Source organism: Homo sapiens, chromosome 4 (genome assembly GCF_000001405.40).
Source record: "Homo sapiens chromosome 4, GRCh38.p14 Primary Assembly".
Lineage (NCBI taxonomy): Eukaryota > Metazoa > Chordata > Mammalia > Primates > Hominidae > Homo > Homo sapiens.
In genome coordinates, this window is record NC_000004.12 from 110015412 (window position 1) to 110303769 (window position 288358).

The window sequence follows — 288358 nt, forward strand, 5'->3', positions numbered from 1 at the left end:
TAATTACACTCTATTTGCAGATGATATAGTTGTCCAGATAAAATGCAAAATAGGCTGGGCGTGGTGGCTCACGCCTGTAATCCCAGCACTTTGGGAGGCAGAGGCAGGCGGATCACGAGGTCAGGAGATCGAGACCATCCTGGCTAACACAGTGAAACCCCGTCTCTACTAAAAATACAAAAAATTAGCTGGGTGTGGTGGTGGGCGCCTGTAGTCCCAGCTACTTGGGAGGCTGAGGCAGGAGAATGGCACGAACCCAGGAGGCGGAGCTTGCAGTGAGCCGAGATTGTGCCACTGCACTCCAGCCTGGGCGACAGAGTGAGACTCCGTCTCAAAAAATAAATACATAAATAAACTAAAATAAAATGGAAAATAATCTATAGTTAAATTATAAGTAGGAACACAAAATCAATATATCTCAGGAATGCTTACTAGAAAATGTAGTTAAAATGTGTAAATTATAATAGTAATATAAATGTGAAGTAACCGTGAATAAATCTAACAGGTGTCCAAGCCCATTATGCAGAAAATTACAAGTGGAAAGACATTGGCTGGGTGCAGTAGCTCACACCTGTAATACCAGCACTTTGGGAGCTTGAGGCAGGAGGATGACTTGAGCCCAGGAGTTTGAGACCAGCCTGGGCAATACAGTGAGCCCCTGTCTCTTGAAAAAAAAAAAAAAAAAAAAGGGAAAGACATTAAAGATTGAAAGATAGCCTAAAAGAAGATATACTAAGTTTATTAATAGGAAGTCTTAAGGTTATAAAGTCATTAATTCTCCCCAAACAGATAATTCAATAATATTTTAATAAAAATCTCATGTTTTTTTCCATGAAACCTGGCAAACTAATTCTAAAATTTATATGAGAAGGTCTAGCTATGAACATCTAGATTTATCAGAAACTTACTGCTAAGAATAATTAAGAAAACTGGATAAAAAAACAATCCATTTGAAGGCATCAGATAAATACTAAGGCAATGAGGATTCTAGGGGCTAAGATCTTAGAATGAGAAATGCAAAGAGATAAACCTGACACTCAGTGTCACTCTTTCTCTTCCAGCGTTTGCTAATTTGTAAACAGCAGGCTAAAAGAAGAATACAGAGAATAGCAGTAACATGAGAAGTTGACTTGAGCTTTTGCCATTGTTATGAGGCTAGGAGACAAAAATCAGAATTTAAGACCTGCCAAAGAAGAATGGCCCTGATGACCAACCCAAGGCTTCACATAAGATATTTGAAGACCTACATTGTAGGCCAAAGATCTAACTAGAAACAGTCCAGCCCTCACAAAGAAACACAAATTCAGAATATTCATTCCCTAATAGAATTAAAGTTATTTGACCCCATCTTTAATGTTGCTACAAGCAAAAGGTGAACTCTCTCTGAAGGAACATAATGCCATTCAGAATCTCTGATTATGTCTTCAAATTTTTATATACAACATCTGGCATTCAATAAAAAATTTCCAGACAAGCCAGGGGATAAGACAATTAGCCAAAAACCAAGAGAAAAAAAAGGCCAAATAAGCAGACCTACAGGAGATTCAATTATTGAAGTTATCAAACATGGATTTTAAAATAACTTAGGTTTATATATTGAAAAATACACAGAGTGAGAAAAAGAATTTCAGCAAGAATTGGGATCTTTAAAAATAATAAACTTGAAAGGCCGGCACGGTGGCTCACACCTGTAATCCCAGCACTTTGGGAGGCCAAGGCAGGCAGATCACGAGGTCAGGAGTTCGAGACCAGCCTGACCAACATGGTGAAACCCTAGCTCTACTAAAAATACAAAAATTAGCCAGGCCTGGTGGCATGCACCTGTAATCCCAGCTACTCAGGAGGCTGGGGCAGGAGAATCGCTTGAACCTGGGAGGTGGAGGTTGCAGTGAGCCAAGATCGTGCCACTGCATTCCAGCCTGCATGACAGAGCAAGACTCCCTCTCAAAAAAAAAAAAAATTAATAATAATCTCGAAAATAGGATAACTAAAAGAACATATTAAATGGGTTTAACAGCAGATTAAACACAGCTGAAAAAGAATTAATGAACTAGAAAATAGATCAGCCAGGCATGGTGAAGCACACTGTAGTCCCAGCTGCTCAGGAGGCTGAGGCTGGAGAATCGCTTGAGCCCAAAAGTTTAAGACCAACCTGGGCAATATAGTGACATAGTGTGTGTGACTTCATCTAAAAAAAAAAAAAGAAAATAGATCAATAGAAAACATCCATACTGAAGCATAAAGAGCAATAAAAAAGAATAGAAAGTACAGAAAAAGCATAAGAACATAAAAAACTTCTAACATGTTTTTTAATTGTAGAAGGACAGAAGCAAGACTGGGGTAAAAGCAATATTTGAAGAGATCATATGTGAAAACATTATAATAATGAAAAATAATAAGAAACACTACAAAGCCAAACAATAAATACAAATCAACCATAATTACAATTTTTTAAATTTTTAAAGCAGTCAGAAATAAGAAACTTTATTTTCAAATGAACAAGATGGTGAGATAATTTATCCATGGAATTTATGAATGCCAGCAGAAAATATAATAATTGGCTGAGTACAGTGGTTCGCACTTGTAATCCCAGCACTTTGGGAGGCCAGGATGGGGGGATCACTTGAGCCCAGGAGTTCGAGACTAGGCTAGGCAACATAGGGAGACCTTGTCTCAAATAAAATAAAATAAAATGAAATAATAAAATAAAATATAAAATAATAAAATAAAATAAAATAGAATGATGTGTTGTAATAACTAGAATTCTACATCCAGCCAGCAAAAATAGTGTTTAAAGGCGAAAGCAAAATAAAGACTTTAGATAACAAAAACCTAAAGAATTGGACAACAAAACACCTGTACCAATACAAATATTGAAGAAAAATTTTCAGGCAAAAATAAAATGATCCCAGATGAACTCATGAAAATACAGCAAAAAATAAACAATTGAAAGGGTCAATATGTAGGTAAATGTAAATGAATATAGACTCAATGAAAAATAGAAAGTTACACATGAAGAAGAATTAAATAGAATGACTTGATCTATCAGACACCAGAAATTATTATAAAGCAATAGTAACTAAGAAGTATGGTACTCTTTCAGGTTAGACAAGTAGGTGAATAGAATAAAAAAGAGCTACATGGCCAGGCACGGTGGCTCACACCTATAATCCCAGCACTTTGGGAGGCCGAGGTGGGTGGATCACGAGGTCAAGAGATTGAGACCATCCTGCCAACATGGTGAAACCCTGTCTCTACAAAAAATACAAAAATTAGCTGGGCATGGTGGCGCATGCCTGTATTCCCAGCTACTCGGAAGGCTGAGGTAGGAGAATCGCTTGAACCTGGGAGGCAGAGGTTGCAGTGAGCCGAGATCACATCACTGCACTCCAGCCTGGTGACAGAACAAGACGCTGTCTCAAAAAAAAAAAAAAAAAAAAAAAAGAGCTACACACAGAAACTTGAAAGATGATTGAGTGGGCAATGCACATCAGCAGTATAAGAATGAACTATTAATAAATACAGCTGAGAACACTGATTCTCCGTTCATGAAACAATGAAACAGATCCCTATTGTAAGCATTGTACATACAACCAAGGTAGAATACAAACTTAAATTTGGAAGGTCAAACTATAAAGTTTCAGAAGAGTTTATTGGAGTATATTTAATAACCTTGGAGTAAGGAGAAATTTCTTAAGACCCCCCGAAAAAGGAAAATATCAAAAAGTTGCCATTAAAATTAAGAATCTCTAGTCTTCATATCATAAAGAGAGTAAAAATACAAAATTCAAGTTTTGAAAATAAATTTTTGATATATATAACTGACAAAGGAAGATATAAATCTAGAATATATAAACACTTCCTAAAGTCAATAAGAAAGAGACTAGCAATGTAGTAGATAGATGGGTAGAAGTGGGAACACAAACGTGACCCCAACACCACATGAAAAGATGATCAGTCACATTAGTAATAAGGGCAATGCAAAATGAAACCACAATGAGATGCCACTTCGCACCCAGCCATTGGCAAAAATTATTAAGTTAGGTAAGTACCAGTTTCAACGAGAATGTGGGCCTATCAATACTCTTACATATTTCTGGTGAGAGATACCTGTGTATCTCAAGGCACATACAAAAGAGTTCATGATCGCAAAAACAAAAAACAAAAAAACAAAAACTGGAAACCACATAAATGCCAACAGTAACATGAATTTTAAAATATGGTATAGTTTTATTATGGGATACTGTATAGCAGTTTAAAAATGAATTACAGCTATGCATATGAAAATGGATTAATCTGAAAAGCTGTTTAACTTGGATCAATCAGAAAAATAGAAAAGAAGCTCATTTTATGACCAAATAATTCCTTTATATAAATTTTATAAGCAAGGAAAATTAAACAGTATATTGTTTGTGGATATAGGCTTAAGTGGTAAAACTACGAAGGAAAGCAAGGGAATCACTGCAAAAAAAATCAGAAGTGTAGTTGTTGGCTGGGCACAGGGGCTCACACCTGTAATCCCAGCACTTTGGGAGGCCGAGACAGAAGGCTCACTGGAGGCCTGGAGTTCAAGGCTGCAGTGAGCTATGATCAGCCCGAGATGACAGAGTGAGACCCTGTCTACAACAAACAAACAAAGAAACAAATAGCAACAACAAAGGAAAAAAATCAGGAAAAAAGAGTAGTTGTCTTTGGAGCTAGAAGAGGATGCCTTCAGTGATAGGTACTCCAGGGCTTCTGAGGGTCTGGTATGTTCTAGCTCTAAGTCTTTAGTGGTGGACACATGAGTGTTTTTTTATTATTATTTCTCTGTGAAGTGCCTAATACGTTTTTTTTTTCACTTTTTGAAAAGAAATTGTCCTTCAGTTTTCTGTTAAGCACTTCATGGATTCCAAAGCAGAATTATTCACATTCTTTGCATTCATTCGGGCTGGGTTTGCTCAACTCTGGACCCCTGAAGCCACGGAGCATGCCTGCTGGATTCCCATGTTTCAGAGCGGAAATTTTCCTCCCCAGTGTGAAGAGCCTCAAGAGAGGCAGAAGATGCTGCTTACTACACACCTTGAACACGTAGAGGGTTAAAGAAGATAATGGAAGAGCTGAGGAAAGAAGAACTGTGTAATGCACAAGAGACAACACAGAAAAAATAGAAATCGGCATTTGGAATCTCATAAGAAATTATTTGGTTGGGGATGATAAATATGATGTTCATAATTATGATGAGAAGGAGCATTCGAATTCTGGTGCTTTGGTTTGCTCTAATCATCCATCTCTTTTCTTCTATTAATTTATTCTGACCTTTGAGAATCTCTTGTTTGGGTTTTCCCCCGCCTTTCAGTTTTACATGCTGCCTTTTAAATTCTTATGCAAGCTTTTCTGTGTTTGCTAAATTAAGTAGACCCATAAAGCAATACATATGTTTGTAGTGAGCTGGAAATTACAGTGAAACTGTCTGTACTTCCTGCATTCATGAGATAATGAATGGGGTAAATTTTTAAGGAATTAGAATAGAAAATCAAGATCACAAATGGTAGGAAGCAGAAGCTTTCACAATCTGGCTCCAGGGTTTTCTGCCTCTAACAACTCTTTAATCCTCCACTGTATTAGAACTCTCAGAACGAGCTTCGTTCCTTTCTTATTCCAAAATTACAGCTCTCTTTCCATTTGTCTCAGGTTCCAAATGACTTTTTTATCCCTGCACAATTGTTAGCATCTTCTTATTTTAAAACTGTCATCAAAACTTAGCAAGGTTCTCAGAAAACAAGGCAAATGGAAAATTCTGTGCTTCAGTGATTGCTCAGAGCCTTGAAGTGGGCACTCTGTCTGCTCATGATGAGAAGAGAGAAAAGACCTTCATAATCTTAGCTCTGCAACTGGAGAATCTTAGAAATACAGCATACCATAGAGGCCATAGAGTTCTGCTCAAAGTAAAATTCCCTTTCCTATGTCTCTGAAGAAGGTTCTTTGGCTTCAGCTTTTGACTTACTGCAGTCACAGGGAGCTTGAGACTTCAACAGACAGCTGTTATACTCTTGGAGTTGTAAGGAAATTCTTCCTTAGAGAGGTATTATAGGCCTCCTCTGGGCTAGCTTGGGTCTGTACAAGATCAATTCTTCAAATATGAAAAATGCCGTCCCCTCAGTTCGACATGTCTCCGGAGAGTCTTTTCTGAAAGTCAACATCCCTGCTTTTGTTGCCCATATAGTCTGTTTTTAGGCGTAGTTTTAGACTGTGGTGTTGCCTCTTGTTTGGAGGCTTGGCTGCAGTATGGCAGCACCCTTTTTAAAGTGAGATGCCCAAACTGAGTATCAGACTCCAGAGGAGGCCTAAATCCTGGGGGTACTAAGTGCTTTATTCCCCCTTTTATACTGAAGTTCCCAAATTTTGTTAGTTTTGATAGAAACTACGTGACACAGGAAGCATGTATAGAAATAATCAGGGATCAGCATCAGAAATCCACTGGAGTAGCTGCCCTACAGATATCTTCATTGTAAAGTCGCCACAGGTAGTAAGGCTTCCATCAAGATATGAAGTGAAATATCCCCCCTGGGCCCTGGGCAGGAGGAGCCCCAGGAGCTGAGTCTACTCCTCAGTGCCCCACCCCAGGGCCTCTTGTCTCGTCTTCTCTCTGCAGGTCTGTTCTGCTCTCCTTCTTCTCTTGGCGAAGTGACCTTTCCATGTCTTTTATGTTTCCTTAACTTTGGTTTGCCTGTGCTCCGTGTAGCATGAAACGGACCTAGCCCAAACTCTGTAAACTTTTCAAGTGTTCTCCCATTGCCATTGCCCAGCTCAGTGTCTCTCAAACTTTAGTGTCCACGAAATCAACTGGGGATTTTGTTAAAATTCTGATAATAGTTCCATAGGTCTAGGATGGGGAGTGCACATTTCTACGAAGTTCCCAGCCAACGTGGATGCTGCTAGTCCACAGATCATACTTTGAGTAGCAATGAATCAGGCTGCAGCTGTCCCAGTTTTCCAATTCCCCAATTCCAACTTCCTGGGAAAGGGAATTTTATGACTGTGTTCCAGTTTTTGGATTTGTTCAGCCTGGGTCAGGTGTTCACTTTGGTCCAATTAGCTACTGGAAGGGGAACAGATGTACATGATACAAATGTGGCCACCTTGACTGGCCCTTTCAGCAGAAGCTGTGGGTGGACTGGGTAGTTTAAAATGCCAAAATAAGTCTACAGCAGAGGTCACTAAAACCCCTAGGTCGCCTTTGTATAAACGGCTCACTAAACCAAATTTTGCCTACCTTGCACTTGTGCAATTTTTCTGATGGGAAATACTGTCATTTTTTCTTTTTTTTTTTTTTTAAGTTCCAGGATACATGTGCAGGATGTGCAGGTTTGTTACACAGGTAAACGTGTGCCATGGTGGTTTGATGCACCTATCAACACATCACCTAGGTATTAAGCCCCGCATGCATTAGCTATTAACCCTGATGCTCTCTCTTCGTGCACCCCCACCCTACCCCGACAGGCTGCAGTGTGTGTTGTTCCCCTCCCTGTGTCCATGTGTTTTCATTGTTCAACTCCCACTTATAAGTCAGAACAAGCTATGTTTGGTTTTCTGCTCCTATGTTAGTTTGCTGAGGATAATGGCTTTGAGCTCCATCCATGTCCCTGTAAAGGACACGATCTTGTCACTTTTTAATGGCTGCATAATATTCCATGGTATGTATGTACCACGTTTTCTTTATTCAGTCTATCATTGATGGGCATTTGGGTTGATTCCTTGTCTTTGCTATTGTGAATAGTGCTGTAATGAACATACGTGTGCATGTATCTTTACAATACAATGATTTATATTCCTTTGGGTATATACCTAGTAATGGGATTGCTGGGTCAAATGGTATTTCTGGTTCTAGGTCTTTGAGGAATTGCCATATTGTCTTCTACAATGGTTGAACTAATTTCACATGCCCAGCAACAGTGTAAAAGCATTCCTATTCCTCCACAACCTCGCCAGCATCTGTTGTTTCTTGACTTTTTAATAATCGCCGTTCTGACTGGTGTGAAGTGGTGTCTCAATGAAGTTTTGATTTGTATTTCTCTAATGATCAGTGACGTTAAGCTTTTTTTCATGTGTTTGTTGGTCACATAAATGTCTTCTTTTGAGAAGTGTTTATTCATGTCCTTTGCCCACTTTTTAATGGGATTGTTTTTTTCTTGCAAATTTAACTTCCTTGTAGATTCTGGATATTAGGCCTTTGCCAGATGGATTGATTGCAAAAATTTTCTCCCATTCTGTAGGTTATCTGTTCACTCTGATGATAGTTTCTTTTGCTGTGCAGAAGCTCTTTAGTTTAATTAGATCCCATTTGTCAATTTTTGCTTTTGTCATAATTGCTTTTGACATTTTTGTCATGAAAACTTTGCCCATGCCTATGTCCTGAATGGTATTGCCTAGATTTTCTTCTATGGTTTTTATAGTTTTTGGTTTTACATTTAAGTCTTCAATCCATTTTGAGTTAATTTTTGTATAAGGTGTTAGGAAGAGGTCCAGTTTCCATTTCCTGCATATGGTTAGCCAATTCTCCCAGTACCATTTATTAAATAGGGAATCCTTTCCTCACTCCCTGTTTTTGTCAGGTTTGTTGAAGATCATATGATTGTAGATGTGTGGTCTTACTTCTGACCTATTCTGTTCCATTGGGCTATGTAAGACTGTCATTTTCTAACATAACTGACATGGTTCTGATTTCCTTTGAATCCTGTTCACACAGTTAATGTATCTTGTTTCTGATGCTTGTGTGAGGCTCAGGCCTATGAAATTCATATATTCCTGAAAAGAAAAAATATGAATTATCCTTTTATATCTTCTCATATTTTAGATGCTATTCTTCTGTCATTTTAGTGAGATTTTAGAAGAAACGAAAGACTTGTTCTTAGTCAGCCATCCTAAAGAAGAAGCACTTTACATTGTATTTTTCAAAATCCTTGTGCCAGGCCCTGAACTCAGTGCAAACCAGCCATCACTTATGTGAAACTTACAATTATAATGGTTAACTGTCCCTTTTGGATAGCCTCTCCAGGTGGGTCAGTATGGCCCTTCTAGGGGTCTGTCTGTGTGAGATCCAAGTTGTGGGAATGACATCGACAGGAAAACTTTGTAGAAGTTCAGAACAGAAACTTCCACTTTACACCCCCTCCATCCACACACATATCAGATGCTGACTTCCCTAGACACTACGACAGCAGGAACGATGTCAGAACTTTGCTTTTACTCCCTGATCTAGATGCTTACTCCATGGTGACGATTCTATAGTGCTTTCCCCTCCCAATTCCGGTATGTTTTAGTTTCAAGTATATAGGTAGTTTCTAAGGATTGAAGCACTTGGAGGAGTGTGCAGTGGGGAGGGGATGACAGGGATGGATACAGCAGGATAATGAGAACGTTCTCTGGCATGAGTCTGGGGAAGGCAAAGAAGTGCTTCTAGCTTGGGGAGCTTAGGAAGAAATCCTAAAGCAATTCATTTCAGTCCTGGATTGTCCGACTTGGTCCTACTGTTCATTCACTTTTTTAAAACTAGTCCTAGAAAAATCATATGATCCATTTGGGGTTTGGAAAAGGTCTTCCATAATTCAGAGAACTGGCACATTAATTTAATCAGAAACTTGGCTTATTTTCCATCTCTTCATTTTGTCAGTTAAGAGGCATAGCCACAGTGGATAGATTCATTCTAGATGCAAAGAAAATCAAAGTACTCTTAGAGATTTGTTGGGCCAAGGAGACACTCACATGGGACCACCTTGTAGATCAATTTTCCAAGCCCATGAAAAATAAATGGAAGTGTCTCTGTGTGAGCCTGTTAGTACCTGATCTGCTGCATTATGCATGATCCCGCCATGTTAGTGGTGCATCTATCCATCACACTGTGTCAACAAGGATTTTCCATGTTTGCCAAATGGTAGATATCAAGACAAAATACAGTTTCCTTACTCTGGTTTTCTTGGCAGGAGCCTCTCTTGTACTTTTTTTTTTTTTTTTTTTAACAGCTATCTGTAATTTATCTTTGTTTGGAATAGCCACAGAGGTTTGGCCTCTTCCCTTAGGGGACAGGTTTAAGGGCTTATAGACACTTCTCTAGTCTTAATATTTGCTTGATAGTTTTTCTTTTTGCAGCACTGTCATTTTTTAAAATTTCAGATAAACTTGTTATCACTAGTCTGTCTAAAAGTAGATCCCATGTAGGTTGTTAATAAATATGACTCTCATGTAGATGTTATAAGAAAAAACAAAACAAAACAAAAAATCTGATTCCTCCTCTCTGTTAGCTTACACAAATGTATACAGATATAAAGCAAACAGCATTGTGAGATTTTTTTTCTGAAAAAAATTATTCACTTTAACGCTATAGTAGGTAGAAGGGAAGCTTGCATTTGAATTACACTCTGATAAACCCGGTAATTATACTCGCCTAATTAGAATGATTTCTGTATTTAATAGGCATGAGTTTTTGGATACCATAGCAAGTACAAAGCCCATGTGCCATTTTTCTTTTCTTCCACAGATTTAATCTATGCTAATAGCTATTCAAACTCTTTCAGACTGCTGAATATTTGTCTTTGGTGCATTTTTCACCCTTGGCTGAGATAGTAATTGCAGCTGTTAAAAAAATTTATTTTCATTTTGTTTATTCTGTCTGTGCTCCAAATCTCCTATTCTAATTTATTTTATATTGCTCTCTCTGCTATTCTAGATTTCTCAATTTCTTCTGATTAAGGACTTTTGTTTAAATCTTGTGGATGGCAATTATTAATTTGTCAGAAAAAATATTTCAGTCCAAATCACTATTGATTTGGATTGTCATTAGATTCAAATATTTGAATAATTGATAGTTGTATATACAAATGAACCTTTCCTACTCAACTTTAATAGTATCTGAAGCAGTGGTTTAAGTGGCTACACTTATGAAACTTATGAAGTTCCATAATTGTCAGTTTTGATTTTTTTTCCACTATGCCCTCAAATTAAAGACCTATTTTTTCAGTAACCAAGAATTCCAGAAGCCAAATCCCTCTCTTTTCCTAAAGGGTGACTTTCCTGAAGGAGAACAGAACTCATTCATAAATTTAAGTCAGTTGTTCTTTTGTTTCAGAATAGTTTGAGACAAATTTGGATAAATGTATAATTTTTGATATGAAAAGTAGGGAAATGGATATGAACCTAAGCCATAAAATTTTCACTCAGCTTTATAGACTTAAACAGAGCTGGAATAGTGTTCTTTTGTAACTCTAGATGTCAAGAGAAGCAAGTTTCTGCTACTTCCACGTTTGAAGACTGTGAACATTTACTACTACAGCGAGGTAAAAGTGTTTGTAAGTGGTACCTGTATGAACCATTTCTTTTTTATTTTAATGGTTAGGTGTTTACTTTTTATTAAACATTTTATTATAAAAATGTTCAAAGTATAGCCAAGTGGGAAGAATTTTACAGTGAACACCCATAAAACTACTTAGATTCTTCCATAACATTTTTCTTTACTTGTTTATCACATATCTAACCTTCTATCCCTCCCTTGATGCAGCCATCAATCCATCTTATTTTTAATGCTAATTATTGTTAAGTTGCAGATGACAATACATTTCATTCAAAATGCTTTAGTGTGCAGATTAATAAGAGTTCAATATTTGTTTATAGTTTATTTTTCTTTCAGGGTAAAATTTCCTGAGTTTGTCAAAATGCATACATGCACCTGTGTAACTGAAACCCCTATCAAAATATAGAACATTCCCTTGCTTCCTCCTTTACCCCTATCCTTACCCATAACTCCAGGTAACCACTGTTTGGACTTTTTTTCACCATAGATAAGTTTGCCTATTCTAGAACTTCAATTAAAGCCAATCATGTGTTATGTACTCCTTTGCATATGTTTTCTTCCACTCAGCCTAATTTCTTTCTTCATCCCTGATTTTCATTCCTTTTTATGGCTAATATTCCATTGTGTGAGTATATTATATTTTGTTTATCCATCCTCTGGTTTGTTTTTAGTTTTTAACTACTATGAATAAAGCCACTATGAATAGTCTTCTACAAGTCTTTTTGTGTCAATGTATTTTCGTACCTCCTGGATAGGACTGTAATTGTAGGGTGAGACAATAGGTGTATTTTTTAGTTTTATAAGAAACATACACAATTTTTCTAAAGTGATTATTTTATATTCCCACCAATAATGCATAAGACATTCAAATATCCTGCAGTTGATCTTTTTTTAAATTTGTACCTATTCTGGCAATGTGAGCGATATCTCATTATGGTCTTAATTTGCATTTCCCAGATGTTTTATTTTTATTTTATTTGTTTATTTTTTGAGACAGAGTCCTGCTCTGTTGCCCAGGCTGGAGTGCAGTGGTGTGATCTCAGCTCACTGCAACCTCTGCCTTACAGGTTCAAGCAGTTCTCCTGTCTCAGCCTCCCAAGTTGCTGGGACTACAGGCGCATGCCACCACACCTGGCTATTTTATTATTATTATTATTTTTAGTAGAGACGGGGTTTCATGTATTGGTCAGGTTGGTCTTGAACTCCTGACCTCAGGCAATCCACCGCCTCGGCCTCCCAAAGTGCTAGGATTACAGGCGTGAGCCACCGCGCCTGGCCTACATGTTTTATTTCTAATAGTTTTTAGGAAAAACACAATTAGAACATAAAGTCCATAATTGCAGGGCCAAATAGAAAATAAGTCAATTTAAGATAAAGTTCAATAAAAATACTAGATAAATAATAGTTGTGGTGGTATATGGATATAGCAAAATTTGTTGAAGTGGTCTGTGAATAAGTAAGGTTTGAGAAATGCTTTTACAGAGGAGGTAATTTTTCAGACTTCCTTGATTTTCATGGCTTTCTCTTTTGTTTTTTGAGATGAGGTCTCACTCTGTTGCCCAGGCTGGAGTGCAGTGGCATGATCATAGCTCACTTCAGCCTTGACTTACTGGGCTCTAGTGATCCTCCCACCTCAGCCTCCTGAGTAGCTGGGGACTACAGACACGTGACACCATGTCTGGCTAATATTTTAAATTATTTGGAGAGACAAGGTTTCACTATGTTGGCCAGGCTGGTTTCATGGCTTTTTTAAATCAAGTAAAAAAAATCAACATGTACAAATATTTAAGAAATTTTAATTACCATCATCCACTACAGAGTGATTGAGCTCTGAGATTAGGTTTCTATGTAAGCCCAGGGAGAATAAAGATTTCAGGCCTCCCCCCTGCTTTTGAGACCGTGCTTTGAACAGTCTGATTGTATAAAACCGGAAAAAGAAAAGAAAACTATATTACCAAGACAAAGTGGCAAGGTGGATATTAGTACACATACTGGAGTCAGCCTGCTGGATTTGATCCTGGGTCCCACCACTTAACTAGCTATGTGACCTTGGCAAATTACCTTACGTTTCTGTGCTTCAGGTTCCTTGTGTATATAATGTGAGTTATAATAGTACCAACTTTGTATGGAATTGTGGGGAGTATATGCGTAAAAACATGTGAACATCATGTAGTAGGCTTGACGTAGGGGTGGGTTACTATTATTATCACTACTGTAATCAATCAGCACCAATACATTCAAGTGAAAAATGAGGCAGGGGAATAAATACTTCTAGAAAGCAGAAAGACTTGTGCCTTCTGGCATCTTATTGTATCTTATTGTTAACCTGCCATTAATTTCCCTTTGATATGGTTTGGATCTGTGTCCCCAGTCAAATCTCATGTTGAACTGTAATCCCTAGTATTGGAGGTGGGGCCTGGTGGGAGGTAATTGGATCATGGGGGTGGATTTCTCATGAATGGTTTAGCTCCATCTCCTTGGTGCTGTCTTTGTGATAGTGAGTGAATTCTTGTGAGATCTGACTTTTTAAAAGTGTGGCACCCCGCTTTCTCTTTCTTGCTCCTGCCTCCCTCCATGTGAGACGCCTGCTCCCCCTTCACCTTCCACCATAATTGTAAGCTTCCTGAGGCCTCCTCAGAAGCAGATGCCTGTATTATGCTTCTTACACAGCCTGCAGAACTATGAGCCAATTAAACTTCTTCTCTTTGTAAATTAGCAGTCTCAGGTATTTCTTTATAGCAATGTATGAATGGCATAATCCACCCTTTTTCTAAGATAGCAACTGGCTCTTCCATTGGGCAACAGCCCTTCCCAATTCTCAGCGTGAGGCTGACCCTATTTTTTGGCCATCTGGTCCAGGCCTGGCCAATCCACATTTCTCATCCCTCTGTTCACACTGATTGGTCCAGAAATGGACACTTGATCTTAGTCAGAATACTACTATTCAATGATAAAATTTCTGCCGGTGCTATTGAGAAAGTGACTCCCTTTCTTTCTGCTACAATTGCTGAGTTGATAAGACAGGATGGTGCCTCTGGGAGTCATTTTGCATCTTCTGGGGAGAGCCTGCCTGAGACTGAATCCCACAGAGAGAAATGCAAAGCTAAACAAAGAGAGAGGGAGCGAGAGACAGAAAAAGAGAGAGAAAGATGTCTACTGACATCATTTGCCAACTGGCTCCAGCTGTCTTGATCTTACCTTCCCAGCTGTGAACTCATACATTCCCTTTTTTGCCTAAGCCAGTTTGAGTTCAGTTGCTGTCATTTGTAACTGAGAATCCTGATGAATACATCTTTTATAGTCAAGGGCACATTTTTGCAAGACAATTTCCTTCAGTTAAGTTGAGGGGCTTTGCTGTGTGTATGTAAATATTTTTCTCGATGAAACTTGCATAGGTGGTTTGTATATATTACATGGAGACACTGGTAGAGCCAGGTTTATGAAATACCCCCAACAGATCGGGAGGCAGATTTGGAGGGAAATGATGCCAGTCTGTTTACTGTGAAGCAGCCGTGGGAAGCAGGAAGACACTCATAATTTCTCAGCGTCATCTGGATTCCATGGTCTGAGTGAGATGGAATGGAGTGGCTTGGGGAGTGAGGAGGAGAGTGGGGCCGGATTCTTCTGTAGATATTGCCCTGGTGCTGCAAATGGGTGAGGGAGACGAGATCTGCTGCTTTACTTTCCTTCTTCTTTCAGCCTGCCCTTATCAGCTGTTGCTATTGGAACTTCCAGAACCTGTGCCTCCAAGTCTCAATATCCTTGTTAACACCTCTGATAATAATCCTACCTTATACCCCTGGACTAAGACTCATCTAAACATGATGTAATCATCTGATTTCAATTGGCCCAGCCATCTGGAAAAGGTACCTTTCAATCATTTGGTTGCTCTGAAACTAAGCCTAAAATTACCACATCTATATTTAGTGACTTCCTAAACACAGTATCAATAAATATGGCTTCTTATTGCAAAGCTGGATAATTGCACTTATTCTTGTTAACATCTCATGTGCTTCAAAGAGTAATTACAGACAATGAGAAAGTTTAGGTTCAAAGGATTGTGCATATTATCGAATAATGAATGAAGAGTGCTTGAAAGGTGTGATGGGGTTAATCACTGAGGGCTAAAACGGTCTGCTCGTGCATCGCTAAGGGAGAAGCAGCATAAGCTCTTCCACGGTGTACAATTGATGCAACTCCACACCAGCCTAAATTCTGAAACCCTAACCACCGGGAAAACAAAAGAAGTGCTATTAAGAAATGAATGGGTTCAGTGGAGGCAGGAGTGTGTATATGTGTGTGTGTGTGGGAGGGGGCTGGGGGATAGGGGTGTGTGTGTGTGTGTGTGTGTGTAAAGTCCAGTAAAACTAACCTGTGATGATTAGCAAGAACTTCCTGCTTATGGTCTTGTCTCTCTTAACTTCATTTATTTATTAATTTTTTATATTCAATTCATTCATTCATTTAAAAAATAGTGAGACTCCACTTATGTTGCAGAAATTGTATCATGTGCTGGGTATAAAATGAGGCTGCCCTCACAAAGCTTATAGTCCATCTGGGAGACAGATGTTAAACTACAACGGTGATAATCACTGCAGAGCAAAGTTACAGTGTGAGATGCTGTAATCTAACCCAGTTTACAAAGGTCAGGACAGATTTCCCTGAGGACCTGACATTGAAGCTGAAGCCAGAAGGAGAAGGAGGAGTTAGATCAGCAGAAAACAGTAGAAAGCGTGAAGGCCCTGAGATGGGGAACAGCTGGCTCCTTGTAAAGGTGGGAAGAATGTTAGAGAGGTTGGAGGAAGGTGAATAAGGCTGGAGAATAAGTGAAGCTGGAGATGTGGGCTGGGGCCAGAGCAGGTGGAGCCTCTTGACCCTGTATAAGAGGCTGAACTTTATCTCAAAGCTGTCAGAGCCACACCACTGACAGGTTATATGGGAAACTTTACATTTTCTTTTTAAATTAAATTTAATTTCCTTTTAGAGACAGGGTCTCACTCTGTTGCCCAGGCTGAAGTGCGGTGGCACAATCATAGCTCTCTACAGCTTTGAACTCCTAGCATCAAGCAATCGTGCCAGGAAGGGGTTTGGGGCAGATCATGAGAAGGGTAAGCATTGCCTAGCACGGCACTTGTCTAAGGTGAAGGCTTTTCAAGTAAGGGTGTGTGTGTGTGCAGGGGGAGGCTCTGTCTTCCAACAATGGAAAATGGGCCTTCACTACAAATTTGGAGAGTTCAAGGAAATCAAGGTACGACCTCGAGGCATCAAGATTCTCAAGTGCATCTACCCAGGTAGCCCCATCCCAGTTCTCAGCACTCACTTCTTCCTCATGGAGGGTCGATTTTTTCTGGGAGATTGGCTTTTGCAGGGAATCCAGGCTTTTCTCAAGTTCTGCCATTCTTATAGTTAAGTCTTCAAGCCACAGGAGATGGGAGTCACTGTAAAAACTGCAAAGAGTTTTCTTCTTTTGCTTTAAATTGTTGATTAATAGATCTGCCAACAGATCTATCGATCAATAGATCACTTCCTCTCTTTGTTAAATCAGTTCCCCAGTCCTTACAGTTACTATTTTCTTCATACCTTCCAAACACCTGTCTCATTGCACCAGTCCACATAACTCTTTCCACTTTTATCTCATCCCAGTTCTTCATAGGTAATGGTCTTAGCAATCAGCAGGCCAGGGATTAGCCTTGTCTCCCACCAGTGATGTGGTTCTTCTTTCCATCCTGCAGCCTGGTGATCCAGCTAGAGGATTCCATATCTAGTATTGCTTCCTAGAACCATATGCCATACCAACTCTTAGACTGGATTCCCTGAAAGTGGCATCTGGTGTGGGATTTCTTGTTGAGGTTATTATTGGGAGAGTGCTCTCCGGAGAAGAGGCATGAGAGAATCAGAAGTAGGGTATGGGAGAAAACTAAACAAGGATGTGGCTCCCCTGGAGACTAGCTTCCCCTTGTGGAAGATCTGGAGCAGAAGTTGCACCGCAGAACTGGCCCCACCTGGGGTAGGGAGGCCTGTCTTGGATACATGAGTGAGTACTGGCTGTGGTCTGCATTGCATGTCGCAACTTCCCCCAAACACACGCATAAAGAGCTGGCAACTCTCCATTTTTTTTTTTTTTTTTTTTTTTTTTTGGTTTTGACATGGAGCCTTGCTCTGTCACCCAGGCTGGAGTGCAGTGATACGATCTCAGCTACACTGCAACCTCCGCCTCCCAGGTTCAAGCGATTCTCCTGCCTCAGCTTCCCAATTAGCTGGGATTACAGGCTCACACCACTGTGCCCGGCTAATTTTTGTATTTTTAGTAGAGATGGGATTTCACTATGTTGGCCAGGTTGGTCTCGAACTCCTGACCTCAAGTGATCCGCCCGCCTCAGCCTCCCAAAGTGCTGGGAATACAGGCATAAGCCACCACACCCTGCCTCTGTATTGTTATTATCAGCCAACACACACACACTTAGGGGATGGGTGCTCCAGGAGTAAAGATGGCAAACAACATCCAATTATAGCTGTTATTATTATCCATCATAACTGATAATATTATCAAAAGGCAGTTCATATTTTTGCAGTTGGAAAAAGTTTCCCTTCAATGGTGGCTGTGAAACTGGTGCTATATTTTTTCTCCTACAAAAGGCTATGTTTTCCTTAATGTTCACCTGTAAAATTAAGTAGAAAAGCCTATTAATTTGAAGGGAAAATGCAAGTGAATTTATTAATGAAGTGTTAACAAAAAGGTTTATTGTAGCAAGGTTCTCTTCTCATTCCCTACGAGGCCTCTTACCACATACTCACATATATTTCTCCCCTAAGAATGTCTGTCTGTTGGTTTCCGAGGTAAGAACGCGGTTTTTTGTTTTTGTTTTTGTCTGCTGTAATCGAAGCAAGTTTCCAAGTTGGTGAATTAATCCACTGTGCCCTGCTTACACCTAACTAGTTAAGAAGGATACAATATCATATTATATATGCACAAAGATATATACTTTAATATATGAACCAGAATTAATTAATGCTTCATGCAGAAAAATCCATTTTGCCTCAATATGTAAGCACTTGAGAAATGTGTTTCTCTGAAAGCTTCTGGGAAACTGCTAGAGTGATCTATTGAACTATAAACGTAAATCTACTTATAATTTATAAGCAAATAAGCCTCAGGCATGTTTTTATAGTTTCAGCCTTCTCTGGCTAGTCTTCACAGCAGAAAAGAAAAGAAGTACTTTTTGAGAGTAACTCAAATTTTCTTCCCACATTCGGTATACGTGAAGGAATTTGGAGAAATTTTGCATTTGGTGGAAACCCATTTATAAATTTTCTTGTGAAAATATTATAACCATTGTAGCAATCTTGGGGACAGGAAGTACTTGATCTTTGTTCAAGCCATCGGTTACAAAATATTGGAAGTGAAAGCTGCTGAGGTCTGCGGTGCAGGGGTAGTGGGCCGAAGTATCTTGTTAAAAGGGAAGGACTTATACATTTCAGCATTCATGTACATTTGTTAGACCACAAGTAATTATGACCTTTTTGGGGAAAAAAAAATGCAATGGAGGTGAATTGTTTCCCTTGCCAGGAGACAGAATTTTTGAGCAGCTCTCTGGAGAGCAATAATGGCCCAGCATGGGTTTGATTAATTTGCAACTGGAAAGGTATTAACTTGAGGAAAGTGTTCAAGAAATATTTGGAAGTTATGGTTTCTCTATTGGACTGCCTTGAAGATTTAGATGTCCCCCCAGGTGCTATGTGATCAGTAAGAAATGCAGTGACTCCTGAGCTTTTGGAGGTGGGTGATGAAGGGTGATGGTGATATGTTGAAGAAAATCAGATTTTCTCTTTTTTGTCAGGAGTGGTGGCTCAGTTGGATGCAAACTAGCTAACATTTATTGAGGACTGAAAATGTTCCAGGCACTGTCTGAGAACTTTTCTTGTTTATGAGAGAGGTACTACTGTGATCCACTTTCCACAGATAAGAAAAGAGAGATTAAGTAATTTGCCTCTGGTCACCCAGCTAGTTAGGAATAAAATTGAAACCTAAATAGTTTGACTCCAGGGCACATGCTCTTAGCTTTTTGGTGACACAGCTTCCAAGGATATAACCATAACCAGGAGAAGGAACTTGTAGGCTTATATCACACTCCAGTTATTCTGAAGCAAGGTTGTGTCCTTGCAAAGTTAAATGAGGAATTGGATTATTTTCTTATATATTCTATCAATTCTATTTTGCAGCCCATCTATTCTGGAAAAGTTAAGGTTGGTGGTGGTGGTTCCTGGGTCTTCGGCTATTATTTTTTCAGTCTACTTTCATAAATTCTCCACTTAATTTTGAGTCTGTACCAGTTGAAAAGAACCAAAGTAGGGTGATACAAATGAAGAAAGTAGCCTGAATCTGACTTCAAGCATATCTTCTGTACCAATGTGAACTTATAGAAGGATTTCAGTGAGACATATGTAACTTTAGCTGGGAAAAAGAGTTGGAGTGATCATGACCCTCAAAGATCACCTGGAGATGTGGGAACTAAGAGTGACTGAAGGCCAGCGACTTGGCCAACATCATGCAGAATGGCTCAGAGAAGGCTTTAAAGGGAGCCTAGCATGGGCGCTTCCTGGAACGGGGCTCTTTCCTCAGTGTGCCCTTTAAATGGAAGGCTCAGCTATCAGGCAACACTTGACAAATCGCAGTGAAAAGTAACAGATCTGGTGACAAGGTGTTTACTGACAAAGAGACAAACTCAAATGGAAAAATGTTCTTATAGGAACTCTCTTGGGCCCTTCAGCCACAGAGTGTCCTCTGGGGAAGAATACATTTGGCTCAAGTTCACTCTGGTAGAAAAGATGCTGGGCAATGAGGTGGTGGGGGCTGGTTGGAAGGGTGATAATGACAAGTTGGCAACCAAAAACAGAGTAAAGCAGATTTATGGCTTGAAAACCTAACCCAAACCACAACTGTGAAGTGCCAGGGATCTCAGGGGGTTTGCTATTTGGGGAAATCAGGCCAATTTCTTCTTCATATGTCTAGATCTTTTGAATACATCATGCTAATATTATCCTACCTTGGACAGTTGTGAAAATAGTTCAATGGTGATTGATTTACATATTCCAAAAATGTTCCTATTCTAGAAATTAATTTAAAACATCACAGCTATAAGGAATAACTATTTATGCTTCAAGTTTCCAGGCACATAGGTATTTACTGACTGAATAAATCAAGGAATATTTGCTGTAGCCAGGACATTATGTGCCTGGTCAATCCTTATCTATTTTGACATGGAATGAAATATTAAATTTATGATCAAAACATGTCTTTTTAATTATTTACTAAAATTTAATTAAATAACTGTCAGTATCATTTGCATAATACTTTTTGGACTGCTCTGTACAATTTCTTTAAAGCCTCGAAGAGTTTTGTTCATAGTGTGAGAACATGAGAGACACCTTAAGGTTTACATGCATTTAACTTCCTGTACAATTAAATTTCTGCTTTTCTATTCAGCCTACCTTGTTAAATGGGGATAAAACGGTCTTGTACAAACTCAATAGGAATATTGCAGAACCAATGAGGAAATGCCCAAAGCTCTTTGATAATCTTACTTGTGTATGCCTGGTAATTGTATTAATTAAAATGTCTTTTGCCAGCAGCACAGAAGTGGATTTTTAGTCTTTGAAATAAGTTGATTTTCAACCTGGCAATGTAGTTAAATTTGGATTCATTTTGAAATATAAGTATTTTAGAGTAGGAAAAAAATGGGTCATTTTCCTCTCTAAAGGAAACCATAACTCCTCAGAGAAATGGTTGATTCTGGGTCTGGGTCTGCAAATGCATGTGGTGATACTGGGACGTCCCATTGTGCTGAAAAGGAAGGAAGGAAGATATCAAAGACTACTGAGCACATGTCAAGAAAATGCAGAACCTGTGCTGAAGGACTCCCACTGCCAAAGGTGGGAGACTTTGAGCAGCCAAAAAAGAATAATGACTACAACTGGCTGAAATATATTGATTATATAAAAATTCATAAGGTCATAAAAATAATGGAAACAGGAAAGAAAAAAGTTCTCAAGAGTTGTCTGTCCCCTTTGCAGATGGCTGGTGCATCAAACTAATGCTCTGAAAATTAGTGATTCAAGTAAAAAAATTAAGGATTTCTCTATCCTCTCTGTATAAGTTGTATCTCAGGATGCCCAAATTGCCTTAGTGGTTGAAGAATGATTTTTTAAGCAAAAGATATTTAGTTATTACATGTAGAAGAAATGACCAAATTATCAAATCTCAGTTTTTCATCCCCCAAAGAAATAAATGAGTCAGGCAATTGTTATCAATTGTTATCAAAATGGATGCAAAGGCTGGGCATGGTAGCTCATGTCTGTAATCTCAGCACTTTGGCAGGCTGAGATGGGCAGATCACCAAAGGTCAGGAGTTTGAGATCAGTGTGTCCAACAGGGTAAAATCCTTTCTCTACTAAAATACAAAAATTAGCCAGGCATGATGGTGGGAATCTGTAGTCCCAGCTACTCAGGAGGCTGAGGCAGGAGAATCGCTTGAACCTGGGAGGTGGAGGTTGCAGTGAGCTGAGACTGCAGCATTACACTCCAGGCTGGACAACAGAGCAAGACTGTTTCAAAAAAGGATGCCAAAAGGATTAAGTGAAAGATTTCTAGGAAACTGGATATTTGAATGGTGTCAGGGTACTCATCCACAGTAGAAGAGAGGAAAGTCAGCATCATAATTAGGAGATTGCTGTCTGCACCACCTGATCAATCCTAGCATCTTTAAAAGTAGGACACCCAGACACCATGTGCCTCCTGGGAGAAGCAATATGAAATTGACAGCACCACCTAAAATATTCTTGCAAAAATCTTAAGCTTGAGTCTCATTGTTTTGTAGGCAATACTAGGGACAGAGGAATTAACTACATGATGCCACAAGCTAACAATTAGAAAAATCCAGAATGCGGGACATTTCATAGGACCATTGACTTTGTTTCCTTAATAAATCTCTTGGCTTAGACGAAAAAGCAGGGAGGACCTCTCTGTAAAAAGACAGTTTGAAGATAATCAGGAAAATTAAAAAAAAAAAAAAACAAGATATTAGAGGATAGCAAGAAATTATTGTAAATTTTGCTAGGAGTCATCAATATTGTAGTTATGCAGAAAATGTCTTAGTTTTTAGCAATGCTTATTGAAGTATTCAAGAGTAAAATGTCATAATTCTGGGCTTTGCTTTAAAACAAATATGATACATATGGCAAAATATTAATAAATGTTAATCTAGGTGCTGGAAATATGGGGGCTCATTACATTATTCTCCCTCCTTTTTTTCTTTTTTTAATTTTTTTGAGACAGCATCTCATCTGTCACCCAGGCTGGAGTGCAGTGGCACAAACATAGCTCACCACAGCCTCGCTCTCCTGGGCTCAAGAGATCCTCCCACCTCAGCCTCCTGAGTAGCTGGTACTACAGGCGTGCACCACCATGCCTCGCTAATTTTTTTGTTTTTGTTTTGCTTTTTTTTAGTTTTGTAGAAATGGGGGTTTGCCATATTGCCCAGGCTGGTCTCAAACTCCTGAATTCAAGCAGTCCTCCCATGGTGGCCTCCCAAAGTCCTGGGATTACAGGCGTGAGCCACCACACCTGGCCTCTTTACTTTTATATATGTTTAAGAGTTTTCATAATAAGAAGTTTAACCAGCAGTTAGGCACAATAAAATTACTTATAAATTAAGCTCTCAAGAGCAGTTCACAATATAGACAAACCTTCACATTGCTTTTAAAAAATATGCATATATGTAAATATGAGACATTTTGATAGGGACTAAAATCATTTTTTGCATGTGTTAAAGGCTTTTCTTGATAAACAATGTCTACGTAATAAAAAGAAGAAAGGAGAGGTAAACAGGCTATAATATTTTATTTGTTAGGGATACCTGGCTTTATTCTAGTTTCAGAGCTGGGACCTGGATGAAGGCTGAAATCCATCAACTAGAACTACAAGTCTGAGAGAAATATGCTGTTATAATTAAAATGTAGTTACTGTAATATAATTGGAAAGTAATATGGAAGTATAAAGTATACCAAAATCCCAGACAAAGAGAGTGCTTTTTAGTGGCATTATGCTGAAATCAAATGAGGTTTATATAATTCCCATTGTTAAAGCAAAATGCATAACCTAAAACCTCAAAATGCAATTAATCTAATTTGAATGAACAAACAGCAGTTGTGCTTCCTCAGTCCGGGCGCAGCTTCTGACAATTTATACAGTTTTCTTCCCATGATCTCCTTACAGACATTTTTAAAGGTTTTTTTTGTTTTGTTTTGTTTTGTTTTTGAGACAGAGTCTCACCTGTCGCCCAGGCTGGAGTGCAGTGGCAAGATCTTGGCTCACTGCAACCTCCACCTCCCGAGTTCAAGCAATTCTCCTACTTCGGCCTCCCAAGTAGCTGGGATTACAGGCGTGTTTCACCATGTGCGGCTAATTTTCATATTTTTAGTAAAGATGGGGTTTTGCCATGTTAGCCAGGCTGGTCTCGAACCCCTGACCTCAAGTGATTTGCCTGCCTCGGCCTCCCAAAGTGCTGGGGTTACAAGTGTGAGCCACCGTGCCCGGCTCATTTTTAAAGGTTTATTTGTGAGTTTATCGGTGTATTAGTCGTTTTCACACCGCTGCAAAGAACTGCCCAAGACTGGGTAATATACAAAGAAAAGAGGCTTAATTGACTCACAGTTCCGCATGGCTGGGGAGGTCTCCGGAAACTTACAATCATGGTGGAAGATGGAGGGGAAGCAAAGACCTTCTTCACAGGGCAGCAGGAAAGAGAGAGCTAGTGAAGGAAGAACTTGCCAAACACTTATAAAGCCATCAGATCTTATGAGAACTCCCTCACTATCATGAGAACAGCATGGGGAAAATTGCTCCCATGATCCAATCACCTTCTACCTGGTCCGTCCCTCAACACCTGGGAATTACAATTCAAGATGAGATTTGGGTGGAGCACAAAGCCTAAACATAATCAAACAGCAAGTGAATAGGTGTACATTTGATGCTTCTAGTGAGTAATATTTCACTCACTACTTTTGAGTGACAAGTGACTATTTAATTAGCTTAGAATTTTATATGTAAACTCCACAGTTTTAGGGTTTGAATATACTAATCATTTGGGAATTGTCTGTTTCGAGAGTCAAGTTTATTTTACTGAAAAACCTCATAGAAAGACACACATGATCTTGACAGACTTGTCCATCAGGACCATGATAAAGGCCATTCTATTTTAAACTCAGATGTTTGTGTTTGTAGTAATACCCTTAGCAATTCCAAATTGCTTTATGCAGAAACTGATATTTAAGCTATACAATATAGATATTCATTTCTGTCTCCCGAGGAAATTTTTTATTGCATCATTTGTGCTAGAAGTAGTTTTATCATGAAGAATGATCTTTAGGACAGATTAAAAATATATTGCTCAAATAGCAGACACTCAGGTGAAATTGTTTTCTTTCTTTCAAAAGCCTTGGCTAATTAATCATACATAAGTATTAGAAACAGCAAACAAAATACAAGCTACAATGAATATGTCAAAATATACTTTACATTTTCCCTAATAGAGGTATAGTTTTTTACCTAGCACCTCATTCTCTGTTAGTCTGGAAAAGATGTTTGTTTATAGTTTCATTTACAGTTTGTGTTATAATAACAAGACAGAGAAGTTCCATAGGTAAATTTCTGTAGTATCACAGTGAAGAATAAATAGAGGCTTATGTGTAGACCACCCAGAAAAAAGAAGTTAAGAAGTAACACAATAGTAGTAGTAGTAATACTATTAGCTAACATTAAGCAATTACTATGTACCAAGTAACTATGCTGTTATGGTTTGAATGTGTCCCATAAAGTTCATGTGTTGGAAACTTAACCCTAATGCAACAGCATCGAAAGATGGAACCTGGAATAGGTGATTAGGCCATGAGGGTTTTGCCCTTATAAATGGATTAGTGTTATTATTGTGGGAGTGGGTTAGTTATCCAGAGAGTGGGTTTCTGATAGAAGGACGAGTTCTGCCCACTTCTCTCTCTCTCCCCTCTGTAGCCCTCACCTCTGTCTCCCTCTCTCTCTCTCTCTCTTACCTTTCCACCTTCCACCATGGGATGATGCAGCAAGAAGCCCTTGCCAGATGCAGGTCTCTTGACTTTGGACTTCCCAGCCTACAGAACTATAGGAAGTAAATCTCCATTTTTCATAAATGATCCAGTATTAGATGTTCTGTTATAGCAGCACAAAATGTATTAAGAGACATGCTAAGGGCTTTACAAGTATTATCTAATTTAATCCTCATAACAACTCTATGCAGTGGGTACCATTTATTTATTTATTTATTTATTTGAGACAGAGTCTTGTTCTTGTCACCCAGGCTGGAGTGCAATGGTGCGATCTCAGCTCACTGCAACCTCTGCCTCCTGGGTTCAAGCGATTCTCCTGCCTCAGCCTCCTGAGTAGCTGGGATTACAGGTCCCCACCACCACACCCAGATACTTTTTGTATTTTTAGTAGAGATGGGGTTTCACCATGTTGGCCAGGCTGGTCTCGAACTCCTGACTTCAGGTGATCCACCCGGCTCGGCCTCCCAAAGTCCTGGGATTACAGGCATGAGCCACCACACCCGGCCTGCAGTAGGTATCATTATTATTGTGTGCATGAGGAAACTGAGACACAGAGTGGGCAAATAACCATCCCCAAGCAGATGGCAGTTAAACTCCAAAGCCTTTGTTCTGAAGTCTTAGGCAAGAACTTTTGCTAATCACAGTCACAATATTACAGAAGATTGTAAAATTTCCAGTGGAATAAGCAAATAGTCATAATCCAATGGCTCAAAACACAGTTCTGCCTGTTTAAAAGTATAAAACGAAAAATCACAAGGAATTTCTCAACACACACACACACAGACACTCATGCAGACACACACACTAAACATACAGACATGTGGCGAAGATAGAGATCTATTATGGTACCTACAACCATAGGCTAAAATGCATTTATTCTTTCAACAAATATTTAGCCTTCTACAGGGGCCTGGAATTTCAGGAGAGAACAGGCAAGCTTGATTCCTGTCCTACAGAGCTTGTAATCTATTAAAGAAGACAGATGTTGAATAGACAGCACACAAATAACTAAGTATATATTTACTGGGGTCAAAGTCCCATAAAGTAGAAAAGCACAGTGCTCTGATAACATACCAGGGAGCCCCAGCCTGCACTTCCCAGGAAGAGGAAGTGGGCACGTGTGATAGCCATGAATCAGAAGTGGAGAAAATCCACATAATTACTGTGATTTTCTGCAGTTTGATCTTTCAATTCAAAAAACTGATTTTCACTGGAAAGGCAAGGACTTGTGTTGTTTTAAGCATTTTTGTACTTTGTTACTTCTTTACATATGTAGCATGGTGGCTGGGTGGAATTTAAGTGGGTCTCAGGGACGTCCGCGCCCGTGGTGGGGCAGGTTATAGGGAGCCTTCAGGAGATCTAGGGCTTCTAGAAAAGGAACTCACTTCTGCTGGGCCCAGATATGTCTGAGCAGGTCCGGGAAGCTGGTGTGGTGGCCACAGGTCTATTTGCAATGGAGGTGAGGATGTTCCAGAAAGGGCATTCATCCATGGGGAAGAAGGTAATAGGTCTAATGAGTTCAACCTGAGGAAAGCTTTGACCCATGCAGGGGAGGAAGTAGAGATTCTGCCGCAGCGCAGTGGCCATTCCCCGAATCTATTCCCTGGCCCCCTAATGCGTGTCTGGCTCTTGAGTTGAGGGGGCCAGCTTTCTCCCACAGAAAGTCTAATTAAGGGAAAAGGGGCATCTGGCCCCACTGCAGAGCAGAGGAACCGTTGCCTTTCTGGGAGAAGGGGGATGCCTGCTGAGACTTGCTGAACCTGACTGTGCACAGCGATTTCAGGGCCCGGTGGAGAGATGCAACAGCAGCTGCGCCTGGCAGGGATGGGTGGGTGGGAGGGTGGGAGATGGGGTGACCACATAAAAGAAATGCCTGGTAGAGGCTGCGAGACTCACTCTGGCAATTTCCAGAATTAGATGCGAGGGACTTGGCAGGAAGTCAGAGGTCCTGCATCAGTGGGAGCTACAAACCGGCACAAAAAAAAAAAAAAAAAAAATTTAAATTGCCTCTGTAGGCTAAGGGGTCCTAGGGAAACTTAGGTTAGATGTAAATGAACAAATGAGTTGGCATGGCAGCCTAAGTCTATTTGAAAGCTAAGCAGGTTTATTTATATTCTATCGATTTCATTATTCTAAAACTAAGTTGAAATTAGAACTGCTTCTAATTCAGAAAAAGTGCTTGTTTTGCAAAAAAGCTCTGGTGTTTTGTAGTAACTCATATATAACTGTGAGCAGTAGTGGACGCAGGAATAGTGAACCCTGTTTTTCTTTTCTTCGTAGAGAGATATTAACAGCCTTAGCAAATACTCACTGGAGTTTTCACAAATAAAACATAGCAGAGAAATACCCAGAGGGATAAGTTTTCCCTCTAGTATGAAAGGAATTAGTGTAGTCAATAGAAAAGCAAGCTGTGTGTGAAACCCCAGAGTGTAGCACAGGGTTTTCACCCTGGGTGGGGGGCTGAAAATACCGAAGATGACAGAATCCAGTGGTGAGACGGGTGGCATGTCAGGAGGGGGCTGTGGTATGTGTTTAACCCTTAGGCTGCCACGGTGCTTTCATAGTGTGCATGTATGATTTTCCCCAAATAAATACATATTCTGTGATGCATAATAAGGCAAAATCCTAAAGGTTCCTTCCTTCAACTATTATATAGATGAAAACAATGAAAAGCAGTTAAACTTAAAATGGATATAGGTTAGGCGTGGTGGCTGATGCCTGTAAATCTCAACACTTTAGAAGGCCAAGGCAGGAGGATAACTTGAGCCTAGGAGTTTGAGACCAGCCTAGGCAATATAAGGAGACCCCGTCTCTACAGATAATGAAAAATTAGCTAGGCACAGTGGCATGTGCCTGTGTTCCCAGCTACTCGACAGGTTGAGGTTGCAGGGAAAGGTGATCGCGCCACTGCACTCCAGCCTAGGCGACAGAGCAAGACATGGTCTCAAAAAAGAAATAATAAACAAATAAAACAGATATAAAAATATAAAAGGGATAAAATGGGATAATTAATTAGATAACAGTCTCTTTTAGATCAGTAGCGTCCAATCTTTCCTGACCTAGGGCTCCTCGTCTTGCCTGGAGTCCTTTGCTTAGTGAGATGGTGCTACGGGCAGAGGGCACATGTGAATTCTGGACGTGTGTATCTAGTTTTGTGAGGCTGGGGGGACACAATGTAGCCCCTCCTCCTCCACACACACGCTGTGTAAGTCCCTGCACTCAGCTGGGTCTCCCTGTTTGGTCTCAGGTAGCAGTGTCTGGTAATAACTGAGACCCTGTCCCAGACCTACCGAGGCTGGAGATTAATCAGCTGCAGACCAACCAGTGAGGAGCTGTTTCAGTTATTTTAACTGTCTTGCCCATTGATTTAGAACACCCACCTAAATTCATTTATTCTAAAAAAAAAAAAAAAAAAAAAAAAAAAAACAACCAGCCAGGAGTGGTTACATTCCCAAAATATTGGTGTTGTGAACCCGTTTTTGTTCTTTCATAGGAAACCTGCTCTATTATATCTTGGTCTTGGAGTTCCATAAGTACAGCATTTTTGTTGGCTAGACAGTGATATGCTTGTATGTTTTAATGCTTGCTTTATTAATTTCTGAAACATCCACTTTTTGAGACATGTAACAGAAGCTACATGATGGCACTATCATCTGTATTAGGTTTCTGGGACTTTGATAACAAAACAGAAACGCTCCCTGAAGTCTGATTTTCCTCCCCCTCCCCATCCCTTTTTGAAGTTAATAAAAACACTTTGTGTGCAGGATGGATTTTTCCCCATTTGACCCTAAGTTAAGAAAATACATTAAATAGATTGCAAAGTTCCATCTTAACAATTCTGAGATGTGAAAAGAGGCAATAATTTGGCCATGAGAAACCTGCACAAATAACGGTTTCTTGGGTTTTAAATATAAATGCTGTAGGGACATTGCTTTTGTACACATTGTAACAATGTGCCAAAAGGTGATGAAGAATGACAAACTATTTCACCTATAAAGTGTGCCAAAGAACTTTCCAGAACACTGGAATTTGAAGGCTAAATTATTTAGGGATCAGGGAGTGGATGACTTGGATTACTCCTACTAGTATCTGGCAGGCGTGAGTAACCTATTGCACCATTAACTAAGAAGGAGGTGCTGTACCCGTTGTTTTCCCTAAAATATATTTTGTCCTGAGACGCTCTGTCCAATAGTGCCAAGTATTAGAATTTTATTCATTTATATTCTCATTCTTTTCAAAATATTGAATGGCTGCAGCAAAATCCAAGCTAAGATTATGTCCAAATCTCACTTCTGTAACACTGGATCTAACAAGCACATTTTTCTCATCTATAAAAATGGAGTTTCAATTTAGACCATCTGCCCCATTAAGACTGCTCTGGCGGCCGGGCGCAGTGGCTCATGCCTGTAATTCAGCATTTTGGGAGGCCGAGGCAGGCGGATCATGAGGTCAGGGGTTCGAGACCAGCCTGACCAACATGGTGAAACCCAGTCTCTACTAAAAATACAAAAAGCCAGGCGTGGTGGTGCGCCCCTGTAATCCCAGCTACTCAGGAGGCTGAGGCAGAAGAATTGCTTGAACACAGGAGGCAGAAGTTGCAGTAAGCCAAGATCTTGCTGCTGCACTCCAGCCTGGGGGACAGAGCAAGACTCTATCCCCCCCACCCCCCAAAAAAATTGCTCTGGTGAACCAACAGAGGTAGAAAGCATATGAATTGTAAGATGCTCTATCAATCTATCAATGAAAGGCATTACTGAAGGGCTGGACATCTTATGGACATTTAGTCAGTAGTAGTTGAGGGCTACAGCATCTTTGGGCTCTACTAGAAAGCGAGGAGTTTTAGTGACTCATCTCTGTGCCCCAAGCCTATGGGTGTCAAGTGTGGAAATGGCATTTCTGAGTATTTGAGGAACCCTCAGTGTCCTAGATGTCCCATTTAAATTGCCCAGAGTAAGAGAAAACAGAAACACAGTTTGATTTTAAATCAAAAGTTATGATTTTATTTTTAATTTTAATACACCAGGAAAAAATATTTTTTTTAATGTCGTGAAATAAGCACTTGAAAATAACAACTTCAACATTGCTGTGATTTGCTCTGTGAGGCTTATATGGGTGGGCTTCCATATGAATATGGGCTCTGAGGTCCCCAAGAAGCTGAATCTTCCAGTGGTTTTCAAGATAGCAGCAAGCAACCTCCTGCCTGAATATGTCTAGACAGGCAGACCTGTTTGAAACGAGTATGACCAGGGAGGACTGTTAGGCTACTTCTGTGGCCTTCTTAGTTTTTGTCGATGGAAATAAAGTCTCAAGTGCTACTAAGCATTGGGAAAGTAACAGCATTTAAATACCAATGTCGAGTCAGAACCCTTCATGGCCGGCCCGAATGGGTTATAAATGTGGCTTGACCCTGACTTATGGGACCAGTTATTAATTTAACCAGTTACTTCAGAAGAGGTTACTACAATGCAGTGTTGGTTTGGACGTCTAGTGAAATATATTTTACTGTGAGACTTCTGCCTGCCCAGCCTAAAATCAAAGTGCCACTTTTGAGCTCTCCCAAGCCCCACTCACGAATGTGCTCCCACTGTCCATCTAACTTCTAGAACAACTTCCACATCACTTCCTTTAAAAAGTGTCAATCAGGAGGAAGGGAAGCCTGAGAATTCCCCCTGCCATCTGTGAGCTCTGAATTGTCAAAGTCTCTGAGGATGAGGAAAGTAACTTGATTCAACAGGTTTGTGTATGTTCTTCAAAGCTCTGTGCATGTGCCCTGTACCGGCCTCTTTAGCTATGAGTTGTGCCATATGGCTCGCAGATGTTTATAACTGGAGTCTGTCACAACAGCATTCAAGAAAATGCTGTGACTGCACTGACACTTGTTTTGTGTAAGTCTTGGACACCAGCATACAGAGGCTGTTGCTCATTGGCAAACTGGGACCTACCCCTTCATACTGATTGTCGGAACAAAATAGAGCATTGTGATTTCATCAGCTCTCACTTTAATGTGTATACACTACTGGCCAAATGTGGTGGTGGATCTTGGCAAAGTCTCTTCCTGATAGCAATGAGTCTGAGGCACAAAGAATCAGGTGTTGTATAGAAAAGACAAAGAACGATGTTTCAAAAGCTGTGGGAGACAATGACTCACAGCATGAACATAGGCTTTACGATCATCCTAAATTGAGAGCAAGGTATTTATTATCGAAAACAGAGACTGGAGAAAGACACTACATTTGACTACTGGGACATTCTGGGTGCTTATAAAATTTTGACATGATATTATTTTTCATGATGGAAACTTTTAAGGAATAAGTGTCTACAAGAGGTGGACATGGACCATGCTTATACAACTTAAAGCTCTGAACTCTGAGAGGCAAAGTCTATTTGTTCTCTACTCTCCTCACAGCCTCTTGAATCAGACCTTGGCCAATCCAGTTACTCTGTTAAAGAATCATTAAGGAAACCAAAAAAAAAAAAAAGCCCTCAGAATATGCCCTAGCTGCCTCGGTTGTGTGACACACACCGTGGTCTCTGAGTAGAGGCTGTACTATCAGAATAAAGAAAAAATAGTAACCTGAGCATCTTGTCTCTCCCAGGTAATTCAGAAGCTGGGGCTATGGCCAGACTTCTGGAACATTCTACTCTAGCATCACTGTACTCCAGGAGCTTTGTTACTCTGATGTGACAGGCTTTACCTTATGAAGATGCTACATCTGATTTAAAAAAACATTCTGGGCCAGGCACGGTGGCTCACGCCTATAATCCCAGCACTTTGGGAGACCAAGGCGGGTGGATCCCCTGAGGTCAGGAGCTCGAGACCAGCCTGGCCAACATGGTGAAACCCTGTCTCTACTAAAAATACAAAAATTAGCTGGGTGTGGTGGCGGGCGCCTGTAACCTCAGCTATTTGGGAGGCTGAGGCAGGAGAATTGCTGGAACCTGGGAGGCGGAGGTTGCAGTGAGTCTAGATCGCGCCACTGCACTCCAGCCTGGGCAACAACAGCAAGAATCCACCTCAAAAAAAAAAAAAAAAAAAAAAAGAAAGACATTCTGTGGGTCTCTTTCTGTTCTTCTAGGTTCCCACTGTCTTTCCCATCAATTCTACAAAACCCACTCATATGAAGTTTCTAACTCAGTCTAGACATATTAGTCTCTTTTCTCATCAGTTTCTTTACATGAGCAGAGAGGTGGAGAAGCGAGGGGATATAATCAAGCCTTTCTTTTCCCTCTAGCAATGTACATGTAAAGTATTCCCTCTTCTCCCCTTACTTTTGTAGTGGAGCATAATTAGAAGGATGGGAGTAAGTGACTTCGAATAACCACCTCAATCCATGGTTTTAATTTGGTACTTTGGCCTTGCGTTAGATGTAATATGGTAGTTACTCTTTTCCCATAAGCAACACTAGAAGGTCCACGTAAACCCCCTGCTTTATGAATAGAGCATTTCTCACTAGAACTTCATTGCAAACTCATGGACTTGGCTTGATGCTCAGACCTAGTGTATGAAATCATGTGTGTATGAAATAAAGGATTTTTTTTTAGCCCAAGAACAATGCTTTCACCATAGTAGGATCGGGATGCAGTGGAAAATCTTCAATAGAAAGATACTCTATTGCAGCATAGTGGGGCAGCTATAAAAACTTGCCTGCCCAAGTTTTTCTGGAATGTTAACTGGCAGCAGGATTATCTATGCAGCAGTCAATTCTCTGGTAGGTTTCAGATTTGTCATGGGCCAGTGATCCAGCCTCATATCTTGATATGATTAAAGCGGCTAAGCTGAGATGTTAAAAACAGTGTATTGAACCTATATTACCAAAATTTTGTTTTGTTTTGTTTTGTTTTAAAAAAAATGTGGCTTTTTTCCTCCCATGATAAACATTGGAAATGCCTTTAGATATATTTAGCTAATTTTAAAACTATTAAGACATTCACCCTGTAAACAAAAATTCCAAATTATTTTACAAGTAAAGACAAACAAACATGAACCTAATACCAAAATGAAAGTGCTTTGGAAGCATCATTTAGAGTCTTTTTAAGGTTTATGCTCACTTCCGTTTCTAACCTGCATTAAGAGATCTGCAATAAATCACTCAATTAAATAATTAAATCAACCAGATGAGCCTCCAATGGGTCCTTCAATTAAATTCAAGTCAACTGTTATGTGGCCTTCTCCTCATTTTAATTATTCTCATTTTCTGTTATAAGGAAAAAAGGCTTATTGCACGGTATCATGTATTTGCGAAGCTCAAAATAACATTTGCATCCTAAGCATCTATTAGCTCTTATAAAAGGACCTGTCTTTTCAGCTCATGTCAGATTTTGCATAATTTATAATACATTCCTCCATCAGTTGTGTCTCACCTATGAACCAACATCAAGACATTATAGACTGCTCACAATCATTTAACATAGATGTAACAGCTTTCCTCCCCTGCACTGTCCCCCACTCCCCATTTCTTCCAGTCATGACTTGGTTTGCATGGATTCTTTGTTCACTGCTCAAACCATTCACACAGAATGGAATAAAACTTTATTCTTTTTAAATTCCACACATAAACGAGATGCTGAAAAAGCCCTTGCCATCTCTGACAGAAAAGCAGAGCAGCTCTGTTTCATGAACGACAGCACAATTAAAGCTAAAATAATATAAAAATAATTCGAAAAAATCCCTTTTACTGTACACTCTCAAAGCAAGAAAGAGAAACAACAGTTTTGTTTTGTTTTTTTCTGCTAGCCAGAAAATGTGTTTCTATTCATTTGGGCTTTGAAGTTCAGTGTACCCCACATCTGTGTGTCTGTGTGTGTATGCGTGGCTATGTGCGTGTAATCTATGCAGTGTGGAAGCCCCTAATCTTTTCATCTAGTTTGCCTAATCATTAAGCTACTTAACCAATTATAATACTATTATGTCACATTGAACAACTTTACATAATTGCTTCTTTGAAATACTAGAAACATTGACACATGTATTTGGCTTGTAAAGGACTGAAATATTACAGAGAATATTATCCAGCTTTTTTTTTTTAAAGAATATGGCTCTTAATAAATTGATTTTGAGTTCCAGAGCTAAAGTCCCTTTTAAAACATTTCTGAAGCTGACTTGAAGCAGGATGAATATCTTCTGATTTGGCCAAAGACATGACAAGTATTTCATATCACTTAAAATTTGAGGGATAAGTGTATGGGGGCCCTTTGTTGTCAACTGTTTTCAGCCAAACTTGCCTTGAAGTTTGTTGTAGTATTGCCACTCAGCCAGCAGAGGGCCCTTTAAACACCTCTACATTGCTTGGGGAGCAAATGCAGATGATGCAGAAACACAGTGTTCCCCCAATATTTCGAACAGCCCTGTGATTTCCTTTTGGAATTCACAAAAATATCGAAAATATGCGCTATACTGTGGGGTTTCATTTGGAAAGTTATGAGTGTGTGTGAAGTCAAACAGGGAGGGGCATACACACCATCTGTCTGTCGAATTGATCTTCGGCTCACCTCTTTTCCCACTGCCTTTCTCCCTTTTCCAGCTCACAGTGGTCCTGGGCCGGGCCTTTTTACAAATACTACAGAACCCGTTTTCACATTGTTTGGTTGAGTGTTTATCTTTTTCAATTCTGTATTTACTCTTCTGTTCAAAAGCCCGGGGCAACTGAACAAAAGGATAATGCTTCATATCTCACTTAAGAGTAGAAATTACAGTTCAACTATCAGAAATGCTCTGGGATGGAGCTGCCCCCATGGGACCTGGGCTGCACTGTTTCCATCCTCCCAGGAAGAATCTTGGGGAAGTATTCACCCCCTTTGGTTTTGGCAAACTCACTAGCCTGAGGCTATGCAGTGAAGATGAAGTTAGTTGAAATATAGTTGTTTACATCTGTTTTCATAAGGATGATTAAGACATCTTTTCTCATGGGGTCTACAGCAGCTGGCATTTCTTAAAAAGGCTTTAGTTTCTGCAAAAGCATTATCGTTCTAGATATACACCCTGTGTCTCTTTCATTTTTGTCTTTTCTATTGGCTCCAGTTTAGTGTCCATAAAGTTAGAAAGGATTGTGTGTGTTGTGCTCGCACAGTTTCTAGAGTAAAAATCTTTCATCTTAGAGAAATGTGACACTTAGTAAATACATTTTTTCCTATGTGTTAATAGCCTTTGTTTGCCTTTGATTAGTCTCCTCTGCTTCTGGCTTGCTTTTGTTCTCCCTTGTCCTAGAGTTGATAGATAAAGAGGGAATGGGGTCTTCCAGCAGCAGTGCTTGGAGATGGAGGTGCACTCAGTGAGTCCTCACCCTAAAAGGATCATAAACTTACTGGGTTAAATCAACCTAATTATCCCTAAGCTGCCTTGGGTTTTGTGTTTGCTCATGTTTTGTTTTGTTTTAGCTGCACCACGTGTGATTCCTTGTGCCATTTTCTTTTGTCTATTATTTTTCTTGATGACCCTGAGCTATGGCTTCCTCCTCAGTTCCAACACTATTCAGCTTTCGTTGTTTTCCTCATTTTGCCGATGTAGGCCTCAAAGAAGAAATGGCAGAAGAGCACAAGGTAGCTGAGGTACATGAGTGAGGACCAGAAGATGTTCTGAAAGTGAGAGTGACACTGGTCATGCTGCATCCAGCAGAAGACCAGGTAGTTAACCACACAGCCCATCAGCATCTGAGTGATCTGGGACAAGGTGATGAACATGGCAAACTTCCGGGAGACTCGGAAACCTGCCGCCCGCAAGGCATAGTAAGAGTACATCACGGCGTGCACGCCATAGTTCATAGTCATGAACCAACCTCCCCCGGCAACCATGTCTTTGTAGGAGTACCAAGAGTACAGGAGCACAGTGATGTGGTGATACCAGTGCAGGAAGATCAGCTTCTGCTTCCTCAGAATAATGAATATTGTATCTCCTGGAAGACAAAGAGGAAGAAGGTACGTGAGATCCTTGACCACCAGTAACGATGACTTACAGTTTTGTAAGAGGGTAGACATCCTGAGCTAGGACTGGAGAGTTACATAGACTGGATTAGAACCCTGAACTGGTACTTACTAGCTCTGTGACCCTGGACAAGTTAGTTATCCTCACTATTTCTAGTTTCCTCATCTATATAAATGGTGATAATTTAAAAGAGTAGCATGGAATCACCTGAGGATTAAGTAGGATAATCAGCATGGCTCTCTTCACACACAGGAGGCAAGCAGCAAATGTTTCTTTCAAGGTATTTCACACAAAATCTTATCCATCATTGATCTGGAAGGGACATTAACAACTATGTTGCCAACTCCCAACTCAACTATACATTTTAGGAAATACCACCTGGAGGGGACTGGTGACTTGTCTTAGATCATTTATCAATCAAAGGAAACAGACTGGAAGTCAAGTGCCCAGCAAAATGTTCTAAGGCTTCTCTAGAGTAGTAAAACCATAATTTTTCTTTGGTACATGATAAAAGGTACCCCTCAAACATATATCTTTGTGAGCTCCCTAAATTACACAGCCTTGCCAAATGGCAGTGAGAAAAGTAAAACCTAAACAAAAGACAGAAAAAGGGGGACAAAAATCCTCTTCTATACACATTTGCTGACAAGGGTAATAGGAATATTTTATACCAGTGAATCAAGTGAGGAGCAATTGAAAATAACAGTTTTCATTTTACAGAATTAACTGAAAAGATTTCCAGGATCTATCAAAATTTTGTCTAACAATATCCCTTTGAAGGAAAAGACCATAGCTTCTGAGGCAGGGAATTTATATTATGAAAGCTAGAATTATGCTGAGGTGGGTAGATGCTATGTATCTGCAATGCTTCACTGAAAAGTTTCAGGGCTCTGAAAATAGACTGTAGAACATTTATGTAAAATTGGATGAAGAGCAAGCCCAGTGAAAAATATACCCAATTACATTAGCGAGTAAGAAAATAAGGGAAGTTACGCTAGGATGTGTGACAGAAACAGGCTAATGCAGGTGAATGCGTCTTTCTCCTTCCTATCTCTATGGTTATGAGACATGGGAAAAATCGACATCCTTCATGACCTTTGGTGAACTCAAACCTGGCTTCTTTTTGTGTAAAAAACAAAAGCTAGAAGGTTCTTTTAATTTTTTGTTTGTTTTTGAGACAGGGTCTTGCCCTGTCACCTACGTGCCATCGCAGCTCACTGAAAACTTGATCTCCTGGGCTCAAGTGATCCTCCCACTGCAGCCTAAGGAATAGCTGAGACTGCAGGCATGTGCCACCATGCCCAGCTAATTTAAAAAAACTTTTTTAGTAGAGATGAGGTCTTGAACTCCTGAGCTCAAGCTATCCACCAGCCTCGGCCTCCTAAAGTGCTGGGACTATAGGCGTGAGCCACCGCCCTGAGAACCCGGCCCTGGTTCTTCTTCTTCTTCTGAAATTTAATTAAGCGCAACAAAACAAAACAAAACAAAGAAAAACTAGTACTTATTCCTACCTTATCCCTCATGTACTTCACAGATGGCCTAAAACGCTTGCACTCAGCAAGGTCAAAGAATGCTGGACTATGGGGAAAGACTTCTAAGGTTCTAATGGCAGTGGCTGGAAAGATACAGGTGGTGCCCCATTCCATGCATTAGGAGAGCTATTGGTTTATTTTCCTACTAAACTGTTAAACACTATTATTTCATATTTGTTTACAATAGAAAAAGAAAGTTGGCCGGGTGTGGTGACTCACACCTGTCATCCCAGCACTTTGGGAGGCCAAGGCGGGGGGATCACCTGAGGTCAGGAGTTCGAGACCAGCCTGGCCAACATGGCGAAACCCCATCTCTACTAAAAATACAAAAATTAGGCTGGCACGGTGGCTCACACCTGTAATTCCAGCACTTTGGGAGCCCGAGGTGGGCAGATCACAAGGTCAGGAGATCAAGACCATCCTGGCTAACACGGTGAAACCCCATCTCTACTATAAAATTAAAAAAATATCCAGGTGTGGTGGTGGGTGCCTGTGGTCCCAGCTACTCTGGAGGCTGAGGCAGGAGAATGGCATGAACCCGGGAGGTGGAGTTTGCAGTGAGCCGAGATTGTGCCACTATACTCCAGCCTGGGCGACAGAGTGAGACTCCATCTCAAAAAAAAAAAATTAGCTGGGCATTGTGGCAGGCACCTGTAATCCCAGCTACTCAGGAGGCTGAGGCAGGAGAATCACTTGAACCTGGGGAGGCGGAGGTTGCAGTGAGCCAAGATCATGCCATTGCACTCTAGGCCTGGGCAACAGGGCAAGACTCCATCTCAAAAAATAAATAAATTAATTAAATAAATAGGAAAGTTGTCAGTTGTTATATTTCTGAACCTACTGTCAAATTTTTGTTGAAGTCATCTTCTCTCTTGCAAGATGCCAGATTTTTATGGTGTCTATAAGTGTCAGGCAGACTGATAATGATGGATGATGATGGTAACCCTCATACATATACTTAAGGGACAAAACTGGTGTCAGGAGACCCGGGATCTACTTTTCAGTGTTAAACTGTGCTATTTTTGTATCTGTCAGAGATCCACCGTTTCTGTATAAGTACTACTCTGTTCCTCCAATCCCTCTGTGGACAATAACGCAGACACAATCAATTCCAGCTACCTTGGTTCATAGTGTAAAGAAGGTAGATGTCCAAGATACTGTATGTTTAAAACAAGTTTAGTCATTCATAATTGAATAGATGCTTTCATGAGTCTCTTAGCATTAACTAAAATATAAACCCCTATACAATTCCAAACACATTATAATAAATTTGTCAAAGTAATATGCATTTCATCCTAACTCTTTAGTTTAACCCTATCATCACTTTTATATTAAAATTTTATTGTCTAAAGAATGATTAAGAAAAACCATATTAGAATGGGCTAGTGTGGGATGGAAAGTGGAAGGTACAATTCTGGAGTTAAGAATGGCTTTGTGTTTCTCCTGTCTGGAGGTGAGGGTATATCTCAGGTTTAACTGAGATACACTGGGTGTTTCTAGTTACTTTAGGGAGGGGAGTGGAGTGGAGGGTAGGAGGAGGGGAAAACATGTCCCGAAATCTCAAGAACAAAATTAATTTAAATTTGCTTAGGAGTTTTTTCCAGAACACATATGCACGATGGTGGGTGCGGGAATGAAATTGATCATCTCCCAGCAATGGCTCTGGAGCTGATCAGTAGCACCATTCAACACCCTATCAGGGTTACTATCCCCCAGACTGCTGACCCAAAGAGTGGTAGTTTCCCTCAGGCAGGGGGAAACTGGTGGGGCTCTAGAAGAGCTAACCAAGTCCTCTCACGGTCTTGGATATGGCAGCTGAGATGCATCAGTCAGGCCACTCTGGCAGGTACAAATTATTTTTCCTCTGGGGAAACCACATAATGTCACATTTAATTTGTCATGAGCCAGAGTCATGCCAAGTCATGGTAATTTCAGGCTTTCCAGAAGCTATAGAGTGACCCAGAAATGTTAACTATCAGAGGGACTGTGTATTTGAGTTGGTCAGTCAATCTTTCTTGTTCAAATGTCCTGTTGGCATAACGGGAAGGACATTGGCCAAGTACAAGCAATGGGACTTTAGACTCTCGAACGTTTCAGTCCTGTCATTTTAGCTACCTCCTGGCTCATGTTCTCTGTATCATGATTTCTCTAACCTTTGGTCCAACTATTTTCATTCAAGAGACAGCTTTCAGGCAGGGCATGTTGTTCCTTATACCCAAGTGTCCCTTCTTAACTACACCTTTGCAGCTGCAGGAAAAGCAACAAGCATTTGGAAATCCCCAGGGTGTTCTTGGCCACCAAGAGACACAGAGAGGCTACTCTGTGTGTGTGGTTTGTCACATACAGCTGAGTCCCTCTTCCCAGAGCTAGCTAGAGTGCTGCTGAGTCAGAGCTTCAAAAACAATGACATGCTCAACTGAGCAAGGACCTGGGCTCAGAGCAGATATTTCCAAGTTTTAACAAAACAAAATCTCAGCGGGTTTTAATATAATCCAAATAGTAGGTGCTCAGAGATTTGGCACACAAAGCAGGTTAGTGGCTCTTTTCCTCTCACTTGTTCTAGTGGCCTACAACCCCATAATTCACTGAAATGAGCTCACGGTTTTCTGCTGAAACAGAAAGGTCTTCTTGCTATTTATTAAGAGTTTAGTGAAGGGGGAGTTAGTGTGGAATGAGTAGCATTTCAGTTGGAGAAGATGCAAAAGTTCTGGAAGTTGATGGAGTAATGGTTGCTCAACAATCTGAATAATATGTATATTTTACTGCAATTTAAAACAAGAGTTTGAGTTTGTGGGAGCTGGGGGGGGGGATACAGTTTCAGTACTATACATGGAAGAACTGTTTTTTTCTCACTAGATCTTTTCCTTTTGGTGCTCATAAAGAGTCCAGAATCTTAGAATATTGAAAGGTAAAATTTGAGACCTAAAAATAAGAAAAGTTCTAAATAATCCAAACGGGTAAATCTCTCTTAATTAAATAGTAGCGACAAGATTTTCCAACTGCAAAAACTGGAAAGAAATTTAACCTCCAAAATGCATGGGAAAAAAAAGTCATCCAGGCAAACATGTTGACTACATAAAGACCTAGATCTGCTTGTCTTGGAGACACTTGCACTGATTTTGGACCTGTTTTGAGTCAGCGGTTTACCTCTGAATGGCCATTGTCAGAGGAGCTCCAGAGTATTTGAAGAACAATATCCCATATTTTAAAATGTTAAAAAAAAAAAGTATTCAGAACATGAAAATTATCTCTATAAAGGGTTTGAAACTGTATGAAGAATTTGTGTTACTAATTAGCCTCATTAAAGAACTATGTCAAGATTAGAATATTATTTTTTCCAACACTTCAATCTCATATTTTAACTGCATCGATTATTGGATAATCCACAAAGGACTACTACAAATTATTGTGATGAATGAGCCCTTTCCAGGGAAAGGGATTATCATGCCAGCAGCACACCACTCCTGTTGACTGCAAATAGGAGACTGGATTATGGCTCCTTTGGGGCTCAAGAGGGAACACTGTATTCAATTACAATGTCCGCTATGAGGCTGAGGGGAATGGACATTTGGGCCTGGATTAAATTAAGACAGGTGATATTAACATCATCAGCATCAACACAACCAAGATAGAAGATGAAAATATGAATACCTCTGGGTGCTACACTAATAGGTCTTCTCTAGGAATCCTAAAAGTCAGGAGGACAGAGAGCATAGGTCTGATTATGTCTTTAAAGGAAATTAATCACTACAGATAGCTTGAGGTGGCATTTCAATAAATTATTCCTCCAAAAGGTAGAAAGGACTATGTTTGTTCTCAAGTACCTCAAATACAGCTGTATATAACTCAGAACACAACACAATTAGTCCTTGCAGGGAAAAGGCGTTTCTAGAAGAAAACACTGAGGCTGCTTTTTTGTGATCTGAGGCTTAAAGGTCGGAAGTCCAGTCTCCAGCCATAGTCTAGTCTCCTACTTGCATCCTACTGGCATGATTATTTCTTATTAAAAAAAAAATTGAGGGGGAAGTAGTAAAAGGTAGAAACTGTTGAAGTGTTCAGGGGTAGCATTCAGGGGAAATCACGTTTCATGCATTTACTACATTTATGTAGTTGTAGTCAGGCCTTTGTCAAAAAAGATAGGGGATTAATAAGGTTATTAAATAGCATAAAAGAGGGATATATTTCTCAACTAAAATAATTCAGACTTTAATAACGTGTAATTTTATTTTAAAGAAAAAAAGCCACAGCCGGGCACAGTGGCTCATGCCTATAATACTAGCACTTTGGGAGGCCGAGGCGGGCTGATTACCTGAGGTCAGGAGTTCAAGTCCAGCCTGGCCAACATGGTGAAACCCCGTCTCTACTAAAAATACAAAAATTAGCCGGGTGTAGTGGCACACACCTGTAATCCCAGCTACTCGGAAGGCTGAGGCACGAGAATTGTTTGAACCCGGGACACGGAGGTTGCAGTGAGCCGAGATCGCGCCACTGCACTCCAGCCTCGGCAACAGAGTAAGACTCTGTCTCAGGGAAAAAAAAAAAAAAAAAAAAATCACAAAACCCCAAGAGTAAAGAATACATGCTCACACTCTCAGATCAACCCCAGTTTGAGAACAAGTGCTCTGATTCAGAAACTCTATGAATCAAAGCAAATTAAAATATTCTCATATAATTTTAAAATTCCCAGAAATACCTCTTCAGATTTTGCAGGCATTGTCTGTAAATCCAGGGTGAAAACCACTTCTCTAGCCTATGACTTCATACCTAGTGGTACCAATACCTCCTGGGGCCTGGTTCATAAAATCTGTATTGTAAAATTCCTTTTAGATAAAGTTGCCATTCTATTTCAGCCAGTGCTTAACATAAATGCACTGAATGAATGAATGAATGAATCCACACTAATGCATTTTACCCTGAGACCGTTTTCATATGATCCGTGTGTGTAGGCGTTTGTGTGTCTGTTGGAGGGGGGGAGCGGTGCAGGCATGCACATGCACGCGGTAGTTATCTAGTTATTTTGGACTATCTTTGTACCTCTGCCCCTCTTAGGAAAGGTTTTCAGGAAAAATTTTCTTCTGTTGTTCTTCCCTTGTTTTTGACCTGGGAAGACAGTAGCTCAAACCAATTGTCATCTACTTATAAACAGCAGGTTTCTGGCTTCCAGTGGAAGGTGGCTGGGTTGCCGGCCCACACAAATCAGACAGTTCCCATTCTATCTGAATGGACACGGGGCGTGAACAAGGGGCACCTTACAGAAGACTGCTCATAGCTTATATTGCAGGTGGTTTGTAAGGAAAGTACAACACCAAACTCCCTTTTTAGGAGAAACAGGAGAGGGGACAATACATATTAGGTTGGTGCAAAAGTTAACTGCGGTTTTGCCATTGAAAACAATGGCAAAAATTGCAATTGATATCTTTTGAACTAAATATGTATAATTCTTAATTGCAGGTGAAAAAAAACCCAGAACCCCAGAGGTGACCAGGTTTGCCTTACCAGTTTGTACCTGTACAATCTGTACCAGTTTGCTAGCATTACTCATGGATGTACTCAGAGCTTATTGTCACCACTAGATCTCTTTCTGTGTAAATAAAGACATCTTCCTGGAAAACTGTGCCCACATTAACTCCTTGACTTTACTATTTCTGGTAACCTGTGCCACACTTACATTCAAGACCATTCAAGGGTTGAGGGAAAAATTATAGAAATCTACAAATACAGCCTGTATTTTCTATTACTTTCTGGAAGGTAAATTACATTCCCCTTCCCTAAGGCCAGTCTTGATGATTAAAATCAAACACCACCAGAGACCAACCCTCAGCATTTGTTAATGAGAACAGGAGGGTCCCCAAATGAAAAGCTTAATTCCTAATCTGAATCCTAACTCTACAGATGAAAGTATGCTCAGATATGGGACTTGGAAATAGCTGTGTTGCTCTTTTCTTCCCCCATGTTTTAATATTAGCTCAGCTCAGTGGGCCTTTTAAAGGGGTCTCTGTACATTTTATAAGTCCGTGGAGGTATATTTTTAGTAGAGCTCGAAAATCAGCATGTTCAGTATAAACTATCTACTCTTAATATGCACAATGTAAAATTATTTAAAAGGAAAGAGGGAGCGAACAATAAAAAGTAGAAGTCAGGCAAGAACTCAAATTCATTCATTGTAACTTTCTTGCAACCAACAAAATAGGACCTTCAAAATGTTTCTTTGCTCACTAAATAAATACTGTGGATATGTTGCTACAAAGAGAGGGAGAGGAAATGGAAGAAGATACTCACCTAGTTCGGGTGCTTTGCTTAGCACAAATGCATAAGCCCAGAATTTGCTGACAGGTCCATTGTAAAAACCCTGGTCACAAACTGACTGCTTCAGGCCTTTGGTCATCAAAATGTACACCATATAAGCACCAGTTCGAAGAGCACCGAATATACTTCATAATGAAAAGAGAAAAGAAACAGCATTTAGGAAAATAGTTTCACTTCTCACATCAACCATACTTAGAAGACTGGTTGGCCACTGGCAGGAAATAGGCATAAGAATCATATTATTTGTATTTCCTTGAAAGCATCTTAAAATGTTCTGTAAACAAGAGCTAATACAATGACTCAAGGGCTTTATTCTGAAACCATATATGATACCACTTCCTCTTCATCACTGTTCCAAAAAGAGGTCATGAAAAAGGGTAACAGATTCAGAGCAGGATCTCATGAAGAATGCTGGTGACCTTTGAGTTTCAGCTTGGGAACTATTCCTTGGAGAGCAGATGGGTGTGGCTGCAAACTCTTGGAATTATCTCAAATTTGCCCTGTGCCCAATCATTCTCCAAGTTCTACTGGCTCTATTTCCTGAAAACCTGTTTACCTCTTTAGGCAAACTTTTCCTCTACCTCTGGACTCGCCTTGCCAGCCCAGGCTTTTTGTGCCCTCCTTGGATTTCTCCAGCAGTCTCCAAATCACTTTCTACTGTCTGATCCATCTTTCTCAGAGATGTCAGAATGAGACTCCTTCAAAAGCTTAGCTCTGTCACCTCCTCCAGGAAGCCCACTCAGGCAGAGATAAGTGCTCACTCCCTGAGCTCCCTAGAACCAGTGTTGTGCTAATACCACCCCAACACTGTTCTTCAATGCCCCGCAATGTGTTTAATCTCCACATAGGCACAGGTGCTCAATAAAGACTGTTGAAAAAGTGAGATTGTTGAAAAAGTGAAGAAAAAATAAACAATTTCTTTAAATCAGAGAACTGGTAAGGAAATAGGAAGTTCTGGAACACATTAGGCTCAAGAAACACAACCTGCCATGGGAAAGCACTTGGCAATAGGAACAAGCAGCCACTATTACGAAGTGAGCCCCTTAAGTGTATGTCCCAGAGTGTGTGAACCATGCCCGGGACTGAAAGGAGAGCTGGCTGACCATGTGGGGAAGATGGACCTGCCTAGCCTTTTCTGCCCAAAAGGGCAGCATCTTACTCTAGAAGTCAGCTGAGAGATCAATGAATGAACAACTGTTGAATTGGGAAATGGAGCCTTCTTTTCTCCTCAGAGGCACTGTTTTTTACTTAAAATATCTTAGAGTTGCTCTAGAATAAATCATTCCACTAGGCTAACCTGTCCAGAAAGCACGCATCTGCCAACTAGAACTAAAGGTCAACTTTCTACAGTATCAAAATAATGAAGTTTAATTCCTGGCAATTGTCTATTAAGTTGGGTCTTTGTAAGTAGCTTCTCTAAAGGTATAAAGACTCCATCAAATGGTGTTACTCTTTCCACTGTATGAAATTGTCCTGCAGAGGATTACTGTCATTTTACAGATATAGATCCTGTTTAATCCTTCAGTGGTTTTTCTCTGCACTTGGAATAAAAACCTCAACTCCTTTATCAGGACCGACAAGGCCTCTCTGCACTGCCTCTCTCTCCCCATTCTCCACTCTCACCTCCTGCCATTCTCTTCTTGTTCACTGTGAGCCAATCACTCCAGAACTTTCAGACACTTTCAGTTTTCTGCCTCAGGACCTTTGCATTTCTCCCCTGTTCATAACAAAACTGGCTTTTTACTTTCTTATCTTAAGGAAATGTCTCCTCCCCGTGGAATGACCTAAGTCTTTATAGTCCATTATCTGTCCTAATTTGGGGATGAAGGGTTGATTTCATTAGTAGCATCAAGTAATAGAGATTTTTCTGTCTTATCTGAATTTTTTTTGTGTACTGTCTTTCCCTCACCAAATGATGGCTTTTTTTTTTTTTTTTTTTTTTTTTGAGACAGAATCTCGCTCTCTCAGCCAGGCTGGAGTACAGTGGCATGATCTCAGCTCACTGCAACCTCCGCCTCCTGGGTTCAAGTGACTCTCCTTCCTCAGCCTCCCAAGTAGCTGGGACTACAGGCATGCACCACCATGCCAGGCTAATTTTTTGTGTTTTTAGTAGAGATGGGGTTTCACTATGTTGGCCAGGCCGGTCTCAAACTCCTGACCTCGTGATCCACCTGCCTCGGCCTCCCAAAGTGCTGGGGTATAGCCCAAAACCCTTCCTCTTACTCTACTTGCTGTTAGACTATGTAATTCCCACATGATCAGAGTAGATCCAAAGAATGTATGCTTGAAATGGTTGCTATCCTTTCATCCTTTTGGGTCTCAAAAAATCATTGTAATTTATTCCCAATTTCTAAGGTATTCACACAAGTTCATTTATTCTTTCAGTGGTCAAATATTTATTGGCATGGTTTTAGATGATGGAGTGAAAAAAAATCATTAAGCTAACTCTGGCTAGTGAGTGGTAGTCCTAGAAGACTTCAGAGGAAGTGGTATTTGAATTAGGGGCAAATAGGTATTCACAAGTTTGAGGGCTAGGGTATGGGGAGGTCAGTTCAGAGCACTGTAGAGTTGAAGGTTTTGATATCATGGTGACCTATAATATTGCTGACAGCAAGTGTATAGCACATATTATTGTCCCATATCTGGACATGTGCCTCATTCCCTAAGCTCTGAACAATAAGGCTAACTCAGAACAGAGGACAGTAGCACTTTTCAGGGAAACCGTCAGTGCCAGCCATTGGGCCCATGTGTCTGTGGGCAAAGGCGCATTGTTGGGATGTGACAGTGCTACTGCTGGGGAGCACTGTGGGGGCCAATGGGATAATTGTTATTTGTGGGGAGCCACTAGCTCTGCCCCTCGCACATTTCATCCTCTGCACGCTTTGGAACCAGGTGGTTTTTATCACAACAGTGTCACATCGTGACACTTTAACAAAATACACTTTAAGGTGAAGAGGCTTTCCTTCCTCCCCAAGTTACATTAGCTTGAGAGGCAGCGTGATGCAGCAGGCAAATATGCTGCTGTTCTGCTACCCCTAGTCCTTACTTAGGCTCACAGCAGATGCTGCTAATCAATCTCAGCAGTCTTTCTGGCCATCCCTGGACCACACATTTAAGTTCTCGGCCACTCTATGCCACTGTCAATAGATTAGAGTTGCAAATCGAACCCTTTGTACAATAGGCTCCAATCACAGTCCAATCACTTATTACTAACAGTTTTATAATTAGCCAAGTTACTGAAGTATTTTTTCCTCTGAAATGAGAATAATATCTAACATGCAAATTCATCGTATGAATTTTTTGAAGCAATATAAGTAAGGTATTTAGCTAGCATCAAGCCTCTGATACACAGGTGCTCAACGAAACAGTTTTCATTATATTACTCTTCTTACTCTATCACTATTTGTATTACTATTATTGCTGATTTACTTCGGCTAACCCTCAATGTTGAAAATCACCTTCCTCGCTGATCTTATTTTGTCAGGTAAGAGAGGTTAAGGTTAATTAACCCTAATTCAAAGTTAAGGAAACTGATTTACAGCTAGTTCAATTTGCCACATTGATTGTTCACATTATTCCTATTGCTATGAGAATTTTTATTTATATAGATATTTTTCTTGGACAAGTGAGTCTCTAGGAGCCGAGGATGGCTGTCATTCTCGAAGTACTTCTCAGGTTTCCGGAGGCCTGCTCCTGGTGTGGCGACCCCAAGGAGGGACATCTCCTGCAGTGGGGTTGCTCTTTTGGAGCAGTCGAAGTTGGCCAGAGCGTGGGGTCAAGGAGGGACAGCCTAGGCAGTCCACACCTGGTGGGCTCAGTCCCCCAGTTCCTGATCCTGACTCTCATCTCCACAAAAGGTAACCATGCACCAACTTTCCACAAGTGACAACTAGCAAGTTTACGACAGGATGTGAAATGAGCACTTTCCATAGAAGGGCTTGAAGGAGAGGCTGTTGGTATAGAAAAGCTTCTGTTTCAAGTGAAATGTATCTTTCCTTCAGATGATATAGATTATTCTAAATCTAGAGCCTCAAAGAGGCTGAGGGTCTGGACCACTGTGTTGAATGAAGGCAGATGATTACTACGTCACATGCCTTTTCCCAGCTCTATGGTCATACTTTAAAAAAAAAAAAGAAAATAAAAGAAAAAAAGAAATATACCATACAGGCTGGGCACGGTGGCTCATGCCTGTAATCCCAGCACTTTGGGATGCCGAGGAGGGTGGATCACCTGAGGTCAGGATTTCGAGACCAGCCTGGCCAACACGGTGAAACCCCATCTCTACTAAAAATACAAAAATTAGCCAGGTACGGTGGTACACGCCTGTAATCCTAGCTACTTGGGAGGGTGAGGCAGGAGAATTGCTTGAACCTGGGAAGTGGAGGTTGTAGTGAGCTGAGATCGCGCCATTGCACTCCAGCCTGGGCAACAAGAGTGAAACTCTGTCTCAAAAAAAAAAAAAAAAGAAAGAAAGAAAGAAAAAGAAATATACCATACATATCATTTTTGTCAAAGCCAAATGAAATCAGTGGAATAGCAGAGAGCTCTGTGGAGGGAGCAGTATACGTTTCTGCTCCCTCTGCAACATCAGACACAATGCAGCAAGGCGATGAGGAGGTGGGGATCACCATCCTGATTAGCTAAGGTGCTTTCTTCTCAAACTCCTGCACTGGATTCCTAATCCACAAGGAGCCTGTTTCCTGATCACTAGCTATTTGCCATGGGATGTCAGGAGGGGGCCAAGAATATCCATTATACAATTAACTGTAATACTTTGTGGGTGGGGGAGGGTAACTTCTATTTTGTACTGTGTACATTTCTGCACTATTTGACTCTTTTTTATTTTTTTTAAGTGATAAGATCTTGTTCTGTTGCACAGGCTGGAGTGCAGTGGCGCAATCACAGCTCACAACAGCCTTGAACTCCTGGACTCAAGTGATCCTCCTGCCTCAGCTTCCCAAGTAGCTAGGATTATAGGCAGAGCCACTGTGCCTATTTAACTATTTTTAATCAAGCACATATTAGAAATTTTTTTTTTAATGAAAATGGGGTCTCATCATCTTGCCCAGGCTGGTCTTGAACTCCTGGGCTCAAGCAACCCTCCTGCCACAGCCTCCCAAAGTGCTGGGATTATAGACGTGAGCTACTGCACCTGGCCTCGATTGATAATGTTTAAAAATCTACTTTCAATAGGTGCCTGGCCACAATTGATGCAATCACAATGGTACTAGCTTGTGAGGCTTTCCTAGTGAATTTCTAGCATGACGTTGACATATAACACTAATCTCTAATCAGCCCTTGGATGACAAACTGGCATTAGCACTCGGGGAGAAAAGACTGTTTCATGTATTAAATCAACACGTACTTAACACACACCAAGTGTCAGATATTACAGTACTCATGAGGGAGGTTGGGGAGGGGGCAGTTTCTACAGCCTATTGCAGGAGACAACAAACATGAAAATAAATATATATGTATAACAAAAACAATAGAAACAGTGGCACTGAAGAGCTGAAGGGTATGTATGTGTATATGGTTGGGAGTTTCCTTTGGATATTTACATAAACAGATGTTGGAATTTTTAGAATAAAAGTTTAGAAAGCAAGTTCTTGTTTTCAGGTTTTATTTTTTCTTGTGTAGGTGTATGTATTGGGGTCCTTTTTAAAGATGTATAAGAGATATAGCTAATCTTCTTTAAAACCAGGCTTTGGGCTGGGCTGGGCACAATGGCTCATGGCTGTAATCCTAGCACTTTGGAAGGCTGAAGTGGGTGGCTCACTTAAGCCCAACAGTTTGAAGCCAGCCTGGGCAATATGGTAAAACCCCATTTCTACAAATGCGAAAATTAGCTGGGCAAAGTGGTGCACACCTGTAGTCCCAGCTATTTGGGAGGCTGAGGTGAAAGGATCGCTTGAGTGCAGGATGTCGAGCCTGCAATAAGCCATAATTGTGCCACTGCACTCCAGCCTGGGTGACAGAGTGAGACCCTTTCTCAAAACGACAACAACAGCAACAACAACAAAACTTCCTAGGCTTTGACCATGACGTCTGACCATTTACCTACTTGGAAAAAGACTGAATAACTCTATATTTTAACCTTCCACTTTTATTTCCATCTGTAAGTCAAAATGGAATAGCTCAGTAATGTTAAGAATTCCAGAATTCTGCCCTGGGGGGAAAAAGAGCCTTGGGTATAAATCATCAATACTTTATTTTCACATGAACATCAATAGTTGATTTAAAAAAAAATTTTTACATTGTTCCCTTATTGATCTTCGTCTTAAATGTAAGTTTTTTTGGAATCAAACCATAGTTTCTCAAGGATCTTTTAATTCTGAAATGCTAACCACCAACCAATCTCCACCCTACTAACTCAATAACCAAAGGTACAATTACTTTCCCAGTATTAGGCAATTAAAATGTTTTATCATACTTCTATCCTACAATCAAAGGGGGGTGGGAGTGGGAAAGGAGTTGTCAAAAAACAGCAACAGGTGATCCAACAGCAGCAACTCTTTATTAACATAGGAGAGGTCACTGATTTTCCTGATAACAAAACCTGAACTGCTGTTGGTCTTAGACTCTGACAGTTTCCAGAGTAGGAAGAATATCCAGTGATGCCAGAACAGGTTAAAACAAATTAATCTCAAACCCACTGTAATGCCTCTAGATTTGGGGGATGATATAGGATTACAGTGCCTGTGATGCAGAATTATGGCATCTCAGGCCAGGCACGGTGGCTCATGCCTGTAATCCCAGCACTTTGGGAGGCCGAGATGGGCGGATCACGAGGTCAGGAGATCGAGATCATCCTGGCTAACACGGTGAAACCCCGTCTCTACTAAAAATACAAAAAAAAATTAGCCGGGCGTGGTGACAGGCGCCTGTGGTCCCAGCTACTCGGGAGGCTGAGACAGGAGAATCACGTGAACGCAGGAGGGGGAGCCTGCAGTAAGCCGAGATTGCACCACTGCACTCCAGCCTGGGCGACAGAGACTCTGTCTCAACAAAAAAAAAAAAAAAAAAAAAAAAAAGAATTATGGCATCTCCATGTCAATATCATGTCTCTACAAACAACATGCACCTCAAACTCTAAACCCTTTCCACACTTGAGAACAAGCATCTTTATTTTTATTTTATTTAAGTTCTGGGATACATGTGCAGAACGTGCAGGTTTGCTACATAGGTATACATGTGCCATGGTGGTTTGCTGCACCCATCAACGCATCATCTAGGTTTTAAGCCCTGCACACATTAGGTATTTGTCCTAATGCTCTCCCTCCCCATTGCCCCCCACCCCCTGCCAGGCCACAGTGTGTGATGTTTCCCTCCCTGCGTCCATGTGTTCTCATTGAGAACAGGCATCTTTAATAGACAATGTCTACTTTAATTGGTCTAGTGGTTAGCCTTAGCTAAAAATGTATTTTTCAATAATATAATAAGCCAAAGTGTAGATTTTCTTTTTTTGTCTAATAAATGTCTAAGCAGTTAAATCGGGGCATAGGTTGTAATTTTTCTGATAGTTTTCTTCCTCTACTACTTAACACTTCAGAGTGTATAACTTCACTTTTCCTTTGATTACTCTGTGATCATTTCTAGGTTTGAGTCATTTATCTTGCTTGAAATCTTAAATCAGATACCTCCATTAGAAAATCTGAAAATCTCCCCAACACCTTGTGGATCAAGAAACCTGAGGCAAAAATTACATATCACATTATCATAATAAAAAATACACATATTTTGACCTAGTAATTCCACTGTTGGAACATGCATTAGTCCGTTCTCACACTGCCATAAAAAACTGCCTGAGACTGGGTAATTTGTAAAGGAAAGAGTTTTTATTGACTTGCAGTTCCACAGGGCTGGGGAAGCCTCAGGAGACTTACAATCACGGTGGAAGAAGAAGCAAACATGTCCTTCTTCACACGGTAGCAGAAAGGAGAAGTGCCAAGAAATGTCCTCTGACATGAAAATCGGTAAATAAATTACAATGAACACAATACAGCCATGAAATGTACCAACGATCTCTGCATCAGGTGCTGACATAAAAGAACATCAAGATGCACGATTAAGTGAAAAACATAAGGAGCAGGACAATATCTATGGTATGATCCAATTTGTGTACATTTTTTTAAAGGTTATGCGTCTATGTGATTATTACCATGTTAGAATTTCATTAATCAACATACCACTTTCTTTCAGAAGCTATTAGAAAACCAACTTTAAATCCTCATTTCTAATATTTATGTCTTTCACATATTTTAAGTTGATATCTGGTGTCAAATAATCCTTGTGTTTTTTTAATTTAAAAAAATGATACCTTAAAAGTCTGAATGTTACTTAGACATTAACGCCTTTCACAGAGCTCTCCTCTGAGATCTGACATGCTAGCTGGAGCTTTTAGTCTAGTGGGGAATCAGACAATCAATAACTGAAAAAAGGACAGTAATAAATAAATTAAAACTAAAATACATAAGAAAGAAAAGTATTAGACATAAAAGCTAAACTTAATTTAGACTAGGATAAGGAAGACAGAGGACAGAGATAAGGCCTTTTTGGAGAAATAACATTTAGGCCTTCAGGCACGAAGTAACTTCCACAGCATTCTGTATCTAAAATGGTACCTAAAAATGACTAATAGTATCATATGATGATAATCTTGAACTCCTAGACTGAGAAAATGCTACATGTTGCAGTGCGAAGCCTGTCTGTGCTGAAGACTTCATGGAAGAAACAGTAAGTGAGGAAAGTCTTGGAGCACAGAGAAGCTATCTTCGTGGACAATATGATCCCCCGATAAACATGAGATGAGAGTGCACTCTACGGCTGCTGTCTCAACTCACCACCAATCCCCCTGATAAGTCAGAAAACTTCATCGCAAACAGATGTTCTGATTAAATGTTTGATAGGATCAGTTGGCTTCGATTCACTTTCAGAAGTACCCGCTTATTGTCTTAACTTGTAAACCTAAGCTTTTTAAACATAAAAAAGATGGCTTTAAGGGTCTGAACGTTTCTTAGATAATAACTCCCTTGCTTTTCAGAGGTCTGACATGTTGGATACTGCTCAGCACTATCCTTGCATCTGGAGTGTGCAACTGGAAAAGAGCACACTTGCTCCAGTTACCTGGCACAGCAAAGAAATGTGGGGGGCCAAGTTTTAGAAACTAACCTGATAAAAACCACCTGGCAGAGTGAGGCGTGAGGAGGGGTGGAGAGATTATAAGTAATAGGCTGGGGTCCATGGCTCACGCCTGTAATCCCAACACTTTGGAAGACCCAGGCAGGAGGATTGCCTAAGCTCAGGAGTTTGAGACTGGCTTGGCTAACATGGCGAAACCTGTCTCTACTAAAAACACAAAAATTAGCTGGGCGTGGTGGCAGCGCCTGTAGTCCCAGCTACTCAGGAGGCTGAGGCTGGAACCTGGGAGGCAGAGGTTGCAGAGAGCCAAGATTGCGCCACTGCACTCCAGCCTGGGTGACAGAGCAAGACTCTGTCTCCAAATAATAATAATAATAATAATAATAATAATAATAATAATAGGGACACTTGGTACCATAATGGATGTCAACTAGCATTTCCCAAAAGAAACAGAACACCTGGTTATAGAATTTATAACATTTTGAGATTCTGATGAAGATATCACACACTATTTTGTAAAAACAAGCAGGATTTATGTCACTTAAGCTACCTTTTTTTTTTTCTTTGAGATATAAAGACTTCATCTCCTTGGCACTACTAATAGCCTCGACCCCATCAAGGCCAGAGAGAAAGGCAGTTACTGCTTGCTCCAGCCCATCTCCCAGACTAAACAATGCAAGGCTTCAATGCTGGCTGACCAGTACTTGACTCTGTGCGAGCACTGCACTGGATGCTGCCATGGTATTTCACATTTACAGAACTTGATTGAGCCCCTAGATTATGGAATTTGATTCTCCCTACACCTCATGGGGCACCATTATCCCTGTTTTATAGACAAAGAAACAGGCACAGAGAGGGCAGAGGACTGGCCCAAGGTCTCACAGTTACTAAGTAGCAGAATCTTCTGTCTACAGCTCAGTGCCTTTTACCTGATAGCTGATCCTGAAAACTCACTGGGCTTTCATTTAGGATAGTGTTTCTCTGCCTGGCTGGAAATGACAATCACCTGGAAGCACTAAGGCAATTCTAACACCTAGGAGTCATCTCATAACAACTGGCTCAGAATCTTGACTTGGGAGCCCCTGTGGGTCCTAGCTCCCCAGCTGTGGATTAGGGACACCTTTGGAGACCCCACCGTGCAAGATGCCTTCTGGCCTGTTCTCCCTCTACAACCCCACTCCATGAGCCTGGGGATGACACTGCTTAGGCAGCTGATAAAGAACGGTGCCTTTCTGTACATCCCTGGTGTCCTAGATGAGAACCCTTCTCCTGGAATTTTAAACCTAAAGAGGTGTACTAAATTCTACAAAATTAATTACTGGTGGGTATGCTTTCTTCCCTTGCCTTTTCTTCTTCACTCAACTATGGAAGAGATGCCACAACGCATTCCTGTGGAGGCTCAGCCATGCCAAATGAATACTGATTTCAACTACAAATGGAAAGAACAGTGTGCTGGTTTCTGGACTTTTCTAATAGGAACAAAGAACAAAGTTCTACCAATAGTGACCTCAATTAAGCAGAGCAGAAAATTAAAATGATGCTTATATGAACCAAAAAGAAACTGGAATACATGTATTCACAGTAAAGATTAATGTTGAAGCCAAAAAACTCACCAGGATCACAAAAGTGGTTAGTCATCTTGTTTCTACAGAAAACTTTGTTCCTTTGAGAAAACTATTAATCTCTTTCAGGGCATTATCAAATTATTAGGACAGTGACAATTCCAGTGCAACGATAATAGCAGTGCTCCATTAACTCCATCTCACAGTCCTAGGTAGGTTTCACGTTCTCATGAGGAAACCAAACATTTTTCCTGGGGGAAAAAATCTCACGTTGAACTGTAATCCCCAGTGTTGGAGGAGGGGCCTGCTGGGAGGTGATTGGAGGGGTGGACTTCCCCCTTGCCGTTCTTGTGATAGTGAGTGAGTCCTCACGAGATCTGGTTGTTTAAAGTGTGTAGCACCTCACCCTTGGCTCTCTTCCTCTTTCTTCGGCCAGTAAGATATGCCTGCTTCCCCAGTCGCCTCCACCATGATTGTAAGTTTCCTGAGGCCTCCCCAGCCATGCTTCCTGTACAGCCTGCGGAACTGTTGAGTCAATTAAACCTCTTTTTTTTTATAAATTAATCAGCCTCAGGTAGCTCTTTGTAGCAATGTAAGAAGGGACGAATAAAGATAATTAATGCAAATTTCATTGGGAGAGCACTTGAACCATGATATATAACATTATCTGTATAGAGTCTTCCCCCAACCCAACTAACTAAAAACCAGGGAGGGAAAAAAGTCATTTTGACCCTCAGTATTCCACATCCTTAAAATGAGGGGACTGGAAATACTCCTTATGATTCCAGCTCTAAACTGTGAACTGCAAGGAAGGGAGGTAGCAGAGTCATAAGCTCCGGCTCTTCCATATGCCCAGTTCCTTCCTTTGGGTTCATTAACCTAAAGATCCATTCCATCTTTACAATCTTTTAAAGATCACATTGTTCTTTTTTCCAAAGATGTTCATAGTTGTCCACAGTAACTGAATTATTATTAGCACAAAGCATACCAAAGAAGGTAAATGTAATGAAGTCATTTCACACATACTTGTAAGCACTCAGGTGATAGGCCCTGTGCTATACCTTACTCCTCACTGAAAAGAGCTTTGTTTTTTTCTTTCCATGTTTAGTTATTTTTACTGGAGCAAGTATGTGTATGCTCTGGAACTTAGGTCATTTGAAAGTGTGAACTGTGAAGTGTCTGGTCACGATATGCCACTACAGTGAGGGCAAATCACCTTCTTTTCAGGCAGGGGGACAAAGCTTCAGTTTCAGAACCAGCAGGGGGGATTCCTCCATGGCTGGCTCCCCCTCTCCCGCCCAGCCTTCCCTCCACAGTTTCCTCCACCGCTCCCTCCCGGAACTTGGCCAAGATCCACTGCCTGCTCAGAAGGATGCCAGGCGTCTAAGCACCACTCCAGAGCACTGGAGCAAGGGGTTTTGTGTTTTAAAAGATTGCTCAAATACCACCACTGAAAAGAGATGGTATGAAAAGATACTCCTTTCTAAATCACATCTTTCGTTGATAAATATATTTTAAATACAGGGATATACAGACCTCCAGGGAAGTTTCAGGAGGATTTTCCAAAAGATTTCAGGGCCTGCAATATCTGGTGAACTCTTTGGCTGATAACTTCATAACGTGAGAAGGGCGGAGCCAGCCTCCTCCTCACCTGGATCCTTTGTATGAGAAATACAGTAGTTCACAAATGAAATCAATCCACCAGCGTGAGATCAGTGAGACAGATATCAGCTGAAGCCTGTTGACTGACAGCCGTCAACTTGCTGGAGCACCTAACTCCTAGCAGCTGACCAGCACACTCTCAGAACATTGAGTCTGCCAGCTTTAAATAAAAAAATTAAGTGGCACCTGTAAAAATCCTTTGGCCAGGCGCAGTGGCTCACACCTGTAATCCCAGCACTTTGGGAGGCCGAGGCGTGTGGATCATGAGGTCAAGAGATCGAGACCATCCTGGCCAACACGGCGAAACGCTGTCTCTACTAAAAATACAAAAATTAGCTGGGTATGGTGGCACATGCCTGTAATCCCAGGTACTTGGGAGGCTGAGGCAGGAGAATAGCTTGAACTAGGGAGTCAGAGGTTGCAGTGAGCCAAGATCGCACCAATGTACTCCAGCCTGGTGACAGAGAGAGACTCCGTCTCAAAAAAAATCCTTTGTACTAGTATTTCTAGAAATCATGGGAATTTATCTGCCAGGTGAAACTCACTAGTAGGCTCTTTAGTTGCAAGGTCTTATACATGGTGCCCAGATGGGCCACCCTCCAAATGTGCCACACTGGCAACAGTTGGCAGTGACTATGTTGCCGAGTTCATCTGCTTCTTCAAGAGAAATCCCAGTGAAAAACCCTGGGAGCACTTTTATCTCTGACCTGTGGCCAGTTCAGCAGCTCTTGAAGTCTCCAAGATGCTGGCATGGTTGCTCAGACATTTGAGAATCTCCAAATGGCCTTCTCTGGGGTCCTCTCATCTCCATTTCAGGAACTTCCTGTTCCTCAAAGGCAGCCTGAAAGTTGTCACCCTATTGTACTTCAAAGCCCTAATCAAAGCCTTCCAGAGTCCTGTGAAATAAGGCAACAAGAAGTCCTGGCCCCAATTTAATCACGAAATGATTTTGAAAATGAGAATCATACACAGATAAGCTAATTTTTATATATGTGTATACAACTGATTTAAGAAGAAAAATTAACTCTGTGGTTTGTGAATCTGGAAGAGTTAGGAACATGCTTAAACTCTCGTACCTATTCTACTGATTTCCGTGCATTTCATCCTTACAATTTTTTTAAGGTCAATCTGCTAGAATGTAATGATACAATTCTGGTAATTTTCAAAATGAGAAATCTATGTATACCTTTATCATCTCCATACCACACGTGCCGCCAAGCTCATAGGGCTGATAGCGGGCACACACTGGACTGCTGCCTGGCTTGGCATTCTACCAGTACTGTCCCAGGAGCAGAGCTCACTCTTTTCACAGAGGCATTTTTTTTTTTAACCTCAGGGTAGGAAAAACATAAAATATCATTAAGTGTGTTCTCACAAATTATCTTAAGTGTCTTTGGGGAAAAAGTCTGAAAGTGGGTTGTGCCTGTGGAATAACCTTGGGCCCTTAAGCACCAATGAATAACGCAAACTCAGTGGGTATTTGTGAGCTATGACATTTATGATTATTAAGCAGGGTTTCATAATAAAGGTTTCAAAAAGTCTGTGGTATTTCTTGCTTCACAGATTCCCAGACTACTGAATTTTCCTAATGGCCTCATAGCTGAACTCCCCAGGAAGTCTCTACATTTCCTCCAAGGAGAACGTATTTTTCTCCCTTCACTATGAAATGTAAGCATTGAGGAACAAGGAAAATTCCTTCCACCGCTGCCCCTGACCTCACAGCCAGTCCAGCAGAGAGGATGGAGCCCTTGATGCTTTAGGGCTTTCCTGTCTTCTGAAGGAAAAGCCGGTTTCCATCTGAAGTGTGAGAGGGGAAATAAAAAGACCACCGCTGGAAGATAATTGGTTTATCTCTCTCACTTTCTGGCTTATTCCTTATTCTTGTTCTATTCTTTTCCCATAGTCCATGGCCCTTCCAAACTTTAGGTTACAAAATACAGATTTGTCTCCTCCTTCTCTGCAAAACAAAATCCCATAATTCCTCAATTAGATATTAGGAGAAGACAAATGCAATGGGAGCAGGGAATGGCTGAAACTCCTTTGTCCTTCCTGGGGTATTACATAAATTTTCAACCAACAGAATTGCAGACAGCCCAGGTTCTAAATATAGTAATTCCTCAATATCAGGGAGACTTGTCCCAGGAACTCCCCAGGATACCAAAATCTGAGGATGCTCAAGTCTCTGATATGAAATGGCTTGGTATTTGCACATAACCTGTGTCCATCTTCCCATATACTTTAAAACATCTCCAGGATTACTTATAATAACACAATGTACATGCAATGTAAATAGTTGTTATACAGTATTTTAAAGTAATTTGTATTGTTGTCTTTATTTTTTTTCCTCCAAACCAAGCTTGGTTGAATCTGCAGATGCAGAACCTATAGATATGGAGGGCTGACTGTAATTTCAGCCAGGGGAGGGTCATGAGATTTTAATTATTTATTCAAGCAATATTTCCTGAACATTTTATATGTGCCAGGCATTATTTCAGGTAAGGAAGGAGGGACCTGAAATTTTAAGACCTGGAGAACTTTAGAAATGATGTGGATAAGACATTAGGTACTGGGGACATAGCAGTAAACTCTGATAGGAATCACATTTGTTGGAGCTTATATCTTAAATGAGGGCAATAGATAGTATGTCAGGAAATATATATTATAGTACGCCAGATGGTGATAAGGAGTGTGTGGAGTGCTGGGTGGGAGTACAGTGTGCTGTTTTATTACATAATAAACATTTTTTAAAACTTATAGGCAGGAAGAACTCAATAATATGACGACACTTGAGCAGAGGCATCAAGGAAGTGGGTAAGCCCTGCGCTGGCTCTCCTTCCCGTAACTGGCCTTGGCACTCCATTGCATCCTCAAGTGTGCCCTGTTCCTTCATCTCCTGGAGCTGGAACTGTGATCCAGAATATGTAAAGAACAATTACAACTTAATAACAAATAACTCTATTAAAAAATGAGCAACAAAGGTAAATAGATGTTACTCCAGAGATAATACACAAATAATGAATCAAAAGCATATGAAAAGATGCTCAACCTCACTGATCATTAGAAAATGAAAATAATGAGGTATCACGTCACAGTCATTAGGATGGCTACTATCAAAAAAATGAAAAATAATTACTGTTAGGATGTGGAAAAATTGGAACCCATGTGCACTGTTGGAGGGAATATAAAATGGCTCTATGGCTATTGAAAACAGTATGGCAGTTTCTTAAAAAGAAATAGAATTGCCACATGATTCAGCAATTTCACTTCTGGGTGTGTATTCAAAAGAATTAGAAAAAGGATTTAGAGGAGTTCCTTGTACACACATGCTCAAAACAGCAGCATTATTCACAATTGGCAACAGATGAAAGCAACCTAAATGTATCAATGGATGAATGGATAAAAAAAATGTGGTATATATACAATGAAATATTACTAAGCCTTGAAAAGAAGATTATGACATATACTACAAAGTGGAAGAACCTGGAGGACATTATGCTAAGTGACATAAGCCAGTCACAAAAAGACAAATACTGTATGATTCTGCTTATGAGGTATCTAAAGCAGTCAAATTCATAGATACAGAAACTAGAATGGTGGTTGTTGGGTTAGGGGGAGGCAGAAATGAGGAGTTTTCACTTAATGGGTACAGTTTCAGTTTTATAAGATGAAAAAGTTCTAAAAATTGGTTGCACAACAATGAATATATGTAACACTACTGAACTATACACATAAAATGGTTAAGAGGATAAATCTTGTTATCCATTTTTCACCACCACCACCACAGCAGCACAAAAAGATCCCTGGAAGATGGCCTTAAATGTCTCTAACTCTAAACTCCTATTCCTTAAAGAATCACTTCCATATACCAATTAAATGGATTTTCAAGTTAATGACTTGTAAAATGTTGGGACAAAAAAAAGTCCAAATGTAGGTGACATGTGCTTTTGATGAAAATGCTAAAATAACTTCCTGAAACACATCAAAGTTTCCAACAATGAAGAGTTGATACCCTGAAACAATTTGACCAAAACTTGAATAGGCATAGTGATGTTGCATTGTAGTATTATGGCACACAGTGGGTAATAGCAAGCTGATGAGAAAAACCGAACTCCATTTTCACACAGTCACAGCTAGCATCCTGACAGACAGATGTGAAGAAATTGCTTGATAATGACTCAGTACTTGAATCTATAAATTGAATCTTTTTATAGGTAAAAATAAAAGTATTAGTGATAAGTGCTGAAGAAAAGAGATAAACATTAGTGCAAGTGTTCTTCAGACAAAATTATATGAAGCATGAGACGGTGCAGCTGAAACCAGAACTATTCTCTACAATTTACTGTATATAACTGTACAGTTATACATTCCATGGTGATGTTTTAGTCAAGCACAAATCACATATACAATGGTGGTCCTATATAATAATAGAACACACAGAGAAAACTGCTTTGTGGCACTTGCTTTTGGCAGTGCAGATCAAGTAGGAGAAATGATTCATATTCAGTAATGGTCCTAGGACACTTGCTTTTCCATATGAAAAAAATATGTAAATAAAAATATATACCCTCTAGGTTTGTGGAAGTACACAAGGATAAAGTCACCTAGCGAGGTGGAGCCAAGAAGGTCAAATAAGAACAGCTCCAGTCTACAGCTCCCAGTGTGAGCAATGCAGAAGATGGGTGATTTCTGCATTTCCAACTGAGGAACCGGGTTCATCTCACTGGGGAGTGTTGGAAAGTGGGTGCAAGACAGTGGGTGCAGCGCACCGAGTGTGAGCCGAAGCAGGGCGAGGCATAACCTCACCCAGGAAGCTCAAGGGGTCAGGGAACTCCCTTTCCTAGTCAAAGAAAGGGGTGACAGACAGCACCTGGAAAATCGGGTCACTCCCACCCTAATACTGTGCTTTTCCAATGGTCTTAGCAAACGGCACACTAGGAGATTATATCCCGTGACTGGCTCGGAGGGTCCTACGCCCACAGAGCCTCGCTCATTGCTAGCACAGCAGTCTGAGATCAAACTGCAAGGCCGCAGCGAGGCTGGGAGAGGGGCGCCTGCCATTGCTGAGGCTTGAGTAGGTAAACAAAGCAGCCAGCCAGGAAGCTCGAACTGGGTGGAGCCAACCGCAGCTCAAGGAGGCCTGCCTGCCTCTGTAGACTCCACCTCTGGGGGCAGGGCATAGCCAAACAAAAGGCAGCAGAATCCTCTGCAGACTTAAATGTCCCTGTCTGACAGCTTTGAAGAGAGTAGTGGTTCTCCCAGCACGCAGCTGGAGATCTGAGAATGGACAGACTGTCTCCTCAAGTGGGTCCCTGACCCCCGAGTAGCCTAACTAGGAGGCACCCCCCAGTAGGGACAGACTGACACCTCACACAGCCGGGTGCTCCTCTGAGATAAAACTTCCAGAGGAATGATCAGGCAGCAATATTTGCTGGTCACCAATATCCGCTGTTCTGCAGCCTCCACTGCTGATACCCAGGCAAACAGGGTCTGGAGTGGACCTCCAGCAAACTCCAACAGACCTGCAGCTGTGGGTCCTGACTGTTAGAAGGAAAACTAACAAACAGAAAGGACATCCACACCAAAACTCCATCTGTATGTCACCATCGTCAAAGACCAAAGGTAGATAAAACCACAAAGACGGGGAAAAAACAGAGCAGAAAAACTGGAAACTCTAAAAATCAGAGCACCTCTCCTCCCCCAAAGGAACGCAACTCCTCACCAGCAATGGAACAAAGCTGGACGGACAATGACTTTGACGAGTTGAGATAAGAAGGCTTCAGACGATCAAACTACTCCGAGCTAAAGGAGGAAGTTCGAACCCATGGCAAAGAAGTTAAAAACCTTGAAAAAAAATTAGACGAAAGGCTAACTAGAATAACTAATGCAGAGAAGTCCTTAAAGGACCTGATGGAGCTGAAAACCAAGGCATGAGAACTACGTGATGAATGCACAAGCCTCAGTAGCCAATTTGATCAACTGGAAGAAACGGTATCAGAGATAGAAGATCAAATGGATGAAATAAAGCAAGAAGAGAACTTTAGAGAAAAAAGAATAAAAAGAAATGAACAAAGCCTCCAAGAAATACGGGACTATGTGAAAAGACCAAATCTACATCTGATTGGTGTACCTGAAAGTGACAGGGAGAATGGAACCAAGTTGGAAAACACTCTGCAGGATATTATCCAGGAGAACTTCCCAAATCTAGCAAGGCAGGACAACATTCATATTCAGGAAATACAGAGAACGCCACAAAGATACTCCTCAAGAAGAGCAACTCCAAGACACATAATTGTCAGATTCACCAAAGTTGACATGAAGGAAAAAATGTTAAGGGCAGCCAGAGAGAAAGGTTGGGTTATCCACGAAGGGAAGCCCATGAGACTAACAGCTGACCTCTTGGCAGAAACTCTACAAGCCAGAAGAGAGTGGGGGCCAATATTCAACATTCTTAAAGAAAAGAATTTTCAACCCAGAATTTCATATCCAGCCAAACTAAGCTTCATAAGTGAAGGAGAAATAAAATACTTTACAGACAAGCAAATGCTGAGAGATTTTGTCACCATCAGGCCTGCCCTAAAAGAGCTCCTGAAGGAAGCACTAAACATGGAAAGGAACAACCAGTACCAGCCACTGCAAAAACATGCCAAATTGTAAAGACCATTGAGGCTAGGAAGAAACTGCATCAACTAATGAGCAAAATAACCAGCTAACATCATAATGACAAGATCAAATTCACACATAACCATATTAACCTTAAATGTAAATGGGCTAAATGCTCCAAATTAAAGACACAGACTGGCAAATTGGATAAGGAGTCAAGACCCATCAGTGTGCTATATTCAGGAAACCCATCTCATGTGCAGAGACACACATAGGCTCAAAATAAAGGGATGGAGGAAGATCTACCAAGCAAATGGAAAACAAAAAAAGGCAGAGGTTGCAATCCTAGTCTCTGATAAAACAGACTTTAAGCCAACAAAGATCAAAAGAGACAAAGAAGGCCATTACATAATGGTAAAGGGATCAATTCAACAAGAAGAGATAACTATCCTAAATATATATGCACTCAATACAGGAGCACCCAGATTCATAAAGCAAGTCCTTAGAGACCTACAAAGAGACTTAGACTCCCACACAATAATAATGGGAGACTTTAACACCCTACTGTCAACATTAGACAGATCAACAAGACAGAAAGTTAACAAGGATATCCAGGAATTGAACTCGGCTCTGCACCAAGTGGACCTAATAGACATCTACAGAATTCTCCACCCCAAATCAACAGAATATACATTCTTTTCAGCACCACACCACACCCATTACAAAATTGACTGCATAGTTGGAAGTAAAGCTCTCCTCAGCAAATGGAAAAGAACAGAAATTATAACAAACTGTCTCTCAGACCACGGTGCAATCAAACTAGAACTCAGGATTAAGAAACTCACTCAAAACCGCTCAACTACATGAAAACTGAACAACCTGCTCCTGAATGACTACTGGGTACATAACGAAATGAAAGCAGAAATAAAGATGTTCTTTGAAACCAACGAGAACAAAGACAGAACATACCAGAATCTCTGGGACATATTCAAAGCAGTGTGTAGAGGGAAATTTACAGCACTAAATGCCCACAAGAGAAAGCAGAAAAGATCTAATTGACACCCTAACATCACAATTAAAAGAACTAGAGAAGCAAGAGCAAACACAGTCAAAAACTAGCAGAAGGCAAGAAATAACTAAGATCAGAGCAGAACTGAAGGAAACAGAGACACAAAAAACCCTTCAAAAAAAATCAATGAATCCAGGAGCTGGTTTTTTGAAAAGATCAACAAAATTGACCGACCACTAGCAAGACTAATAAAGAAGAAAAGAGAGAAGAATCAAATAGATGCAATAAAAAATGATAAAGGGGATATCACCACCGATCCCACAGAAATACAAACTACCATCAGAGAATGCTATAAACACCTCCACACAAATAAACTAGAAAATCTAGAAGAAATGGATAAATTCCTCGACACATACACCCTCCCAAGACTAAACCAGGAGGAAGTTGAATCTCTGAATAGACCAAAAATAGGCTCTGAAATTGAGGCAATAATTAATAGCTTACCAACCAAAAAAAGTCCAGGACCAGATGGATTCACAGCCGAATTCTACCAGAGGTACAAGGAGGAGCTGGTACCATTGCTTCTGAAACTATTACAATCAATAGAAAGAGAGGGAATCCTTCCTAACTCATTTTATGAGGCCAGCATCATCCTGATACCAAAGCCTGGCAGAAACAAAACAAAAAAAGAGAATTTTAGACCAATATCCCTGATGAACATTGATGCAAAAATCCTCAATAAAATACTGGCAAACCAAATCCAGCAGCGCATCAAAAAGCTTAAACACCATGATCAAGTGGGCTTCATCCCTGGGATGCAAGGCTGGTTCAGCATACGCAAATCAGTAAACGTAATCCAGGCTATAAACAAAACCAATGACAAAAACCACATGATTATCTCAATAGATGCAGAAAAGGCCTTTGACAAAATTCAACAGCGCTTCATGCTAAAAACTCTCAATAGATTAGGTATTGATGGGATGTATCTCAGAATAATAACAGCTATCCGTGACAAACCCACAGCCAATATCATACTGAATGGGCAAAAACTGTAAGCATTCCCTTTGAAAACTGGCACAAGACAGGGATGCCCTCTCTCACCACTCCTATTCAACATAGTGTTGGAAGTTCTGGCCAGGGTAATCAGGCAGGAGAAGGAAATAAAGGGTATTCAATTAGGAAAAGAGGAAGTCAAATTGTCCCTGTTTGCAGATGACATGATTGTATATCTAGAAAACCCCATCATCTCAGCCCAAAATCTCCTTAAGCTGATAGGCAACTTCAGCAAAGTCTCAGGATACAAAATCAATGTGCAAAAATCACAGGCATTCTTATACACCAACAACAGACTAACAGAGAGCCAAATCATGAGTGAACTCCCATTCACAATTGCTTCAAAGAGGATAAAATACCTAGGAATCCAACTTACAAGGGATGTGAAGGACCTCTTCAAGGAGAACTACAAACCACTGCTCAATGAAATAAAAGAGGATACAGACAAATGGAAGAACATTCCATGCTCATGGGTAGGAAGAATCAATATCGTGAAAATGGCCATACTGCCCAAGGTAATTTATAAATTCAATGCCATCCCCATCAAGCTACCAATGATTTTCTTCACAGAATTGGAAAAAACCACTTTAAAGTTCATATGGAACCAAAAAAGAGCCTGCATTGCCAAGTCAATCCTAAGCCAAAAGAACAAAGCTGGAGGCATCACACTACCTAACTTCAAACTATACTACAAGGCTACAGAAACCAAAACAGCATGGTACTGGTACCAAAACAGAGATATAGACCAATGGAACAGAATGGAGCCCTCAGAAATAATGCCACATATCTACAACCATCTGATATTTGACAAACCTGACAAAAACAAGAAATGGGGAAAGGATTCCCTATTTAATAAATGGTGCTGGGAAAACTGGCTAGTCATATGTATAAAGCTGAAACTGGATCCCTTCCTTACACCTTATACAAAAATTAATTCAAGATGGATTAAAGACTTAAATGTTAGACCTAAAACCATAAAAACCATAGAAGAAAACCTAGGCAATACCATTCAGGACATAGGCATGGGCAAGGACTTCATGTCTGAAACACTAAAAGCAAGGGCAACAAAAGCCAAAATTGACAAATGGGATCTAATTAAACTAAAGAGCTTCTGCACAGCAAAAGAAACTACCATCAGAGTGAACAGGCAACCTACAAAATGGGAGAAAATTTTTGCAATCTACTCATCTGACAAAGGGTTAATACCCAGAATCTACAAAGAACTCAAACAAATTTACAAGAAAAAAACAAACAGCCCCATCAAAAAGTGGGTGAAGGATATGAACAGACACTTCTGAAAAGAAGACATTTATGCAGCCAAAAGACACATGAAAAAATGCTCATCATCACTGGCCATCAGAGAAATGCAAATCAAAACCACAATGAGATACCGTCTCACACCAGTTAGAATGGCAATCATTAAAAAGTCAGGAAGCAACAGGTGCTGGAGAGGATGTGGAGAAATAGGAACACTTTTACACTGTTGGTGGGACTGTAAACTAGTTCAACCATCGTGGAAGTCAGTGTGGCGATTCCTCAGGGATCTAGAACTAGAAATACCATTTGACCCAGCTATCCCATTACTGGGTATATACCCAAAGGATTATAAATCATGCTACTATACAGACACATGCACACATATGTTTATTGCGGCACTATTCACAATAGCAAAGACTTGGAACCAACCCAAATGTCCAACAATGATAGACTGGATTAAGAAAATGTGGCACATATACACCATGGAATACTATGCAGCCATAAAAAATGATGAGTTCATGTCCTTTGTAGGGACATGGATGAAGCTGGAAACCATCATTCTCAGCAAACTATCGCAAGGACAAAAAACCAAACACCACATGTTCTCACTCATAGGTGGGAATTGAACAATGAGAACACATGGACACAGGAAGGGGAACATCACACACCAGGGCCTGTTGTGGGGTGGGGGTAGGGAGGAGGGGTAGCATTAGGAGATATACCTAATGTTAAATGATGAGTTAATGGGTGCAGCACACCAACATGGCACATGTATACATATGTAACAAACCTGCACATTGTGCACATGTACCCTAAAACTCAAAGTATAATAAAAAAATAAATAAAAAATCACCTAGCAACATACTTCTCAGGGTGCTTTTCTCACAGCGCATCCCTGTCAAGGGACGCATGACTGTGTATGATAGGCCATGTGTGTTTTCATTAGAGAATATGGACTCAACAATTATCCACAAACGCTTTTAACAGCTCCATAGAAATCTCAAATTAAGACATTATTACTTGTAAGTATCAGAACTAGTGAATGTTAACTGAAGATGGAGACAAGAATCTAGTGCCCAACATGAGCAAAACAAGAGAACACAGGTATCCTTTTAGGGAATTCTGATTTAATTAGGTTGTTTCTCTCTGGGTTTATTCACTTAAAAAAAAAGCAAACTTTTTCTATGCCGACTACATACTAGGTTCTTCATATCAAGTGATTAAGAAAAAGACAAATCAATTTTCACAAAACCCATATTCTAGTGAGGGAGACTGATGAATACATTAAAAATAGCTTACTAATTTCAGGTAGTAAGTGCCACAGGATAACAAAACCAGGTAAAGTGATAATGGACTAGGGATGAGGGCAAGAAGGTCGTCTTCTGACATGAAAGAAGTCCTCTCAGAAGCGGGGACATGTGATCTGATAACTGATCAATGAAAAGGGGCCAGGCTGGCCAAGACCTAGAGAAGAACATACCAGGTAGAGGGATAAATCACTAAGCACTAATCAGCTGGGCACGCTTGGTACGAGCCCAGAGGCTGGCGGTGATGGGGACTAAAGAGAGACATGGTTTAACAGGTGGGCATGGACTACAGCTTATAGGGCCTTTGAGGATCCTGACACAGAGATAGTAATAATTATACAATTCATTTTATTCTAACTGCACTGTACAAGCATTGGTAGGTTTTAAGCAGGTAATGACATGATTTGTATTTTTAATAATACAGGCTGCTGTGTGGTGAAAGGACTGTAGTAATTACTACATTAATATAAATGTTAAAATATTCATATTATTATAAAAGTAGTCAGGCACTTAAAAATATATTGTGTCCCGCATTTCCAAAGATGATGATGGTGGTGGTTAGTATGTGGTAACAATGGGCATAAGAGAAGCAGACAAACATAGGATCTATTTTGGCAGTATAGCTGCTTAGACTCCCTGAGATGCTGTGATGGATGCTGTGATATATATAGATAATATATATATACACATAGAGAGAGAGATAATATATATAGAGATATATATAACATGTTATATATGATATATATGATATAACATATGCCATATACGATATATAACATATGCCATATATGGTATATAACATATGCCATATATGGTATATAACACATGCTATATATGATATATAACATATATATGCTATATATGATATATAACATATATATGATATATATGATATATATAACATATATGTGATAATGATATATATGATATATATAACATATATGTGATATATATGATATATATAACATATAACTTATATGATATATATAACATATAACTTATATGATATATATAACATATATGATATATATAACATATAGCTTATATGTGATATATAACATATATAACTTATATATGATATATAACATATAACATATATAAATTTGATATATATCACATATATGATATATGATATATACCGCATATATGATATATGATATATATCGCATATATGATATATGATATATGACATACATGATATATCACATATATCATATATGATATATCGCATATATCATATATGATATATAACAATATACACTATAATGTATACACATATATATCATATATGTGTATACATTATATACACTTACACACACACACACACACACACACACACACAGATATATATATATATATATATATATATTTTTTTTTTTTTTTTTTTTTTTTGAGATGGAGTCTTGCTCTGTCGCCCAGACTGGAGTACAGTGGCGTGATCTCGGCTCACTGCAACCTCCACCTCCCGAGTTCAAGCAATTTTCCTGCCTCAGCCTCCTGAGTAGCTGGGGCTACAGGTGCGTGCCACCACACCTGGCTAATTTTTGTGTGTTTAGTAGAGATGGGGTTTCACCATGTTGGTCACGCTGGTCTCGAACTCTTGACCTCATGTTCTGCCCATCTTGGCTTCCCAAAGTGCTGGGATTACAGGTGTGAGCCACCGTGCCCGGCGTATGCTGTGATATATTAATAGCAAGGAAGAAAAGAAGACTAAGGCTATTGGCCTGAGCAACAGGGTGGATAATGACACTAGACAATGAGAAGGAAAGAAATTGATTTAATTATTCACTTATTTGTGTATTGATTAAGTTGTGGTAGAGTGTTGGCAGGGCTGGCTAAGAACATTTTTATAAAACTCCTTTCAGACCATGTTGAGTTTAAGATGGGACATCAAAGAAAGAAAATGCAAACTGATATGAAAGCAAGAGGTTAGGCAATGTATGTGCATGCGTTGGAGGGATGTGGGGAGGGGAAATCATAACCACTGGAATATTCTTCTCCTAGGAAGTCACAGGAGAGGGATGAGAGGCTGCTTCTGGGCTGCTTTGCCTCTCATGGCTCTGCATGGATGGCATGAGGCCAAACAGGAAGCCAACTGAGATAACAACTTCCTCAAGTGAGAGGTTACCAGAACACTGCTATCTCAGGTGCAAGCATCCAGTTAATAGTCCACAGTGCTGGAAAAAATAGCTGGTGAAAGGTCAGAGGCACAATTAAGAAATGCATGAGTAAAGAGTAAGTGTGCCATAGTTGACCAGAATCACAGTGTGATACCTGTCTGGAGAAACACAGCATGTATTGAACTTCTCATCTACTGAACACGTCCCAAAAGCCTTTAGTTGTTCAATGGGGACAGTTACTGTAAGAGTCCCTGGACTCTGGTGAGGGGGCATTGGGTGGTATCTAAAGGGGCATATAAGCCTCCTAATACTATATTGAAACTTTAATTACAGTAAAACATGGAGATTGTTAAAAATGCAGATTTCCAAACTTCACCACCAGAGGCTCTACTTTTTTTGGAAACAGGACCTCACTTTGTCTGGAGTGCAGTGGTGTGATCTTGGCTCACTGCAGCCTCAACCTTCCAGTTTCAAGTGAATTCTCCCACCTCAGCCTCCTGAGTAGCTGGGACTACAGGCATGCTCCACCATGCCCAGCTAAATATTTTGTACTTTTTGTAGAGATGGGGTTTCGCCATGTTGCGATCCACCCACCTTGGCCTCCCAAAGTAATCCCAAGAGTGCTGAGATTACTGGCTCTAATTTTATAGCTTTGGGGAAGAAACCAGAAATGGAGATTTTTAACAAACATTCCAGATGTCTTGATGCAAATGACCCACAGGTCACAGTTTGAGAAACTCTACAGCAAAGTGTTTCCCTCCCTCAGATGCTCATAAAATCATATTCCTATCTAATCGAAGCCACTAATGAAGTCTTTCTGGATTTAGTCCTCTTTAACTTTTTGACCTGTCTCAGTTATGTAAGCAGCATGGCATTTTAAGTCAGACCAATTAATCCTGATTCTGGAACCAGGTATGTGCCCATAGGTAAATTTCTTAATCACCCAAGCATCACTTCTTTCATCCCAAAATAGGGATGTGGTTGCATTTTATGTGCATCTGAATCATGACATTTGGAAATACCACTATATACAATATTAAGGAGGATGTACTTTATATGTTAAATTTGAAGGCATGTGAATCTCTTACATCTAAATTATACTCAGAAATCACAGTTTCAAAGCTAGTGTTCCAACTTGTTTCGTACATTTATAATATTGCCACATGAGAGTAGTGTGTTAGTAGGAAATAGAAATATTTTTGGTCATTAGCTTCTAAACCACTCTCCCTCAGAAGTTCCTAAGTGTGATTTTGATGACTCCTGTGCTGTTATTTTAATGACCACTATTGGTTAATTATGACCATGCTTCCCAGGGGTTCATTAAGTGGTAGTGTTAGTGGTAAAAATGAAAAAATTGTTAGAGCCAAGAACTTTTGAGAGAAGAAACAAAAGTTAGACACGACAAAAAGTTAGTATGTATCCATTCATTGTGTTTAAAATTGTTTTAAAACACAACATTAGATATAGATTTATAGGTTCTGAAAATACCTCCCTATGCGACATTTATTCCTATGGGAAAACTGATCCGGAATTAGGAAAGTTCTGAGTTATTTGATTATTTTGAAATATTCAAGGATCTTATCCTTGAATGTGACCGTCCTATAATAGTATTTCCTTTGCAGGTCTGTTGTGAGGATGAGTAAAGCACCTGATATAGGCTGTCTAAATGGGTTGTTAGGTTTGGAAATTTAGGGAAACACCTGTCACTGTTTCTCTATTCTCAAGAGGGGGAGCCTGTTTATTTTAAACCAGGGTGTTCTTACAAATTTGGGAGATATGAAGTTTTTAGAACAATATAAATTTCCTATTCAATATTGAGAGGTTCTTCCTGTCTCTCTTTTTCACAGCCTCCTCAGACACCGCCCCCACAAGGATTTGATGAATTACCTAAAAGTCACCAAGGGAGCCTGATTGAAACCCTCAACTCTGTATTATTAGGCCGTCTAGAAGTAGATGAGTCTAATTTTCTTTCTCATTTTCTGTAATTTTGATCAGACGCTTCTCTACTTTGCATTCGATTAGTCAAAGCTAACAAGTCACTTCTGAGGAAATTACTGCTTTAGAAATACTTTTTATAAAATTCAATCACTATTCTTGTACCCTGACTCACATTTTTTTCCTACTACAAGACTAGAGTCATCTGAATTGCCTGAAAACTTGGCAGCTCTAAAGGGTAATTATTCTCACTTTTGGACTTGATCCAATACAGGAAACAATAAAAGACTTCCAGAAGGTTTCCAAGCCCAGCTGTCTCTGACACCACTCCTCATTCTGCAAAAATACTGGAATGAGTTTTTTAGTTTGCACCTGTCATTAATGTCACAGTAGAGACACTGGCCCTTACCTTGTTCATACAATTACTTAAACCACATCTACATTTTTAGATCAAGAAACATTTAAAACTTCTGGTGGAATGAAGGAGTAATTTTTTTTAAATAGCTCCTGTTACCTAAAATAAAATTGTAAAAAAAAAAAAAACCTCCTATTTTCTAGTTGGTTTTCAGCACAAAATACTTCCAATCAAAGAGATTTCTGGTAGCTTTGTCTAGTCAAAAGATGGTTCATTTTGTCCTTAACAATTAGAGTCAATTTGGCTCTGTCTTTTCTTTTTTCAGATTCCGGCCTTCGTGAAGGTTACAAATACGTGGTTTTACTACATTTTTGAAGAGTGTTTTAAATTGCAAATGTATTTAGAATTTATAGAACATCAAAGGATTTTTCCTGTAAAAGAAACAAGAAATAATGGATAGCAAAGCCAAGGTGACCTTGACCCTCAGTTTGGAAACTTCCAGGCCCTTCAGTCATTCCCAAAGGTTTTGGTGAACTGTGCACACACAGAGTGTGTTCTCACCAAAGCCAAGCACAGAGCGCTAATTAGAGTATTGTAGCTTATACATTTTCCGGGAGTGAAAATGAGAATAAACACTAATTCTATCAAAGGGCTGGGTGCAGATAACCCCAAGTGAAAACATGAGGAATTCCTTGGGCATACAGTACACTCCTCTTACCCAACGGGGACACATTCCAAGACCCCTGGAGGATGCCTGAAACCCACCAATTGGGACACATTTCTGTTCATGTCTTCCACCCACAGATTTAATGGCTTTTCCATTTTAATAAGCACTGTGGCCGTAAGTCTTGCAGCTGGAGGTGCAACAGCAAAACTAGCATGGATTTCTGTTTCCTTCTCGAAAATTTCATGTATAGAAGATTTGTTTTCACCATAGATCTTGGCAACCTTAACATATAGTATTTTTTTCCTTACTAAGTTGAAACCTTTCACCTTTTCTCTTAAAGCACTTTCTGGCTTCTCTTTGGCATATCCAAGTAGCCAGCATCACTATTGCACTTGCAGGTCATATTAAGTAAAATAAGAGTCACTTGAACACAAGCACTGTGACACAAAGACAGTCTGATCACCAACAGGGCTACTAAGTGACTCACAGGTGTGAATCTGCTTGATAAAGGAAGGATTCATGTCCTGAGAGGGACGGAGTGGTGTGATGCAGTATTTCATCATGCTAGTCAGAATGGTGCACAACTTAAAACTGTATAAATTGTTTGTTTCTGGAATTTTCCATTACAGTTACCACCGGTAACTGAAACCACAGAAAGTAAAATCGTGGGTAAGGGAAACTACTGCACTCGTGTTTCATTGTAGGGACTAGAAGTGAGCTAGATCTTTTGCAACAAATTTCTTGGTCCTCCAAAAATCAGATCTACCCATGTCTTTTTAACTTTGTGTTATTTACTTTCTTTCTCTTTCCAGCAAATGTTACTCCGACAGCTATTTCAAGTGATGAGCATACATTTATTTTAGGATAAAATGCTTAAATAGGCAAAATTAATAATGAAATAGAAGCTCTGTCTTCTCTTCATGAACAAGTGTGGAGACGGTAGTGTATAAAAACGTGCATTCAGCTTAATATAACTACAGTTGGCCTTCAAACAACATAGGTTTGAACCACTCGGGCCCACTTGTACTCAAATTTTGTTCAACCAAACATGGTATTCCTAGGATGTGAAACCCACCAATACAAAGGGCTGACTTTTCATATATGTAGGTTCCTCAGGGCTGACTGCAGGCTTGAGTCTGTGCAAATTTTAGTATCCTGGGTGGTTCTAGACCCAATCCCCTATGTATACTGAGGGATGACTGTACATACAGACAGCTTATAAGCCTGGAATTGATTTCCATGGGCAGTTTCAGAAAATGTGGAACAATGTCAAACTTCTGGATTTCCTGATAATTGAAATTCACTCCTAAGAGATAGCATGCTATTTTTGAGATGCAGGCAGAAGATCAGGACACTAGTTGGCTAACATTGTCTATGAAATATATGAGATCCTTGCCCAATGAGAGCTTATGGGTAGATGGGCCAACTTTTCTTCTTGTCAAAGCAGCTCATTGTTGCCTCAAGATAGCAAGTCACCTATTTAAGAGAGGCAGTGCTCCAACGGAAAGACCTCAGGGCTGCATAATCACAGCCACAATGGTGATGATGGAGGTGGGGAAGGAAAAGAAAGAGGAGGAAGGAGAGGATGAGCAGAATAGTTACTTAGGTATCCAGAGGGCACATACCTCTTCAGCAGATAACTGTGTTGGAGCAATTTTCTTTGTATTACACAGCAGGCTTTAGGGTTTATTCCTGGGATTCTATTCTGAGGTTTCTTAAACCTCTCTGAGCCTAGGTTTTCTCATTTGTAAAATGAAAATAAAGTACATACCTCAAGGCAGTCTTGAAAGTTAGATAAGACAATATATTAAGAGCTTAATACAGTGCCAGGCACCAATGAATGATGTCTATTGTTAGTGTTAGCATTATACCGAAACATAAAATTCTCTCAAATCTTTTTCTCACTAATTCCTCATAAAACAGCTAAATCTTGTGTTGAGGTGGGTGTTTAGACTGTGTATGGAGAAGGGTGACTTTTTTTCTGTGGGTTCCTTTTGAGCAGCAAGATTGATAACTAATCATTTACCATTTATCTACATGTAAACCTTCTATACATTAACACAGAAATAAAAGTAGGCACCCTCTATTCATATTTTTGTCAACCATAACCCTTAAAAGATGCAATTTATGCCATCCTCAATAGCATTGTATATGTAAAGAAATCCAGTCATTGACTGACTTGAGATGTGACTCACACTTGGTGCTGGACCTGGGCATGCAGGAACACAAGAGTGACAGGGCTCCTCCTCATTAGGGCCACAAGAGGTAGGCCTTCCAGGAACTTACAGGAAAGTTTGACTTTCTTTTTTTTTTTTTTTTTTTTCATGAGACGGAGTCTCGCTCTGTCGCCAGGCTGGAGTGCAGTGGCATGATCTCAGCTCACTGAAACCTCCGCCACCTGGGTTCAAGCAATTCCCCTGCCTCAGCCTCCCAAGTAGCTGGGATTACAGGTGTGCACCACCATGCCCGGCTAATTTTTGTATCTTTAGCAGAGATGGGGTTTCGCCATGTTGGCCAGGATGGTCTCAATCTCCTGACTTTGCGATCCACCCGCCTCGGCCTCCCAAAGTGCTAGGATTACAGGCGTGAGCCACCACTCCTGGCCGAGAGTTTGACTTTCATACTTTAGAAATTCAGATTCAATTTTATTTGTAATTTTACCTTATGTGTGAATGCATAGGAAGAAATACAGAAGGTATTATAAAGGTATGGCAGAAAGAGGATCAATACAATATTCACAGGTTCGGCAAATGGAGAGAAACAGACATAGCCAACTTAATAAATACATGAGGCAGAAGATGTTTGTTTGCTTTTACTTTTAATGACTTCAAACTTTAACCTAGTTCTACTCTATCAATTTAAGGATCCATGTCCTTAAGGAGAACAGAAAATTACACACCTATTCTAGAGGTGTCAATTAGATTAGAACACACCCCAGAGTGATTCCTTCACTCCAAGGTTGATGGAAGATGGGTTTGGTCTCAGTAAACATGTATAAGGTGGCAAAAATCAGTTTGAGGAGTTAAACTGAAATCTCTAGAGGTAGGCTGTCTGTTCACAACTGGAAAAGTACTAGAGTTTTAACTATATTCCTTTTAAAGGCAGAAATTAGATTTTCTTCTCCACTATCCTCTCCTGAGCTCTGTGCCCTTGTCCTGGAAAGTTAGTTTCTTTTTCCTGCTTTGCTTTTTACCTACCTATCTATCTGCATTAAGCTAGCATAAACTCCAACTTAAAGCTGAACGCCTTCAGAGAAACCACATCCCTGCCCCCTGCATAAGAGAATGCTGAATAACTAATGATTCATAATTTCTTCAATTCATAAGCAATTCTATTAAACTGCATTGAAAATTTCTGCTCCAGTTCCGGGTTAACACAAATACCAGCTACATTAATCACCCCGCATATCCATTGCTAAGTCAATGGTGCTCATCCACATCTCAGAACAAAAAATACAAAAAGCCACCCCTCTGTCTACTATTGTACCATTAGTAGTCAAATGAAAGGAGCAAAAGAAAATCGTTGCTTTATAAAGTTGTTAGGAAATTGCAATGTGCAAGGAATGAAGTATTATGCCCCGGATCAATCAATCATTTTAATTACATAGATTTGATTCTAAATCCCAGGGCTCTGGAAACTGTAAGAATGATCTAGGATAACAATGAATACAGTGAGGATTGCTTGCACAGCCTCCAGCCAGCATAACAATTTAGTTATAAGTGATAACAAGAAGGGATCAAACAGTCAGCACCAATTCTCACTTAACAAATTTTTGAAACACATGCTAGGAAACGAGTTTCAAGGAGTGCTAGCAACCAGTGAAATTAGTCCATTTACTAGTAGCTCTGGCTAACAAGAGTTGCCGGTTTCAAGGAAGAAACAAGAGCTCCCTATGTCATATGCAAAATCAAGTCAGATCTGGGACATCTGTCAATACCCTAGTATCATCAAAAACAGATGACAGTTACTATTTAGAGCTTTGATTAAAACATGGAGAATAAAAATTGACAGCTTTCAGGAAAGAACTGTCAATGCTTTCAAGGCCGAGGTCATAAGAGGCCTGTAAGAAGTTTCATATGGGAAAAGCATTTATATGTAGGAAAATGATTTTCATTGCTCTAACAACAGCATATAACCATACGGCGGGTGACCAATTTCTCTTTAATGAACACTAATACCACTCTTCTCTACCATCCTCCACTCATATCCACACTTTAAGGACATGTGGACTATCAGGGGAAGGAATACTCATCTCGCAATGTTTCAGTTAATTCTCTGCTCACTAATGAGAACGACCAGAGAAGAAAAGTCTAGTATTTTTCCATGTTATTCTCTTTAATGTTTCCTTCAGCTAATCTATAAGTGTGGCTACAGTATTTTATTTATGGACGTCAGCATCATTTGAAGCATTCCAGATTATGCAATTAGGCAATTTCATTAAAAGTTCATTCCTTAAGTCTGAAGAATTTTTTAAGGATTCAATTTTTAGTTCGAAATCTTGTAGTACACACACACACACACACGTGCACACATCCCAAACCCTGCCAAACAAGGATCTGTGGAGGATTTATGAGATAACATGAAGTTTATACAAACTGTAATCCCTAACTATGTCTTAATTCAAAACAATCCTTAACAAATGCCTGCAGGTGTTATTATACTTACATCTAAGTATATTACATCCTAAACTAACACGCAATCTCTTCTAGAATGCTCATTTTATATTTCAACCAAGTTTCAAAAGAGCTATGGTATTCCAGCTATTTAAATACTATCCCATTTTGGTAAAACGATTTAAAGAATCTTACATGTCAGCTGTTTCAAGTTGTTATAGCACCTGTAATGCAAAGATATTACAGAAGTCATATTTTTGTCCACACTCAAATGTATTAACTGCATTACAGAGAATTAAAATTATGATAAAAGAATCTCAAGTTTAACATTAAATTATGAGGCACCAAAATATTAACAGTAAATATCTGTGAGAACTGGGATAAAAAGTCTATGTATGTGATTTTGTGGTTTTCAGTTTTGATGCAGAGAATCCTATCTTTTATAAATAGAAAGGAAAATTACTTAATCAAAAAGTGACCACTGGACAGATTTTCTAATTGTACATAAGCAATTCAAGTCATATAAGGTTATCAAGTCAACCATAGTTCCTGTGAGAATGAGAAGCCACCCTTTGCCTATACATAAACTTGCAGTTCTTTGTCATATTTGCATATATCACTCACTGTTATTTTCTTGGAAATAGGTGAAATTCCAGGTAGTTCTTGAATTCAAGAGAAAAGCTGGAAAATTTTCCTATTTCCACCTTTGAAAATAAATGTAGACAGTTGCTAGTAAGTCTCTTCATTTCCCTTATTACTTTTTTAAAGAGCACCTACTTAGGCACTAGAAACACAGCAGGAAATCAGACAGACAAAAATCACTGCCCTCATGGAACATAGAGTGCAGTGGGACGAGACAGATAATGAACCACAGAAGTAATACATACAGTGGGCTGGAATATGACAGGCGTTAAAGGGAAAAATAAGAAAAGGCAATTACAAGCATGGATGGGAATATTGTGATTTTGGATAATGGAGGCTAGGGAAGGTCTCATCAAGGCCAAATGTGAGCAAAATTCTAAAGGAGGTGAGGAACAAGCCATTAGAATATCTGGGTGGGGCTGGTATGGTGGCTCACGTCTGTAATCCCAGCATTTTGGGAAGCCAAGGCAGGCAGATTACTGAGGTCAGGAGTTTGAGACCAGCCTGGCCGACATGGCAAAAGCCCGTCTCTACCAAAAACACAAAATTAGCCAGGTGCGGTGGCATGCGTCTGTAGTTCCAGCTACTTGGGAGGCTGAGGCAGGAGAATTGCTTGAACCCAGGAGGTGGAGGCTGCAGCGAGCCAAGATTGTGCCACTGCACTCCAGCCTGGGCAATAGAGCTAAACTCCATCTCAAAAAAAAAAAAAAATCTGGATGGGCCAGATGCAGTGGCTCACACCTGTAATCCCAGCACTTTGGGAGACTGAGGCAGGAGGATCCTTGAGCCCAGTAGTTTCAGACCAGCCTGGACAACACAGTGAGACTCTGTTTCTATTTTACTTAAAAAGAAATATATATATATATATATATATATATATATATATATATAATATATATAACATAATATATATTACATATAAAATATATGTAATTATAATATATAATTATATATACATATATATAATTAAAAAAGAATACCTGGGTGAGGAGTGTTCTGGGCAAGGGAAGAGCAAATACAAGGGCCCTGAGGCAGAGGCCTTGTGACCATGTTTGAGGAACAGCAAGGAGGCAAGAGTGGCTGAGGAGAGGGAAGAGAAGAGGTCAAAAACTAAGGGCCAGGCTGTGTAGGGCTTTGTAGGCCATTGCAGGCTCCTGACACTACATAACATCAGTCTTTGATTTCTTGATGCATGTATGCATGTTCACAGGTAAAGACTGACGGAATGCAATGAAGACTGGACTAGGGCATGTCTAGGGCAGTTGATGCAAGAAATACAGAGTGAAAAAGTGAAGTGACTGGAAATGATAATCACATATGACTGCAAAACTGGCAGGTGTGAGATTTGTATTCATTAATTCAACAACTATGTATGCACTTGGTGTTCCAAGGACAGCAAGACACAATTCTTGCCCCAAGAAATTCATAGTCTACCAAGAAGTACATCAGTTAAGGCAATATATAGTCTGGTTAAATGAACTACCAGCAAGTTCAGTGGAGCTGAGATATGGGCTGAAATGATCAGATAAGCCATTATAGAGAAGGAATTTTAAGTTAAGTCTAAGCAATAACTAAGATTTACAGAAAAACAAATAGAGGAAGAATGGAGAAAGAGTAAGTGCAGCGTGTTCAAAGACATGAAATTAGGCCTGGCTGTGGTGGCTCACACCTGTAATCCCAGCACTTTGGGAGATTGAGGTGGGCAGATCACCTGAGGTCAGCAGTTCGAGACCAGCCTGGCCAACATGGCAAAACCCCATCTCCACTAAAAATACAAAAATTAGCTGGGCGTGGTGGCACACGCCTGTAATCCCAGCTATTTGGGAGGCTGAGGCATGAGAATCACTTGAACCCAGGAGAAAGAGGTTGCAGTGAGCCTAGATCGCACCACTGCATTCCAGCCTGGGTGAAAGGGCGAAACTGTCTTTAAAAAAAAAAAAAAAAAAGGCATGAAATTAGGAATGGGCAAGGTGTGTCTGTTTTGCAGGAAAAGATTCGATATACCATGTTGGCTTGGATAGAAAAGTTTGCATAGGGCAGTGGTAAAAGGTGAGTCAAGGCAAGATTGTACATTTTTATGGTGAGATTGAGGTTTTAATGTATAAGCAAAAGAGTTTTAATTAAGGTTTAAACAGGGAAACAATATGCTATGTAGAATATCCTTGGGTAGAGGAAACATTTGAAGGACAGCAACTAGTGGTTGCAAAACTGAAGATGTGAACTGACAAAGACCATAATTGGAGGGTCCAGGGTGGAACAGGTGTAGTCAGCTACCTAAGAGATTCTGAGAATTGATACAACTTGGTGACTGGGTAAAGGAGATTTGCATACATAACTTAGAATGACTTAAAGATGTTCATTAGGAAAATTGTGATAAACTTCAATGAATAAAGGAATATCAAAAGGAGAACCAGTTTGGATATTTTAAATCTGAGTGATGATGTGTCAAACGTTTGGAAATATCACAGACAGGCAGAGCAAGTTTTAGTCAAGAGGTCAATCCTAAAAATAAGAATTTGTTAGCAGTTAATTGTCAAATAATCCATGGTGTTCTTCCTTTTTCTTTTTTATTGAGCCAACACAATTTCTCAGTGGGTTATAAATAGAATAACTGTTTTATTTATCATCCAAATTGGGACATTTTTGAGAGTGAAGAAGGAGCTATTAATAATTACACTGAGACAACGTGCATAAAACTAAAGACTGTCCTGAGCAGACCAAGTTGCATGGACCCCAGTTAAAAATTCCATCTTACTTTTAAAAGATAGAAAGTTGTCAATTTCTTATTTTTATTATAGCTCGTGGTTTCTCAAAAGGGGTCAAGAATTCAGTTAGGGTCACTTTATTTTGATTTGAGACTGGAAAGACTGAGCTCTGGCAAAGGATGCAGTTTTAGACATCTAGAAAACAAAGAGAATGTTAATGAAGTAGCTTATGTCATATAACTCCACTATTACCTACTCATGATGCTCCTGGCATGGTTAATGAAGCATGGAGGTTTTATTCAAGGGGGTGGGTGGGGATCTGAGCTAGTCTGGGTTGACATTGGAATTTCTGATGTCAGGTCCCAGTTGAAGCAGTATTTTACTTGAGCTGTCTCTGATGTCAGGGGGATAGAAAAAATTCCTGGTGAGCAGGAAGAAGAGTGTATAAAGGGTAACGGGATTTGTGTGTATATATACCATGTGCAGGTACAGAAAGAATTTTCTTTATCCTGTAGCTGCAATTTGTTAGGTAGTTATGTTACTGCATGTATAGGTCATCAGAATAACAAAATTGATATTAATATAATAAATAGCTGCAATTTGTTAGGCAGTTATGTGAATGTGTGTATAGGTTAACAGACCAACAAAATTGGTATTAATAACAAAACTGAACAGGATAATAACAAAACTGAACAGGATAACTGAACAGGGGTATCCTGCAGCTCTCAGATTGAAAGGGATTCAAATACAACTCAAAATGCTTAACATGGCTGGGCGCAGTGGCTCACCCCTGTAATCTCAGCACTTTGGGAGGCCGAGGTGGATGGATCACCAGGTCAGGAGTTCAAGACCAGCCTGGCCAAGATGGCGAAACCCTGCCTCTACTAAAAATACAAAAATTAGCCAAGCGTGGTGGCGGGTGCCTGTAATCCCAGCTACTCAGGAGGCTGAGGCAGAGAATTGCTTGAATCAGGGAGGTGGAGGTTGCAGTGAGCCAAGATCGTGCCACTGTACTTCAGCCTGGGTGACAGAGCGAGACTCCATCTCCAAAAAAAAAAAAAAAAAGCTTAAGAAATCCTCTACCCCACTACCTTTCAGACTAGACATTGTTATCTCCAGTTGTAAAAATGTTAGCAGGGTGTCCTTCATCAAGGAAAGAAGCCAACTCCGGCAGTGCTAAGTAAATGGAAGGATTATTTTTCCTGTGGCAATGGGCTTTTTTAACTTTACTATTTTATTAAGATTTTTGCCTTGAACATTTGTTGGGCTTTTAAATAATAATACAGTGTGGGTGCTTCACTTTTCTCTTGGTGCAGAGGGAAACAAAATATGTTTTGGTGTCATTTTGTGACCTGACCTTTCAAACAGTCAGTGTGCTGGAGATGTTATCTAGGTGTGTGTTATTCCTAGTCTCAGTTATTTTATGTCTCAATAAATTATTATATTATTATGTTTATTATAAAACATAATTGCTCCAGCAATTTAGTTTTAAGAAAAATCTGATTCTCCAAAGAAAACTGTCTTATACTCTGCCTTCAGAAAAAAAAAAAAAGGATTTCCTATATATCCATTAATTTTACTTTTAGAAGAATAGGAGAAGCTGTAATTTACAAATATGGCATTAGAAGCAAGGCATTGGAGTCAGCAATTTCTATGGTTCTTTGATAAAATGACACCAAAATAGGAGGCTAAGGGAGTTACGAAGTATTGGTATAGAAAATGTGACATTTTACATTTTCGAGTAGGCTAAAGATAAAACAAAAACAGGTTTTGATAAAACAAATAATTAAATGCACAATATCTGACCTGCATCGTATCTGTCTACAAGTTAGAAACATTAACCGTGATAGATTCTTCAAGAGTTGAACACGGACAGAAAAGAAAAGTCCCCCAAATCATCCTTCCAGCAAAATATACACACTTAACTGAGGGATACCGTCAAAAAAAAGGGGGAAACAAAAGCTATTCTTCATTCTAACTATAAACCGATCATTATTGGGTGGGATAGGTAGAGAATGAGGACCAATAAAGTACAACATTTGTGTTTTGATATAAACTTGCTTTACTTATGCACCACCAGTATGACCTGAATCTTATATCATGGCTACAATTGTTGCTCTTTCTTTTAACAAACCAAATGTCATTAATTGCATTCAACTTTGCTTTTTTATAGCCATACTTTTTATCAAAGCTATTTTTCCCTGGTTTGACCATTTTGTAATAACATGTTGTAACATGTTACTACATGTAATGAAATGTTACAAAAGGAATTGAAGCCCCCTTTGGACTCTCTCTGGTCGTATTTCTCTCCTTCCCTTCCCCTAAACAGAGATAATTACTATCCTGAGGTTTTCGTGCATATTTTAATACTTTTACTACATATATATTCATAAATGTAGTATTAACGAGTTTTTAAAATTTTCATAAATGATTTTACACTTCCAGGATTATTTCCCAGCTTGCTTTTTTATTACTCAGCATTATGCTTTCCAATTTTGCTTGTTACTTCTGCCCTTTTGGTGTTACATTTAAAAATCTGACATTTATAATGCGTTTTTCATAAAGTAGGAGCTTTTGTCCTATGACACTTAAAGCTTATGGATCCATTTATTTTATATAAATAGTATCAGTACAATCATTGTCATCATCATTGTTTTTGTGGATTAAGATGGGCAATTTTGGCAACCATAGGAAAAAAACTAAGACACTTATGACGGTCTTATGTACAAACTGATTTCATTGTTCTAAAATTTGTCATTTTCATTGTACCATCATTTTATAGGTCATTCATGTCCTCATTCCTTCCATATAGGTTAAGAACTGTCATGTTTTTTTCACTTGAACAGCTTCAGTTAGTTTTATTATATACTTGTTGGCTTTAGAAATAAGGTAATTGCCAATAATTCTTCAGATATTAAACACTAAATTTGTTTATGATATCAGTGGGAAACAGATCTCAAATGATTTGATTAAATACCATTCATCTACTGCTTGCACTGTTAAGACTTTTCTGAAAGTTTCCTGTGCTATATTTAAGCACTTTGTTCATAAGAATCCCACAAAAGAAAAAAAGAGAATAATTTTCTACTAATCTTGAATATATTTCATACTTAAGCCAGAGAAGAAATTTAATAACAAAATGAAAATATAGCCAGGAAATTACAATGAGGTTCAACAGGAAAAACTGGTGGTTAATAGGCAAGAAGTCAAACTATAAAGTGTAGAACATCTGGATTTGTGCAAATCAAGCAAAAACAATTGAGGCCAGAGTAATCACCAGGAAAAGGAGTAAGCAAAGGTGAAGCAAGTGTGATATTTGCACCTATAAATTTTTAACACCAAATTATCTTTTTATAATGTACACTAACTAGACATCCTGCTTTGATCTGTGTTAGGTCAAGAACCTCAAAGATGGCTTCTTGGAACTCCTTATGCTGCTGATGAAAAGAAAACACTGCCAGACAGGTAACTGGTAGAGGCTCCTTGAATCAGAAGCACACACACCTGGACCCAATCTAGAAGGATGGAAAACTTTTTCAAATCAACTGTAGTAACCCAGCTGACATGTCATAGCAACATGATTGAATGACTCAGGAGTGTCTGTGAAGAACAGGGGATAGGCACCTTGAAGTATCTGATGCTCTGTTGCCATATCAAAGTTGGATAACTTAGCCAAATCTAACTTCTTTGCCACCAGGAGCAATCTCATCTAAAAGTCTTACTGATTCACATAACCAGAATTGTTCTCAGCATTTACCCTAAGGAAATGTTCAAACACCCATGGATAAATGCCACATAAAATTATCTTATCAAATACAGAAATGCCTGTCCTTGGGTTAGGTGGGATGTAGGTGGAAGTTGGTCACTATGCCATCATACTGGCCATATTTATAAAGATTAATTGACACCAGGACCTGGTGATTTGGTTCTGAAAAAGGGAGCCTGGAGGAATCGTGGGGAGAGATTTTCAGGGAAACCCAGAGAAATCTTCCTCAAATGAAATGATCCATTATAGGCCTAAGGAAAACTCAACTGGCCATATTTTGTTTACTCTAGCAAAGCTTATGATAGGTTTCAATAAATTACCACCTGAATGAAGACTTCTGTCTCCATGAAGGCTGCTTCAGTCAGCCCCCAAAAATAAAGAGAAAAACTGCAGGCAATTCTTGCAAACAATATTAAAACCCCATCACTTTTTGAAATAGACTGGTTTGAAGAGGTTTCTTTTGTTTGTTTTTTTTTAAGTATGCTGCAGATATGATTTAATTCCCATAATGTTGTCTCAGTTCATGAGTGAACAGTGTATGGCATCTGGAAATTAAGCATAACTGGGTCCCTGGCTACAGTTAAGAGCTAACAGGCAACCTTGAGGACTTGAGGGAAAAGAAATTATTCCTAAGCAGTGAAATACACAAAAATTCCTCTTTTTGGTGATTTTCCAAAAGAAAAATTTACTTCTTCTGAAATGTTTGGTTCTTTCTCTTTCCTTCATTTTCTAAATTGATTACGCTATGGTGGCAAAGGACGGGGAGATGGAGTGGGCGATAGGCCCTTGGGCCATCACCTCATTGCAGACCATCTAATAGAGGAACTATCTCCTGAGCAAAGAATTTCTATATTTTTGTCATTAGACAATAGTTGAAAATGCATGAATTATAGTGTAAGAGCCACTCAAAACTTTCTACAAAAATATATCCTTTATAATAATGAAGTTTTCATTTATGACCAAAATAGAAAATTTCTTAATACTCATTAAAACAACTGTTTGTGAAAAGCAGTTTTTTGTTTGTTTGTTTGTTTTTGAGACAGTCTTGCTCTGTAGTCCAGGCTGGAGTGCAGTGGCACAATCTCAGCTCACTGCAACCTCCACCTCCAGGGTTCAAACGATTATCCTGCCTCAGCCTCCCGAGTAGCTAGGATTACAGGCATGTGCCACCATGCCTGGCTAATTTTTGTAATTTTAGTAGAGACAGAGTTTCACCACGTTGGCCAGGCTAGTCTCGGACTCCTGACCTCAGGTGATCTGCCCACCTCAGCCTCCCAAAGTGCTGGGATTACAGGTGTGAGCCACCACGCCTGGCCAGAAGAGCATATTTTTGATGAATGTTTTATATCAACTTCATTCATGAAATATTTGGATTTCAAAAAAAAAAAGCAACTACTCACTTGAAATTCTACAGAATTGTGTAGGAGATTAGATATGAACATGTGTACGTATATTTTAGGAAATGTGTTAAATGCAGAAAAACACAAACAATAATAAATGGCCAATATGCAAAATTGAGAGTTGTCCACATGATTATATTTGCTTCATTTGTTCTGAATAACACATCACAAATTTTTTTTCTTCTAAATTGCCAGTCCACACCAACCAACCTGTACAAATGCTGAAATTTTTTATTTATCCATTTATTCATTCGTTCATTTATTTTTTGAGACAGGGTCTCACTCTGCTACCCAGGTTTGAGTGCAGTGGTGCTAAAATGGCTCAATGCAGCCTCAGCCTCCCCTGGCTCAGGTGACCCTCCCACCTCAGCCTCCCAGGTAGCTGGGACTACAGGTGCGTGACACCATGCCTGGCTAATTTTTGTACTTTTTGTAGAGATGGGGTTTTGTCATGTTGCCCAGGCTGGTCTTATTTTCTAATAAATCATAGGAATTTAATAAATAAGACATCTTCTCTGCTTTTGCCCCCCAAAAAGTAAAAAATTGAGTTTATTTTCTTCTAGTATCTCTATAAATATTTTTATATTAAAAGTATCATTGTGTAGTTAGCCTTTTTACTTCCATGCATTGTTGACTAGCATTCTTTAAGCATAGAGAAATCTCAATATGTTCTTCCAAACACAGAAGCATAGCATTCCATTATCAATGTTTCCCAAATTCTGGCTTAAAAAAATTAAGATCCACTTTTTAAAACCTTAGACTGCAGATGCTTGGATTTTTCTATATAGTTCTGGATTTTTAAATTTTATACAAAACATGGCTCTGAAGAAAGTAAAATAACAGAATTTTAAATGAAAGAGAACACAATAATTTGTCAGTCTAAAAAAGATAAAGTATCACCACTGACTTCTGCATGTGCATTGCAGGATAAAGTAAATGGGGAGTTACTGGCCAACACTGGGAATTTGGATTTTTGACCCGAGAGGAAGGAGAAATAAAAGTTAAGTCATAAGAATGGTAAAGATTGTTTGTGACTAGCTAGGGCAACATAGTGAAACTCCATCTCTACCAAAACAAATATAGAAACTAGCTGGCCGTGGTGGTACATGCCCATAGTCCCAGCTACATGGGAGGCTAAGTTAGTAGGATCACTTGAGGCTGGAGAGGTTGAGGCTGTAGGGAGCCGTGATTGTGCCACTGCATTCCAGCCTGGGTGACAGAGTGAAATCTTGTCTCCAAAAAAAAAAAAGTAAAGATGATAGATTATATATGTATATTTTACCTCAATAAGTAAATTTCCACTTCTGGCTTTTTTAAAGACTTAAATATAAGAACTTACTCAGCACCAACAACCACCTTTAGTACCCAGACAGTGGTTTCTAAATATTATCTTCTCTCCACCATAGGAATTAGGGCTCTGATATGGTTCAGCTGGGTCCCCACCAAAATCTCAACTTGAATTGTATCTCCCAGAATTCCCACGTGTTGTGGGAGGGATGGGGGACGGGGGGCGGGTAGGGGGTGGGGAGGGGCGGTAATCGAATCATAGGGGCTGGTCTTTCCCGTGCTATTCTCATGATAGTGAATAAGTCTTATGAGATCTGATGGGCTTATCAGGGGTTTCCACTTTTGCTTCTTCCTCATTTTTCTCTTGCCTCTACCATGTAAGAAGTGCCTTATACCTCCCGCCATGATTCTGAGGTTCCCCAGCCATGTGGAACTGTAAGTCCAATTAAACCTCTTTTTCTTCCCAGTTTCGGGTATGTCTTTTATCAGCAGCATGAAAACGAACTAATACAGGCTCTTTGGAGAAATGGCTGATTCCAGTTCTGGACAAGAAATATACAACATGCCTGGCCTGGTATCTTGTAATTAAAGAAAAAAAAATCAAACTATCACCATCAAAAGGAATAGCAATGGACTTAAAACACATCAAAATCATATCTCAAAATCACTGGCATATGAAAAAGTACATATCCATAAGTTTATAATGATTCTTAAGAAAACAAATCTTATTGTTTACATGCTAACTAACTTAAAAAAAAAACCTGATGAATATAGACAAAGAATCAAGCATTTATCCTAATCTTTGCTATAATAACTGTATATACTTCAAGATAACCGAATAGTTGATAAAGGCAAGTTTCTTCTTATAGAAAGCCTCTTCAAATATTACACCTGAATGTAATAAACCTTCTAGATCTAACTACAACTTATAAGAAATAGAAGGTACAGAAAAATGCAATCAAGCAAAATCCAGGCCAGAGGAAGCTCTATGGGGTAAACTATCTGGTTTCTTCAAAGGATGAATCATAAGGAAAAAGAGGAAATCTATAAGCCAAAAGATATCAGTTAATGGAAGTGTAAAGATCTCATTTTGATCTAGGTTCTTAAACTGTAAAACAGGAATCATTTATGAGACAACTGAAGAAATTTGAAATTTAATAAGAACAAATTATTAATTTAGGTGAGATCATAATACTGTGTTTGCTTTTAAAGAGTACTTAACCTTTAGCCATGGTATGATTTCAATAAGAATTATTTCAGCCTCTATTATTAATAGTTCCAAATAATTTGGGGATGAGAAACAAGGTGAGCAAGATTAAACGAAGTAAAATCAGCCAAGTGTTGACAATTGTTTAACCAAGGTAGGGGTTGCAGGGGAGTCATTGTACTTTTTTTCTCCGCTTACAAGTGTTAAAATTTAAAATAACAAAAGATAAAGGTGCAGGGAATATTGAAAAATCAGTAAAATGGTGAAAGGCTTCATTAGGATAGAGATAAATTCCCCACAAATATCAAAATACTTCAGGTGAGGCATACTCTGTCAACCTTAAATGTAAATAAAAATGAAAAGCCTTCTTTATATTATAGAGAATCATGATCTGATACAGATTGAACTGGAAGGAGATTTTAGTGACAGATCCAAATCATGAGTACTTCAAACCTAGGGCTTTAGAAATTGCACTGAAATAAAAAGTATATTCAGTAGTGGTGAGTAAGTGGGTGTTTTAGATGGAGGGATCCAACATTATGGAAAAACACAGATCATAAGAGTTTAATGGAAATACTCTTCCTCAGTCATTTTTAATAAGCTTTAAGTAACTAATGAAGCTTTAATGATAACATCCATTTCTGCTTAGAACAGTTAATATATGAAAAAATACAAATGAATATTTATAAATATGAAAATTAATAGTTTTGTGTTTCATAGTATATCTACATTTACTCCGCTCCCGTTCCTCCCCAAGCCTAGTTATGAACTTGCTGGTTTTGACAAGCAAAACACAAATAGAACAGGTGCCTTTGTTAGCACTCTAGGTAAATCCTGGCACTTGCTTGGACACCAGCTGGGTGCTAATTAGTCTTGTGATTGCCTAGATCACAAAATAATACAAGACTGGAAATGCTCCTGAAAGCTTCTGGAGGAATGAGTCTGCACACCAGCTGACAGATGCCCTGAGAGAACAGGCCTTGTCCTGACAGTCTCTGTGTTGAGTTCTTTCACATTTACAAAGCCAGAGCTGGCTACATAAACACATGTCTGCAAGTCAGTTCGGGGAATGAGGGTGGAGGGTGCTTTTGAAGATGCAGAGCAAAAGCATTCTCTGGTCTAGCAATACTGACACAGATGTCCAGTGTCTGGTCTATGTCTAAGTGTCATCTTTTGATTAAGTGTTAGGAACAGCACACCCAGGGTATTTGAACCCTGTTCTCCAATAGACTTCAACAGGTTACTTGTGTGCCTTCCCATTTAACCTTTCATCTATATTTAGCCAATAACAATAATGAATTGCTGTACTGCTTCTCATCCTAACAGATCAATCAGATTACTGCATGACCAATTTGGACAGGACAAGAGATGGCCTGACACCTCTCAAAATATATAAGGTTGAATACATCATGGCAAATGGTGGCAGTGAAGGCTTTCTTTCTGAACATGACTTTATTTTATGTCCTCATCATATTCAATAATCAAAAATATCAGATTTAAAATCAAATGCTCAATCATTGCATTCTTTCAGCAAGTGATAAAATGGATACGTTTTATTAGAAAAATGAAAAAAACCTACCTGAAGACTGCAAGGGTCAGAGACCAGAGCACTAATGGCTTCCTCAGTTCAAACTTTGCTCGTTTATTCATTAGGTGCCGACCACCGAATATAAAGGCAGCATACAGAGCAGAAAACAGGAAAGATTTCTTCCTGCAAACAAGCAAACAAAATCTTTAAGATATTTTTAGTCATTAGGAAACACCAAATTTTGTACCAGTTCTCCTCTTTGTAAGCACTGAAAAAATATTCTTGAGAATATTCCTGCTTCACTGAAGAGGGAGTCTAGTCTACACGGCAAACTAGTGTTCTGTTGAAATCTCCCTTGACAAATCAGGTCTTCCAGTAGTTTAACCAACATATTAAGTATCATGTCAGGATAGATATATTTCCTTTGTAGGCTCTAGGACTGAAATTTCAACAACATAGCATTGAAGTACAAAAAGTAGTCTTTTCACTGAGAGAAATAATTTTATTCTTTAGAGTTTGTTGAGCCAATTTAGATACATACATGAATTTTAAAAAGAAGTGTTTTTATTGGAACTATTTGGTGACAAGGTTGTGTCTTGGAACAAGATAGCCATTTAAAATTTTATCTTGGGTGGGTGTGGTGGCTCACACCTGTTATCCCAGCACTTTGGGAGGCAGAGGTGGGTGGATCACTTTAGGCCAGGAGTTTGAGACCAGACTGGCCAACATGGTAAAACTCCCTCTCTGTTAAAAATACAAAATTTAGCCAGGCATGGTGGTGGGCACCTGTAATCTTAGCTACTTGGGAGGCTGAGGCAGAATTGCTTGAAACCAGAAGGCAGAGGTTGCAATGAGCTGAGATTTTTGAGACTCCATCTCAAAAGGCAAAAGAATAAAAGAATGGTTATTCCATAGGCAGCCCTGAGGACTGCTGGCTGGCTACTTTTATGGGTTTTTTAATTACATGCTAAACGAGGGGTAGATTATTCATGAGTGCTCCGGGGAAAGGGGCGGGGATTTCCCCAGGAACAGAACTGAGGGTTCCTTCCCTTTTTAGACTGTATACTGTACCATGGCATTTGTGAACTGTCATGGTGTTGGTGGGAGTGTCTTTTAGCATGCTAATGCATTATAATTAGCATATAATAAGCAGTGAGGATGATCAGAGGTCACTTGTGTTACCATCTTGGTTTGGGTGGGTTTTGGCCAGCTTCTTAACTATATCCTGTTTTATCAGCAGGGTCTTTGTGACCCGTATCTTGTGCCAACCTCCTATGTCATCCTGTGACTAAGAATTCCTTACCTCCTGGGAATGCAGCCCAGTAGGTCTCAGCCTCATTTTACTTAGCCCCTATTCAAGATAAAGTCACTCTGGTACAAATGCCTCTGACAACAGTACTGATAATGCCAAAAGATAAATTCAAAAGCAAAAATCCACAAACTTCTATAATAGAACTATGATTCGACTGAAAGCAACAGAAACCTTATAAATAATTTAAAACAGTTGAGCATGTTTCCTGAGAAAGCAATGTTTCTCTTAAAATGGGTCTTCCCTATTCAATTAGATCAATAAGGAAAGGGTTGAGAAATAAGTTACAAAACATAATATCAAAAGCAAAATGTGTTCACCTAAAGAGTATTATTTGTAAAATGCTTCGTGTTTTCTCCCTTTATGCTGACATGTAATGCTGACTCATAAGGGACCTTGCTATTTACACAAGCAGCTTTCCTATGTAAATGAATGCAAGTGACCTACTTAGTGAATACCACCAAATAAAGCAATGATTCCAGAAATCAACCCATAAGTAAATGTTGAATAAATCACTTTCACTGAGGTTTACAGACTCTTCTCTTGGGCCCACAAGACCTGGAACACAGTAGGTGCTTAATAAATATCTGTTGAATGAACGTGGTCTTGTCCTATCAAATTTTCTGATGGGGAAAATAATCAGGCATCTGTGTACAGTAAACAGGCAGCAAACACTAACAGAAAGTTGTACTTTCCCCGTAATACATTAATAACTAAAGAGTCAAATATTCAGAAAAATATTATGATACATTTTCTTCCCCCAGAAAGACATTGATTATTTCTATACTTCAGTGAAACAATTTTGTGGAAACTTTAACTATTGGACATTTCAGGAAGAAAGTACTTTTGGCCATAAATTATATATTGCTTTATTTCTCCTCTGGAAATTACAAGGGCATGGAATTAAATTACTTAAGAGTCACAATCACTGTTTCTGTTTATGCACATATAAGCAAAGACTAAAGAAAAATAAAGTTCTACCAAGTTAATGTAGGTGATAGTAATCTGAAAAAGTATATACTTTTTTTCTAATTTATAAAGGTAATAAGTGACAATAATCACATTATGATTTATAGAGTGATTCCTATGGGTAGACATAATGCCAAAAAGCTTTACCATTTAATCCTCATGGTGCAGGTAAAGTATTATCTTTATTTCATAAATAAACAGGCTTAGAGGTAAAGTAGCCCTAGATTTTCCTGTTCTTGTGGTAAACTTTCAGAAGAAAAAGGGGTACTTGAAGTGTTATCTTATAAGCTGTAAAAATTCCTTAAGCTGTCCTGTTGAATTACATAATCATTGCATAATGTGTAGAACATTGTGTAACTGTGAAAAGATGAAGAAGAATTTCCCATCTTCATGTTTCTACTGTCATATTTTCTGAGCCTGGGAAGCTTTCATCCAAACCCTCTTTGCTTCTTTGAGAACAGAAATTAATTATACATATACCATGGAAGACATTTCCTTAAAATTACCATTATTTATCTTACCCATTCAACATAATTGAGATTCTGATTATGGTTGTATTAACTGTATTACTTGCAATCATAAACCAAGTTAAATGAATATCTTCATACAATCCTATCATTCTAGCCATAAAGGGAAAAGTAATGCCTCAAGAACCAAGAAAAGAACAAAAAATCTTCCCTATGTATTTTTTCTCCAATTTCCTAACTTCTAAAATGAGAATTAATCCTAATGCACTGCTCACTTCCCAGCAAGGGCCATTCACTTTTCCACAAGAGCTCTCTTTACAAAGCAATTCAACAGCTAAGGCAATGAAGTCAGTCAGTACAGAATCATAGAACTTGATAATTGCAAGCAAGGAACCTTAGAGGTGGAGCCCAATTTCCTCCTTCGACAGAAAAGAGAATAGGGAACCGATGACAATAGTCACTCACAGTCACACAGCTTCATGCTACACTGGTCAAGACTATCCAACATTGTCATGGCTGTGGTCAAGCAGGTAGGTAAACACAAAATAATTGTATAAGCTATATCAGGGTCACAGGTAGTTAATGGGAATCGGTTTGAGTGCTGTGATCAAAGTAAGTTTTTCATTGCATGCACAGAAATCTTTTACTGTAGTGAAATTCAAATCCTTGGGGTTAGTTTGGAATTAAACCTAAGCATCTGCTATAAGTGGAAGTTGCCTAAGCATTAATAATTACCTCTTTAACTGAGTTGTCATTTATGGTTGAATGTACTATTTGTTTTCCATATTGCTTAGAAGAAGGTAAGATTTTCTTTAATGAACAGGACAATTTAAATGAATTAAAATTGCCTTTCCTTTCTGGCATCTCTCCGGTAAAGTTCAATTATATTCAAGATGAATAATGGTTTGCCACTAGCCCACTTAGTTTTTAATGTGGATAGATTGCTTTCCTAATGGTTCTGTGGTAATACTTTGTATACTGGCAGGCCTCCATACTTGGGTATAATGGTAACACTATACTGTTTTATTATTAGATAATCAGTCATTTTGAGATAGCATGGACTCTTCTTGTTTAATAAATTTTAAATGTGCATCATATAGCACAACCCATAATTATAGGTACTTAATAAGTACTTTTCAGTGTGGTGATTCAGGAGTTATGATTACCAGGTGACCAACCAAATAAAGACAACCCAAATGAAATACTGATGTGCTTTAATTCTGTCAAGCTTATATTTATCCTTTTTACCCTTCTATTTCTGTCATCAAGATGAACAATGGAAATTATTCCATAATTAATAAAAATGAATAGTGGATCTATCCTTAGAAATCTGAATTTCTCTATCATACTATCTTGTTCCAAAGCATTCCTAGGACATGCTTTTTTGATTCTTACCAGAGTAGCTGAGCAAGTTCTCACTTATGATTGGTATTTCTTGCTTTACCCATTAACATTTCTGAAAAAGTATGCATAAATTGAAATACATGTTTTTTTAAACTCGTGGGATTTCACTGAAACCAGTGCTTAGCTTGAGTCTCGTTAGCATTCACGTCAAGATTTCTATACCCCAAGAGTCAAACTAGTTTATTTGCTAATGAAGAAATGTTTATGTGGGTAGTATTTCAACATAGGATAATTGCTAATGAATAGCTTGGGAAGCTGGCCTGAGCTCCCTCCTGGCTCTTTCATGTCGTATCTACATGGCCTTCATTATGGCTACTGTACACATGTGAGGTACAAGGAGATGGGAAAGTAAAAAGCAGTGAGGGGAAAAAATGAAAAGGGCACCGCCCAGTTCAGCTGATACCTATCTACCTAGTGCAGAGAAAGTTTTCATGTTCTAAGGTGAAGAGTCTGACGCTGAGACAGAATGCCAACTGGTGCACCCCCCTCCTCTTTTAAGAGTCCTCTTGCAGTTCAGTTGCTGACTCAAGTCAGGAAACAACTTATGGTTCTGAAAGTGATTTTAGGGATACAAATAAAGTAGGGACCCAGAGACTAGAGGAAATAACACTACTTTTTGCCAATATGACATTTAATGTATGTCTATGGTGGTTATAATTTGATAAGAAAATAAGATTTTCTTGAGAGGGATCCTGAGGTTTCTTGAAGTCCTATCCAGGGCTTAATTCTGCCACATTCTTAAGGATTCTGCAAGACTTCATATAGGCATTTTTTTTACGTTAAAAAAAATGGAAATTTTTCCGCAGATTTTTTTTTTTTTTTTTTTTTTTTGAGCCAAGGTCTCATTCTGTCATCTAGGCTGGAGCGTAGTGGTGTGATCATGGCTCACTGCAGCCTCAGCCTCCAGGGCTCAAGCGATCTTCCCACTTCAGCCTCCTGGGTAGCTGGCACTACAGGTGCGCCTGATTCTTTTAATTTTTTTGCAGAAATGGGATCCCAGTATGCTGGCCAGACTGGTCCCCAACTCCTGGACTGAAGCAATCCTCCTGCCTCAGCCTCCCAAAGTGCTGGGATTACAGATGTAAGCCACCACACCTGGCCAGGAGGTTTTATTCGTAAGTAAATTAACCATATGCCCAGAAATTCTGACAAACAATTTTGTGAATAATCATGAAAATATGCCCGTAATTGATACAAATGAAAAGTGGCTTTACAATTGCAAGACAAAGCCATAACTAAGGTAAAGGTTCCTTATTCTTATTCCAAGCTGTTGTGTATGACCAAGGATACCAACTAAGGTGTGATTTCCAAGCTTCTTTGAGTTGTAAGCACTTTACCTTTTTGCTTCCCCCTCCAGATACTAATTTAGAGATCACAGGTTCTCCTCATCTATTTTTTTAAAAAAGGTGTGAGAACTAGTTTTTAGTTTTTCTATCCTTGAAGTAGGCCATAAGCAAAGTAGAGTTACATTTAGTCCATGAGATTCAATAACATGGCTGCACATCCCTTTCCAGGAAAGTATACCCCTCTTAGAAGCAGATTGGACACAGAAATTCCTTGTATACATCTGTAAACTTATCTTTTTCCCCCCTTGTCACCTTTTAAAAAATCTTGGTGCATTCCGTTTTTGTATTACAACTGGACATAAGATTTTGGGGGAGAAAATACTCTCAAAATGTTAAAACGAAAAAACTGCACATCTAAAAAGACTCTTTAATACTTAAATCGGCAGGTTATCAATTCCCTTTGTTTCCTTAGAATTCCTTTTTTTTTTTCAGTAGCTGATGAAAATGTTGACATCCACCCATCCATTCAAAATTCAATAAACCTTTCAGTTTTTTTTTTTCTTCTGTTAGGTTTAAGCCATGGCCAAGAAATTTAATAAACTCATTGTATTCCTTTGCAGTATGGTTAGTAAGACATTGAATGAAAAAAGGATCCTTATGTGAGAGTAAATTCTGCCTCTGCTAATCTAGCTAGAAAGAAAAATTTACATGGTAACACATGGTTATATAGGGGGTCAGTAGCAAATGTGTGTTACAGATAATGTTTTATAAAGAGCTAAGGAAGGAGACTATTGTCATGAGAAAATGCTGTGGAAGATTTAAGAGTGGACCCTGAAGGTTTTGGATGGATGGGCAAAGGGCAAGTAGCAATAGGCAATGGAGTTAGGTGTGAGCTAAACCGGGAGTCTGTCATACCAGATGCTGTGGGTTGGGTATGGTAGAAAGCCTGTTTGGAGATGCGGGCTAAAGTTGGGTTGTGTGACATTCTGAAAACTGCAGCAGAGTTCAGGCTGTATCTGCACCTCAAGTTTGCAGTAAGTTGTGAGGCATGTGCCCAGTAATTTGTTACTACTAATTAAAGTACAGGACTGAAATGTATGGCTTAATTTTCTTTTCTTCTTTTTCTTCTTAAATAAACAATAGACTAAATCACACATACCCCATCATGTCCCATGGGTGAGAGATGGGGAAGTAATAACTTGTGCCCCCAGAAAAATGGATAGAGAACTGCTGGATGAAGTCATGAAGGGTACTGAAAGTCTGAGCTGGGAAGGAAGACAGAATTTAAAAAGATGTTCACAGAGAAACTTGGTATGCATTATTTCTATCCCTGAGGGCAGATGTGGCAAAAGTTGAATTCCTGATCTCTCGATCAATGCACTGAAGTGTGTGTGTGAACTGCGGCTCTTCACAGGAATCATCAGATGGGATCACCTTTAGGAATGAATATTCTCCTGTTCATAGTAAAAGATAGCAAACCGCTAGGCTAATCACAGCATTATTTCAGTAGAGTTGATGTTTGCAGCTCAGAGAATTGTCAGTTTCAATCCTAAAGCGTTGCATCTTAGAGAGGTACAAGAATACTTTTTGTTTCAGTAGATATGGCTTAATAAAACTGATCAGAAAAAATCAGTTTTGAAGTTAGAACCAAAGACTGTAGACTGTCCTTGCTGCTCTAGTTAGCAAAATCAAACAAAGAATTAAAATCCGGGCTGAGTGTGGTGGCTCATGCCTGTAATCCCAACACTTCGGGAGGCTGAGGGGGGTGGATCACTTGAGATCAGGAGTTCAAGACCAGCCTGGACAACATGGTGAAACCCCCTCTCTACTAAAAAAACAAAAACTTAGCTGGGTGTGGTGGTACATGCTTGTAATCCCAGCTATTCAGGAGCCTAAGGCAGGAGAATCTCTTGAACCTGGGAGGCAGAGGTTGCAGTGAGCCAAGATCACACCATTGCATTCCAGCCTGGGCAACAGAGCAAGACTCCATCTCAGAAACGAAAATAAAAACAAAAGAATTAAAATCCATTCAATTTTTTATCTCCTTAGAGTAAAGCTTGCCGGCAGGGCACAGTGGCTCACGCCTGTAATCCCAGCACTTCGGGAGGCTGAGGCAGGCAGATCACGAGGTCAGGGGATGGAGACCATCCTGGCTAACACGGTGAAACCCCGTCTCTACTAAAAAAATACAAAAAAAATTAGCCAGGCGTGGTGGCAGGCGCCTGTAATCCCAGCTACTGAGGAGGCTGAGGCAGGAGAATGGCGTGAACCTGGGAGGCATAGGCTGCAGCGAGCCAGGATTGTGCCACTGCACTCCAGCCTGGGCGACAAAGCAAGACTCCGTCTCAAAAAAAAAAAAAAAAAGAGGAAAGCTTGCCATCACCCCCAAGTCAAAACCTGGCAGAAAACATATCAGTGACTGGGCATGGTGGCTCATGCCTGTAATCCCAATGCTTTGGGAGGGCAAGGCGGGAATATTACTTGTCCCAGGAGTTCGAGACCAGCCTGGTCAACATACTGAGACCCCCTCCATCTCTACAAAAAAATTAAAAATTAGTCTGCTGTAGTGGTGCATGCCTGTAGTCCTAGCTACTTGAGAAACTAGGGTGGGAGGACTGAGCCTAGGAGGTTGCGGCTGCAGTGAGCATGATTGCCCCATGCACTCCAGCCTGGGCGACAGAGTGAGACCCTGTCTTTAAAAAAGCCAAAAACAAAACAAAAAGTCATTGGTCTTATTTAGACAAATCTCCCATGCCCATCTGAAAACAAACTAAAAATGATCTCTATGATGAAAAAATAATTTCTAGTTTCTGTTTTGTTTGAGAGTATTGATTGTTGCAGGTGAGAATTTCCAGGTAACGATCTAGTGATAGTAAAACAAAACTCTTGTGGCCATTTAAAACAGTAATTTCTGAATAAGAGAGGCAGCATGTAGAAATAGAATTCAGAAGGTGGTTCCAGCAGCAATTCAATTTCATTGCACTAATTTTCTTGAAGAAATACTCTTCATTCTACGAGAAAGGTAGCATATTAATTTCCAATGAGGCAATGCTCACTTGTTAAATTATTTCAAAATATAATAATGATGAGCCAGGCATGATGGCATGCACCTGTAGTCCCAGCTACTCAGGAGGCTGAGGTGGGAGAAGCCCTTGAGCTCGAGACATCGAATCCAGCCTGAGCAACATAACAAGACTCCATCCCTTGAAAACGAAAAAAAGTGTAACAATAATGGTAATATAAAAACTGTACTATAATTCTGAAATGCCTCCTATTAAATAAGAGTAGTTGAGTGACTCTCCTGTCACCAAGCTAAACTTTATCTCCTATAGCCTTAAAAATCTATTCTATAATATAAATGAAGCATTAGTCATCTATTTTCCTAAATATAAAATTTTATTGGGCTTGAAGTTACACAAATACAATTATGGGCTATGTCAGTCAAAGCTGTAGGCATTTTTTTTTCTTTTTTTTAGATCTTCTTTTCCAGTCCAGTGGCCTAATGACCCTAGACATATAGAATCTCAAGATTGGAACAGACCTTAGACATCTAGTCTAAACTTTTCAGCTTAGGAATTCCTGGCTAAAAACTTCCTGGCTGATGGTCCTCTAATTTCTACTAAATGTAGAAATAATGACTGGAACTTGGAGGTCATTAGTTCCTGATCATATGGTACAGCTGGGCTTCTTTAAAAACTGACCCAAATGCTGAAGCCACTCATCCTTCCCCTATGGATGACCAACACCCTTTCAAACTAACAGGCTACACTTAGAGTTGAATATAAAAACCTGTTTCCTGATTGTCTTTATCCTAAAGAAGCCTAGGACGTCTTATAACTAATAGACCTATCAGAGCTGGAGGCTAAAACTAGAAGTGAAAAAACACTGTCAAAAGGAGACAATTATTCACAATGCATTGAAAACCGGATTTCAGGTTTATAAGATTAAGTCCAATTCAAACTGAAAATTTTCCTAGATTTAAATCAAAACCAAGAAAAATAACAGCTTGCACAATTATATAAACAAGCATAAACATATCCATGTTTATGAGCACTTTCTCTGTACTCAAGGACTGACATTTATATCAAAGGAGAATCCATTTCTGTTGTAGGTTACCACTACCTTAATATTTATATAGGGTTTTCATTTCCCCAAATCACCTCATAGACAGCTGAAAATTCCAAAAGCTAGAAAATAAAATGAAGGGGAAAACATGGCATGTTTTCACGTTAACTATTGGATAAATAAATATACTCCTGTCACTAATGATTCCCTCAATATAAATTTTGAAAAGAAACTGGGGAAGCAATGAGAAAATATACCCCAAATACTATTTCTGGATTAGAGAAAATATCTCAGCAGTGACGATGATCTCATGGTTAGTTTATAAATTGATTTTGTCAGCAAAATCAAATGTACATAAGAAATTAAGCTTGAGAAAAAACTGGCAGTAATCAGAAGAAATATATTTTTAGTAATGAGTGAAAATGACTTAAACATTGTTTTTACTTATGAGATTATCACCCGATTACCCAAGAAAGAACTCTGAATTTCATCTTGTTCTTAAAAATAATAATATAGGGCCAAGCATGATGGCTCATGCCTGTAATCCCAGCATTTCGGGAGGCCAAGGTGGGAAGACGGCTTAAGGCCAGGAATCCAAGGCCAGCCTGGGTAATATGGTGAGAACCTGTCTCTACAAAAAAAAACTTCCAGAAATAATAATAATATGGCAACATTTTGACTGGGGCTTTCATACTGCTCCTTCAAAATCTGAACTCTCATTCAGTGACATAAGAGGATAAAGTTTGCAGACAATAGCTTTGAGAACTCCGATAATGGGGACAGCTACAACAAATTCTCACAAACTGAATGGCTTCTAACAAAACAAATGTATTATCTTACAGTTCTGGAAGTTAGAATCTGAAATGAGTCTTACGGGGCTAAAATCAAAGAGTCACCAGGGTTGCATTTCTTCTGAAGGCTCTATGGCAGAATCCATTTCCTTGCCTTTTCCAACATCTAGAGTCCACTTGACATTCCTTGGCTCATGGCTGCCTCCTTCTCCATCTTCAAAATGCATCACACCAAGCTGTTTCCATGGTCACGTCACCTTATCTGACTCTGATCCCCCCAACTCCCTGTTAAGAACCCTGTGAATATAATGGGCCCACCAGATAATCCAGGGCCACAGCCTAGAGGCTTCCATTTTAACAACCCATGTGATTAGATGTCCCCTGCCCAAAGATATTCTGGAATAATCTCACCATCTCAAATTCCTCAACCTAATTGCATCCGCAACATGTCCTTTGCTATATAAAGTAACATATTCACAGAAGATGGGCACATTTTTGAGGGACTGTTATTCTGTTTACCATGTGGATTAAACTAAATCGTAAGATCTAAAGCCATTCTTCTACTAAAACACATAGGAGACCCCTACAGATGCACATGTTTCATGTCTATTCCTGGTTTGCCATCCCCAAAGCCAGGTTCTTCCCCTCTACTCAAGAAAGCATTTTAGAATCCAAAGGGCGAGAGCAACACTCTTATGGAGATTGTCTTTAAGCAACTCATTAACATGTGACTCACAAATATCAGCATCTGAACTCTTAGTAGCACATGACTTACTGTATCCTTTACAATGAACCAGGTACCTATGTTCAGAATTTCTAGTATAATATACAATTTACTAAAATTACTAATATGTATTCGATTTATTCTGACTGTCCACAGTCCTAAATTGCCATCTCTCAACACTCCTTTGCAACAACAAAGGTTACTTGGTTTGTAACCATTCTCTTAATCCCAATCTTAAAATACGTACTACAGGCTACTTTAAGTATGTTTTCCTGTTTGTGGCAATGCAGTTGTTTTATCCTTCCTCTCTTTTTGGGCTTATGTCTATAAAGATAGGTTTCTATGCAGCAATGGTCAAGTATCAGTCTTCCACCCAGATGGCCTGCTAGCAGCAGCATTTGACACAGATGGCAACTCCTTCTTTCCTGCAATGCTTCCTTCACTTCCTTCCTTTCTGTTTTCTCTTGCTTCTTCTCCAACTTCACCATCTGTTCTTTTTTCATTTTCCTTTGCTGCTTTCCCTTCATCTCCTCAATCCACAAACTGAGGATCCCCAGAATTCAATCTGTGGACCTCTTCTCTTTTGGCCTCCACCATGGGTTCTCACAGAGGGTGATGATTTTGCCCTTCAGAGGATATTTTGAAATATCTTAAGACATTTTTGGTCTTTACAACTGGAAGGCAGTTGGCTACTGGCAGGTGGTGTGTAGAGGCCCTGGATGCCACAAGACAGCCCTCTGCAACCAAAAATTATCCAGCCCCCAAAAATGCCAATAGTGCTAAGGTTGAGGATCCTGAACAAGAGAAATATGGAGACAGAAATTAAGAAAAGAGAAATTGGAAAACTCAAGAGGGTGTAGGCAAAACTGCTTCAAAAGTACGTTCACTGATTGGGGTGATACCACTTATGCCTCAGACACACTCAGGCTGAATTGCTTCAAATTGATTTCAAGCACAGAGTAAATAAAGCAAGCTTCTTGTTTCAAGTGAGCAGTTCGATTTAAAAGGGAAAACAAAATAACAACCAGTGAGTCAGTATATTACTCTCTTCACTGTTCTAGAATTAGGTTCACTTCTGACTACGATGGGCCATGTCCAGCTGCATCCTGAAGGCTGGTAGATTGAATTCTTACAATTATTCATCTGCTTCAGTGCCTCTCCTGAATGAAGGTCATCTAGAACTGCATTTAAAATGGGTGGATCACGAGGTCAGGAGATCGAGAACATCCTGGCTAACAAGGTGAAACCCCATCTCTACTAAAAATAAAAAAATTAGCCGGGCGTGGTGGCGGGCGCCTGTAGTCCCAGCTACTTGGGAGGCTGAGGCAGGAGAATGGCGTGAACCCGGGAGGCGGAGCTTACAGTGAGCCGAGATTGCACCACTGCGCTCCAGCCTGGGCAACAGAGTGAGACTCTGTCTCAAAAAAAAAAAAAAAAAAAAAAATATATATATATATATATATATCTCCCCAGAGAGGAGAAAAAGGAATAATCTTTTTTTTTTTTTTTTCTTTTTGAGACAAACTCTCACTCTATCGCCCAGGCTGGAGTGCAGTGGTGAGATCTCGGCTCACTGCAACCTCCGCCTCCTGGGTTCAAGTGATTCTCCTGCCTCAGCCTCCCAAGTAGCAGGGACTACAGGAACACACCACCATGCCCGGCTAGTTTTGTATTTTTGGTGGACACAGGTTTTCACCATTTTGGCCAGGCTGATCTCAAACTCCTGACCTCAAGTGATCCACCCGCCTCGGCCTCCCAAAGTGCTGGGATTACAGGTGTGAGCCACTGCGCCTGGCCAGTGATCTTAAATGAATAGAACCAGACTTCATGGTAACTGCCAAGACACCACCCCCCTAACTCCACACAGAATTCAAATTCTTCTTGAAGTAGAATTTTAGTTACTGCAGTCATCTCTTTATTAACCACTTTTATAGATAATTCCATGATAACCAATATTAACTTCACCCAGTATGGGACAATGTTACCACTATTCTACTCTGTTTCTACATTTTCAACTTTTTTAGATTTCACATATAAATGAAATCACACAATAACATTTCTTTTTATGCCTGGCTTAGGATAATATCTTCCAGGTTTATCCATGTAGTCACAAATGATAGAATCTCTTTTTTAATGCGAAATAAAATTCCATTATATCACAATTTCTTTATCCATTGATCTGTTTACGGGCACCTAGGTTGATTCCATATGTTGGCTGCTGTGAATAATGCTACAATGAACATGGGGATACTCCCATATTCAAAGTCCGAAAATTTGATATCACCAAAGTTTTCTATGACATACACTTTAAAAAATTGAGAGTAGGCCAGATGCAATGGCTCATGTCTGTAACCCCAACACTTTGAAAGGATGTGGTGGGCAGATTGCTTGAGCTCAGGAGTTTGAGACCAGCCTGGGCAACATGGCCAAACCCCTTCTCTACAGTAAAAATTAGCCACGCATGGTGGTAGGCATCTGTAGTCCCAGCTACTCGAGAGGCAGAGGTAGGTGAATGGCTTTAGCTTGGGAGGTGGCGGAGGTTGCAGTAAGCTGTGATCATGCCACTGCCCTCCAGCCTGGGCCACAAAGGAAATTTCAAACAAATTAATTAATTAAAATTAATAAAAATTGAGAGTAGCAATAGCTCTATTTTCAGAAGTATTGGAATTGTAATAAAATAGGTGGTATTGGCTGAGTGCAGTGGGTCATGCCTGAAATCCCAGCACTTTGGGAGGCCAAGGCAGGTGAATCACTTGAACCCAGTATGTAGAGGTTGCAGTGAGCTGAGATTGCACCAATGCACTCTAGCCTGGTGACAGAGTGCGTCTCCATCTCAAAAGAAAGAAAGAAAAAAAAAGGTGGTATCACATGATAAAGTATATCAATTGAGATGGACAAAATCAATTGCACTGTTTTCTAAATCTTCTAACAAAATATTAATCATCTTTATTAGCTACTCACAGGCCTTTGCTCCCCTAATTAACATGTTGCAAGGCACTAATTCTCCTCTAAGGATTGTGCACAAAGCTAAACCAGTTCAACAGGAAGCTGCGCTCCTGCTTGTGCCTGTCATCAGTTTCTACAGCGGGAAGCAGAGTAAAACTGGTCAGACAGTGTCCGGAGCTGGTTTAGGAGTCCTTTATCTCTATATAGCTTAGAAGACTTTTATCTATATATCTTTTTACATCATTTCCCACAGACTTTCACTTTCTTTTTTCTCTTTGCCCCTTCACAGATTCAAAGCCAAAAAAAGAGAGAAAGAAAGACCTTTTGGGGAAAATCTTAATGAAAAAAAATCTCAAGATCCCTCAGAAAACAAGAAAATTAAGTCCATAGCTCCCATTTCTTCATAAAGTGAAAGGGAACTTTATTCTTACAAGTTTCTCTTTACTGCCAGGTTGTGAGACACAAGAATAATTTCTCCTTTCTTTGCATGTCAGGTGAATTGCTGCATGTGACTATGGTATGGCTGGGATTGATCAAGCATGGATTCCCAGAAAAGAGATTCTCAAAATCACAATGCCTACAGCATCCTTTTCTTCAGAGTTTCAAAAGGAAGGAAAAATGCTTAGGGAGAGAAGAGTGTGTATGTGACTCAACATTCCTTTGAAAGTCAGAAGGTTAATGTGTCTTCCCCTATTCCCAAAGCATGCCCTTTGAGAATGCATTATGGGGAAATGTGTTCTTCAGATTGCTTATGCTGGCATGCACACACCATGTGGATAGGTAGCAATCGCTCTGGATAGTAAACCTGAGCCTTTGCTTTTCTTGTCTTTTTTCTACTTTGCTTGTTTGTCAAGACTGATTTACTAAGCACCAAGATTTGAGAGTAACAATATTTAGCTATGTTTACACAGAAAGGTTTCCTACCAAAAAATAAAAAATAAAAAAGTAAAAAAAAAAAAAGATTTGGCAAGTATTTACTCAAGATACTTCTTGAGTCTAAGGCCTTTTTTGATCAATTTGAGGAATTCTAGATGTCTGAGTGTGATAACAATAGTTAAAAAGTATTACTGAATATCCATGGGTTGCAGCTCTTCACATAGCTCTCCTATGGGAACTTGATGCACCATTATACACAAACAGTTGGGTCCTGACTTCAAACTACTACTATGCATTGTTCCAGGCCACGAAATTAAAATGTGTTTCAATTTGATCAAAATAGTAATTACTTTTTAAAAACTGCACTTACTATATTCTAGGTACTGATGGAGGTGTTCTGAGCACTTGAGATTCCACCGCTACATTGTATACCAGGAATGTTACACTTCTCAACCACTACATTGTATACCAGGAATGTTACACTTCTCAGCTGGTTCTTTTCTTTTTTTTCTTTTCTTTTTTTTTTTTTTTTTTTTGAAACAGAGTCTCGCTCTATCCCCCTGGCTGGAGTGCTGTGGAGCGATTTTGGCTCACTGCAACCTCTGCCTCCCGGGTTCAAGCGATTCTCCTGGCTTAGCCTCCCAAGTAGCTGGGATTACAGGCGCCTGCCACCACGCCTGGCTAATTTTCGTATTTTTAGTAGAGACAGGGCTTCGCCACGTTGGCCAGGCTGGTCTCGAACTCCTGACCTCAGGTGATCCACCTACCTCGGCCTCCCAAAGTGCTGAGATTACAGGCCTGAGCCTGTAATGGGTGGATGTAAGCCAAGACTGGAAGGAAGTATGGGAATGAGCCATTCTGGGAGGAAATGCGTAAGGCAGGGAATAGCCAAGTCAAGAACTATCTTCAAAGGTAAAATTTACCAGATTCTACTGATTTTGTCTTTGGAAAATTCAACATATTGAGATGTCATTTGAGCATGTATCTATAAATGTGTATCTGGGCAATAATTCTCCTTTCAGTAACTTTTCAGGTAAATTCAGCTAAGTTTGCATAGTCATAAATATCATTCAGGAAAAAATGAGCATGAAAAGATCTAGACTATGGTAAAGAAGGTTTGTTTGTTTTTATCAATAACTAAAATCTTCTTTAAAAGGTAACTATAAATCTTAGTTACCAAGAAATCCCAGTTGGTTCTTAACAGTAGTAGTTTTTACCATCTTGGCTAACACGGTGAAACCCCGTCTCTACTAAAAATACAAAAAAATTAGCCAGGCGTGGTGGCAGACGCCTGTAGTCCCAGCTACTCGGGAGGCTGAGGCAGGAGAATGGCGTGAACCCAGGAGGCGGAGGTTGCAGTGAGCCGAGATTGCGCCACTGCACTCCAGCCTGGGCGACAGATCGAGACTCTGTCTCAAAAAAAAAGTAGTAGTTTTTATCATCCCTTCTCACTCTCACACCCCATCACTATTTCTGCCAGTTAAAAATATAAATCACTTACACTTGCAATTCACTTTGTCTCCAATAGAACATTCCTTTCTTTAGGTCACATTCATAAGGCTTAATTTTTGGACATAGAGAGAAATCTGTAAGAAAAGGTCTCCAGAGAAATCTGTAAGAAAAGGTCTCCAGACTTTCCAAAGTCACTACATGCTTGAAGCTGACTACTCCTTTTCCATCTAGTGTTTGCCTACTTTGCTATATACTGGCAGCCGTATACCCTTGACTGCTTAATGGCAGAACATACTGTAAGAGCTTAGGCATACTACACCGTTGTTTTGTCTTTGTGTTTTCCCACTTAGACTGACTTATTCTGTATTTCCAGCTGTCCAAAAGGACAATGGCCCTTTGCTTCAAAATCCTTAAATCTGATATAGAAAAACTGTTGAGGACACAAGTGTGCAAGACTATATAAAAGGAAATGTAAACATTAAATTATATGAAGTCAAGATCTTTATGTAGCATATAATCTTCACTATTAGCCAACTATCTTGTTTATTTAAATATGAATGGCATTAATATTATATGGTAGATTCTAGGCTCTACAGACTGTAGGAATTTTAACAGATTTGGCATCATCTCTAAGATGTCCAAAATGCTTTTCTTTTTTTGTGGTTTCTGTTTTGAAACACAGTCTGGCTGTGTTGTGCAGGCTGGAATGCAGTGGCACAATCTCAGCTCACTGCAACCTCTGCCTCCTGGTCTCAAGCCTTCCTCCCAAGTAGCTGGGACTACAGGTGCTTGTCACCACACCTGGCTAATTTTTGTGTGTTTTTGTAGAGATGAAGCTTCACCATGTTGCCCAGCCTGGTCTCAAACTCCTGAGCTCAAGCAATCCACCCACCTTGGCCTCCCAGAGTGCTGGGATTACAGGTGTGAGGCACTGCACCCGGCCCCAAAATGCTTTGACATGGTTCAAATGGTTTCACCTCTCCCTACTCCTCTGGAATCATGTCATAACTTTCCCCTGTGACACCCTGTGCTACAACTATACTGTCATTCTCCAAAGACATCACGCCCCTTTGTCCCACTTTCCTTCGCACATGCTGTTCTCAGTACGTTGAATGCCCTTCCCATGCAACCTTGTCATTTTTTATGATCACTGTGAAGATACTCCCTGACTGCTTCTAGGTCAAGTTGCCTATCCCTTCCTTCATCACCACTGTGCTTTCTATATGTCTTTTTCTTACCTACTGTAGCACTTGTCTGTTTGTATTTTACACACAAGCTAACATATCTGTCTTTCCTTTGAAATCCTGAAGGGTACAGATTGTATCTTACTCAACTTTGTATGCCCAGGACTTTACGTCTTTCCTCAACATATGAATTAATAAATGGTTTATTTGATTTTTTAAATCTTGTGTTTTGGACATACTTTTAACAGGGAAAATACATTATTGAAGACTAAATAGAATAACTGATGCTCAAGTGATCTGTGAAACTCTGCTTCAAACTCACTTTATTTTAAATCTAAACAGTAAAAATTGTATTTTCTTATAGCTCTTTTCCCTTAGTAGCAGAAAGAATACTACAAATTAAGATAGGTAGTTTAAATCTTGAAATGATTTAAATTATTCATTCAGCAAGTATTAATTGAGTGCCAACTGTGTGCTAAGCAGAGTTCTAGGCTCCGGGAATACATCAGTGAACCAAACAGACAAAAAACCCCGTCCTCGTGGATGGAGGTTACAAGCCTGGAGAAAGACAATAAATAAGAAAATAAGTAAATTATATAGTATGTTAGAAAATTACAAATATTATGGAAAGAAAAAAAGCAAGTTGGTGCAGGTGGAAAATGGGATGGAGAGTGAGGGACAGAGCACAGTGTTAAACAGGGTGGCACACTGGGAAGGTGGATGTGAGCCAAGACTGGAAGGAAGTATGGGAATGAGCCATTCTGGGAGGAAATGTATAAGGCAGGGAATAGCCAAGGCAAGAACTATCTTCAAAGGTAAAATTTACCAGATTCTACTGATTTTGTCTTTGGAAAATTCAACATATTGAGATGTCATTTGAGCATGTATCTATAAATGTGTATCTGGGCAATAATTCTCCTTTCAGTAACTTTTCAGGTAAATCCAGCTAAGTTTGCATAGTCATAAATATCATTCAGGAAAAAATGAGCATGAAAGGATCTAGACTATGGTAAAGAAGGTTTGTTTGTTTTTATCAATAACTAAAATCTTCTTTAAAAGGTAACTATAAATCTTAGTTACCAAGAAATCCCAGTTTCTGCTACTGCCTCTTGTGAGTTAAATTAGACAGTCTGTAGACAGATTAGAAGGTACCACGGTAAAGTCTTGAATTAAAACAGGTTTAAAGTAGCTTGACTCTAGAGAAGAATTTATTTAATCTTTCTTCATAAAGAATGTGTTTAACCAGAAATACCATTTGACCCAGCAATCCCACTACTGGGTATATACCCAAAGGATTACAAATTATTCTATTATAATGAATGTTTGCTTATTGCATACGTATGTTTACTGCAGCACTATTCACAATAGCAAAACATGAAACCAACCCAAATGCCCACTAATGATGGACTGGACAAAGAAAATGTGGTATATATACACCATGGAACACTATGCAGCCATAAAAAGGAATGAGATCATGTCCTTTGCAGGGACATGGATGAAGTTGGAAGCCATCATCCTCAGCAAACTAACACAGGAACAGAAAACCAAACTCTGCATGTTCTTACTCATAAGTAGGAACTGAACAATGAGAACACATGGACACGAGGAAGGGAACAACACACACTGGGGCCTGTGGTACAGGGAGTTAGGGGAGGGAGACCATCAGGACAAATAGCTAATGCACGTGGGGCTTAATACCTAGGTGATGGGTTGAAAGGTGCAGCAAACCACCATGGCACATGTTTACCTATGTAACAAACCTGTACATTCTGCACATGTATCCTGGAACTTAAAAAAAAAAAAAAGAATGTGTTTATTGTTCTTTCAGGATTTCCTCTTGCAAACCCAAACCTGAATATATATAAGCAAAGGCTAGTTCTTGAAGAAACTGCCAGGATTACTCTCAACTAGACAGATTTTTCTACAAGCACATTAATTCTGCTTCACTGGCCAACTGTTTTTAGGTCCAAGTTGCAAAAAAGTATAATGATTTCTGACAAGGACAAAAAATAGGCTTTCAATTTTCATCATGAGTCAGCAGTGAAGGACAAGGCACAAGTGACTTTTTAATATATGTTTCTCTAAATGAACATATAGAGAAGTAAAACCTAATGGTATTGTGGAAATCAGAACTTTTGAAAAGAAGGCAAATGAAATGAATAAATATTACTTTTAAACTAAAATAAAAAGTCATTGAGTAATTTTTATTTTAAAAATATACTCTAACAACTACCCATTTCCATTTTTTAAAAAATAAAGCCTTTGACTCCAATGCTTCAGTGAGTTGAGATGAAGTTTTAAATTTTTAGCTGAGTAATAACATTATATACCTATAAGCTGATCTCAATTTTAGGAAACCATCATTAAGTAAAAACATAAATGTTTCAAAGATAAGATATTGTTGTTTCTTTAAAAACATAAACACTTTTTTAAAAAGTCTTTCTACATTTCCCTACGTGTTTCCAGAGTATCTTCGTATCTTTATAGAACTCAGTGGCTCTATGAATGAAAGACCAAGACCATGTCAATATACATAAGGAAAGGGATGGATAAAATTTAATTTTCTTTATAAATTAATAAAAAGTAATTTTCTTTACTCTATTAGAAAGATAGGGATTTAGGCCAGGCATGGTGGCTCATGCCTGTAATCCCAGCACTTTGGGAGGCTGAGGTGGGCAGATCACCTGAGGTCAGGAGTTTGAGACCAGCCTGGTCAACATAGTGAAACCCCATCTCTCTTAAAAAAAAAATAAAAAAAATTAGCCAGGCATGGTGGCATACGCCTGTAGTCCCAGCTACTCAGGAGGCTGAGGCAAAAGAATCGCTTGAACCTGGGAGGTGGAGGTTGAAGTGAGCCAAGATGGCACCACTGCACTCTAGCCTGGGCGACAGAGCGAGACTCCATCTCAAAAAAAAAAAAATAGAGATTTGGTTTATGGGTGATTTTTATTTTGTACTTGCATTCATGTGGGTTATAAAAAGAATGTTTTTATTACTTTTATAATAAAAAATAAAACAATATGTCAATTTTAATCAGAGTGAGAGAAGGGAGAAAAAGATTGGGAGCAAGAATTAGAGATTGAGAGAAACTGATTTGGCCCCAGTGATGGTTAAAAACAAAAACTGTCCAATCTTTTTTTTGTGAGACAGGATCTCACTCTGTTGCCCAGGCTGGAGTGCAATGGTTTGATCTTGGCTCACTGCAACCTCTACATCCCAGGCTCAAACAATTGTCCTACCTCAGCCTCCCAAGTAGCTAGGACTACAGGCATGTACCGCCATGCCCAGATAATTTTTGTATTTTTTGTAGAGATGAGGTTTTGCCATGTTGCCCAGGGTAGTCTTGAACTCCTGGACTCAAGGCTGACCCACCTGCCTCGGCCTCCCAAAGTGCTGAGATTACAGGCATGAGTCGCTGCACCCAACCCTCAAATCTTGGCCTGAGTGGAGCAGAGTAAAACAAGGGAGAGGGGCAAAGCTTGGAATTCCCATTAATGACAAATCAGTAACTCAATTTTGCCCCTCATTGACTTTTGGGAGGCCTCCCAAGGAAGTATACATATGGATGGTAGTGAAAAATTTGATGCCAGTTTCCTCCAAACTTCTAATACACTCTCTGGTGTTATGTAACAAATTTAAGAGGATTTGAAGGTGCTAGTCATCTAACAACCCTATGTACACACACTCACATTTTTGAACTAAGCATTTTTACCAGCTAATCTTATGTGTTTCTCAAAATGGTTCACTGACCACCTCCAACAGAACCTATGAGATGCTTGCAAAGACAGATTTCCTCCTCCCAGACTTTCTGAATCCAGAAGAGTAACCATAAAGTGTGCACTGAAGTAAAAGTCTTAGAAGATTTTTAAATTTGAGCTTGATCCACTATTTCATGCTTTTATCATGATGATTTAGCTACCTATCTTCAGCCACTCTCTTCCAGAATCCCTCAGGACTCTTTGATTTCCTATCTCAAAGATAACATCACTTTGATAACATGCATATCAAAATTAATTGTATCCTACAAAAAATAAAATACTTCTGGCTAATACTGTAATTACAAAAAAAAAATCAATGCATTAAAAAAAGCAAAGACTTTGAAAAGAGAGGAAAAGGAAAAGTAGTAGACCATCTCTCCTACTCTACACTAAGAGACACAGGATATATGTACCGTTGTTGCCACAATACCATGGCTCTAAGAAAAGCCTGGCCAGGTGCAGTGGCTCACGCCTGTAATCCCAGCACTTTGGGAGGCCGAGATGGTTGGATCACAAGGTCAGGAGTTCGAGACCAGCCTGACCAACATGGTGAAACCCTGTCTCTACTAAAAATACAAAAATTAGTTGGGTGTGGTGGTGCACACCTGTAAACCCAGCTAGGCAGGAAACTGAGGCAGGAGAATCACTTGAACCCGGGAGGCAGAGGTTGCAGTGAGCCGAGATCGTGCCATTGCATTCCAGCCTGGGTGACAGAGCGAGATTCCGTCTCAAAAAAAAAAAAAAAAAAAGAAAAGAAGGTAAGCCTATGTCTCACTAAGCTCCTAAAGCTTCTCCTCTATGGGAGAGCCTAAGAAAAACATTAATCTAAAATTCCTTATCCTTTTTTAAATGTAAAACTGAAACTAATGGATAACATTTATTTTTCTTCATAAGTTATGAGTTAGTTTTCCAGGTGAAAGATAGTTTTCCAGGCTTTGAGGATGGTAGTTTAATGACAGAGATCAAATATATTTATTTAATAAAACTTTTCAAAGCCTTTTGGTTTATGGTACAAAATTTTGCTGAATTATCTATCATGACCAAGAAGAATTTATCTGGGCTGAGAATAAGGAGACTTTTGATTCATTCATTCTTGCATACAGCTATTCAGTAAATATTTATTAAGGGCTAACTATGTCCTAAGCATTGAGAATAGTTAACAAAACAGACACACTCCTTGCACCCAGACATGTTTTGGGGGAAAACAGACAAGTAATCAGAAAAGCAGGGGACTAAAAATAAGGAAACAGGCTGGGCACAGTGGCTTACACCTGTAATCCCAGCACTTTGGGAGGCCAAGGCAGGAGGATCACTGGAGCCCAGGAGTTCAAGACTGGCCTGGGCTACACAGAGAGATCCTGTCTCAAAAAAAAAAAAAAAGTAAAAAGTGAAATTAGGAAACACACAGGAGGCACGATAACCCCATCTTGTTGGGTCAGAGAAGGCTTTCTGGAGACATATTCAGACAGGACGAGTATAAGCCTGGCAAAGAAAGTGAGAGGGAACAGTATGGGCAAAGAGCCAGAGGCATGAGAGAGAAAGCACATTCAAACAACTCTAAGAAATTTAGAGCACTTGACCTTCAATTACAGAGTAAGTGGGAGAGTGTTGAGATGAAGGTGCAAGAAGTTAAGTGGAAGCAAGATCATGAGGACTCTTATAGGCCATGCTAAGACGTTTCTTTTTCATCTTAAGAGTAATGGGTAGCCAATGAAGGTTTTAAATGAATGAAGTCACGTGCTTGGATTTGTGATATATAAAGATCACTCACTGATGAAATGAAAGCTGGAGCTTGAGTAAGTCTGGTGGGAATGGCACAGGTTTTAGACAACAGCAGGCCTTGTAGGTGAGGATAAGGCAGGCGTCATGGGCAGTGCGGTTACAGGAAGTTCCTGCATCTGTACCCTCCCAACTGGAGCATCATTTCAGAGCAACTCGTTAAATGTTTTACACATATGGGTGTATGAAGTCCATCGAGTGCCTTCTGCAAACAGTTTCACTCAGACACTTATCTGTGAGCGTAGGGGCAACAGCAAGATCTAACATTTCCTCATTTGTTTCGGTGCTTATCATGTTCTTAGATATAAAATTATGCTCCTCCCACCATGTGTCAGCTACCAACATGCAACAATGTCAGTTTCAAGACTGAGAAAACAGTCATCCATATTTCCAACCAACAAGACAGAACTTGTAAAGGAAACTTCTCAGCTCACTTGGAACATGTTTTGGAAGATACAAGAAAGGCTGGACTGATGAGGATAGATAAGTAGGTAACTGAGCTACTAAGATTTTAGGTGGGTGCAAAAGTTATTGTGGTTTTGCCATTACTTTTGCACCAACCTACACATTCAGTACTCAAAGGCAAACTTTTCAAAAGGACAGGCTTATCTTGCTTTATGTAGCAGATTTAGTCCAGAAAAATTATGTATAAATCTTTTTTTCAAAAAACTAAATTGTATTTTGAAAACATTTGGGGAGCTTTCCTATTTAAGAAAAATTAATAATTATTTTTAAGAATCAAATAATTGTTATTGTTTTATATATTTCTGTTATTGTTTTATATATTTCTCAAGTGAGACACATCTACACTGGATTGCTTTCTCTTCTTACCAGCTGAGAAACAGGGTGTTCCCTAGTGTCATCTGTCACCTCCTAAAAAGTCCTTGAGTCTCTCAAGAGATGCCTTAACACCAGGATAGATGTTATAGTAAGTGATACACCCCACAAGACGTTCTTTGATTGGAACCCTAGCTTCACTGGACTGGATCAATTGTGAGGCTAAGTATGGCAATATGACTGAATGCCCATCCATGATACTCATTTGCCTTGCTCTTTTTCAGAGATTAGTCTGCAGTGAAGCTATGGCAATGATTATGAAAACAGGAGTTGCCAGGTGGGGCTTCTGGGAAAGGTTTTTAAAACATACAGACTTGTCTGCATGTCCCTTTGGAGTTTTATTCCTTTGCTCTTCTCTTTTCTTCCTAGTCACAAACCTGAAGCGTGGCAGCAACCATCTTATAGCCGTGGGGCAGCCCACATGAGAAAGACAATGAAGTAAAAGATGAAATCAGCTTAGTTTCCTGATAGCATCATCCAGCTGCCTTGTCAGCTCTAGATTGTGTGCTCTAGACGTCTGTTGAGTGAAACAAGGCAATTCCCATACATGATTAAGATTCTATTTGTTGATTTTTTCCATTATTTCCAATCCAATCCAATTTTTTTTTTTTTTTTTTTTTTTGGTGAGACAGAGTGTTGCTCTGTCACCAGGCTGGAGTGCAGTAATGGATCTTGACTCACTGCAGCCTCTGCCTCCCGGGTTCAAGCAGTTCTCCTGCCTCAGCCTCCTGAGTAGCTGGGTCTACAGTCATGCGCCACCATGCCCAGCTAATTTTTGTATTTTTAGTAGAGATGGGGTTTCACCATGTTGGCCAGGATGGTCTTGATTTCTTGACCTCGTGACCCGCCCACCTCGGCCTCCCAAAGTGCTGAGATTATAGGCATGAGCCACCGCGCCTGGCCACCCAACACAATCTTAATACTCTAAATTTCAATTAAAACTTCTCTGAATGTAAGGCACTAAGTTCTGTTGCTACTAACAGTATGTGGGATTCTGTGGTGATTTATTAACATGGACTAGAACTAGCAAGCCAATTCCTCTAAAATGTAAATATATTTAAAGTGACATTTGTATAGCCTCCCTCCTCTGTTGAGCTGCCTGATCTGTGGGAGCTCTGTCAGTACCATAAGACAGCGGGGAAACAAAAACAAAAAGCTGTCCTATACTTCCTGGGCATTCTGGCCGTAATTATTCTCATTTAATTAAGCTTGAATGACCAAGTACTAAAAATGACTGAACCAAGGATGCTAAAGCAAAACCAACACAGTAGCCCAAGGAAAAGTAACTCCCAGAAACATATAAGGACAACGTTCTGTGAACAATTTTAGGCAAATTAAAGTGACACAGTAATAAGCAGTATTAAACCAAAGTGTCCACCATCATCCATCCGGCCAAGGATTGGATAGTTCCCTTTAAGCAAAACATATCGTGTGGGCTGAGCACTGCAATAGCTACAGTGCTTACTCAGAAGCTCAACCTGTCTGGCAGGCTCCAGGGTTCTCAGACTAGCTTTTATGCACATGACCATCAGTCATTTTAGGATATCAAAGACAGAAAATTTATATCTGTGCATGGGTCTGTATTTAGGCATTTAAATGCATACAAACATAGGTAAGTACACATTTCTTTCAAGGAAACATGTAAGTTTAACACATATAAAGATCATTAGATACTTCACTCTAACTCCCACTCCTATATAAAAGCTCTGGCTGCACTAGTTTATTTGAATATAAGAGAATTTTTTACAGGTAAGGAAGCTTTCTAAATTATCATTGACTGTACTACATGTAAGGTCTGCACCTTGGACATTGAACTGAAAATAATGAAGTACCTAGGAAATATCTGTTGCGTTGATGTTCTAATCCCTGTTGCTTCACAGTATGATTCTAATTTACACTGACAGAAACTGAGTTACAGAGAGGTGGGACACCTTTCATGAGTCACCAGAAGGGCTAGAAGAGTTTGGGATGCTGAAATCCAGAGTTGTGTGGATTATTTTTTTAATCTGAACTATTCAAATTATCTGTTTATATTGATCAAAATTGGCCATAGAATCTCCAAATCCTCAAGTTCATATTATGACAAATAGGCAGTCTTCTCTAGAAAACTAAACTGCCTCTTTTATAGACAGGGGTATTTTTAGAATTATCAGTAACAAATCCAAGTTAATACAGCGTATGTGAACTCAAAAACATGAACGAGGGCTCCAGCTGGTTTACTTGTTTATTCAAAAACATTTACTCAATATCTATAATATTCATAAACATCACCTAGTTTAAAAAATCAAAAATTTCTCTTGCAAAGTGGAGAAACTAAAACAAGAAAAAAATTTTAAAAACTAAAGAAAAAAAACAAAAACTCCAATCCTCTAGGTCCTGTGGGGGTGAGGAGGGCCCAAGTATGAATATTAACAACAACCAAATGATTCTGTCATTGCCAGGAGGACCTGGGGACCTCACTTTAAGAAACACTGGTCTAGACAGTTCTAGATGCTGGTGACACAAACCTCAAATTGCTCATCATCTAGTGAGATAGACAAGTAAACAAAAATCTATAATGCACTCTAAATATTCAGAATGGTATGAAGAGGATAGGGGAAAAAAATAAAGAGAAGGACAGAAATTCTCTTGCTGAAATGGCCAGTTTTTAAGGCATGCCAGAATGGCCAGAAAAGAATGGGGGAAGAGGTGCTTCTGCAGGAGGAAAGCTGGACACAACCACTCAGTGGGGTGGGGTGCAGGTTGAAGGACCTGGACTCCTGGGCTACAGGAGTCAGAAATGAGGGTGGAGAATTAAGATAAGCTTGTATCTTGAATGACTTTTATGCTCGAATGGGGCTAGTTTGAACTTTATCCTGAAAATACAGGAAGCCATGAAGGGTTTTAAGTAAGGGAGGAGGAGCGTGCTGAGATTAAATTTGTAGAAAGCCCGCTTGGCAGTGGCAATGTGAAGGGCAGATGGGAGGGGTATGAGTAACCTGATAGAGACAGTGGCCAGGTAACTGCAGTTTTCCTCAAGAGAAGATGCTTAAGGTGGTAGAAGCAGAGAGATGGATGGCTCTGAAAGATGGTAACCCAAAATACAGTAATTATTCCATATATTTATTGAAATAAATTCAACAGAAGAGATAGAACAGAGAGGTCTTGGCAGCTGATTTAATATGGGGAGAGAGGCAAAAGAGAGGGTAAGGGATGATTTGTGGGTGGTCAGTGTTAGTTTGATGGGGAGTCAAGAAGAAGTGGCCTTTTAGAGGCTAGGTGCGTTGGCTCATGCCTGTAAACCCAGCACTTTGGGAGGCCGAGGTAGACAGATCACTTGAGGTCAGGAGTTCAAGACCAGCCTGGCCAACATGGTGAAACCCCCAAAAATACAAAAATTCAAAAAATACAAAAAAAAATTAGCTGAGTGTGGTCGTGTGTGGCTGTAATCCCAGCTACTTGGGAGGCTGAGGCAGGAAGATCACTTGAACCCAGGATGTGGAGGTTGCAGTGAGCTGAGATCAAACCACTGCACTCCAGCCTAGGCAGTACAGCAAGACTGTCTTTAAAAAAAAAAAGAAGTGGCATTTTAGTGTTTACTAGTAGAGATAGTTAATAGCAATATAGGACTTACTCCCAGAGATGGAAAGAAATCTACAGGGTGTGGGACATAGAAATATCAGGGCTAAAGATATCTATTTGGAAGTCATCCATGTCTGGGTGGTGGTGGTTGAAGTCATGGACACGAATGAGATCATCCAAGGGGAATATCGAAGGTCAATACAGAACCTAATGGGAAGGGCGGGGAGCATCATCACTTACAGAGAAGGTGGAAGAGAAGCAAAGAAGATTAAGAAGACACATTCAAGAGGAAAGAAGAAAATTAAGGAGTGTCATGGGTCAGGGGTAGAGAAAAGAGAGGAAGTTAAGTGTCACAGAGCAAATCAAGTCAGATAAGGACTGATAAGAAGAGTGTTCTATTGTAACCCACAGACACAATCAGGGCCTAATGAGTCTGTGAATGGATCATTCATTTCTCCAACAAATATTTACTGAAGTTCCTGCATGCCAGGTGTTAGGCAAATAAACCTCAAACCTCAAGGACAGCCTCATCCTACTGTGAAAGCATAGCGAAAGCATGTTGCATTTCCTTACAAATGTTACACTGTGTATTAATAAAAGCTGTGAACTATGGCTTACTTAACACTGACACTGCACTTGGGCAAATGGGAAGAGGTAAGGTGACAGGCTTTGGGAAGATGAGGCTTGCGGAGGCGGGGTTGTCACAGGTGTCAAGGGAGCCTGAGAGGACAGGGAAAAAGGGAAGAAAAGGCATGCACCTTCTCATCTTGCTTAACCCTTCATTTAAGTCCCAAGTCTGTTTGGAGAGCAAAGTCCTAGGCTAAAAGGAAGTCATTATTTCCCAATATAATCTCTCTGGGTGTCCAAAGAAGAAAATTAAGATATGAAAGAAAAAGTTAAATTCACCAAATTAAACTAGAGTATTTCTAAGACCTGACTAACATTTATAGAAACAACTCACCTCATAGTTACTTAGGCAGGCACTGATTAAATGTCTATTACTTAAAGCTTCTCTAAAAATGTAACATCTAAACATCCAAAATGACAATTACCAGAAGCCTGTTTACATACGTTTAGAAAAGTAGAATAATAATATCCATAACGCTTTAACGCAGTAGATCCTGTGATTATTTCATGTATCCATTCATTCGTTCAACAAATACTTATAAGGCTTACCGGCATTAAAAAGGTGAACTTGTGCTCATGAAGCCTACATTCTAGCAGGAGACAGAAATTAACAAATAACTCTGAGGATACATTACAATGTTATAGTGTTGTGTACAAAAATAAAACAAAGCAAATGGCCCAGGAATGACAAGGCTTCATTAGGTGTGGTGCTCAGGGAAGACCTCTATTAGTGGAGTAGAAATATATGAACATAAATGCTTGAAGTGACGAGAGAACATATTTGACTGCATAATTGATGTCTGTTTCTGATCCCCAGGATATGGTCCTTCCTTCGATACTCCATCACTGAGCCCTACAAGTTGCCAGGCACCAATTTAAGCATGGTTTGGGAGGGATAGAAGTATTAAAACACTTCTTACCCTCAGGAGTCACTATGACACATGGAAGAATGTGATCAGTCATGAGAAAATGATTTTTAAAAATTATGCTAAGTCAGCTGATAGTGGGATCATTTCAGGCTGTAAGAACACAAGGCCTCTGGGGGGACATGTATTGTGGCAGGATAGAGAAAAGTGGAGATCGGGAAATAAAACATTACAGAATGAAGGAACAACATGAAATAAAGGTTAGAGAATGTTTGTGCAGAGAATGAAGACATTTGGCAGATGTGTTTACAGTGTTTAAAAGGGATGATGTGAACTGGGTGTGGTAGCTCATGTCTGTAATCCCAGCACTTTGGGAGTTGAGGTAGGAGGATCACTTGAGGCCAGGAATTCGAGACCAGCCTGGACAACATTGCAAGACCTCATCTCTACAAAAAATTTTAAAATTAGCTGGGCTGGTTATGCAGGCTTGTAGTCTCAGCTACTCAGGAGGCTGGGGTGGGAAGATTGAGCCCAGGAGTTCAAAGCTGCAGTAAGTTGTGATCATACCACTGCACTCCAGCCTGTGTACCAGAACAAGGCCCTGTCTCCAGAAAAAAAAGTGATGATGTAGGACATAAGGTGGAAGAGGAACTATGAAGGGCCTTATATTCCAGGCTAAAAATGTGAGTACTTTCCTTTTATGTATATCACTAACAGACGTATAAAATAGAACCTAGGATATTCTTCCTTTATTATGTGGATGTATAACTGGTTGACGATAAGAGAATCACCTTAAGGCTAACAAGGAAGTCATTTAAAATAATCTGAAGGTACCTAATGAATGTGATTTAGTAAGCCTGTACCAGAGTCCAGTGTTTCTTGAGACTTTTCAGAAACTGCACTAAGAACTTGATGCTGATTTCTCCTTTCCTCTTCACACTAACTTCACTAGGTATGTGTACCATCCCCCATTTGCAGATAAAGAAATGCAGCACATACTGTGTTAAATAACTTGCGTAAGTTTGCATAACTTGTAAGAAATGGAGTGAGGTCTCAGTTCAAACTGGCTTCTGTATGACTTCAAAGCCAAAGTCAGCAACTTAGAAGGCAAAAATTATAATTTAGTTGGCAAATACGAGAAAAGGTCAGAAACACATGAAATGAAGCTCAATAGGAACACTTACAGGGTAGCAGGGTAGTAGCCTAGGGAAAAAAGTCAGACACTAAAATTGTTTAAATAGGTAAGTTCAAGGGACAGGTAAAGACCTTAGTGGGTAAGAAGCCAATCAGCAGACGAACTGCAAGCAAGCACTGTCTCTCTTTCCCTTCTGTCTCCTCTTGTAGTAACTGACCACAATTAAGGCTGCCTAGGGGAATAATGAAGTAATCCTCCTATTATCAGCAATGGTCTGATCCAGTGCCAGGCACCACAGACAACTTGGTGTTCAGAGAAGATCCTTCAAGATGAACAAAGGGTCAAAATAAAAAATTCTAGAAGAGAGAAGACTGATCACAATTTAATGTAAGGCTTGGAAGGAACTGATCTCTACCTTCCTTAACATCTCAAGAACTTCCTCAGATTCATTGGATGTTGAGTGTGTGTGAGTCTAGTAGAAAAATGAATTTTTGTTTCTTAACTTGGATATGTGATTAGGATGTTAATAATTAAGTCTGGGCTAATATTGAAGGTATCTTATGATGGGCTTCTTAAAGCATTGATCACAAAGACTGCATGTTCATAAACTGAGCTGCACTTGTTAGGATTCTAGATGTTTGAAATTTCTTGTGTTATTTTGGTCTCAGATTTCTAGACAAATTTTCTCAAATTCCTATTTCACTTTTTGACATATCATGAGTGACTCAAATGTTTGCCCTTGAGTCGGAAAACACCCAGCATTAGGAATAGGCACATAAACATAATACTTCAAGCTTCAGATTTAAGCTCAATTATAAAGTGTTTAAAGGCTGTGCTGATAGTTCTTCTGAGTAGAATTCCTACAACTATGGGTTTGTCTATAATAAAATGTTCACTCTATATTGAACGCCTTATTTAAAACTCGAAATGTGTAAGTAGTAATAAAGAAAATATGTCCTCCTGTAACCAAAGCTAGGACCGATTACATGTTCACTTGACTGACAGATACAATCACCTATATTAGGAGCAATCAGCACTTCCTTACAAACTAACAACTTGAGATGTAGTGTTCCCATTGGCTATGAAGATTTTCTTTATTTACTCAGAATAGTCTGTAGGATCTGCCAGCTGCCCCTGATTATACCAGCTGCACCCAATGATCACAGTGAACATTATTTTACATTCTAAATAACTGGTGCAAGGTGAGCCATGGTTTTCTGAGTTTCCTATCACCTTTGTGTTTCAGGTCCTCAAATGTTAATTTGTAAAGCTGCTGTTTCAGGCAAAACTAACAAAATTAGCATCTAATCAATAACCATACTATGTCCACCCATATCCTATAACACAGAAGTAGGGGAAGAGTGAGAAAGGTGGAAGTGGAGAAATAGAGGCCCAAAAAGAAAGTTTTATCACAGGAATATCTAGATGTCTTCTGGGATTGTCTGTTAAAGAGCTGTGACACTCATATAAATGCAGAATTACTCTCTTTCTTCCTTGTTGGTTAGAAGGCCAAGGGTGCCATGGTAATACTACCAAACATATATCAAAGCTTGGCAGGAAAAATGGTACCTTCAGAAATTTTATAATCTGATATCAAATAGGTCAAGAAATATAATAAAACTAGTTTCTTTGGTTTCCTTAGAAACCTGGAAAACTTTAAATTAGAAACTTAGAAAGCTTTAAATCAGACTTTGTAGTTAAAAAAGGAAATTTTAGTTCCTTCCAGCATTAGAATTCCGTGATTCTCTGACTCTGAGCCTGGATTAAATCTAGCCCAGCTGAGTGGAAACTTAAGTAACTAGCTGGTTGCCTTTAGTGATCTTCCACTTTATGGCTGCTTCCGCCTAAGAAGTTCATCATCGTGACTTACTTTCTTTGGGGCAAAGTCGTGACTAACTTTCTTTGGGGCAAAGTTGGAAAGCAGAGGTCAAAGTCAATCAGAAATGGGACAAACTCACTTCCTACTGCCTGGTGAAGGGGCCATTTTCAGTAGCCCCTTTTCAAGATTAGTTTCATTCAAGATTTGATAAGCTGTTTTGACTTTACTATAGATCTTATTATCCATGTCAGTTAAGTTTATGCTTCCACTAAATCTATCTGAATTCAAAAGGTAAAAAGCTAATGCTCAGTCTTATCAGATTTATCTTATTTATTAATAGAATGTGGATTTTTTTAAGCATATAACAATAATAGTAATGATAGGACCATAAATGTGGATGGCTCTTTACAAGTCACTAACATTACATAAATTCCTCAACAACACACTCTGAGGCCATAACAAACTTTTAGAAATAACACAATTGGCTACGGAACTCCAGCCATCTAGCTTCATGGGCTCCCACTTTAATTTCAAAACAACAGAACTGTGCACATTCATTTACATGATTAGGGCAGAGCTTAACTGTATCTCATGTAGCACCTACATCATTCTTCAGACAAACTTATTGCCTTTTACAGACAAGAAAACTGGGGCTCAAAAAAGGACTTGCTTATAACTGGCTAATAAAGAGGAACTCTGGGTTCAAAGTGAGTCCAATTCTTTCTTCCACCCACAGCTTCTGCTAAAGTCATTACAGAAATGCATAGAGCAGTTCTTCCACGTTATTGCTTAGGTTTCTAAAGAGCAGTGACCTAATACAACATGCTCTATAATTTATTACTGATTTAACTATTTCACTAAGGATTCACTTTTAACTTTTAACTTGTAAATATGTCTAATAAACACCACTGAAATAGCAACCTCTTTCTTCATGGCCTTGTGGTTGTAAAGCAAGCTAGTAATATATGTCTGTGGATTTGTGCTAATAAAGTTCTATACACCTCATTAATTCCACAAATCCTACTGGGTATTTCTTATCTGCCAGATCCTACGCTAGGTACTGGATACACAGTACTGAACAAAATGGGTACAAATGAGCCTCACAGAGCTTGTTTCATTGAAAAGCAGAGAGATACACACTAATCAACAAATTAATAGTAACACACTACGATGTGTTTTGAAGGAAAATTAGAGCATCAAAGAGACGGTGTTAGCAGGTGGAGGGGAGCTCTTTTAGATGGAGAATGAGAATGCCTCCCTAAAGACATGGGAATAAATTGAGATCACAAAAAATGAGAAATAGCCAGCCTTGAGAAGAGCAGAAGGAAGAACATTCAAAGGAAAAGAAAGTGCATACTGGAAAGCCTGAACACTAGAGTTTGGTGTATGTAAGGAGCTGAGCAATGGTCACTTGTGTGATAAGATGTGTGGATGTGGGGTGGGGGGCAGGGGTGAGTCCCACGCAGCTCTTAAGTGTGTCCTCAGACTCCTGTGGTTTCCATCAGCCACAACCTGAATAACTGTGTGGTAATCCAAAAATGATTACAGATTAAACATATAAAAATATCATTACACCCATAGTACCTAAGCCAAGGACACAGTATTCTATCTTTTCAATGAAGATCTGCATGAAGTAAAATTATTATATATAATTTTAGGTATTGATATAGATACATCAGTGGATAGATATAGATATGTGTCTCTGGTATAGAAAAAAGTTTTAAAGGGATATTAAAAGTTCTTATCTTGCAGGGTTGAAGATTGTGGCAACTTTCATTTCTTTTTAATTTTAAGAAAAAAGTGGTATTATGGGGGATTAGCATGTTTGTGGGTATATGTATATTTTTAATTAAAAAATAAACAACAAAATGAAAACGTTTTTCTTCTATGAAAGCCTAATAAGAAGAAATTTCAGCTGTTTTAACTTAGGGAGCTAAAAACATCAAATCCAAGAATGTTCTCTGGAACTGAGCTCAATACATTTTTATTTGAGTAAGAATTGGATACATTTCCATCCCCTTGGGGCTCCAGTCTGTCAATATTTTACTTTTCAGCGATAAAAAGACACATGTAGATAATCACAGTGACCTCAGTAACTTTCCTTCTCTTATTTAAGTTTATTTTATTTCTATCGTAGTTTTCCCTGTTAAAGATTTTTTCTTTTTGCTTACATATATAATTTTAGAGAATAACAATGCACACACAAAAAATTCCTCTTGTTCTGCTAGACCTGGACTTTTTCTCTAATATATATCTCCATTTTTTGTCTTTTTTCAGACGTATTTTGGAAGCAAAGGAGAGAATTGCTATATAGCTGACTTCCTCTTCTCATCAACAGTGTTTTAACAGTTTTTAAGCAAAAGTCAGCTTTGTTTATCTAAGATTTTTTTTGCTGGCATTTAACCTACCCCTGCCTCCCCTTTCCCAAGTCCACTTCAGCCAACCTCTCATTCGACAGGTACCACCCTCTAACATAACTGAAATAATGTCTACCATTACTGGATCTTGCTAGCAAAGAATCTCAAATTTTCCCACTTGGTTGTAAATTATTTTGTAATCTCTAGTGTTTAAGGTGCGCTTGTCCTATCTAATCCCCTCCCTGGCAGGACACCTTACAGAACCTACCCCTTACACTAGTCATTAAGCACCATCAGGGACGGATGGCTGTGTCACTGGTCTGTTTGGTATTCCCTACTGATCCTACCATGTGGTGATTATCTATGACTTCCCTAATCCCTGGCTGCCTTAGCTGGGACTGGCTGACATGCTTCTCAGGTTGCCGCTGGCTTTACAGTCCTTTACTGCCCATGCCACTTTGGAGATAGGCAGGGCTAGTACTTTTCTATATAAGCCCCCAAACTTGACTTTGTGTTTCACAGTAGGTGAAAAAGTTGGGTCTCTTTTCTTTTACTTTTCTTTCCACAAGATGATAAAGCTAGGGGAAGCCTGTGGACATGGTTTATTTCTGCAACTGCAATGATTGATTGGTGCTTCCTGCTGCTTACTTCCTAAACTTTGTGCTCAGTGTCAGATCCCTAGCAGTTTCTATCCCCTGCTCTGCTAAAAAAGAATGGATGTTGACTCTCAGGCCCTAGTTCTTTTTAATTAAATTGTATTTTTGTTATCATTATTATTATTATTATTTTGAGATGGGGTCTTACTCTGTCGCCCAGGCTGAAGTGCAGTGGTGCAATCACAGCTCACTGTTTTAGCCTCCTGAGTAGCTGGGACTACAAGCGTCATGCCACCATGCTTCTTTTTAATTTTTTAAAATGGTTTTCTGCCTTCAATTCTAAGCACTTCTCAATTGTAACCAAGAGATAATACTTTTTATGAATTCTTAAAGTTATCAACAGATACTCAAAGTTTTAGCAAAGTCTAAATGATATTAAGCTTGTCCTTATTGCCCAAGTGACTTCAATGACTATTTGTTAATTGCAACCAAGGGTCATTTTTTAAATGAATATATATTATTATTATATATATAATATTAAGGTCCTCAAATACCTAAAAGTTTAGCAAAATCTAAATAATATTGTGCATATTCTTTTATTACTGTATTAGTCCGTTTTCATGTTGCTGATAAAGACATACCCAAGACTGGGCAATTTACAAAAGAAAGAGGTTCACTGGACTCACAGTTCCACGTGGCTGGGGAGGCCTCACAATCACGGCAGCTTACGGGATTGTTGAGAAATGACACTTCTCAAGCTGGGGCTAAACTATCTCTGTGGTAGTTGTTCTGATTCAAGTATTGAATTGGTTTTTTTTGTTTTTTTTGAGATGGAGTTTCGTTCTTGTTGCCCAGGCTGGAGTGCAATGGCACGATCTCAGCTCACCGCAACCTCTGCCTCCCGGGTTCAAGTGATTCTCCTGCTTCAGCCTCCCAAGTAGCTGGGACTACAGGCATGAGCCACCACACCCAGCTAATTTTGTATTTTTAGTAGAGACATGGTTTCTCCATGTTGGTCAGGCTGGTCTCAAACTCCCAACCTCAGGTGATCCACCTGCCTTGGCCTCCTAAAGTGCTGGGATTACAGGCATAAGCCACCGTGCCCGGCTGGAGCATTGGTATATAAAAGCTGCCTAGGTAACTCTAACCTTTGGCCCCATACATCTGAAGGATACCTACAATGCACCTGAAAAATGCAACTGAAACAGTAGTTCCCTGGGACCACACACTCAGAAAGGGGGTGTATCAGGAGATCTAGGGACCAGGAGGGTGGAAGACCTAAGGCAGCACTACAGATGATGGAGAAAAACCCACTGGGGAGGGGCGATCCTAACCTTGAGAATCACTGAGATCATGCAGAAGTATTTGATCCTACAGCATTAATATTGTATTGTATTGTATTAGTATATATATATAGTGTATATATATAGTATTAGTATATATATTGTATTGTATTAGCATATATATACTAATTGTATTGTATTGTATTTATATATATAGTATTGTATTAGTATATATATACAGTATATATGTATATATACTAATACAATGTACTAATACAATACAATACCATATATATATACACTAACACAATACAATTAGTATATATATATATATATATACTAATACAATACAATACTATATATATACTAATACAATATATACATATATACTCACCAAGACATATTAGTGGTCTGATGTCTGGCTGCCACACTCATCTTCTACCTTCAGCTCTGCTCTACCAAATATCATTTGTTTCTGGGATCTTTGCAGTCCAAGGAACTTCATCCTTGATATCCCACCCCTTACTAACTTTTTTTTTTTTTTTTTTTTTTGAGACGGAGTCTCGCTGTGTCACCCAGGCTGGAGTGCAGTGGTGTGATCTCGGCTCACTGCAAGCTCCACCTCCTGGGATCACACCATTCTCCTGCCTCAGCCTCCCAAGTAGCTGGGACTACAGGTGCCCGCCACCACACCAGGCTAATGTTTTACCGTGTTAGCAAGGATGGTCTCGATCTCCTGACCTCATGATCCATCCGCCTTGGCCTCCTAAAGTGCTGGGATTACAGGCATAAGCCACCGCACCCGGCCACCCCTTACTAATTTTTAGTAACGTCCAAGGATTAAAGGAAATTTGCCTTACCTATTTAACAGGAATCAACAGGGTTAATCTCACTCCCTTTCTAAAAATAATTTATAAACATTGCAGACAATCTCATCTATCCCTGTCTAAACTGTGTGGAATTACTGCCATTTAATGTAATCAGTCTACTCATTTAGTTTGCCTAAGGAATTTTTGAAAAAACAGTTAAATGAATGACTTAATGGAATAACCAGGAAGTTGAAGTCTCCAATAGTAAGAATGAACTCTTGCTCTCTGGATAATCAAATGGGTCCTTCCTCCTTCAGGTAGATCATGCCATTTCCTCACTTACACTGAACAGGTAAACAACATAATTACTGACTTCAACTTCTAGTTAATTCCTTCTTTTATCACTGAGTATCCTTTGGCTGGGAGTTTTGTTGGCTATGCTGCCATTTTTTCTAGTTATCACAGTCCTATAACATACCAATCCTTCAATATAACTCATCTTTAAATTGTGGTTTTACCTTCTCAAGAAGTTATTAATTATGCCAGTGCTAAATCTTCTAAAATGATTGTTGACTTGTTGATTAGCCCCCATGCAATTCCCCTCTCCCGTCCCTCAGCACGTAAGGAATGGCCCTTTGCTTACTTCCACAGATCCTTAAATCTACCAGTTAGAAGCTAATAGCCTACCTCTCTACCAGGAAGGAACTGTGGGCTGGAACATAATACATGTTGACTTATAATTTCTTAGAAAATTGTGTGAGAAACATCAAACTCCTGATTCCAGGATATGCCAAAGACACATCATTAAAAAGCAAAACAAAACAAAACAAACCTCATTTGACGTTGCTAGTAGTGGCATATTTCATCAAGATCAGCTCAAATAAATAGAAGTGAGATTTTCACACAAATTAGACTGTAGTGCTTTTTTTTTTAACTTATCTTTACCATATGATTTTTAACGGTAAAAAAAATCGTTTGAGATATTAGATGTATAATATTTATCATCCAATTACTTCATTAGTTCAATCTTTTTTCAATGGCGCTCCTGCATCTGAGAATAAGGTCAGAAAATTTCATGTTCTGATTTCATGCTGATTTTCAGAAGAAAAATGTTAGTTTTGTATAGAATAACCCATCCTAAGAAATACATTTCTTATTATATTTCTTATCTTATATTTCTTAGGACAATGAGCTATTCAAAGGGTGATGATAACCAGCACCATCAGTCAGCATTATCTAAGAATAAGAATCTGTGTTTCTACATACAGACCTCCTAAAAAGGAACCTACACTTAACAGGATTCCCCAGGCAATTTGGATGCACATTAAAGCTTGAGCAACACTGCATTAGAAAGTTAGTTTTCCATCACAAAAACAGTAACAAAAGGAATATAAAGTAAGTTACTTTAATAATATAAGAAGAGGGGCAGGCCGGGCGCAGTGGCTCACGCCTGTAATCCCAGCACTTTGGGAGGCTGAGGCGGGTGGATCACCTGAGGTCTGGAGTTCAAGACCAGCCTGACCAACATAGAGAAACTCCATCTCTACTAAAAATACAAAATTAGCCAGGCATAGTGGCAATGTCTGTAATCCCAGCTACTCGGGAGGCTGAGGCAGGAGAAACACTTGAACCTGGGAGGCGAAGGTTGTGGTGAGCCGAGATTGCGCCATTGCACTCCAGCCTGGGCAACAAGAGCGAAACTCCATCTCAAAAAAAAAAAAAAAAAAAAAGATGAGGGGTCTTGAGAAAAATAAAAGCCAGGGAATTGACATAGTAATTTCATTGCAAAAATACCAAATCTGTCATACAGGGGCATTCTCTTTGACCCACTAGCTAGATACTAGTGTTATTCAGTCTGTTAGTTTCCATTACCTCTGAAATAATCCACAAAACTAGGCAGTTACCTGCATTTGGATTCCATTCCAATCAAGAATCCTTATCTTGGTACTTTTACAAGAAATGGAGAGCCATAGGGAGTAGCTATGAATATTTTAGAACCTGGAAAGGCTATCTTCCACTATAAATCGATAAACGACCCCATGCTTACAGTATATTCACATAATGTAATACTATGCTGGCATTAAAATCATATTTGCTTAGCTCCTTTTTTCATTTTTTGATGATGAATATGAACATTTTATATAAATAATTTTTCCCTAACAGAATGTGAATAGTCATTAGTAAGCTGATGAGCCCATCAGAGTACAGATGACTCCTGAGGTCCTACCTCAGTTGTCAATTGCAGCACTACTCTTTCCAACTTTACACTGGTACCTAACCTGCAGAAATGATCTGACAGACGGCATCATAAGCCATAATGGATGCAGTTAGTGTCTCCTCCTTGGGTGCTATACAGGAGTGACCATCACCAATAAAAATACAATTTGTAAGCAACTCTTTAAACAGACTCTCCTTGCTTTGAAGAACTGAAATAATTCTGAATGGAACAGCTGTAATCACTGTGAAGAGGATGTTTGCCAAGAAATAAGTTGTTAAGATGGAAATTCCAGCACTTCAAAAGATGGAATTTTAGCTGTCAGAATCCATCCACTGTTGAAACCTTTCTCTTCTATTGTAGTCAATCACCTCTCTTTTTCTGGTCTGATTTGTACTCTCCTTTTTGGCTTAAGCTCACAGAAGCATGTTAACATCCTCATCAGAGTCTGATAAGGCTGGTATCCAGCAGGATACAATATAAGAGCACACAGACCAGCTGGAGGAGGAATTCAGGTTGGCTCAAGGTGGAAAGGGATGGTCTGATCAGAGGAGCAGACAAGGCAAACAGAAGTATAGGGCAGAGAGAGAGAGAGAGTGAGAAAGAAGCTGTGCAAGGTGACTGGAACCAGTAAGGGTGGACAGACAACCCAGCCCCTAGCTAACAGGGCTGGCAGGAATGAAGAAGGAAAACAAACCCTAGCCAGCCTTCTGGAGCCAGGGTTATGCACTGTTTCCCAGCCACTCTTCCCCAACCCCCACTCCATAAGGTAAGAAACACAAATATACATGATATCCAGGCAGAAGGGATCCTGCCCAGCAGCCCCCTACTCCGGAAATTACCTGGAAGCTACATCACAAAGGCCATTCCCAAACTGAGCAGTTCCCATAGTAAAGGCTTCAGATGTTCTACCAAAGAGGCGAACTGTCTATCCACAACTATGTGATAAAGCAGTACAAAGATGAAACAGAAAAAGACAATTACTACAGACAGAATGAAGCATGAAGAATAGAACAGATGTGGGTTTGAATTCTACCTGGACCACTTTTCAGCTCTATGACCTTGCAGGGTTTGCCTGTTTTCCTCATCTGTAAAGTGGAGATAATACCTCACTCCTTCCTTAGTCAGAGACTGTCTAAAAAAAAAAAACACAAAACAAAGAAACCACCGATAACAAAATATGTCACTCCTAGAAATATTGTGATGTTAAGAAATAATGAAGAAAAGAGTGCCAAACAAAAGGCTTGGCAAATGCATCAAATTTCCTTGCATGGTTTGTTAAAACATTTTTAAGTAGCTGCTCTTTTCCTGTTAAAGAATCTTCCTAAGACTATAATTAATACCATCAAAATGACCATACTGCCCAAAGCAATCTATAGCTTCAACACAATCCCTATTAAAATATCAACATCATTTTTCACAAAATTGGAAAAAAACTATTCTAAAGTTCATATGGAACCAAAAAAGAATCCAAATAGCTAAAGCAATAGCAGCAAAAAGAACAAAGCTGGAGCATTTCCTTACTGCAAATTACACTACAGGGCTATAGTAATCAAAACAGCATGGTACTGCTGTTAAAAACAGACACATTGATCAATGGACAGAATAGAGAACCCAGAAAGCCACATACTTACAGCCAACTGATTTTTGGCAAAGTCAACAAGAACATACACTGAGGAAAGGATAATCTTCAATAAATGGTGCTGGGAAAATTGGACTGTGAAACTGGACTCCTATGTACAAAAATTTTGGATACCATGTACAAAAATTACTTGGAAATGGATTTAAGAGCTGAAGTAAAACCTCTTCCTCTATGCAGCCTGAGGTGATCTGGCTTAACCCAGAAAAAATCATGCAAATCAAGAGGCTCAAATCTTTGTGTTCACTTTCATAAACTGCCCAGACCATCAAAGGTATGCATATACAAAAAGCCACTAAGTATCTGAAAAATGTCACTTTTTTATTTTTAAGCTACACCTAGTGGAATGGGAGAAAGATGTCACTTTACAAAAACAGTATGTACAATTCAAACATTACAATGATAGAGTTGTCAGGTGTGCCCTGGCCAAACAGTGGAACTAGACAAAGTCAGTGGCCCAAAAAGACTATTGAATTTTTACTGTACATGCTTAAAAATGCAGAGTAATGGCTGGGCGCGGTGGCTCACGCCTGTAATCCCAGCACTTTGGGAGGCCGAGGCGGGTGGATCACTTGAGGTCAGGAATTCAAGACCAGCCTGGCCAACCTGAGAAAACCCCTTTTCTACTAAAAATACAAAACTTAGCTGGGCATCCTGGTGGGCACCTGTAATCTCAGCTACTCAGGAGGCTGAGGCAGGAGAATTGCTTGAACCTGGGAGGTGGAGGTTGCAGTGAGCTGAGATCATGCCACTGCACTCCAGCCTGAGCAACAGACTGAGACTCTGTCTCAAAGAAAAAAAAAAGCAGAGTAATGCTGAACTTAAGGATTTGGGTGTAGATTCTCTGGTCATTAAACATATCCAGGTGAACAAAGCATCCAAGATGCACCACCAGACTTCCAGAGTTCATACAGGAGCTCTCCCTGCCACACTGAGAAGATCCTTACTGAAAAGGAACAAATTGTTCCTAAAGCAGAAGAGGAGGTTGGATACAGAAAAAGATATCCCAAAAGAAACTGAAGAAACAAAAACTTATGGCACAGGATTAATTCAGCAAAAAAATAAATGCAATTAAAAGTAAAAAAAAAAAAAAAAAAGAAAAAAGGAAGACCTGAAACTATGAAAATACTAGAAGAAAACCTAGAGAAAACTCTTCTTCTAGATACTGGTCTAGGCAAAGAATTCTTGACTAAGATCTCAAAGCACAGGCAACAAAAACAAATATAGACAAATGGGACTAAACTAAAAAGCTTCTGCACAGCAAGAGAAATAATTAACAGAGTGAACAGACAGCCTTTGGAATGGGAGAAAATATTTGCAAATGATACAGCCTGCAGGGAACTAACATCCAGAATTTACAAGGAACTCAAACAACTTAACCAAAAACCCTCAAATGCCTGGGTAACATGGTGAAACCCCATCTCTACAAAAAAATACAAAAATCAACTGGGTATGGTGGTGTGTGCCTGTATTCCCAGATACTTGAGAGGCTGAGGTACGAGGATCATTTGAGCCTGGGAAGTTGAGGCTGCAGTGAGCAGTGACTGAGCCACTGCACTGCAGCCCAGGTGACAGAGCAGGACACACACACACACACACACACACACACACACACACACGTGCACGCCAAAAAGGCCAGGCATGGTGGCTCACGCCTGTAATCCCAGCACTTTGGCAGGCCGAGGTGGGTGGATCACCTGAGGTCAGGAGTTCCAGGCCAGCCTGGCCAACATGGTGAAACCCCATCTCTACTAAATACAAAAAATTAGCTGGGTGTGGTGGCGCATGCCTGTAATCCCAGCTATCTGGGAGGCTGAGGCAGGAGAATCCGCCCAGGAGGCAGAGGTTGCAGTGAGCCGAGATTGTGCCATTGCAGTCCAACCTGGGCAACAAGAGCAAAACTCGGTCTCAAAAAAAAAAAAAAAAAAAAGCCAAATAATCATCCCATTAACAAGTGGGTTTAGGGTAGGAACAGACATTTTTCAAAAGACAAACAAATAGCCAAGAAGCATATGAAAAAATGTTCAAAATCACTAGTCATCAGAAAAATTCAAATTAAAACCACAGTGAAACATCATCTTATACCAATCAGAATGGCTATTATTAAAGGACAAAAAATACATGTACAACATGGATGGAACTGGAGGTCATTATGCTAAGTGAAATAAGCCAGGCACAGAAAGACAAACGCTGCATCTTCTCTGTTCCCACTTATTTGTACAATCTAAACAGTTGAACTCATGGAGATAGAGAGTAGAAAGATGGTTACCAGAGGCCCAGAAGGGGGTTGTGCGGGGGAGGGGGGGAGGTAGGAATGGTTAATGGGCACATACGTAAAAAAATAGAAGGAATGAATAAGACCTAGTATTTGATAGCACAACAGGGTAAGCATAGTCAATAATTTAATTTTACATTGAAAAATAACTAAGAGTATAATTGGACTGTTTGTAACACAAAGGATAAATGCTTGAGGGGATGGATACACCATTTTCCATGAAGTGATTATTATACACTGCATGCCTGTATCAAAACATCTCATGTACCCCATAAATATATACACTTACTGTGTACCCACAAAAATTTAAAATAATTTTTTTAAAAAGGACAAAAAAATAACAGATGTTGGTAAGGATGCAGAGGAAAGTGAACGCTTATATACTTTTTGTTCTGTTTTATTTTGAGACAGAGTCTCGCTCTGTTGCCCAGGCTGGAGTGCAGTGCTACCATCACAGCTCACTGCAAGGTCAATCTCCCAGGCTCAAGCGATTCTCCTGCCTTGGCCTCCCAAGTAGCTGGGATTACAGGCACAAGCCACTATGCCCAGCTAATTTGTTGTATTTTTAGTAGAGACAAGGTTTCACCATGTTGCTGAGGCTGGTCTTGAACTCCTGGGCTCAAGAGATCCACCCATCTTGGCTTCCGAAAGTGCTGGGATTACAGGTGTGAGCCACCGCACCCAGCTCTTCTGTATTGTTGACGGGAATGCAAATCAATTAGTACAACCTGTATGGAAAACTATGGAGATTTCTTCGAGAACTAAAAATACGACTAACCTTTGATCCAGCAATCCCACTGCTGGGTATACACCCAAAGGAAATGAAATCATTATATCAAAAAGATACCTGCCCTTTTATGTTTATCACAGCTCTGTTCACAATATCAAACATATGGAATCGACTTAAGTGTCCATCAGTGGAGGACCGAATAAAGAAAATGTGTTATGTGTACACAATGAATACTACTCAGTCATAAAAAGATTGAGATCATGTCTTTTTCAGCAACATGTATAGAACCGGAGGCCATTATCTTAAGTGAAACAATTCAGACACAGACAAATACCACATGTTCTCACAAGTGGAAGCTAAATAATTTGTACAGAAGAAGCAGAGTGTGAAATGATGGACAATGAAGACTTGGAGGCATGGGGTGATAGATGATGGCAGGTTGCTTGGTGGGTACGAAGTGTGTTGCTCCACTGATGGATGCAATGAAGGCCTGACTTCACCACAATGCAGTATATTCATGTGACAAAACTGCACTTGTACTCCATGAGTATAAATATATATCTCTTCCTAATACTGGTATTTATCTGCCTACATAGAAAAATCTCCACTTAGAAAAGACCAACATAGAAAAACATGTTGTAAGCACCCCAAAAATAATTAATAAATGTATTCATTTTCAAAGACTGTATCCTATAGATTTTTGAGAGCGTAAATAAATGCCTTCTTAAATCTTGAATTTTTCTTCCCCTTAAAACAAGTACATCATGTAGTGAGAGTGAACAGTTATGTGTTTCAGATTTGAAAAGTAGAAATTTGAATGGAAACTGTTTCTTTTTTTTTCTGCATTTACTTCATGCATTTTATTTTTAGTTTTAGTTTTAGTTTTTCATAGAGACACCGTCTCACTATGTGGCCCAGGCTGGTCCTGAACTCCTGAACTCAAGCAATCCTTCTGCTTCGGCCTCCCAAAGTGCTGGAATTACAGGTGTGAGCCACCGTGTTCAGTCTACTTCATGTATTTTCAAAATAATCCTGAAAATGCATTCAGTAAAACCCCTCCACAAATTCATTATACTCAAATTCATAAGACATTCTCCTTGCCTAAACTGTCAGACTTAAACAGACAGGCGACAAGAAATAAACTCACAAGTTTTGGATTCTTTGCTTACAGATTGATCTAGATGTGTTTGAAATAGTTCTCAATCTAATAAATACCCAAACATACTGGCAATTTCCATATTATTGTATGTTACTACAATTTTTTCTGGCAAAAGGGAATCTCAAACTCATTATCTGTCAATGGCTAATTTCTGAAACAGATGATTTCTCAGCAATTAGGGAATGTTAAGCAAAATATTGTCAAAAATACTCCATTTTTATTTTTAAAACTAAAAATGCTTAAAATTCTAAGAGCAGAATAATTAAAACATTATTCTTGACATTATTTAAATGACTTTAGATACTCTTGCATTGTATGATCCTTTCATTTCCAAGCTTTAATTTTATTACTTAGTGATAATAGATATTCATATTTTAAAATAAAAATACAGTTTTAGGGCCGGGCACGGTGGCTCAGGCCTGTAGTCCCAGCACTTTGGGAAGCCGAGGTGGACGGATCACCTGAGGTCAGGAGTTTGAGACCAGCCTGGCCAACATGGTGAAACTCTGTCTCTACTAAAAATACAAAAATTAGCCAGACGTGGTGGCACATGCCTGTAATCCCAGCTACGCAGGAGGCTGAGGCAGGAAAACTGCTTGAACCTGGGAGGCGGAGGTTGCAGTGAGCCAAGATCGTGCCACTGCACTCCAGCCTGAGAGACAGAGGAAGACTCCGTCTGAAAAAAAAAAAAAAATTTAAAATATAAACTTTAACTTTGAAATTCTTAACTGAATTTCAGCACCTTTTAATTGCATAAATTCTACATGACTAAAGATTTCAATATTTTTTAATACAGGTTGAGTATCTTTTATCCAAAATGCTTGGGACCAACCAGAAGTGTTTCAGATTTCAGATTTTTTTTTTTTTGGATTTTGGAATATTTATATATACATAATGAGATATCTTAGGGATGAGACCCAAGTCTAAACACAAAATTGATTGTTTCATATACACCTTATAAACATAGCCTAAAGGTAATTTTATATAATAATTTTAATAATTTTATGCATTAAACAAAGTTTTGTCTGGACCTACAACTTGAGGTCTGGTGTGGAATTTTCCACTTTTGGTGTCATGTTAGCACTCAAAAAGTTTCGGAGTTGAAGCATTTCTGATTTCAGATTTTCAGATTAGGGATGTTCAATTTGTACCATTGTTATATTAATGAGTTGCCAATAAGATCAGTATTTGGGTTTGACCTATGGGATAGATGCTTGGGTGTGTCAGAAGACTTCTATATATGTAATTATTTACCAAAAGGCCAATAATGATGTTGAGATTTGACATGCCTGCCCATTAAGAGACAGCATTTGTGGGCCATAAAGAAGTCTAAAAGGCAATCTTGTATCATAAATAAGAGATGGACTTTTGAATGAGAGATCCTAGACTTAACACCTGCTTCTCCCACTTACTAGCTGTACAATGTTTGGTGAATTACTTAATCTCTTGGTTTCTGAGTTTCCTCGTCAGTAAAAAGGAGATTTTAAAAGTCCGTTGTTGCCTAGGACTGCTGTGAAGATTAACTTAGATAATGGATTGTACAGGGTACATTTAATCATCAGTCAGTGAATATTAATATTACACAAGTTATAGCATTCAACAACTAAAAAGTCCTTATCTGAAAATATTGGCATCTCTAAGTTCTAAACTGGGTAGAAATCCTAGATGTAAAATAAAAGGGAGTTTAATACAGAGTAACAGTAAGATAAATATTCATGAGAAGATTCATTCTAAATAGCTGACTGCTATTGATTTGGCTCTTGGCCCTCCCATATGCCCCCCCAAAATATCTTTAAAACTTAATATTGGTTGGGTTACCCTATAATAAAGTTTCCTTAAAGACTATCAAGAGGGCATACCTTATGTCATATCAAGTCCTATTATGGACACTTCTCTTTGCAGAGAATTAACTAAATACACGATCAGAGACAAAATGATTGAGGAAAAAACCCATCTATCACGGTAGAGTCTCCTGTATTATTTCCTGGCATTATATATATAGCTGCTATTGTCATCCTATTAGAATTATAAAACCTTTACTTTCCCAAATCTTACCTCTCTGACACCCAGCTCAGGATCACCTTTGTTTTAAAAAGAACAAAGGGTTCTCTCAGTCACTGAATGAGAATTTATTCCGTGAAAATACAGATAGTGCCACGCCCGGCCTTTCTGCCAGGCAGTGATGCCTGATACCAGAGCTTCTCACACTGTGGATATATTTGAACATATGAAACACCTGGGAATCTTGTTGAAATGCACATTCTGATTCAGTGGGTCTGGGGTGGGGCCTGCCTGAGATTCTGCATCTCTGGCAAGCTCTGCAGTGATGCTGCTGGTTCACATACACAGATCACACGTAGAAGTAGTGAGGATTGTGACAACCAGGTTGCTATATATAGTGTATGTGAGTGTGTGCGTACACATGCACTTATGTTAGAAGGCTAAAAATATTTCAGAAAATTTTAGAAGGGGAAAGCATTTTACTGCACTGTCCTAGAAACCTTATTTCAAAATGAACATTTCATTCTTTCAAAATTTGCTTTTTCAAATTAGCAAAGACAATCCTTCGTCTCTCAAAAGGAGGATGCCAAACCTATGTGACCCCTCCGTGAGTATAAACACTGGTCTATTGAAGAGCAGGAATGACACAGTAGTTGACGAACCACTTCTTTTTGATGTGCCTTTGGGTATGGTTTTGAAAATAAGAAATTCACATTTTAATGATGATCAGGCAGCACAACCTGTGTCAGCTTGTAAGTAGGAAACCAGAACCCTGACAGAGATGAAGAAACAATTATAACCAAAATGTACATTATGAAAACTTTCTGGTATCACTGTTAAGATTTAATAATAATAGTGAAAAGGGAATTATAATTACAGTAAAATTGTGGTACACATACCATTCTGCAGAAAGTAGGTAGCTTCCATAACTTATGAGACCTTATACATAATTTAATTTTTTGCTCAAAATATTAATCTTCAAAATACAATGACAGCAATTACTACCTACTTATCTCTTTTGAGTGATTTAAACTTTAATAGTGTGATAATTTAAATGCTACTTATAGATGGTGGGCTAAAACTTAATTGATAATTAATAGTGGAGGATTAAAAATTGCCACAGTTACAGATGATGAGAAATGTACTTATTGACATAAAATCCAACAAGGGTGATCAGCTGAAAATGCCATGTAAAAAAAATTATAGCCAATAAATGCTCCTTTCAGATTCATAAGCTGTTGACACATTTTACCCTTTATGTAAATCCCATTCTTAAAACAGTTTTCTTCTTGGCACCCTGAAATTGAAGCTTTTGAAACCTTATGCTCCAACATATATAGAGAAATGAAAAACTGTTATAATTTTTAAAATTTTAAGAGTGGTTTTGCAGATTTAAACTAACAGATCTTCATTTAAAGTAGGATCCACAGAGCTCTCCAGTGTCATTCCTGAAATAACTAGAAGTGGAATAATGGGCTATTTCTTACTTTGTAGTTTCTAATGCAATGTAAGCAGCTTTACAAGGCTTAGCTGTCCCCACTGCCCTAACAGCATTCTTTACTTCATTTGCAAGGAAACAGGAAGTTTTTTTCTCCCCAATTTTATACCAAGGCACAGACTTTGTCTATTAAAATTACCAATTCCACTTTTATTTAGTAAAATTAAGAAATTTTAAAAGTACCAGGCTTTTTGTCCATCAATATTAATTTCTTTTCTTTTGTTTTCTTTTTCTGAGATAGTCTTACTCTGTCACCCAGGGTGGTGTGCAATGGCGCAATCATGGCTCACCACAGCCTTCACATTCTAGGCTCAAGTGATCCTCCCACCTCAGCCTCCCAAGTAGCTGGGACTATAGGTGTGTGACACCACACCCAGCTAATATTTTATTTTATTTATTATTTTATTTTTTGATACAGAGTCTCACTGTATCTCCCAGGCTGGAGTGCAGTGGTGCGCTATCAGCTCACTGCAGCCTCCGCCTCCCAGGTTCAGGTGATTCTCCTGCCTCAGCCTCCGAGCAGCTGGGATTACAGACATGCACCATCACACCTGACTAATTTTTGTATTTTTAGTAGAGGCAGGATTTCACCATATTGGCCAGGCTGGTCGTGAACTCCTGGCCTCATGTGATCCTCCTGCCTTGGCCTCCCAAAGAGCTGGGATTACAGGCATGAGCCTCCACACCTGGCCTATTTTTATTATTAATAGAGACAAGCTCTTGTGTGTTGCCCAGGCTGTGATATTAATTTCTTGATGTGAACATGTGATTGCCTCTCAGCAAAGTTATTTTTTGAGCTATTTCTGTCATCAGACCCAAACCGAATTTCTTACCAGCTGCTAACTTTTCTCTTACACCATCCCCACTGAGTTGAGAAGATGGCTTGGTGCTACATGAAAGGGAAGTGGCAGTGTAACCACCAAAACAGATAATCACAGGCTATAATGTCACACTAACTATGGATCCTATCTCTTATTTGTAATTAACTTGGAGAAGAAATGCTAGGTCAAAAATGTGCTAGAGGTCAAAACAGGGACTTTCCACAAAGAGAGATCTGAGTCCAACTTTTACTTTTTTGACAGTTATCAATCCTGTGACTGATTCTTGCAGCATTATTTGAGAATTAAATGAGCAATATATTTTAAGCACGTTAGGCACTTAATATATGCTTGCTACAATATATTGTACTATACAATCTACATAGCATATACTGCTATTATATACTAATATATAATTGCCCAATAAATATTTAGCAAATTTGGGGCATAACTAGTAATATATTTTTTAAACTTCTATGAACATTTAATTTTGAAGTACCTATTGACCACACTCACATAGACCAAAACTTTTACTTCTTAAAAGTTTTTCAATTATAAATTATTATGATTGTTTTTTAAGAATCAAATCATAATGGTCATGGCTTTAAAAATCTTCCTACATTTGGTCACATACTATTTATTACATATTATATAGTTATAGTTATACTAATACAGAAGGGATAGCCCTAGAGACTGAGAGCATAGGAAACTCCTAATCTATAGCAAAAAAAATTATTATTTACAATAGTCAGAAAAAAATAATTTTTCAATCTATCAAAGATACTTAAATAGGTTGTATTACAAATTGAATATTTTACAAAATCAAAGTTTAACAATTTGTATCACAAATATCAGAATTTATCTATGCGATTGAGCTTTTTTGGAACACTTATTTTTCCTCTAACACAATGCCATTCTTTCCAGACAGTAAGAGTCCCAAGTCGTCCTGGTTCATATATCCATATCTAGACCCCGAGACAGTTCAATATGCATGATACAATGGCTACATATTGCAGGTACATTTAAAATAATCAGAATTGCTAGAGAGCTTGGGGGCAGATCAACAACCTCCTCGTATCTAACATCTTCCTAAACCACAGGTTCTCATCACATCTCCTGGAGAGATTTATTAACCTCCCACCCCCACTTCCACAGATGTCAAGGCCTCAGCACTGGTGATTATAAAAGGTTCCCAGACAATTACAACACGGGAAGCACAGCTCATGTTGAGAACCACTGCCCTGAATAATGAGCGTTGCTACAAGGCAGTATAGGAATAATAAAGCACACAGGCATTTGAAAAAGACATTTTGCAAACTTCTCTCAGGAATAGTGCCTTAGTGGGCACATATCCAAATATGCCTGCTTTCCTTTCTTTAAATACCTATTCAAGAGACAAATAAAGGAATAGAAAATAAGAAGGGGAAGACAAGAAAACTGGAGGCTGCACCAGAGCCACCTTGAAAATGTAAAGGATTGGTGGTTGTTACAGAGCCTGCCACATTTAGTAGAATCTTAATATTCAGGAAGTTAAAATGTTTTCTGGAGTGAGAAGCTGTGTCAGGAAAAGAGGATTAGGTAACAAGTGACCTAGAATTAGGATGTGATTCTCCCTGAAGGATTGCTGCAGAGGAGATAATGAAAGGTAAGGGCTTTTCCAAGACATTTCCACATTGGACTGACCTCCATCTAAAATCTTACTAAATATTAACACAAATAAAAGGGTTCTGGCTGGGCACAGTGGCTCATGCCTATAATCCCAGCAGAAGTCAAGGGTGGAGGATCACTTGAGCCTAGGAGTTCGAGACTAGCCTAGGGAACCTAGAGAGACCCCGTCTCCACAAAAAATTAAAAAATTAGCCAGGCATGGCACCAAGCATCTGCAGTCTCGACTACTCAGAAGGCTGAGGTGGGAGGATCACTTGAGCCCAGGAGACTGAGGCTCCAGTGAGCTAGGATTGCACCACTGCACTCCAGCCTGGGCAACAGAGCGAGACCCTGCCTCAAAAAAACAGAAAAAGAAACGGGCCCATGTAATAAAGCACATGCTTCTTTTTCAGGACAGAAGAGACAAGTGGATTGAATTCATTTCTTTAAGCAGTTAGTTTTATACTACCTTAGTAAGTAAAATAGGATTAACGAGTATCTGCCTTGGAACAAAATATATCATAAAACTGAAAAGCATCCACACTGAAAACACAAAATTAGTCCTCAAAGAAATCTTTCATATGGTAACCAGTAACTGGATATTTGCGGTTAAAAGAAGCCATAACAAGGCTGGTAAAAGATGCAGTTTCCTTAGTCACATAATTGATTTGTAACAACTGATAGAAACTGGCTAATCATCATTCTGATTAATCATTTTTGGCAGATTTGAAAAGGAGGATAGTCCAAAAGTAAATGGCCATCTGGGTCACTGCCCATTTGGGGTTCTTCTAGCAAGGCCAAGAAGAAGGAGGAGGGAAAAGAAAGGCTCAAACATTTTATTCGCCCCTAGTGTCAAGTAACCACAAACTTCATTTGTTCCCTCTATAATTTATTGCAAAAAGTAGGAGAAACTGAAGCATAATATGAAATTAATTTGGTACATACAATGTGAAGCAAAAATAGTTATTCCACTTTGAGCTGGTAAAATGCCAAATAATAGTACACAGTAATTAGAGGGAGGGAAAAGAAGTGACTGAATACTCTAAAATATGTCTTGGATAGGCCAGGTGCGGTGACTCATGCCTGTAATCCCAGCATTTTGGGAGGCCGAGGCAGGTGGATCAAGTGAGGTCAGGAGTTCAAGACCAGCCTGGCCAAGATAGTGAAACCCCGTCTCTACTAAAAATGCAAAAATTAGCTGCACGTGGTGGCATGCACCTGTAGTCCCAGCTACTCATGAGGCTGAGGCAGGAGAATTGCTTGAACCTGGGAGGCGGAGGTTGCAGTGAGCTGAGATAGCGCCACTGCACTCCAGCCTGGGTGAAAGAGCAAGGCTCCGTCTCAAAAAAAAAAAAAATTTCTTGGATATTTTATTTCCTTAAGAAAATCATCAACTCAATAAACATTTACTGAGTGCCAACTACCTCAAGGAATTATAGTATCTGCTATGGAAGCTGTAAAGCTATGTGCCCTCAGGGAACTACACATGTTGAAATAGCCTAAATGGCACTTTGTTAGTCTCATTATATTGACAAGCAAATTATTAAAAGTAGGAAATATATATTCATGAAGAAGTGGACCAGCACTTTGTCTTTGACAGGGCAAATCCTTTTCTAGGTACAAGAAGAATTAACTAAATACATTTAAATAATCATTAAATATCCAATTACTTTATATATAAACACAAAGATAAACCAAAGTTCATGGATATAGTACATTGAAACTGTATTTGTCAAGTTAGTTAATTATGCTTTAACACATGGTTTCAGAAAATCATTATATTATGCTCTTGCCCTTGTTGGCAATTTGACACTTTTAACATGTTATTAACAAAAATCCAAACATACTATACAACCCTATTCTGCTTTATATTATGAAAAGTTCATCTTTCCACATCACTACATATTCATCCATCTCCACAGAAATAGATAACTACAGTAAAGAACAACCTAGTGGACCATTGTGTGCACAGTCTATAATTCAATAAACCCCATTTTGAAGATCACAAACATTTTTAACTAAACATCATGTGCTTTATTTTGTAGCACCTGTGAGATCAACCTACACATTTCCTCTAATCATACTAGGTTTACTGAGAAGGAACACAACTCTTAGGAAGAAAAACTCCACACTCATTAACATTTTTCTGTATCCCGAGGGCACGATCAGTCAAGAACCAGGACAAAATTTAATAACCATTCTCTAATTGGCAGCCAAGATATTGGAGAGAGATATATATATACATCTATATATATATGTATATATATACACACACACACATATATATACACACACATATATACACGTGTATATATATATATATATATATATTTTTTTTTTTTTTTTTTTTGAGACAGAATTTCGCTCTTGTTGCCCAGGCTGGAGTGCAATGGCACAATCTCAGCTCACTGCAACCTTCACCTCCCAAGTTCAAGGGATTCTCCTGCCTCAGTCTCCCAAGTAGCTGGGACTACAGGCGCATGCCACTATGCCCGGCTAATTTCTGTATTTTTAGTAGAGATGGGGTTTCGCCACGTTGGCCAGGCTAGTCTTCAACTCCTGACCTCAGGTGATCCGCCTGCCTTGGCCTCCCAAAGTGCTGGGATTACAGGCATGAGCCACCGTGCCTGGCCAAGATATTGGATTACTAAGTTAAACAAATAGTCATGACTCACAAAATCTGAATCTCAGCTCTTACTTTGCATAGTTGCTTTGCTTTTTATCAATTTTAATCACTTCTAGACTTACATTGTGATTTGCATAGATTTTTCTCTCTTTTACCTGTAAAACTGAGACAATAATTATATACCTGACAGCATGAAGATAGTGTCATGCTGGAATATTAGATACTTTATTTAAATAAAGATTTTCCTTTATGCATTTAGTCAATACACTTTTATGGAGTGCCTTCCATGTGCCCAGATACCAGGGCAAACCCAGGGGAACAAGACAGACAAAAATCTGTCATGGGATTTATAGTACAAGAGAACTATTAGTTAACAATATATGAGAGGACAATGATAATAACTTGATGACAAAAGTTACTTTGCTTAATCATGTAAAGTAGAAAAAGAAGTTATCTTTCAATTAAATTTGTATGGTTTTAATTTTTTACTATAGAAATAAAGTACACAGTTTTTCTTTTTTTTTTAAAAGTCAAGTAACACAGGGAGTTGTAAAATAAAAGCCAAGTCTCCTTCTCTTTCCTAATGAACTCTCTTCCACTTCAGATTTTTATGCATATTCACGTATCAATAAATGCATATACTTTCTAAAAATCATATTTTAAAAACTATCGTGCATCTTGGTGTTTTTCACTTTACAATGATGTATCTTTGAGATCTTTGCACATTAACACATGAGACGTTGGTGTTTCTAACAGTTACAGAGAATGCAAAGTCACCCTGCAAAAGGATTCCAAAATGTACAAAAATTCACACTTTCAACAGCACATTTCTCTCTAACACTCAGATGACTGCTCAAAAATTTTAACCTCTCACAATCTAAAAGATGAAAGTGTATCTCATTGCTATTTTATTTTTTCCGTTATGAGTATATTTAGGCATTTTTTCACATGTCTACTGAAAGAAATGGCTAAAAAAAATTTCCTTTCCTGTGAACTTTCTATTCATGTCGTTATTATTGAGCTATATTTTTCTTATGGATTGGTACGACCTCTTTTAACATTAGGAAAAGTGGCACCTAAAGAAAAACACTTAAACATCAAAGTTTTCTAAAAAACAACACATGAGGGTTTGCTTACAACTTACACACACACACACACAAACACACACACACACACACAAACACTATTGGATGTCTTTTTAACAGTGTATCTTGGAGATCTTTCCATGACAGTGTTGCTCCTGACACCCTGTCTCCCTTGACAAAGAAGCTCCTTACAGGTAGAGCATTTTCACTGGCCCTCTCCTTGGCCTTGAATTTCAAAACTGGCATAGATCACTCTCACTATTTTATAGCCTTTGCTCAATATTGTTTTCCTGAACATCCCTGCAAAATTATATCTTCCTTCCACTGGCCCACCCACCCCTGACTTCCTGTGTTGCTTTACTCATTAGCAGGAATCGCTATCAGACATGCTATGTATATACAAACTATAATAATATATTACTTATTGGTCTATGGTCTATCTCTTGTTACTGAAATGAAGTCAGGGATTAAAAACAGTATCAGTAAATAATTTGCATAGGCGTGCTAGTTTACAAGCTTCCATCAACACCAGTCTCATGGTGGTTAAGCTTCAGATATTTTTGATTTACTGAAATTATCCTCTCTAGGCTATTGTAACAATTAAATACTAAAAATATGCATGTTGCCCATATGTTGTTGCAATGTGCACTTTTGAAATACATTGTTTTCTATAGAAAGTTTAATTACAAAGGGAAATTAATAAATTCCTTCATGTGAAACACTGACTATATTCCACAGTGAAGATAAGGATAAGAGATATGATCATGCAACAAATAAAAGGGTTGGGAAACAGCTAAACAGAGAGAAGGAATGCAAGCATCTCACACACTGACTGACTCCTTTATGGTTTTAATTGTTGCTTTTCTATTCAGTGGAGTCTTGCACCTTATTGGTTTCTCCAACAGAGTAGATCAGTACTAAAGAATAAATAGAATTCAAGTCATTATCCAGTACAATTAGCAATGGATGCTGCTACATGAAAGAATGCTATCTATTCCCTCTTGTAATGGTGGTAGAGAGGTATAATATACAACCATTACAGAAGACAGTATCTAGCAACATTTCCAGTGCAATGTAATCCAAGTAATAAAAGACTGGAAAAAAACACAAACGCCCATGTAATGGATTATATACAGCCTGAACAATATAGAATGCAGAAGCTCGTAGTTTACTCAAATGAAATATGTCTGTGTATGTATAAAATATCTTCAAGATGCACTGTTAAGTCCATAGAGTAAGATACAAAATGCTATGTATTATATACTAGCATTTGTGTTCTTAAAGGAAAAAAATATATAGTCAATCCTCATTCACTGATTCTGTATTTGCAAATTCTCCTACTTATGAAAATTTAACCCCAAGTCTATACTGATGGCACTTTCATGGTCATTTTCAAACATGCACAGAGGGATGAAAAATTGGAGTTGCCTGACCTGCACATCCCCAGCTGAGGTGGAGCAAGGTGACACACTGCCTCCTGTTCAGCTCTCATACTGCAAAATAGGTGTCTCTTTTGCAGTCTTATTTAGTTCCATGTCTTTCCAATTTTTGTGCTTTGTGTTGGCAATTTCACGGTTTAAAATGGCTCCCAAGCTTACTGCTATCTCATGTTCCTAAGAACGAGAAGGCTTCAACAGGTCTTACAGAGAAACTACGTATGTTAGATAAGCTTCATTCAGGCATGAGTTAGTGCTGTTGGCTGTGAGTTCCATGTTAAGGAATCAACAATATATGTTAAATAAGGTATTTTAAGCAGAAACACACACAAAACTAGGTTATGTGTTGATCAGAAATATTGTAACCAAAAGCTCTCAGGAAACTAACGCTGTATTTCCCTAAGTGCAAGGGTTCCATATTCACAAGTTCAGTGTTTGCGGTGACTTTACAGAACATATCTACCTGGAATAATGAGAATCTCATTATTTGTAATTGCTTTTGTGCACACAAAACATCTCTGAAGAGCACACTGGCTATCCGCAGGGAGGAGAATTGTGTGGTTGGGGAAAGGGATGTAGTCCTTTATATAAAATACTTTTTCACTGCATACCCTTGTGGAACATTTTAAATTTTATACCATGCCTAGTTTATAATTGTTTTAATCTAAAGTTAAAAAATAAACTAAAAGAATGCTAACAGTAGAAAACTGAGCAAATGATTGAAAGATTACCCATAGTAAAATTAATTATAAAGGTAACAGACAACCAAAATTTTTTCTTAATTTTAGTCAGACTCAGTAAAACTTTAATGTAGTGATTTCAAGAGGCTGTGCTGAACCATTTTGCTGAATATAGACATCTTGTGGGTTGTGGGTTTATTTTATTTTTTGAGACAGGGTCTCAATGTGTTGCCCAGGCTGGAGTGCAGTGGCGCAATCACAGCTCACTGTAGCCTTGAGCTCTTCAGGCTCAGGTGATCCTCCCACCTCAGCCTTCTGAGTTGTTGAGACTACAGGCACATGCCACTATGCCTAATTTTTTTTCTATTTTTTGGATACAGGGTTTTGCTATGTTGCCCAAGCTAGTCTCCAACTCCTAGGCTCATGCAATCCCACCCACCTCAGCCTCCCAAAGTGCTGGGATTACAGGTGTGAACAACTGTGCCAGGCCTGAATATATAGATATTTTGGATGACTGTTTTCCCCAGAAAATTAAAGTTGCCATTTTCCTCCTGCCTCCCTACAGGAGGTTAATGAATGTGCTGAAGTACGCCAAATTTTAAGGTACACAAATGTGATATGCAACATAATAAATTCCACTGTTTACTGAGCTTCTACTACATACTAGTTAATAGACATTATTTAATTAGATTTTCACAACTCTGCAAAGCAGTTATTGGGACACTCATTGATGAAGAGAAAACTGAGTCTTCAGGAGTGAACAATTTACTTGAGGTCACCCAGATAGTCAGTGGTGCAGCTGGGGTTTGAACTAAATGGTCTGTGTCCAAGACTATGTAGGGGAAAATCAGTCCCTGTGAATGAAGAAAGACCCAATCATTTAGATAAAAATAGTACAGAATCACACTGAGAATATATGAACTCCAAACTACAATTCAAATGTGCAATCAATATCTGAGGTATTCAGACACAAAACAGAAAGCAGAAGCCTACTTGGGTGCGAAGCCATACACAGTTCACCTGAGGGGGCTTTGTATTTGTTGTGTCCTATCTGGATCTCTCTTCTCCTAGATGGGCCCAGGGCTAACATGGTCTTCTCATTTGCTACTAGGTCAGATGCCAATCCTTTAGTAAGGCTTTCCCTGACCCCCTAGCTAAAACAGCTCCCTCTGGCCCCAAGTCACCTCCTATCACACTATTTTCTTTATAGCAGTTAGCAACATCTAATGTTATTTTGTCTATATACTTGTTTACATGTTTAGTGTTTGTGTCCTAGTGGTATGAACGGTCTCTGAGAACAGCGGCCTTGTGCCTGGAACAGAGTCTGGCAAATACAGGCTCCTCAATAAATATTCATCAAACTGAGTCACTGAAATTTAACAGTTATGGACTGACCGCATAGTGTAGCAGACTGGGATGAAGGCCAAGTCTTATCATCAATGAGTATAAAATGCTAGAAGGGTGATATACAAGTCACAACTGACTTTAATATGAGAAAATCTACCACTGCCAAATGAAAAGCAAAAATGGAAGAGTTTAAGATTAAAAGTTCAAAACCTTAAAAGGTTGTATGAAGGTGGCAGCACTGAGTTGGGCTTTCTAAGTTTCAGAAATAGAGAAAGAAGAGAGATATTCCAGTGGTTTAATTTGCCAGGGTCATAAGATACTTATAGAGCAATGGGAGAACTAACTGTAAGATCGAATGGTGAGTTAAGGTCAAGGAATCTTCCTTATCAGGTGGGTAAATCTGAGTCATAGTGACAGGCAATTTGGGAGCAATGAAAAGTTCTTAGCCCTGGTTGTGACATGACATTTCTGAATGTGTAATGAGAAGTTCAAAAATGTTGGCTAGGAATTCATTACTCAGTTGAAAGCAAAATAATACTAAAATATCTGCTGAGAGTCATGCCAGTAAAAGCTACTTTTCATGGAGAGCCTAGAAAGTGCTGGACATTTTGTAAGCCATTGACACACCTTAACTAGTTTAATTATTACTACAGCCTAATTTGATTATCTCAATTTCACACTTAGAAATGGGGGCCTAGGGAGGTTAATGAATGTGCTCAAGTTCACCAAGTCATTAAGTAGCAAAGGCAGAATTGAAACTGTGTCTGAATCCACAGGTCCCAGAGTTTGATACACTGCTGCCCTGATGACAAGTTAAGGTGAGGGAAGATGAAGCCAAGGCCACCCTAGGAAAGGAAAAAGTAAAACGGTTTGTATAGCATGAGTATTCTGAGCTAGGCACTAAGGAAACACTTTGACCTAACTCAGCTTTCATAAGTCTGCCACAAGATGCCATGAACATTTGTCACAAGAAAGCAAGCACAGCCGGGTGAGGTGGCTCATGCCTGTAATCCCAGCACTTTGGGAAGCCAAGGCAGAAACAAGCTGAGGCAACGTGGCGAAAGCCCATCTCTACAAAAAATAGAAAAATTAGCCCGGTGTGGTGGCATGCACCTGTAGTCCCAGCTACTCAGGAGGATGAGGTGGGAGGACCGCTTGAGCCCAGGGAGGTCAAGGCTACAATGAGCCATGATCACGCCACTGCACTCCAGCCTGGGTGAAAGTGGGACCCTGTCTCAAAAAAAAAAAAAAAAAGAAAAAAAAAAAAACACTCAGGTTGGAAGGCAGGTGGGTTGGTAGGCTGCTCATTTATTTCTGATGAAAGAATTTCTTGTTTTGGGGAATTTCTTTTTTTTGAGACAGAGTCTCACTCTGTTGCCCAGGTTGGAGTGCAGTAGCACAATCACAGCTCACTACAACCTCTGCCCCCCAGGCTCAAGCAATCCTCCCACCTCAACCTCTCGAGGAGCTGGGACTACACGTGCACCCCACCACACCCAACTAAGAAAGGATTTCCTGAATGTAATGTGGTATGTGGCCTTTCTGTGCATTTAGTCTTTATCATGCCACCCAAATTGTGGTAAACATATAAGCTTGTAGAGCAGGTTTGATCTCTATTCTTCAAAAAGAGGACTGGTTTCTGACTAGCTGGACTAGCAAAACAGACCATTTGCTAGATATCTACAAACTATAAGCAACCCTCTCCATTATCCTCTCACAGAAAACAATACCAGGGCACCTGTTTAGTGGAACCATGTGCTATTGCCATTCATAGGCCAAAATAGTTAAGTATCGACAATTTACAGGAGGCCCTTCCACCATTATGTTCCTGATTTTGTGGTTCCTTCCTGTCTAGCAGACCTACTCCAACTCCTTAGCCTGGCTTCCAAGCTTCCAATCGACCCTCACAACCCAACTTTATTCCTCAAACCCCACATAAACCTTAGTCAGGCCAGGCTGATTCTCCTCTCAGCTACTGCTGCTCATCAAATCCTCCATTTTAATAGCACTGCAAGAAACAGGAGGGATGAGCTCAGGTTGTCTAGCTCAGAGACACAGCAGCCTGCACTTCAGCTTTGTTCTCTGTAGCACATGTGGCTGTGGTAGGCAGGAAGTAGCATGGTCTCAGGAGCTGGGCGGTTCTAATCTCATCTGAATCACACACAGAGATGAGTTAATCACTTCTTTGAGAGTCAGCTTCCTCAACTATAAAATAACAATTATGATGCATTCCTGTCAGAACTAACAGGAGGATTTTTGTAATAAAGTATGTGGAGCTGGCCAGGTAACACCTGCCTTGCAAAACCAAACATTTACCCATGCATTGGAGTGAACCCAAGGCTAATTCCCCAAGGACAATCCTATATCCTCTGCCAGAAGAGTTTAGCACATCTGGGAAGTGGGAAAAGAGGGTGGTCTTTTCCACGTAAGAAAACCAGTTAGGCTTCTCTACATCCCTAACAAATTATCAACCCACGATCCTGCTTTCAATACATCTGCCTCCTCTGTCAGTGACAGAGCCTCAGCACTCCTGGGACAGCTTATCAACAAAAGCCCAGCTCAGAGCTGATCTGGAGGAAAGATACTGTCAGCCTTCCCCTGGGTACTATAAATCCCAGCCTGCTATCAAGTGAGATCCTAGAGAAGTTGCTCAAGGCACATTCATTTCGCCCCTGGACTGCAGTGTTCTTTGACATTATATCCCTGATTTTCCTTCAAATGTTGTTGTCTTTGGGCTAGGACCTTGGTTTGTTCTTAACTTACTTGAGCAATAATGAGACATCACCTTTCTTTTCAGATAACAAGAATTCTCTTAAATTCTTGTGTTTCAGCCAGGCGCGGTGGCTCACGCCTGTAATCCCAGCACTTTGGGAGGCCAAGGCAGGTGGATCACGAGGTCAAGAGATCGAGACCATCCCGGCCAACAACCGTGAAACCCCATCTCTACTAAAAATATAAAAATTACCTGGGTGTGGTGGTACGCGCCCTGTAGTCCCAGCTACTAGAAGGGCTAAGGCAGGAGAATCGCTTGAACCCGGGAGGAGGGGTTGTAAATGAGCCGAGATCGCGCCACTGCACTCCAGCCTGGTGACAGTGAAACTCCGTCTCAAAAAAAAGAAAAAATTCTTGTGTTTCCACTTTTGCCCTTGCTGCCAGAAGGCAATGAACACTGCCTGTTAATCTCAGCATGGTCAGCCCTCATGGTTAGCATATAAGACATCATGAGTATTCTGGTGCTACCACCATGAAAGGAAACTCCGTCTTCCTTTTTCATCAACCCAACTATTAGCTCTCAAAGTCCCTGCCTTTTGCTGGAGTGTTTCTAAATTTCTTAGCACATAGTGATTTTCTATACTATAGTTACTATAATACTATATTCCAGCACTGGAATATTTGTTCTTTTTCTGTAGCATTCTACTGTATTTTGCATGTACATCTGCCTTCCTAAACAGACTGTGATCCAAATAAGTTGAAATATATACAGAGGGTCTGTCTGTCTGCCAATGCTAGGACATTGCCTTCTATTTCTTTGTCTTCTCACCTGTCTCCTGCATGTCAGGCACACTCTCATCATTTAGTAATCACCAGCTGACTTGACCCAAGAAGACCAAACAGTCTGAATGCACACAGTAGCTGAAGATCACAGGGTTTCAGTATCTCTCCACTGGCAAAAATATTAGGTGCATTGAGACACACTTCTGGTTCTCAGGAATAAAAACTTTATCCCATCTTCAAAATGTAATCGCTATTAGAGTATTTTTACATGCACAGTAAAAGGACTTGTGTTTTAGTACATACAGCGTTAAGTACTTAACCTTATACTAACTGTAAATATGTCTCTCTCTGTGTGTGTTTACAAATTGGCCTTGTTATTATACATGCTGTTTCATAAGCAGAGTTTTCTGCAACATGTGGTATACATTTTTTTTGTCAAGATATATTCTTCTATAATATAGTTTTAATGGTTACATAAGAGTTACTAAAGGATGTTTTTTTGGTTGCAGAGAGGGGAGTGAAGGGGGAACATTATAAATTTTATTTATTTTCTTGAGGCAGAGTCTCACTCTGTTGCCCAGGCTGGAGTGCAGTGGTGCAATGATCCTCAGCTTCCACAAGTAGCTGGGACTACAGGGTGCCTGCCACCACCTCAGTTATGTATGTATGTATGTATGTATGTATGTATGTATGTATGTATGTATGTATGTATGTTTGTATGTAGAGACAGGGTCTCCCTGTGCTGCTCAGGCTGGTCTCAAACTCCTGGCCTCAAGCCATCCTCCCACCCTGGCCTCCCAAAGTGCTGGGATTACAGGCGTGAGCTGCTGCACCCAACCTCTCTTATGCTTTTGGAGAGAAAAAATAAAACACCTATCTCCATGATTAGGGCTATTCTAACAGTTTGTACAAAACTTTCTGAGGCCTTGAGAGGCAGAAACATATCCAGGCAATTAAGGAAGTTCTTTCTTGTATTTTTGATATATAATTTTAGATTAAATGCTTAATTCCAATTGGAAGGTATAGTTAGAAAACGTCTACTACTTAAGATTAATATTTTAGTGGAAATTTTGTCTTTGTATCAATTTATGAACAGAGCCAAAATTTAAGTGAACATAAAAGAGATTCAATGAAAAAAAGTTAAAACCCTTTGAGAGTAAATCATTTTTAGGTGTATTTTTAGCTTATTGCATGAGAATTATATGGCTATAAATCATTAGAGTAAGGGTCAAATTCAGGCCAGTGTGATGGCTCATGCCTGTAATCCCAGCACTTTGGGAGTCTGAGGTGGGCAGATTGCTGGAAGCCCAGAGTTCGAGACCGGCTTGGGCAACAAGGCGAAACCCCGTCTCTACTAAAAAAATATGCAAAAGTTAGCTAGGCATGGTGTTGCATGCCTGTAATCCCAGCTACTTGGGTGACTGAGGCACAAAAATCACTTGAACCCAGGAGGCAGAGGCTGCTGTGAGCCAAGATCGTGCCATTGTACTCCAGCCTGGGCGACAGAGCAAGACTGTCTAAAAAAGAAAAAAAAAAAAAGTCAAATTCAATGGATGCAATCAGAACTTTTTCAAAAACTGCTCTCACGTGCTTTCATTGTGCAGAGCTCATTTAAACAAAATGAGCCCCACCATATGCTTTTCAAAATATCACCTTTGAAAATGGTTTCTGTAATTTTCCCAGTAGGTGCTGACGTCATAAGCCAAAGCAGGAGAGACCCAGACTCTGTGGACAGGCAGTGTGGACCTAGACTGCCTGGGTTTGAAGCCTCACTCTGCCAATCACCAGGTGTCCCACCTTTTCCAAGTTACTTAACCTCATCTCCAAGACATGCCCAATCACAAAGCCTACTTCATAAAATGGAGGGTTAATTAAATTAATGTTCATGAAGCCTTTAGTGGGTACGTGGTAAGCTCAATGATTATTAGTTAATAATATCCTTATTAAACGTCCAGTAAGTCTTTTTTAAATGTTATTTTCTTTGAGAAAGGGTCTCACTCTGTCACCCAGGCTGGTTTGCAATGGCACCATCATGGCTTACTGTAGCCTAGACCTCTTGGGCTCAAGCAATTCTCCCATCTCAGCCTCCCAAGTTGCTGGGACTGCAGGTGTATGCCACCACACCTGGCTAATTTTTGTATTTTTGGTAGAGACAGGGTCCACCCACCTTGGCCTCCCAAAGTGCTAGAATTACAGGTGTGAGCCACTGCACCCGACCCCAACAGAGTTTTGGGGTTTTTTGTTTTGTTTTTTTTTTTTTGAGACGGAGTCTCGCTCTGCCACCCAGGTTGGAGTGCAGTGGTGCGATCTCGGCTCACTGCAATCTCTACCTCCTGGGTTCAAGTGATTCTCCTGCCTTAGCCTCCCTAGTAGCTGGGACTACAGGTGCCTAACACCATGCCCAGCTAATTTTTGTATTTTTAGTAGAGATGGGATTTCACCATGTTGGCCAGGCTGGCTGGCCTGTAACTCCTGACCTCAGGTGATCCACACACCTCAGCCTCCCAAAGTGCTGGGATTACAGGCGTGAGCCACCATGCCTGGCCAGCCCAATAGAAGTCTTTAAATAAGTATTATTCAGAATTTCTAGAAAACACACTCCAATCATCTTCCATATTAAAACAATGGTGAAGGATTCACGGTGTGTGTGTGAGCACACACAGGTGTTTGGAAATTATCCACTCTTCTTCCCAGTTCTCTCTGGATTCTCCCTTAGGAAACAAAAATTTTTGATCTAATTTTAAGAAAATTTTTATTTTTATGAATTTATGCTTATATTCATTTTATATTTAGTTTTCTTTTCTTTCTTTCTTTTTTTTTTTTTTTGAGATGGAGTTTCCCTCTTGTTGCCCAGGCTGAGTGCAATGGTGCGATCTCAGCTCACTGCAACCTCTGCCTCCCAGGTTCAAGCGATTCTCTTGCTTCAGCCTCCCAAGTAGCTGGGACTAAAGGCGTGTGACACCACACCTGGCTAATTTTTGTATTTTTAGTAGAGATGGGGGTTTACCATGTTTTACCATGTTGGCCAGACTGGCCTCGAACGCCTAACCTCAGGTGATCCACCCACTTTGGCCTCCCAAAGTGCTAGGATTATAGGCGTGAGCCACTGAGCCCAGCCTATATTTTGTTTTCTATATTTATTAGATTTATAAATTTTTTAAATCTCCAGCCTTAAGAACATGCTTTATGATTTAAATTTGAAAAGACAAGTTCTCTATATGAAAATAAAGTTCCCTTATCAGCATTTTGTGATATATTTACTGCTAAGTATAGGTTGTGTGCTGCCATTATAAATTTGAATTATGCAAAAAACAAGATAAAGGCTTGAACTTTGCATGTTACTTCTAGAACAGAATACAGCTGATCCTCATTACTAAGAATTCATACTTATTTAGCATACTCGCTAAAATTTATTTGTAACCTCCAAATCAATACTCATAGTACTTTTGTAGTCATTTGTGGTCATGCAAAGAGCAGTGAAAAAATTAAGTTGCCCAATGTGCACATCCCTAGCTGAGGCTAAACCAAGTGATGCTCTGCTTCTTTTTTGGACTCTCATTCTCTAAACAAATGTCCTTTTTGCAGTGTACTTGGTCCTACCTTTCTTACATTTTTGTGCTTTTTCATGATTTCCCTATTTAAATTGGCCTCTAGTGCTGACATGCTGAGGAGTGTTCTTAACCACAAGATTATGATTTGCCTTAGAAAAACACGTTAGATTAGCTTAGTTCAGGCATGAGTTGATATTGACTGCAAGCTCAATGTCAACAAATCAACAATATATTAAATAAGATGTGTGATATTATATATACAGGTTTCATCCACAGCTCCTGGCTCGCAACTCCCACAGCCCTGTTAAAGTCTTTTGTTATAATGTTGGGGCACTTTAGGCCCAGAAAAAGGCCTCAAAAAATGGAATCTCTCTCTCTCTGACCTTCCCTTGCCCTGGTTTCCCCAGCCCAAGGCAGAACTCTAACCTTCCCAGGCCTTTCTGATTGAGTCCTGAGACCCTCAATTCAGAAGGGATCTTGCCCCTTACCCTGGAGGAAGGAATGTGACACACAGGCCAAGAAGAATCTGAACAGACAGGCCTTGCTGGGTTTCCCGCTCAGTCAATGAGTATTAGGTTGGCCAGGCGCTGTGGCTCATGCCTGTAATCCTAGCACTTTGGGAGGCCAAGGCAGGCAGATCACCGGAGGTCAGTTTAAACTGAGACCAGCCTGACCAACATGGTGAAACCCCATCTCTACTAACAATACAAAATTAGCTGGGTGTGGTGGTTGATGCCTGTAGTCCCAGCTACTTGGGAGGCTGAGCCAGGAGAATCGCTTGAACCTGGGAATCAGAGGTTGCAGTGAGCCAAGATCGCGCCATTGCACTCCAGCCTGGGCAACAAGAGTGAAACTCCATCTCAAAAATAAATAAATAAATAAATAAATAAATAAATAAATAGTATTAGATCATACCTTTTTTGTCCAATCACATTTCTGCATGGTTGTCAATCATACCTACACAATGAAGTCTCCATAAGAAGCTCAAGATTGGGTTTGGAGAATTTCCAGATAGCTGAGCACCTGGAGGTTACTGGAGGGTGGTGCACGTAGGGAGGACGTGGAAGCTCCAAGCTCTTCTCCCATACATTGCCCTATGTATCTTTTCATCTGTATCTTGCATAATATCCTCTTTTTTTTTTTTTTTTTTTTTTTTTTGGTTGAGACAGGGTCTCTCTCTGTGTTGTCCAGGCTGGAGTACAGTAGCACTATCTTGGCTCACTGCAGCCTCTGCCTCCTGTGCTCTTTCCTCCCACCTCAGACTCCCAAGTAACTGGGACTACAGGTGCATGCCACCACACTTGGCTTATTTTTTAGCTTTTTGTAGAGACAAGGTCTCACTATATTGCCCAGGCTGGTCTCGAATTTCTGGGCTCAAGCAATCCTCCAGCCTTGGTCCCCACGGTGCTGAGATTTCAGTTGTGAGCTACTGTGCCCAGACTTATAACATCCTTTATAATAAACTAATACATGTGTTTCCCTGAGTTCTCTGAGCCTGTCTAGCAAATTAGTGCAACCCAAAGTCATGAGAATCCCAACTTGAAGCCACTCAGAGGTCAGAAATTCCAGAGACCCAGACATGTGACTCTTGGCTGGGGAGAGCAGGTAGTCTTGGGGATTGGGACTTTAACCTGTGGGATCTGTCCCTATCTCCAAGCAGATAGTGTCAAAATTGAACTGGAGGACACCCAGTGGATGTCTGCTGCAGAATTTACTGCTTGCTTGGGTAGTGGTGTGAGAACAGAGGAAAAACAGTTTTGAGTTTTTCCACTCACATACAAAAGACGTCTTTAACAGAAGCACACTTAAAAGAAAGTCATGTATTGATCAATTGTTGAAAATGTTGTGACCAGACACTTGTAGGAACTTAATTCTTATATTCCACCTGGGAGCAATGATTCAGTGTTTGCTAATTCAGTACCCCCAGCAACTTTATAAAGCATAACTACAGCAAGTAATGAGAATTGCCTGGACCTCCTGCAAAGTACAAGGATTAGAGGTAGATAGTACTAATCCATCCCAGGTACATGGATTAGGCACTGAGAAAGAAGAGCCTTCTAGGATAGCATCCACACTTGACACTGGTTGCTTAGTTAAGTGAATACCCTTCTTCTTAAGAAACGTCTTTTTGAGATCTGATTTTACTTAGTTTAAAATATATGCTTACAAAAATAAATAACTGCATTAGCCCAAAGTACTTAAAAATTCTTGCTGATGTTTTTTACTGTAAACTCTGCTAAGAGCTTTTAAGTCTTGTTACAGTGAAACAATGGACATATACCCCTGGAATATGGAGACTTTTCATTGAGTGTCACATGCAGGGGAAAAAGGAAAACCAACAATACTCCCTGGACCTCCCAAACCTTCTTGTCTTCAAGTCCTAAGCACAACAAAGAATGCAAAAGGAGAGACACACTGCATATGCCTATGTGGATTCTCATATGCTTATGTTCCAGTGACACCTTCCCATTTGTCTTGTGCTAAGTAAACCCACAGGTTTGTGTAATAAAGACAAAAAGCATGCCATTTATTGCCATAATAGTGTACTATTTCATCCACTGACTTGATCTGCCTATCTGTGTATTCAAATAGCACCTATGACCTGCTTCTCCGCCCAGACAGAACAAATTATTGGGTGTGACTTAGTCAAGCATGAGAACAAACAGAGAGAAATATGAACTCAGGCTGTCAAGGCACAGAAGTAGGCAGTAATGGGAAGCAGGTGAGATGTGATCCCAGCAGACCAATGTGTTCTCTGAGTGCTAGTCCCAGGATGGCAATAACTGTTCCAAGTTCTGTTTATGTCACTAGTGATACCCACAACCAGCCATTCTCATCCTAGAACATCCAGGTCTCATACATTCTGAAAGATTCAGACTATCATCTAAAATTGTATTAGACCTGATAAGAATGGTTTCCTTTACCTGATATTCTAGTTCTGCAAAAGGCCACCTTTACTTTGCCCTGTTATTAAACAGTCCATGTCACTCAGCCTATGGCTGCATTTTGCCAAAATTTCCTCAACTGTAAAAAATTCCTTGATCAGGTCAAGTGACATGGACTGTTTAATAACAGGGCAAAGTAAAGGTGGCCTTTTGCAGAACTAGAAATCAGGTAAAGGAAAATAATAATAATAATAATAATAATAATAATAATAAATTCCTCGATCAACTGATTGGTCCTACTGCTAGATGCTCTGGCAAGAAATAAGATAAAATAGCATTACCTTGGGAGCTAAATGATAAGAACTTATGAATACAAAGAAACAACAATGAGGTCTACTTGATGGAGGAGGTTGGGAGGAGGGAGAGGAGCAGAAAAGATCACTTTTGGGTACTAGGCTTAATACCTGGGTGATGAAATAATATGTACAACAAATCCCCATGACACATGTTTACCTATGTAACAAACCTTCACATGTACCCTCAAGCCTAAAATAAAAGTTAAAAAAATAAAAATATAAAAAAGCAAGATAAATATTCGTTGGATAGAAAAAATAGCATGACTTTCAATGTAAATTTTAAAAAAGATTAACCCACAAAAATTAGAAATTTAAAAACTTTTTTTAAAAAGAAAGAAAAAGATTTTAAAATATCAGGATGTAAAGAAAGACAGTCTTTTTTTTTTTTTTTTTGAGACAGAGTCTTACTCTGTTGTTCAGGCTGGACTGCAGTGGCGTAATCTCGGCTCACTGCAACCTCCACCTCCGCAACTCAAGAGATTCTCCTGCCTCAGCCTCCTGAGTACCTGAGATTACAGGCCCATCCCACCATATGCCCGGCTGATTTTTGTATTTTCAGTAGAGATGGGGTTTCACCATGTTGGCCAGGCTGGTCTTGAACCCCCGGCCTCAAGTGATCTGCCTGCCTTGGCCTCCCCAAGTGCTGAAATTACAGGTGTGAGCCACTGCGCCTGGCCTTCAGGCATTTTAAATATATATTCTCATAATAATGAATGCTTTTACTTTTGAACATACATTTTTTAAAAAGGTCAAATGGTATCTCTTTTTGCCTGTGGCCCTACTGAATCAGACTAGACTTACCAAGTTTTCTATTGACCTTAGAATTCCTGATGTGCTAGGTTGACATTCCTATAATGTCAACACACGTTCACTAAAATGAATTTGCTTTTCTGCTATAAGACCTATTAGTCACAGATGGAAATTCTACAACTATAGAATACATGTAAAGCACAAGAAATTGTCACACTATATAACATGACCTTTACCTACATTTTTACTTTTGCTTCAAAGTTGGCATATTTAGATTTAGATGCACCTAAAACCATCCCAAGAATATAATGCACTAAATGAACAACCTAATTATTCTTATAGAGTGCAATTAACTCATAGGATACTTGTTAGTATCCTATGTATTAACTAATCATTCCTTTCGCTTCTTCTTAATCTAATTTTACGGACCAAATAATCTAAGAATGTGTAAATTCCATGTATGTTATAATTTGTTTATACTATAAATATAATTTATAATTTAAAAAACTAAAAAAAAAAATCAAATCACTGTTGGGCTCATATACAATCAAGACATAAGTATCGGCCAGTCACAGTGGCTCATGCCTGTAATCGCAATACTTTGGGAGGCTGAGGCGGGCAGATCACTTGAGGCTAGGAGTTTGAGACCAGCCAGCCAACACGGCGAAACACTGTCTCTACAAAAAATACAAAAATTAGCCACGCGTGGTGGTGCACGCTTATAATCCCAGCTACACGGGAGGCTGGGACATGAAAATCGCTTGACCCCAGAGGGAGAGGTTGCAGTGAGCCAACATTGCGCTACTGCACTCCAGCCTGGGCAACAGAGCAAGACTCTGTCTCAAAAAAAAAAGACATAAATATAATGTTCTCACCTATAAAATGGAGATGAAAAATCCTATTTTATAGGGTTGAAGGAGACTATGAGATAAAGTAAATGTAGTGTGTAAAATTTTAAATACTGACATATGTAAGTAACATCAATGATAACAACATAACTAAAACATATACAGCATCAGTGAAAGCTTTACATATATTAACTCATTTAATCAATATAACAACTCTTATCAGGTTAGTTTATTATTATTAAACTATGCTTTATAGAAGACTTTTACCCTCTCCAAGGTTACAAAGCTGAACAAGGATCAGAACTCAGGCAGTCTAGCCCTAGAGTTACATTACATCTATCATCCCTCTTTATGATGTTACTATCATATGATCCAACAGAGACAGTAACAGCAAATAAAGTCTAAGTCATGCCTTCATAGGAAGGGTAAGTGAGATCTTTATTATGTGCTGAGTAACTGATGATGAATGATAGATTCCAGTATCAATGGTCACAGAGCTTTCTCAATGTGGGGTCATGTTTTAGGATCTCATGTCATGTAATGTGTAAAACTATTCTTTCTTAATCATTTGTACTTGTTTAAATCATTATTCTTCCACTTCCATTAGGAAGTTTGTATCTAGAGCTCTCCTCATTGGCATAGTGGTGAGTTAAAAAAAAAAAAAAAGAACAAGAAAGTATCTAGAGCTCTATCTTCAGAGATTAAAGAGTAATTTACTCAATAGTTTACATTTAACAACACCATGAATAAATCAATGTTTCTACCTTATTTATTTATTTATTTATTTATTTTTTGAGATGGAGTCTCACTCTGTTGCTCACGCTGGAATGCAGTGGCGTGATCTTGGCTCACTGCAACCTCCACCTCCCAGGTTCAAGTGATTCTCCTGCCTCAGCCTCTCAAGTAGCTGGGACTACAGGCACATACCATCACACCTGGATAATTTTTGTATTTTTAACAGAGATGGGGTTTCACCATGTTGGCAGGCTGGTTTCAAACTCCTGACTTTGTGATCTGCCCACCTTGGCCTCCCAAAGTGCTGAGATTACAGGCATGAGCCACTGCGCCTAGCCTCAAAGTTTCTATTTTTTTAGAAGAAATTTCCATTTGTGAAGAGTCATGTAAAAAGTCCCAACATGATTTTTACCGCAACCTGAAATTGTTTCTTTCTTCTGAGAGTATACATTTTTGTGCTAGCGTGGTCAAAGATAACTTATAGCCAACCCAATCCCCCTCCTTTGCCAACAGATAAACTTTACCCGATATTGTGTGGAGGGCAATGTGCCTGGCCCTTGAGAGACAAAGTGCAAGACTGGTTTAAGCCTCTCAAGGCGATCACTCTCTTTGTCATTCTTTGTCATTATTTTTGAGATGGAGTTTCATTCTTGTTGCCCAGGCTGGAGTGCAATGGCACGATCTCGGCTCACTGCAACCTGTCTCCCAGGTTCAAGCGATTCTCCTGCCTCAGCCTCCCGAGTAGCTGGGATTACAGGCATGTGCCACCATGCCCAGCTAATTTTGTATTTTTAGAAGAGACAGGGTTTCTCCATGTTGGTCAGACTGGTCTCGAACTCCTGACCTCAGGTGGTCTGCCTGCCTCGGCCTCCCAAAGTGCGAGATTACAGGCGTGAGCCACCACGCCCGGCCTCTTTGTCATTTAAGAGTTGGTGTAGGAAAGCAATCCCCATCCTCTGTCAGTGAATGGTCCAAGAGTGAAACACATCACCAGGCCTGGCTGATGGCATGAAATTATAGCAATAATAAGAGCAGATCTAGGCATGTTGGCTCATGCTTGTAATCCCAGTGATTGAGAGGCTAAGGCTGGAGGATTTCTTGAGGATAAGAGTTCAAGACCAACCTGGGCAACATAGCATGACCCCATCTCTACAAAAAATTTTAGAATTTGTCAGGTGTGGTGGCATGTCCTGTAGTTCAAACTACTTGGGAGGCTAAGATAGGAGGATCATTTAAGCCCAGGAATATGAGACTGCAATAAGCTGTAATCATGCCACTGCACGCCAGCCTGGCTGACAGAGTGAAACATTGTTTCTTAAAAAATAAATTAATAAATAATAATAATAATAATAAAATAAGAGCATATCCTTTTATAAACTTACTGAGTGCAAGTTGGCTTGGAGGCTTTGCCTTGACAAGAAAGCAAATAAAAAGGCTCCCATGCCACTGCTCCTTTCTTTCTGCTTGAGATGCTTGTGTGGGAAGCTTGGTGATATGGCAGCCACCTTGTGACCATGAAGAAAAAACTATTGACACATTATGAATGGCAAAACGGAAACTCAGATAGAACCTAGGTCATTGATAACATTATTAAAACCACTAAACAACCACTGAGGCTTCCAATCAAAGTTATTGTTATGTGAAATAATTAAAAGTCTTCATGTTTTAGGCTACAGTTAATTAAGTTCTGTTACTTGCAGTTGAAAACATCCTAAAAGTTCCCTGATTGGCATAAATGTTCTTCACACCAAACTGATGAGTATTACCCAAAAATGACATAATCCATGAAGAAAATAATCTGAAACTTATTGCATTTTGTACCTGACTGGTCAAACTTAAAACAATTGTAATACTATTATTCAGTATATTTTGTGTTTCTCTAAAGCTACTAGTTTTCTTTGCCCTGTCGTCTAAAAATGATTAAAAAATAATGTGCTACCTAAAAAGAGTGAGATGCATCTCCTCAAGCTTTTCATGTGTCAGCCAGAACATTACATTAAAGAAACAAATTCTCTCATTTACAGTTTGGTGCAGGAAGTATTTAACAACATGCAGAAATATCCATTCTATATATTTCTTAAAAGTTAGGCTACAGAAAAATATGGTATGAAAACTATGATAATATTTTTGTAAAAAAGAAAACGAGCCGTGCACAGTGGCTCACGACTATAATTCCAGCACTTGGGGAGGCCAAGGTGGGCGGATCTTGAGGTCAGGAGTTCGAGACCAGCCTGTCCAATATGGTGAAAACCCATCTCTACTAAAAAAAAATTAGCCGAGTGTGGTGGCGCACGCCTATAGTCACTACTACTTGGGAGGCTGAGGCAGAAGAATCGCTTGAACTGGGGAGGTGAAGGTTGCAGTGAGCTGAGATGGAGCCAAGATCGTGCCACTGCACGCCAGCCTGAGTGACAGAGAGTGAGACTCCATCTAAAAAAAAAAAAAGGAAAATGGGCCAGACGCGGTGGCTCACACCTATAGTCCCAGCACTTTGAGAGGCCAAGTCAGGACTGCTTAAGCTCAGAAACTTGAGAGCAACCTGGGCAACATAGTGAGACCTCGTCTCTACAAATAATCAAAAAATTAGTCAGGTGTGGTGGTGCTTGCCTGTAGTCTCAGCTACTTGGGAGCCTGAGGCTGGAGAATCACTTGAGCCAGAAGACTGAGGCTGCAGCAGCCTCGGTGACAGAGAGAGACTCTGTCCTAAAACAAACAAACAAAAACATAAAGATGGATAAAAAGTTTTGAAAGACTTACACCAAAATGTTAGTGTATATCTCAGGGTGACATTTGTTTTCTTCTTTTCACTTGTGTTTCTTAAATTTTCTACAATGTATTAAAGTTACCTGCTCCAAGCCTATCCACAAGAAGCAGAAAACTACAACTGATAATGTTTATGCTTTTACAAGTGTCTCTGCAAAAGTATGTATTTTTTTATTTATCAAGATGAATCCTAGTAGTTCTCTACGTTAGGTAAAATCTTTAAAAAAAAAAAGATTATATGTATACCTTCATAATTCTAGGCCTCCAGATACATACAATTTAATTGACGAGACAAATAAAATACATGTATGTAAACTTCAGAAAATAGGGCAAAAATAGGCCAGGTATAGTGGCTCATGCCTGTAATCCCAGCATTTAAGGAGGCTGAGGTGGATGGATCACCTGAGGTCAGGAGTTCGAGACCAGCCTGGCCAACATGGTGAAACCCCATCTCTACTAAAAATACAAAAAATTAGCTGGGTGTGGTGGCACATGCCTGTAATCCCAGCTACTCAGGAGGCTGAGACAGGAGAATTGCTTGAAACCGGGAGGCTGAGGTTGCAGTGAGCCGAAATTACGCCACTGCACTCCAGCCTGGGCAACAAGAGCAAAATTCCATTTCAAAAGAAAAGGGCAAAAATATTAAATCATTAAACCCAAATGAAATAAAGAGAAAACAAGAATATTTATTTTCATTTTCACATGAAAAAATACAATTTAAGCTAATATTAAAGACAACTAGCAAGCTATTGATGGTCTGGCCTAAGGTCAATGAAAACTTAATTTATATAATGCTTTGGAAAACTACTTCATTCCAAATGTCCTAGATATTGCATATAAACAAGACATACGGAGCTGTTATGTTGTAACTACCTAGAGAAAACAGTTTAAATCTATTATAGCACATCTAGATATGATAAACTATAAACATAAAAGAACCTATATTCTTTCCACTGAGTAAAATTTAATCCTGAAGAAGGACAACCATTAGCACCTAATTTTAGTTATTTTCTGTACTCCATCATGAAAAGGTAGAACATGTCATCAGCTTCACACTCCCTATTCCTCATCCCTCCAGCATTGCTGGGGAAAAAGGAGTCTCTGGACACTGAATGCTCTGTGGGGAAGAAATATCAGCCATAAAATGTTTAGTCAGAAGACAAACTCTTAGGTCTCTGAGGATGAGCCTTCTGTTACTTATCCATGGTATAATTCTCAAAAACACGGTAGAGTTTTTTCTTTTAGTATATGCCACATAGTTTTCTATTGTGAGTGTGCTTATTGTATCCATATAATGCAAGTTCACCCCCTAAAAATCTCGGGTTTGCCTGAATTATCTGTGTGAAATAACACCCACAATCTAAGCCCAGATAGCAGATATAATGTGCTAATCTCGTCTCACTCTAACAGCAGAACTAAAGTTTAGAATTAACATTTGCTGGATTTAAAAAGAATAAGCCAAATCATTAAGAAAGCTTTATTTATTTACTTATATATGTATGTATGTATTTATAGGAACAGGGTCTCATTTTGTTGCCCAGGCTACTGGAGTGGAGTAGTACAATCATGGTTAACTGCTGCCTCAAACTCCGGGCTCAAGCAATCCTCCTGCTTCAGCCTCCCAAATAGTTGAGACTACAAGCAGCTATCAAACCTGGCTAATTATTATTTTCTCTTTTTATTTTTATTTTTTTAATAAAGCAAGATGAGTTCTCACCATGTTGCCCAGGTTGGTCTCAAACTCCTGGAATCAAGCAATTCTCCTGGCCTCACGGCCTCAGCCTCCCAAAGTGCTGGGATTACAGGCATGAGCCACCACACCTGGCCTATACTTTGTTTTCTTATATCCAGAAATAATAATTTAAGTGGTCTATAGCTTAAGAATGAAATTTTGTCTAAATTTAGATAAAGGATAGGAACAAAAAATAGCCAAGAGCTGTTTATAGAGATTTTTAAAAACTATATTCCAAGGCCATGTGTGGTGGTTCACATCTGTAACCCCAGCACTTTGGGAAGCCAAGGCAGAAAGATTACTTGAGACCCGGAATTCAAGACCAGCCCAGGCCCCATAGCAAGACTCAGTCTCTACAAATAATTTAAGAATTTAGCTGGGTGTGGTAATGCATCCCTGTAATCCTACCTACTAGGGAGGCTGAGGCGGAAGGATTGCTTGAGCTTAGGCATTCGAGGTTACAGTGAGCTATGATTGTGCCACTATCCTCCAGCGTGGGAGACAGAGTAAGACCCAGTCTCAAAAAAAAAAAAATTAAATTAAATTAAGGCCGGGCGCAGTGGCTCACGCCTGTAATCCCAACACTCTGAGAGGCTGAGGCGGGTGGATTGCTCGACTCCAGGAGTTCAAGACCAACCTGGGCAACACAGTGAAACCCTATGTCTACTAAAAATACAAAAAATTAGCTAAGTGTGGTGGTGTGCACCTGTAATACCAGATACTCGGGAGGCTGAGGTGGGAGAATCACCAGAGCCCGGGAGGTTGAGGCTGCAGTAAACCAAGATCGCACCTCTGCACTCTAGCCTGAGTGACTAGAGTGAGACCCTGTCTAAATAAATAAATAAATAAAGTTAAAACTGTATATGATTTTGAACCAGTCTCCTCTAACCTCTAGGGACATAGACAATGGAGAGAAAAAGACTGGGATGGAAAGCCAGGTCTTCATAGATCTAAGCCAACTTCCTAGATCCTAGTTAACTTGATCAACTACAGGGTTAACTAAGATGTAAAACAAGGAGGAGAGGAGAGAAAATAAAATAAAATGTAAAACAAAACAAAACATCTACTTTCTGTGTACTGAAAGGTAACCTTCTCCATCTTTCTTCTCTCAGAAAGGAAGTCTAGAAGACTAGAAATGGCCCAGACCAGTATGATCTGCTTCACAAAGCAGTCCTGTGGAAAGCCCTGTCACATTGCTCCCAAGCAGATCACACATACCAGGCTCTCTGGATCCACAGAGCCTGGCCTCTGGACTAGACAGACTGGCCCCTTCTAAACTTCGTTTCAGAGAGTATCAAAATCTTTCTAGCTCCTCTTAACCAGACACTATCTCCTAGGCATTCTGCAGTACTACTGAAGATATTTGTTAACCACGTACTCCAGGTACGTGTGCAGCATCTGTTTCCAGGTGCCACAAGGTCCCTGAGCCAATTATTCTATTCATTTTTTTCTCACTCTAGGGACAGGTTTATGCTTAACCTTTTGTCTGTATTAGATTAGATGACTTTTGTCCCTGGGGAACCTTTGTCCCATTAGATACATTCCTGGGCCCACATGTAAAAGTTGTAATTCTAAAGTTAAATTAATGTTTTTTATCATCCTCCCTTGAAGTATGATCCTTTCCTATTAAAAAAATCAAATTATGTAATTTATTATTGAAGAAGGAGAAACAAGTTTATTGTGACATCAACAATATGGCCCCTCCTCCTCAGTCTAAGAAAGCAAATTCATTTGGAGTAAGAATGGGCAGTTCAATGTCCTCACAAACTGTCTTTATGTTTAATTGTATTGCTAATTTTAATGTTTATTTTTAAATGAATTAGTTTTTTTAAGATTGTTACCTGATACCAGGTATTGTACATACATCTTTGTAGAATGAAACTTATCTTAAAACATTAAGTACATTATAGTTAATGCAAAGAATGTGAAAATAAGACCACATGGATAATCACACCACCCACATATACCCAGAATATAATATGAACAGATTATAGAAAACTGGAACAGGGAGGCCGGGCGCGGTGGCTCATGCTTGTAATCCCAGCACTGTGGGAGGCCGAGGTGGGTGGATCACCTGAGGTCGGTAGTTCGAGACCAGCCTGACCAACATGGAGAAACTCCGTCTCTACTAAAAATACAAAATTAGCCAGGCGTGGTGGCCCATGCTTGTAATCCCAGCTACCTGGGAGGCTGAGGCAGGAGAATCACTTGAACCCGGGAGGCGGAGGTTGCGGTGAGCCAAGATTGCGCCATTGCACTCCAGCCTGGGCAACAAGAACAAAACTCCGTCTCAAAAAAAAAAATGAAAACTGGAACAGCAGAAGGATAAGGAGTAAACTCTGACCTTATTTCTCTCTTGCCCAAATTCCTAGCTAAAGGGTCTGGGGAGTCACACCATACAAATCATAAAATCTCTCCAAACCTGAATCTGGCATAACATCACATGACAGATAAAGAAGGAAATCAAAATATTTTACCCCGAGGCTTCTAGATGACTTTATTTAAAAAACAAACAAACAAAAAAACACCCAAAATATGTTTCTTTGCTACTACGGGCAGTCACGTATGAGACTTTATCTACCTAAGAACCTTATGTAGAACCACAACCCCTTATCTTAACCCAGACACTCTTTTCTACTGATTCCTGGCTTTTAGATAATAATTTAACTCTTTTAACAAACTGCCAATCAGAAAATATTTGAACCCAGCTGTAAGCAACATCCCCTCCCTAATTCAAGTTGTCCTGCTTTCCGGGCAGAACCAATATATACCTCACATGTATTGACTGACGTCTTATGTCTCCCTAAAATGTGTAAAACCAAGCTATAAACCAGCCACCTTGTGCACATGTTCTCAGGACCTCTTGAGACTATACCTCAGGCCATGGTCACTCATATTTGGCTCAGAATAAATCTCTTCAAATATTTTACAGTGCTGTGCTCTTTTCATCAACAAAGATAAATAATAACCATTGTTTTACCACCTTTACAGATCTATTTTTTTTTTACCTCTTTAGTATGTTTTTCTTCCAGGTTTTTTTCTTCTTGTGCATACAATTCCACCCTTCCTTCTACTTTAGAGAAGTCTTTTTTTAAAAGTCATCTCAGCCAGGCACGGTGGCTCACAGCTGTAATCCCAGCAATCTGGATTGCTTTGAGCTCAGGAGACCAGCCTGGGCAACGTGGGGAAATCCCATCTCTACAAACAATACAAAAATTAGCCATGCGTGGTGGTGTATGCCTGTGGTCCCAGCTATTTGGAAGGCTGAAGTGGGAGGATCACTTTAGACTGGGAGGCAGACGTTGCAGTGAGCTGAGATCGTACCACTGTACTCCAGCCTAGGCAACAGAGTGAGACCCTGTCTCAATCAATCAATCAATCAATAAAATATAAAATAAAAAAATCATCTCTCTCTGATTGGAATAGATAGTTTGAGTATCTAGAAAAGGACTAATAATCCCCAACAGTTAGCATGGATTCACTGATAATTAGTCATGTTAAATGCCTATGTTTTCTTCTTAAAAATGAGATCAGATGAAGAGAGTAAAATATTTTTAAGGGACTGGACAATCTCCCATGATTCACTTAACGAAATACAAAGCAGTGCCAGATAATATAATCAGATACATTTAAAAGTTAATGAACAGCCTCGTATGTCCATGCATGCATTCATTCAACTATTCAAACACTGAATATGCCAAATTCTGTGGTAAGCACTGATTTCAGAGAAAATATTTATCTATTTATAAACCAAGTGCCAGTGAACCACAAATAAAGAGCAATAGATATAGATGGGTGGAGAGAAGAAGGCTTTGGAATTCAAATTTCAACTAAGTAGGCACTGGACAAGGGCTGCTTCTAGAGGTAACATTAAGAAGGGAATTTGGTGCCAGATTTTGAATGACCTTAAAACAACGGGAAACCACTGAAGGTTTTTAACCATTGTGATGACAAGATCAGATCAGTGACTCAGAAAGACAATGGGAGGTAGGAATCTAGAAGACTAAAAGTAGTCCTGGGGAGCTAAAGGAAGTCAGTGGCAAGCACAATGAACCGAGAAAAAGGGAACTGACAGCCAACTCACACAGGAATTGGTTGTAAATTACAGGTAGGAGAAAAGGGAGATGAGTACTTTCATGCTGAGCTATGTACTGGTCCCACATAGATGACAAAGCAGGTAAAGCAGATTAGCTAAGGAAGAGTTCAGTCTGTAAAATCGATGGTTTGAGAAGACAAACCCAAAGAATGAGAGATGGAATCAGTTTCATACAGAGCAGTGCTTCTCCCTAGGGCAAGTGGGAAGGTTTTTCACAGTAACACTTGTCTGGACCCCTCCACAGATCTGCTAAATCTGAATCCCTGAGATAAGCCTGTGCATGTGTGTACTGGGGAAAAATAAACCCTATGTAAGTCTGATTCAATACCTGGGTAAGGATCATGGACATGGAGCAAGCTTCTAAAGCTTTTTCTTACCCTACACTTTTCTCTTGTCAGTGGACAAAGGATTTAGTGATTACAAAGAGCTGGCAAAGAACCAAGTACTAACCAAAGTAGTGCAATCACACATAATATCAGCAATCACAAAATACAGGTTCAAAAAAAGTATTTTTGTTAATATGAATGCAAGAGCAGTAATTCAAAACTAAATACAACTCAAGGCAACCTTGTATTCACTGATAACAGTGTCCTTAAATTTTGTAGAATGTCATGTATGTACAGTAGGAGCTTTGCAATGTTCCAAAGCAATGAGTTGCAGCCGTTTTAGCAGAATATGTAATTAGAACCCCACTCCTACCCCCACTCAAGAGCAAGTCTCTAGTACAGACTTACTGTGTTGAATGTACTAAGTGCCAAATTTTAGCAAGTTTTAATAAATCTCTTAGAGGTTTCTAGTAGGTAATACTTAATTGTTCAAACCAAAAGAGGGCTAATATTTTATTTTTCTTAAGTAGCTAGGTGGATTACCAGTGGACTGCAAATAAAATTTGAGAAATGGCTTAGAAAAGAAGGCCTAGAGAGAACATAATATGTACAAGTAGTATTAAGACAACCATGCAGAAATGGAAATAAAAGTCAGCTAGAGTCACAATTAGGATGACAGGAGGACTGATGGAGGAACCTGTCTTTCAGGTCAATATGTAGAAGAACCTTTAATGAAAGGATAGAACTTTCAAGTCAGTATGTAGAAATACCTTCAATCAGCCACTCCATGTATAATGGACTGAAAGGGGCTTCCTGAGAAGTCCTGAGGTCTTGGATAACCAAGAGAAGAATAAGAAAATGATTTATTTAAGGCTGGGCACGGTGGCTCACACCTGTAATCCCAGCACTTTGGGAGGCCGAGGTGGGCGGATCACAAGGTCAGGAGTTCGAGACCACCCTGGCTAACATGGTGAAACCCTGTATCTACTAAAAATAGAAAAATTAGCCAGGCATGGTGGCAGGCACCTGTAGTCTCAGCTACTCAGGAGGCTGAGGCAGAAGAATCGCTTGAACCCGGGAAGCGGAGGTTGCAGTGGGCCAAAATTGCACCACTGTACTACAGCCTGGGCAACAGAGCGAGACTCCGTCCCAAAACAAAACAAGACAAAACAAAAACAAAAACAAACAGAAAAAAAATAAAGTGACTTAACAAGTAGGTGACTATTCCTGCTGACCACCAACCCACACAAAAATGCTATCATCTATAACCTTCTCTACAGTCAAGAAAACTTATTTTGAGACATCTGATAGCCTACCCATCTCTCTCCTACCGGCCCCCACACAACGTAAAAATAAACAACACTGAGAAGCAGTGTGATAGTCTTTCTTTTGTCCTCTTCTGATCAGACTCTCTACATTCTGAATGTTGGGATGTTTCTGATTCAAAACAAGCAGTATGGGTTAGTGCCAGTGATTATTTTAAATATAAGTGGAATGGGTTCAGGTGCAATGGCTCTAATCCCAGCACTTCAGGAGGCGGAGGTCACTTAAGGTCAGGAGTTCGAGACCACCCTGGCCAACATGGTAAAACCCTGTCTCTACTAAAAATACAAAAATGAGTCGGGCATGGTGGCACGTGCCTGTAAGTCCAGCTAGTCAGGAAGCTAAGGTGGGAGAATCACTTGAACCCAGGAGGTGGAGGTTGCAGTGAGTTGAGATTACACCACTGCACTCCAGCCTAGGTAACAGAACGAGACTCTGTCTCAAAAAAAAAAAAAAAAAAAATATATATATATATATATATATTTATATATATACACACACAAATATATACATATATACACATATATATATACATATATATGGAATGTTTCAAAAAAAAAAACTATCAATTGAATAAAACCGTGGATGTCAATGTTCCGTGATTTCAAATTCATTATGTATTATTCAATAAAGTAGGTAAACCTATCTTATGATGTCATGTAATAGTTATTATAATTAGCCAATCCTTATCTTCACTCATTTTATATTTATTCTATTACAATTTTAACATTTCAATTTATGATGAAAATTTAAAAATGTGTGAGGCAGTGCATAGTTTTTTAAACTTCTATTAGAGGCATATGAGTAAAAGAGTCTGAAAATCACTCCTTTTCCTATGGAAAACTCCATAAAACAAATTTCTTCTGATTAAGCACCACAATTAAGAGGTCCTTTGACCTCTTAATTGTCCCTTAATTTACATAGTATCTATTGTTTCAGTCCTTTCTGGAGCCATTTTTGACTGGACATGAAGTTTCCACCTCTTCACAAGAGTTACTATGTAGCAAACAGTAAGCAGAGAAAAAGCATATAACCTAACTGCTTGGACAAATGAAGGCTTCTCAAGTTAGACCTCAGCAAAATGAAAAAAAAAAAAAAATTGCTTGGGAGGCCGAGGCAGGCGGATCACCTGAGATCAGGAGTTTGAGACCAGTGAAACCCCGTCTCTACTAAAAATACAAAAAATTAGCCTGGCATGGTGGCACGCATGTGTAGTCCCAACTAATAGGGAGGCTGAGGCAGGAGGATCACTTGAACCCAGGAGGCAGAGGTTGCAGTGAGCCAAGATCACACCACTGCACTCCAGCCTGGGTAACAGGAATGAAACTCCATCTAAAAAAAAAAAAAAAAAATTGTAATGTGATAGTACGTAAATCTGTTCAGTGCAGTCCCTGGCACATAGTAGGGAACCCAGGCTGTCACAGTTTAGGTACTGAATGGTCTAAGGCATACTAAAAAACCTGGAAACAAGGCTGAAGGAAATGGAGCAAAATAACAGTGGCAGCCTCTGGAAAAGAATTAAAGGTGTTTCCTTTCCGACATCTTTATACTTCTTAATGTTTTCATTTCATTTCTTTTCCTGTAACTATTTCTTACCTTAGAATCAGGAAAAGAATTTAAAGCTACTAAAATGAAACAAAAGGTATTCTGTGATTCTTCACATTGTAGGAGCTGACCTTCAAGAATAGGGATATCCCCAACCCACATATTTTTATTTTACTGTCAACAGTGGGTGGCTATTTACAAGTAGCTACACTAAAACCTGCTGGGAAGAAAGTCTGGCTGCAGATCAGATGGAAACACAAATTCCCAGGGTCTAGAACCAAGCTGAGTGCAAGAAATTAATATCACAGAGCAGACAGTAAATATTTCATAGGCCAAAGCTTTATTCTGGCCTTAAGTATTCAGGATCCACCCAGTGAAAATTATTAACAAAAGAGACATTTGTGAGATCATTGACTAAAACCACAGATACCTGACACGTTTCCAGTGCAGCCAAGTTTTCAAGTGCATTGTTTTTCTGATTGAATATTATATTAATATTCAAATAAGAGGATGATTGGGGCCTTGTGACACACCCCTCATCATCACACCAGCCATCCAAGCCTTATTCAAGCCTGGAACCCAGTTTTCCTTTTCTGATTCCTACATGCAAATCCCAACTCCCCTTCCTGAGTTGTCCATCGTGCAAAAGATCATAAAGGGTGGCTGCAAGGGTTTAACAGTTAAAGTACGTAAAACATTGGCCAGGCGCGGTGGCTCATGACTGTTATCCCAGCACTTTGGGAGGCCGAGGTGGGAGGATCACCTGAGGTTAGGAGTTCGAGACCAGCCTGACCAACATGGAAGAAACCCCATCTCTACTAAATATACAAAAAAAATTAGCCAGGCATGGTGGCGTATGCCTGTAATCCCAGCTACTCAAGAGGCTGAGGCGGAGAGTTGCTTGAACCTGGGAGGCAGAGGTTGCGGTGAGTCGAGATCATGCCATTGCACTCCACTGGGCAACAAGAGTGAAACTCGGTCTCAAAAAAAAAAAAAAAAGTAAAACATTATAAAAGGATGCCTGCAATCAGGTAACCATGTATTAACTGTTAGTATCATTGCTCCTGAATGAAGAAAATCTACCCTGCTGTCTAGGTGTGGTGGTTTACACCTGTAATCCTAGCACTTTGGGAAGCTGAGATGGGAGGATCACTTGAGGCCAACAGTTCAAAACCAGCCTGGGCAACATAGCAAGACCCCCATCTCTCCAATACAATAAAAAAATTAGTTGGGCAAGGTGGTGCGTGCCTGTAATCCCAGCTACTTGGGAGGCTGAGGCAAGAAGATCGCTTGGACCAAGAAGCGGAGTTTGAGATTACAGTGAAGTATGATTGTGACACTGCACTCCAGCCTGGGTGACAAGCAAGACCCTGTCTCTATTTAAAAAAGAGAGAGAGAGGCTAGACGCAGTGGCTCACGCCTGTAGTCCCAAAACTTTGGGAGGCCGAGGTGGGCGGATCACTTGAGGCCAGGAGTTCGAGACCAGCCTGGCCAACATGGTGAAACCCCGTCTCTGCTAAAAATACAAAAATTAGGCAGGTGTGGTGGCAGGTGCCTGTAATCCCAGCTACTCAGAAGGCTGAGGCAGGGGAACTGCTTGAACCCAGAAGGTGGGAGTTGCAGTGAACTAACAGCCAAGATCATGCCACTGCACTCAGACTGGGAGACACAGCAAGACTCTGTCTCAAAAAAAAAAAAAAAAAAAAAAGAGAGAGAGAGAGAGAAAAGAAGAAAATGAAGTTATACTTGTTTACTTGTTTCACTTTAAATAGGATTATAGGGCTTGGCGCAGTGGCTCACACCTGTAATCCCAGCACTTTGGGAGGCCGAGGTGGGCAGATCACAAGGTCAGGAGATCGAGACCATCCTGGCTAACACAGTGAAACCCCGTCTCTACTAAAAATAGAAAAATTAGCCAGGTGTGATTGTGGGCGCCTGTAGTCCCAGCTACTCGGGAGGCTGAGGCAGGAGAATGGTGTGAACCCGGGAGGCAGAGCTTGCACTGAGCCGAGATCATGCCACTGCACTCCAGCCTGGGCGACAGAGCCAGACTCCATCTCAAAAAAAAAAAAAAATTGGATTATAAACCTCATGTGTGTTTTGAGGAGGTAGATCTCCCTCCCCAAAATATATTTCATCAATAAAACTTTCCTTATATCACAACTAGGAACTCTTCTATAAAAGTTTTAGCAAGAAAAAAAAAACTGAAATATGAATCCCTGTAAATAAAAGTATTACAAAACTATGAGTGATTTTCTAGCAAAACTACTTACAATCAGCATGTCTAATTTATCTCAGCAAATTTATCTTAGCAAAGGTAAGTGTAAGTCTTTTTTCTCCTGTACTTTTTTTTTGTACAAAGTAAAGACTTAAAGTTAAATCTCAGTAAGTTCACAGTGGGCAACTAACTCAGCAAAGGGTTTCCTAGTAATAGGAACCTTAAAACTAAAAGTCGCAAACACTCAATGCAGAAAGGAATCATGATAAATGTGTAGGCTTGACCTTAGATGACTGACATGGTTCCAAGCTTTGGGATAACTATTGCACAACCAACTTAAAATTACAAATTCATATTCTTTACTCTTGGGCAATACTTTTTTTGTTTTGTTTTGTTTTGAGACGGAGTCTCACTCTGTTGCCCAGGCTGGAGTGCAATGGTGCAATCTCGCCTCACTGGAACCTCGGCCTCCTGGGTTCAAGCGATTCTCCTGCCTCAGCCCCTGGAGTAGCTGGGATTACAGGCGCCCGCCACCACGCCCGGCTAATTTTTGTAGTTTTAGTAGAAATAGGGTTTCACCATGTTGGCCAGGCTGGTCTCGAACTCCTGACCTCAAGTGATCCACCCACCTCAGCCTCCCACAGCGCTGGGATTACAAGTATAAGCCACCATGCCCGGCCACTTTTTTTTTTTTCAATTTTTGTGTTTTTTTTGAGACACAGTTTTGCTCTGTTGCCCAAGCTGCATTGCAGTGGCATAATCTCAGCTCACTGCAACCTCCGCCTCCAGGTTCATGCCATTCTTGTGTCTCAGCATCCAGAGTAGCTGGGACTACAGGTGCGTACCACCATGACCAGCTAATTTTTGTATTTTTTGTAGAGACAGGGTTTCGCCACTTTGACCAGGCTGGTCTCGAACTCCTGACATCAAGTGATCCGCCTGCCTCGGCCTCCCAAAGTGCTGGGATTACAGGTGTGAGCCACCATACCCGACCCATACAATACTTTTTAAAAAAGGACCCATGTATCTCTAAAATAAATTATTGGAGGGTAAATATAATTAGAGATGCTGGGTTTTTTTAAAGTTCTCAGAAACCTCAATAACTATGCCAACATTTGTACCTGCCTGAATACATGTACAATCAGAATCTGGATAAAGGAATGAAGTTATGAGTTTTAACATTACAATATAGCCAAGTCATAGTTTCACTCAGATTACCTAGGGTTATCAACAGAAATGACATATGTGGTACAGGTAACTTTCCCTAAACCCTCCTAAAAAAGATAAATGAGAAGTAAATGGGAGCGGGTGGATGTGAGCTACATAAAGAGTAAAGGGAGGGCTGAGGCAAACTTTGTAGAATGATGTCTGGTTCCTATTAATAAAGGACAGTTTGGCTCACCTGTGTCCATATGTGAAAAATTAAGTTAATCATTAAGACAATGTTTGGTTAACTCATTTCAGAAAATAAAATACTTGGACCTGAAATATTTCAGATCACTTAAGCCAAGATAAATTCCTGAATTGCCAGAATGGTGCCACACTCATTTTACTTTGTTGTCTAAAGACTGATTAGATGGGGGGCCGGGCACCTGTAATCCCACCTACTCAGGAGGCTGAGGCTTGAACCCAGGAAGCAGAGGTTGCAGTGAGCCAAGACCAGGCTCAAAAAAAAGAAAAGAAAAAGAAAATTGATTAGATGGTTATTGTATATCCCCCTAAGTATTTCAAAACCTCCGTCCCCCTCATAACTCTTCCACTATCTAAGCTGAAAGATTCCTCTGGCCGGGCATGGTGGCTCACACCTGTAATCCCAGCACTTTGGGAGGCCGAGGTAGGTGGATCACCTGAAGTCAGGAGTTCGAGACCAGCCTGACTAACATGGTGAAAACTCGTTTCTACTAAATACAAAAAAATCAGCCGGGTGTAGTGGCGCATGCCTGTAAACCCAGCTACTCAGGAGGTTGAGGTAGGAGAATCACTTGAACCCAGGAGGCAGAGGTTGCAGTAAGCCGAGATGGAACAATTGCACTCCAGCCTGGGCAACAAGGGCAAAACTCCATCCAAGAAAAAAAAAAAAAAGAAAGAAAGAAAAAAAAGAAAAAGAAAGATTCTTCTTTCAAGGAAGTATATAAGGCAACTCTTAGATATGGAATAAGTTGACTTTGAAGTTTCCAGCCATTTTTCTTACAAATGCACGCAGAAGGTTACGAGGAAGATTTCAGGAAGAAATTTAAAGCAATCCTCACTAAAGGAAAAACAACAGTGAAATACTATGTCTGCATTTGAAAAGTTTCATTAAGTTCCAATGTTATACACTTTGACACATTTAGAATCACCCTCAAACAAAAAAGCAACAGGCAATCCTCTGAAGATCACAAAATTTTACTTCCAATGTGAAAAAGACTTCATGAAAAAATTTTAAGCACTAATTATAACTAGTACAAATACACAGATGGATAATATAATCATAAAATATTTTGCATTAAGCTGGCTTTCATCCTTTGGAATCCTAAACAAGAATTGCATGAATATTTATAATTTATTAAAAGATACATGAAAGTTCATATCAAAGCTCCAGCACAACTTTACATTATTTTCTAGGACCCCACACAGATTACACGTTTTTTCTCTATGTATTTTCTCATTCTTCTCACTCTTAACCTAGTACATATGCCTACATCCCAGTGCTTTCTAAAAATTATTGAATGTCATGTTATGATCCTCACACAAGTTTTAATCCTAAATCAATATGAACTGTGATACCTCAAAATAAACAGCAAGTGACATGAGTACAATATAGACACACTATATTCCTACAGAGCTGACCAAATTTGTTGCTGCAATGTTAATGATGAAATGAAACTCTGGCCTACTCTGTTCCATAGTCACAGATGCACTGTTTTCCAGCCATTTTTCTTACAAATGAATGTAGAAGGTTGCAAGGAAGACTTCAGGAAGCAATTCAAAGCAATCCTCACTAAATGAAAAACAACAGCCAAATACTATGTCTGCATTTGAACAGTTTCATTAACATTATGCTGCTATATTTTTTATGCTGCTATATTTGAGTTAAATGCTAACACAGGTTTTTAGTGCTTTTTATGTTCTTTAATCATGAAATTGTACATCGTGTTACTTTCCAAACTTCACCTACAAAAAAGATATAGATGTACAACTCCTTTTAAAATGTTTCACGGCCGGTTGCAGTGGCTCAAGCCTGTTATCTCAGCACTTTCGGAGGCCGAGGTGGGCGGATTACTTGAGGTCAGGAGTTCAAGACCAACCTGACCAACACGGTGAATTCCCATCTCTACTAAAAATACAAAAATTAGCTTGGTGTCATGGCAGGCACCTGTAATCCCAGCTGCTTGGGAGGTTGAGACATAAGAATCACTGGAACCCGGAGGCAGAGGTTGCAGTGAGCCAAGATTGTGCCACTGCACTCCAGCCTGGGCAACAGAGTGAGACCCTGTCTCAAAAATAAAACAAAATAAAATAAAATGTTTCACTCCATTTTTACCTTTGGTAAAAACAAATTTGTGAATAAAAAGGCTTCCTCAGCTGAACAGCATTTAATTCTTAAAATTCCTATACTATCTTATAGACTCTATAATACAGAATACAAAATGTTAAAACAAGTAAACCCTTTTACACCACCAAGGGAGTGAGTGGGGAGAAAAGTCAGAAAAATATATAAAGCTTTGAAAGGCTGGATGTGTGGAGAATGCCAGGAGAGGGGGAGGGTTTCATGAAGTTCTAGGCAAGCCCTTTGAAGACGTCACCTCACATACATAATGTTACAGCAGTCAGCACAGGCCTCCTGCTTTCCTATTGGTGGGCACCGTGTCAGCCGACATCAGAAGATAATCATCATTGGCTAGACAATTACAACTGGAGCAACTAGCATCCACTGCTGTTAGCACAAACCTGGCAGGCTGCTGAAAGAGAAGGCAGAGAGAGCCCAGCTTCCCTTCTCACTCAATGAATTATATGTCGCCTTAGCAATCACCAGGTGATTTTGCTCCCTGGCTAGCAGCACTTCCAACTTAAGTCAGCTCTTAGTGAGAAAAACAGGTAAAGGCCAGACATCTCATAAAAGAGCAAAATGTCTCTATTTTCAATGTTGTAAAATTGCAAGGACTTTTCAGTGAAAATTAGAATTCAAAACTCCTATTTGGACCTATGAGCAGACATTTTTCTCTACCTCATGTAATAAACTCTCATTGACCAGATAATATAACCAGACAGGATATTTTTCACTGGACATGTAGTTTCAAGATGAGGCCCAGGATGATTCTACAAGGGAATACACTTATTACTTTGCATTTCAATTGCTATTCTAACCTATTATATATGAAACTTTTTGCTAGCAAAGTAAAAAAAGTCTGCAGTATTTACTTTCATGGCTAGGCCAATGAGTATGAGGTTAATGATTCATTAAAGCAGCAATAAACTTGAAAACTAGCCTCAGTTGAACCCTTTAGGGTTTATACAAATGCTACTCCAAAAGTCGGGCCCCATTCCATTAACACGTGCTATGGTTAGTAAGTATGGATTATAGGGTATGTTAACATTAATTTGCGCTATGGTTAGTAAGTATGGATTATAGCGTATGTTTAATAAAGTATTCTTATTTTAGGTCCTCTTAAATGATGCTAGTTAGCAAAGGCAGCATACTGGCAAAATACTACTCCTGGCCATTCTCACAGTTCTTCAAAAGCCAATGTAGTTCACTTTTGAGAGAGGATGTTTTAATTCTCTAAATTAACAAGTTTTGCCTGTTACTAAGAAGAGATTTATAAGGACAACCATAAATTCCCAAAAGACAGAGTAGAAGCTTCACTATATCATGTTTTTCCTCCAGAAGCTATTTCAAACCATTTTAAGTTAATGAGTCTGAAAAAGGTAAGATTTTATGGTTTCCTCAAGTTCCTCTCTCCTCAAGAGGGTCTAAGCCTTGGTTATGGAGTTCCCTTCTCCTATTAAAAAGGGAGTGAAAAGAAAATCTGGTTCAAGACTTTTTGTCCTGCATTAGCTGGATTCTATTAAAAATAAAAACTAAAAGCTTTAATTTGAACCTCCCGGGTTCAAGCAATTCTCCTGCCTCAACCTCCCGAGTAGCTGGGATTACAGGCACCCGCCACCACGCTCGGCTAATTTTTTTGTATTTTTAGTAGAGATGGGGTTTCACCATATTGGCCTGGCTGGTCTCGAACTCCTGTCGTCAGGTAATCCACCCACCTCAGCCTCCCAAAGTGCTGGGATTACAGGCAGGAGCCACCACACCCGGCTAATAAAATTAAATTTTAAAAAGTGTTTAAAGTCTTTTTGGCTGTACAGTTTTTGGGGAGGGAGGAGAGATAAAATTGGGCACCCTGGGATATTGGGAGAAATGCACAAAATCTGGCATTTAAAAAAAAACATGAAAGTAAGACAATTAGGGTCAGGAAGAGTTGCAAGGGAGGGGTAACAGCCAGCAGGGTTCTTTGACTGCAATAAGCAATCTAAGAACATAACATCAACAGAGAGCAGAAGCCAGGAAGGGAAAAATCCCAAGATGTGACTCTGCCACGGTATGCAAGTTCTAGCCTGTTAACCTTCGGGTATTAACGAGTAGTGCTGGCAATAAAATGGGCACCAATCACCATTTCAACTCACTGGACATTTTCTCAAGAATGTGCCTTATGCAAAGCACTCTGCTAGGTGCTTTGCAGAATCAAGAGTGGGATGACAAGAACCGTAACCTGAAGAGCTGATGGTCTGTAAGTTAATAACCATGTATATAACAGTAAAGGATATTGCCAGAAGAAAGGTACAGATAAAGAACTAGGAGGAAACAGTGGTCAGAACCTAACAGGAGTAGATACGTTGGCACATTTTTGTCATTTTCAGTCCCACGAGGGCTGAGACCTGTCTGGCTCAGTACTGAGTGAATGGAGAGAAGAGGCGGGAAATGGTACCTGAAGCAGGCCTAGGAAGTGGCCTCAGAGAAAAAGCAACAAGTAAATAAGAGGCAGTATCGACTGCAGTGGGCTAGGAATGGCGGGCGTACAGTGAATGGGGTCAGCCAGCAAAGCGAGGGAAAGCGGACTCCGGAAGAGCAGGTTAAACCAGGACGCAGCAAGTCAGAGATTCGGCACAGAAGCAAATGCTGACCACACTGACCACACAGGCTAATGCGGGAGGACTGTGGGCCCGAACAGGCCGGCTGGAGGATATGACAAACATGTGCGGAGAAGACCCGGGCCCGGGGCTAGCCAGCAGCGCGGTTCCGGCGCCCGCCGGCTCCGGCCACCGCCCCCTCCCCGCCTCCAGCACCACCCCCTAAGCGGGAGGAGGAAGTGCATCCAGAGAAGGACCCCGGGCGGTGGGGCTCGAGGGGCCTCGGCTGCCCCGAAACGCCGAGGTCTATCTGCGGTCTCGACCCTTAGTGTCCAACCTCCTTCCGGACCCACCCCTGCACCCCCTGGCCTCAGCGGCCCGGGAGGGCACCAGCCCTGTGCCTGTGTGGCTGCTGCACTTCCAGTCCTTCCGAGCGGCCCGCGTCCCCGCCTCTTAGGCTCCGGCTCGGGCCAGACGCGGCCCTTGGGCCCCTAGCCCACCGCCGCCACCAGCCACGCCGCAGCTCACCCCAAGCAGGCCTGCCCCGCCGGTGCGCGCGGCCCAGGAGGCGGGCTCCGCCCGGCAGCCGCCGCAAATGGCCATTGGGGCCCGGACCAGCCCGCGGGAAGCTGGGAGTGGGCGCGCTCCGGCCGGGCGGGAGGAGAAGGAAGCGGCGGCCGGGCCTCCCGACACTGGCCGGCGACTCCAGGGGGCTGGAGGACAGGAAGTTGAAACCCCCTTTTCGCAGCTGCGGCCCCGTGGCACCAGCTCCTACTGCACCAACCCGCCCAGGCCACAGGCGCGCCGGCGTTTCTGGTTTCCAGTTGAAGAGGGCAGGCGGGAGGGCGCGGGGCACGCGCGCTCGCGCACGCGGCGGGCGGAATCCCCCGGCTCCCGGGAGACCCTGCGGCCCGACCCTCCCCGGTCAAGCCATCCCCCGGGCTGCCGGCCCCTTGCCTAGCTCCGGGGTGCGTTGGGCTTGAACTTTACAGATCGCCAGACCCGAAGTTAAGGGGAGGAGAGGAATGCCTCTGCCACAACCCTGTCTACAAGAAGCGAGATGAGCACACCCTCCTCTGTTAAATATTGCAAGGTGACACTGGATCGCCTCCCACACAGGGATTTTCAAAAGGTCTGGCGGGGGGACTACAGTAAACAAGAAAGGTGTTTTCCCTGATTATTAGTTTCCTAGGGAAGAGCCCCTAAGGACTCTGCAGACGGAGGGGCTTTTAATCTGTGTGCCTGAACTCCAATCAGCAGCTACGCACAGAATTAGAAGTGTGTCCAAAAGGCGTTTCCGTAAAACAGAAACTTAATAATGGCGTGGCTCCACTCGCTCGGGTTCATTCATTTATTACTGTTTTCATTGTCCCCTCCTCCCTCCCACCCGGTCTCTCTATGAAACCGGAAAGGGAACCGCGTGGGGAAAGGGGTACTAAAAAGGGGGCATCCGCCTGAGGAGCGGCAGACAGAGGAGGACGGTGAAGTAGGAGCGCTGCAAGGAGAAAGGAAGGACACGAGGGATGGAGAGACAGCGAGGACCAGGGCCAAGGGCGGCGGGCGGGAGAGGGTTAAAGGCAACAGGAGACAAGGTCCTCCCTCCACTGCCTTTCACACTCCGGTTGCGGGAGAGGCCAAGCGAGAAAACCCAAATCTAGATGAAAACCGGGGGAGGGGAGGGGAGCACAGGTAGGCGATCTGGACTGTGGCATCTCTCCCGCCTTCCCTGTCGCGCAGACATCACCCTGTGCACACACATATGTTCTGTGTTATATAATCTATATAAAAGATGCCTATGTAGCCGCGGTTCACACAGGGGCACCCACAGACCTCGCGCTTCATGTACCCCCCCCCCCCCAGCGTCTCCTGCACCCGGGAGACCCGAGAACTCAGCGATCAGCTGGCTGCCCGCGATTCATCGCTCCATTCACGCCCAGGCAGGGAATACCGACATTAAGGCACTCCGGGAAGACGCGCAGGGCTCCCGGGAACAGTATCAGGCGAAAGCATCACGTACCAGTTTTCCTGCATCCATTGGATGGCTTCATTCTCGTTGAACTGCTTTTCGAATTCATATTCTTGTAAAGTCAACACTGACATGTTCATTGGGGCTGATCTTCGGAGTCGCTACGTGTTCTCTATACAAAATAAAATAATCTGTAAAGCGCTTGATTTCGAGTGTTCTCCTGTCTGCTTCCCCCACCCACCCCCCTAGGTCTTCCCCACGCCGCTCGGTCTCCAGCGGTCGTCTCTTCTCCCAGCCTCTCAGCTACATCCAGGGCTGAGCATTGCCTGCGCCTCCGCTCCCAGCTCCTCTCTCTGGGGCTCTCCTCCTCCCGGCGTCCGCATCCACCGTAGGAGGAAATGAATGCCTTGCGGTCTTAGTGCCCGCACGTTTGTCCATCACCCTTTTTACTCGTCTACAGGGAAATCTCCTCCCCCTCGTGCGATTTGAGAAATTAACCCTTGGCGAGGGAGTGTGCGAAAGAGCGCGACCTCTCTCCGCCCGGGGGGGACAGTTTTGTTTACAGCGAAGGTGGTTGGAAGAGTGGGGGAAGGGCGCAGAGAGAAAGGAAGTGGCCTGGAGGTCATCCAGATCCCCTAAGCCCAACCTCGTGGGCCGCCTTGCTTTGAATGAAGTTTCAGCTTGCAGGGCGCATCCCCGCGGCGCGTGGACCCGAGAGCTTGGCGAGTAAACGATTGGGAAATAGTAAAACCTGCCAGCTCTCTTGCAAGAGAACTCCGGGCAAATCTACGTTGAGATCACCAGTGAAGGGAATACGCTTCCCACCTCCTCGCCCTACCTCTGGGACCACCCCCACCCCTACCCCCACCCCCACCCGGGAGCTCTGGCTTAGATTCACGCTAACCCAGGCCCTGCGGACGGCAGAGCTCCTTAATCTCGTACAGACAGGGGATGCTGAGTGTGAGGATAGTGGATAGGCGAGAGAGGCTAGTAGCCGGAAGTGGAAGAAAGGGCTGGGTTAGGTGGAGGGTTTAGGTACCGGGAAGGGGGGGATTAATGAACAGAGGCAGAGTGGGGAAGGAAGCTGACAGGAGAACTGGACCGACTGGCCAAATGCAAAAACTTTATTTGCATGCATGAGAAATTTGGCTTTACTTGCTGTACTTGTAGGTAGAACAGAATATGTGAGGAGAGGGCTGAATGTACTGTTGACCCCTACTGGGCCCTCAGCCTCCAAGAGGAAAAACTATTTTCTATTCCATCCATCCCTCCACTCATTTCCCCCAAGAGTTTGGAAAAATGAAATATGAGACATGGAAGTATCTAATGATGTAATTGTAAACTTTACAAAATAATAAGGAGCCCTGCTTTTAAAAATTAGGTGGATATTAGGACCAGAAAGAAAATTCCCCTTCTGAGAACATCCCCCCACCTCCCCAGTAGTCCAAAAAGGGTACTTTCATTCAATTTAGATGCCTCTAACCCACAAAAAGTGGGAACTGGGAGAAAAATTTTTAAAGGAGGAAGGGACCGGCCGCGGTGGTGGCTCACAGAAGTAATCCCAGCACTTTGGGAGGCCGAGGTGGGCGGATCACCTGAGGTCAGGAGTTCAAAACAGCCTGGCCAACATGGTGAAACTCCGTCTCTACTAAAAATATAAAAATCAGGCAGGCGTGGTGGCGGGCACCTGTAACCTCAGCTACTCAGGAGGCTGAGGCAGGAGAATCGCTTGAACCCGTGAGGTAGAGGTTGCAGTGAGCCAAAATTCTGCCACTGCACTCCAGCCTGGGCGACAGAGGGAGACTCTGTCTCCAAACAAACAAACAAAAAAAAAAAAGAGGAAGGTCTAATGAGAAAGTAAAGAAATAATTTTTAAAATCCAGTACAATATATAGATTAAAGGGCTAGCCTAGTTGATTAGCAAATTAATGTATACATTGACACTGCCAAAGATTCTGTGTAGGGACTGTCCTCATCTCCCCCATTAAGGGTTGTCTTTCTTTTTTCTTTTTCTTTTTTTTTTTGAGATGGAGGAGTCTCGCCCTGTTGCCCAGGCTGGAGTGCAGTGGTGCAAACTCGGCTCACTGCAACCTCCGCCTCCCAGGTTCAAATGGTTCTCTTGCCTCAGCCTCCCCAGTAGCTGGGATTATAGGCAAGCACCACCACGCCCGCCTAATTTTTGTGTTTTTAGTAGAGATGGGGTTTCACCATGTTGGCCAGGCTGGCTGTGATCCACCTGTCTCAGCCTCCCAAAGTTCTGGGATTACAGGCATGAGCCACCATGCCCAGCCAAGGGTTGTCTTTCTAGAGACCTCTACAGTACAAGTCTACGTCACTTTGAAGTAAGGCCCAGGCCAAAACTCTTGGCAAGATTGGGCTGGAAGATAGGTGTGGCCAGATAAGAAAGAACCATTTTAGCACGGTGCCTGAGCCTGTGAATAATCAATAAATATTTGTAAAGTGAATGATTCATCAAATAAATTAAGGTAAGAAGTGAGAAAGGAATCAAGACAGAAAATCCACTTTGGGTGGCTGAGGCAAGACAATTGCTAGAGACCAGACTGGGCAACATAGTGAGGCTCCATCTCTACAAAAAATTAAAAATTAGCCAGGTGTGGTGGTACATGCCTGTAATCCCAGTTACTCTGGAGGCTGAGATGGGAGGATAGCTTGAGCCTGGGAGGTCAAGGCTGCAGTGAGCCATGATCACACCACTGCAGTCCGGCTTGGGTGACAGAGTGAGACCTTATCTCAAAAACAAACAAGCACTGTCAGTGACTTTGAAAACTGGTGACTCTGTATGGAAAGCAATTTGGCAGCCTATATGATAATTTCATTTATTTTTTAGAGATGGGGACTTGTTATGTTTTCCACGCTAGGACTATAGGCACCCAGCATATATCACAATTTTAAATCCACACCATTAATTCACCAGAATTATTTTTTTTTTTGAGATGATGTCTCCCTCTGTTGCCCAGGCTGGAGTGCAGTGGCGCGATCTCGGCTCACTGCAACCTTTGCCTCCTGGGATCAAGTGAGTCTCCTGTCTCAGCCTTCCAAGTAGCTGGGATTACAGGAATGTGCCACCATGCCCAGCTAATTTTTGTATTTTTAGTACAGACAGGGTTTCACCATGTTGGCCAGGACGGTCTTGAACCCCTGACATCAGGTGATCTGCCTGCCTCAGTCTCCCAAAGTGCTAGGATTATAGGCGTGAGCCATCGCACTTGGCCTACCAGATATATTTTGAGTACATACTCATCTGAGCTCTTGGGACTCACAAATGAGACAAACAGGGCTCTTGCGCACTTGGAGCTTACATTCCAGAAGGGAAGACAAAATAATTTCTTAGAGAATGAAATGCTAGGATTACAATTTAACAGCATGACATGAAGGCCTGGGAGTGCTCATTTAAACCTGGAAGGCCTCAGGGAGAAGGACTTTGAGTTGAGACCCCGCTGGCAAAGAGCCAGCCACCTCTTGCAGAAGTGTTACAAAGAAGAATGAGCAAGTACAAAGGCTCCTAGGAAAAGAATAAATTTGCGGGATTGAGGACAAAAGGCTGGTGTGGCTTCAGGCCATCAGTAAGGAGTAATTGAAAGAAACAGGTTGAAGAGACAGGCAGGGGTCAGATCTTGGCCACAGGTAAATCAAGATAAGGTGTTTAGATTTTATTCTCAACTGCAGTGGAGTGGAGGAGGATAAAAGAATGTTAAACCGAATAATAGCATGATAATTCCTAGTAAATTCACTGCTATGGATATACTCACCGAAACATTCCGGATATATGTCTAAGATATTCAGCATTGGGCTGGCATTATGCTTGTAATCCCAGCACTTTGGGAGGGCGAGGTGGGCTGATTGCTGGAGCCCAGGAGTTCAAGCCCAGCCTGGGCAAGATGGTGAAAACCTGTGTCTACAAAAAAAAAAAATACAAAAACATTAGCTGAGCATGGTGGCATGTGTCTATATTCCCAGCTACTCAGCAGGCTGAAGTGGGAAGATCACCTGAGCCTGGGGAGGTCAAGGCTGGAGTGAGCCATGATTGCGCCACTGCACTCCAGCCCGAATGACAGAGTGAGACCTTGTCTCAAAAAATGACAACACCAACAAAGAAAACCCCCACAAATATATTCAGCACTGTTTATAATAAAACACTGAAAATAATAGTTTAAGGGATAATTGGAAGGACAGCCAAGAAAGGAATGAGGTCAATAGACTCAAGTCAATGTGATTCATTGTCAGTCCTGGTGGGCTACCTCTTGACAAAAGCAGAGGAGGCAGCCCCGCTTACAGGCTATATAGCAAGGTTTTATAGGGCATATAACTGGGTCAGGGTGAAGGAAAAAGAAAAGGCCAGGGAGTAGGGGATCCTTTGTGCCAGGTGTCTGACCGCTTCCTGGAGTTGTTTTTCTTGCCAGTTCTGTTGTGTAAGGTAGACTTCTTGACCGCATCCTGGAACAGCTGGCCTCGGGTCCGACAGTTACAGGTGGGGCTTTGGGGCTTAGGTCTATGGGAGCGGGAAACAGTCCAGTTGGGTGGACCCTAACATTCCAGCCTTTTAACAGATGATAGAGAAGGGGCATTGATTTCATCAGACTGCTTCAGGCTGAGAGTGGGCAGGGGCTAGGGGAAAGGCTGGAAAGTGGAGGTTGGCTTTGGTTTTGAAAGTGTTGATACTCCTGGAGTAACATCATGACCTGTATGGTTCCATGGGCAAAGGCATGGATACGATTCTGCAAAAACTGGGTGAAGAGGAGTATTAGGCAAGGACCTAAGATTAGGAGGAGAAAAAGGATTACAGCAGGTCCAAGGAGAGAGGGTAGCCAGGCGGCCCAGGTGCTGAGAGATCAAGAGGGCCACGTAGAGGAGCTGCTTTCCCTGATCTTTTGGGCTCGATCTTTGAGATTTTGTTTGTTTGTTTGTTTGTTTTTTACTGCATCCTGAACTAAGCCTGACTGGTTAAAATAAAAGCAGCATTCTTCATCTAGGAAAATGCAGAATCCTCCTTTGTCGGTGGTAAGTAGGTTGAGACCTCTCTGATTTTGTAAGGCGACTGCCGCTAGGGAGTCCAGCTGAGCTTGTAAGGGGATATGGAAGTTGCAAGGTTGTCTATACCATCTGAAAGGTCTTTTGATAAGGTTTTATGGTAATAAGAGGAGGTTGCGATTCCTGCTACCCCTGTACCTGCGGCCACTGTGATGCCTAGGTCTACAAATAGTGGGATAAGTTGTATGGCCTGGCGCCTGCTGTGTGGGATTTGAGTATTTAGGGTTTGGAGGGGCAGGTTTTCTCCTGGAGCTATGTCTATTTTAGGGCTGAGGAAGACCAGTGTACAGGTGCCTGTACAGTTGGTGGGTAGACAGAAGCAGGTGGAGGTGCTGCATAGAAAGAATATACCTTGGCTAGGGAGGCAGAATTGGGACTGTATGGCAAAAAGGGGGTGTAAAACGTTCTCTGAGCACCAGGCGTGGAGGTAGATGTCTTGACTGCATCCTGGAACAGCTGGCCTCTGGTCAGACAGTTACAGGAAGGTTTAGGGTAGTGGGTTTTACTTTTGGCCTTTGAGGCTTAGGTCTAGGGGAGGGGGAAACAGTCCGGTTGGGTGGACCCTAACAAATAGGAGGCTGATTAAATAAATGGTGACACACCCTTATAATTGAATAGTATAAAGTCTTTTAAAAAAGGCTCTGTAGGTTGCAACATCAAAAGAGATTTCTGATAAATGTTCAAGGAAAATGAAAAAGCAAGGCACAGGACATTGTGTATATAGTGTCGCATTAAGAAAAAAACATCTCTCGTTGTAGTGGTTGGGGAGGAAAAAAAGAGGAAAACATGTAAGGCCGGATGTGGTGGCTCACACCTGTAATGCCAGCCATTTGGGAGGCTGGGGAAGGAGGATCGCTTGAGCTCAGGAGTTTGAGACTGCCTAGGCAACATAGTGAAACCCTGTTTCTACAAAAAGAAAATAATAATAATAATAATTTTTAAAAAATCATTAGCCAGATGTGGTGGCACAAGCCTGTGGTCTTGAGCCATGTTAGTGTTACTGCACTCCAACCTAAGGCAACAGAGCAAGACATCAGCTAAAAAAAAAAAAAAGAAAGAAAGAAAAGAAAAGAGAAACATCTACACTGTACTTTTTTTTTCTGGAAAGACAAAAACAAGAATTAATTGGTGATGTATACATTGAGAAAAAACCTGAGAGCAAACAAAAGACGGTTTCTGTACTTTATTTTTCTGTAGTGCTAGAATTTTCTTACCATGAACTTGATTTCATTTAAAAAAAAAGAAAAAAAATCAACAGGAATACCTGAGCTGTGAAATAATGAGTCACTTTTCTATTTGTAATTTTCTATACTGAACAACTTAACATGTAACATAATATTAGAAGCTAAACATATAAAATGGTGATTTTTCTAGACTTATTTTCAATTACAAGACATACAGTAAGGTTAGGAAAGATGGGAGGGAATGTTGGGAGGGTGCCCAGCAACACCACTAAGAATTTTTATGAAAAGATTTATTGTGTGTGTTTCTAACCATAACTAGATAGGTAGCTAATATTGAATATAAATAACTGGGGCTCAAAAAGTAACAGTTAATTTATATTTGGTAGTAAACTTTTAAAAATTTGGGAGGCCGAGGTGGGCGGATCATGAGGTCAAGAGTTTGAGACTAGCCTGGTCAACATAGTGAAACCCCGTTTCTACTAAAAATACAAAAAATCAGCTGGGCGTGGTGGCGGGCGCCTGTAATCCCAGCTACTTGGGAGGCTGAGGCAGGAGAATCGCTTGAACCCGGGGGGCAGAGGTTGCAGTGAGCTGAGATGGCGCCACTGCAATCCAGCCTGAGAGACATTGCTAGACTCTGTCTCGAGAAAAAAATAAAAATTAAGCCAGAAGAGAAGGAGGAGTATTTGAAAGACAGAAAGATTTACTGCAAAGATGACTTGACTACTAAACAAGGTATACAGGTTTTAGTCTTGGCTCTTTTACAGACAGGTATCTGACTTTAGGGAAAGTAAATTGATCCTTTAATTTTCTTTTCTTTTCTTTGTTTTTGTTTTTGTTTTTTGAGACAGTCTAGCTTTGTTGCCCAGGCTGAATGGAGTGTGGTGGTGTAATCATGGCCCACCTCATCCTTGAACTCCTGGGCTCAAGTGAACCTCTTGCCTCAACTTCCCAAGTAGCTGGGACTACGGGCACCCACCACCAAGCCCTGCTAATTTTTAAAAAATGTTTTGTAGAAATGAGGTCTCACCACGTTGCCCAGGCTGCTCTCAAACTCCTGAGCTCAAGAGATCCTCCCGCCTCAGTCTCCCAAAATGGTGGAATTACAAGGCGTGAGCCACCTCACCCAGCCTAATTTTCTTTCTATACATAAAATAACCAGTACTATGCTGGAGGATCTTCATACCAGCCCCCAATTTTTGTGACATACAAATATGTTAAAATACACATACATTATTTTCGGAAACTTCTAACACTAATCTGCTTTTCCAGGCCTCTTTCCTTAGGCCGACTCCAACCAAGCTGAACCACTTGATGTCATCTGACCACCTCAAACTTTGCTATCTCTGCTGCATTTCTCCATCAGTTCCCTCTGTTTGGAATATCAATATCCTCCCCTCCTAACCCCACCTGTCCCATTCCTACCTGTCAAAATCAGTCCACTCTTTGGATACTTACGAACGACTTCCTACTTAAAGCCTTCCCTGTTCACAGAGATGATTTCTCTCTTTCTTGTCTCCTAACCTCTTGAAGTCCTTGTTATCAAAGCTTTTATAAACCTCAGGCCCTTAGCTCATCATCCTCTCCCATGTAGGAAATTAAAAATCCCTTGATCGCAGGAACGATGACTTCCTGAAGCCAAAGTTTCTTAGGGTGCCATAACAATTACCACAAACTTGATCAAACTTGATGGCTTAAAAATAACAAAAATGTATTCTCATGTCATTCTGGAGGTTAGAAGTCCAAAATCCAGGTGTCAGGAAAAAAATAATCAAAATACTGCTGATCAGTTTAGGGAGAAAAAGAAATCAAGATGTCTGCAGAGTTGGCTTCTGGAGGCTCTGAGGAAGAAATTGTCCCATACCACTAGCTTCTGGTGGTTGCTGGCAAACTGTGGCATTCCTTGGCTTGTAGACACATTACTCCAATTTCTGCCTCCATCTTCACATCACCCTCTTCTCTCCGTCTTTCTGTCTTCTTTCTATTTCTTATAAACTCACTTTCATTGGATTTAGGATCCACCCTAATCTAGTATCATCTCATTTAGATCCTTATCTTTATTATGTCTGCAAAGACCCTTATTCCAAATAAGGTCCCATTCTGATGTTCCAGGTGGACATGAATTTGGAGGAAGGGACACTATTCAATCTCCTGACCATGGCTCCCCAGCAGCCTTCCTCCCATGACACCAGCTTGTATGTTTTCTGTCATTATTCCAAATTACAGATGTGAAGCTGAAGCACACTGATGTTAAGTAGTCAGCCCAAGAGCTCTCAATTCTTTAGCTGTAAAGTCAAAATCTAAATCCAGATACTCTGGATCCATCTTCTTAACCACCACAGTTGAGTCCTCCTCCCACTCGCAGGCCAGAGAGTGTGTATTTTTAGCCAAAAAGAGACATTTCTTCTCAACTTTAGACCATAGAACAGGATGAATCCAATTGACATAATTTACCTTTTTTCCTCTTCATCACCTCCTCTTACTCTCAGGGAACATTGACCAACTGAATATTTATAAAGAGCTTTTCTTTATTAACTTACATGGGGATGGAAAATACGTCTCTTTTGCCCTGAACTAGTTTCAATATTTGATTCTAACTCTGGAAACAAAACCTACAACGTAGGCTTATTAGAAGCTGCAAATTTGTACTAGAGAATAAGATATTTTCAACACACATGATAGAATATTGATGTCTTATTGAGAGGGAAACATCTGCAAATAGGGAAGAAATTTGCACCATCCCAATAGATGGATGAGAAAAAGATCCAGATAGACTCCTATATGAGACTATCAGTTGATTTAGAAAAGTACATGTTGATAGAAGTAATAATAGATCTCATTTATTGAGCATCTGCTGTTAAGACCTTACATGCATTGTCTCATTTCATCCTTATAACAACTCCATGCAATAACTCCATTTTATAGATGAGGAAAGTGGAGTTTGGAAATTTTAAGGATCCTGTCTAATTTGCCAAATGGCTAGGTTAGATTGCCCAATCTGTCTGATTCCAAAGTCTGGCTTCCATGCCATAACCCTGTATAGTCAAAAAGCCACTGTGAATTCAGTAATGGGTGGCATTTCTGTAGTTTATTAATTACAACAGCATCTTCATACATGTAGAAGAGTCCAGGCGAGGTGGCTCACACCTGTAATCCCACTACTTTGGGAAACCAAGGTGGGAGGATTGATTGAGCCTAGAAGTTCGAGACCAGCCCGGGCAAGATCCCGTCTCTACAAAAAAAAAAAAAGTATGTATGTATTTATTTATTTATTTATTTGAGATGGAGTCTCACTCTGTCTCCCAGGCTGGAGTGCAGTGGCACAATCTTGGCTCACTGGAACCTCCACCTCCTAGGTTCGAGCGATCTTCCTCCCTCAGCCTCCCAAGTAGCTGGGACTACAGGCGCATACCACCACACCCAGCTAATTTTTGTGTTTTTAGTAGAGATTGAGTTTTGCCATATTGACCAGGCTGCTCTCGAACTCCTGACCTCAGGTGATCCACCCACCTCGGCCTCCCAAAGTGCTGGGATTACAGGCCTAAGCTACTGTGCCTGACCCCAAAATCTTAAAAATTAGTTGTGTATAGTGGCATACATTAGTAGTAGTAGTCTCAGCGACTTGGGAGGCTATAGTGGGAGGATCTCTTGAGCCCAGGAGGTCAAGGCTGCAGTGTGAGCCATGTCATGCCACTGCACTCCAGCCTGAGTGATAGAGCAAGACTGTCTAAAAAAAAAAAAAAAAGATAACTGTGCATATATTTATGACGCATATTACTCTTTCAGCCTACGGCAAGCTAAGGACCTGTTGCAGTAAACTCAGAATCACTAAGTCCATGGACCAGTATGGGAAGTCCTGATGTAAATTTAGCAATCCTTGGCCAACATAATCAACACAGAGCCAGGCTTTATTAGTTATCTACAGTATGTAGGGCATCTATTGGTCCAGATATCTAAAGAATACCTGATCCCTGTTTCCTAAGAGAATAGGACTCAGGTACCTACTTAGCTTGCACCTGGGAGTTCTGATCCAAACCCCCACATCACCCCAGGATTACATAGCTATTTCCACAGTTCTAGAGATTTCTAAACTGAAAAACAAACCTCAAATGGGTGGATTTATTTTTTCTTGCTTCCTAACTAGTTGACCTGTATTTACCCCACGGGAGATACAGGGATCTGAGTCATAATTTCTTCATGTATCTTCTTTGGTGCCCGCAAGCTGACATTAAGTCTGAGCAAAGGGCACAACTGGAAAGGGAATACTACTCTTTTTTTTTTTTTTTTTTTTTTGAGATGAAATCTCACTCTGTCGCCCAGGCTGGAGTGCAATGGCACGATCTCGGTTCACTGCAACCTCTGCCTCCCGGGTTCAAGCAATTCTCCTGCCTCAGGCTCCCGAGTAGCTGGGATTACAGGCGTGTGCCACCACATCTGGCTAATTTTTTTGTATTTTTAAGCAGAAACGGGGTTTCACCATATTGGCCAGGCTTGTCTCGAACTCCTGACCTTGGGATCCACATGCCTCAGCCTCCCAAAATGCTGGATTACAGGCATGAGTCACAGTGCCTGGTCAGAAATACTACTCCAAATACAGTTACATGTTGCACTTTCATTCTGGTCCTACCTACAGAGGTTGTCAATACAGGAATCGCATCTGATTTTTTCCCCCTACTGAACTTTGCTGTCCACCTAATTGCAGAAAAAAATTTAAGTCTGACACCATTGTGTTTTGTAAAAAGGAAAGGCTTTTTTGGTGTGTTCTTAATTTTTGCAAATAAAAAATTAATCCAGAAACTAGTAACTGCCTCAGAAGAGAAAAATCAATATTCATTTCCTGACTATTTCACTTTAGACCTCTCTGAACATCACAATTTCTAGGAAGAAAAATATATCTGGGTTACAATTCCATCCACTAATTCTGACTTTGGGCAAGTTGCTTACATTCTTTAAAACATGTTTCCTTTGTTTCTTTCTTACTTTCTTTTTAAATATAGAAAGTGGGAATGATAATGGTACAAACTTCACAAGATTGCTGTGAGGATTAAATTAAATCATCATCTATTAAGTTGGTTAATACCTGCCATAGTTGATAAATTCTCAAGGAATATGAACCTCGGCCCTAAATACCATATTCCTATGATGAATTACTAGGGGGATACAAATAAACCTGTCCCATAAAATGTATTGTATCAACAAACATTCCTTATTGATCTTGGAGGAATTTGAGGTACATATAAAAGATACTAAATATTTTATAAATTAGAGGAGTACAAATAATTACATAAAAAGAGACTTACATCCCAAGGTAGATACCTACAAAAGTTTAACTAAAAGAACCATGAGTACAACAGTTAAGAGGACCAAATTGGATTTTTAAAAAGTATAAGAAGGAAATGTGATAGGCACTTACAAGTCCAGTTTTTAGCCGGGCACAGTGGCTTACGCCTGTAATCCCAGCACTTTGGGAGGCTGAGGTGGGCAGATCATGAGGTCAGGAGATCGAGACCATCCTGGCCAACATGGTGAAACCCTGTCTCTACTAAAAATACAAAAATTAGATGGGCGTGGTGGTGCACGCCTGTAATTCCAGCTACTCGGGAGTCTGAGGCAGGAGAATCGCTTGAACCCGGGAGGCAGAGGTTGCAGTGAGCCGAGATCATGTCATTGCACTCCAGCCTGGGCAACAGAGTGAGACTCCGTCTTAAAAAAAAAAAGAAAAAAAAAAAAGTCCAGTTTTACCCTGGAGTTTTCACAACACTGTAAGCAAGTGCTTTCAACACTGAAAACAGTTTCTGCCAGAAACCTGAAGTTTGTGAGTTAAAAATTTCTTTCTTTCTTTTTTTTTTTTTTTTTCTGAGATGGAGTTTTGCTCAGGCTGGAGTGCAATGGTGCGATCTCGGCTCACCACAACCTCTGCCTCCTGGGTTCAAGTGATTCTCCTGCTTCAGTCTCCCGAGTGGCTGGGATTACAGGCATGTGCCACCACACCTGGCTAATTTTGTATTTTTAGTAGAGATGGTATTTTTCCATGTTTGTCAGGGTCTTGAACTCCCGACCTCAGGTGATCTGCCCGCCTCAGCCTCCCAAAGTGCTGGGATTACAGGCGTGAGGCACCATGCCTAGCCTCTTTTTTTTTTTAGATGGAGTTTCACTCTGTCTCTCAGGCTGCAGTGGAGTGGCATGATCTTGCCTCACTGCAAACTCCACCTCCCAGGTTCAAGCAATTCTCTTGCCTCAGCCCAGCTAATTTTCATATTTTTAGTAGAGATGGGGTTTCACCATGTTGGCCAGGCTAGTTTTGAACTCCTGACCTCAGGTGATCCACCCGCCTCGGCCTCCTGAAGTGTTGGGATTATAGGCATGAGCCACCGTGCCTGGCCAAGTTAAGAATTTCACTTTGATAGTGAGTGACAGGAGCAGGCGTGGTGGCTCACACCTGTAATCCCAGCACTTTGGGAGGTTGAGGCGGGTGGATCACCTGAGGTCAGGAGTTCGAGGCCAGCCTGGCCAACATGGTGAAACCCTGTCTCTACTAAAAATACAAAAAAAATTAGCCAGGCATGGTGAGGCATGCCTGTAATCCCAGCTACTCGGGAAGCTGAGGAAGGAAAATTGTTTGAACTTGGGAGGCGGAGGTTGCCGTGAGCCGAGATCGCACCATTGCACTCTAGCCTGCGCAACAAGAGTGAAACTCCGCCTCAAAATAAATAAATAAATAAATAAATAAATAAATAAATAAATAAATAAAGATAGTGAGAGACACAGAGCAATTGAGGTCGAGGGAATTACTTTGTCTTGGCCCCTGGGGACTCAGGGCCTCTCTGGGAAAGGAGATGGACTAGATCATGAGCTTCTATCTTTCTTGTGCTTTCTTTATTTCTGATGTATTCCAATATACTTTCTCTATACACATTCGATACGCAAAAGTATTCAATAGTACAAAGATTTGTTTGCACTACGTATGAAAACCTGAAGAACTCTATTTGATTATGAAAGCAGATTTCCCCTTGTTGCTTTTAAGACCTTAGTGCCCCTAGAGGACAACTGGGCAATGCGCATATGAAGGGAAACCTAGATGCTACTTTTATTTTAATTACTGAGATCTCTTTTGTTCTCTACTTATGTATATGTGTTTTAATGAACTGACTGTTGGGAAGTTGCATTTACTCCTTATTTATGTTAATAGAAAAGAAAAGATGCATGGAAAATATCTAATGATGAATGAACCCACTTTTAAAATTTGATACTTGAATTACAAAGAAATACGCAGGCCCTCTTTTGCTATCCCTCTGATATGTTGGGTCCAAACTATAGATGAGGCCTCAAGAAAGGCATGGGCCCCAGTGGGCTGCCTTTTCCAACCGTGATCCAGCCTTCACCATCAGAGGCATCAGAGAGAGACCATGACTGGGGCTTCAGATGAGCAGAGAGTTGACTGTTGTGTAAGGTTTAGGAGGCCATTTTAACACCTTGTAATGTGAGCTTATAACAGTGAACACCAATTAACTCCTAAGGACTATCTTTTCAGCCTGTTCCAGGCCAGGTAATTTAAATGGAAAAAAAAAAGCCTCAAATATTTTTTATTATATCGAACTTCTGAAGATTCTTTCCATCTTGTTTCAGTATTAAGAAGAATTGTGTCATCTTGAGTAATTGATCTATTATAAAGAATGCCGTCAGCCTGGGTAACACAGGGAGATCCCATCTCTACAAAGAAAAAAAAATTAGGCCAGGCGCAGTGGCTCACGCCTGTAATCCCAGCACTTTGGGAGGCCGAGGCAGGCAGATCACGAGGTCAGGAGATCGAGACCATCTTGGCTAACACGGTGAAACCCCGTCTCTACTAAAAATACAAAAAATTAGCCGGGCATGGTGGTGGGCGTCTGTAGTCCCAGCTACTCAGGAGGCTGAGGCAGGAGAACGGCATGAACCCGGGAGGCGGAGCTTGCAGTGAGCGGAGATCGCGCCACTGCACTCCAGCCTGGACGACAGAGCGAGACACCATCTCAAAAAAAAAAAAAAAAATTAGCTGGGTGTGGTGGCGCAAGCCGGTAGTCCCACTCAGGCTTAGGTGGGAGGCTGAGGTGGGAGGATTGCTTGAGCCCGGGAGGTCAAGGCTGCAGTGAACCATGATTGTGCCACTGCACTCCAGCCTTGGTGACAAAGTGGATTTTGTCAAAAGAAAGGAAGGACAGAGAAGAAAAAAATAAAGAGAGAGAGGAAAAAGGAAAGAAACAAAGAAAGAGAAAGGAAAGAAGGAAGGAAACTGATCCACATCTTCATTGTTAGAACTTGGAGGCAAATCTGTGACTTGTCCTTGTGGCAAGTGTTTACCTTTATATAATACATATTTTTAACCTCATTGCCCTTCTTCTTATACTGTTACCTTATTTTTTAATTAGTTAATTTTTTGAGTTGGGTTCTCACTCTGTCACCCAGGCTGGAGTGCGCTGGCACAATCGTGGCTTACTGCAGCCCCAAACTCCTGACCTCAAGTTATCTTCCCACCTCGGTCCTTCCTATCTTGTATTAATTATTTTGTTGAATTTTATACTTTATATATAACAAGGTAGAAAACGAATGGAAGAAGGGAAAGAAGGAAGAGAAGGACGGAGTGAAGAAGGCTTACTAGTCTCAAATGCATACAAAGCAAGACTTGGAAGGAGTCATTATAGCTGCCTGTTAGAAGACGAATATCTTTTTATTGTTGTTGAGACAGTGTGCTGCTCTGTCACCCAGACTGGAGTGCGGTGGTGCAATCTCAGCTCACTGCAACCTCCACCTTCTGGGCCCAAGCAATTCTCCCACGTCAGCCTCCTGAGTAGCTGGGACTACAGGCATGCACCACCATGCCCAGCTAATTTTTGCCTTTTTTTTTTTTTTTTTTTTTTTTTTTTTTGTAGAGGCTGGGTTTCATCATGTTGCCCAGGCTGGTGTCGAACTCCTGGGGTCAAGCAATCCACCCATCTAAGCCTCCTAAATTGCTGGGATTACAGACGTGAGCCACCACACTAGTCCCAGAAGACAAATACCTTGAAAAAGAAAAGTGTGGCAGTGGAAAGAGTACTAGGCCTCCTGTCAGAAGGCCTGAGTTCTTTCCCAGTCCTGCCATTAACTTGCTGGGGAATCCTGGTATATTAGTTGGGGTTCTCCAGAGAAAGAGAACCAGTGTGATATATAAAGAGATTCATGCCAGGCGTGGTGGCTCACACCTGTAATTCCAGCACTTTGGGCGGCCGAGGCAGGTGGATCACCTGAGGTCAGGAGTTCAAGACCAGCCTGGCCGACGTGGTGAAACCCCGTCTCTGCTAAAAATACAAAAATTAGCTGGGCATGGTGGCATGTGCCTGTAATCTCAGCTACTGGGGAGGCTGAGGCATGAGAATTGCTTGAGCTTGGGAGGCAGAGGGCTGCAGTGAGCCGAGATTGTGCCATTGCACTCCAGCCTGGGCGACAGAGTGAAACTGTGTCTCAAAAAAAAAAAAAAAAAGAGAGAGAGAGAGAGATTTATTGTAAGGTATTGGCTTACATGATGGTAGAGACTGAGAGGCCCCATGATCTACCATCTACAAGCTGGAGACCCAGGAAAGACAGTGGTGTAGTTTGAAGGCCCAAGATCTAGAGAGTTGGCCAGGTGTGGTAACTTACACCTCCCAGCACTCTGGGAGGCCAAGGCAGATGGATTAACTGAGGTCAAGAGTTCAAGACCAGCCTGGCCAACATAGTGAAACTGTCTGTACTAAAAATTCAAGAATTAACCAGGCGTGGTGACATGCGCCTGTAGTCCCAGCTACTCGGGAGGCTGAGGCAGGAGAATCGCTTGAACTCGGGAGGCGGAGGTTGCGGTGAGCCAAGATTGCACCACTGCACTCCAGCACTCCATCCTGGGTGACAAAGCAAGACTCTGTCTCAAAAAAAAAAAAAAAAAAAAAAAGAAATAGAGAGCTAACGGGGTAAATTCAGCAAATTCAGTCTTGGTCTGAAGGCCTGAGAGCCAAGGATGCCAATGGTGGGAGAAAATCAATTTTCTAACACAAGCATCCAGACAGAGAGTGAATTTCACTTTTTTGTTCTACTTGGCCCCTTAATGGATTGGATGATGTCCACCTACATGGCAGGAGGCCATCTACTTTACTCAGTTCACCAATTCAAATGCTAGTCTCTTCCAGAAACACCTCACAGATACAGCTAGAAATAATGTTTAACCTTATCTGGGCATCCTGTAGCCAAGTTAAATTGAAATATAAAATTAACTGTCACACTTGGACAAATCCCTTCACCTTTCTGGGCCTCAGTTTCCCTATTATGAAATGAAGAGATTGGATAATATAGTCAGTAAAGTCTCCTCCAGCTTGAAAGTTTTATCGTTTTTTTTTCTTTTAATTTTTTGCTCTGTCTTATGGTGCTGAGAAAGTTTTATGGCTCTAAGCAGGCAAATGAGAAAGGGAAAAGAGAACTTTGACAAACTGGCTACTTTACAAACTGCATGCCACCCCCAGCCTGACCATCTCTGGTTCATGTTCTTTGAGTGTGATAGGCTCTCAGGCAGTAGATTCTTCTCAGCCAGGTCAACTAGCCAGAGTCTTTCTCAATTAGGTTATGTGGAGATCTCTTATACTTACTTAAGTATCTTGAGAAAGAGCTTTGGAAGAGATATCTGTTATAAAGTCTGATGATTTATAAACTGTCATGTATTTGAGGCCACTTTCTCATCACTTTGAGTTTTCAAAATTGGAGTTTCACTCAGGATGTGGAGGAAGAAAAAAAAATGGGATTACTGGAGATAAAATAACAGGCAAGAGATTAGATGTAAAGAGATTTAGATTAAATGTTAGGGTTTGAGAGGAGACTTGAAATGACAGTGAAAGAAAAATTTTCCAAAGCAAAAGAAGAGATATGGGGAGATAAGCAAATTAGTGACATAAGGGATTTAGTTTGCAACATCAGTAGGGAAAAAAAAAATGGAAAAGCAGAGCTTATAATCTTATTTCTTGCTATATCAAAGTGGACATTTGTTGTTTTTGCCTTTCCTCTTCTGGTAACTGTGTTATAGGACCAACGGGTTCATATGCCCACTGTGCAGGACACACCAGTACACTGAGACAGCAGGGGTTGCAGCAAAAAATAGAATTTAATGATCACAAGTCACCGAGCAAGGAGATGGGAGGGGATCCTCACATGTATCTCCCCGAGGAGTTCTGGGCTGGAGTTTTTAAGGGGATCGTAGAGGGCGAAGGGTTGGAGAATTGGGGTCATTGATTGGTTGGGATAAGAGGGATGAAATAATCAGGATATCAAAACTGCATTCTTTGGTGAGTCAGGTCTTTGTGGGGTCCCTCACACCAGTTGACGTCAGCAGTTATATCAGTATGTAGGACCTGAAAGAATATCTCAATTGGAAAACTTAATATTTTTTTCTTTTTTCTTTTTTTTTTTCGTTTTTATTTTTGAGACAGAGTGTCCCTTTGTCTCCTAGGCTGGAGTGCAGTGGCACGATCTTGGCTCACTGCAACCTCCACCTCCCAGGTTCAAATGATTCTCCTGCCTCAGCCTCCCAAGTAGCTGGGACTACAGGTGCCCGCCACCACACCTGGCTAATTTTTGTATTTTCAGTAGAGATGGGGTTTCACCATATTGGCCAGGCTGGTCTTGAACTCCTGACCTTGTGATGCTCCTGCCTTGGCCTCCCAAAGTGCTGGGATTATAGGCATGAGCCACCGCACCCGGCCTGGAAAACTTAGTATTTTGTAACGTTCAATTTGTTACCCGTATAGCAGTTGGGGGAGCTATAATCTTGTGATGGTCTGTGATTCTGAGGCAACTGGCAGCAAACAGCTACGAGGAAGCGGGTCACAGAGTGAGCTGCCTCATGATTAATGCTGAGTATGCTGCAAGCTGAGTTTACTTTCCTTTCTCTCCTTCCCTTTTTCCCTGACTAATTTATAAAGTTCATAGGGACAGTTTCAACTGCATCCCACTGCTCCTTTGGGGAAATGTGGGAAACCCCTTTATTGCAAGTATACCCTACCAGTCATGGGGCTGCCTTTCTTTCTCTCTGTCTTTCTCTCTCTCTTCTCCTTAACCACAGGTATGGAGTGGGCATTTGACCCAGGTGGGGCAATCTAAGCACCCCATCCCTGAACCCAGTTATTGTTCTAGAGGTGGGCACAAGACCCAAGCAGACCCAATCAAAATATTCCTTAGGGTTACATCATAAACCAATTCAATGAACTTTCACTATCTTCAGGGCTATTCTTCAGCGAGAAGCACAAGATGGTCTGACCCTGGTGATCCATAGATGATAGGCAGTTCATTTCTATTTAGACATAGAGCCATTATTCACTTGGTACTTATTTCTAATAGCCTGTCTATGTCTCTGAGGAGCTGGAAGTTAAGTTAAATGATTCCCTCTTTTTCAAGTCACCTAAAGGCATTCCATTGTTTCTCTTGGGATCACTCAGGGTTTCTTAGACTTGGGAGAGCTTTGCTAATGGAGGAGGGATAAGGTGTGGAGATTACAGAAAAAGTGAAGGTCAAAGAATTCTCAACTGTGAGACGCAACAAAAGACACATGTTGTTGCCAAATGCAAAAGAGACTTCTTTAAAATATGTGTCATCAAATTCTGAACTGCCAGTTAAGAGCTATACCTTCAACTCCTCCTAAAATTCTCTCTCCAGTGCACCTGAATATGAAGTTATTGTCATAAATCTCTAGGTGGCTGGAAAAGTCCTTTCACTACCAATGTCAGAAAGAGTGAAAGAGGGTCTAGCAGATTCCATGGAGTAGCAGCCAGAACTGTCCCGTATTAGTTTATTTTCATGCTGCTGATAAAGACATACCCAAAACTGGGAACAAAAAAAGGTTTAATTGGACTTACAGTTCCACACAGCTGGGGGAGGCCTCAAAATCATGGTGGGAGGTGAAAAGCTCTTCCTACATGGCAGCAGCAAAAGAAAATGAGGAAGAAGCAAAAGTGGGAACCCCTGATAAACCCATCAGATCTTGTGAGACTTATTCACTATCACAAGAATAGCATGGGACAGACTGGCCGCCATCATTCAATTACCTGCTCCAGGGTCCCTCCTACACACGTGGGAATTCTGGGAGATACAATTCAGGTTGAGATTTCGGAGGTGATAGAGCCAAACCATATCATTTCTCCCCTGGCTCCCCCAAATCTCATGTCCTCACATTTCTAAACCAATGATGCCTTCCCAACAGTCCTCCAGTCTTAACTCATTTCAGCATTAACCCAAATGCCCACAGTCCAAAGTCTCATCTGAGACAAGGCAAGTCCCTTCAGTCTATGAGCCTGTAAAATCAAAAGCAAGCTAGTTACTTCCTAGATACAATGGGGGTACAGGTATGGGGTAAATACAGCCATTCCAAATGGGAGAAATTGGCCAAAACAAAGGGGTTACAGGGCCCATGAAAGTCTAAAATCCAGCGAGGCAGTCAAATTTTAAAGCTCCAAGATGATCTCCTTCGACTCCAGGTCTCACATCCAGGTCACGTTGATTCAAGAGGTGGGTTCCCATGGTCTTGGGCAGTTCTGCCCCTGTGGCTTTGCAGGGTAGAGCTTCCCTCCCAGCTGCTTTTATGGGCTGTCGTTGAGTCTCTGCAGCTTTTCTAGGCACACAGTGCAAGCTGTCAGTGAATCTGCCATTCTGGGGTCTGGAGGATGGAGGCCCTCTTGTCATAGCTCTACTAGGTGGTGCCCAGTAGGGACTCTTTGTGGGGGCTCCAACCCCACATTTCCCTTCCACACTGCCCTAGCAGAGGTTCTTCATGAGGGCTCTGCCCCTGCAGCAAACTTATGCCTGGGCATCCAGGTATTTCCATACATCTTCTGAAATCTAGGTGGAGGCTCCCAAACCTGAATTCTTGACTTCTGTGCACCTGCACACTCAACACCACATGGACACTGCCAGGCCTTGGTGCTTCCACCCTCTGAAGCCACAGCCCAAGCTATATGTTGGCCTTTTTCAGCCATAGCTGGAGTGGCTGGGTACAGGGCATCAAGTTCCTAGGCTGCACACAGCATGGGGACTCTGGTCCCAGCCCATGAAACCACTTTTCCTCCTGAACCTCCAGGTCTGTGATGGGAGGGGCTGCCAGGAAGTTCTCTGACATGGCCTGGAGACATTTTCCCCATGGTCTTGGGGATTGACATTAGGCTACTTGCTACTTATGCAAATTTCTGCAGCTGGCTTGAATTTCTCCCCAGAAAATGGGGTTTTCTTTGCTATCACAGAGTCATGCTGCAAATTTTCCAAACTTTTATGCTCTGCTTCCCTGATAAAACTGAATGCCTTTAACAGCACCCAAATTACATCTTGAATGCTTTGCTGCTTAGAAATTTCTTCCATCAGATACCCTAAATCATCTCTCTCAAGTTCAAAGTTCCACAAATCTCTAGGGCAGGGGCAAAATGCTACCAGTCTCTTTGCTAAAACATAACAAGAGTCACTTTTACTCCAGTTGCCAACAAGCTCCTCATCTGCATCTGAGATCTCAGCCTGGACCTTATTGTCCATATAGCTATCAGCATTTTGGGCAAAGCCATTCAACAAGTCTCAAGGAACTTCCCACATTTTCCTTTCTTCTTCTGAGCCTTGCAAACTGTTCCAATCTCTGCCTGTTATCCAGTTCCAAAGTTGCTTCCACATTTTCAGGTATCTTTTCAGCAATGCCCCACTCCTGGTACCAATTTGCTGTATTAGTTTGTTTTCATGCTGCTGCTAAGGACACACCTGAAGCTGGGAACAAAAAAAAGGTTTAACTGGACTTACAGTTGCACATGGCTGGGGAGGCCTCAGAATCATGGCAGGAGGCGAAAGGCTCTTCTTACATGGCAGCAGCAAGAGAAAATGAGGAAGAAGCAAAAGTGGAAATCCCTGATAAACCCATCAGATCTCATGAGACTTATTCACTATCATGAGAATAGCATGGGAAAGACTGGCCTCCATGATTCAATTACCTCCCCCTGGGTCTCTCCCACAACACATGGGAGATCTGGAAGATACAATTCAAGTTAAGATTTTGGTGGGGACCCAGCCAAACCATATAATTGCCTAAGCCTGAGCTGCAGACAGGGATAGCCTCAGGTTCCTGAGGGAACATTTTGGTTTGCCTCTCTCTCTCTCTCTTTTTCTGTTACTCTATCTTCTCCTTTAGTTTAACCACAACCACTTCCTAGACCTTTCCATCAAAGATCTGCCATGTTGAGAGAGAGAAGAAAAATAGATTAATTTAATCACAAATAGAGGTGTGTGATGTGAAATGGCTGATATTGTGAAATGACAACTTGTATTATATTACATAAATTTCCCCTGCATTGTTATTGCTTTTTAAAAATGTGTAGTGTGGGAAACAAAAATGTGACCTTATTTCTTAAGTGAAGTTTTGCCACGTGTATCCATAGCTATTAGGTTTAAACTCTTCATGGTTCTTCTTTGGACAACTGCCTTTTACAAACTACAAGGCTGGTAATGCAGAATACATGAAGATTCACATGTCTTTTTTTTTTCTTCTTTTTTTTAGAGACAGGGTCTCATGCTGTCACACAAGCTGGAGTGCAGTGGCATGATCATGGCTCACTGCAGCCTCAACAACCTAGGCTCAAGCTGAGATGGGAGAATTCCTTTGATCCCTTCACAGGACCCTTGTGAAGGGGATGGCTCATTTACTCGCTGCTGTGCACTCAAACCCCTTATGGGAGCGGTAGCATGCAGGTGAGCCGGGGCAAGTGCTTTTGGGCTCTGGCCTCACAGCACTGTCTAGGAGTGTTAAAATGCTCTTTTAGCTTTGCTGTCTGTGGATGGCTAAATGTTAACCAGATCAGAGGAGAGTCAGGGTGACAGCCTTTTACACCCTGCCCTCTTGGTACCTGGGTTCTTGTCCGGTGTCCAGGAAGAATCAGGTTACATAGACTTAAAGGATGGTGAATGCAGGGATTTTATTGAGTGATGGAGGTGGCCCTCAGCAGACAGGGGATGGAGTGGGAAAATATTCTTCCCTGGAGTTTGGCCCTCCCACAACTGATCTCTCCGACTGTCCCCAGCTGAACTCCTCTCAACATTTAGTTGCTTCTTCTCTTCTCTTCTCTCCTCTTCTCTTCTCTTCTGCATGGCCCTGCTGCTCTACCAGTGGATCTTGGGTTTATATGGGCACAGGATAGGGGTGTGACAGGTGAGAGTGGTCTCTGAAAAGGCAACATTTGGGCGTGAAAACAGGAATGCCTGTTCCCATTTAGGGCTGCAGGTTTCCAGGCTTGAGGGTGGAACTTTTGCTGGGGAACTGCTCTCTTCTACCCAGTATTTCCCTGCCTCCTGTCTGTATTAAAGCCATCCTCCCACCTCAGCCTCCCAAGTAGGTGGGATCACAGGCATGAGACACCATGTCCAGCTAAATTTTTTTTTTTCTTTTGAGATCGAGTCTCTCTCTGTCACCCAGGCTGGAGTGCAGGGGCATGATCTTGGCTCACTGCAACCTCTGTCTCCTGGGTTCAAACAATTCTCCTGCCTCAGCCTCCCAAAGTAGCTGGGACTGCAGGCATGCACCACCATGCCCAGTTAATTTTTATATTTTCAGTAGAAGTGGGGTTTCGCCATGTTGGCCAGGCTGGTCTGGAACTCCTGGACTCAAGTGATCCTCCTGCCTTGGCCTTCAAAGTGCTGAGATTAGAGGCATGAGCCACTGCACCTGGCTCACAAGTCTTTTTGCGCTACTAGAACTGGTCTTAAACCAGATGAACAAGATGATACTTTTATGATCTTTCCCCTTCACACTGCCATTTCATTCACTCATTTATTCATATACCCATTCATTCATGCATTTAGGCCAGACACTGGGTGAGATGTTGAATATACTCTCAAAGACGCATAGGCCAGTGGAAGAAATGGACAGTTAATCTAATGATTACAGCACAGTGAAGCAAGGGCTTTGAAGGGTGTATTGTGTGGAGGTTACTTGATGGCAGAGAAGGGGTGTGCAACAGGCTGAGAATTTTTGGTAAGGCTCCCAGGGGAGGTGAGATTTGAAGAACGAATAGTCTCTGGCTCAGAAATCCCTTGTCAGAGATGTATGTGCAAAGGCTGATCTTTGCACCAGACTTTATTTGAATGGCTCCACTTCCTGTTAGTGTTTCTTTGAACAACCACAAAAACAATAGTTTACTATTCCCAGAATTGTGTTTAGTGCCTTGCATACATTATCTTACTTAAGTGTCACAACAGCCTCATGGTCTAGGTTCTGTTAGTGGTCCCAGTTTACACACAAAGAGCAGTGAAAGGGTAAGGCATGGGCGTCTTCCTATGCTCATGGAGTTGGGGTAAGGAGAGGATTTGAGATGAGGATACAGGTAGTCTGCTTCAAGAAACGACTCTCTTTTTTTTTTGAGATGGAGTCTTGCTCTGTCACCCAGGCTGGAGTGCAGCAGCACAATCTTGGCTCACTGCAACTTCTACCTCCTGAGTTCAAGCAATCCTCCTGCCTCAGCCTCCCAAAGTGCTGGAATTGCAGGCATGAGCCACCACACCTGGCCTAAATGGCATAAGATTATTAAATAAAATGTTTTTTAAAAGATGGAGGAAAGGTACCTCTCATAAGTTCTTCCTGCTAACAAGACTGCATCTGCCACTTACTAGCTGGGTGATCTGGGCAAAATACATATCCTTCTATCATTTATAAAAACAATAACAATACCTAGCCCATAGGGTTGTCATGAGAAATAAATAAACTAATATTTTTGAAAGTGCTTAGGCTAGCACCAGGAACATAGTAAGTCTCGCTAAATTAAAAACAAAAAACAAAACCCAAAACACACACACACACAATTTCTGATATAGGGTAGGTGACATTCGAGCTGAGACTTGAAGAAATTTAATTTGCAGAAAAGGTGGGAAGGCATTCCAATTTCTAATTGGAAAAACAGCACTTGCAAACATATGGAGGCATAACAATAACAATAATAATAATATCTATTGAATATGGACAATGCACCAGACCTTTTATATGCTGTGCCTAATTTAACCTTATCAGCAACTCTGCAATGTAGGTTTTATTATCATATAATATAGATAAGGATGGTACAGGTGAGGAAGCTCAAGGACAGAAGTTAGGGTGGGTATTATTAGCTCTATAATATAGTTTAGAAAATTGGGAGGTAAAATGGTAAGAGGCAGAAATGGGCATACAGTTCCAAGTCCGGCTACAGATTTTGCTTGTGCTTGGAGATTTCAATTTCTCTTGGGTGTTGGGTGTAGGAGTCAAATTAGCAGAAAATAAGATAGACAGTGGGCCAGGAGCCAAATCTGGAAGACTTTTCTGGATCATTTTAATTTTAAGGAATGTGGAGTTAATTCTTTAGATAATGAGGAGCTACTGAGGAATTTGGCCTCTGAGGGGCAAGAAAAGTTTTGCATTTTCAAACAATGGCAGTCTAGACTGCATAGTGAAGAAGGGATTTTTAAACAACAGGCTGGCTTGACCCAATAATTCCACTATTATTGGGAATACACCCAAGAGAAGTGAAAAGAGGTATTCAACAAAAATGTGTATGTGAATGTTCTTTCAGAGCAGCATTATTCATAATAGTCAAAAGGTGGAAGCACCCAAAATATTTATCAAATAATGAATAAACAAAATATAAGATAGCCATACAATGGAATATTATTTGACCAGAAAAAGCAAAGTTTTCTTTTTATTTTTTGTAGAGAATTACTGATACATACCACAGCATGGATGAACCTTGAAAACATTATGCTACATACAAGAAGCCAGTCACAAAAATCCTAATATTATATGATTCTATCTATATAAAATGTCCAGAATAGGCATATCTATAGAGATAGAAATTAGGTTTGTGATTGCCTAAGGCTAGAAAGCATAGGGTGTCAGGATCATAGGTAAGTGGTAAGTGATTTCTTTTTGAGGTGATGGAAATGTTCTAATATTGACAACTCTGTGAATATCTTAAAAACCATTGAATTGTATGTTTCAAATGGGTGAGTTGTATGTCAATTATATCTCAATAAAACTATTACCAAAAATAAATAAATAAAATAGGCTGAATACCAGCATTTAGGAGAGAAGGGTTGGTGGGGAGGAACTAACACTGTGAATGAGCCTACCAAATGACAGGCAAAGAATCAGGCGTTCACATGGCTTCTCGCATGTAGCTGAATTCCTACAACGTCCAATGCAATAAGTTTTTTTTTTTTTTTTTTTTTGACACAGGATCTCACTCCGTTGCCTAGGCTCGAGTGCAGTGGTGCGATCTCTGTTAACTGCAACCTCCGCCTCCCGGGTTCAAGCAATTCTCCTACTTCAGCCTCCCGAGTAGCTGGGATTACAGGTGCCTGGCACTGTGCCTGGCTAATTTTTGTAGTTTTAGTAAAGACATGGTTTCATCATGTTGGCTAGGCTGGTCTTGAACTCCATCTGTGATCAGTGATCCACAGTGATCCACCCACCTCGGCCTCCCAAAGTGCTGGGATTACAGGCATAAGCCACCTTGCCCAGCAGCAATAAGATTTTTTAAAATCTTCAGTTCATAAAAGTGTAAAACAGAGTTCATTGTAATTTCAAAATCTTTGCGCTTGGCATTTTCCAGAACACTCTGCTTCTATAAGGCTCCCTCTCAAGACAACTTATTTATTTAGCCCTCTCTTGGGTTCTTATTTATTGCTCATTTCTTATCCTATTCTAATTTCAATTGTCTCTCCAGGCTCTTTTCTAGGTCATTACCCTATTCAAATATTTTAATATATTCATTCAGACTTCCATATTTCTAGATAAAACCCTCTGATACTCTGCTAAAAGAGGTTTTGGTTTATTTTCATACAGCTTGCAAAATAACTTTCTATTGTCCTTTGTGAAAGTTGCCAGTACCTAAATGAAGTCACTTATGTAAAACACGAAAAAGATGGAGCCAGGAGGCCATAAAGGAAGGGCCCTCATGCACGTATACCTATGACAGAGATATCCAAAGAACTCCTCAAAACCACAACATTGCAAACAAGTTGCTGCACAAAGACATTTTCCTAACAATGGGTGTATCCATCAATAAGTTAATACCAACTCCTGCAACAAGCCCCTGTGACCAATGGTCTTTGAAAGCAAATTACCTGGATTTGTCTTTTTTTTTTTAAAAAAGCTTTCCTTTGCCCCAGTCTCTTTTGGTGGACCCATATGGCTCTGCCATGGCACAAGTATCATGAATTGCAATTCCTTGCAATAAACTCTTTGTTTTGGAGAGCCCGTCTCTCTGTTATTGTAGTTGAGACCTAAGTATGAATAGGTCCAGCATTCTTTGATCACACTTCTTTCCTTCCAGACTCTGCGTGCCATTCATGGTGAAATAATTACAATACAGTGTTAACAGGTAATAGGAATTATACCTGATTTTCCCTCCCCTTACTATGCTCTAAGCTCTTTACATATATTATCTCGCAGAGGAACTCAAAAATATTTGTGGGATGAATGTTACGTTTGAAGAAGTGGAGGGTGAATCGGGGAAGACTTTATGTAGGAGGACATATTTGAGCTGAGTCACTGAGAACTGGTAAAAGTTTAATGCAGATAGTGGCAGAGAAGAGCACTGAGGACTAAGCAACACGTTAGAGAGGAACTGAGGTCAAGATCATTGATATTAAGATAAGCTTCAATTCAATTGCTGGCTGAGCCTCTCTCTAACCATGTGACCTCAGTAATTCCTTAACTCTTCTGGGCCTGAGTGCCCTCAACTATAGCATAGGATGGACAGAACATGTCTTTTAGAGGTATTGTAGAAAGAGCTTAGAAAACTGTTAAGTACAAAGTTCTAAGTGTACATTAAGCATTTTTCTTTGTTGTTTTTGTTTGTTTGTTTTCTTTTTGAGACTGAGTCTCGCTCTGTCGCCCAGGCTGGAGTGCAGTGGCGCGATCTTGGCTCACTGCAACCTCCATCTCCTGGGTTCAAACAATTCTCTCTCCTCAGCCTCCTGAGTAGCTGGGATTACAAGAGCTTGCCACCACGCCTGGCTAATTTTTGTATTTTTAGTAGAGGTGGGTTTTCACCACGTTGGCCAGGCTGGTCTTGAACCCCTGACTTCAGGCAATCTGCCCACCTCGGCCTCCCAAAGTGCTGGGATTACAGGCATGAGCCACCGCACCCAGCCCTGAACATTTTTCTTAAGCTTCACATGAGATTTTGTAGACCTCTCCTCCTGCTGGTGAGATGCTTTAGTGGGTAGTAAACACACGGCATGGGGAAATGCATCATTTTTAGTAGACAGAAAGCACTCAATAGTTGTAGCTACTATTACTATAGTTCATAGTGATTGTTTGGTTAGAATGAATGAAAGGGATCAGTGATGGTTTAGAGACAAGATAAGACAAAACAAAACAACAGCTGATTAGAGTGAAAGGTGCTTTGTGACATGTTAAGGGATTATGGCTTAATGCTTTAGGTCAGGATAAAAAACTCAAGGAGTCTTCAGCGGCCAGGATTAGATGATAAATGAATGAAACAAGCAGATTACTAGAAAATGGTGTTAAATTGACTGGACACACCTTGTGTACTTATTAATAAGTTGGAGTGGTCTTTACTCCTCAGAGAAATCTGTATTTTTCTTTTTTTTTAATACATTACCATTTCAAGTCTATCTTTTGCTGTCCCCATTTTAATGGAAATGTAGGTGTAAGATTATTTCACTTTCCTCTCAACTCTAAGAAAACAACTCCACAAAAGTGACGCTAGGCCGGGCATGGTGGCCCACGCCTGTAATCCCAGCACTTTGGGAGGCCGAGGCAGTGGATCACCTGAGGTCAGGAGTTCGAGACCAGCCTGGCTAACATGGTGAAACCCCATCTCTATTAAAAATATGAAAATTAGCTGGGTGTGGTGGTGGGCACCTGCAATTCCAGCTACTCTGGAGGCTGAGGCAGGAGAATCGCTTGAACCCAGGAGGCAGAGGTTGCAGTGAGCCGAAATTGCGCCATTGCACTCCAGCCTGGGCAACAAGAGGGAAACTCTATCTCAAAATAAAACAAAAAAAAGTGACGCTAAATGTCAACTGACACTCAGTTGGACAGTGGCTGGACAGTAGGACATGATGGGGATGTCCTAAACTGGAGAAACAGGTCCCATCTAAAAAGGCAGGTCTGGGTCGGGCACGGTGGCTCGTGCTTGTAATCTTGTTAGGTTGGTGCGAAAGTAATCATGGTTTTTGCCATTAAAAATAATTATTTATTGTGAGGCTGAGGCAGGGGATTGCTTGAGGCTGGGAGTTCAAGACCGACCTGGCCAACATAGCAAGACCCTGTCTTTATATTAAAAAAAAGTACAATTAAAAAAAAAAAAAGGCAGCTCTGGCCAACTGTGGCCTTGTGGGAATACAGGCCTAATATTGTCAGATTTTCAGTTTCTAAAGAAAAAAATATGGACTTGTGTGTGAGTGATGTGTCAAGATTTTTAAACAGGCCAGGTGTATTGGCTCACACCTATAATCCAAGCACTTTGGGAGGCTGAGGCGGGAGGATCACTTAAGCCCAGGAGTACAAGACCACCCTGGGCAACATGTGGAAACCCTGTCTCCTCAAAAAAATTTAAAAAAGATTGCTGCATATGGTGGTGCACACTAATAGACCCAGCTACTTGGGAGCACTGGGATCTCAAGTAGGAGGATCTCTTGAGCCTAGGAGGTCGAGGCTGCAGTGAGCGGTGATCGTGCCACTGCACTCCAGTCTGGACGATAGAGTAAGACCCTGTTTAAAAACAAAACAAAACAAAACAAAAGGCTGGGCATGGTGGCTCATACCTGTAATCTCAGTACTTTGGAAGGCTGAAGTGGGCGGATCACCTGAGGTCAGGAGTTCAAGACCAGCTTGGCCAACATGCGAAACCCCATCTCTACTAAAAATACAAAAATTAGCTAGGCATGGTGGTGCACACCTGTAATCGCAGCTACTTGGAAGGATGAGTCAGGAGCATCACTTGAACCTGGGAGGCGAAGGATTGCAGTGAGTTGACATCGAGCCACTGCACTCCCACCTGGTTGACAGAGGGAGACTCCATCTCAAAAAAAAAAAAAGAAAAGAAAAACAAGATTTTTAAACATTGGCCAGAAATTAGTTCTCTTTTTTTCTTTTCTGTAGAGACGAAGTCTTGCTATGTTGCCTAGCCTGGTTTTGAACTCTTGGCCTCAAGTGATCCTTCCATCTCTGCCCCACAAAGTGGTAGGATTACAGGCATGAGCTATCATGACTAGCCTCATTTTCTTTTTAAACTAATCATTGTGGAGGCAAAGCAAGATGTGTCTGTGGTCCACATTTGACCCAAGGGCCACCAGTTTGCAACCTTGGTGCAGGGGAGGAAAGTCACTGAAGCCACTTGAGGGTTAAGTCACAGGAGCAGATTTACATCTCTGAAAAAGCACTTACAGTGAAAGTGTAGACTGTATTAGAATTTAAAATGTATTTCTTTTTTTCTTTCTTTCTTTTTTTTTTTTTGTCTGAAGGAACATCCAACATTCCTTTAAACTACTCAAATTTCAGAATTCCCAACATTACTTTGGTTTTTAAAATTTTAATCTGAGGTGACATGGTCAATACTTGTGATTCCAGGAAGAAGGAGAATGAGGAATCAAGCATGACCCCAAGGTTTCTGCTCTGAGTGGTGCCATTAACGAAATCAAAGAACGTGGAAGGGAGAAGTTTATGAGTAGGCTGAAAAGCCTTTTGTGAACACCACTGCCAGCCGAGTGCGGTGGCTCATGCCTGTAATCCCAGCACTTTGGGAGGCCGAGGCAGGCGGATTGCCTGAGCTCAGGAGTTCAAGACCAGCCTGGGCAACATGATGAAACCCTGTCTCTACTAAAATACAAAAAAAATTAGCCAGTCATGGTGGCAGGTGCCTGTAGTCTCAGCTACTCGGGAGGCTGAGATAGGAGTATCTCTTGAACCCAGGAGGTGGAGGTTGCAGTGAGCTGAGATTGTGCCATTGCACTCCAGCTTGGGTGACAGAGCGAGACTCCATCTCTAAATAAATAAATAAATAAATAAATAAATAAATAAATAAACACCACTGCCAGTGTGGTGTCCAAGAGCAGTCCCTTGGAAGACAGAATGGGGAAGCAGATCCCAGATGGTACTACCTCAGAAGTGGAAAGTTTAAAACCTAAGCTTTTCTGCACTGGGGGATCAAGAAGGACTTCCCAGAAGAGGGGCTACCTAAATTCAGCACTGATGTGTGAATCAGAGGCTCAGAGGGCATTCAGTGTGGCTGTTTCTTCATTAACTCAGGAAGAGTCCACAGAGGCAGACCTGTACCCACCCCTCACTTGCTCCTACTCCTTCGTTCCCTGTGTAGTCTGAATTCACTCACCTTTCGGTCTTGCCTGTCTTTCCTGTCTTACTCTAATTGGGACTCAACATTCCTTAAGCAACTCGGAATCTTCTTAGGAAGCCCCAGGCCCCCACAATACAACCTCGCATTAAATCTGGGGAGGGCCTGGGAAAATTCAATCCTATAGGAATTGTGTTAATCTGTTAGGGCTGCTGTAACACAGTATCACAGACTGGGTGGCTTCAACAACAGAAATATATTTCCTCACAGTTCTGAAGTCTGGAAGTCCAAGATTAAGACATCACCAGGGTTGATTTCTGAGGCCTCTTGTCTTGGCTTGTAGGTGGCCATCTTCTCCCCCTGCCTTTACATGGTCTTCTCTCTGTATGTCTGTGTCCTAGTCGCCTCTTCTTATAAGGACACCGGTCAGAATGTTAGGGCCCACCCTGGCGATCTCTGTATTTGTCACCTCTCATGCTGCTAATAAAGACATACCTGAGACTGGGTAATTTATAAAGAAAAAGAGGTTTAATGGACTCACAATTCCACATGGCTGGGGAGCCCTCACAATCATGGTGGAAGGCCAAGGATGAGAAAGGCATGTCTTACATGGCGGCAGGCAAGATAGACCATGTAGAGGGGAACTCCCCTTTGTAAAACCATCAGATCTTGTGAGATTTATTCACTATCATGAGAACAGTATGGGAAAGTCCTGCCCCCATGATTCAATTACCTCCCACCGGGTCCTTCCCACAACATGGGAACTGTGGGAGCTACAATTCAAGATGAGATGTGGGTGGGGACACAGCCAAATCATTTCAACCTCATTTTACCTTAGTTACCTCTTTAAAAGCCTTATCTTCAAATAGTCACATTCTGAGGTAATGGGGGTTAGGATTTAAATATATGAATTTTGGGGGGATATAATTCCAGCCACAACAGGAGCCTCATAGGGTAACACTTGATTAAATGAGTCCCCCAGTTGCTCTTTTCTCAATTCGGAATTTGCCAGCCAAATATAATTTTTCTTTTTCCAAGCCTCCCTGATATTGTGAAGTTTTTGGATCTACCCTTGCTCTAACAGGTCTTAGAAGATCATGACCTCACAGAGCATTCCCCTCCCTTGATGGCTGGACAAGGTGGACCACTTCCCTCCCACCTGTAAGTCACTCAGGAGCAATGACATCTTTCAGCATGGTGAGCTCAGCCTATTACAGTCAGGGACATGAAAAGTATAAGCCCTAAAGAACAGTGACTTTGTTTTGTTTCTATTCTGAGGTGTTTTGAAATAATTCTGGGAATAACTAGCAATCCTTTCTTGCAACGTGGCAGAATGAAGAAGCACATGAATGACCACGACCTCCTAAAATTTTTCTCTGGCTTTAAAAATCACCCATATTTTACCCATGTAATTCACTGATGTTTAAGGACACAGGCCCTTTCTTTGAATGACTGTAAAACAAAATGATTTTGGTAGAAATGAGAGCAGACTTATCAAGTACTATGGCCTTCTGGTTTGGACTAACTGCCATCTAGCACTGCAAATGAAGCATCAGTTTACTGGGTACTCACTGCAGAGGGGCATTATGCTAAGCAGCTTGCATTCATTATGTCTTTTAATTCTCACAACCACCTTGCTGCATTATTTTCATTTTACAGATGAGGAAATTGATGTTCAAAGAAGTGGGTGACTCACCCAAAGACACAACCCAGTGAAATGTGAAATGCAGGATTCTAACTCAAGCCCATTTCAATTAAAACACTGTTTTGTTTCTTCCATGACAACCTGCACATTAAGTCTGTATTCTTTATCTCCTTATTTACTCATTTAATGTTCACAGAGCATCGCCAAGTATGGAAAACTGTTCTAGGTATTGGTTATTTGGAGATAAAGCATTTTATCTGCTGCATCTGGGTAATGTGATACTAAGTAAATCAAGACTAGTAGTTGCCAAAATTTTATTGTGCACTCCTTTAAGTTAAAAAAAAATATTGTGGGCTGGGCATGGTGGCTCACGCCTGTAATCCCAGCACTTTGGGAGGCCAAGGTGGACAGATTGCTTGAGTCCAGACGTTTGAGACCAGCCTGGACAACATGGTGAAACCTCGTCTCTATTAAAAATAGAAAAATTAGCCAAGTGTGGTGGCACGTGTCTGTACTCTCAGCTGTTTTCGAGGCTGAGGGGAGAGGATTGCTTGAGCCCAGGAAGTCAAGGCTGCAGTGAGCTAAGATCGTACCACTGTACTCCGGCCTCGGTGACAAAATGACACCCTATCTCAGAAAAATTTTTTTTAAAATATTGTGAGCATGGATCCCTGTATATGTCTCTCTCTCTCTCTCTCTTTTTGTTTTTTTGAGATGGAGTCTCGTTCTGTTGCCGGGCTGGAGTGCAGTGGCATGATCTCGGCTCACTGAAACGTCTGCCTCCCGGGTTCAAATGATTCTCCTGCTCAGCCTCCCGAGTAGATGGGATTACAGATGCCTGACACCATGCTTAGCTAATTTTTGTATTTTAGGTAGAGATGGGGTTTCGCCATGTTGGCCTGGTTGGTCTTGAACTCCTGACCTTGTGATTTGCCTGCCTCGGCCTCCCAAAGTGCTGGGATTACAGGCATAAGCCACTGCACCTGGCCATATGTCTCTTTTTTGAGGGTTATATACATAATACATATTATGTTCATTTTATAAAAAATTTAAAAGTCAAAATTAATAGCAATGAGGAAATATACAAATTACAGTATTTTTTGTTTATTTGTTTGTTTGTTTTTTGAGACAGAGTCTTACTCTGCCACCCAGGCTGGAGTGCAGTGGCACAATCTCGGCTCACTGCAATCTCCACCTCCTGGGTTCAAGCGATTCTCCTGCCTCAGCCTCCCGAGTAGCTGGGACTATAGGTGTGCATCACCACGCCTGGCTAATTTTTGTGTTTTTTAGCAGAGATGGGGTTTTGCCATGTTGGCCAAACTGATCTCCAACTGACCTCAGGTAATCTGCCCACCTCGGCTCCCCAAACTGCTAGGATTACAGGCGTGAGCCACCAAGCCTGACCTAAATTACAGTTTTTAAATTAAAGTTTTAAGAATCTCTTCATGGACACCAAACAGGTATTGCATACCGCACTTTGGAGATCATTTGGAGAATAGCAAGCCCATAATATTTCTACTTTACTTTTGAGGAATTCACATTCCAGTTGATATTTACTCTTTTGTTGGTACATGTTACATACAGAGGCATCTAGGGTTGCCTGGGATATCAGGAAAAACTACGAAACAGGTGATGTTTGCATTGAGTCTCAAAGAATGAGTCAGAGTGGTGTCAAGTGGAAAAGAGGAAGTTCATTTCATGCAGAAAGAATAGCATGTAGAAAATCATGGAGTTGTGAAGGCCTCTTGGGTAGGAGATTAATAAAAAATTTAGTGCATGACTAGAACACTGGGTGTGGGGGACACACAGCTGGTGAGGCGGTTTGTGCTCAGATAGTGCCATGCTAAGGTCGTGAACATTATACTTTTGGTAACAGGGAAACTTTGAAAGTAAGCTGAGCCTCAAAGCCTCAGCAACATAGTGAGACCCCATCTCTACAAAAATTTAAAAAATTAGCCAGGCCTGGTGGCACATGCCTGTAGTCTCAGCTACTTGGGAGGCTGAGGTGGGAGAATCACTGGAGCCCAGGAGGTTGAGGCTGCAGTGAGTTGTGATTGCACCACTGCACTGCAGCCTGGGCAACAGAGAGAGATTCTGTCTCAAAAAAGAAAGAAAGAAAAAAAGAAAGGAAGGAAGAAAAGAAGGAAGGAAGGAAGGGAGGGAGGGAGGGAGGGAGGGAAAGAAGGATGGAAGGAAGGAAGAAAGAAAGGAAGGAAGGAAGAAAGAGGAGAGAGTTGGGATGCTATGGCCACGGCGAAATGGTAAAGGAATGAACTAATTCAGTGGCAAGGGTGTGTGAGGAGAAAATGGACTCATGATCTGTAACTGATAGCTTAGATAGAAAGGATTTTATTGTTGAATAGGTGTGGGTATGAGGAAGAGGGAGAAATGGAGGAAGAATCCAGGATTTCTCCTTCAGGAATGGAGGAGGGAGTGACTCCCGTGGCTGAGATGGGATTCTGTTGGAGAACCAGGTTTTGGGGAGCAGGTGGTAGAGTGAAAGAAGCACAACTCCTGGAACCAGAGCTATCTAGGTTTAAATCCCTGCTGCATCACTCTCTGCCAAGAGTGATCTTAAGCAATGTTCTCTCACCTACACTTTTCTCACTCATACAGCTGGGCTAACATTGATTTTGTAAGGTTGGAGAAGATTAAATGAGATTTTTATTGATATGCTCTTCCATCCACCTGTACCTTGCATCAAGTATTGCCTACCCAGGGCACTAGAGTGACATAGGAGAGTCAAGGATGATTTAGCCTACTAAAATTAGCAGATTACTGATTTCCATGTTTTGTACATAAAATAACAGTACAGATGACCTTGTTTCCATGTTTTGTACATAAAATAACAGTCCCAAACAAGCTTCAGCCCAGGGGAAGCAAAACATCAGGAGAGGAGAATAAGATAATAAGAGACTAAGAGAAAGAGCAGTCCCCTAACCATCTTTTGCTTTTGCTCCCCAGCCCAATGGGTGAAACAATTTCAGTGTTGGCCAATAACCATCAAAAGATTAGAACCTGGGAAGAGAGATGCTCAGAGTTTTGCTTGGGGACAGGTGGGGGGTTAAAAGCAGGGAGTGATAGGGACCAGATTATAAAACCCAAAGCTCTCCCTTCCCCTTCAATCATCCCCCTACATGAACTGCAGGCTTACCAGTCTATGTGTATGTGTATGTGTATGTGTACGTATGTGTGTATGCATGCGTATGCACGTGTGTATGTGTATGTGTGTATGTATGTGTATGCACGTGTGTATGTGTGTATGTATGTGTATGCACGTGTGTGTGTGTATGTATGTGTATGCATGTGTGTATGTATGTGTATGCACGTGTGTGTGTATGTGTGTGTATGTATGTGTATGCACGTGTGTATGTGTGTGTATGTATGTGTATGCACGTGTGTATGTGTGTATGTATGTGTATGCACGTGTGTATGTGTGTATGTATGTGTATGTGTGTATGTGTATGTATATGTGTCTGTATGTGTATGTGTGTGTGTCTGTGTGTGTATGTGTCTGCGTGTGTATGCGTATGTGTGTATGTGTATAAGTGTATATGTGTATGTGTATATGTGTATGTGTATGTGTGTAGATGTGTATGCATGTGTATATGTGTGTGTATGTGTGTATGTTTATGCATGTGTATGTGTGTATGTTGTGCATGTGTGTGTATATATGTATATGTGTGTATGTGTGTGTATGTGTATATGTGTATGTTTATGTGCGTGTATGTTGTGCATGTGTATGTGTGTATATATGTGTATGTGTGTATATATGTGTATGTGTGTATGTTTATGTGCGTGTGTGTGTATGTTGTGCATGTGTATGTGTGTATGTGTGTGTCTGTGCGTGTGTGTGTGTGTGTGTGTGTATGAAAGGATACTGGCTGAGATCTGGGGATGTGATGAGCCCAAAGGAATAGGAGAAAAATGAGATATTTGAGGACTACAAGTACTATGAGAGAAAGACCATAAACTGAACAATTTATATGCTAGAAAACAGAATTAATTTGCCAAATAGAACAAGAAATTAAAATAAGGATAATAATATGAAAGAGATAAATAAATAGAATAGAAGCATGAAGCAGCAGTAGCCAGGCATGGTAGCCCATGTCTATAGCCCCAGCTACTTTGGAAGCTAAGTTGGAGATCACTTCAGCCTGGGAGGTCAAAGCTGCCATGAGCTATGATTGTGCCTAGGAATATAGCCACTGTACTCTAGCCTGGGCAACATAGTGAGACCCTGCCTTTAAAAAATTAAAAAAAGAAAAAAGAAACATGAAGCAGCAACCAACAGCTACAAAAGAAGGTAGGAAATATTGAGTATGGACAATATACAGGGTGAAATTTAAGAAACTTAACAGATGGATTGAATGGCATAATGGACATACATTATGGTACAACCACTTTTTTATTCTATTACAATAAGTTTTCATAAACAATTATCTTAAATGACTAGCACAAATTTTATCACATGGCTATACAAATGTTCATATAACCATTTTTTTTTTTTTTTTTGGAAATGGAGTCTCCCTCTCTCTCCCAGGCTGGAGTGCAGTGGTGCGATCTTGGCTCACTGCAGCCTCTACCTCCTGGGTTTGGCTAATTTTTTTTTTTTTTTTGTATTTTTAGTAGAGATGAGGTTTCACCATGTTGGCCAGGCTGGTCTCAAACTCCTGGCCTCAGGTGATCCGCCCGCTTCGGCCTCCCAAAGTGCTGGGATTACAGGCATAAGCCACCGCACCTGGCCACCATTTTTTACTTATTACTTTGTATTTAGACAAGTACTATTTCCTGTTTGGAATGGGCTTAGTGTTATATAACACCTAAAATAAGATCCATGCTAAAACTGTGGTCACTGTCAAGAAAAGTATAAGATCTTTTACATTGTGCACATGCCCCTGGGTACCTCTCTCCCTCCCATGACATCTGCTTTTACCCATGTGATCAAGACTGGAATCAGGATCTCTCATTTGGTTCCTATGCTGTATGAGCCTCTTATATCCCCAGTGTCCTGCTGATGGATGCTCCGTAGGCTCTTCAAATTCCACACGGCAAAAATTGAACTCATTCTCTTCCTGCCCAATTCTGCCTACCTGAGACTCTTTCTAGCCCTTCCAGTTCATGTTTCCAAGGCTTTCTAGCCAGAAATCTGCCATTCATCCTAAATATCTCCTTTTCTTTTACCGCATCCATCCAAATGTACATCCCTTTACTTCTGCCTCTTTTTCCATTTTCATTGTTGCCACCTTGAATCAGGTGAGAAAGCTCAGGTTCAGAGAGGTAAGTTACTGCCCATGGCTCAACTTTTTGGAAGTGGGTAAAACTGAGAATGCTCCCAGCTTCAAAGCTCAAGTTCTCTCCTTTCCATCAAACTGGGCTTCTAGGCAATCACCTCTTGATCTCGAAAGGTTGTCCTTTCTCTGACCTCGTTTTTTTTTTTTTTTTTTTTCTGAGACAAAGTATTGCTCTGTTGCCCAGGCTGGAGTGCAGTGGCGAGATCTCAGCTCACTGCAACCTCTACCTCCCAGGTTAGGTGATTCTCCTGCCTCAGCCTCCCAGGTAGCTGGGATTACAGGCACCTGCCACCATATTGGACTAATTTTTATATTTTTAGTAGAGACGGGGTTTCGCCATGTTGGCCAGGCTGGTTTCAAACTCCTGACCTCAGGTGATCTGCCCACCTTGGCCTCCCAAAGTGCTGGAATTACAGGCGTGAGCCAACACGCCCAGCCCTCTCTGACCTTAAGCTTATATTTTGTGGTTTGTTTACTTTTGGATCTGAAATCATTTGGCTATTGATTGTAAGGACTAGAGTGATCAAGTCCTCAAACTTGCCATCAACATTATTGGATTCTAAATTGACTTTTAAATTCTGCACCGTACTAGTTGATTTGTAATAATGCAGGACAAACTATGGGAGAATGATTTCCCCTGGTACCCTATGGCAACATGTCAGTGGAGTTGGATGCTCTGATATTTCAGTTACTTCTATTAGTTTCCTGTGGCTGCTGTACCAAATGACCATAAACTTGGTGAGCTTAAGAAGAACAAATAGTGAATTTATGATCTCACAGATCTACAGGTCAGAAGTCCAAGATCAGTATCACTGGGCCATAATCAAGGTGTTGGCAGGGCTTCACTGTCTCCGGAGGTTGTAGGGGACAATCTGTCCATTGGTTCCTCCAGCTTCTGGTGGTTGCTGACATTCCCTGGCTTATGGCCACATCACTCCAGGCATCAAGGCCAGCACCTTCAAATTTCTCTCTGCTCTGTCTTCTTAACACCTTCCCTTCTCTGTGTCTGTGTTAAATCTCCCTCTGCCTCCCTGTTGTAAGGATACATATGATTGCATTTAGATTCCACTCAGATAAACCAAGGTAATCTCTCTATCTCTCAATCCTTAATTAAAGGACCTTAATCTAACATAAAATTTACAGGCTCTATGGAGGAAGATCTGATATCTTTGGGTGGCCATTATTCAGCCTACTGAAGTACTTTACTTAGTATTTGCAGAGTTTTCAAATTGTATGTGATGCAAGCCACAGGGCCCTTCTTCCTGGACATTTTTTTTTTTTTCATGAGAGACAATGAATAAACTTGGGGGAAGCACAGGTTTTCAAATACGTTCCTTTAAGATCAAATAAGCCCTACACATGTCAGAATCCTTTTCTTCCTTCCTTGGAATACCAAACAGTTGGAAATTTGGCATTGTGTATCTGTAGCTTATGAATAGATGGAAACTGTATGCTCAGTCAATTTAACTGATATTGCAAGTTGCCAGGTAACACTACTTGCATTTCCCCTGCCTTCAACAGAATAGATTTGCTTAAAATAGTTATTTCCCAAAGGGGTGTATCTTGCATCCTGTTTTTCTGGCAATGTGTAATTTTGGAATACACAGATACAATTGATTAGGACAGTGACACAATGTCTGTGATAGATACTGAAGAATGGCCCATTCAGTTCTGTTCCACTCTCCTTCCAGAGTTATTATATAAACTTTGGGCTGGAAAGGTGAGAACTACGTTGACCTGTCTATCTAGAACCTGGATGCAAATTAGGTTCTGTCTATTAGATGCAGTCATGATGCATTTGGAAGGAGCAAGGCAGCTGGAGGCCATCTTCCTGCCCTTTTTGGCTCTTTTCTTATAGCTAGCAGATTTTTCTGCAGCAGCTTCTTATTGTCTATTCTTCTGCTTTGTGGGTATTGACACACAGTTGTGGCAGAGGCACCAGCAGTAGTGGCAGTGATTTGATTCTAGCATCCTCATTTCTGTATCATAGCTGTAGTGTTATGCTTTTGACTTGCTCCAGTGGTAGCCTCAGAGATAGCTCAGAGTTAGTAGATCCATTCTATAATATTCCAGGAATCATTCTTAAAGACTCAGCCTAGAGCCCTTTGCACAAGTCATTCCAAAAATTTTCTTAAGACCCAATTCTTTGTATTCAATTTCTTTCTGCTTAAAATATCTACAGTGATTTGGGTGGATGTTTTCCTGAATACTGACTGACACACTGTCAAGGGATGTGGAGGTACAAGAGGTCAATGCTTCAATTCTATTTCAATATTCTATAAACTTAGGTCCTAATTTTTAGGAAACGTATTTCATTATTTTCCATAATACCTTCCCTGTTTTCTTGCCATTTGCAAAACCTTAAATAAAATATAAGATGAGGCCAGGTGTAGTGGCTCACATCTGTAATCCCAGCACTTTTGAAAGCCAAGGGAGGAGGATTGCTTGAGTCCAGGAGTTTGAGACCAGCCTAGGCAACAAAGTGAGATCCCGTCTCTACAGAAAAATTAAAATAAATAAATAAATAAATAATATAAAATATAAGATGTACTTAATTTGTAACTTCCCCCAAAACAAAAACTTTGATTTTTCCTCTCCATAACATATAGTAAAACAATTCTCAAGAAAAGGAAAAACACATTATTAAGAAGAAGCTATGCATTATGGTTATTATATATTGTGGGTGATATTATGTATTAGCTAAAGCTAGGCCAATGTAAGTGAAGTCAACATTAAGCTTACAGCTGAGATGACTTGTTTATTAATTTGACTTAAAGCAGCATTAAGGCTGGTTGTGGTGGCTCATGCCTATAATCCCAACACTTTGGGAGGCCAAGGTGGGTGGACTGCTTGAGCCCAGGAGTTTGAGACCAGCCTGGGCAACATGTCAAGACCCTATCTCTACAAAAAATAAAAAAATTAGCCATGCATGGTGGCATGCACTTGTGGTCCCAGCTCCTTGGGAGGCTGAGGCAGTAGGATAGCTTGAGCCCGGGAAGCTGAGACTGTAGTGAGCTGTGTTTGTGCCACTGCACTCCAGCCTGGGAAAAAGAGTAAGACCATATCTCAAAAGAAAGAAAGAAAGAAATAAAGCAGTATCATCCAATGTTTGAAATAGCAACTGTCGGCTTTAATTATATACATTTACTGAAAAAAAGTTGCAGTTTTCTGGTTCTAGGATACAGTGGACCAGTTGCTAAATATTAGAAATATTCTATAGCAGTTTGAAATCTGTCCTTAATTAGTATTGGTTTGGAAGGTACAGAGTAATTTGAGGGTCTCAAGGAAATATTCTCTATCAAAAATGATCTTTGCCAGGTGTGGTGGCTCATGCCTGTAATTCCAGCACTTTGGGAGGCTGAGATGGGTGGATCACGAGGTCAGGAGATTGAGGCCATCCTGTCTAACACGGTGAAATCCCATCTCTATTAAAAATATGAAAAATTAGCCAGGCGTAGTGGCACGTGCCTGTAGTCCCAGTTACTTGGGAGTCTGAGGCAGGAGAATTGCTTGAACCTGGGAGGCAGAGGCTGCAGTTAGCCAAGATTGCGCTACTGGACTCTCGTCTGGGCAACAGAGTGAGACTTCGTCTCAAAAAAAAAAAAAAAAAAAAAGATCTTCATTAAAATTGACCAAAAAAAGTCACCATTAATTACTTTATGCTAAACTTTACTCTTTAGGTATATCTTGGAGTATGGGGCAGGGTGGGGTGGTGGTGGACAATCTTATGCAGATTTATGTTGAAATGCTAGCAATCGTTCAGTTTATATTAGACTGGGCTTGGAACTAATAACTAATATGAAATTGGCATATGGTTGAACATAAAGTTAAGTGAAAAGCTAGCTAGCCGTCAGTAGAGGGCAAGGGTTCTAGAGGCAGGTAAGCATCTTAAGTAGTAGTGTGTGCTAAAACTAAAGTTTAAATTTAGACAGTGAGTTTCTAAAGCACTGAGGGCTTGACAGATTCAGTATTGAAGGCAATACTTCCAGAATTGTGTGAGACATTTTCAGCCAATGAATGAACAACATCCCACCATTCTTTTTTTTTTTTTTTTTTTTCTGAGACAGAGTCTCACTCTGTTGCCCAGGTTGGAGTGCAGTGGCGGGGATCTCAGCTCACTGCAAGCTCCGCCTCCCGGGTTCACGCCATTCTCCTGCCTCAGCCTCCCAAGTAGCTGGGACTACAGGCGCCCGCCACCACACCCGGCTAATTTTTGTGTTTTTAGTAGAGATGGGGTTTCACCATGTTAGCCAGGACGGTCTCCATCTCCTGACCTTGTGATCTGCCTGCCTCGGCCTCCCAAAGTGCTGGGATTACAGGCGTGAGCCACCGTGCCCGGCCTCATCCCATCATTCTTTTCTATATGTATGGATTTCATGTTGATCAATCTTCAGTTCTTCTAAACTGAATCTTCAATTTTTCTAAATTTAGCAGTCTCAGGAACCACCACCAATAGCTGGGAGTAAGGGGTTATGGCAGTAACTGTTGATTATCTACAAAACAGCCATTGTTATTCCTTTCTTCCTTATTAAACAGCCTACTTCTCATGACAGAGGATGAAAACACTCACAATGCTGATGCTTTCCTCAATTTCTTATTCAAAGGCATGAGCTTGGGTCCTGCCAGGGTACTTCTTGGAAAGTATTGAATGAAACACCTGGACACAGGTATATCTACAGGTGATGCTTTCTGAAGTGTTACAGCCATAATATGGCTAGGAAGGGACAAGCCTGCGGACCAAGCTAATTTGATGTTAGTTTGAATAGATAGATTAGGAAGAGAAAAAGTTTCTAGTCTTTATTGACTGTTGAGCCATTGCATCAATACTGGGACTGCTTTCCTCTGTTGTTCCTTTCTATCATTTTGTGAGAAAAATGAACAAATTATAAATATCTGAGTGTATATAAATTTTTTCCCTCAGTTTCTTAAAATATATTTTACTACTTAAACCACAAACTATAACATTTTTATGTGGGGCTTATAATAAATGCAGATATAAACTTATGACAATTATAGAATGAAGGATGGGGGTGGTAAATGGATCTACACGGTGTAAGGTTTCTACATTTTACATGAAGTGGATATTAACTCTAGGTAGAGTGCAAAAAGTTAAAGATGTATATTTCAATCTTTACCATAACCACTAAAAATTAATGCAAAGAGTTTATAAGCCCATAGATTTAAGTGAAATTCTAAAATATATTTCAATAATCTAAAAGAAGTCAGAAAACATGAAACAAAAAAAACAAAGAACAGAGGGGACAAACAGAAAACAATAAAGTGGTCGATCTAAACCCAATCATGTTTATAATTATATTAGATGTTAATAATCTAAACACTCCAATTAAAAAGCAGTGATTGGCTGTGTGCAGTGGCTCATGTCTGTAATTCCAGCACTTTGGGAAACTGAGGAGGGTGTAACGCTTGAGCTCAGGAGTTTGAGCCCAACCTGGGCAACAAGGTAAAACCCTGTCTCTATAAATAATACAAAAATTAGCTGGGCGTGGTGGCATGCACCTGTAATCCCTGCTACTCAGGAGGCTGAGGTGGGAGAATCACTTGAGCCTGGGAGGTTGAAGCTGCAGTGAGCTGAGATTGCACCACTGCACTCCAACCTGGGAGACAGAGTGAGACCCTGTCTCAAAACAAACAAACGAACAACCAAAAAAACGCTAAAAAAGAGAGCAGTGATTATCAAAATGAATTAAGAAGCAATACTCAGCTATATGCTGTTTACCACAGATGCACTGTAAATATAAAGACACAGACATGTTGGAAGTAAACGTATAGAAAAAGGTATATCATGCATGTAGTAAACATACAAAGGATGGACTGGCTATATCAATATCAACCATGATAGGCTTCAAGACAAAGTATTATTAGAGGTAAAGGAGATTTCATAATAATAAAAGGGTCAATTCATTAGGAAGGCATAATGATCATACATTTACAGCACCTAATAATAGATTTGATCACAAAATGAAGCCCAACTGAATGCTATATACAATAAAAACTCATACAACAAAGTAATTTAGAAATATTAAAAATAAATTTTTAGACTGGGTATGGTGTCTCATGCCTATAATCCCAGCACTTTGGGAGACCAAGGCAGGAGGATGGCTGGAGCCCAGGAGTTCAAGACCAGCCTGGGCAACATGGGGAAACCCTGTCTCTACAAAAAAGACAAAAAAAAAAAATTGGCCGGGCATGGTGGCATGCACCTGTAGTCCCAGCTACTTGAGAAGCTGATGTGGGAAGATTACCTGAGCCTGCGGAGGTGGAGGCTGCAGTGAGCCGTGATCACACCACTGCACTCCAGCCTGGGTGACAGAATGAGACCCTGTCTCAAAAAACAAAATCTTTAATTTATCTTTATTAATTATTAACTTTATTTATTAAAAATAAATTAAATGTTTAAAATTATGAGACAAATATGAACAAAAAGAGTAGAGGTTGTGATCTTAATATTGACAAGGTGTAGTTCAGATTGAGACAAGGAGTATACTTTGTAATGCTAAAGAGTTTAGTGAAGATATAGAAGTTATGAAGATCTACGCATATAATAAAATAGCCACAACATTCACTCAGCCAACATTATAGGAAAAGAAAGGAGAACTAGACAGAAATATGTTAATGATGGCATACTTTAATCTCTCTCAGTTCAAAATATAACAATTAAAAAATAAGTAATGATATAAAATACCTAAATACCATATCAATAAAGTAAATTTGATTGATGTATATTGAAATCAGTGCCTAGAAAATAGAGCATATATATACCCATAATAAAGTCATAGCCCAGGCGCAGTGGATCATGCCTATAATCCTAGCACTTTGGGAGGCTGAGGCAGACAGATCACTTTAAGTCAGGAGTTCGGGACTAGCCTGGCCAACGTGGTGAAACCCTGTCTTTACTAACAATACAAAAATTAGCCAAGTGTAGTGGCACACGCCTGTAATCTCAGCTACTTGGGAGGTTGAGGCAGGAGAATCGCTTGAACCCAGAGGCAGAAGTTGCAGTGAGCCGGGATCATGCCACTACACCCCAGCCTGGGAGACAGAGCGAGACTCCATCTCAAAAGAAAAAAAAAAAAAAAGGGAATTCAAGACCAGCCTGGCCAGAATGGTGAAACTGTCTCTACTAAAAATACAAAAATTAGCCAGGGGTGGTGGTGCATGCCTGTTGTCCCAGCGACTGGGGAGTCTGAGGCAGGAGAATCGCTTGAACCCGGGAGGTGGAGTTTGCACTGAGCCGATTGTGCCACTGCACTCCAGCCTGGGTGACAGAGTGAGATTCTGTCTCAAAATAAATAAATAAATAAATAAATAAATAAATAAATAAATAGTAACAAAATATGATTACATATTAGACTTCCAAAAAATCTTCTATAAGTGCATTCTGGTAAGAAGAACAATATGCCCATGGAAAAAGGAAAATTTTGACACAATATTTAAAAAATATATCTTATAGAAAACATCCAAAAGAAATAAGATGAATTTTATAGAAAAATGGGCCATTCAGTGTGCAGTAAACAGTGTGGCATAAATAAGAGGTAAACACTATTCTTTTTTTTTATTTTTTGAGATTGAGACGAGGTCTTGCTATGTTGCCCAGGCTGGTCTTGAACTCCTGAGCTCAAGGGATCCTCCCATGTTGGCCTCCCAGAGTGCTGGCATTAGCCACCTCGCCCGGCCCCTGCATACCATTTTTGCACTATGTGTTTATACATGTTAGTATACTTTGCTACGTGATTTTAAAATATGACACTTGGTTTCACAACTAGTCTGTTTATAGCCTTGAATTCAGCACAATTCTAAGCAGAATTTCTATACTATAAAAACACTGTTCTGGCTGGACATGGTGGCTCACTCCTGTAATGCCAGCACTTTGGGAGGCTGAGGCCAGCAGATTATTTGAGGTCAGGAATTTGAGACCAGCCTGGCCAACATGGTGAAACCCCATCTCTACCAAAAATACAAAAATTGGCCAGGCTTGGTGGGGCACACCTGTAGTCCTAGCTACTCTGGAGACTGAGGCAGGAGAATCGCCTGAACCCAGGAGATGGAGGTTGCAGTTAGCCGAGATCGCGCCACTGCACTCCAGCCTGGGTTACAGAGCAAGACTCCATCTCAAATGAACAAACAAACAAACAAACAAAAATAAAATAAGAACAATGCTCTGGCAGGGCATATCAGTGAAGCAGAAATAGATACCTTCTTATAACTCACAGCTGCTCATCTGGGAATTCTTTTTAATTGTGGTGATATAAATAGACTAAGTAAGCCTTTTAAAATCTAAGCATTACAGGTTTCCCATAGAAACTGTTGCCTAAAAACTTTACCTATGTTTTCAGTAATTTTATTATTTATTTTTTCTTTTACTGAAGTTTAAATTAAAATTTTTTGTTTTTCTTTTGAGACAGTATCTCACTCTGTTGCCTGGGCTGGAGTGCCATAGCACAATCACAGCTCACTGTAGCCTCAACCTCCCAAGCTCAAGCAATTCTCCCATCTGAGCCTCCCAAGTAACTGGGACGACAAGCATGCATCACCATACCCAGCTAATTTTTGCTTTTTTTTTTTTTTTTTTTTTTGTAGAGACAGAGTTTTGCCATGTTGCCCAGGCTGGTCTCAAACTTCCAAGCTCAAGTGATCAGCCTGCCTCAGCCTCCCAGAGTGGTGGGATTACAGGTGTGAGCGACTGCACCCGACCACCTGGCTAGTTTTTAAATTTTTTGTAGAGACAGGGTTTTGCCATGTTTCTCAGGCTGGTCTTGAACTCCTGGGCTTAAGTGATCCACACACCTTGGCCTCCCAAAGTGCTGGAATTACAGGCATGAGCCACCATACCCAGCCCAAATGTCATTTTTCACAGTACTAGAAAAAAAATCCTAAAATTTGTATGGAACTAAAAAACAGCCTGAATAGCCAAAGCAATCACAGCTGAATATTTTAGTTGAAAGAAATGGCCATTGCCACAGGAAGAGATAGGGGTTACTTGGCTTGAGAAGGTTATTTTAAAAATTTTTATTTTAATTTTTCTTATTTTCTGAGATAGAGTCTCACTCTTATCACCCAGGCTGGAGTGCAGTGGCACAATCATAGCTCAATGTATCCTCAAACTTTTGGGCTCAAGTGATCCTCCTGCCTTGGCCTCCCAAAGTGTTGGGATTACAGGCATGAGCCACCGTGCCTGGCCCAGTTTGAGAAATTTAAAAGGGCCTCTGTTTCACCAAAGTTTAAAAAAAGAGATCTAGGATTTCTTGGTTTGTAAATCACTATGGTGGCTTAACTCCTCTGTTTAAAGATCACTTATCTTCAGAGTATTTCTTTTGAGGCAGCGTCTTGCTCTGTCACCCAGGCTGGAGTGCAGTGACGTGATCATAGCTCATTGCAGTTTTGAACCCCTGGGCTCAAGCTATTCTCCTGCCTCAGCCTCCCAAAGTGCTGGTATTACTGGTATGAACCACTTCGCACAGGCTTCTGAGTGTCTCTTAAGGGATGAGGGTTATATGTAAGATCTGATGTTGCTTTGCTTTAGATATCATGGTCAAATATAGAGGGCAGGCAGAGTTTAGCTGATATATACAAAAATGAAACATATGTCATCTCAATTTTTTTTAGATCATTTGCTATAAAGCTTCCATTGCATCCCTGTGTTTTGCACTTGAAAGGTAATGCTTCCCCATGTTATCAATCTTGTGCAAACTGCTTTTTTGATGGTACTATGAATCGATATTTCCAAGAGGTATTATTATTTTGATTTTAGGGTACTATCTGCGTTTCAAAAGACAAGATCCCAGAATGTCAAAAGATAGAGTATCATTGTTAACTGTTCTACCAGGTTTGGAGGCTCTGTGGGACATTAGGAAGAGCCTGCCTGGGTGTTAGATTCAAGCCATCTGAGTTCTTTTCTTTGTCGGGAGATTTAGCTGTGATAATTCGGTAGGTTGCTGAACTTCCTCCAAGCCTCAGTTTCCTCATAAAGAAAGTCAAGGCAGGTTTTACGACAAGGAAACAGATTCTGAGATGAAGACGGCTTCACAGAGTGGGAGGTTGGGCTAGAAAGGATCAGGTTACCTCATAACTCAGATTCTGACTCAGTTCTGATGTTCTCCACAAGAGTGTAATTTAGGTCATTTGCTTTTTATTTTCTTGAAAAAAGAAAAAAGCGCATATGTATGTATCCTTATCCAGTTTTTTAACCTCTCAATAGTACAAAATAAATTCATATTTTGACAATTTGCTAGGGTAAATACATATACATTGTTATTTGTATACTTCAGAAATTCATTTAGGAATTTTCCTTTTAAAACAAAGCACCCTTTCAATGAATAATTATACCTATATTATAGAAAGCTTAGAAACCATAGGCAAGCAGAAGACAGAAAAAGAATTTACGTTCATCCCTTTGAAGTTACTTTAGTGCATTTTTCTTGCAGGCTTTTTGCTTTGCAAAGAATTACATTATTGTAATATTTAGTAATTAGATTTTAGGAATAAATAAGTAGTAATTATAAATTGGCTGGGCACAGTGGCTCACGCCTGTAATCCCAGCACTTTGGGAGGCCGAGGTGGGCAGATCACGAGGTCAGGAGATCGAGACCATCCTGGCTAACATCACATGGTGAAACCCCATCTCTACTAAAAAATACAAAAAATTAGCCAGGAGTGGTGGCAGGCGCCTGTAGTCCCAGCTACTCGGGAGGCTGAGGCAGGAGAATGGCATGAACCCGGGAGGTGGAACTTGCAGTGAGCCAAGATCACGCCACTGCACTCTAGCCTGGGCGACAGAGCGAGACTCCGTCTCAAAAAAAAAATTCATTAATTAATTAAAAAAATAAAAAAACAAATTAAGTTCTTGCTAATTTTGTCTTTTCCTCCTTCTTATAATAAAAGGAATTTTTGCATATAAAAAAATCTGTGGAAAAATGCTGGGTGCAATGGCTCACGCCTTAATTCCAGCACTTTGAGAGGCCGAGGTGGGCAGATCACTTGTCAGGAGTTCCAGACCAGCCTGGCCAACATGGTGAACCTCCATCTCTACTAACAATGAAAAAATTAGCCGGGCATGGTGGTAGGTGCCTGCAATCCCAGCTACTAGGGAGGCTGAGGCAGGAGAATTGCTTGAACCCGGGAGGCAGAAATTGCAGTGAGCCGATGTCACGCCACTGCACTCCAGCCTGGACATCAGAGTGAGACCCTGTCTCAAAAAAAAAAAAAAAAAAAAATCTGTAGAGAAGTATAAAGAAGGGAAGGGGATAAAAAAATCATTCAGAATCCCATCCCACATTTTTCCCATGTCAATGGATAGCTGTGTTTAAAAATAAAACTTTTATATCTCATGCTTCCCCTTTCTTCACTTCTTTATCACATTCTTTTTTTTCCCTATGAGTTGCTGTTTTATAGTCCATTCTCCTGAACAGAAGGTAATAATTTCTGCTCCATGGAAGCAGGGATATTTCAGGAATCAACAAAGGTATGTGAAAATGATTTAAAGATTCCTAAATCGTATGCAAACATAATTTTCTCTTGCTCCCAGTTTTCTTTTTTTATAAAGCTCAGAATTTGGATGAGATGTTCTTCCCTGTGGTTGTTCTGGTTTAGAGTCTGCACCCCTCTTTGTTAACTGGTTAGCTCATATTTCCACCAGGTCCCCTTTCCTCTCTGTGTCTACATAGAATAAATTATCAAGTATTATGGTGTGAAATAGAATTTTGTGATAAAAACTAAGCATCAAAATAATATTACAATAAAACAAACTTTTGTATCTTGTGGATATTGTTATATTTCCTTAACTGTAGTTTTGTTTTTTGAATTATGTTATTTTACCTTGCTATATATTAAGTTTGCTTGAGATTTTCAGCTAAATTCCCTGAGATGAGCTAGTCTTTGCTGTTCAGCCAGGTTTGGAGGTTGTGTGAAACGGGTCTAAAGATCACACCACCTGAGGTCTATTTCCTTTTTTTTTTTTTAAGACGGGGTCTGGCTCTGTCACCCAGGCTGGAGAGCAGTGGCACAGTCATGGCTCATTGCAGCCTCAACCTCCCAGGCCAAAGCCATCCTCCCACTTCAACCTCCAAAGTAGCTGGGACCACAGGCATGCGCAACCATGCCTGGCTAATTTTTTTTTTTTTTTTGTGGAGATTAGATCTCCTTATGTTGCTTTGCCTTGGCCTCCCAAAGCATGGGGATTACCTGTGCCAGCCACTGTGCCTGGTCTTGAGATCTGTTTCTCAAGTATTATGCCACATAGCTTAGAGGTGGAGGTGGGGCAGACAGCCTAGGGGGCTGACATTTCATCTGCACTTCATTCTCTAAGCAGCACATACTTTGCAGATGTCTTTTTCTAATTTCCACGAGAGTGCCCTATGGGCTAGCAGTGACCATGGCTGGGTTGTTGAGGGGGAGGCAGAAGGTCAGTGTGGTCCTTGATGTCATCTGCTGACACTGGCATCCCTTGGAATAGCTGTCATCCTGTCTGGTCCTAAGATGATAAACCATGCAATTGCCTAGACGATCCACATTCCCATTTCCACAGGCCCTTTCTTTTCATCACTCTGTACTGCTTTGTGCTTCTCTGGGGGTGGGGAAGGCATGGAAATTACCCTGCTCTCATGCTGTTCAGGGCACAGGGAAGCTTCTGCCATTGTGTCTGGTACCATCTGCCCAGGCACACTATGCAGTCATTTCTCTTCAGAGCCTCTGCCTGAGCAATGGGGCCAGGTTTTTATTTCTTCCAGAGACTACCGGCCTATCTAGGGGTTTTGACTCCATCCTCGACCTCAGCCAGTCGTGAGCGGTGCAAGATTAAACAGGTCCACGCATGTGTGTGTCTTTCCACAATGTCAGGCTTTTATTAATGCTATTCCAGTCCACGAGCTACATGGAGTTCCCAAGGAGGCAATTCTTAGTACTTCCTGTTCACTCTGTAGTCAGAGCCATGGGCACACAGACTCAAGCCACTCCACAAGTCAGTCAATATTGCAAACCATATATAATAGTATATTTCATCAATATAGAAATGTTTTAGGTTAAACATTCCATGACAAACAAAGTAACATTTAACATCAAGAGGAAAAAGAGATAGGAGAAAGGATTAATGAACCAGTCCAGTGGGAGCTAAGAAGACAAGAGTCCTGGTCACACCCTGGGGTCCCTTTGGTCTCGAAAGAAGAGTTTTTGAGGTGGCAGAGCCTTCGGTGGCAGGTGCCAAATTCTTATCACAAGTGACTGCAAGACAGTCAGTTAAGACAGCTGTTTTCGAGCTGGAGAAGGTCTAATCCTTTACAGTCACAGAGTTCTCTGGCAAGAACTGATAGTGGAAGAGTACACTTGTTTACATCCTTATCTGGTTGCCAGCAGTCTTTTTTTAATTTGTTTGTTAAACAGAACATCTTATCCTTGTTGGCAAAGTGCTCTATGAAATATAAAATGGAGTCCTTTTTCTTCTTCTTTGAGACGGAGTCTCAATCTGTTGCCCAGTGAGTGCAGTGGCACAACCTCAGCTCACTGCAACCTCCGCCTCCTGGGGTTCAAGTGATTCTCCTGCTTCAGCCTCCTGAGTAGCTGGGATTATAGGCGCCTGCCACCACGACTGGCTAATTTTTGTATTTTTAGTAGAGATGGGGTTTTGCCATCTTTGCCAGGCTTGTCTTGAACTCCTGGCCTCATGATCCACCCATGTCGGCCTCCCAAAGTGCTGGGATTACAGGCATGAACCACCATGCCCAACCAAAATGAAGTCTTTTTCTAAGATGGAATTAGTTATGTCAACTACACAGCCCAAGAGCTGGAGGCAAGTTTCCTCTTTTTGGGACCCATTAGACTCTCTGTTACCACTTCTCTGTTTCCATTGAAGTAAGATAAACTCTTCCTCAAGGCTGAGGACTCTTTTCTAGTCTAGAGGCTGAAGACTGGAGAGAGAAGGGGTAAGACTGGGACATTTCCCTTTTACTCATGTGTTTTCCTCAATATACTGTATGTAGCATGGCTTCTTTTTGACCTCTAAAGCACTTAAGTTTTATTTTTTCATTTTTTATTTTATTTTTAGTTTTCTTCTGCTCACACATCCCAACTGCCTGACCTACGTTTTAAAATCCCAATTCAAGAATAAACTCCTTTAAAGTTTGTTATCTGCTGACACATCCTTCTTCCCAGTCAAGGAACACAGAACAATCCATCTGTCTGAGTGGTGGTGGTGGTTTGTGGGTGAGGAGGCAAAGGGCAGGCTGGAGAAGAAGATACCACCATCCCGCCCATGCATGGGGTATGCGGGTATGGCAGTGCCTTAAGATTTAAAAATATTTAATACATATATTTTTTCTTGTGCTTTTTTCTTTTTTTAAGTCTTAACTGATGCCTTTAAAGGAGTATTTCCTCTATTTAAATAATGTAAGAACCCTTGTAAAATGAAGATCATTCGGCATATCCCTGGGGATGAATCAGATTCATTGAACTGCGATTGTGCAACTGTGCTTTCAGGCAGAGAGTGCTCAAAGGGTAGAACGGCTCTTTTGGAATTCTCAGATATATTTGGCCAGGTTTACCTAGAGGAGAACACGTTGTTTTTAATGAAAGGGATTTAAAGTCACAGTGCACCTTAAGGTGATGACTTTCTGAATGGATGCTCTTTCATGAGACCCAAGTTGCGAGGGTGAGTGCAGGATTGTTTCCTCTTGGAGGAACCCTGATAATCTCTTTGCCTCTCTTTCCTTGAGATGCTTTTCCTTCCATGAAATTTCATGGAGGTGAGGACAAGTCAGCTTGGAGATCATCGTCTTCCTCTTTTGGGCTGTCTCTTTATTCTCTCTTTGGAATCAATCACTTCTAGTAATCCAGAAAATTGGGGAAAGGCTGGGGTGTTTCTTATTGGGAAGAAAGTTTTTTTTTGCATGTGTGTGAGAATGTTTTTCCTTTTTTTTTTTTGCAGTATAATTTACATGCAGTGATATGTACAAATCTTCAGTGAATGGGTTGATGAATGTTTGCCTATGTATACCTACATGTAATCACTACTCAGATCAAAATAGACAACCTGTTCACGACACTGAAAAGTTTTCTAGAGCCCCTTTTCAGTCAAGACCCATTCCTCCAGGTAACTACTATTTTGATTTCTGTCATCTCTTGGGTGGGCTCTTTGGCCTTGTGTGGGTTTCTTCTCTTCTAACAGCTGGTGAGGTAAGCTGGCCCTGCTATTCCCCAGGCCTGAGAAGAAAGAAGCCAGTCTCTGGGAATTATTTAGAAAATTCCAGCCCTCCTCTTCTGTCTTTCAGAACAGAACTTTTTGTTGGATAAGCTTTTTGTTGCTGCTGTTTTTTGGTGGATGGGCTTTTCCTTCTGGAGTGGAAAAGTCTGAGGCTCAAATGCTTAGGGAGAAAGAGCCAAAGTAGGTCCTTTGGCGTGTTTTGGTTCTAGGCTGCACTTGGTTGTCTGAGACAAATTATTTCTCCAAATAGCCCATGCTAATTTATCAATAATAATGCTTTTACTATTTTTCACAATCTACATTCTTCCACTCAATAATATTAATACCCTATCTACTATAATCTATGGCTGGCAATGATGATGTGGATTTAGGTTGTAATAGATGTAATATATGCTTTGACTTGAAAAATGCTGTTAGGGATGTGTAGGTGCTGAGATGTAAGCACTATAATGCTTATATTTTGTTCTGAAGATTTCTTTAAGGATTTCTAAACTCACTGGTTGAAGGGCTGAAACACATGAGACACTGGGGTTGAAGAAGCCTAGCCTAGCAGACACTTAATTTATTCCAACCCCAGTCTTGATGGAGGTTGATGCAAGCTGTTGAAGAAAGGACAAGACTTGACCCAAGCACCTGAGGGTGGCCTCCAGTTGGGTCAAAGAAGAATAGGAATTTGGGAAAGTAAAACTGTGTTTTTTTTTGTGTGTTTTTTTTCAGGAACCAGCAAAGTTTTAATGTTTAATCGTTAATAGCAAAATTGACCAAGGTCCAAGATGTGAAGATACTATGTTTAAGAAACTGGGGGGTAAATCACTCTATAGACTAACTATATAGTATGTGATAAGAATGCACACTTTTTATAAAACCTGTATACACATAGTAGTTAGCTGCAAAAACCCATTCAATCTTCTCTTGGCTTGGAAAAATGGTGTTCCAGATTTCAGTATAAATTATTAGCAACCTTCACCTCTTGTGTGGCAGGTATCTTGTTTTTACTTTCCAGTTCTTCCACCCCAGCCTGTGTCATGAGATCTGCGATGTTCTTTTCCAGATCATCAGTGCAACTACTCATATCATCAGTTCTCCCAATGATCTGGTCAGACATGGTCTGAAATTTATCTTGGATCTGCTGCAGGAGTTTCTGCACCACTGAGGTGAGTTCCTGCTCATTCTTGGGGTCAGTCTCGGCTATATCCCTGGTGCCCATCTAGGTAGTGATTGTAAAACATTTTTTTAACCTATTCTGGGACCTTAAGTTCTTTGTGTAAAATGGAAGGAGATATGTAATGAGGGGGCTATTAATTTATTTCAGGAACAAGTATAGACTTGCTAGTGGGAAGATCCATCTTCTAAAATTTATAGGGTATTGGCCAAGTTCAGGAATTTCACAGTGCTCTCTATGTTGGGATTTTTGGGTTATGTTCTTATGTAATCCACGTTGCATGACCCTTCTAGTAAGTTTGATGAGACAACGTAGCACAGCTTAATTTGATTTTTCTAAGTAGCCGGCATGAGTTTTCTCTAGGTTGTTTACCAATAGACTCTGTGTATATGGACAAGATTTTTTGGTTAGGCAGACTTTACTTTTTGCAGGAGGAGCCTTTAATCTGGGGACATGGAATGTCCAAATACCAGAATGGGGAGGACTTCACTCTGTGGCCTCTTCCCATCCTAGAGGTCTTATTCCCTCTAAGTAATCTATTTTTTTTTTTTTTTTTTAGAGACAAGATCTCATCCTGTCACCCAAGCTGGAGTGCAGTGGCACAATCATAGCTCACTGCAGCCTCCAAACTCCTAGGCTCAAGCAATTTTCTCTCTTCAGCTTCCTGAGTAGCTAAGACGACAGGCTCAGGCCACCAAACCCAGCTAAATTTTAAAAACAAGTTGGTTTTGAACTCCTGACCTCAAGCAATCCTCCTACCTTGGTCTCCCAAAGTTCTGGGATTATAGGCATGAGCCACTGTGCCCTGCCCCTGTGGGTAATTTTTACAATTCTTATTAATATTTATTTTTTTTATTTACTTGTTTATTTATTTATTTATTTTTGAGACAGAGTCTCACTCTGTTGCCCAGGCTGGAGTGCAGTGGCACGATCTTGGCTCACTGCCACCTCCGCCTCCCGGGTTCAAGGAATTCTGCCTCTGCCTCCTGAGTAGCTGGGATTACAGGCGCCCGCCATCACGCCCGGCTAATTTTTTGTATTTTTAGTAGAGAAGGGGTTTCACCATCTTGGCCAGGCTGGTCTTGAACTCTGACCTTGTGAACCACCCGCCTCAGCCTCCCAAAGTGCTGGGATTACAGACGTGAGCCATCATGCCTGGCCTAATTATTATTATTCTTTGAGACAGTATCTCTCACACTGTCATCCAGGCTGTAGTGCAGTGGCACAATCATAGGCTGTCTGCAGTCTCAACTTCCCGGGCTCAAGTGATCCTCCCACCTGAGCCTGCTGAGTAGCTGGTACTACAGGTGTGCACCATCATGCCCTACTATTTTTTTTTTTTTTTTTTTTTTTTAAGTAGAGACAGGGTTTTCCTTTGTTGCCTAGGCTGCTCTCAAACTCCTGGACTCGAGTGATCCTCGCACCTCAGCCTCCCAAAGTGGTGGGATTACAAGTGTGAGCCACCACACCCAGTCCAATTATTTTTTAAAAAATTTCTAGGGGATTTTCTTTAACCCCTGTAAGCAAAGTGCTAGTGCCCATATGAATAGATACAGGGATATGAGGAGATGGAAGGGGCAGGTTGTGGGACACTGACTGGGGTAGCTTTCCCATGGTCAGAATTGTACTTACATCCCTCTCTTTTGGCCTATTTTTTTTTCTTCCAGGCCACTTAATTTTATTTGCTTGTTTATTTTTAATTGTTTTCTTTTTAAAAATAAATTCTGGCTGGGCATGGTGGCTCATGCCTGTAATCCCAGCACTTTGGGAGGCCGAGGTGGGTGGATCACCTGAGGTCAGGAGTTTGAGACCAGCCTAGCCAACATGGTAAAACCCCGTCTCTACTAAAAATACAAAAATTAGCTGGGCGTGGTGGCAGGTGCCTGTAGTCCCAGCTACTCAGGAGGCTGAGGCAGGAGAATCACTTGAACCTGGGAGGCGGAGCTTGAAGTGAGCTGAGATCATGCCACCGCACTGCAGCCCGGGCGACAGAGTTAGACTCCATCTCAAAAAAAAAAAAAAAAAGCTGTCAAGCATAATTTGGGATAGCAGTGGAATATGTATTTTTGTTCTTCGTCTGTAAGCAAAGTTTCATGGAATATGTATAGTCACATATAGTGTGATTTTAAGATTAAACAGTCAATTCTTTATTATTATTATTATTAATTTATTTTTTTAAGACAGTCTTCCTGTGTCACCCAGGCTGGAGTGCAGTGGCGTGATCTCGGCTCACTGCAACCTCCGCCTCCTGGGTTCAAGTGATTCTCACGCCTCAGCCTCCCAAGTAGCTGGGACTATAGGCACGCGCCACCATGCCCGGCTAATTTTTGTATTTTTAGTAGAGACGGGGGTTTCACCATGTTGACCAGGCTGGTCTTGAACTCCTGACCTCAGGTGATCCACCCACCTCAGCCTCCCAAAGTGCTGGGATTACAGGTGTGAGCCACCGCGCCCGGCCAGAATAGTCCATTCTTTATTATTTCAGATGCTTCTAGAGTCAGAACGTAGAAACATTCACAAGGTGTTGAGGGACAGAGCTTTCTGTCTCAGGTAGATTGGAAGCATTAACAATTTTCTGACAAAGGGATAGGCAAGATATTCAGATATTCTTCTGATATTTTCCCCTTCTAATTGGCCATTGGACATGCTATTGAACTTGTTAATTAAACAGGCAAAAAACCAAAACACAGTGAGTGCTGATTTGGGAAAAGATTATAGTTCCTGTCCCCGATAACTCCATCAGTGCCAGAAACTTCAATTTGCCTATCTAAATCCAAGTTCCCTTTCTTTCTTAAATGTAGAAACCCTTTCATTTTTTGGTTGTGGCAATGTTCTCAGCTATATGTCCAGCCTCTTTTACAGGTAGGTGTATCATCCAATAGAGTTCTAGCAGATGAGATGTAAACAGAAGATGTAAATAGGGTAGAGATTTCTTGGAAAGCTCCTTAAAAGGGGGCTGACCTGGCTGGGCACAGTGGCTCATGCGTGTAATCCCAGTACTTTGGGAGGCTGAGGTGGGTGGATCACCTGAGGCCAGGAGTTTGAGACCAGCCTGGCCAACATGGTGAAACTCCATCTCTACTAAAAGAACAAACAAAAAAATTAGCCAGGCATGGTGGCACGTGTCTGCAATCCCAGCTACTTGGGAGGCTGAGGCAGTACAATGGCTTAAAGCTGGGAGGTGGAGGTTGCAGTGAGCCAAGATGGCGCCATTTCACTCCAGCCTAGGTGACGGAGTGAGACTCTGTCTCAAAAAACCAAAACAAAACAAAACGGGGGCTGACCTGCTGACAAAATTCTTTTACCTCTGTTCTTCTTCCTGACTGAAGGGAATTCCAAGGTTCCAGGAATTCAGAATGGGGTCTAGAAGGGGCTCTGGGCTCTGAGTGGCAAGTCATTGTTCCTGCAGTCTCCTTCTTCCAGAAGGGTGAAGTCAAAGGAGGACCCAAGTGAAAGAATTTTTTTTTTTTTTTAATTTTTTGAGATGGAGTCTTGCTCTGTCGCCTGGGCTGGAGTTCAGTGGCGCAATCTGGGGTCACCGCAACATCCGCCGCCTGGGTTCAAGCAATTCTCCTGCCTCACCATCCCAAGTAGCTGGGACAACAGGTGCACGCCACCACGCCCAGCTAATTTTTGTATTTTTAGTAGAGATGGGGGTTCATCATGTTGGCTAGGCTGGTCTTGACCTCCTAGCCTCGTGATTTGCCCTCCTCAGCCTCCCAAAGTGTTGGGATTACAGGCCTGAGCCACTGCACCCGGCCGAGAGAATTTCTTTTTTTTTTTTTTTTTTTTTTTTTTTTGAGACGGAGTCTCGCTCTGTTACCCAGGCTGGAGTGCAGTGGCGCAATCTCGGCTCACTGTAAGCTTCGCCTCCCAGGTTCACGCCATTCTCCTGCCTCAGCTTCCCAAGTAGCTGGGATTACAGGTGCCTGCCACCACGCCTGGCTAATTTTTTGTATTTTTAGTAGAGACGGGGTTTCACTGTGTTAGCCAGGATGGTCTCGATCTCCTGACCTCGTGATCCACCCGCCTCGACCTCCCAAAGTGCTGGGATTACAGGCGTGAGCCACCGCGCCCGGCGAGAGAATTTCATTGTAAGGATAAGAATGCTAATTTAGTCCTGTTGATGACTTGGTATTCTGTGCGTAGACAGGCATTTCCAGCTTAACTCCAGTAATTCGTTTCTGAAAACCAGACTATATGGTACAGAAATATTAACAAGAAACATATTTTACATCATATTAGTTTGTAAAAATTAGATCTTCCTTAGCCAATTCCCTGAAATGTAGATACACATAGCTAAATATCATATATAATAAGTAAACTGTCAAGTGAGGGTGGAAAAATGTTTAATGTGTTATTTCTTGGTCACCAAAAAATTGATATGGCTGTTAACATCTGTCTTAGTCCCTTTAGTGTTGCTGTAAAGGAATACCTGAGATTGAGTAATTTATTTTAAAAAGGTTTATTTGGCTTATTTGGTTGGCTGGAAACTTCAAATGGGGCATCTGTGTCTGGGGAGGGCTGCAGGCTGCTTTCACTAGGGAGGTGCCAGGCTCTTTTTATCAACCAGCCCTGTGGGAGCTAATACAGACTGAGAACTCACTCACCTGGAGGGAGGGCATAATTTATTAATGACAGATCCATCCCCATGACCCAAACACCTCCCGTTAGGCCTGCCTCCAATATTGGGGATCAAATTTCAACATGAGGTTTGGAGGCAACAAACATCCAAACCATAGCAACGTCTTTCTTTGTTTTATATAAAGTTCATATGGTCTTTTATGTTTTTTGTTTTCTTTCTTTCTTTCTTTCTTTTTTTTTTTTAAGAAATGAGGCCTCACTGCACTGCCCAGCCTGGTCTCAAACCCCTGGGCTCAAGCAATCTGCCCACCTTGGCCTCCCAAAGTGCTGGGATTACAGGTGTGGGCCACTGTGCCTGGCCAATTGAATTTTAACAGTCACATTTCTAAATTTGAGTGTAGTGACGTGATCTTGGCTCACTGCATCCTTGACCTCCTGGACCAAAGAAATCCTCCCACCTCAGCCTCTTGGGGAGCTGGGACTACAGGCATGAGCCACTATGTCCAGCTAATTTTTTTGATTTTCTTGTAGAGATGGGATCTCGCCATGTTGCTCAGGCTGGTCTTGAACTGCTGAGCTCAAGCAATCCTCCTGCCTTGGCCTCCCAAAGTGCTGAGATTATAGATGTGAGCCACCTCACCCAGCCTATTAACAGCCACGTTTCTAACATAAGATCAGACTGCATGGTTTCAGCTTGTTTTCCTTTAAGCCTATGTGTTGCGCCTCACCTGCTTCTGGCATTTGGTAGACTCTTCCCCTTGACTTCAGGACCATCTCCATGTATACCTCCTGGATTATATTCTTTCTTTTTTTTTTGAGACGGAGTCTCGCTCCGTTACCCAGGCTGGAGTGCAGTGGTGCGATCTTGGCTCACTGCAACCTCTGCCTCCCGGGTTCAAGCAATTCTCCTGTCTCAGCCTCCCAAGTAGCTGGGAATACAGTCGCCTGCCACCACGCCCGGCTAAGTTTTGTATTTTTAGTAGAGACGGGGTTTCACCTTGTTGGTCAGGCTGGTCTCGAACTCCTGACCTCAGGTGATCCACCCGCCTCGGCCTCCAAAAGTGTGGGATTACAGGCATGAACCACTGTGCCCAGTGATTGTATTCTTTTATAAGATGGTCAGTCAGTGTGGCCACAAGAGGACACACAGGAGAGGCTCAGGAAAATGAAGTTTATTATATTCACAGGCTCTACAGACAGAAGGCATGCCACTCCATCCAGGGCCACATGGAAAATCCACCAAAATGGGCAGGAGGTAAAAGACAGGAGTGGGTAGAGGGTTTAGGCCAGAGTTTTCATCAGGGCATCCCCAAAAGAAAGTCAAGGTGGATAGGGTAAACAGTGTCCAACTGGCTACTTTGAATAATTTCCACAGGCTCTAGGCTATAGGGGTGGTCTCTAGTTTGCCTGGCACCTGGGCCTGAGATGATTAAGGCAAAGGAATATTATACCACCCCCTGGAATGTAAGGGCCAGATGGAGGAGGTAGGGCTCCGGATTGGTTGGTTTGTATAACAAAGATGTGCTTTCTTTGCTATGTCTTAAATATTGGCTAGTCAGGGTCAGGTGCAGTGGTTGATGCCTGTAATCCCAAAACTTTGAGAGGCCTAGGTTGGAAAATTGCTTGAGGCCAAGAGTTCAAGACCAGCCTGGGCAGCACAGCAAGACCCCATCTCTAAAAAAAATTAAAAATATAGCTGGGGCATGATGGTGCCTGTCTGTAGTCCTAGCTACTCAGGTAGCTGAGGCAGGAGGATTGCTTGAGCCCAGTAGTTCAAAGCTACAGTGACCCCTGATCTTGCCACTGCACTCCAACCTGGAGCAAGACCCTGTCTCAAAAGGAAAAAAAAAAAAAAGAAATGTTTAGCCCAGAGAGAACCAGTTTCTCCTCAGCCAGATACACACACACGCACACGCACACGCACACACACACAGTGCATACATATGTATACATATACAATACATACAGCTCAGTCCTGTTGATCAGATTCCAGGTCACATCCTTGAACTGCAGGGGGCTCCTTTGTCTTCTCTCCCTTTTTTTTTTTTGAGACCGAGTCTCACTCTGTTGCCCAGGCTGGAGTGCAGTGGCGCTATCTTAGATCATTGCAACCTCTGCCTCCTGGGTTAAAGCGATTCTCCTGCCTCAGCCTCCCAAGTAGCTGAAATTACAGGCGTGTGCCACCATGCCCAGCTAATTTTTGTATTTTTAGTAGAGACCGGGTTTTGCCACGTTGGCCAGGCTGGTCTTGAACTCCTGGCCTCAAGTGATCCACCCACTTTGGCCTCCCAAAGCACTAGGATTACAGGCATGAGCCACCGTGCCTGGCCTTGACTAGGTATTTTATCCTGACTTTCAGTTGGTTCTTCCTTTTGTCGAAGTTGTTCGTTACTGGGCTGTGGGCAACCACAGATCTAAATAGTAGGGAGCAGGTTATTTTACCTTTTGGTGGCCCAGTTTCCAGATCATAAAAATTATTAAAGTGTTTTTATGAGACTTATGTGGCATACTATTTGTAAAGCATGCAGCACAGTGCCTGGCATAAAGTTGGTCTTCAATAAATATAATCTTTTTTAAATTACAATTTTTTTTTTGAAATAGGGTCTCATTCTGTCTCTCAGGCTGGAGTACAGAGACATGATCACAGCTCATTCCAACCTCAAACTCTTGGGCTTAAGTGATCCTCCCACCTCAGCCTCCTGAGTAGCTTGGACCACAGACGCACACCACCACATCAGGCTAGCTAAAAAAAATGGTTTCTAGCAACAGGGTCTCACTGTATTATTGCCCAGCTGGTCTCCAGTTCTTGGCCTCAAGTGATCTTCCCACCTCGGTATCCCAAAGCACTGAGATTATAGGCATGAGCCACCCATCTGACTAATACATATGATCTTAATTCAATTAATAATTATTAAGGAACTACTCTGTGCCAGGCACTATGCTAGAAATAGGTCTTGAATAAGAAATAGTTTCTTTTTTTTTCTTTTTTCTTTTTTTTTTTTGAGACAGAGTCTCGCTCTTGCTCTGTTGCCCAGGCTGGAGTGCAATGGTGTGATCTCAGCTCACTGCAACCTCCATCTCCTGGCTCCAAGCAATTCTCCTGCCTCAGCCTCCTGAGTAGCTGGGATTACAGGCACACACCACCACACCGGGCTATTTTTTGTATTTTTAGTACAGACAGGGCTTCATCATATTGGTCAGGCTGGTCTCGAACTCCTGACCTCATGATCCACCTGCCTCGGCCTCCCAAAGTGCTGGGATTATAGGCGTGAGCCACCGCGCCTGGCAGAAATAGTTTCTTAACAGAAGAATCTATTCTGAAGAAAGAAAAAGAAGGAAAGAAAGAAAGGAAGGAAGGAAGGAAGGGAGGGAGGGAGGGAGGAAGGAAGGAAAGAAAGAAAAAGAAAGAAAGAAAGAAGGAACTCTTTTGGGTCTTACATATTCTGGCGGGACACAGACAGGTAAACTGCTGAGGATAACATACTGTGATAAGTACTGCCAGATGTGTAATTAGAGATTCTTATAGAAGCACATTAGAATGGCTGCAAGTTCAAGGTTGGAGCTCAGGGCTCCCAGAGTAAAGGATGCCAAAGCTGAGGCCTGTAGGGTAAGTCGGTATGAGCCAGAAGAAGAGGAGGGATGCCTTGCACTTCCAGGGAATCTCAGAGGAATCTGGATGGTTGAAACCAAGAATGGCAGACCAAGCCTATGGCTAAGAAGGTGAGAGTTGAAGCTAGAGAGGAAAGCAGAAAATCCATCAGTAGGGGCCTTATCAACAGTTGGACATTTAAAACCTTATCCTAAAAGGGATGTTCAGCCATTAAAAATGTGTAATCGGGGATAGACAGCATCCTGAAGGGCCCAAGGTTTCACGGAGGGGTAGTCAATCATGTCAGTGCCGCAAAGCCTGGGTCCAATCACATGATAACTGAAATATTTCCGTGTGATTTACAAGGAGATCATTAGTGATCTTGGCAAAAGCAGTTTTCAAAAGACAGTAGAGGTAGAAGCCAGATGATGTTGATTAGTGACATGAATTGGAAATGAGAAAAGGGTTACAGCTTGTCAGTAGAATAGATGTTCTATGGGGGGAGGGAGTTTTGTCTACCGTGTTCTTTGTTGAATCCCTAGTGCTTAAAACAAAACCTGGCATGCAGTTGACACTTGCAGACACAAATATTAAAATTTGCTGAATAAATGAAGTAACTGTGTAGAACATTTGTCTCTGAAGAGAAAGATAGACCTACACTTTCCGGGTTGAAGGATTGAGAATGGGTGGATTTTATATGGAGTGGGAAATCATGTTTAAATGCTGACAGAAAAGGAGCCAGAGAAAAAGTACTCAGAGGTGAGCAAAAAAGAAGGGAAGTTCAGAGGAATGAAACTCTAAGGAGGCAGGAGGGGCAGGGCACCAAATGCAGCAGAGGAATGAGACGTGGGATGAGGAAGGCCACCTCAGGTTCCCACTGAAAGACAGGACGAGAGGATGAGTGGCCTATACGGGGAGAGTGGTCAGTGGCAGAGGCTGAGCACATTTTGTTTGGAGGTTTCATTTTCTCTTGAAATAGGAGTGAGATTGTTGGCTGAGAATGGGAAGGAAGGAGGAGAAGAGAGTAGAGAGTAAGTCTGAAACACAGTAGTCACTATGATCAGAGGAGTGAGAGCTTGCTGGGAACACAAAAGAATTGCCAGCTGGTGTGGAGGTACTTCTGAGACTGGACACTCGAATCTATAGTTCCACAGCCCTGGGCTACGATTCCTTTCTCTCTTCTCAATCCACATCACTCTCTTTACCTAATTCTTTTTTATTTTTGTGGGTACATAGTAGGTGTATATATTCATGGGGTATGTGAGACATTTTGATGCAGGCATGCAATGCATAATAATCACATCAGGGTAAACAGGGTATGCATCACTTCAAGCATTTATCCTTTCTTTGTGTTACAAACAATCCAATTATACTCTTGTAGTTATTTTTCAATGCACAATGAATTATTATTGACTGTAGTCAACCTGTTGTACTATCAAGAACTAGATCTTCGGTTGAGTGCGGTGGGTCACACCTATAATCCCGGCACTTTGGGAGGCCAAGGTGGGTGGATCACCTGAGGTCAAAAGTTCAAGACCAGCCTGGCCAACATTGTGAAACCCTGTCTCCACTAAAAGCACAAAAATTATCTGGACGTGGTGGCGGGCGTGGTGGTGGTGGTAACCTGTAATCCCAGCTACTCAGGAGGCTGAGGTAGGAGAATCACGAAACTGGGAGGTGGAGGTTGCAGTGAGCCAGGATTGCGCCACTGCACTCCAGCCTGGGAGACAAGAGTGAGACTCCATCTTAAAAAAAAAAAAAAAAGAACTAGCTCTTCATTCTAACTAATAATTTTTTTGGTGCCCATTAACATACCCCTTGCCACCCACCACCCTTCCCAGCCCCGGTAATCATTGTTCTGTTCAGTTGTTTTAATTTTTAGCTCCCACAAATAAGTGAGAATATGAGAAGTTTGTCTCTCTGTGTCTGGATTATTTCATTTAACATAATGTCCTCCAGTTCCATCCATGTTGTTACAAATGACAGGATCTCATTTTTAAGAAAATATTACACTTTTTTTTGAGACAGAGTTTCGCTCTTGTTGTCCAGGCTGGAGTGCAATGGCGTGATCTCGGCTCACCATGACCTCCACCTCCCAGATTCAAGCGATTCTCCTGCCTCAGCCTCCCGAATAGCTGGGATTACAGGCATGCACCACCATGCCCGGCTAATTTTGTATTTTTAGTAGAGATGGGGTTTCTCCATGTTGGTCAGGCTGGTCTTGAACTCCCAACCTCAGATGATCCACCCACTTCGGCCTCCCAAAGTGCTGGGATTACAGGTGTGAGCCAGCCACCATGTCCGGCCTAAATAACATTTTGGAAATAAAATTGAAATAGAGATGAGGCCTCACTATGTTGTCTAGGGTGGTCTTGTACTCCTTGGCTCAAGCGATCTGCCCACTTCTACCTTCCAAAGTTCTGGGACTACAGGCACGAGCCACCTTGCCTGGCCTCCTCGTGTGTGTGTGTGTGTGTGTGTGTGTGTGTGTGCGCGCACGCATGTGTGTGTGTGAAACAGATTCTTGCTGTGTCACCCAGGATGGAGTGCAGTGGCACAATCTCGGCTCACTGCAACCTCTACCTCCCAGGTTTAAGTGATTCTTGTGCCTTGGCCTCCCGAGTAGCTGGGACTACAGGCACGTGCCACCATGCCTAGCTAATTTTTTTAGTTTTAGTAGAAAACGGGTTTCGCCATGTTGGCCGGGTTGGTCTTGAACTCCTGACTTCAAGTGATCTGCCTGCCTCGGCCTCCCAAAGTGCTGGGATTAATGGTGTGAGCCGGCTGGGTGCAGTGGCTCATGCCTGTAATCCCAGCACTTTGGGAGGCCAAGGTTGGATGGATCACCTGAGGTCAGGAGTTTGAGACCAGCCTGACCAACATGGCGAAACCCCATCTCTACTAAAAATACAAAAATTAGCTGGGGGTGGTGGTGTGTGCCTGTAATCCCAGCTACTGGGGAGGCTGAGGCAGGAGAATCACTTGAACCTGGGAGGCGGAAGTTGCAGTGAGCTGAGATTGTGCCATTGCACTCCAGCCTGGACCATAAGAGTGAAACTCTGTCTCAAGAAAAAAAAAAAAAAAAAAAGGTGTGAGCTACTGCGCCCAGCCAACCTCATTCTTTTTTTATGGTTGAGTAGTACTCCATTGTATATATGTACCACACTTTCTTTATCTGTTCATCTGCGATGGACACTTAGGTTGCTTCCAAATCTTGGCTATTGTGAATAGTGCTGCAATATACATGGGAGTGCTGATATCTCTTTTATATATTGATTTGCTTTCTTTTGGGCATATACCTAGCAGTAAGATTGATGGATTGTATGGTAGTTCTATTTTTAGATTTCTTTTGGAACCTTCAAACTGTTGTCCACAGTGACTATATTACATTCCTACCAACAGTGTACGAGGGCTCCCTTTTCTCCACATCCTCACCAGCATTTGTTATTGCCTGTCTTCTGGTTAAAAGCCATTTTTACTGGGGTGAAATGATATGTCATTGTAGTTTTGTTTTGCATTTCTCTGGTGACCATTGATGTTGAGCACCTTTTCATATGCCTGTTTGCCATTTGTAAGTCTCCTTTTGAGAAATGTCTATTCAAATCTTTCACCCATTTTTTAATCAGATCATTAAATACTTTCCTATTGAGTTGTTTAAGATCCTTATGTATTCTGGTTACTAATCCTTTGTCAGATGGATAGCTTGCAAATAATTTTTTTCTATTCTCTGGGTCATTGCTTCACTGTGTTGTTTTCTTTGCTGTGCAGAAGCTTTTTATCTTGATGTGATTCCATTTGCCTATTTTTGCTTTGATTGCCTGTGCTTGTTGGGTATTGAAAAATCTTTTCAATATTGGCCCAGATCAATATCTTGGAAAGTTTTCCCCGTGTTTTCATTTAGTAGGTTCATAGTTTGAGGCCTTAGATTTAAGATTTTAGTTTATTTTGATTTGATTTTTGTATATGGTCAGAGATGGGGTGTAGTTTCATTCTTCTGGATATGGATATCCAGTTTTCCCAGCACCATTTATTGAAGAGACTGTCTTTTCCCCCATGGTTGATCTTGATATTTTTGTCAAAAATGAGTTCACTGCAGATGCATGAATTTACTTCTGGCTTCTCTATTCTGTCCCATTGGTCTATGTGTCTGTTTTTATGCCGGTACCATGCTGTTTTGGTTACTATAGCTCTGTAGTAAAATTTAAAGTCAGGTAATAAGATTCTTCCAGTTTTATTTTTTTGCTCAAGATGGCCTTGGCTATTCTGGGTATTTTGTGGTTCCATATAAATTTTAGAATTATTTTTTATATTTCTGAAGAATGTCATTGATATTTCTATAGGGACTGCATTGAACCTGTAGATTGCTTTTGGTGGTATGGACATTTTCAATAATATTGATTCTTTTAGTCAGTGAACATGGAATATCTTTCCTTTTTTGTGTCCTCTTCGATTTCTTTCATCGATGTTTTATAGTTTCCATTGTAGCAATCTTTTGCTTCTTTGGTTATTTCCTAGGTATTTTATTTTATTTGTAGCTATTGTAATTGGGATTACTTTTTTTTCCAAATAAAGAATAATCTTTATTTAGAAAAATCTGTTTAAGAAAATATTATTACCTAACTGCTCACAAATATCTTGAAGGTCTGTGGCAAATCCAAATAGATCCTGGTTTCTCTACCTCGGACAGACTCTGCTTTTCTAAATTCATCTCCATTATAAATACTCTCCAGGACCAACAATTCATCCTCTTGAGCTTCCTGGTCTTCTGACAACATTAAATTTTCTGAGGAATGGTTAATAAAAATCAGAAGAAAAGGATATGAACACCACAGTCTGTGTTTCAGTTCAGGGGGGAGTTCGTGCAAATCCCATTTATTCTCCAGCTGGTGGAGCTGAGACTGCTGAAGCTGGGTGAGAGGCTGAGATGTGGAACTCATGTGGAAGTCCTGCCATCGCCACCAGCCGAGCAGGCCTAGAGACACACTGCGCAACCTGCACACTGCCTCTTCCGTTCTGGGGAGCTGTCAGCTCAGGATTACATTCTTGATTTCTTTTTTAGATTGTTCACTGTTGGCATATAAAAAAGAAACTGATTTTTATATGTGGATTTGTATCCTGCAATTTTACTGAATTTGTTTTTCAGTTCTAAGTTTTTTTTATGGAGTCTTTAGGTTTTTCCAAATATAAAATCATATCATCTGCAAATAAGGATAATTCGACTTCGTCCTTTCCAATTTGGATGTCCTTTGTTTCTTTCTCTTGTCTGATTGCTCTAGCTAGGACTTCCCCCTTTATTTAACTCTTTACTACATAAATAAATGTTTCATTTTGACCAACTAAAGAAGCATACAAATATATTTCACTTACCTCAGACAGGGAAGTTACTCTTTCATTTAGTAATATGTATATAAAGCTCCTCCATGCCTTTTTATGGCTTGATAGCTTTTTTTTTTTAATTTTTTTTTAGATGGAGTCTCACTCTATTGCCCAGGCTGGAGTACAGTGGTGCAATCTCAGCTCACTGCAACCTCCATCTCCCAGGTTCAAGTGATTCTCCTGCCTCAGCCTCCCTAGTAGCTGGGATTACAGTGCATACCACCATGCCAAGTTAGTTTTTTTTTTTTTTTGTATTTTTGTAGAGATGGGGTTTTGCTATCTTGCCAGGCTTGTCTTGAACTCGTGACCTCAGGTGATCTGCCTGCCTTGGCCTCCCAAAGTGCTGAGATTACAGGTGTGAGCCACTGTGCCCAGCCAGGTCATTTCCTTTTAGTGCTAAATAATAGTTCATTGCCTGGATGTACCAGTTTATTCATTCACCTACTGAAGGACATTGTGGTTGCTTCCAAGTTTTGGTAATTATGAATAAAGTTGCTAAAAATATCTGTGTGCAGGTTTTTGTGGAGACATAAGTTTTCAACTCTTTTGGGTGAATACCAAGCAGTGAGATTGCTGGATCATATGGTAAAGACATGTTTAATTTTGTAAGAAACCGACAAATTGTCTTTCCAAAGTGGCTGAACCACTTTGTATTCCTACTGTCAATGAATGAGAGCTCCTGTTGCTTTACACTGTCACCAGCATTTGGTGTTGTCATTGCCAGATGTGGCAAAGTACAAGTTGCAAATCAAAGGTCAGTCTTTAGGACATCAAAATTGCAAATCTTTAGGGGTTTCATAGGATTGAAATTTCATAAGGCTGAAATCACACCTGGTATGATACATGATATTCCAGATAAAGGGATGAGAGCCATGAAATTAATTGAGCTGCTTTCAGAATGCATCAGATATCAAAATAAAGAACTCCTGACTTTTTTTTTTTTTTTTTAAAGTTAGGGTAGCTAGTCTTTGAAAAGGATCAGGTACTATTTGGCTTGATTTCCCCAAATCAGACCACAGGTCAGACTATTAAATTAGTTATAGAGTATATACCCCTATTAAAAATGGGCACATTGAATTTGCTCCTAGATAAATTGATCTATATGAATCTTGAGAAGGGTTAAAGAAAAAAAATCCATTCATACATACACAGAAAAATGATTAGAAGGATATATACCCAAATATTAAAGTAATTATCTTTAGGTGATAGGATTATGAGTGATTTTTCTTTTCTCTTTCTTTTATTTTTTATCGATATTTATATAAGATTCTTTAATAGGCAGGGACTAATACATTTTATTTGAAATACATGCCAAGGCCAGATGTGGTGGCTCATGCCTGTAATCCCAGCACTTTGGGAGGCTGAGGTGGGCAGATCACGAGGTCAGGAGATCGAGACCATCCTGGCCAACATGGTGAAACCCTGTATCTACTAAAAATACAAAAATTAGCTGGGCGTGGTGGTGCATGCCTGTAATCCCAGCACTTTGGGAGGCCAAGGCGGGCAGATCACGAGATCAGGAGATCAAGACTATCCTGGCCAACATGGTGAAACCCCGTCTCTACTAAAAATACAAAAATTAGCTGAGCATGGTGGTGCATGCCTATAATCCCAGCTGCTCAGGAGGCTGAGGCAGGAGAATCACTTGAACCCAGGAGGTGGAGGTTGCAGCGAGCCAAGATCACGCCACTGCACTCCAGCCTGGGCGACAGAGCGGGACTCCGTCTCAAAAAAAAAAAAAATTAGCAAGGTGCACACCTATAGTCCGAACTACTCGGGGGACTGAGGCAGGAGAATTGCTTGAACCCAGGAAGTGGAGGCAGCAGTGAGCCAAGATCGTGCCATTGCTCTCCAGTCTGGGTGACAGAGCGAGACTCCATCTCAAAATAAAATAAAATAAAATACATGCCAGACCACTGCACATCTTTTAGAATGGCAAAAATTCGAAACACTGACAATATCCATTGCTGGTGAGAATGTAAACAGGAACTCTCATTGACAGTGGGAATGCAAAGTGGTACAGCCACTTTGGAAAGACATTTTGTCAGTTCCTTACAAAACGAAACATACCCTTACCGTATAATCCAGCAATCTCCCTCCTTGATATTTACCCAAAGGAGTTGAGAACTTATGTCTCCACAAAAATCTGCAAATGGATATTTATAGCAGCTTTATTCATAATTACCCAAACTTGAAAGCAACCACAATGTCCTTAAGTGGATGAATGTGTAAACTGTGGTATATCCAGACAATGAAATATTATTGAGCACTAAAAAGAAATGAGCTATTCAGGCATGAAAAGGCAGAGAGGAACTTTAAATTCATGTTACTGGCTAGGCTCACACCTGTAACCCTATCACTTTGGGAGGCCAAGGCAGGAGGATCACTTAAGCCCAGTTGTTTGAGACCAGCCTGGACAATATAGTGAGACTACGTCTCTATTTTAAAATAGAAAAAAAAAACACATATAAATACATATTACTAAATGAAAGAAGACAATCTGAAAAGGGTACCTACTACATGATTTCAGCTATGTGACATTCTGGTAAAGGTAAACTGGTGAAAGTCAGCTGGCCGTGGTGCCTCATGCCTGTAATCCCAGGACTTTAGGAACCCGAGGCAGGCAGATCACTTGAGGTCAAGAATTCAAGACCAGCCTGGCCAACATGGTGAAACCCCATCTCTACTAAAAATATAAAAATTAGCTGGGCATGGTGGTGCATGCCTGTAATCCCAGCTACTCAGGAGGCTGAGGCACAGGAATCGCTTGAGCTTGGGAGGAGGAGGTTGCAGTGAGCCAAGATGAAGGATCAAGCTGCTGCACCCCAGCCTGAGTGAAGGAGTGAGACTCTGCCTAAAAAAAAAAAAAAAAAAAAAAACCAAACCAAAAACAAAACTGTGGTGAAAATGAAAAGATCAATGGCTGTCAGGGGTTGGGGGAAGGATGTGATGACTAATAGGCAGAGCACAGAAGATTTTTAGGGCAGTAAAACTATTCTGTATATTATAATAGTGGATACATGTCATTCTGCCTTTGTCAAAACTCATAGGATGCATAACACCAGGAGTGAAACCTAATGTAAACTCTGAACTTTGGGTGATTAAAAAAAAACATGCTGGATATATACGTATGTAATCTATCTGTCTATCTATCATCTATCATCTCTCTAGATACATAGATATATATTGAAATAGCCGTATCTACTGTCACTCTCCTCAATGCCTTTCCCTTTAGAGACAGAATGAGGAAAAGAAATAAGACCAATCTTGCTTTCCCAAGAGAATGTGGAAAATTTCTTTATACCCGCCCCATTCAGCCACCTGTGGGTCTCACTGGGACTACTTATGTGCCTCCAGTTCTCCATAGAGCCCTGTAATGGAGGCTTTGGGCCCCACTGCCCACTGTCCTATGCACTCACAAAAGTACACTGGGTTATTCACAAGTCTGGCTGTGTTTTTTTTTTGGTGGGTGGGGTGGGGTGTGGGGGGATGGAGTTTTTGCTCTTGTCACCCAGACTGGAGTGCAATGGCGTGATCTCTGCTCGCTGCAACTTCCGCTCCTGGGTTCAAGTGATTCTCCTGCCTCAGCCTCCCCAGTAGCTGGGATTACAGGAACCCACCACCACGCCTGGCTAATTTTTGTATTTTTAGTAGAGATGGGGTTTCACCATGTGGACAGGCTGGTCTCAAACTCCTGACCTCAGGTGATCTGTCTGCCTCGGCCTCCCAAAGTTCTGGGATTACAGACGTGAGCCAACGCGCCCGGCCAGTTTGGCTGATTTTTAGAGCCATGCTCAGCACTGGTGTAGGCTCATGGAAGGGACTGCACTCAGGGAACGCTCACTGACTGGCACTGGGGGAAGAGCCAACCTTATCTGCTTACTCTGTACATATTAAGTATATCCAGGAAATTCAAAGACAGTAGACAGGGCTTAAAGAGAATGTCCACAAGAGGAACAAAAATCAGGCACTTTAAGACTAACTTAGGCCGGGCACGGTGACTCACCCCTGTAATTCCAGCATTTTCGGAGGCCGAGGTGGGCGGATCACGAGATCAGGAGATCAAGACCATCCTGGCTAACACAGTGAAACCCCGTCTCTACTAAAAATACAAAAAAATCAGCCAGACGTGGTGGTAGGCGCCTGTAGTCCCAGCTACTCGGGAGGCTGAGGCAGGAGAAAGGTGTGAACCCAGGAAGCAGAGCTTGCAGTGAGCCCGAGGTTGTGCCACTGCACTCCAGCCTGGGCGAAAGAGCAAGACTCCGTCTCAAAAAAAAAAAAAAAGACTAACTTAAAAAAAAACAAGACTCCTAAAATTTACAGCTGGAATTTAAAAATATTTGCAACAATCTTTTTTTTTTTTTTTTTTTTGGAGACAGAGTCTCATTCTGTTGTCCAGGCTGGAGTGCCCTGGTGCAATCTCGGCTCACTGCAACCTCTGCCTCCTGGGTTCAAGCAATTCACCTGCCTCAGCCTCCTGAGTAGATGAGATTACAGGTGCCCACCACGATGCCCAGCTAATTTTTGTATTTTTAGTAGAGACACGGTTTCACCATGTTGGCCAGGCTGGTCTCAAACTCCTGACCTCAGGTGATCCGCCTGCCTTGGCCTCCCAAAGTGCTGGGATTACAGGCGTGAGCCACTGTGCCCCACCTGTAACAATCATTAATTACACATAAGCTTTTACATTAATGTTAAATAATTAAAATATTAAAAGCTTATTTTACATTAATTAATGTTAAATGTTAATTAGTGTTAAATAATGTAAAATAAGCTTTACCATTAATGTTAAAATCTTCGAAAACACACATGTCAAGAAATATTAGAAACCCATTCTAGCTCTTCCTAAAATTTTCAGAAGTTCTTATGCGGGTGCTATTCAGGAAAAGTTTTCTGAATGGTCATATTTTAATTTTTTTTTTTTTTAAGAGATGTTGCTCACTATGTTGCCCAGGCTGGTCTCGAACTCCTGGGCTCAAGCAATCAACCCACCCTGGCCTCCCAAAGTTCTGGGGTTACAGGCTTGAGCCACTGCACCCAGCCCCGAACAGTCATATTTTAAAAATTCAGTTTTTCTTTCCTTAGATGCTCTCAGTCAGTGTTGGCCATCCTCAATTTGCACTTCTTCCTAAAGTTGTTTTAGTTTTTGAGGAAGGTTTTCTTTCCTGTCAGTAAATGTTTATATTTTCAGGCTGATTAGTGATTAGAAGAGTACGTCTGAGATAGTATAGATAAAAAGAAAGTTGTATATTTAAATTTGGAGAGGCTTTTGAAATAGATATTCTTGGAGTTGTGCTGTCTCCCCCAGCCACTGTGGTGATGGATCTTGCCCAAAAGTCTCACAGAGGTGACTCACTCAGGCAAGAATTGCTTAAATTCACATGGGTGTATGTAATGGGCACAGATGTCAGGTTGATGTAGCCAGTACACCAAGGGGAAGCTTCAGTGCTCTGGTGGTCACCACAAAAGTAGGTGGCAGAACTGGAGGATCCCCCCTGCATTAGTATTGTTGTTATTAGTCTAACAATTTTGAGTTCTTATTGATTTCTTTATTTTAATTTTTAATGTAATTATATTTATTTATTTTACTCATTAAATTTCATAACTTTATGTAATAAGGACCGCTTATATATTTTTTTTTCACTTGAGGTTATACCAGTTTAGCCCCTGGCTTCCTTGACTGTAAAGCCCAAGCAATTACTGATTGCACTGTACTTCAATCCAGGGGTCCCCAACCTCTGGGCAGTGGACTAGTACCAGTACATGGCCTGTTAGGAACCGGCCGCACAGCAGGGGCTGAGCAGAGGGCGAGGGAGCATTAACCCTGAGCTCCACCTCCTCTCAGATCAGTGGCAGTGTTAGATTCTCACAGGAGCCTAGACCCTATTGTGAACATGCGAGGGATCTAAGTTGCGTGCTCCTTATGAGAATCTAACTAATGCCTGATGATCTGAGATAGTACAGTTTCATTCCAAAGCCATCCCCTCTACCCCTGGCCCGTGGAAAAATTGTCTTCCATGAAACCGGTCCCTGGTGCCAAAAAGGTTGCAGACCACTGCTTTAATCCACCAAACTGGTTAGATTAAATATATAGTGTATTAGGGTCCTGTGGAGAAACGAACCAACAAGATTTATATCTGTCTATATCTATACCTATATCTATATCTATATATTCTATACAAGGATATATATATATTCTATACAAGATATATATGTATCTCCTTGTATAGAATATAAAGATATTTTTTATATATATGTGTGTGTGTGTATATATATCTTGTATAGAATATACAAGATCTCCTTGTATAGAATATAAAGAGATTTTATATAAGGAATAGGCTCCCGGTGATTATGGAGGCTGACCAGTCCCATGATCTACAGTCAGGAAGCTGGAGACCCAGGAGAGGCAAGGGTGTAGTTCCAGTCTGATCTCCAGCCGGCTTGAGACCCAAGAAGAGCTGCGTTTCAGTTTGAGTCTGAAGGAAAGAAAAAATCAGTTTCGGGCTAAGGCAGTCAGGCAGCAGGAGTTGCCTCTTAGCCCTTTTGTTGAGTTCCAGTCTTCAACTGACTGGATGAGACTCACCCACATGAGTGAGGGCCATCTGCTTCCCTCAGTTTCCTGATTCACATGTTAATCTCAGCCAGAAACACCCACACAGACACTCTGAGAAAAATGTTTGACCAAATGTCTGGGGACTCTGACCCGGTCAAGACACACAAATTAACCATCACATATGGCTACATAAAAGGCCTGGAAAAACTTCCACTGATTGACAGTTACCACACCACAAAGAACAGATTGTAAATGGTTTGACAAGCTATAAGAGCGGTCAGAATGACCCTGTGACATTTGAATGTCACACGGGTGAGGCCCTCAGTTTGGACCATGATGAAGGGTAATCCTCACAGCACAGAATGGGGTAGGAGAGGGAGGTGTGGTTCCTGTTGTACCTTTTTAGGTAGAGGGCATTGGTAGTGGTGCCAGCCTAACTCTGTCCGGTTGCTTACACCTGTGGCTGTACCTGAGGAGTACCTGTGTCACAAGAGGCTCTTAGGCTCTGAGGAAGCCAAAAGCAGAGCTCTGGGGATAGGAGGGGAACTAGGGGGTTACATGTCCCTCTGCAATATTCCATCTGCATGCCCTCAGCCCTGGGGGAAAATTTTGTAACTTTACAAAATTAGATAGAACATGAGAACACGAAACCTGACAGCAGATGCTATATGCAATTGTGGAATGTAAGTTATAGTTTTGTTTATTCCACAACAATGTAAAAATCTTGGATTTTTCTTCAAGATGGAAACTGTATTAATTTGCTAGGGTTGCTATAACAAAATATAAACTGGGTGGCTTAAATGACAGAAATCCGTTGTCTCACAGTTGTGGAGGCTGGAAGTCTGAGATCAAGGTGTGGGCAAGATCGGTTTCTTCCGAGAGCTGTGAGGGAGTAACCTGTTCCATCCCTCTCTGCTGGCATCTCGTGCTTGCTGGCGTCTCTCACATTCCTCAACCTCTGCGGCATCACCCTGATCTCTGCCTTCACCTGCACATGGTTTTTCCCTGTGTTTATGTCTGTGTCCAGATTTCTTTTTTACAAGGATACCAGTTGCTTTTGATCAGGGGCCCACCCTACTCCAGTATGACCTCATCTTAACAATTCCATCTACAATGACTCTATTTTCAAATCAGGTCACATTCTAAGGAACTGGGAGTCAGGACTTCAACATATGAAATTTGGAGGGACACAATTCAACCCCAACAGAAGCTAATAACAAGCAAAGCCATCTTTTGTAGAGAATCATCTTTATATTATAAGCTTGCCCTCTCTCCTCTCTCTCCAGTCATCTTTGTTGTATTCCACTTAGAGAGGAGCACACTCTTCCCAGTGATCCCTGCAGATACGTGGTGTGGTTGGTGTCAGGCCTCTGAGCCCAAGCTAAGCCATCATATCCCCTGTGACCTGCATGTATACATTCAGATGGCCTCCAGTAACTGAAGAATCACAAAAGAAGTGAAATTTAAATGGCCTGTTCCTGCCTTAACTGATGACATTCCACCACAGAAGTTAAAATAGCCGGTCCTTGCCTTAACTGATGACATCACCTTGTGAAATTCCTTCTCCTGGCTCATCCTGGCTCAAAAATTCCCCCACTGAGCACCTTGTGACCCCCACCCCTGCCCGCCAGAGAACAACCCCCTTTGACTGTAATTTTCCTTTACCTACCCAAATCCTATAAAACGGCCCCACCCCTATCTCCCTTCACAGACTCTCTTTTCGGACTCAGCTGCCTGCACCCAGGTGAAATAAACAGACTTGTTGCTCACACAAAGCCTTTTTCGTGGTCTCTTCACACGTATGCGACTGAAAGTTGATACCATTAAATATATATGTAGGCTGGGCGCAATGGGTAGGCTGGGTGCCATGGCTCACACCTGTAATCCCAGCACTTTGGGAGGACGAGGTTCATGGATCGCTTGAAATCAGGAGTTCGAGACCAGCCTAGCCAACATGGTGAAACCCTGTCTCTACTAAAAATACAAAAATTACAAAATGCAAAATACAAAAATACAAAAAATACAAAAATACAAATATATATATATTTATTTATTACTTGAAAATTTCTTGGCAGGGTGTAGTGGCTCACATCTGCAACCCCAGCGCTTTAGGAGGCCAAGGGTTCGAGACCAGCCTGGGCAACATTTTTAAAGAAAAAACAGTTAGCCTACTTGGGAGGCTGAGGTGGAAGGATAGCTTGAGTCCAGGAGATCTAGGCTGCAGTGAGCTATGATTGCACCACTGCACTCCAACCTGAGTGACAGAATGAGACCCTGTTTCTAAAAAAAATAAAATAAAATTATCCAAGTTAACCTGGTTCAAAATATTACCTGCGCTTCATGTAAGTGCACGAGTCATGAAGTCATTTTATTTTCTTAGCATGGAGCTTGATCCTATTGTCTTCCTTGCATTAACAGTGCTTCTGACCTCATTCCTGTCCCTGTCACCTAATGTGTGGGTGAATGTAGTTTTTCCCCACTCCATACCCTATTTTAAGATTTTGCTCTTACAATATCATTCACTGGTCATAGAACTTCAGTGGATCCTTTGTGTCAATTGTACAAATAAAGCTCCTGGCATTCAAGGATGGCTGATATGTATTCTTATCCTATTTATTCAATCCCCTGACCTCCTATAACCGGACTGCTGAGTACTGCTGAAGAAACACATGGATTGGCACTATTTTTTTTTTTTGAGATGGAGTCTCGCTCTCTCACCCAGGCTGGAGTGCAGTGGCGCCATCTCTGCTCACTGCAAGCTCCACCTCCCGGGTTCACGCCATTCTCCTGCCTTAGCCTCCCCAGTAGCTGGGACTACAGGCACCTGCCACCATGCCCGGCTAATTTTTTTGTATTTTTAGTAAAGACGGAGTTTCACCATGTTAGCCAAGATGTTCTCGATCTCCTGACATCGTGATCCGCCCACCTCGGCCTCCCAAAGTGCTGGGATTACAGGCGTGAGCCACCGCGCCTGGCCACGGATTGGCACTGTTACAAACTCATTATCTTCATCTAACCTTACGAACTTTCCTTACCATCTGTAAATATATGGCTTTCTCTGCTCTACTCCTCAATAACTATTTTAAATCTTCCTCAAGCATTAACCTAACATACTTATTCTCAGGAGCCCACGTAGTTGTTCTGAAAAATGGAGAAATTCGGTGTGATTTTTCTCACGTATCTTCCCATGAGCTTACAAGCTTATTGACGCTCACTCATCTATAGCGTGTAGGATGAGATCTACATCCTCATCGTCCACAACTTGTGTTTTTCTTTTTTTTGAGACAGAGTCTTGCTCTGTCATCCAGGCTGGAGTGCAGTGGTGTGATCTTGGCTCACTACAACCACTACCTCCCCGATTCAAGCGGTTCTCCTGCCTCAGCCTCCCGAGTAGCTGGGATTACAAATGTGTACCAACACGCCTAGCTAATTTTTCTGTTTTTAGTAGAGACAGGGTTTCACCATGTTGGCCAGGCTGGTCTCGAACTCCTGACCTCAGGTGATTCACATGCCTCGGCTTCCCAAAGTGCTGGGATTACAGGTGTCAGCCACCGTGCCCAGCCCTTCCACAGCTTTTTCTATGACACTTACCCTTGTTCCTTGACCCTACTCCGTTGGCCTCTGAGCAATTTACTCTATTGGTCAATTCCCCTTCTCTCCCAATATCATCAATCTCTCTCTCACACTATTCTTCTGATTTCAGCATAAAAACTAAATAAGCATTCACATCCTAAAGCATGAAAAGCTTTAGGGTATAACAAGATGAATTTAAGATGCTTTGTAAACTTGGTGGAAGTACAATTAGAAGTTATGTGTAAATGTTTGTGTTGGCAGTTGTAATCAGAATTGTTTTAGGGTTGAATGTACAGGAAAGTTTTAGAATGCAGGACTGTGGTAAGTACTTTACTCATTACTCATCCTCTCACTGTGTTTAAGAGATGAATTCAGGGTGCCTTAGGACAATTAGCATTTCTAGATATAAACTACATATTATCAAGAGATCTACACAAGCCAGCAAACATCTGCAGCTCTTCAGCATGGAAGGTGGCAGCTATAAGAGCAATAGCATACTCACAAGCATCTCTCCCAGGGAATTATTTTCTGGTCGTGAGCACTTTCCCCCTCTAAGGCCTACTACTGGGTCAAGAGGGCAAGAATCATGTACCTGTTAGCAGGTTTTGTTTGTTTGTTTGTTTGTTTAAATACAAGGTACAGGTCTTTTCTCAGAGGAAGAGATAACCGAACAAAGCCCTCACCAAGGTCTTCGTATACTCCGCTAGCCCAGTTCTTTAAGCCCATCACTGTCTGCCTAGATTGTAGCTTCTTTAGGACACAAACATGTTCTACAGATTTTACTATGCCTTATGCACCTACACTAGTTACTAGCTGCTCAATAAAACTGAGATGCAAAAAACATGAATACAGGCAAGGCTGATGACTCACAGCCATTCGTGCAGCTCAAGAAGGGACTGCAGAGCGTATTGTTGAGAAGTAAGCATTTGTTTTCAGCTAATATTTTAATATAATGGCCTGAAAAGTTATATAATTGGTTGATACCTATGAGAATGCAGAAAAAGTATGCATAATCCATTTTGAGGCTAGGAGAACATTTTTTTTTTTTTTTTGAGATGGAGTTTCGCTCTTGTTGACCAAGCTGGAGTGCAATGGCGTGATCTCGGCTCGCTACAAACTCCACCTCCCAGGTTTAAGCGATTTTCCTGCTTCAGCCTCCTGAGTAGTTGGGATTACAGCACCCACCACCACGCCCGGCTAATTTTTTGTATTTTTAGTAGAGATGGGGTTTCACCATGTTGGCCAGGCTGGTCTTGAACTCCTGATCTTAGGGATCCACCCGGCTTGGCCTCCCAAAGTGCTGGGATTACAGGCATGAGCAACTGTGCCCGGCCGAGAATACTTTTAATAAGCTCTATGCACAGAAATAATTTTGCAAACTTGAAGAGTAAGTCAACACAATTAAGATTTGTTAAGCATGTATTGGGCCCATTAAGGAAGAAGTAGCCATTTCTAAATAGGCAGGTAGGAAAGCTCTACTGTGATGAGGAGAAAATCTTTTTTGTTTAATATTGTCTTTGGAATCTGGTGTTTATGTTATATTTATAACATAGTGAACTTGGACTATTTACATTTCAAGTGCTCAGTGGCTATCTGTGTCAAGTAGCTACCATTTTAGACAATATAGGTGAAAAGGCACCTTAATATTGTTTGTTGAGGGAAGGTTATGAAAACACTTATCAAGTTGGCTGGGCATGGCTATGCGTGCCTATAGTCCCACATGCGCAGGAGGCTGAGGTGGAAGGATTGCTTGAGGATAACGGTTTGAGGCTGCAGTGAGCTATGACCACCCCACTGCATTTCAGCCTGGGAAACAGAGTGACACCCTGTCTTAAAAAAAGAAAACACTTAACCCCCTTTGTGCCCACTTCTTAAAGGTTTTCTTATGGGGATTAATACCTTGCAATTCCAGTTTTGTACACGTATCAGTGGCCTGCAGCTTCCCACAGGCATCTCTTTACGTGACACCAGGGAAGCTCCAAAGCAGGCAAGGCAAGGTGCTGTCAGATTACACTTACTTAAATTCTGGATATCACAGCAAAAACTAGAGTAAAACTGGGCAGAGAAGAAATGAGATAGGTTACAACATATAACTAGCAAGTCAGGAAGTTAAAATTAAAACAATGAAGAGATACCATTTTTTATCCTATCAAATTGACCAAGATTAAAAAGCGATAGCCCATTTAGGAGAAACCGAACAAGAGCCCTGGGAATGAATGCAAAGGAGTCCAGTATCACTGGGTAGATAGGATCGACAGGGTGAGACTATTGATTAGATATGGGAAGTAAGGGAAAGGCAGGTGTTCCACCTGCCTCCAGCCTGAGTCACTGAAAGGATTCTTTTGCCATTAGTTTAGTTAGACAGAGAATATAGGAAAGAGAGCTGGTTTTTCAGAAGCAAGAACGGATTGGTAATGTTGAGTTAAAAATTTATATTTGGGTGCTCACTTCAGCAGTGCATATACTAAAGTTGGAACGATACAAAGAAAATTGGCATGGCCCCTGCACAGGAATGACACACAAATTTGTGAAGAAAAATAAAGTTGTATTTGGAACTTGTTAGTGAGATACAGGTTGTGAGTCACTGCAAATAAACAGCAGCTGAAACCTTCTCCAGAAGGACAGTGAGGTTTTAAAAGGACTTAGGGGAACTTCATCAAATGCCAATTTTAGAGGGTTGTCTGAAGATTGGGGGCTAGTGGTAGGAAGAAAATGAGGACATCAGAGTGTCATAGATTGGGGAGATATTTTCAAAGGAGTGAGTTTAACTCAGCTGAATGCTGCAGAAAGGTGGAGTGGTAAGAAAGCCACAAAGAGGTCATTCGACTTATTTAATAGAAAATTATTTCAGACTTTAGAGGGAGAAATGTCTATAAAGTAAAATGAGCAAAAAAGACATTACACAGGGTTGGAATAAATAATACCAGCTCATATTGAAGGAATCACAAAGTGATCTTCATGTTGATGAAGGGAAAGAAAAATGATAGTCTGTGGTAGGAAGTAAAACTGCTGAGATGGACATTGAAATCTGGAATTGTGAATATGTTTTTCTTAGAAATTTAATAAGAATTAAAACTAATTCTTCTTAATTTAAATTTTTTTTTTTTTGCAGTTGCAGTAGTAGTTGCAAGTGAAGGAGGGTAAGAGAACAGTAAAGAGAAAAATATGATAAGGGAGGGCCATGGGATTTATGATTTTAGTTACTTTCCTCCCGGTTGTCGCTTGAAGAGCAGGCGCAGATCCTCTAGAGGTTCAAAGGAATTGCTAGCGTTGTTTCCTGGATTTTCAGGTTCCTTTGGTAGTATCCAGGGTTTGACTCGAGTGTGATGTATCCAAGACTCCACTCCAGCCACTTTTACTGCGGTTGGGGTAGATAAAATGACTGGGTAGGGTCCTTCCCAGGATATATCTAGGCAATGAGAATTAGAGGGAAGGGACTTGACTAATACCATGTCACCAGGGTGGAATAGTTCCTTCCCCTCTTCTCGGGGACAGGCTCCTTGTAATGTTTTAAGAACTTGTTGATATTTGGATAAGGAGGTGATGTCTGCAACTAAGTTGGCTCTCTCTCAGTCAAGCACAAGGTCATTGGTTAGGAAGGGCTATCCATATAGCATTTCGTATGGGCTAAGTCCTGCTTTTTGGGGAGAGTTTTGGATTCTTAGTAAGGCTATAGGCAACAGAGCAGGCCATGTGAGGTGGTTTTCCTGGGTTAGCTTTTTTTAGATGTCGTTTGAGTGTTTCATTCAGTTTCTCGGCCTTCCCTGAGGACTGCCTCCAGGCGCAGTGTAAGTGATATTGTATACCTAACACCTGGGATACTCCTGGGTTACTGTAGCCTTGAAAGCAGGGCCATTGTCACTCTGTAAGCCTCAGGGAAGTCTGAATCTGGGAATTATTTCATGAACTAATGCCTTTATTACCTCTTGGGACTTTTCTGTCTTACAGGGGAAGGTCTCTGCCCAACCAGTGAAAGTATCTACCCAAACTAGTAGATACTGAAATCCCTGAGATTTGGGCATGTGGGTAAAATCTAGTTGCCAGTCTTCTCCTGGGTAATGGCCTGTTCTTTGTTCTCCTGAAGGAGCTTGGTGATAAGGCATGGGATTATTTCTTCGGCACACTTCACAGGCCCTGACTAGCTGCTTGATAGTTTTGAAAAGGCCTGGTCCAGTAAATAATGATTTGGCCATCTGATGGGTGCTATCAATGTCTAAGTGAAAGGTTTGGTGAAGGGTTTTAAGTAATTTCCATTGGTTAGCTGCAGGCAAAAGTATTTTTCCTTCTTCGGTGGCTAGCCATCCTGAGGGGAGGAAACTATGTCCTCGTGAGGTTCCCCATTCTATTTCTTTTTCTAAGTATTGGGGCTTGGTTTCCCGGAGGGGATTACCCCATACTAGGGGTCCTTCTATAAGCATTTCTAATGGAGGGTCCTGCCTTGCGGCTCTTTTGGCTTCAATATCCGCTTGGCAGTTCCCTTTTATTTCCCTTTCCTTTTCTTTCTGACCACCCCAGCAGTGTAAGACTGCCACCTCTTTAGGTTTCTGTATAGCCAATAATAATCTCCTAATAACTTCCTGATGTTTGATAGGTGTTCCCTCAGAAGTTAAGCATTCCCTTTCTCTCCATATTGCTGCGTGGGCACGGAGGACTAGGTAAACATACTTAGAATCTGTATGTGTATTTACCCTTTTTCCTTCTCCTAATTCTAGTGCCCGAGTGAGGGCTATTAGTTCTGCCAGCTGAGCGCTGGTTCCTGGAGTGAGGGGATTATTTTCAAGTATTCCATTATCACTGAGCACTGCATACCCCACTTTTCAAAGTCCTTTTTCTACAAAGGAACTTCCATCAGTATACAAGTTGAGGTCGGGATCAGTTAAGGGAACCTCTAAAAGGTTCCCTCGAGCGGCCTAGGTTTGAGAAATTACTTGTTGGCAGTTATGTTCTATCTTCATTGTCTGGAAGAAATGTGGCTGGGTTAAGAGCTGCACAACTGCGCAGTTGCTGCACTGGCCCTTCAAGTAATACAGCCTGATATTTAAGTAAATGGTTGTCTGACAGCCACAAGTCTCCTTTAGCAGTGAGTATGCCATTCACATCATGAGATGTCCACACAGTAAGATCTCTTCCCTGTATCATTTTAACTGCTTCAGATGCTAAGACTGCTACTGCCGCCACTACCCATAAACAATGAGGCCAACCCTTTGCCACTACATCAATTTCCTTACTCAGGTATGCCATGGGTTGCAAGCTCATCCCTCAGACTTGTGTAAGGACTCCTAGAGCTATTTCCTGTTTTTTCTGTGACATACGAAGTAAAGTCTTGCCCTGTTGGCAAGCTTAACACTGGGGCTTGGGTTAGGGCCCTCTTTAGGGCCTGGAAAGCTGCTTCTGCTTCAGGTATCCATCTTACTAAATGGGTATTGGCTTTCTGAGTTTCCTTAATTAGCGTATATAATGGTCTGGCTATTTTGCCATACCTGGGAATCCATATTCAGCAGAAACCTGTTATGCCAAGGAACTCTCTTAGTTGCTTTAGGATTTGGGGATGAGGATAAGCCAGTATAGGCTTGATATGTTCCTCACTGAGGGCCCTGGTGCCTTTGGATAATTTTAGCCCCAAGTATTTAAACTGCTGTGAGCAGAGCTGGGTCTTTGGTTTGGAAACCTTGTAGCCACAGGTAGCGAGGAAATTTAAGAGTGCTTGGGTGGCTTGATGGCACAAGGTTTCTGAACAGGAAGCTAAAAGTAAATCATCCACATACCAAAGGAGAAGAGTGTCCAGGTATGAGAATTGGCTCAAGTCTTGGGCTAATGCCTGGCCAAATAGATGGGGGCTATCCCTGAACCCTTGGGGTAAAAAAGTCCAGGTGAGTTGAGATGTTGCATTCGAAGGATCTTCAAAGGCAAACAAGAATTGAGAGTCAGGATGTACAGGGATGCAGAAAAAGGCATCCTTAATATCCAGGACTGTAAACCATTCTGCTTCCTCTGGTATTTGAGAAAGCAGAGTATAAGGGTTAGGTACAGCTGGGTATAGAGGGACAACGGCCTCATTGATAATCCTGAGATCTTGCACTAACCTCCACTGTCCGTTGGGTTTCTGTACTCCTAAAATTGGAGTATTGCAGGGGCTATTGCATGGTTTTACTAGGCCTTAGGCTTTTAGGTCCTTAACAATCTTTTGGAGTCCTTGTTGGGCCTCCGGTCTAAGGGGGTACTGCCTTCGGTAGGGAAAGAAGGCGGAATCCTTTAGTTTAACTTGAACAGGATGGGCATTCTTTGCTGGTCCATATTGTCCTTCTGTTGCCCAGACTTCAGGATTAATTCCTTCCTCAAGCAGGGGACAACAAACAGGTGTTCCTTCTCCTATGTTCAGTTGTATAATGGCCCCTGCTTTTGCTAGAATGTGTCTCCCTAACAAGGGAGTGGGGCTTTCAGGCATAATTAGAAAAGCATGTGAAAAGAGTAAAGCTCCCCACTCACAACTTAGTGGCTGGGAGAAGTATCTAGTGACTGGCTGTCCTAGGACCCCTCGGATAGTGACAGATCTGGAGGACAGTTGTCTGGGACAGGAAAGTAAGACTGAGAAGGCTACACCAGTGTCCCAGAGACAGTTAACCTCCTGGCCTTCAATGGTCAAGCATACCCGGGGCTCTGTGAGGGTGATGGCATGGGCTGGCGCTTGCCCCGGGCACCCTCAGTCCTGCTGCTGGATCATCTGGTTAGTGGCTTCTGACTCAGAGGACCTTCATCCCCTGGGGCAGTGGGCCTTCCAGTGATTCCCATGCCATAAGGGGCATGGACAAGGGGTGGCTTACTTCTACTTGGACAATCTTTTTTAAAGTGTCCTTGTAGACCGCACTGGAAGCAAACCCTATTAGGCATTCAATTTTCTCAGCTTTTCCCTTTTCCAGAGCCTCCATAGTCCGCTTGCCTGAGGGCCATGACTAAAGCGGTGGCCTTTTTTTTTTAATCCCGTTTGTCCCATTCTGCCTGCTCCTCCTGATCTCTATTATAAAAAACCGAGGTTGCCAAGTTCAATAGGGTTTCTAAGTTTTGTTCCGAGCCTAAGACGGACTTTTGAAGTTTTTTTCTAATGTCTGCAGCTGACTGAGTGATAAACTTATCTTTTAAGATTAGTTGGCCTTCAATAGAGTCAGGTGGCAGGGAGGTATGCTTCCTCAATGCCTCCCTTAGTCTCTCTAGAAAGGCAGTAGGATTTTCTTCCTTTCCCTGTGTTGTAGTGGACATCATTCAATAATTCACAGGCTTCTTCCTAGTTTTCCTTAGTCCTTCTAGCACACAAGTTAGCAAATGTCTGTGGCACCAATCTCCATGTTCTGATTCTGTGTCCCAGTGAGGGTCTACATTGGGAACTGCCTGCCGGCCTGTGGGGAATTATTCTCTTTCCTCTCTTGTCATCCTATCATTGACCTGACTGAGATACCAGAGATCGCCAAACTCTCGGGCTGCAGTTATGGCGGCACTTCTCTCATTCAGGGTTAGTGTCTGATTTAGCAGTAACATTGTATCTCTCCATGTCGGATCAAAGGATTGTCCTAACCCTTGTAAAACATCAATATAGCCATCAGGGTTATCTGAGAATTTACCTAGGTCTATTTTAATTTGCTTTAAGTCTGAGAGAGAAAAAGGTACATGCACTCTGGCTGGGCCAAATTCTCCTCCTCCCACTGCTTGGAGGGGGCATAATCGGGGAATTTTGGCACTCTTTGGTTCATTGTCTACCCCTTTGTCTATCTCTTTTTGGACCATTTGGGTTGAAGGGGGGTCCTTATTAGTTGGAGAAGGAGTCGGAGAGACGCTGGGGTAGGGAGGTAGGCTCTGAGGGCTTCCTGTAGGGCATAAATCACACTTCTTACAAAATTGCAAGTTGTCTCTTAATGAAAAGAAATTTTGTACATATGGCACTTCACTCCATTTGCCTTCTTTTCTACAAAAGAGTTCTAGCTGTAAGATGGTATTATAATTTATACTTCCCTCAGGAGGCCAGGTTTCTCCCCCTTGAAGAGGATATCGTGGCCAGGCGGTACTGCAGAAGAATATAAGTCATTTCTTTCTTAGCGTCTGAGGGTCAAATTGGTCCCAATTCTCCAGAATACATCTTAGGGGCATTTTTGCCTCGGGGGGAACGTTTCCCATCGCTTTTGGAGGTCCCTTTGTGGTCACCAAAATGTTACTGGGGGGTCCTTGCTCCTAGAGCTCCCAAGATGGTGGCAGGCCGCTTCCAAGGTGGCGGCAAGCCTCGTGTTCTCTGACCTGGGGTTCTTGGCCTTACCGATTCCAAGGAATAGAATCTGGGGCCACGTGGTGAGTGTTATAGCTCTATTAGAAGCCGTGGGTCATGGAAGAGAACCGTGGAACCCAGTGACTAGTGTTCAGCTCGATTAGGACGAACCCAGGCACTTAGCCATGCAGCAACAATGGCAAGCCTCTAGCCTGATCAGGAGTGGCAATGGGCACCTCGCTGGCTCAGGAGCACAGCAGACACCCTGCCGGATTCGGAGGGATGGAAGTCAGCGGTGGGTCTGCAAAGGTGGCAAACAGCAGTGGTGGACGGCGAGCAAAAGCTCAGCTTGAGCCATAACAAACACGGACCAGAAGTGAGTGCAGTTGCAAGATTTAATAGAGTGGAAACAGAGCTCCCATACAAAGGGAGGGGACCCAAAGAGGGTAGCCCAAATTTTTTAAAATTAAAAAAATTTAATTTAAAATTTAAAACATTAAAATTAATTAATTTTAATAATTACAATTTCATGTAATTAAAAATTTAGCCAGGTGCAGTGACTCATGCCTGTAATCCTGGGACTTAGGAAGGCTGAGGTGAGAGGATCACTTGAGCCCAGGAGTTTGAGACCAGCCTGGGCAACATAGTGAGACTGCTATCTCTACAAAAAAAAAAAATTAACCAGATGTGGTGGTAGGCACCTATAGTCCCAGCTACTCGAGAGGCAGAGGTGTGGGGATTGCTTGAACCCTGGAGGTAGAGGTTGCAGTGAGCCAAGACTGTGCCATTGCACTCCAGCCTAGGCAACAAGAGTGAAACTCCTTCTCAACAAAACCCCCCAAACAACAACAACAATAACAACAAAAACACATGGAGCTACATCAAACTGAAAAGCTTCTACACAGCAAAGAAAATAACCAAATGAAAAGATAATCTACAGACTGAGAGAAAATATTTGCAAACCATTAATCTGGCTAATATCCGAAATATATAAGAAATTCATACAACTCAATAGCAACAAAACAAAACAAAAACCCAAAAAAGCTGATTAAAAGATGGGCAAAGGACCTAAAATACATTTTTCCAAGGAAAACATACGAATGGACAACTTATGAAAAGGTGCTCAACGTCACTAATCATCAGGAAAATGCAAATCAAAACCACAATGAGACATCACCTCACACCTGTTTAGGATAGCTATTATCAAAAAGGTGAGAGGCAACAAGTGTTGATGAAGGTGTGGAGAAAAGGAAACCTTTGTCCACTGTTGATAGGAATGTAAATTGGTATAGCCATTAGGCAAAAAACTATGGAGAGTTCTGAAAAAATTAAAAATAGAGGCAAGGCATGGTGGCTTATTCCTCTAATCTCAGCACTTTGGAAGGCTGAGGCATGAGGATCACTTGAGCCCAGGAGTTTGAGGCTGTAGTGAGCTATGATTGTGCCACTGCACTCCAACCTGGGTGAAAGAGAGAGACCTCATCCCTAAAAAAACAGACAAAAAGGAAATAAAATCAGTATCTCGAAGTGATATCTGCACCTGCTTGTTCATTTCAGTATAATTCACAATAGATATGGAAACAATCTAAGTGTTAATTGGCAGTTAAATGGATAAAGAAAATCACACACACACACACACATACACTGTGAAATATTAGTCAGGCTTAAAAAGGAGTAAATCCTGCCATTTTTGACAACATGAATGAACTTGGAGGACATTATGTTAAGTGAAACAAGCCAGACTCAGACTCAAATATTGTATGATCTCATTTATATGCAGAATCTAAAAAAGTCCAACTCATTGAAGAAGAGAGTAGAGCAGTGACTACCAGCTGTTGTGGGGTGGGGGAAATGGGAGATGTTGGTCAAAGGTTACAAACTTTCATTTATAACATGAGTAAATTTTGGGGATCTATTGTACAGCATGATAGCTACAGTTAATAATACTGTATTGTTTACTTAAAATTTGCCAGAGAGTATGCCTTAAGTGTTCTTATCACACACACACACACACACACAGAGTACATATATATGGTGATGGATGTGTTAATTAATTTGATTTTGGTAATTATTACACAAAGTATATGTACATCAAATCAACAAGTTGAACACGTTAAATAGATATAATTTTTCTTTGTCAATTATACCTCAATAAAGCTGAAAAAAAAGAAATATAACATGAGTCACAAACGTGAGCCACATTGTAATTCTAAATGTTCTAATAGTCACATGAAAGAAGTAAAAAAAGTAAAATTAATTTTAATAATATATTCTATTTACTAGTATATTAAAATCATTACCATTTAAATATGTATTCAGTATAAAATTATTAATGAGATAGTTTACTTTTTTAAAAATATTAAGCCTTGGAATAAGTATGTATTTTACACTCATAATACATCTCAGTTTGGACAGGCCTCACACTTCAAATGCTCAGTGTGTACCGTATAGGACAGTGTATCTTTAGATCACTGTTGTCAATATAAAAACAAAATATGTGAAAATCTTTATTATAACAATTGAATTCATGATTTTCCTCAAATGAAGGCAAAGAAATAAAATTTTATGAAATAAGTATACTATAAAATGATTTATATGGTGTATGTGTCCTTATTTTATTATTCAACTACACATCAATAGAATACTCAGATATACACACGTGTGAATATATTAGTTGTCTTTGATGTTTTTCAGGCACATAAAAAGCATAACTTTACATGTTTTTTTACTTAGTCACTATAAAGTTATATTTATCAAGGTAGGCACCTAAAACATTTTATTTATTTATTTATTTTTAAAGTAACCAGTTTATTTTGTTTTATTGGAGGGTGTTGATTGGGCATTTTGTTTTGTTTTGTTTTGTTTTGCTTTGTTTTAGAGTCGGAGTTTTGCTCTGTCATCCTGGCTGGAGTGCAGTGGAACGAACATAGCTTACTGTAGCCTCGAACTTCTGGGCCCAAGGGATCCTCCTGCCTTAGCTTCTGGAGTAGGGGGCACTAGAGGCGCATGCCACCCCACCTGGCTAACATTTTATTTAAGAGTTTACTAGGCCAGGCACAGTGGCTCATGCCTGTAATCCCAGCATTTGTGAGGCTGAGATGGGAGGATTCTTTGAGGCCAGGAGTTCGAGACCAGCCTGGTCAACATAGTGAGACCCCATCTCTAAGAAAAAAAGGTTTGCTAACTTGATTTCCAACACTTAAATATTTGGGCATATAGTAGGCATTCATCTATAACCTTGCCACAGGCCCTGCAAAAGTTGGACTTGGGCCTGGCTTGGAACTCTGCTTTCAAATGTTGGCATGACTCATTCCCTCACTCCTTTGAGAATGAGCTCAAATTTCGTTTTGTCAGTGAGAACCGAAACTGTATACACCCACATAGCTTACTGTGTATATTTACAGGCCTTTGTTATTCTAGGTTTCATCAACATAGCTTTACTATTCTAGGAAACTCTTGCTGAAGAAGATAAAAGTTGTGAATAACATTATCATTCATTTCAGCAATGTCCCAAAAGGCCATCAACTCTTCATGAAAAGCATCAATTTGTTCCTCCAGTCATGGGAGCCATATCAAAACTACAGTTGAAACCCCAAGACTGCTTGAACCCAAGACTCTTTGAAAACCTTGCCTTTACATCTTCACTTTGCTGTGACCACGAATCTTAAACTATTAAGTCATAATCCTTACAGAGTGTTAATTAAGCACTGATATCGGATAAGATCTGTCTTAAACTGACTTAGAGTCCCAGTAAATATCCTGACTTTGTTCTCCCTCTTCTGAGATGCTCTAAGATTCTGTGGAGGGAGTACTCCCTTCCCAAGATCAATATAAGCTCAGCTTTGTCTTTTCGACAGGTTGTCATAGTGATAATTTGGGGAGCCAGCATTCAGGATCAGTAAGTCTTTCTCTGAACATTCTTTTTTTTTTATTTTTTTTTTGAGAAGGAAGTCTTGCTCTGTCACCCAGGCTGGAGTGCAGTGGCGTGATTTCGGCTCACTGCGACCTCCCAGGTTCAAGGGTTCAAGCGATTCTCCTGCCTCAATATCCTGAGTAGCTGGGATTACAGGTGCCTGCTTACCACGCCTGGCTAATTTTTGCATTTTGAGTAGAGACGGGGTTTCACCATGTTGGCCAGGCTGGTCTTGAACTCCTGACCTCAGGTTTTCTACCCGCCTTGGCCTCTCAAAGTGCTGGGATTATAGGCATGAGCCACCATGCCAGGCCTGGTCTTGAACTCCTGACCTCAAGTGATCCACCTGCCTCGGCCTCCCAAAGTGCTGTGATTACAGGCGTGAGCCACCGCGCCCAGCCTAGTCAAATTGTTTTATATAAGAGAATGTTAATCAAATTTTCTGATCAGGTGATTTTTCAAAAGCTAAAGCATTATATCAGAGCTTATATCAGTAAGAGTAGCCGGGGATGTAGAGGATATTCTAAGCATAAATCTTTCTGATGATCTGGCTTTATCCCAGAGATGTGAAATTAATAACACATCAGGGTATAAAGAGAATATTCTTTCCACATGAATATCATTTCTCATAAAGGAGTTTTTACAGAAAATTAGCAACTTCTCTGGAATTAAAGGAACATCGCTCTGTTACCCAGGCTGGAGTACAGTGGCGAGATCATAGCTCACTGCAGGCTTGACCTCTCAGGCTTAAGCAATCCTCCTGCTTCAGCCTCCTGAGTAGCTGGGACTACAGATGTGCACCACCGCACCCAACTAATCTTTAAATTTTTAATTTTTTGTAGAGACGGGGTCCAACTATGTTGCCCAGGCTGGTCTCAAACTCCTGGGCTCAAGCAGTTGTCCACAGGCTGCAGTTTTAGTTCATACAGAATTGTCCTCAAAGAATGTCATAGTCTGGGCTACATTTTGGACTTATTTCCCTTTCTTCTTTATGGGGGATGTTCAATCTGTGATTTTCTGAGTTCCTCAGATGAAAGGCTTCTGCAAGTCTGTGAAGGTTTTTTAAAGTCTTGAATTTAAGATGAAGAATTGTTGAAATTAGTCTGGGACATCTGCTTTGATGAAGAGTCTTGACAGCCAATCAAAAGATAGCAGGTTTTCAGCTTCTCTTTTTAGAACCAAGACTATCTTGAACTTACTCTCTTTGAGCAGGATTTTTCTCTTCATCATTTAACACGGAAAGAAAAAAGGGATGGAACAGGGTGAATTGAAGCTCACAAGGACATGCTTGAAGAATTATGGGTGTACAAGCAAACTTCAGGGTAGGAGAAAAAAGAATCATGGGCGAATGCTTCCTTTAACATTTTACTAAGTGGGGTTTGGAAGGCAAGAGAGAGGTGAGGAAAAGACCTGAATCAATAGAATGGATGTAGAGTATGTGTTACTCAGGGTCCAATAAGGAAAGGAGAAACCATAACAATTATTTTAACAAGGAAGTTTAACATAGGGAATTGAGCCAGGTGCAGTGGCTACGCCTGTAATCCTAGCACTTTGGGACGATGAGGCGGGCAGATCACTTGAGGTCAGGAGTTTGAAACTAGCCTGGCCAGCATGGTGAACTCCATCTCTACTAAAAATACAAAAAAAAAAAAATGCCTGGAGTGGTGGTGGGTGCCTGTAATCCCAGCTACTTGGGAGGCTGAGGCAGGAGAATCGCTTGAATCTGGGAGGTGGAGGTTGCAGTGAGCCAAGATCCTGCCACTGCACTCCAGCCTGAGTGACAGAGTGAAACTCCATCTCAGAAAAAAAAGGCTGGGGGGTGGAACTGGTTAAAAGGGTATTGGAGGGAATTCAGATAACACAGAGAGTAACTGCAGGAAGCAGCTTGCATTCCATAGTAGTGGTAGAACCAAGAGAAAAGACTGGGGTTCTCAAAAGCTTATGCGCTTGAAGGAGAGGCACTGTTAGAGCTGCTTGGCTTGTGCTGTTATCTCTTGGCTTGTGATAGGTATCATTATGAGGCTAGTTCTAATAGGTGGAAAAAAGCTAGAATCTGGAATCATTTGCTTCTGCAACCAGCTGTGCTTCTGGGGTGAGGATGCATTTCTGTGGTGACCAGAGAATAATAGAAAGCAAATAGAAAATTGTGAATTCCTTCTCCCTCCTCCTGCTTTCTTGTCTCCCTCTAGTTTCTTCTACCAGAAGAACTTAACAGGAAAACAGATGGTAAAGGAGAAAAGTGTTTGCAGAATCCTAGTCCCAGCATCACAGAGCTAGAAGAGAAGGTTTGAAGCTGAGAGACAATAGCTTAGTAACTAACACAGAGATGCCAGATGTGGATACAAAGAGAAGAAAAATCTGAAGACTGAATTATGAGAGAAAAACTAAGAACTAGAGAGGAGATACATTTAAAGATGTATTTAAGAAAACTACATTAACTGACAGTGCATTTTGGAGTAGGGTTGCAATAAAGTGCTGTGATTTTATTTCACTCTGAGTATGGAGTAGTAGTTCAGCCCACCCAACAGGGTCAATCCAGTCACAGTTGCCTTACTTGTAGATAAAATGAAGTAAGATAAGCCTTAGCTAAAATAAAGCAGCCAAATAAAAAAAATAGAAACTATTAATACATTTAATAGATTCTCAAATGGTCAGGGCTCTTCCCTGCTTTTTTTTTTTCTAAAGTAAAAGCAACCAAAAAAATAGAAAATACTTGTATTGTTAAGACTAAGATGATAGTGAACAAGGCCACTCATACTAGAGAGTATTTATGGGAAATGTTTTTGTATGGAACCAGATAATTTAATAATAGCCACTGTAATGGGTGATCTCAGACAAATAACATCTTTGGGTCTTTTTTTCTTCTTTGTAATACATGAATTGAACTAAATGAGTTTTACCCTCTCTTTTAGCTTTTGACTGTTTATGTATATTAAAATGACTGCTTTTCCCCCAAAGAGCTATTATCTCAGGTATTTATAGTCTAAACCCAGAGAACGGGAGATTCTCTTTTAGTTTTGATTTTATCATTCTTGAGAAACGTTTTTGTTAACACTTTGGAAAATATAACCACAGCGTGCGGAACTGAGCAATAGCAGGCTTCTATTTCATTCCCAAATCCTTGGATAACAGGATTCAGTGAACGGCAATGGTACCAAAAATTATGAAAGTGATGAGTCAAGACAAGTACACATGGCACCCAAGGAAATCTCAGTTTTAATTTCATGATGTGACAAGTTCCGTGCCAATTTTCTCTGTTAGATAATATATTCAGTGTTTTGAGAATTCCAGGCACTTGAAAATCTTTTCAACAAGAACACTATAAAAAAATACAAAGAGCCATTTGAAAAATTAGTTTTTGACTACAAAAATCTTAACTATGTGAGGTAATAAATATGCTGATTGGCTAGATCTACTCATTCCATAATGCATATATACTTCAAAACATCGTGGTGTACATGATACATATAATTTTTTCTGTCAATTAAAAAAAATAAGGTTATTTATTAAATAAATACATGGAGAGACATACAATGTTCATAGATTGAAATGTCCAGAATAATAAAGATGGTTTTTGCTGTCTGCCTGGGATGGCCCTGCACGTCTACATAGCTGGTGCCCTGGTGATTGTGGCACAGCTGCCTGAGGAGCTGCCTGAGGAGGGGTGGTGCCTTCCCAGAGCCGGGTCCCCACGAGTGAGTGGAAGTTCAGCAGGCAGGGTCTTGTGGAGAAGCAACAGAGAATAAAGGCCTGGAAATCTCCCAGATAGACCTGAAGTTACAGGCCCACCTCTACACCCATGGCAAGATGTGGAAGTATTGCAGCTTGGACACCGATACCAAGTCATGAGTCTTGCCATGGAATAAAATCTGCTGCATCTGCCTGGTGCAGATCACCTATTCTGAAACACCTCCAACCTGTCCTGCCACCTGAAGGAGATGACCTCTAAGAGTTTTACAGTCACCCAGCAGATGTGGGAAGCCTTCACTCCCACCTCCTCCAAACCGAAGCCCAAGTCATCCCAGCAGTTGTCGCAGGACCCACTGGCCACAAAGGCTGGCCACAGTGATGAGAGCAAGCAGTAGCAGGAACTGATGGCCACGTCCTTGGGCTCATATGCAAGGGGCAAGGATATCCAGTGAGGACGAGCCCACTTTCAAGGTGCTGGCCGACCCCAGGTACCAGCTCCTGAGCAGGAAGTACATCTCCACCAAGGCCATCCCTGAGAAGCATGGAGGGTCAGAGAGGTGATCCTGAAGAAGCCAGCCAACGCCTTTTGGTGTGGCATCTCCAGGGGCAAGTGGAGGAGTGAGAACCAGAATCGAGTCTTGGTGATATTGGCTGTCCAGTTCCTCGGTGTTAGCTCCCCCGACAGCCTGTATGTGGGTTCCGGTGCCTGAAGACATTTGAGGTGCTCGAAAAGAACACAGCGGAAACCATCATGCCGGTGCTCTTCATCAAATGGGGCATCAACATCAAGGAGTGCAGGGCCACCACCGACTATGGCAAGGACATCATGAAGGTGTGCCCCTTGCTCAACATTGCTGTTCAAATGCCTTACTTGTGCAGACCTCCTATGCTGGCATCAGCAGGCTTTCCAGCTCCCTAAACTGGAGAGCCTGCTCTCTTGGTGCTGTCCACCGGTGGACTACTTCCAGCAGCCCACCATGGCCTTTGACATGCTCTTGTGGAGAAGCAGACACAGCAAAACAGGGACACTGCATGCTGGTGAGCAATCATCTCCTGGTGGGGAAGCATACTGGCCATGCTGCAGCCGCTCAAAGAGCAGCAGTGCGTCATCCCTGGTGTATCTGAAGACAGCAACAATCACAACCTGATGTTGGAGGCTACCAAGTGGTCCACCATCCAGGGGCTGGTGGAATTCCTGCAGCTCTGCAAGCAAGTGGCCAAGATACTGTCTGCCTTGAAGTATCCCACCATCAGCACAGTGAAACTGCTGTTTCACATGCTGCTAAATACCACGTTCAACAACAAGGAGACTGACTCCAAGGAGATCCCCATGGCCAAGAGGGTGATTGCCAAGGAGCTCTACAAGACCTGCTAGGAGACGCCTGAAATGGGCATGTTTCCAAATGTCACCATCTTCCTGGACCCACGCTACAAGAGGCTGCCCTTCCTGCTTGTCTTCGAGAGGCAGCAGATGGAGAACTCTGTGGTCAGGGGCCAAGGCCTCCTGGACAACGTCAAAGACGGCAGCTACCGGCTGGCCAATGCAAGATCTACCCTTTGCCGGAAAAACGTCCCGTGAAGAAGCTCACGGGGACGTCGGTGCCTCAGCCCTCCTGCATGATCAACAGCATGCTGGCTGAGATCTGCCGCCAGACCAGCGGCCTGGAGGACCAGGAGGAAGGGCATGCCCAGGTGGTGGAGGAGATGAGGGACTTCAAGTTTTAGAAGGTGCTTGGCCACCTGCGTTGTGCTGGAGCATCTCTTTGGCTCCGCAGCCAAATGGTCAACACCAAGAGGAACCGGCTGGCCCCTAACAAGCAGGTCTTTCTGTACCTGAACGAGCTTAACCAGGCAGAGGCGGAGGCAGAGCCCGAGGCCCAGGACAAAAAGCAGTGGGGCTTGGATAGAGAGCAGGTGTTCCCTTGGGAAACGGTGTCAGCCAAGCTTCTTTGGCATCTGGGATAGTGGCTTCCTATAGAGAGGAAGCCTTGTCTTATGAGTCATAGCCTCGAGGTAGTCTGTTGGATGCATTGCTTGTAAATACTGTAAATATAGCTTGGTTTTGAACCTCAAAGACCAACCGTGGCCTTTGAAATCTAAAGGGAAAGGCGGAAAACAGAAAGAGATGTTAGAAGAAAGAGATAAAGGCTTTGGGTTGATGGGTCCTCTTCTCCTCTGGTCCATCAGGCAACTCCTGCTTGGGAGTTGCCAAGGGGAAACTCCCCAAGGACAGCAGAACCTGGAGGAGGTTTTGGATCACAGACACTTGGGACATGGCACAGGCACACCATTTGCGATTTCTGATTGAAGTTCTTCCTGGGAGGGTTTAGAATAAATCCAAGAAAATTCTGGGTGGAATCATCTGAGGGATTTTGGAGATCTCTAGATGAATGAATTCATGTTTACTTTTTTTTGAAATGGGGTCTCACTCTGTAGCCCAGGCTGGAGTGCAGAGATGTGTTCTTGGCTCACTGCAAGCTTCGCCTCCAAGGTTGAAGTGATTCTCATGCCTCAGCCTCCTGAGTAGCTGGGATTACAGGTGTGTACCACCACACCTGGCTAATTTTTGTATTTTTAGTAGAGGTGGGGTTTCACCATGTTGGCCAGGTTGGTCTCGAACTCCTGACCTCAAGTGATCCACCTGTCTCAGACTCCCAAATTGCTGGGATTACAGGCATGAGTCACCGCGCCCGGCGATGTTTACATTTTAATGGAAGCAGAGACCATGCTTCTGGGAGATTTGAAAGAGATCCTTTAGCCCAAATGTCCTTCCTGCAAAAGAGAGATCAGTTTTATGTTTGGTTAAACGTGTGAATAATGAGCAAAAAATGCAGGCACTTTTAAAACACAGGGGAAAAAAGGCCTTGAATGTGTTGTATTTTTGGCATGTTGCAGGCAATTAGTCTTTTTATCTCAAAATTCACTTTGTAGACTTGGTTCCTGAAAGACAAGTCAGGCCAGGCGCAGTGGCTCATGCCTGTAATCCCACCAGTTTAGGAGGCTGAGGCGGGCGGATCACCTGAGGTCAGGAGTTCGAGACCAGCCTGGCTAATATGGCGAAACCCCGTCTCTACTAAAAACTACAAAAATTAGCTGGGCGTGGTGGCGAACGCTTATAATCCCAGCTACTTGGGAGGCTGAGGCAGGAGAATCACTTGAACCTGGGAGGCAGAGGTTGCAGTGAGCCAAGATCGCGCCATTGTACTCTAACCTGGATGACAAGAGTGAAAAACTCCATCTCAAAAAAATAAATAAATAAATAAAGTCTCTTAAGAGTTCCTGGTTTTCTTGTGTGTCTGGTGCCTGAATGCTTCAGTGTCCCAAGAATCACATTTTTTGGGGGGTTGGAGGTGGCTGTGTGAGAATAAGACCCCTCCTTTCAAGTGCTATTTTAAAACTTGCACACAGCAGGCTTTTTGGCATCAATAGGGGTGTTTTAGATTTGATTGCTGGAAAGAATTCTTGAATTCTCTCTTTTCAACTCAATACTATAGGGGAAAACTACCACTGATAGTTTCACTATGGGGGTCCTTATGGGTTGCTTCTAATGATTCAGGGAAACAGACAATTTCCAATACTTAGAAATACTTTTTAATCTGGAGAAAAAAATACTTCCACTGAGTGACAGCCTTGCTCCACCAGAATCAGCACATCTCTTCAATTTCCATGTGGGATGATTCTGTGCCTCCGTGAATACAAGCCAGGTTGGAAAGGTCAGTGTATAGAGAGGAATGAAGTTTAGAAATGACACATTTCAGGTATTGGCAATATTCTGCTGGAACCCCAAGATCTGATTGGATCATGAAGTTTAAGCAGGAAACACCTGCGTTTAATGGCTGGTGACTTTCCGTGGCTGCAAGCAGTGTAGAATTTTATGTCCCCAGTGGCTGTGTGTTTGTAGAAAATTGTGTGGGAGAAAGTTACTTAACCTGTGCTTTGTTTTTAAGGAAAGTGATTTCTCCACAAACTTTCAACCATCAGCTCTGAGTGTTCTCAGTAGAAGGGTGGCCAGAAGGGACATAATGGGGCATGCTTTGGGATTTGTCTCCCTTCTGCTCAGAGGCTGGAAATGCAGGGCAGCACATGCCTCCGTGGGCTCTATTTTGTAGCACTGCAAATGTTCCCTTCACATTTCTTAAAATCATTTGCTTTTTGTAATTCATTATGAAAATGTGTATTGCTCCAATGAGCTGCCTCTGTCTGTCTCATTTTTATTTTTAAGTCATTGTTGCCCTCCTTATTGGTTATCTTTTCTTTATTTAATGTTTTAAAATTTGACTCATTTGATAAACCAGAGAAATAAATTAGCTCCTAATTTTAAAAAATAGCAAATATAATAATCCCCACCCAAGTAAAATTAATTTTTGAACTTCTGAAATAGAAATTCTGGAGAGGGAAGATGTTTTTCTATCAGTGTTCTGCTGTTTTCTGTTTGCTTACGGCATCATTTGTTTTCCTTAAGTTACTATTTCTTAAGCCTGAGAACCACGGATACCTGAAACTATATCTGCAGACTCCAGTAGGAGAAGTCTATTTTAAGTCATACCATAAACTTATCAATGAATCAGAGGAGAGATTATCCTGATGACCTAGCAAGAATCAATGAGATTTTTTGCACTGTCACAGATAAGTTATTGGTTTGTTACTATCTTTGTTTTGTTTGTTGTATTAATTTGTTACTATTTATTGTTGGCATGCAGGAATGGAAAAACAGAATGAAAGTTATTTCTCCTGTTGTGTTTCTGGATGTCAAGCCAGCTCTCTGTGTTCTGAATGTGTCATGTCCACTGAGATATACTGAGATTGTTTTGAAGAAAGAGAGAAAGGAAGCATTCGCTTGCCCAGAATAAGAGAGCGATGTGGGGTTACTTTGGGAAGAGGGTTGTGGGCTCACCTTGGGAAGATACATGGATTTATAGAAACTAGAAGGCTTGAAGGGGCAGGGAGTGGTGGGTACTGTGGGGAGACCGGTGCACTGGTCTGATGGTGTTGACTGTGTGGATGCCTGGGAACCCGGCATTCTCATCTGGGACAGGTAGACGCAGACATCAGCAGTGACCATATGGACCGCACACCAGATCTTCCTCAATTTTCCCAAGTTGTATAAATACTAGGAGTCTTATACAAGATTAAGAGAGAGGTAAGGGACTCAAAAGTGATCCATATTGGATTTCCTTCCAACAAGTGCTATTAATAACTAGGGAAATAAAGTTCTATGAGCAACGAATTCATACCTTACAAATGGTACACACTTGCTGAAGGGCACAGAGAGGTGTTATAATCTAACTGTAGAAAAGTTTTCTTACTAATAATTTTAAATTTATAAATCTATCTATAATTTCTGAACTCATAACATGCAGCTAGTATGATTAGACACTTATGAAAAAGAAATTAACAACAACAATAATAATGAAAAACAATAATGGAACTTTGTGGTTTGCAGAATACTTTCACAATCATCATCTCTTTTCATCTTCCAACAATTATATGAGGTGTCATTTTTCCTCGCTTATAAGTAAAAAAGATGAAGACCAAAAGGTTACTTGAGCTACTTTGCATAGTTACAAAATGAATAAATCTATGAGTCAGATGTTGCCAACCAGGTACCTTTGAACTCAATACTGTTAGGGTTCTCATTTTACAAAAGAGGAAACCAAGGCTCAGAAAAATGAAATACGTTTCTAGAGAGATCTCACAATCCCTTGCATATGGCATAATTAGCATCTATAACTCTAAACTTTACCACGATGACAAACTCTGGACAAAGAGGGTGAAGGGAAAGACTTCCAGGAGAAAGAACAGCTTTCAGGAAGTACTGAAGTGAGAGAGAAAGAGAATATATTCTACCTCCCCTCACCAGCTTTTTATTTTGAAGTGTTTTAACTCAGAGACAAGTTACGACTCTTTGAATGAGCATCCCTCCCTTAGATTCAAAACTTCAACATTTTGCCAAATTTGAAAATAAATTGAAAAGGTGTACAAAGATACAGTTAGATGGAATAAGTTCTAGTATTTGATAACACAGTAGGGAAATTATAGTTAACAATAATGTATATTTCAAAATAACTAAAAGAGAAGAATTGCAACGTTCCCAACACAAAGAAAAGATAAATGTTTGAGGTGATGAATATCCAAATGATCTGGATTTGATCATTACACATTGTATACAGGTATGAAAATATCACATGTACCCCCAAACATGTATAGCTGTTATATATCAATAAGAATTATAAAAAAGAAAATAAGTTGCAGATGTAATTACATTTCGCCTTTGAATACTTCTCCATGCCCTTTTAACAATATGGCTGTTTTTGTAAAAGAAAGTTGTGAGCTGAGTTTTGAAGAAGAAAAAGAATGTATTTTAATTAAAAAAAGTAGGGACACATTATTATACTACTGCTTTAATCACTGATACATGAAACAGAATAAGTCTGACTTTTTTAGGGTGTCGTTTAGCTTTTGGGAAATAATAACTATTTTATCTTAATTTTAATGTGTGTATGTGTATTTGCAAATGTGTGTGTGTGCATGCATATGTGTAATTTGCACACACCATTGCTATTGATTTTCCTAATAGGCTTTGGAGATAATTAAGGCTGTTTTTTTTTTAAATCAAGTAAGATATCTGAGATGATAGAAGCTTAAAAAAAAGACCCCAGGTCATTCACATATTCGGCAAATACCTGAGCAAGCTAGGTCTTAGGTTGCTGCAAACAACGTTCCTCCAAATATTCCCAGCTTCTGTAAATGTACAGGTTGTATCCAAAAAGAATTCTATAAACCGGGAGATTTTGGCTTAGTTATGTCTCTAGATGCATACTTCTTGGTTGACTGTTTACTTTTTAAAACATTTTACTTAGCTTTCTGTTAACTCGAAACATTGTATGTATGCATGTATGTATGTATGTATGCATGCATGCATGCATGTATGTATGTATGTATGTATGTATGTATGTATTTACTTATGAAGGAGTGTCGCTCTGTCACCCAGGCCGGAGTGCAGTGGCACGATTTCAGCTTACTGCAACCTCTGCCTTCTGGGTTCACGCATTCTCCTGCCTCAGCCTCCCGAGTAGCTGGGATTACGGGCATCCACCACCACACCCAGCTAATTTTTGTATTTTTAGTAGAGATGGGGTTTCACCATGTTGGCCAGGCTGGTTTTGAATTCCTGACCTCAAGTGATTCACCCACCTTGGCCTCCCAAAGTGCTGGGATTACAGGCATGAGCCACCACCCCTGGCGGAAACATTGTATTTGAAACTTCAGTCTTTGAGCTGCTGTCATAGCTCTTGCATGCAAGCACAGCATTCCCCTATGCTGTCAATGCAATTGGTTCTTGAGGTCTTCATAGTAAACACAATACACATGCTATGCCAGTGTGGGGTTTTAACAGCTCTGGGTAGCTCTTTGCATATAGATGTAGAAAGGTGAAAGAAAAGTGGAAACATACCTATATTTCTGGGTAAATATTTAGAGATGAACAATGAACCAAGTGTTCAATGGACAGTTTGCATATGTGATAAAAATGTTTCAATAGAAATAGGATGGCTAGACACTTGCCAGAGAATCTGATGGCCTGGGTTCTCTTAAAGGCTTGTCATTGACACCTAATGCTTCTTCAATTTTGTCATTTGTCTCCAAATAAGGAAACAACCAACATAAGGTTTTCTAATTGCTATAGACATGTGGAGAGAAATCTTATTTTTTTTGCGTAGAGTTTTTGAGGTCCTGATAAAGTTATTAACAAAGGTTGCATTCTCCTCACATTTTTTTTTTCCTGAATTAGGTATAGAGAAATAGAGTATTGAATCTTTTTCTTTCATTTTTAGATAATTCAGTGAAACTTAGTCCTGGTCATGAGGGACAATGAGCTATGAGTAAAGAGAGAAAAAGAGGAGCTGAAAAGACCCAGTCTTCTGGATTTCTTAGAGGCACAAATTTCTGACTGGTTGTAAACCCTGCCAACTAACCGTAGTCAAAAAAACAAAAACAAAAACAAAAACAAAACGAGAAAGAGGAAGGAGGAAGAAGAAGAGAGGAGGAGAGGAGAGGAGAGGGGAGGAAAGACGGAGAGAAAGAGAACACAACAAGGAGGATATTTTCTTTTATGGACCAAAGAGGATGGCCTTGTAGATGATCCTGAGGCCAGGCAGGGAGCAGTGATGACTTAGATAACAGAGAGGAGCCACTGTGGAACTACCAGTCTGATCCATAGAATATATGGATGAAGAATTCGATCTAAACCTGAGGTCAAAGGCTATTCAGTGCTTTAGAGTGCCACGTGTTCATGCCTGCCATGAACTAACTGTGAGATTGTTCCTACTGGATTTTTACCATTTCTTTCTTTCACAAATATACTGAGGCAAGTAATAGACCTAGGCTCACAATATAGTACATGCCTAATAGGGAGAAACATTCATTTCATCCTGTGGGTTCGATGGTGGGAAGAAAAAGATCATGGGCATTTAAAATCAAGCATAAGAAATGGCAAGGAGTCTAGGGAGGTAGGAAGAGGCCTGGTAATACAAGATCTCACATGCTGTGCTCAGGAGCTCACACTGTTTTCTATAGATGATAGGGAGCTACTCAAGGGTTTAAAGAGAGAAGTAGCAGGGTCAGAGTTTAGTTTTAGGTATTCAGTTGGGGGAAACATGCGGGAAAGTGGACTGGAGTCTGGTGGCTAATGCAATAGTCCAGATGAGAAATAAGGCCTGTGGCTGAGCGTGGTGGCTCACACCTGTAATCCTAGCACTTTGGGAGGCCAAGGTGGGTGGATTACTTAAGGCCAGGAGTTCAAGACCAGCCTAGCCAACATGGTGAAACCCCATCTGTACCAAAAAAAAAAAAAAAAAATTAGCTGGACATAGTGGTGCTCCATTGTAGTCCCAGCTATGGAGGAGGCTGAGGCAAGAGAATCACTTGATCCCAGGAAGCGGAGGTTGCAGTAAGCCGAGGTTGTGCCACTGCACTCCAGCCTGGGAAAGAGCAAGACTCTGTCTCAAAAAAAAAAAAAAAAAAAAAAAGAAAGAAAAAAAGAAAGAAGGGCCTGAATTGGGGGAAGTGTAGTAGATTTACAAAAGAGGAAGAGCACACTAGAAATAATTATGGGGTAAAATTACAGACCTTTATGATAAAATTATTTTAATTTTATTAATAGGAAATTAATTATATTATAATTATAACATCAATGAATAGAGAAGAGGGAATTTTTTTAAATGACCCCAGCTTATTGGGTAAAGGAAGTTGTCATTTACTGAGACAAGACAGAAAGACTAGCTGTGCTCACCAGGGTAAGGAGGTGGGAGGGCAGTGGAGGGAGTGGGTTGAGATGATCTATTCAGTTTTGGACCTGTTGAATTGAATGTATTAAATAGGCACGTAGAGATGTCCATCAGGAAGTTGGGGATGAGTCTAAAACTTAGAGGTGAGGTCAGAATTGTAAATAAGAATTAGAAGTCATTTGCACTATGGGTGCTAGTTAAAATTATGAGTATGGATAAGATCAGCTAGGGAGATTATTTTTAGCAAGAAGCATTATATAGACTGAGGAATAAAACCTGGGATAAGATTATTCCAACTATGTTTTAAGACTGATTAGAGGATAATGAAGTCAATATAGTGACTCTGGAGAGTAGTCATTTTTCTTTTTTACTTTAAACACTATTTTTGAGGTATAGTTTATATATAGTAAAATGCAGTCATTTTAAGTGTTGAATGCAGTGAGTTGCAAGACTTGTATAAACCTGCATAACCATGACCCAAAGAAATTATAGTACCTTGCCATTGTACCCACCCCGAGTGATCTGCTGCCCTTTTCTAGCCAATCCCCCCACAAAAGGAAGCCACATTCTGATTTGTATCACCATAGATTGATTTGGCCTGTGCTATAATTTCATACTAATGGAATACAGTTTGTCCTCCTTTGTTTTTGGCTTTTTTTACTCAACATAAAGTTTTGAGATTTGTTTTCATTGCTTTCATGTCTTAGCAGTCTTTTATATTGCTGAATAGTAATCCTTGAATTAACACACCACAAAATGTTTTGTCATTTGAGTTTGGAAGTCTGGCACATTTTTCATTATATTTATTCCAATGTGTTTCAGGTTTTCTGATGCATATGGCAATTATCTTTTTAAAAATTTTGTTTTCTAGTTGCTATTGCTACTATGCAGAAATAGGATAGATTTTGGAGGAAGCAGTTTTATGAGATATAATTCATATTCCATACAATTGACTAATTTAAAGTGTATAATTCAAAGGTCTTCAGTATATTTACAGAGTTGTGCAACCATCCCCACAATTAATTCTAGAATATTTTCACTGCCTCAAAAAGAAAGCCTGGGCAGGGCATGGTGGCTCACGCCTGTAATCCCAGCACTTTGGGAGGCCGAGGCGGGTGGATCACTTGAGAGCAGGAGTTGGAGACCAGCCTAGCCAACATGGTGAAATCCTGTCTCTACTAAAAATACAAAAATCAGCTGGGTGTGGTGGCAGGCACCCATAATCCCAGCTACTCAGGAGGCTGAGGCAGGAGAATCACTTGAACCCGGGAGGCGGAAGTTGCAGTGAGCTGAGATCGCGGCATTGCACTCCAGCCTGGTTGACAAGAGTGAAACTGCATCTCAAAAAAAAGAAAAAAAAAAAAAGAGAAAGCCTGTACACATCATTAGCTATCACTTCCCAATCCCCTCCTTGCCTCCAGCCCTAAGAAACTGTGAATCTACTTTCTTTCTGCCTATTTTGGACATTTCATGGAAGTGGAATCATATACCAGGTAGTCTTTTGTGACTGGTTTCCTTTACTTAGCATAATGTTTCATCCATGTTGCATATGTGTCAGTACTTCATTACTTTTTATAGACAAATATTCTATTGTACATATACATCACACTTTGTTTATCCATTTATTAGTTGATGGACACCTTGGGTTGTGTCTCTTTTGACTATTATGAAGAGTGTTACTGTAAGCATTGGTGTACAAGATTTGGGATGGACATATGTTTTCATTTCTCAAGGGAACATACCTAGGTATACATAAGGATTCTCATGGGTGTACATCTAGAAGTGCAAGGTCAAATTGTAACTCTATAAACTTTTGGAAGAACTGCTGGACTCTTTTTTCAAAGTGGCTGCAGTTTTACATTTCTATTTTATACTTCTATTAGTAGTTTATGAAGATTCCAACTTCTCTACATCCTTGGCAACACTTGTTATTTATTTTTATTTTATTTTTTGTAGAACGGAGTCTCACTATGTTGCCCAAGTTGTTCTCCAACTCCTGGTCTCAAGTGATCCTCCTACCTCAGCCTCCCAAAATGTTGGGATTACAGGCATGAGCCACTGCACCCAGCCAACACTTGTTATTTATTTATTTTTGGGACAGTTAGATTTCACAGATGCCAAAACTTGAATGAGATCTGCCGAGGCTTCTTGATGAGCATTTGAAAACCACTTTCACTGCTTTTGTGGCAGGAAAATAGGGTCTGGAGGCAGGGAATATAAGGCCGATTCACACTTCAGCTATGACAGGAAATATTTTCCTCATAGGGTATATGCCGAGTAAATGACTTTGCACCTTTACTTCATCCTCTCAAATTACATCGGGTGTATACCAAGTAACCAATGGAATCCTCTAGAGGGTATTAAAACTCCCCAAAATTCTGTAACAGGGCCCTTGAGCCCCTATGCTTGGGCCCGCTCCCACACTGTGGAGTGTACTTTCTTTCTTTTTTTTTTTTTTTGAGACAGAGTCTTGCTCTGTCACCCAGGCTGGAATGCAATGGCGTGATCTCGGCTCATTGCAACCTCCGCCTCCCAGGTTCAAGCGATTCTCCTGCCTCAACCTCCTGAGTAGCTGGGATTACAGGTGTGTGCTACCATGCCGGGCTAATTTTTGTACTTTTTAGTAGAGTACAGGGTTTCACCATGGTGGTCAGGCTGGTCTTGAACTCCTGACCTTGTGATCCGCCAGCCTTGGCCTCCCAAAGTGCTGGGATTACAGGCGTGAGCCACCGCGTCCAGCCTGTACTTCCATTTTCAATAAATCTCTTTGCTCCTTTCTTGCTTTGTGCGTTTTGTCCAGTTCTTTGTTCAAGACACCAAGAACCTGGACACTCTCCACTGGTAACATTTTGAAGTGAATTCGTTGATGGAAACGTTTTCAGCTTCAAAA

The 288358-nt window shown here is 40.8% G+C and overlaps 1 protein-coding gene, 1 long non-coding RNA gene and 5 pseudogenes across 6 annotated transcripts, besides 11 other annotated features; 4 read left to right on the forward strand and 3 right to left on the reverse strand.

Moving 5' to 3' along the window:
* Positions 1 to 30434: 30434 nt before the first annotated feature.
* ELOVL6 (ELOVL fatty acid elongase 6) lies at positions 30435 to 183791 on the reverse strand. Of its 4 annotated transcripts, none has more exons than XM_011532233.4 (5): positions 183689 to 183791; positions 182836 to 182956; positions 90086 to 90217; positions 44192 to 44343; positions 30435 to 36351 (listed from the first exon to the last, which is right to left on the reverse strand). In XM_011532233.4, exons 2-5 carry the CDS (start codon positions 182922 to 182924, stop codon positions 35927 to 35929), a joined length of 798 nt encoding a protein of 265 aa, XP_011530535.1. In that variant the 5' UTR covers positions 182925 to 182956; positions 183689 to 183791; the 3' UTR covers positions 30435 to 35926. The 4 variants fall into 4 exon arrangements, with proteins under 4 accessions (XP_011530535.1, XP_011530536.1, NP_001124193.1 ...); XM_011532234.4 differs by having other exon boundaries at positions 183431 to 183791; NM_001130721.2 differs by lacking the exon at positions 183689 to 183791 and adding an exon at positions 183111 to 183204.
* Positions 35579 to 36778: an enhancer, noted in NCBI's record as "BRD4-independent group 4 enhancer chr4:110972146-110973345 (GRCh37/hg19 assembly coordinates)". NCBI's record gives its function as "activates an origin of replication core promoter dependent on BRD2, P300/CBP, MED14 and CDK7 cofactors, and independent of BRD4, by STARR-seq in HCT116 cells {active_cell/tissue: HCT116}" and the evidence as "EXISTENCE:reporter gene assay evidence [ECO:0000049][PMID:35650434]".
* Positions 39941 to 39990: an enhancer, noted in NCBI's record as "active region_21814". NCBI's record gives its function as "activates an Ori minimal core promoter by ATAC-STARR-seq in GM12878 lymphoblastoid cells {active_cell/tissue: GM12878}" and the evidence as "EXISTENCE:reporter gene assay evidence [ECO:0000049][PMID:35858748]".
* Positions 40401 to 40460: an enhancer, noted in NCBI's record as "active region_21815". NCBI's record gives its function as "activates an Ori minimal core promoter by ATAC-STARR-seq in GM12878 lymphoblastoid cells {active_cell/tissue: GM12878}" and the evidence as "EXISTENCE:reporter gene assay evidence [ECO:0000049][PMID:35858748]".
* Positions 72619 to 72788: an enhancer, noted in NCBI's record as "experimental_71960 CRE fragment used in MPRA reporter constructs". NCBI's record gives its function as "activates a minimal promoter by MPRAs in K562 erythroleukemia cells, with activity observed for both the introgressed and non-introgressed 4:111009271 variant alleles {active_cell/tissue: K562}" and the evidence as "EXISTENCE:reporter gene assay evidence [ECO:0000049][PMID:34662402]".
* On the forward strand, positions 102325 to 102659 carry RN7SL275P (RNA, 7SL, cytoplasmic 275, pseudogene; annotated as a pseudogene).
* Positions 180902 to 181196: an enhancer, noted in NCBI's record as "tiled region #3955; K562 Activating DNase matched - State 1:Tss". NCBI's record gives its function as "activates a minimal TATA promoter and a strong SV40 promoter by Sharpr-MPRA in K562 cells {active_cell/tissue: K562}" and the evidence as "EXISTENCE:reporter gene assay evidence [ECO:0000049][PMID:27701403]".
* Positions 180931 to 181040: a silencer, noted in NCBI's record as "silent region_15627". NCBI's record gives its function as "represses an Ori minimal core promoter by ATAC-STARR-seq in GM12878 lymphoblastoid cells {active_cell/tissue: GM12878}" and the evidence as "EXISTENCE:reporter gene assay evidence [ECO:0000049][PMID:35858748]".
* Positions 181241 to 181870: a silencer, noted in NCBI's record as "silent region_15628". NCBI's record gives its function as "represses an Ori minimal core promoter by ATAC-STARR-seq in GM12878 lymphoblastoid cells {active_cell/tissue: GM12878}" and the evidence as "EXISTENCE:reporter gene assay evidence [ECO:0000049][PMID:35858748]".
* Positions 182785 to 183577: an enhancer, noted in NCBI's record as "NANOG-H3K27ac hESC enhancer chr4:111119352-111120144 (GRCh37/hg19 assembly coordinates)". NCBI's record gives its function as "activates a minimal SCP1, AML or CMV promoter by ChIP-STARR-seq in primed H9 embryonic stem cells {active_cell/tissue: H9 hESC(primed)}" and the evidence as "EXISTENCE:reporter gene assay evidence [ECO:0000049][PMID:30033119]".
* Positions 195862 to 196156: a silencer, noted in NCBI's record as "tiled region #7468; HepG2 Repressive non-DNase unmatched - State 4:PromP". NCBI's record gives its function as "represses a minimal TATA promoter and a strong SV40 promoter by Sharpr-MPRA in HepG2 cells {active_cell/tissue: HepG2}" and the evidence as "EXISTENCE:reporter gene assay evidence [ECO:0000049][PMID:27701403]".
* On the forward strand, positions 231643 to 237153 carry LOC124900759 (uncharacterized). 2 transcript variants are annotated; one of them, XR_007058229.1, is made up of 3 exons: positions 231643 to 231767; positions 235221 to 235385; positions 236548 to 237153. It is a non-coding gene; the product is annotated as an uncharacterized LOC124900759 (long non-coding RNA). The 2 variants fall into 2 exon arrangements; XR_007058228.1 differs by lacking the exon at positions 231643 to 231767 and adding an exon at positions 234716 to 234944.
* Positions 233356 to 233770: a transcriptional cis regulatory region, noted in NCBI's record as "candidate enhancer chr4.2510 targeted for multiplex CRISPR interference". NCBI's record gives its function as "positively regulates ELOVL6 gene expression with high confidence in K562 cells {active_cell/tissue: K562}" and the evidence as "EXISTENCE:mutant phenotype evidence [ECO:0000015][PMID:30612741]".
* HSBP1P2 (heat shock factor binding protein 1 pseudogene 2) lies at positions 236206 to 236715 on the reverse strand (annotated as a pseudogene).
* On the reverse strand, positions 249454 to 249606 carry RNF14P2 (RNF14 pseudogene 2; annotated as a pseudogene).
* On the forward strand, positions 261858 to 278249 carry ZBED1P1 (zinc finger BED-type containing 1 pseudogene 1; annotated as a pseudogene).
* RNU6-205P (RNA, U6 small nuclear 205, pseudogene) lies at positions 262774 to 262880 on the forward strand (annotated as a pseudogene).
* Positions 271859 to 271948: an enhancer, noted in NCBI's record as "active region_21816". NCBI's record gives its function as "activates an Ori minimal core promoter by ATAC-STARR-seq in GM12878 lymphoblastoid cells {active_cell/tissue: GM12878}" and the evidence as "EXISTENCE:reporter gene assay evidence [ECO:0000049][PMID:35858748]".

Coding starts and splice junctions, on each gene's coding strand:
- ELOVL6 (XM_011532233.4), bottom strand. CDS start 182,924: ATGAACATGTCAGTGTTGACTTTACAAGAATATGAATTCGAAAAGCAG. Junction 90,218..182,835: donor CAATGGATGCAGGAAAACTG/GTACGTGATGCT, acceptor GCTTGTTTGCAG/GAAGAAATCTTTCCTGTTTT. Junction 36,352..44,191: donor AAGCAAAGCACCCGAACTAG/GTGAGTATCTTC, acceptor TTTGTCTTCCAG/GAGATACAATATTCATTATT.